Source organism: Oncorhynchus gorbuscha, linkage group LG04 (genome assembly GCF_021184085.1).
Source record: "Oncorhynchus gorbuscha isolate QuinsamMale2020 ecotype Even-year linkage group LG04, OgorEven_v1.0, whole genome shotgun sequence".
NCBI classification, from domain to species: domain Eukaryota; kingdom Metazoa; phylum Chordata; class Actinopteri; order Salmoniformes; family Salmonidae; genus Oncorhynchus; species Oncorhynchus gorbuscha.
In genome coordinates, this window is record NC_060176.1 from 84,601,433 (window position 1) to 84,889,790 (window position 288,358).

The 288,358-nt window shown below is 45.2% G+C and overlaps 3 protein-coding genes across 10 annotated transcripts in view; 2 read left to right on the plus strand and 1 right to left on the minus strand.

Annotated features, from left to right (window-relative positions):
• The window catches only part of LOC124033066 (EMILIN-2-like), a 104,163-nt gene extending 78,588 nt beyond the window's left edge, over positions 1–25,575 (minus strand). Inside the window, exons 1-4 of the mRNA XM_046344990.1 lie at positions 25,213–25,575; positions 24,399–24,524; positions 6,550–6,881; positions 5,060–6,435 (exon numbers count right to left, since the gene is read on the minus strand). Of these exons, the coding sequence (XP_046200946.1) occupies positions 5,060–6,435; positions 6,550–6,881; positions 24,399–24,524; positions 25,213–25,367 (1,989 nt within the window). The 5' untranslated portion in view covers positions 25,368–25,575. The remainder of the gene's footprint in view (positions 1–5,059; positions 6,436–6,549; positions 6,882–24,398; positions 24,525–25,212) is intronic.
• Positions 25,576–45,121: 19,546 nt separating this feature from the next.
• On the plus strand, positions 45,122–185,839 carry cacnb2b (calcium channel, voltage-dependent, beta 2b). Of its 7 annotated transcripts, none has more exons than XM_046348237.1 (16): positions 45,122–45,376; positions 63,712–63,774; positions 69,755–69,877; positions 70,124–70,263; positions 77,075–77,127; positions 78,871–78,893; positions 87,091–87,171; positions 90,518–90,576; positions 90,691–90,800; positions 93,077–93,085; positions 94,893–95,044; positions 135,344–135,439; positions 154,249–154,419; positions 157,990–158,009; positions 160,791–160,810; positions 183,378–183,510. In XM_046348237.1, exons 1-14 carry the CDS (start codon positions 45,359–45,361, stop codon positions 157,993–157,995), a joined length of 1,104 nt encoding a protein of 367 aa, XP_046204193.1. In that variant the 5' UTR covers positions 45,122–45,358; the 3' UTR covers positions 157,996–158,009; positions 160,791–160,810; positions 183,378–183,510. The 7 variants fall into 7 exon arrangements, with proteins under 7 accessions (XP_046204193.1, XP_046204196.1, XP_046204195.1 ...); XM_046348240.1 differs by lacking the exon at positions 183,378–183,510 and adding an exon at positions 175,708–175,749; XM_046348239.1 differs by lacking the exon at positions 183,378–183,510 and adding an exon at positions 169,730–169,778.
• A 21,749-nt stretch (positions 185,840–207,588) lies between these two features.
• samhd1 (SAM domain and HD domain 1) lies at positions 207,589–275,068 on the plus strand. Of its 2 annotated transcripts, none has more exons than XM_046345470.1 (16): positions 207,589–207,859; positions 214,783–214,849; positions 215,041–215,110; positions 215,915–216,075; positions 217,386–217,501; positions 217,676–217,746; positions 217,895–218,074; positions 218,598–218,698; positions 227,423–227,531; positions 227,666–227,757; positions 271,094–271,209; positions 272,832–272,971; positions 273,080–273,175; positions 273,326–273,430; positions 273,527–273,664; positions 273,845–275,068. In XM_046345470.1, exons 1-16 carry the CDS (start codon positions 207,676–207,678, stop codon positions 273,986–273,988), a joined length of 1,890 nt encoding a protein of 629 aa, XP_046201426.1. In that variant the 5' UTR covers positions 207,589–207,675; the 3' UTR covers positions 273,989–275,068. The 2 variants fall into 2 exon arrangements, with proteins under 2 accessions (XP_046201426.1, XP_046201427.1); XM_046345471.1 differs by having other exon boundaries at positions 217,895–218,050.
• Positions 275,069–288,358: the final 13,290 nt, after the last annotated feature.

The window sequence follows — 288,358 nt, forward strand, 5'->3', positions numbered from 1 at the left end:
CAATGCAGCACCCACAAAGGCACAACGGCTAGAGATGGTACCTGGGAACTGCAATGCAGCACCCACAAAGGCACAACGGCTAGAGATGGTACCTGGGAACTGCAATGCAGCACCCACAAAGGCACAACGGCTAGAGATGGTTCCTTGGGAACTGCAATGCAGCACCCACAAAGGTACAACGGCTAGAGATGGTACCTGGGAACTGCAATGCAGCACCCACAAAGGCACAACGGCTAGAGATGGTACCTGGGAACTGCAATGCAGCACCCACAAAGGCACAACGGCTAGAGATGGTACCTGGGAACTGCAATGCAGCACCCACAAAGGCACAACGGCTAGAGATGGTACCTGGGAACTGCAATGCAGCACCCACAAAGGCACAACGGCTAGAGATGGTACCTGGGAACTGCAATGCAGCACCCACAAAGGTACAACGGCTAGAGATGGTACCTGGGAACTGCAATGCAGCACCCACAAAGGCACAACGGCTAGAGATGGTACCTGGGAACTGCAATGCAGCACCCACAACGGCTAGAGATGGTACCTGGGAACTGCAATGCAGCACCCATAAAGGCACAACGGCTGGAGATGGTACCTGGGAACTGCAATGCAGCACCCACAAAGGCACAACGGCTAGAGATGGTACCTGGGAACTGCAATGCAGCACCCACAAAGGCACAACGGCTAGAGATGGTACCTGGGAACTGCAATGCAGCACCCACAAAGGCACAACGGCTAGAGATGGTTCCTTGGGAACTGCAATGCAGCACCCACAAAGGCACAACGGCTAGAGATGGTACCTGGGAACTGCAATGCAGCACCCACAAAGGCACAACGGCTAGAGATGGTACCTGGGAACTGCAATGCAGCACCCACAAAGGCACAACGGCTAGAGATGGTACCTGGGAACTGCAATGCAGCACCCACAAAGGCACAACGGCTAGAGATGGTACCTGGGAACTGCAATGCAGCACCCACAAAGGTACAACGGCTAGAGATGGTACCTGGGAACTGCAATGCAGCACCCACAAAGGCACAACGGCTAGAGATGGTACCTGGGAACTGCAACTGCAGCACCCACAACGGCAAGAGATGGTACCTGGGAACTGCAATGCAGCACCCATAAAGGCACAACGGAGAGATGGTACCTGGGAACTGCAATGCAGCACCCACAAAGGCACAACGGCTAGAGATGGTACCTGGGAACTGCAATGCAGCACCCACAAAGGCACAACGGCTAGAGATGGTACCTGGGAACTGCAATGCAGCACCCACAACGGCTAGAGATGGTACCTGGGAACTGCAATGCAGCACCCACAAAGGCACAACGGCTAGAGATGGTACCTGGGAACTGCAATGCAGCACCCACAACGGCTAGAGATGGTACCTGGGAACTGCAATGCAGCACCCACAAAGGCACAACGGCTGGAGATGGTACCTGGGAACTGCAATGCAGCACCCACAAAGGCACAACGGCTAGAGATGGTACCTGGGAACTGCAATGCAGCACCCACAAAGGCACAACGGCTAGAGATGGTACCTGGGAACTGCAATGCAGCACCCACAAAGGCACAACGGCTAGAGATGGTACCTGGGAACTGCAATGCAGCACCCACAAAGGCACAACGGCTAGAGATGGTACCTGGGAACTGCAATGCAGCACCCACAACGGCTAGAGATGGTACCTGGGAACTGCAATGCAGCACCCACAAAGGCACAACGGCTAGAGATGGTACCTGGGAACTGCAATGCAGCACCCACAACGGCTAGAGATGGTACCTGGGAACTGCAATGCAGCACTCACAAAGGCACAACGGCTGGAGATGGTACCTGGGAACTGCAATGCAGCACCCACAAAGGCACAACGGCTAGAGATGGTACCTGGGAACTGCAATGCAGCACCCACAAAGGCACAACGGCTAGAGATGGTACCTGGGAACTGCAATGCAGCACCCACAAAGGCACAACGGCTAGAGATGGTACCTGGGAACTGCAATGCAGCACCCACAACGGCTAGAGATGGTACCTGGGAACTGCAATGCAGCACCCACAAAGGCACAACGGCTGGAGATGGTACCTGGGAACTGCAATGCAGCACCCACAAAGGCACAACGGCTAGAGATGGTACCTGGGAACTGCAATGCAGCACCCACAAAGGCACAACGGCTAGAGATGGTACCTGGGAACTGCAATGCAGCACCCACAAAGGCACAACGGCTAGAGATGGTACCTGGGAACTGCAATGCAGCACCCACAACGGCTAGAGATGGTACCTGGGAACTGCAATGCAGCACCCACAAAGGCACAACGGCTAGAGATGGTACCTGGGAACTGCAATGCAGCACCCACAACGGCTAGAGATGGTACCTGGGAACTGCAATGCAGCACTCACAAAGGCACAACGGCTGGAGATGGTACCTGGGAACTGCAATGCAGCACCCACAAAGGCACAACGGCTAGAGATGGTACCTGGGAACTGCAATGCAGCACCCACAAAGGCACAACGGCTAGAGATGGTACCTGGGAACTGCAATGCAGCACCCACAAAGGCACAACGGCTGGAGATGGTACCTGGGAACTGCAATGCAGCACCCACAAAGGCACAACGGCTAGAGATGGTACCTGGGAACTGCAATGCAGCACCCACAAAGGCACAACGGCTAGAGATGGTACCTGGGAACTGCAATGCAGCACCCACAAAGGCACAACGGCTAGAGATGGTACCTGGGAACTGCAATGCAGCACCCACAACGGCTAGAGATGGTACCTGGGAACTGCAATGCAGCACCCACAAAGGCACAACGGCTAGAGATGGTTCCTTGGGAACTGCAATGCAGCACCCACAAAGGTACAACGGCTAGAGATGGTACCTGGGAACTGCAATGCAGCACCCACAAAGGCACAACGGCTAGAGATGGTACCTGGGAACTGCAATGCAGCACCCACAAAGGCACAACGGCTAGAGATGGTACCTGGGAACTGCAATGCAGCACCCACAAAGGCACAACGGCTAGAGATGGTACCTGGGAACTGCAATGCAGCACCCACAAAGGCACAACGGCTAGAGATGGTACCTGGGAACTGCAATGCAGCACCCACAAAGGTACAACGGCTAGAGATGGTACCTGGGAACTGCAATGCAGCACCCACAAAGGCACAACGGCTAGAGATGGTACCTGGGAACTGCAATGCAGCACCCACAAAGGCACAACGGCTAGAGATGGTACCTGGGAACTGCAATGCAGCACCCACAAAGGCACAACGGCTAGAGATGGTACCTGGGAACTGCAATGCAGCACCCACAAAGGCACAACGGCTAGAGATGGTACCTGGGAACTGCAATGCAGCACCCATAAAGGCACAACGGCTGGAGATGGTACCTGGGAACTGCAATGCAGCACCCACAAAGGCACAACGGCTAGAGAAGGTACCTGGGAACTGCAATGCAGCACCCACAAAGGCACAACGGCTAGAGATGGTACCTGGGAACTGCAATGCAGCACCCACAAAGGCACAACGGCTAGAGATGGTACCTGGGAACTGCAATGCAGCACCCACAACGGCTAGAGATGGTACCTGGGAACTGCAATGCAGCACCCACAAAGGCACAACGGCTAGAGATGGTACCTGGGAACTGCAATGCAGCACCCACAACGGCTAGAGATGGTACCTGGGAACTGCAATGCAGCACCCACAAAGGCACAACGGCTGGAGATGGTACCTGGGAACTGCAATGCAGCACCCACAAAGGCACAACGGCTAGAGATGGTACCTGGGAACTGCAATGCAGCACCCACAAAGGCACAACGGCTAGAGATGGTACCTGGGAACTGCAATGCAGCACCCACAAAGGCACAACGGCTAGAGATGGTACCTGGGAACTGCAATGCAGCACCCACAAAGGCACAACGGCTAGAGATGGTACCTGGGAACTGCAATGCAGCACCCACAACGGCTAGAGATGGTACCTGGGAACTGCAATGCAGCACCCACAACGGCTAGAGATGGTACCTGGGAACTGCAATGCAGCACCCACAAAGGCACAACGGCTAGAGATGGTACCTGGGAACTGCAATGCAGCACCCACAACGGCTAGAGATGGTACCTGGGAACTGCAATGCAGCACCCACAAAGGCACAACGGCTGGAGATGGTACCTGGGAACTGCAATGCAGCACCCACAAAGGCACAACGGCTAGAGATGGTACCTGGGAACTGCAATGCAGCACCCACAAAGGCACAACGGCTAGAGATGGTACCTGGGAACTGCAATGCAGCACCCACAAAGGCACAACGGCTAGAGATGGTACCTGGGAACTGCAATGCAGCACCCACAAAGGCACAACGGCTAGAGATGGTACCTGGGAACTGCAATGCAGCACCCACAACGGCTAGAGATGGTACCTGGGAACTGCAATGCAGCACCCACAAAGGCACAACGGCTAGAGATGGTACCTGGGAACTGCAATGCAGCACCCACAACGGCTAGAGATGGTACCTGGGAACTGCAATGCAGCACTCACAAAGGCACAACGGCTGGAGATGGTACCTGGGAACTGCAATGCAGCACCCACAAAGGCACAACGGCTAGAGATGGTACCTGGGAACTGCAATGCAGCACCCACAAAGGCACAACGGCTAGAGATGGTACCTGGGAACTGCAATGCAGCACCCACAAAGGCACAACGGCTGGAGATGGTACCTGGGAACTGCAATGCAGCACCCACAAAGGCACAACGGCTAGAGATGGTACCTGGGATCTGAGACCAGCAGCCCTCCAGTTGCCAGATCATCTCCCACTTTCTATCGTGGTCCTTCTGTAGCTCAGTTGGTAGAGCATGGCGCTTGTAACGCCAGGGTAGTGGGTTCGTTTCCCGGGACCACCCATACGTAGAATGTATGCACACATGACTGTAATTCGCTTTGGATAAAAGCGTCTGCTAAATGGCATATATTATTATTATTATTATTATTATTATTATTATCACCAGGTCTGATATTAAAACCAACAACGTTCCCGAAACCTGTCCTCCTCTACCAGAGTTGTCTACCTATAGTACCTGAAGGTCCACGCTCCCTCCTCCTCCAACAGGATAAGACTCGTTGTTCATCTCGACCAGCATGGTAGTAAACTGGTCTTCCAGTACGTTTACTCGTTCCTCCAGCAGCTGTCGTAGCTCCGCCCCTTGCTCGGCTAGTGCCCGGGTCAGCTTCTCCTCCACGTAGAAACAGTGGACCTCCGCGTTCTGCTCTGTCACATTCAGACGCGCCTCTAACTCCTCCAGCCGAGACCCCACCTCTCCCTCTAGTCCTAACCCCTCCCCCTCTAGCTCCCCCCGTGGAGAGGACAGGTACTGCAGCTCATTGTCCATGCGGGCATTCAGGATACGATGGGCCTCCGCCACACGCTCCAGCTCCCTCCACAGGTCAGATAGGTCACCACGCTGGACAGCTGGTAGGATACCTGGTGGCTGGTTATCCTGTCTAGCCAGGTCGGTCTGTCTGGCAGGGGCAGTTTGCCTAAGGCTGGGTTTGGAATCAGTCTGTCTAACATTAGGTTTAGTGTCAGTCTGTCTAACATTAGGTTTAGTGTCAGTCTGTCTAACATTAGGTTTGGGGTCAGTCTGTCTGAGTGACCGGCCGGGCTGGTCGGAGGCAGTGATGTCCAGTCTCAACTCCCTGATCTCCTGCTTTAGCTGCTCCTCCTTGTCCACCATCTCAGTCAGACTGAGCAGTCCTCTCTCCCGCTCCTCCTCACACCTCCTCTCCATCAGCTGGATCCTTCCATCACAGAATTTCTGCAGCTTCTCCACCTCCTTCCCTATCCTCTCCTCTATCGTTCTCTCCATGCTGTCCTCCATGTTCTTCCTCAGGAAGCCCAGCTGCCTGTCCATGTATTTCTCTAGTAGCTCCTCCAGGTCAGCAGGGGCTCCGCCCCCAACAGGGTTAGGGTCAGGGTCTTGCTGTGTCTGAGAGGCATCAAGCAGCAGGCGAATATGACCGCTGTGTGAGGTCACGGTACCTCTCAGCTCCTCCAGAGCCTCCTCTTTACTCTTCAGAGAGGTGTTGACATCATCCAACCTGGCCAGGACCTTTTCTAGCCCCCTGTCCCCCTGGACTGGTCCCCTGGTGGCCTGGTGCCCGTCGATCACTGACCCCTGGTGGTTGTCTGGTGGTACTGCGGCCTGCTCTATGTCGGGGGCGTGGACACTGTCAGGGGTCACAGCGCGGAGGTTGTTGAGCAGGGTGACCAGCATCTTGGAGGTGTCCTCCTGCAGGTCAGATCTCAGAGTGGAGCTCAGCCCAGTTATCGCAGCCTGCAGCGCCCCCACTGTTTGGGAGAGGCGCTGCACCTCCCCCTCCAGGAGACGCACCCTGTCTTTTTCTGCTCCTCCATGCCTCCCCTCATACACCCCAGTCTCCCTCCTCTCTGGCCCTGAGACAGAGGACACAGTTAAGTCAATAACACATTAACACACTTCATACACGAGTCCATCTCTAAGAAGAAGATTGAGAAAGCAGCAACATGTCATGTTGTAAAGTATCTTACTCTGTGGGTGTCTGGTCTGTCCAGGGATGGATCTGGTCTGAGGGTAGTGTGGTGCTTCCTCTGAGTTATGGTTCTGGTGAGGCTGTGACCCTGCTGGCACTGTCTGTCTGTTAGGGTACTGGTTTTGGTGAGGTTGTGACCCTGCTGGTACGATCTGTCTGTTTGGGTACTGGGTTTGGGGTGGCTGTGACCCGGCTGGTACGGTCTGTCTGTTAGGAGCAGCCTTCAGCTCAGAGCAGTCTGGTCCCTGGTAACTAGGGCAACACCTCCACTCCAGGTCTGTCACCGTCTTATAGGCGATCTTATAGGCCGGCCGGAACCGCGTCCGATACCTGGGAGAGAAGGCAGGACAAACCTGTAAGTGCATACACACACACAAACGCAGGCACGTACAAACACACAAAGACAAACGTCTTCAAATTTCTACTTAAGTCTATGACATTATTCCTCTTTTGATAATAGAATCTTTGTTGAGAATATTACAAACTGATGCTAAACTTACAAGGATAGAGGTGTTGCAGATGCAATCATTATGTAGGTGTAGTGGAGGATGAAACAGGGTCTGTGCCACCAGTAAGTACAGATTGTAGCTTGGCTTTCGACTGGTCTAAGACACTGCATCTCAGTGCAAGAGGCATTAGGGTTGGGCTGCATCACATCCGGCCGTGACTGGGATTCCCATAGGGAGGCTCACAATTGGCCCAGCATCGTCCGGGATTGGCCGGGGTAGGCCATCATTGTAAATAAGAATTTGTTCTTAACTGACTTGCCTAGTAACTGGATCCTGGACTTCCTGACGGGTCACCCCCAGGTGATAAGTGTAGGCACCAACACGTCTGCCATGCTGATCCTCAGCACTGGGGCCCCTCAGGGGTGTGTACTTAGTCCCCTCCTGTATTCCCTGCTTACCCACGACTGTGTGGCCAAACATGACTCTAACACCATCATTAAGTTTGCTGACGACACAACGGTGGTAAGCCTGATCACCGACAATGATGAGCTGGCCTATAGGGAGGTCAGAGAACTGGCAGTGTGGTGCCAGGACAACAACCTCTCCCTCAATGTGAGCAAGACAAAGTAGCTGGAAAAGGCAGACCAAACAGGCCCCCATTAACATCGACAGCGCTGTAGTCTAGCGGGTTGAGAGTTTCAAGTTCCTTGGGGTCCACATCACCAAAGTACTATCATGGTCCAAACATACCAAGACAGTCGTGAAGAGGGCACGACAAAACCTTTTCCCCCTCAGGAGACTGAACAGATCTGGCATGGGCCCCCAGATTCTCAAAAGGTTCTACAGCTGCACCATTGAGAGCATCACCGCCTGTTATGGCAACTGCTCGACATCTGACCGTAATGCGCTACAGAGGGTAGTGTGAATGGCCCAGTACATCATTGGGGCTAAACTTCCTGCCATCCAGGACCTATATAATAGGCAGTGTCAGAGGAAAGCCAATAAAATTGACAGAGACTCCAGTCACTCAAGTTATAGAATGTTTTCTCTGATTCCGCATGGAAAGCGGTACCAGAGCGCCAAGTCTAGGACTAAAAGGCTCCTCAATAGCTTCTACCCCAAGCCTTTAGACTGCTGAACAATTCATAAAAATCACACCAGACAATTTGCATTGACACACCCCCCGTTCTACACTATATATACCATTTAGCAGACGCTACATACTGTTTGTATGTTACCTATGCATAGTCACTTCACCTCCACCTACATGTACAGATTACCTCAACTAGTCTGTACCCCTGCATACTGACTCGGTACCGGTACCCCCTGTATATAGCCTCGGTATTGTTATTCTTATTGTGTTACTGTTTATTATTACTTTTTATTTTAGTCTACTTGGTAAATATTTTCTTCTTCTTGAACTGCACTGTTGATTAAGGGCTTAAGTATTTCACTGTAAAGTCTAACACTTGTTATATAAGTATTTCTAACACTTGCTGTATTCGGCGCATGTGGAAAATAAAGTTTGATTTGAAATAAAGTTTAAATAAAAAATGTCAACAGTAGTATAAATCCCCACAGCAGGACAATTTCCTGGAAAGAAACTCAACTGGTGTTGCTCATTCAGCCGACAGAAACTTTGAACTTGTCCCCATTAAGCAACGAGTTGGAGTCAGAGGCCGAGGCTTCTCAGGTCTCTACTCCTCCCGTTACAGGGTCTGAGCCGCTGAAGCCTTCCATCATTAGCTCTGACAAATTGAAAACCCTAGTCATTGGTGACTCCATTACCCACAATATTAGACTTAAAAGAATCATCCAGCGATCATACACTGTTTACCCGGGGGCAGGGCTACTGACGTTAAGGCTAATCTGAAGATGGTGCTGGTGCTGGCTAAGGCTAAAACTGCCGAGTGTGGAGAGTATAGACATATTGTTATCCACGTCGGCACCAACGAGGTTAGGATGAAACAGTCAGAGGTCACCAAGCGCAGCATAGCTTCAGCGTGTAAATTATCCAGAAAGATTGTATCGGCATTGAGTAATTGTCTCTGTCCCCTTCCCAGTTAGGGGGAGTGATGAGCTCTACAGCAGAGTCTCACAACTCAATCGCTGGTTGAAAACGGTTTTCTGCTCCTCCCAAAAGATAGAATTCGTAGCTAATTGGCCCTCTTTCTAGGACTCACCCACAAACAGGACCAAGCCTGGCTGGCTGAGGAGTGACGGACTCCATCCTAGCTGGAGGGGTGTTCTCATCTTATCTACCAACGTAGACAGGGCTCTAACTTCTATAGCTCCACAATGAGATAGGGTGCAGGCCAGGCAGCAGGCTGTTAGCCAGCCTGCCAGATTAGTGGAGTCTGCCACTAGCAGTCAGTGTAGTCAGCTCAGCTATCCCCATTGAGACCGTGTCTGTGCCTCGACCTAGGTTGGGCAAAACTAAACATGGCAGTGTTCACCTTAGCAATCTCACTAGGATAAAGACCTCCTCCATTCCTGTCATTATTGAAATAGATTGTGATATCTCATCTCAAAATAGGGCTAATTTGTGCCTAACTGAGGATCTAAAGCGTAATACCCTAGATGCAGTCCCTAAAAACAAAAAAAATGAATATTTGTTAAAAGAAAAGAAAATACCCAAGCCCAGGCTTCCAGAAAATTGGAACAGAAATGGTGCTTCACCAAACTGGAAGTCTTCCGACTACCTTGGAAATATATATGAATAATAATATCAGTATCGAAGAGCCCTCACTCCTGCTCGATCATCCTATTTTTCCAACCCAGTTGAGGAGAATACCAACAATCCTAAATAAATTTTTTGATACTGTCGCAAAGCTAACTAAAAAGCAACATTCCTCAAGAGAGGATGGCTTCCACTTCAGCAGTGATAAATTCATGAACTTCTTGCCAAAATATCATGATCATTTGAAAGCAAATTACAGACTCCTCTTTGAATCTGCGTATTTCTCCAAAACTCAGTTGTCCTGAGTCTGCACAGAACTGACAGGACCTAGGATCAATGGAGACACTCACATTTTTAAATCCTGTATCTCTTGACACTGTTAGGTTCTAATTATCAGAGTAAATAACTCAATGGACATTATGAAAGCATAACCAAGTTTAATTCTTCCCAGAGGATCAATACAGCTGCATTAGACAAAACAGGTTTCCACCACCACAAGTGTATATACTCCAATTTAAGAACTCCTCTTTCTCTCCAATCCTTACATCTATGATGGTTCGACAGGAAGACGAAGTAATAGGGTGATAAGCCATCATTTCTCCCTTAAGGGGATCTGACCTGACCTCATCCCCTCATTTGCCTAATCCACAGATGTCCATCCGTATCCCCTACAGCAATCCTGTGACTTCTTCCTGTCCACCACATTCCAAAACCATCTGGCCCTACAGATAACCATTAACTTCTGATGTAAAAAAAACTAGCATAGCAATGTTCCAAGTTTAACCCAGAATCCAACAACACATGAATTAAAAATAGTCACAGCCTCTAAACCTTCAAGCTGCATACTGGACCCTATTCCTACTAAACTACTGAAAGAGCTACTTCCTGTGCTTGGCCCTCCTATGTTGAACAATAAATGACTCCCTATCCACCGGATGTGTACCAAACTCACTAAAAGTGGCAGTAATAAAGCCTCTCTTGAAAAAGCCAAATCTTGACCCAGAAAATGTACAAAACTATTGGCCTATATCGAATCTCCCATTCACTTTCACTGCTATGCGGATGACACACAGCTGTACATTTTGATGAAACATGGTGAAGCCCCAAAATGTCCTATTCTGGACACCTTTGTTTCGGACATAAGGAAGTGGATGGCGGCAAATGTTCTACTTTTATACTCGGACAAAACAGAGATGCTTGTTCTAGGTCCCAAGAAACAAAGAGATCTTCTGTTGGATCTGACAATTAATATCGATGGTTGTACAGTCATCTCAAATAAAACTGTGAAGGACCTCTGCGTTACTCTGGACCCTGAACTCTCTTTTGATGAACATATTAAGAATATTTCAAGGAGGGGCCTCCTTAGCGGTGGGAAGCCCGGACCTGATACAGACTTCAAACAGCATCGCTGCCCTGGATCCAGAGGTTCCAGCAACTTCATCCCTTGGGGCTTCCACTTCGTGATCAGATCCAGAGGTACCAGTGCCTTCGTCCCCTGTTCTGTCTCCCTCTCCGGTGGCTTCTACGGTGAATGAGGCTCCGGAGGTACCTGCACATTCGTCCCCTGTTTTGTCTCCTTCTCCGGTGGCTTCTATGGTGAATGAGGCTCTGGAGGTACCTGCACCTTCATCCCCTGTTTTGTCTCCCTCTCCGGTGGCTTCTACGGTGAATGAGGATTCATTGGTTATGGGAGGCTTCAACCGGGTGCCAAGAGTTGCAGCTGTGCGAGATGGTGCCTCTCGCCAGTCCTTGACGGGTCAACCTGAATCATACGAGGTGTAGTAATGGGTGTATTTCCTCTCCCATCTCGCCGGCTGTTGTTTTAGACAGCTCTAAGGTACCAAATGGCTCGATTACTGGAGAAAAATACATGATCTACCCCAGGGCACAAGAACAGGGTATTACTAGGCTCCCCACCGTTATACGTCAATACATAGAGGTTAATGCTGTTGCAGCCCATGTGGGATAGAATTCCATTAGGAATGGTAGCTCGGAATGGCTGAAACAGGATTTTGAAGAACTGATTCTGTCTCTGCTGGACACAAAAATATGTTCTATAATTTCTGGCTCTGTGACCTTGCTGGGTCGATGTAGTGAACATTTTAGCAGTCTATAGCGCTTCACAACTGACTACGTGACTTCTGCAGCTTCATTGGTGTGTCAAAGTTGTCTACAAAAGTTACCTAATGAAGCAGAGAGGATGGAATCCACCCTAATCATCGAGGTGCCTGGATCTTCCCCCATACAGCCTCCAGTTGCCTGTTCTTCCCCCTACAGCCTCCAGCTGACTGTTCTTCCCCATACAGCCTCCAGCTGACTGTTCTTCCCCCATACAGCCTCCAGCTGACTGTTCTTCCCCCATACAGCCTCCAGCTGACTGTTCTTCCCCCATACAGCCTCCAGCTGACTGTTCTTCCCCCATACAGCCTCCAGCTGACTGTTCTTCCCCCATACAGCCTCCAGCTGACTGTTCTTCCCCCATACAGCCTCCAGCTGACTGTTCTTCCCCATACAGCCTCCAGCTGCCTGTTCTCCCCCCATACAGCCTCCAGTTGCCTGTTCTCCCCCCATACAGCCTCCAGTTGCCTGTTCTCCCCCATACAGCCTCCAGTTGCCTGTTCTCCCCCATACAGCCTCCAGTTGCCTGTTCTTCCCCCATACAGCCTCCAGTTGCCTGTTCTCCCCCCCCATACAGCCTCCAGTTGCCTGTTCTCCCCCATACAGCCTCCAGTTGCCTGTTCTTCCCCCATACAGCCTCCAGTTGCCTGTTCTTCCCCCATACAGCCTCCAGTTGCCTGTTCTTCCCCCATACAGCCTCCAGTTGCCTGTTCTTCCCCCATACAGCCTCCAGTTGCCTGTTCTTCCCCCATATAGCCTCCAGTTGCCTGTTCTTCCCCCATACAGCCTCCAGTTGCCTGTTCTTCCCCCATACAGCCTCCAGTTGCCTGTTCTTCCCCCCATACAAAAAATATATATATTCAAAAAATGAATAAGGTATTAGGTGAACAATAGGTAAGTATAGAAATAAAAACAACAGTAAAAAGACAGTGAAAAATATAATTAGCGAGTCTATATACAGTAGCGAGGCTATATACAGGCACCAGTTAGTCGGGCTGATTGAGGTAGTATGTAAATGTAGATATGGTTAATAAAGTGACTTTGCATATATGATAAAGAGAGAGTAGCAGTAGCGTAAAAGATGGGTTGGTGGGTGGTGGGTAGCGTGACACAATGTAAATACCCAGTTAGATGGAAAGCAACAGAAAGAGAGAGCAACAGATAGGTGGATAGCAACAGAAAGAGAGAGCAACAGAAAGAGAGAGCAACAGAAAGAGAGAGCAACAGAAAGAGAGAGCAACAGAAAGAGAGAGCAACAGAAAGAGAGAGCAACAGAAAGAGAGAGCAACAGAAAGAGAGAGCAACAGAAAGGTGGATAGCAACAGAAAGAGAGAGCAACAGATAGGTGGATAGCAACAGAAAGAGAGAGCAACAGATAGGTGGATAGCAACAGAAAGAGAGAGCAACAGATAGGTGGATAGCAACAGAAAGAGAGAGCAACAGATAGGTGGATAGCAACAGATAGGTGGATAGCAACAGATAGGTGGATAGCAACAGATAGGTGGATAGCAACAGATAGGTGGATAGCAACAGATAGGTGGATAGCAACAGATAGGTGGATAGCAACAGAAAGAGAGAGCAACAGATAGGTGGATAGCAACAGATAGGTGGATAGCAACAGAAAGAGAAAGCAACAGAAAGAGAAAGCAACAGAAAGAGAAAGCAACAGAAAGAGAAAGCAACACAAAGGTGGATAGCAACAGATAGGTGGACAGCAACAGATAGGTGGACAGCAACAGATAGGTGGACAGCAACAGATAGGTGGACAGCAACAGATAGGTGGACAGCAACAGATAGGTGGACAGCAACAGATAGGTGGACAGCAACAGATAGGTGGACAGCAACAGACAGGTGGACAGCAACAGACAGGTGGACAGCAACAGACAGGTGGACAGCAACAGACAGGTGGACAGCAACAGACAGGTGGACAGCAACAGACAGGTGGACAGCAACAGACAGGTGGACAGCAACAGATAGGTGGACAGCAACAGACAGGTGGACAGCAACAGACAGGTGGACAGCAACAGACAGGTGGACAGCAACAGATAGGTGGACAGCAACAGATAGGTGGACAGCAACAGAAAGAGAGAGCAACAGAAAGAGAAAGCAACAGAAAGAGAAAGCAACAGAAAGAGAGAGCAACAGATAGGTGGACAGCAACAGATAGGTGGACAGCAACAGATAGGTGGACAGCAACAGATAGGTGGACAGCAACAGATAGGTGGACAGCAACAGATAGGTGGACAGCAACAGATAGGTGGACAGCAACAGATAGGTGGACAGCAACAGATAGGTGGACAGCAACAGATAGGTGGACAGCAACAGAAAGAGAGAGTAACAGATAGGTGGACAGCAACAGATACGTGGACAGCAACAGATACGTGGACAGCAACAGATACGTGGACAGCAACAGATCAAGAGAAAGCAACAGATCAAGAGAAAGCAACAGATCAAGAGAAAGCAACAGATCAAGAGAAAGCAACAGATCAAGAGAAAGCAACAGATCAAGAGAAAGCAACAGATAGGTGGACAGCAACAGATGGGTGGACAGCAACAGAAAGAGAGAGTAACAGAAAGAGAGAGTAACAGATAGGTGGACACCAACAGAAAGAGAGTAACAGAAAGAGAGTAACAGAAAGAGAGAGTAACAGATAGAGAGTAACAGAAAGAGAGAGTAACAGATAGGTGGACACCAACAGAAAGAGAGAGCAACAGAAAGAGAGCAACAGAAAGAGAGCAACAGAAAGAGAGCAACAGAAAGAGAGCAACAGAAAGAGAGCAACAGAAAGAGAGCAAGATCAAGAGAAAGCAACAGATCAAGAGAAAGCAACAGATCAAGAGAAAGCAACAGATAGGTGGACAGCAACAGATGGGTGGACAGCAACAGATGGGTGGACAGCAACAGAAAGAGAGAGTAACAGAAAGAGAGAGTAACAGATAGGTGGACACCAACAGAAAGAGAGAGCAACAGAAAGAGAGCAACAGAAAGAGAGCAACAGAAAGAGACAGCAACAGATAGGTGGACAGCAACAGATAGGTGGACAGCAACAGATGTAACAGAAAGTGGACAGCAACAGAAACAGCAACAGTGTAAGCAGAAAGAGTGTAACAGAAAGAGAGTAACAGAAAGATAGTAACAGAAAGAGAGTAACAGAAAGAGAGTAACAGATAGGTGGACACCAACAGAAAGAGAGAGCAACAGAAAGAGAAAGCAACAGAAAGAGAAAGCAACAGAAAGAGAAAGCAACAGAAAGAGAAAGCAACAGAAAGAGAAAGCAACAGAAAGAGAAAGCAACAGATCAAGAGAAAGCAACAGACGGGTGGACAGCAACAGACGGGTGGACAGCAACAGACGGGTGGACAGCAACAGACGGGTGGACAGCAACAGACGGGTGGACAGTAACAGACGGGTGGACAGCAACAGACGGGTGGACAGCAACAGACGGGTGGACAGCAACAGACGGGTGGACAGCAACAGACGGGTGGACAGCAACAGACAGGTGGACAGCAACAGACAGGTGGACAGCAACAGACAGGTGGACAGCAACAGAAAGAGAAAGCAACAGAAAGAGAAAGCAACAGATAGGTGGACAGCAACAGATAGGTGGACAGCAACAGATAGGTGGACAGCAACAGATAGGTGGACAGCAACAGATAGGTGGACAGCAACAGATAGGTGGACAGCAACAGATAGGTGGACAGCAACAGATAGGTGGACAGCAACAGATAGGTGGACAGCAACAGATAGGTGGACAGCAACAGATAGGTGGACAGCAACAGATAGGTGGACAGCAACAGAAAGAGAGAGTAACAGATAGGTGGACAGCAACAGATACGTGGACAGCAACAGATACATGGACAGCAACAGATACGTGGACAGCAACAGATCAAGAGAAAGCAACAGATCAAGAGAAAGCAACAGATCAAGAGAAAGCAACAGATCAAGAGAAAGCAACAGATCAAGAGAAAGCAACAGATCAAGAGAAAGCAACAGATCAAGAGAAAGCAACAGATAGGTGGACAGCAACAGATGGGTGGACAGCAACAGAAAGAGAGAGTAACAGAAAGAGAGAGTAACAGATAGGTGGACACCAACAGAAAGAGAGTAACAGAAAGAGAGTAACAGAAAGAGAGAGTAACAGATAGAGTAACAGAAAGAGAGAGTAACAGATAGGTGGACACCAACAGAAAGAGAGAGCAACAGAAAGAGAGCAACAGAAAGAGAGCAACAGAAAGAGAGCAACAGAAAGAGAGCAACAGAAAGAGAGCAACAGAAAGAGAGCAAGATCAAGAGAAAGCAACAGATCAAGAGAAAGCAACAGATAGGTGGACAGCAACAGATGGGTGGACAGCAACAGATGGGTGGACAGCAACAGAAAGAGAGAGTAACAGAAAGAGAGAGTAACAGATAGGTGGACACCAACAGAAAGAGAGAGCAACAGAAAGAGAGCAACAGAAAGAGAGCAACAGAAAGAGACAGCAACAGATAGGTGGACAGCAACAGATAGGTGGACAGCAACAGATAGGTGGACAGCAACAGAAAGAGTGTAACAGAAAGAGAGTAACAGAAAGATAGTAACAGAAAGAGAGTAACAGATAGGTGGACACCAACAGAAAGAGAGAGCAACAGAAAGAGAAAGCAACAGAAAGAGAAAGCAACAGAAAGAGAAAGCAACAGATCAAGAGAAAGCAACAGACGGGTGGACAGCAACAGACGGGTGGACAGCAACAGACGAGTGGACAGCAACAGACGGGTGGACAGCAACAGACGGGTGGACAGCAACAGACGGGTGGACAGCAACAGACGGGTGGACAGCAACAGACAGGTGGACAGCAACAGACAGGTGGACAGCAACAGACAGGTGGACAGCAACAGACAGGTGGACAGCAACAGAAAGGTGGATAGCAACAGAAAGAGAAAGCAACAGACAGGTGGACAGCAACAGACAGGTGGACAGCAACAGAAAGGTGGATAGCAACAGAAAGAGAAAGCAACAGAAAGAGAAAGCAACAGAAAGAGAAAGCAACAGATAGGTGGACAGCAACAGATAGGTGGACAGCAACAGATAGGTGGACAGCAACAGATAGGTGGACAGCAACAGATAGGTGGACAGCAACAGATAGGTGGACAGCAACAGATAGGTGGACAGCAACAGATAGGTGGACAGCAACAGATAGGTGGACAGCAACAGATAAAAGAGAGAACAACAGATAGGAGGACAGTAACAGACAAAGAGAGAGCAACAGACAGGTGGATAGTAACAGATAGGTGGATAGCAACAGATAAAAGAGAGACTAAACAATTTAAGTCCAGTAGTGAAACAGAGCTGTCTAACCATAACCCAATGCCAGGCCTCCTCCCTATCTCTCTCACGGAAACTTGGGTTCAGGTTTCTCTGACCTGCCTCCCAGGAGATTCTGGGATTTCCAGATCATTTTCCATCATGCAGAGAAAGGAGTTAGGGTTAGAAAAAGAAAGCAAAGGCATGAACTCTAATAGTTTACCAGCCCCTTTGTGTCTTTCTCTTTCCCTCTCGTTCTCTCTCCCTCCCTCTGCCTGTCTCTCTAATAGTTTACCAGCCCCTTTGTGTCTTTCTCTTTCCCTCTTGTTCTCTCTCCTTCCCTCTGTCTCTCTCTCTAATAGTTTACCAGTCCCTGTGTCTCTTTCCCTCTCGTTTTCTCTTCCCATCTCTGCCTCCCTCTCTAATAGTTTACCAGCCCCTTTGTGTCTTTCTCTTTCCCGCTCGTTCTCTCTCCCTTCCTCGGCCTCTCTAAGAATTTACCAGTCCCTTCCGCTCTCTCTCTCTCTCCTTCCGTCTCTCTCTCTAATAGTTTACCAGTCCCTTTGTGACTCTTTCTCATTCTCTCACACTCCCTCTGTCTCTCTCTACTTCCCTCCTTGTCACCCTCCCTCTCCGTGTCTCCCTCCCTCCCCATGTCTCCCTCCCTCCCCGTGTCTCCCTCCCTCCCCGTGTCTGTCTCCCTCCCAGTGTCTGTCTCCCTCCCAGTGTCTGTCTCCCTCCCAGTGTCTGTCTCCCTCCCAGTGTCTGTCTCCCTCCCAGTGTCTGTCTCCCTCCCAGTGTCTGTCTCCCTCCCCTCCCGCGTCTCCCTCCCGCGTCTCCCTCCCGCGTCTCCCTCCCGCGTCTCCCTCCCGCGTCTCCCTCCCGCTCGCTCTCTCATTTTTATTCCATGAAGTCATGACCGTTTGAGAACAGATTACACAAGACAGAGGTGTTCTCAAGGGGGTAAAACGTCAAATATTTATCTTCACTCCAACTATGTGTCGAACGTGTATTTTGCAAAATAGTGTGGCCACAAGTTCCAACTTACAATAAAACCATGACGTCACTCTAAACATGAATGTCACAGTGTTATGGCAAAACCGAGGTCCTGATTGTTGGAGCCAAAGCACAGGGAGAGAATCTGTCTGAACATTTTAATTAATGGGCAATAAAGATAAAACACCTGGAAAATAAACCTAAGTGTTATTTTAGATTCTGAACTACATTTCGAATCACACATTAGGAATGTGACCACAATAGCTTTTTAATATCTGAGGAACATTTCCAAGGTGTGGCTGTTTCTCTCTCAGGCTGATACAGAGACACTCATCCATGCCTTTATTACAAGCAGGCTTGACTACAGTATTGCTCTCCTGTCTGGTCTACCTAAGAAAGCTATTGGTCATCTGAAAAACATACAGAATGCTGCAGCATGGGTACTGACCAAGATCAGACAGAGAACACACACTACATCGGTTTTAACCTCTCTAGGGTATGTGGGATGCTAGCGTCCCATCTGGCCAACATCCAGTGAGATTGCAGAGCGCCAAATTCAAATACAGAAATACTCATTATAAAAATTCAGAACAAGACACATTTTACATAGGTTTAAAACCTCTTACGGAGGCTGCGAATTTTCAGCACTCTGCTACTCATGCCAGGAATATAGTATATGCATATGATTAGTATGTGTGGATAGAAAACACTCAGACGTTTCTAAAACTGGTTAAATCACAGCTGTGACTATAACAGAACGTGCGTTTCATCGAAAAGTGCAGGAAAATCTGATCACTGAAAATGGAAAAATATATCCATGCGCCACTTCAACCAATTGTTAAAGGTGACCCAGATTAAATGAGGCCGAGGTTGCAATACCTACAGCTTCCACACGATGTCAACAGTCTTGTCATTTGCCTACAATTTGTTTCTTGGTCAAACGAAGAAGAGACAGCCCATTTCTTCAGGTATCCGACCGGATATTTTGGTTGAGATTTACCCGGACATTATTTCCAGACGGACAGCTATAGAATAAACATCGCCTCGTGACCAATTTGATCGCTTATTAACGTTTACTAATACCTAAAGTTGCATTACAAAAGTATTTCAAAGTGTTTTGTGAAAGTTTATCGTCGACTTTTTTAATTTTAAAAAATGACGTTAGAAAACGCTATTTTTTTTCGTTGTTCACACAGTCTTCATAGATCGATATCTAGGCATCTATCTAGATATCTATATGGACAGATTTAATCGAAAAAAAGACCCAATAGTGATTATGGGACATCTAGGAGTGCCAACAAAGAAGATGGTCAAAGGTAATGAATGTTTTATATTTTATTTGTGCGGTTTGTGTAGCGCCGACTATGCTAATTATTTTGTTTACGTCCCCTGCGGGTCTTTTGGGGTGTTACATGCTATCAAATAATAGCTTCTCATGCTTTCGCCGAAAAGCATTTTACAAATCTGACTTGGTGGATAGATTCACAACGAGTGTAGCTTTAATTCACTACCTTGAATGTGTATTTTAATGAAAGTTTAATGACAGTTTGAGTTTTATAAAAAAAACTATAGGTGGCGCTCTGAAACTCCACTGAGTGATGTTCCTGCCAGGGAACTGTATTCTGCTACATCCTGAAGAAGAGATTAAGATTTGGATTAACTTCTTGTGAATCCAACCATGGTGTCAGATTTAAAAAAATGCTTGACGGCAAAATCATACCTTACGATTATTTGAGAACATAGCCCAGTTGACAAATTATTACAAACAGCCAAGCAGAAGAGTTACAAAACTGAGAAATAGAGATAAAATGAATCCCTTACCTTTGATGATCTTCATATGGTGGCACTCAGAAGACATTCATTTACTCAATAAATGTTCGATAAAGTCTATTTATATCCAAAAACCTCGGTTTTGTTCGCACGTTTTCTTCAGTAATCCACAGGCTCAAACGCAGTCAGAACAGGCAGACAAAAAAATCCCAATTGTATCCGTAAAGTTCATAGAAACATGTCAAACAATGTTTATATTTAATCCTCAGGTTGTTTTTAGCCTAAATGTTCTATAATATTTCAACCGGACAACAACATTGTCAATATAAAAGGTAAACAAGAAATGCACTCCCTCAGGATTGCGCATGAAAAAGCTCTGTGACATGTCAATGGATACTGTAATGGCATTGAATAGAAAACTACAAAAAAAAATACTTCCTGATTGGATTTTTCTCAGGTTTTCACCTGCCAAATCATTTCTGTTATACTCACAGACACTATTTTAACCGTTTTGGAAACTTTCGAGTGTTTTCTATCCAAATCTACCAGTTATATGCATATCATATCTTCTGGGCCCGAGGAGCAGGGCATTTAATTTAGGCATGCTTTTCATCCAAAAATCCGAATGCTGCCCCCTACCCTAGACAAGTTTTAACGTCTCTGCACTGGCTGCCTGTGAGTTTTAGAATTAATTTTAAGATTCTTGAATCGGTTTTTAAATCAATTCACGATTGTGCACCTCAATACATGTCAGACATGCTTTAAGTTATGTACACAGTAGGTCCCTCAGGTCCTTTGGGGGGCCGAAACTGTGGATATATCTAAAAGAGATCTTAAAACATATATTTAGCTTTTCTTTTCCTCAGGGTGCTTTTTAGTTGTTCAGTTTGTGTCATTATTTTGTTTGCGTTGCATTTCATGACTGAAATGTGATGTATTATTAAAGTATGATTAGATTTGATGGTAAATCTAATTGAGTGGAACCCCATCAGTGGAACCCAATCAGTGGACCCTGGGCTGCCCAGCTATGGTAAATCTAATGGTGTGAAACCCATCAGTGGAACCTGGGCTTTTTTTAATTTCACCTTTATTTAACCAGGTAGGCCAGTTGAGAACAAGTTCTCATTTACAATGTGAATCTTAAGGGATCTCAGACAATACGAAAGAGTTGTTGAACAGGCTAGTAATAGGGGTTGCAAAAATTGCGATGGATAATTTTAGAAAGAGAGGGTTCAGATTGTCAAGCCCAGCTGATTTGTAGGGGTCCAGATTTTGCAGCTCCTTCAGAACATCAGCTATCTGGAATTGGGTGAAGGAGAAATGGGGGGCTTGGGAAAGTTGCTGTGGGGGGTGCAGAGCTGTTGACCGGGGTAGGGGTAGCCAGGTGGAAAGCATGGCCAGCCGTAGAAAAATACTTATTGAAATTCTCGATTGTCGTAGATTTATCGGTGGTGACAGTGTTTCCAAGCCTCAGTGCAGTGGGCAGCTAGGAGGGGGTGCTCTTATTCTCCATGGAGAATACTGTAGCTCAGTTGGTAGAGCATGGCGCTTGTAACGCCAGGGTAGTGGGTTCGATTCCCGGGACCACCCATACGTAGAATGTATGCACACATGACTGTAAGTCGCTTTGGATAAAAGCGTCTGCTAAATGGCATATATTATTATTAACAGCACGAGCTCTGAAGAAAGACGGGGGGACATCAATTCACATATGGTGTCCAGGGCACAGTTGGGGGCAGAAGGTGGTGTCTATAGCAAGCGGCAACGGTGAGAGACTTGTCTCTGGAAAGGTGGATTTTTAAAAGTAAGAGCTCAAATTGTTTGGACACAGACCTGGATAGTAAGACAGAACTCTGTAGGCCTTCTTTGCAGTAGATTATGGTATGGTTAGGGATGGACATTTCAGGGTTTTTGGTAGTCTTCCTAAGCCAGGATTCAGACACAGCTAGGACATCCGGTTTGGCAGAGTGTGCTAAGGCAGTGAATAAAACAAACTTAGGGAGGAGGCTTCTAATGTTAACATCTAAGATCTATGAGGGTGCCTGCATTTACGGATTTAGGGTTGTATCTGGTAGGTTCCATGATAATTTGTGTGAGATTGAGGGCATTTTTGTTAGATTGTAGGACGGCCGGGGTGTTAAGCATATCCCAGTTTAGGTCACCTAACAGTACAAACTCTGAAGATAAATGGGGGGACATTAAATTCACATATGGTGTCCAGGGCACAACTGGGGGCTGAGGGGGTCTATAACAAGGGGCAACAGTGAGAGACTTGTTTCTGGAAGGTGGATTTTTAAAAGAAGAAGCTCAGACTGTTTGGGTATAGACCTGGATAGCATGACAGAGCTCTGCCGGCTATCTCTGCAGTAGATTGCAACTCAATCCCCTTTGGCAGTTCTATCTTGGCGGATTTTTTTTTCTCCCACCTTTATTGTGACAGACAACACAGAATTACACATGGAATAAACAATAAACAAGCCAATAACACAATAAACTGGTGAATGACACAGTAGAAAAAAAGTGTATATATATATACAGTGTGTGCAAAAGGCATGAGGAGGTAGGCAATAAATAGGCCATAGGAGCGAATAATTACAATTTAGCAGATTAACACTGGAGTGATAAATGAGCAGATGTGCAAGTAGAGACACTGTTGGGCAAAAGAGCAGAAAATTAAACAAAATAAAAACAGTATGGGGATGAGCTAGGTAGATTGGGTGAGCTATTTACAGATGGACTATGTACAGCTGCAGCAATTGGATAGCTGCTCAGCTATCTGATGTTTTAAGTTGGTGAGGGAAATAAAACTCTTTGCTGTAGTTGGTGAGTGAATTGAGTGAAACCCCATCAATGGAACCCCAAATGGGCTGTCCTGCTATGGTAAATCTAATGGTGTGAAACCCCATCAGTGGAACCTGGGCTGTCCAACTATGGTAAATCTAATGGTGTTAAACCCCATCAGTGGAACCTGGGCTGTCCAACTATGGTAAATCTAATGGTGTTAAACCCCATCAGTGGAACCTGGGCTGTCCAACTATGGTAAATCTAATGGTGTGAAACCCCATCAGTGGAACCTGGGCTGTCCAACTATGGTAAATCTAATGGTGTGAAACCCCATCAGTGGAACCTGGGCTGTCCAACTATGGTAAATCTAATGGTGTGAAACCCCATCAGTGGAACCTGGGCTGTCCAACTATGGTAAATCTAATGGTGTTAAACCCCATCAGTGGAACCTGGGCTGTCCAACTATGGTAAATCTAATGGTGTTAAACCCCATCAGTGGAACCCCATCAGTGGAACCTGGGCTGTCCAACTATGGTAAATCTAATGGTGTGAAACCCCATCAGTGGAACCTGGGCTGTCCAACTATGGTAAATCTAATGGTGTGAAACCCCATCAGTGGAACCTGGGTTGTCCTGCTATGGTAAATCTAATGGTGTGAAACCCCATCATTGGAACCCCATCAGTAGAACCTGGGCTGTCCAACTATGGTAAATCTAATGGTGTTAAACCCCATCAGTGGAACCCCATCAGTGGAACCTGGGCTGTCCAACTATGGTAAATCTAATGGTGTGAAACCCCATCATTGGAACCCCATCAGTAGAACCTGGGCTGTCCAACTATGGTAAATCTAATGGTGTTAAACCCCATCAGTGGAACCCCATCAGTGGAACCTGGGCTGTCCTGCTATGGTAAATCTAATGGTGTGAAACCCCATCAGTGGAACCTGGGCTGTCCAACTATGGTAAATCTAATGGTGTTAAACCCCATCAGTGGAACCCCATCAGTGGAACCCCATCAGTGGAACCTGGGCTGTCCTGCTATGGTAAATCTAATGGTGTTAAACCCCATCAATGGAACCCCATCAGTGGAACCTGGGCTGTCCAACTATGGTAAATCTAATGGTGTGAAACCCCATCAGTGGAACCTGGGCTGTCCAACTATGGTAAATCTAATGGTGTTAAACCCCATCAGTGGAACCCCATCAGTGGAACCCCATCAGTGGAACCTGGGCTGTCCAACTATGGTAAATCTAATGGTGTTAAACCCCATCAGTGGAACCCCATCAGTGGAACCCCATCAGTGGAACCCCGGATGCCCAGTTATGAAATGTTTCCAGTGACGCTCTAATAATGAAAACAACAACTTTCATTTGATGTTGTCAGAGTCATTCATTCTGTGGTTGATCAGTCATCCCGTCAGTCTTATTACTGGAATAAATGAGCTAATCAGAGTGGATTAATCATTGCTGTTCACTGGCTAACTCATAAGTACTTTCCAAACTGCTGTTTTCTCCCTTCTGTCCTCCCTTTTCCTAACCCTTCTCACCCCTCCAGTGGACCTGAGGTGACTAAGTAGTAAGGAGCAACTCCACCTAGTTTCCATCACATTGCTGTAACATCCCCAGCCCTCTTAGAGCCCATCCCTCTCTGTCCTCCACCCATCCCTCTCTGTCATCCCTCTCTCGGTCCTCCACCCATCCCCCTCTCCCATACCTCTCTGTCACCCCTCTCTCTGTCCTCCACCCATCCCTCTCTCCAGGGAAACTTACATCACTTGTTGCTCACAGTCTGGGTCATGGTTTGGGCACGGTGCCACCTCAGGCTCCACAAAGCTCTCCACATTCCCCTGGACGGTACAGCTCACGTTCTTATGGACCACATATGCACACCAGTTCCTAGAGGGGGAGGAGAGAAAGAGAGAGATGTGTAAGCAAAATATGTCATTGGTAACCAACCATCAGGCAACAATTCCAACCCTTCCAAGCTTGAGAAATAAGATACAAATAGTATATTGTCTGATAGAAATAGTTAGAGAATAGAGAATAGAGAAATAAAAGAGAAATAAATAGAGAAATAAAAGTCAGCATCTGTGTGGATCATTTAGCTGTAGCTGACTGGTGCAGATAACCAGCCTATCACATTACAGGGTGACTGGTTTCCACCTCCAATTAGTATATCTACTGATTGACATGTGATTTTATCATTATGGATTAGAGCAGATCGGTTGATATGTACAGTGGAGACACAGACAGGCTGCATCAGAACACAGAACACAGATTATAATGCTGCAGCAAACAGACAAGACTAGACACACTCAGTGGTGCATTATTCTCCATAACAAAACTCAGAAACAACTCAATACAACAATTTAGTGATAAATAACTGCAGTAAAATAATTCAAAATGTAAACGTATATTGAAATAATGTAATGTAATCACGTGTAGTCACTTCATTTACTGCACTAATTAAAGAGAAAAAGTCCTGCGAAAATAAAATAAGATCGCAACGACACAGAACACAACTCGTTTGAGGCAAATGGAAATAAATAAAACAGATTAACAATAGATACAAATAATTATTTACCTATTCCTCTGTGACTGTCGGTGTCTCGCTCCCTGGTACGCAGCTCCTTGGAAAAGGTTGTAGTTCGGCGGATTTTGTCCGTTGGTGACAGAAAAATTGAATAACAGAGAGAACAATGTCCATGTTACCCCCAAATCAGCTGCTCCCCACTTCATCGTAGACAACAGATTACATGAACTACTACGGAACACGGACAAGAAATGTTCAGATATATGTATCTTTTAAAAGTTTGTATCCTGTGGCGGCCGCCCGGTAACTGAGCAGAACCTGACAAAATGTTGGAGATCTCTTTGCGGGTCGCTGTTGACTCCACTGGAACGACGTAGCTGTTAGACTCCTTTCCCCTCCCATCCTCCCTGCCTTCCTTCGACCCCAGCCTCTCCCCTCTCCACCCCATGAGAAACAAACACGCCCCGAATTGTCCGCAGCTTGTACTGTGCGCGCACACGCTGTAACAGCGCGTACTGTGCCCTGCAGGCAGACTGTTACAAACATTTATAGCATCTACCTTCTTGCTGTTCCCCTGAATGTTTGTACAATGTTATGTTGCTACCATGTTGTTGTCATGTGGTGTTGCCAACATGCTGTGTTGTCATGTGTTGCTACCATGTTGTTCTCATGTTGTGTTGCTACCATGTTGTGTTGTCATGTGTTGCTGCCATGCTATGTTGTTGTTTTAGGTCTCTCTTTATTTAGTGTTGTGTTGTCTATCTTGTCGTGATGTGTGTTTGCCTTTTGGTAGGCCATCATTGTAAATAAGAATTTGTTCTTAACTGACTTGGCTAGTTAAATAAAGGTTACATACATTAAAACACATCTGCTATCGGTTCGGTCACATTGAAGACCAATTACGTGCCTGATTTTGTTGTGGGAGACTTTTGAGAAAACATTTCATATCTTATATATATTTAACTTAATAATACGATTTAGTAATATCCCCTCTAATTTTAGTCATTGACTATTAGTCAAATTGATAAGAGTGAGTCAAATACATTTCCTGGGATGTCTTTTTCACCATGCATTCCCTATGCCGCTAAATAGTGAATCAAACATCAGATATATGAGTACTGTAGACTCCTGTCATGATGTTGAATTAGTCAATGAATGGTGAGGAATATTTAAGGCCAGGTTCCTATATTTCCTTGTGTTATTAGGTACAGTCATCATCTTTTACTGTGGATGGAGGCAAATTGTTACAGTCTTGTACCAATTAACCTCTACGTGATCGGTATGTCCCCCGCAGGATAGTTGAGCTAACATAGGCTAATGTGATTAGCATGAGGTTGTAAGTAACAAGAACATTTCCCAGGACATTGTTACAGTCTTGTACCAATTAACCTCTACATGATCGGTATGTCCCCCGCAGGATAGTTGAGCTAACATAGGCTAATGTGATTAGCATGAGGTTGTAAGTAACAAGAACATTTCCCAGGACATAAATATATGATATTTGCAGGAAGCTTACATTCTTGTTAATCTAACTGCACTGTCCAATTTACAGTAGCTATTACAATGAAAGAATACCATGCTATTGTTTGAGGAGAGTGCACTTGAAAATGTATTAATAAACCAATTAGGCACATTTGGGCAGTCTTGATACAACATTTTGAACAGATATGCAATGGTTCAATGAATCAGTCTAAAACTTTGCACATACACTGCTGACATATAGTGGGCAAAATCTAAATTGGGCCTGGGCTGGAATAATACATTATGGCCTTTCTCTTGCATTTCAAAGATTATGGTACAAAAAAAAAATGTAAAAACATGTTTTTTTCATTGTTTAGTCTTTTTCCAGATCTAATGTGTAATATTCTTCTACATTAATTTTACATTTCACAAACTTCAAAGTGTTTCCTTTCAAATGCTAGCAAGAATATGCTTATCCTTGCTTATCCATCCTTGCATTGTTGCAGCCCTGGAGGCAGCACACACACGGGTAGGCAGGCAGGCACGCAGGCAGGCACACAGGCAGGCAGGCAGGCAGGCAGGCAGGCAGGCAGGCAGGCAGGCAGGCAGGCAGGCAGGCAGGCAGGCAGGCAGGCAGGCAGGCACGCAGGCAGGCACACAGGCAGGCAGGCAGGCAGGCAGGCAGGCAGGCAGGCAGGCAGGCAGGCAGGCAGGCAGGCAGGCAGGCAGGCAGGCAGGCAGGCAGGCAGGCAGGCAGGCAGGCAGGCAGGCAGGCAGGCAGGCAGGCAGGCAGGCAGGCAGTGCTGGGAAAAGGCAGGCAGGCAGGCAGGCAAATAGGCATAGGCAGTGAGTAAAAGTAAAGATTCCTTAATAGAAAATGACTCTAGTGAAAGGGAAAGCCACCCACTAAAATACTACTTGACTAAAAGTCTAAAAGTATTTTGTTTTAAATATACTTAACTATCAAAAGTACATGCAATTGCTAAAATATACTTAAGTATCAAAAGTGTAAATCAAGTGTAAATCAAGTGTAAATCATTTAAAATTCCTTATATTACGCAAACCAGATGGCACCATTTTTTTTACATTTGTATTTATTTATGGATAGCCAGGGACAGACTCCAACTCTCAGACTTAATTTACAAATGAAGCATTTGTGTTTAGTGAGTCCGCCAGATCAGAGGCAGTAGGGATGACCAGGGATGTTCTCTTCATAACTGTGTGAATTTTACCATTTTCCTGTCCTGCTAACCATTCAAAATGTAAAGACTACTTTTGGATGTCAGAGAAAATGTATGGAGTAAAAAGTACCTTATTTCACTTCCTATCCATCACTTCCTGTTAAACGTGGAATGAGGGAGAGCTCGGTTTGTTGTTTTGGAAAGTTTTGAAAGTATATTGAAATAGTTTGGTTACTAGCCAACTACCTATTGAGTTTGGATCCTGTGACGCGGTCGGCATCAGGTGCTGGGACTCCTACTATCTGTCTAGTGATCCTGCCGACCAAGGCCGGGTCTGAGGAGCTTTTTGGCGTAGCAGCTAGCCTAGCTGTGCTAGTTACCTACATATCAAGCTAGTTGGGTTTTCTTGAGGGCTCGAATGCAGCCTGCAACGCTGTGGGCCATTGTGGTTGGGACCGCAGATTGCCCCAGGCTTGTGGCTGTTTAGATCCCTGCTGTTTGTTGTTGTTTTCAATCTTCCCTGCAGGGCAGATGCCATGTCTGGAACTGAGAGGAGTAACAGCATAACCTACATTGTTACCATGACAAAGACCAAAGCCAGCGGGAGTACAGGTGACCAGCTAACTAAAAGGTGACCAGCTAGCAGGTGACCAGCTAACTAAAAGGTGACCAGCTAACAGGTGACCAGCTATCTAAAAGGTGACCATCTAACTAAAAGGTGAACAGCTAGCAGGTGACCAGCTAACTAAAATGTGACTAGCTAACTAAAAGATGACCAGCTAACTAAAAGGTGAACAGCTATCAGGTGACCAGCTAACTAAAGGTGACTAGCTAACTAAAATATGACCAGCTAACTAAAAGGTGAACAGCTAGCAGGTGACCAGCTATCTAATAGGTGAACAGCTAGCAGGTGACCAGCTAACTAAAAGGTGAACAGCTAGCAGGTGACCGGCTAACTAAAAGGTGACCAGCTAACTAAAAGATTACCAGCTAACTAAAAGGCGGACAGCTAGCAGGTGACCAGCTAACTAAAAGGTGGACAGCTAACTAAAAGGTGAACAGCTAACAGGTGACCAGCTATCTAAAAGGTGACCATCTAACTAAAAGGTGAACAGCTAGCAGGTGACCAGCTAACTAAAATGTGACTAGCTAACTAAAAGATGACCAGCTAACTAAAAGGTGAACAGCTATCAGGTGACCAGCTAACTAAAGGTGACTAGCTAACTAAAATATGACCAGCTAACTAAAAGGTGAACAGCTAGCAGGTGACCAGCTATCTAATAGGTGAACAGCTAGCAGGTGACCAGCTAACTAAAAGGTGAACAGCTAGCAGGTGACCGGCTAACTAAAAGGTGAACAGCTAACTAAAAGGTGACCGGCTAACTAAAAGGTGACCGGCTAACTAAAAGGTGACCAGCTAACTAAAAGGTGAACAGCTAGCAGGTGACCAGCTAACTAAAAGGCGGACAGCTAGCAGGTGACCAGCTAACTAAAAGATGACCAGCTAACTAAAAGGTGAACAGCTAGCAGGTGACCAGCTAACTAAAAGGTGAACAGCTAGCAGGTGACCAGCTAACTAAAAGGTGACCGGCTAACTAAAAGGTGACCGGCTAACTAAAAGGTGACCGGCTAACTAAAAGGTGACCAGCTAACTAAAAGGTGACCATCTAACTAAAAGGTGACCAGCTAACTAAAAGGTGAACAGCTAGCAGGTGACCAGCTAACTAAAAGGCGGACAGCTAGCAGGTGACCAGCTAACTAAAAGATGACTAGCTAACTAAAAGATGACCAGCTAACTAAAAGGTGAACAGCTAGCAGGTGACCAGCTAACTAAAAGGTGAACAGCTAGCAGGTGACCAGCTATCTAATAGGTGAACAGCTAGCAGGTGACCAGCTAACTAAAAGGTGAACAGCTAGCAGGTGACCGGCTAACTAAAAGGTGACCAGCTAACTAAAAGATTACCAGCTAACTAAAAGGCGGACAGCTAGCAGGTGACCAGCTAACTAAAAGGTGGACAGCTAACTAAAAGGTGAACAGCTAGCAGGTGACCAGCTAACTAAAAGGTGAACAGCTAGCAGGTGACCAGCTAACTAAAAGATGACCAGCTAACTAAAAGGTGAACAGCTAGCAGGTGACCAGCTAACTAAAAGGCGGACAGCTAGCAGGTGACTAGCTAACTAAAATATGACCTGCTAGCAGGTGACCAGCTATCTAAAAGGTTAACAGCTAGCAGGTGACCAGCTAACTAAAAGGTGACTAGCTAACTAAAAGATGAACAGCTAGCAGGTGACCGTCTAACTAAAAGGTGAACAGCTAGCAGGTGACTAGCTAACTAAAAGGTGACTAGCTAACTAAAATATGACCTGCTAGCAGGTGACCAGCTATCTAAAAGGTGAACAGCTAGCAGGTGACCAGCTAACTAAAAGGTGACTAGCTAACTAAAAGGTGAACAGCTAGCAGGTGACCAGCTAACTAAAAGGTGAACAGCTAGCAGGTGACCAGCTAAATAAAAGGTGAACAGCTAGCAGGTGAACAGCTAGCAGGTGACCAGCTAACTAAAAGGTGAACAGCTAGCAGGTGACCAGCTAACTAAAAGGTGAAGCGCTAATAGGTGACCAGCTAACAGGTCATCAGCTAACTAAAAAGGTGATCAGCTAATTAAAAGGTGACCAGCTGACAGGTGACCCGCTACCTAAAAGGTGACCAGCTAACAGGTGTCCAGCTTACTAACAGGTGACCAGCTAAAAGGTGGCCATCTAACTAAAAGGTGAACAGCTAACTAAAAGGTAAATAGCTAACAGTGTACCAGCATGGAGTTGATCAGCTAACTAAAAGGTGACCAGCTAACTAAAAGGTGACTAGCAAATTTAACTTCTTAAAAAGCCTCCTAGGGCTCGGATCCCGCTAGCGGGATATAAATCGACAACATCCGATGAAGCTGGATCGCACCAAATTCAAATAACAAAATTGTAATATTAAACATTCATGAACATACAAGTGTCTTATATCTTTTAAAAGCGTAACTTCTCGTTAATCCAACTGTGTTGTCAGATTTCAAAAAGTCTTTACAGCGAAAGAATACCATGCGATTATCTGAGGACAGTGCCCGATATCAAAATACTTTTTCAACCAGCACCGGCTTCACAAAAATCACAAATAGCAATAAAATAAATCACTTACCTTTGAAGATCTTCCTCTGTTTGCAATCCCAAGGGTCCCAGCTACACAATGAATGTTCGATAACGTCCTTTATATCCAAAAACTCAGTTCAGTTGGTGCCATTGATTTCAGTAATCCACTCCTTCTACATGCATACAAATGTATCCAAAAAGCTACCGGTAAACTTCGTCCAAACAAGTCAAACAATGTTTCTAATCAATCCTCAGGTATCCTAATATGTAAATAAACAATCATATTTCAGACGAAAAGAATGGTGTTCAATAGAAAAGAAAAATAACAAGGAGGGCGCCCCTCGTTCACGCGTGCCAAAAGTCTACCTGTCCAGCCTCTTAAGAACACCTTGGATAAACTACAACTACTTGTTTGTTTTTCAAGAAACAAGCCTGAAAACCTGTCTAAAGACTGTTGACATCTATTGGAAGCCATAAGGACTGCAATCTGGGAGCTATTTTTTGTATATCCCATAGCATTGCATTGAAGAGGCCTGTGACCTCAAAAAAAATAATTATGGATGGATTTTCCTTGCCTGCCATATCAGTTCTGTTATACTCACAGACATTGTTTTTTTTACAATGTTTTTTTTTTACAACCCCAAAACCAATTCTGCCTTTGGCAGCCTCTCCTTCCAGTTCTCTGCCCAATGATAATAATAATAATAATAATAATATATGCCATTTAGCAGACGCTTTTATCCAAAGCGACCAGTCATTCATACAGTTGGTCCCGGGGATCGAACTGCGTTAGAAGCGCCATGCTCTACCAACTGAGCTACACAGGACCAATGACTGGGAAGAACTACAAAAATCTCTTAAACTATCTCCCTCACTAGCTTTAAGCACCAGTTGTCAGAGCAGCTCACAGATTACTGCACCTGTACATAGCACATCTATAATTTAGCCAAAACAACTACCTCTCCCCGTAGTGTATTTATTTATTTATTTATTTTGCTCCTTTGCACCCCATTATTTCTAACTCTACTTTGCACATTCTTCCACTGCAAATCTACCATTCCAGTGTTTTACTTGTTATATTGTATTTACCTCACTACCATGGCCTTTTTTTCCTTTACCTCCCTTATCTCACCTCATTTTCCACAATGATCCCCTTTGACTTGATCACGTTGAGGGAGAGGTTGTTGTCATGGCACCATACTGCCAGGTTTCTGACCTCCTCCCTATAGGCCATCTCATCATTGTAGGTGATCAGGCCTACCACCATTGTGTCGTCTGCAAACTTAATGATGGTGTTGGAGTCATGCTTGTCCACGCAGTCATGGGTGAACAGGGAGTACAGGATGGGACTGAGCACGCACCCCTGAGGGGCCCCAGTGTTGAGGATCAGCATGGCAAATGTGTTGTTGCATACCCTTACCACCTGGGGGTGGCCAGTCAGGAAGTCCAGGATCCAGTTTCAGAGGGAGGTGTTTATTTCCTGGGTCCCTAGCTTAGTGATATCCTTTAAGGGCACTATGGTGTTGAAGGCTGAGTTGTAGTCAATTGAACAGCCTTTTCACATACAGTGGGGAGAACAAATATTTGATACACTGCCGATTTTGCAGGTTTTCCTACTTACAAAGCATGTAGAGGTCTGTAATTTGTATCATAGGTAAGAGGGTGAGGCAGAATCTGTGAGAGGCAGAATCTAAAACAAAAATCCAGAAAATCTAATTGTATGATTTTTTAAAGTAATTAATTTGCATTTTATTGCATGACATAAGTATTTGATCACCTACCAACCAGTAAGAATTCCGGCTCTCACAGACCTGTTAGTTTTTCTTTAAGAAGCCCCCTGTTCTCCACTCATTACCTGTATTAACAGACTCCAACCTCTCCACAATGGCCAAGACCAGAGACCTGAGTAAGGGATAAAATTGTAGACCGGCACAAGGCTGGGATGGGCTACAGGACAATAGGCAATCAGCTTGGTGAGAAGGCAACAACTGTTGGCACAATTATTAGAAAATAGAAGAAGTTCAAGATGATGTTCAATCACTCTCGGTCCACAGTCTCAAAGAAAACCATGAGTAACACACTACGCCGTCATGGATTAAAATCCTGCATCGCACGCAAGGTCCCCCTGCTCAAGCCAGTGCATGTCCAGGCCCGTCTGAAGTTTGCCAATGACCATCTGGATGATCAGAGGAGGAATGGGAGAAGGTCATGTGGTCTGATGAGACAAAAATAGAGCTTTTTGGTCTAAACTCCACTCGCCGTGTTTGGAGGAAGAAGAAGGATGAGTAGAACCCCAAGAACCCCATCCCAACCGTGAAGCATGGAGGTGGAAACATCGTTCTTTGGGATGCTTTTCTGCAAAGGGGACAGGACGACTGCACCATATTGAGGGGATGATGGATGGGGCCATATATCATGAGATCTTGGCCAACAATCTCCTTCCCTCAGTAAGAGCATTGAAGATGGGTCGTGGCTGGGTCTTCCAGCATGACAACGACCCGAAACACACAACCAGGGCAACTAAGGAGTGGCTCCGTAAGAAGCATCTCAAGGTCCTGGAGTGGCCTAGCCAGTCTTCAGACTTGAACCCAATAGAAAATCTTTGGAGGGAGCTGAAAGTCCGTCTTGCCCAGCGACAGCCCCGAAACCTGAAGGATCTGGAGAAGGTCTGTATGGAGGAGTGGGCCAAAATCCCTGCTGCAGTGTGTGCAAACCTGGTCAAGAACTACAGGAAACGTATGATCTCTGTAATTGCAAACATTTACATTACATTTACATTTACATTTAAGTCATTTAGCAGACACTCTTATCCAGAGCGACTTACAAATTGGTGCATTCACCTTATGACATCCAGTGGAACAGTCACTTTACAATAGTGCATCTAAATCTTAAAGGGGGGGGGTGAGAGGGATTACTTATCCTATCCTAGGTATTCCTTAAAGAGGTGGGGTTTCAGGTGTCTCCGGAAGGTGGTGATTGACTCCGCTGTCCTGGCGTCGTGAGGGAGTTTGTTCCACCATTGGGGGGCCAGAGCAGCGAACAGTTTTGACTGGGCTGAGCGGGAGCTGTACTTCCTCAGTGGAAGGGAGGCGAACAGGCCAGAGGTGGATGAACGCAGTGCCCTTGTTTGGGTGTAGGGCCTGATCAGAGCCTGGAGGTACTGAGGTGCCGTTCCCCTCACAGCTCCGTAGGCAAGCACCATGGTCTTGTAGTGGATGCGAGCTTCAACTGGAAGCCAGTGGAGAGAGCGGAGGAGAGGTGTGACGTGAGAGAACTTGGGAAGGTTGAACACCAGACGGGCTGCGGCGTTCTGGATGAGTTGTAGGGGTTTAATGGCACAGGCAGGGAGCCCAGCCAACAGCGAGTTGCAGTAATCCAGACGGGAGATGACAAGTGCCTGGATTAGGACCTGCGCCGCTTCCTGTGTGAGGCAGGGTCGTACTCTGCGGATGTTGTAGAGCATGAACCTACAGGAACGGGCCACCGCCTTGATGTTAGTTGAGAACGACAGGGTGTTGTCCAGGATCATGCCAAGGTTCTTAGCGCTCTGGGAGGAGGACACAATGGAGTTGTCAACCGTGATGGCGAGATCATGGAACGGGCAGTCCTTCCCCGGGAGGAAGAGCAGCTCCGTCTTGCCGAGGTTCAGCTTGAGGTGGTGATCCGTCATCCACACTGATATGTCTGTCAGACATGCAGAGATGCGATTCGCCACCTGGTCATCAGAAGGGGGAAAGGAGAAGATTAATTGTGTGTCGTCTGCATAGCAATGATAGGAGAGACCATGTGAGGTTATGACAGAGCCAGGTTAGGACAGAGCCAAGTGACTTGGTGTATAGCGAGAATAGGAGAGGGCCTAGAACAGAGCCCTGGGGGACACCAGTGGTGAGAGCGCATGGTGAGGAGACAGATTCTCGCCACGCCACCTGGTAGGAGCGACCTGTCAGGTAGGACGCAATCCAAGCGTGGGCCGTGCCGGAGATGCCCAACTCGGAGAGGGTGGAGAGGAGGATCTGATGGTTCACAGTATCGAAGGCAGCTTTAGCAGTGTGGAGCGCCTCCGTGATACAGAGGAGAGCAGTCTCAGTTGAATGACTAGTCTTGAAACCTGACTGATTTGGATCAAGAAGGTCATTCAGAGAGAGATAGCGGGAGAGCTGGCCAAGGACGGCACGTTCAAGAGTTTTGGAGAGAAAAGAAAGAAGGGATACTGGTCTGTAGTTGTTGACATCGGAGGGATCGAGTGTAAACAAAGGTTTCTGTACCAAATATTAAGTTCTGCTTTTCTGATGTATATTTATGTCATGCAATAAAATGCTAATTAATTACTAAAAACCATACAATGTGATTTTCTGGATTTTTGTTTTAGATTCCATCTCTCACAGTTGAAGTGTACCTATGATAAAACTTACAGACCTCGACATGCTTTGTGAGTAGGCAACCCTGCAAATTTGGCAGTGTATCAAATACTTGTTCTCCCCAATGTAGGTGTTTTTTTGTCCAGGTTGGAAACGGCAGTGTTGAGTGCAATTGTGTCATCTGTGGATCTGTTGGGGTGGTATGCAAGCTGGAATGGTTCTAGGGTTTCTGCGATAATGGTGTTGATGTGAGCCATGACCAGCCTTTAAAAACATTTCATGGCTGCAGACGTGAGTGCTACAGGTTGTTACCTTGGTATTCTTGGGAACAGGGACTATGGTGGTCTCCTTGAATCGGCCAGGGACAGGTTGAAAATGTCAGTGAAGACATTTGCCAGTTGGTCAGTGCATGCTCGGAGTACACGTCCTGGTAATCCAACTGGCCCTACAGCCTTGTGAATGTTGACCTTTTTAAAGGTCTTACTCACATCAACTACGGCGATCATGTCGACCGGAACTGCTGGTGTTCTCATGCATTGGTGTTGCTTGCCTCGAAGCACGCATAGAAGTAATTTAACTCGTCTGGTAGGTTTGTGTCACTGGGCAGCTGGAGGATGGTCTTCCCTTTGTTGTCCGTAATAGTTTGAAAACCTTTCCACATCTGACACGTGATGGAGCCAGTGTAGTACGATTCAATCTTAGTCCTGTATTTACGTTTTGCCTGTTTGATGGTTCATCTGAGGGCATAGCAGGTCGAAGCCCAGTCCGTTACTCCTGCCCCAAACCTATACCCCAGCTATACCCCAACTCCAGTCCTATATTTTTTATTTAACCTTTATTTAACCAGGAAAAGCCCATTGAGACCCAGAGTCTCTTTTTCAAGGGAGACTTGGCCAAGAAGGCAGCAACAATAAATACGTTACTTAATTAAAACATACAACAATACAACAAAATGATCCAGCCTAAAAAGCATTTACACTCCTCTGTAACAGAGTCTCCCATCAATATTTTAAATTCATTCAGTGGCACTAAAATATCTAGATGAAGCATGGATTGCAGACTATTCCATGAGTCTGGTGCACAAGAAGAGAAGGCAGTCATGCCTAATACTGTGAATGTCCTGGGGACTTTAAGTAGCATCCACCTAGCAGAACGGGTCTGGTAACTGCTGGTGGTGAAGGAGGCCAGACTACAGAGGTAAAGAGGGAGTTTACCCAAAAGGGCTTTGTAGATGAACACATACAAATGTATCTTTCTGCACACATAAAGTGAGGTCCAACCTTCCATTTGGTACAATGTGCAATGGTGGGTGAGTGACTTGGCATTTGTAATAAAGCGCAAGGATGCATGATAAACAGAGTCCAGTCTCTGTAAAATGGAGGAGGTTGCATGCATATGCAGCAATAATATATACATATACAGCAATAATATAATCAATTACAGAATGAAAATGGCCTGAACAAGCTTCTTTCTAGCCATAAGCGGGAAGCAAGCCTTATTACGAAAATAAACATTTCAATTGAAGCTTTGTCACAAGATTACCCACATGAACTTTAAAGAACAACTTGTCATCCAAACGAATATCTAGGTATTTGTAGGATGACACTTTTTCAATGGATAAGCCACCACATGCGACAATGCTAACGTTCTCTGACAGATTTCTAGCTCTGGTAAAGGTCATGCATTTAGTTTTTTGTACATTCAAGACCAGTTTGAGACCATAAAGGGAGGCCTGAAGTGACTGAAAAGGATTATGGAGCTCTTCAACAGCCTGAACCAGAGAAGGAGCACATGAATATATGACTGTATCATTTGCTGGTTGCATTCCATTTCCCAAATCATTAATACAAATTGAAAACAACACAGGAGCTAAAATGGAACTCTGGGGCAAACCTCTATTAATCTCTAGACAGCTAGACTTGTGATTGTCAGTGTAAACACATTGTGTTCTGTCAGAAAGATAGTTCCTAAACCAATTTACTGTCCCTTCACTGAGACCAATGTCACTGAGTCTAGCTAACAACAATTCATGGTCAACTGAGTCAAAGGCCTTTTGATAAATTCACAAACAGAGCAGCACAGTGTTGCTTTTTATCAAGTGCATTAATGATGTCATTTGCCACTGCCATAGCTGCAGTTGTGGTGCTGTGTCCCAATCTAAAGCCAGACTGAACATTGCTCAGTATGTTCATTTCAATGAAGAAGTTTTTAACTGTGAGTTCACTAGGGATTCATAGATTTTGGCCAGGTTAGGGAGTTTAGAGAGAGGACGATAGTTATTAGCTTCTGAGGGATCTCCACCCTTTAGCAGTGGGAGGACATAAGCTGATATCCAATTGCTGGGTATGGAATTGGTCAATAGACTCAATTTGAAAATGTGAGCCACAGGTTCAGTAATAATACCAACTGCTCTCTGGTCCAGGTTGTCTGGACCTGCAGACTTTTTAGTGTCACTTGCGATCACTACACGCAGGTTAAAATATCAAAACAATCTCCGAACCAATTATATTATTCTGGGGACAGGTCTTAAAGCATTAAACATTTATGGGAATTTAGCTAGTTAGCTTGCACTTTCTAGCTAATTTGTCCTTTTTAACTAGCTTGCTGTTGCTAGCTAATTTGTCCTGGGATATAAACATCGAGTTGTTATTTTACCTGAAATGCACAAGGTCCTCTACTCCGCCAATTAATCCACACATAAAACGGTCAACTGAATCGTTTCTAGTCATCTCTCCTCCTTCCAGGCTTTTGCTTCTCTTGACTTTATATTGCGATTGGCAACTTTCATAAATTATGTGCATTACCGCCACTGACCTCGTTCGTCTTTCAGTCACCCATGTGGGTATAACCAATGAGGAGATGGCACGTGGGTACCTGCTTCTATAAACAAATGAGGAGATGGGAGAGGCAGGATTTGCAGCGCGATCTGCATCAGGAATAGAACTGACTTCTATTTTAGCCCTTGGCAACGCAAACGCTCGTTGGCGCGCGAGAGCAGTGTGGGTGCAATAATTGAATAACATAGATTTCTACATTTATTTTGCAACGCTCGCGCAAGCGAAGCAAGCGGTGTTGTCAGCCTGTTAGAAAGGCAGGGTAGGATAGATATAGGTCTGTAACATTTTGGGTCTAGGGTGTTACCCTTTGAAGAGGGGGATAACCGCGGCAGCTTTTCAATCTTTGGGGGATCTCAGACGATACGAAAGAGGGGTTGAACAGGCTAGTAATAGGGGTTGCAAGGTGGATCATTTTAGAAAGAGAGGGTCCAGATTGTCTAGCCCGGCTGATTTGTAGGGGTCCAGATTTTGCAGTTCATTCAGAACATCAACTGTCTGGATTTGGGTGAAGGAGAAATGGGGAGGCTTGGGCAAGTTGCTATGGGGGGTGTAGAGCTGTTGACCGGGGTTGAGGTGGCCAGGTGGGAAGCATGGGAAGCCATAGAAAAATGCTTATTGAAATTCTCAAATATTGTGGATTTATCGGTGGTGACAGTATTTCCTAGCCTCAGTGCAGTGGGCAGCTGGGAGGAGGTGTTCTTATTCTCCATGGGCTTTACAGTGTCCCAGAACTTTTTGGAGTTTGTGCTACAGGATGCAAATTTCTTTTCGAAAAAGCTAGCATAGTCTGCTTGAAAAAGCTAGCCTAGCCTGTTTGAAAAAGCTAGCCTTTGTGTCTCCCGAAGCTGAGGGCGGTCTGTAGCAGCCAACTAGTGATGTGGGAGTGTAACGCTTCTCATTGGTGGAAGGAGAGGAGGACCAAAATGCAGCGTGGTAAGTGTTCGTCATATTTTAACTGAAAAAACTGAACACTACACAAAATAACAACGAAGAGAAAAAGAAACAGTTCTGCCAGGTGAACAGACACTGAACATAAATTAAACACCCACAACCAAAAAGGGGAAAACAGGCTACCTAAGTATGATTCTCAATCAGAGACAATGAACGACACCTGCCTCTGATGGAGATCCATACCAGGCAATACACATAGAAATATAACAAGATAGAAAAAAGAACATAGACTACCCACCCCAACTCACGCCCTGACCAACCTAACACAAAGACATAAAAAAGGAACAAGGTCAGAACATGACAGGGAGTCCTTATATACTTTCACTTTAACCACAAGCAATTAAACATGTTTGGCTTGGTAATGGAGAGAATTAGGTGTTAAACTCGGATTTCACATAAATTGCAACACCTCCTCTTTTACTCATCCGATCCATTCTAAAAACCGTGTACCCATAAATATAAATCAAGTTATTTGATACAGATTTATTTAGCCAAGTTTCTGATAAAACCATTACGTCTGAATTTGTCATTTTAGCCCATATTCTAATCATGTCTATTTTTGGAAATAGACTTCTGACATTAACATGCAAGAGGTCAAAACATGCTCTGTTTATAAAATCATTGTCACGCCTTGACCTTAGAGAGCATTTTATTCTCTAATTTGGTTAGGTCCGGGTGTGACTAGGGTGTGTACTCTAGTTTTTGTATTTCTATGTTGGCCTGGTATGGTTCCCAATCAGAGGCAGCTGTCTATCATTGTCTCTGATTGGGGATCATATCAAATCAAAATGTATTTATATAGCCCTTCGTACATCAGCTGATATTTCAAAGTGTACAGAAACCCAGCCTAAAACCCCAAACAGCAAGCAATGCAAGTGTAGAAGCACAGTGGCTAGGAAAAACTCCCTAGAAAGGCCAAAACCTAGGAAGAAACCTAGAGAGGAACCAGGCTATGAGGGGTGGCCAGTCCTCTTCTGGCTGTGCCAGGTGGAGATTACAACAGAACATGGCCAAGATATTCAAATGTTCATAAATGACCAGCATGGCCAAATAATAATAATCACAGTAGTTGTCGAGGGTGCAGCAAGTCAGCACCTCAGGAGTAAATGTCAGTTGGCTTTTCATAGCCAATCATTAAGAGTATCTCTACCACTCCTGCTGTCTCTAGAGAGTTGAAAACAGCATGTCTGGGACAGGTAGTACGTCCGGTGAACAGGTCAGGAATCCATAGCCGCAGGCAGAACAGCTGAAACTAGAGCAGCAGCACGGCCAGGTGGACTGGGGACTGCAAGGAGTCATCATGGCAGGTAGTCCTGAGGCATGGTCCTAGGGCTCAGGTCCTCCGAGAGAGAGAAAGAGAGAGAGCATACTTAAATTCACACAGGACACCGGATAAGACAGGAGAAGTACTCCAGATATAACAACCTGACCCTAGCCCCCCAACACATAAACTACTTAGGCCTATATCCCAGCTCCAGGCCTATACCCAGCTTCAGTCCTTTAACACAGCTCTCTACCCCAGCCCAATTCCCCAAACCAACACCCCATACCCCAGCCATATAGCCCAGCTTCAGTCCAATACCCCAGCCCCATACCCCAGCCCCATACACCAGCTCCAGTCCTATACCCCAACTCCAGCCATATGCCCCAACCTTATAGCTCAGCCCCAGTCCTATTTCCCAGTCCTATACCCCAGCCCCAGTCCTATACCTTAGCCCCATACCCCAGGCCAATGCACCGGCTCCAGTTCTATACCCCAGCCCCAGTCCTATACCCAGCTTCAGCCCAACACGCTATCTTCAGTCCTGTATCCCAACTCCAGTTCTATACCCCAGCTCCAGCCTTAAGCACCAGCTCCAGCCTTACACCCCAGCTCCAGTCCTATACCTTAGCCCCATACCCCAGCTCCAGTCCTATACCTTTCTACATGCCATCTTCAGTCCTGTATCTCAGCTCCAGTCCTTTACCCCAGCTCTAGTCCTATACCTTAGCCAAATACTCCAACTCCAGTCCTATACCCCAGCTCCAGCCTTAAGCATCAGCTCCAGCCTTACACCCCAGCTCCAGTCCTATACCTTAGCCCAATACCCCAGCTCCAGGCCTATACCCAGCTCCAGTCCTACACTCCAGCCCATGTCCTACAACAAATCCCTGTAACCCAGCTTCAGTCCTATACCCCAGTCCTATACCCAAAAACCATTCCCATACTCCAAATCATTCCTATTCCCACAGCACTAGTTCTATACCCTAGCTCCAGTCCTACATCCCAGCTCAAGTCCTATACTTTATCCCAATCCCAATATCCAGCTCCAGTCCAATATACCAGCCACAGTCCTATACTCCAGCTCCAGCCCTATAACCCAGATCCAGTCCTATTATCCAGCTCTAGCCCTATAACCCAGATCCAGTCCTATTATCCAGCTCTAGCCCTATAACCCAGATCCAGTCCTATTATCCAGCTCTAGCCCTATAACCCAGATCCAGTCCTATTATCCAGCTCTAGCCCTATAACCCAGATCCAGTCCTATTATCCAGCTCTAGTCCTATAACCCAGACCCAGTCCTATTATCCAGCTCTAGCCCTATAACCCAGATCCAGTCCTAATATCCAGCTCTAGCCCTATAACCCAGACCCAGTCCTATTATCCAGCTACAGCCCTATAACCCAGATCCAGTCCTATTAACCAGCTCTAGCCCTATAACCCAGATCCAGTCCTATTATCCAGCTCTAGTCCTATAACCCAGACCCAGTCCTATTATCCAGCTCTAGCCCTATAACCCAGATCCAGTCCTAATATCCAGCTCTAGCCCTATAACCCAGATCCAGTCCTAATATCCAGCTCTAGCCCTATAACCAAGATCCAGTCCTGTTATCCAGCTACAGCCCTATAACCCAGATCCAGTCCTATTATCCAGCTCTAGCCCTAAAACCCAGATCCAGTCCTATTATCCAGCTCTAGCCCTATAACCAAGATCCAGTCCTATTATCCAGCTCTAGCCCTATAACCCAGATCCAGTCCTATTATCCAGCTCTAGCCCTATAACCCAGATCCAGTCCTATTATCCAGCTCTAGCCCTATAACCCAGATCCAGTCCTATTATCCAGCTCTAGTCCTATAACCCAGACCCAGTCCTATTATCCAGCTCTAGCCCTATAACCCAGACCCAGTCCTATTATCCAGCTCTATTTCCCAACGCTATACCCCAGGTCCAGTCCTATTATCCAGCTCCAGTCCTATACCCTAGCTCCGGTCCTATACCCCAACCCTATACCACAGCTCCAGTCCTATACCCCAACCCTATACCCCAGCTCCAGTCCTATACCCCAGCTCCAGTCCTATACCACAACCCTATACCCCAGCTCCAGTCCTATACCCCAACCCTATACCCCAGCTCCAGTCCTATACCTCAGTCCTATACCCCAACCCTATACCCCAGCTCAAGTCCTATACCCCAGTCCTATACCCTAACCCTATAACCCAGCTCCAGTCCTATACCTCAGTCCTATACCCCAAACATATACCCCAGCTCCAGTCCTATACCCCAACCCTATAACCCAGCTCCAGTCCTATACCTCAGTCCTATACCCCAAACATATACCCCAGCTCAAGTCCTATACCCAACTCCAGTCCTATACCCCAGTACTATACCCCAGCTCCAGTCCTATACCCCAGCTCCAGTCCTATACCCCAACCCTATACCCCAGCTTCAGTCAAATACCGCAGCTCCAGTCCTATACCCCAACCCTATACCCCAGCTCCAGTCCTATACCCCAACCCTATACCCCGGCTCCAGTCAAATACCGCAGCTCCAGTCCTATACCCCAACCCTATACCCCAGCTGCAGTCCTATACCCCAACCCTATACCCCAGCTCCAGTCAAATACCGCAGCTCCAGTCCTATACCCCAACCCTATACCCCAGCTCCAGTCCTATACCCCAACCCTATACCCCAACCCTATACCCCAGCTCCAGTCCTATATCCCAGGTCCAGTCCTATACCCCAACCCTATATGCCAGCTCCAGTCCTATATCCTAACCCTATACCCCAGCTCAAGTCCTATACCCCAGCTCCAGCCCTATACCCCAGCCCCAGTCCTATACCCCAGCTCCAGTCCTATATCCTAACCCTATACCCCAGCTCAAATCCTACACCCCATCTCCAGTCCTATATCCTAACCCTATACCCCAGCTCAAGTCCTACACCCCAGCTCCAGTCCTATATCCTAACCCTATACCCCAGTTCCAGTCCTATACCCCAGCCCCAGTCCTATATCCTAACCCTATACCCCAGCTCAAGTTCTATACCCCAGTCCTATACCCCAGCTCCAGTCCTATACCCCAGTCCTATACCCCAGTCCTATACTCCAGTCCTATACCCCAGTCCTATACCCAAATCAAAATCAAATCAAATCAAATTGTATTTGTCACATACACATGGTTAGCAGATGTTAATGCGAGTGTAGCGAAATGCTTGTGCTTCTAGTTCCGACAATGCAGTGATAACCAACAAGTAATCTAACTAACAATTCCAAAACTACTGTCTTATACACAGTGTAAGGGGATAAGGAACATGTACATAAGGATATATGAATGAGTGATGGTACAGAGCAGCATACAGTAGATGGTATCGAGTACAGTATATACATATGAGATGAGTGTGTAGACAAAGTAAACAAAGTGGCATAGTTAAAGTGGCTAGTGATACATGTGTTACATAAGGATGCAGTCGATGATGTAGAGTACAGTATATACATATGCATATGAGATGAATAATGTAGGGTAAGTAACATTATATAAGGTAGCATTGTTTAAAGTGGCTAGTGATATATTTACATCATTTCCCATCAATTCCCATTATTAAAATGGCTGGAGTTGGGTCAGTGTCAATGACAGTGTGTTGGCAGCAGCCACTCAGTGTTAGTGGTGGCTGTTTAACAGTCTGATGGCCTTGAGATAGAAGCTGTTTTTCAGTCTCTCGGTCCCAGCTTTGATGCACCTGTACTGACCTCGCCTTCTGGATGATAGCGGGGTGAACAGGCAGTGGTTCGGGTGGTTGATGTCCTTGATGATCTTTATGGCCTTCCTGTAACAACGGGTGGTGTAGGTGTCCTGGAGGGCAGGTAGTTTGCCCCCGGTGATGCGTTGTGCAGTCCTCACTACACTCTGGAGAGCCTTACGGTTGAGGGCGGAGCAGTTGCCGTACCAGGCGGTGATACAGCCCGCCAGGATGCTCTCGATTGTGCATCTGTAGAAGTTTGTGAGTGCTTTTGGTGACAAGCCAAATTTCTTCAGCCTCCTGAGGTTGAATAGGCGCTGCTGCGCCTTCTTCACGACGCTGTCAGTGTGAGTGGACCAATTCAGTTTGTCTGTGATGTGTATGCCGAGGAACTTAAAACTAGCTACCCTCTCCACTACTGTCCTATACCCCAGTCCTATACCCCAGCTCCAGTCCTATACCCCAGTCCTATACCCCAGTCCTATACCCCAGCTCCAGTCCTATACCCCAGCCCTATACCCCAGTCCTATACCCCAGTCCTATACCCCAGCCCTATACCCCAGTCCTATATCCCAGTCCTATACCCCAGCCCTATACCCCAGTCCTATACCCCAGCCCTATACCCCAGCTCCAGTCCTATACTCCAGTCCTATACCCCAGCCCCATACCCCAGTCCTATACCCCAGTCCTATACCCCAGCTCCAGTCCTATACCCCAGTCCTATACCCCAGTCCTATACTCCAGTCCTATACCCCAGTCCTATACCCCAGTCCTATACCCCAGTCCTATACCCCAGCCCCATACCCCAGTCCTATACCCCAGTCCTATTCCCCAGCTCCAGCCCTATACCCCAGTCCTATACCCCAGTCCTATACCCCAGTCCTATACCCCAGCTCCATAGAACAGTATGCTGTGCAGAGGAAGCAACAGATGTCTCTCTGAGCCTTTAATTCCACCAAGGCTCTGGAGGGGTGACTACACTGTCTGTTAATACATGCTAGCTGATAAAGAGGCTTATTGAAGCCATTCACACCACTCAGCTCTGAATACTCAGCCATGCTGCACTTCACCAGGGGTTTGGATTCTGCCCTTGGTCATACAAAGGGCTCTTCTCTCAGGAATCTGTTATGAATGTTATACTTCTATCAAACAACAGTCTCTTTGGATACATTGCGCAACAGTAGTTTGTAAAGAAGGAGTTTGTTTTGTCATATATGGGTCCTTGTTTGGACTAAAGCGATCAGGGAAACCAACGGATATCTCACCCACAACAGACTAACATGCCTCCAAAGAAAAAGGTAAAGTGTTTAGTGTGTGTGTGTGTGTGTGTGTGTGTGTGTGTGTGTGTGTGTGTGTGTGTGTGTGTGTGTGTGTGTGTGTGTGTGTGTGTGTGTGTGTGTGTGTGTGTGTGTGTGTGTGTGTGTGTGTGTGTGTGTGTGTGTGTGTGTGTGTGTGTGTGTGTGCACAGGGAAGAATAGGATAATGTACCATCTGTTGTGTTGACTGTTAATCCCTTCATCTCTGTGTGAGTCATTTCTGCATGGCTTCTCTGAAACAGACAGAGGGACTGGGTCTATCTGAAACACAGGGTTAGGGTTACTGGGAGGAGGACTGGTCTATCTGAAACACAGGGTTAGGATTACTGGGAGGACTGGGTCTATCTGAAACACAGGGTTAGGGGTTAGGGTTAGTATTGTATTGCAGTCTACAGTCTACTGTGTTACATTGCAATCTACAGGCCGGGAAACTGTGTTATATTACAGTCTACAGGCCAGTCTACTGTGTTGTATTACAGTCTACAGGCCAGTCTACTGTGTTGTATTACAGTCTACAGGCCAGTCTACTGTGTTACATTGCAGTCTACAGTGTTGTATTACAGTCTACAGGCCAGTCTACTGTGTTGTATTACAGTCTACAGGCCAGTCTACTGTGTTGTATTACAGTCTACAGGCCAGTCTACAGTGTTGTATTACAGTCTACAGGCCAGTCTAATGTGTGTATTACAGTCTACAGGCCAGTCTAATGTGTGTAGTGCAGTCGACCGGCCAGTCTAATGTGTGTATTGCAGTCTACCGGCCAGTCTAATGTGTGTATTGCAGTCTACCGGCCAGTCTAATGTGTGTAGTGCAGTCTACCGGCCAGTCTAATGTGTGTATTGCAGTCTACAGGCCAGTCTACTGTGTTCTATTACAGTCTACAGGCCAGTCTACAGTGTTGTATTACAGTCTACAGGCCAGTCTACAGTGTGTAGTGCAGTCTACAGGCCAGTCTACAGTGTTGTATTACAGTCTACAGGCCAGTCTAATGTGTGTATTACAGTCTACAGGCCAGTCTAATGTGTGTAGTGCAGTCGACCGGCCAGTCTAATGTGTGTATTGCAGTCTACCGGCCAGTCTAATGTGTGTAGTGCAGTCTACCGGCCAGTCTAATGTGTGTAGTGCAGTCTACCGGCCAGTCTAATGTGTGTATTGCAGTCTACAGGCCAGTCTACTGTGTTCTATTACAGTCTACAGGCCAGTCTACAGTGTTGTATTACAGTCTACAGGCCAGTCTAAAGTGTGTAGTGCAGTCTACAGGCCAGTCTACAGTGTTGTATTACAGTCTACAGGCCAGTCTAATGTGTGTATTACAGTCTACAGGCCAGTCTAATGTGTGTAGTGCAGTCTACTGGCCAGTCTAATGTGTGTATTGCAGTCTACCGGCCAGTCTAATGTGTGTATTGCAGTCTACAGGCCAGTCTAATGTGTGTATTGCAGTCTACTGGCCAGTCTAATGTGTGTATTGCAGTCTACCGGCCAGTCTAATGTATGTAGTGCAGTCTACTGGCCAGTCTATTGTGTGTATTGCAGTCTACTGGCCAGTCTAATGTGTGTATTGCAGTCTACCGGCCAGTCTAATGTGTGTAGTGCAGTCTACTGGCCAGTCTAATGTGTGTATTGCAGTCTACTGGCCAGTCTAATGTGTGTATTGCAGTCTACTGGCCAGTCTAATGTGTGTATTGCAGTCTACTGGCCAGTCTAATGTGTGTATTGCAGTCTACCGGCCAGTCTAATGTGTGTAGTGCAGTCTACTGGCCAGTCTAATGTGTGTATTGCAGTCTACTGGCCAGTCTAATGTGTGTATTGCAGCCTACTGGCCAGTCTAATGTCTGTATTGCAGTCTACTGGCCAGTCTAATGTGTGAAGTGCAGTCTACTGGCCAGTCTAATGTGTGTAGTGCGGTCTACAGGCCGGTCTATTGTGTTGTATACAGACTACTGTGTTCTATTGCAGGCTACAGGCCGATTCTATTAACCTGAATAGGGCAATCCTCTTAGCGGTTAGGGTTGACTGGGCTTTAGACAGAGATGACTCCTATTTTCTAGCAGAAATGGAGCAAGGTATCTAGAACATTCTAGCAGAAGAAAGGAAAGACAGGGAAGTGAAGAACAGTTATAACAGTAGTGCGAGAGAGGCAACAATAATGTCAACAATTGTAACGGTCGGATTAACATTGAGCTATGATGAAAAAGTGAATTTGAACAACTATGTATTCTAAATGGAAGATAGCAAACCTGCCCACTGCCTCAACACATAGGCTGGGATTCAATCAGGACTGCATTAGATTGCGTTATAGAGCGTTTGACAATTAAAATTAATTCCCAATTAATTCATAACCTGCTGAGTTTACCTTGAATGCGAATGAGCTAAACTTGCCTTTAAAACCTGAGCTGACAACAAGAGGTAGCATTTCCTTTAAACTTGCATTGTCTACAAGATGCGAACGTGCTAACCTTGCCTTTAAAAACTGCGCTGACAACAAGAGGTAGCATTAAACCTGCATTGTCTACAAGATGCGAATGAGCTAACCTTGCCTTTAAAACCTGAATTATCTACAAGAGGCAGCACTGCCTTTAAACCTGCATTGTCTACAAGTGGTAGTATTGCCATTAAACTTGCATTGTCTACAAGTGGTAGCATTGCCTTTAAACCTGCAGTCAACAAGTGATAACATTGCCTTTAAATCCTGCAGTGTCGACAAGAAGTAGCATTGCCTTTAACTTCTTATGGCCGGGGGCAGTATTGAGTAGCTTGGATGAATAAGGTGCCCAGAGTAAACTGCCTGCTCCTCAGTCCCAGTTTCTAATATATGCATATTATTAGTATATTTGGATAGAAAACACTGAATGATGTCTGTGAGTATAACAGAACTCATATGGCAGGCAGAAACCTGAGAAAATATCCTAACAGGAAGTGGGAAATCTGAGGCTTGTAGTTTTTTAAAACTTGCATTGTCTACAAGAGGTAGCATAGCCTTTAAAACCTGCAGTGTCTACAATAGGTAGCATTGCCTTTAAAACCTGCAGTGTCTACAATAGGTAGCATTGCCTTTAAAACCTGCAGTGTCTACAATAGGTAGCATTGCCTTTAAAACTTGCATTGTCTACAAGAGGTAGCATTGCCTTTAAGGGGGTTAGGGGGCAGTATTTTCATTTTTGGAAAAAAAACGTTCCCGTAGTAAACGGGATATTTTGTCAGGACAAGATGCTAGAATATGCATATAATTGACAGCTTAGGATGGAAAACACTCTAAAGTTTCAAAAACTGTACAAATATTGTCTGTGAGTATAACAGAACTGATGTTGCAGGCGAAAGCCTGAGAAAAATCCAATCTGGAAGTACCTCATGTTTTGAAAGCGCTGCGTTCCAATGCGTCCCTATTGAGCAGTGAATGTACCATCAACCAGATTTCTCTTTCTCCGTATTCCCGAAGGTGTCTACAGCATTGTGACGTGGTTTCACGCCTTTATGTTGAAGAAAACCCGTAGGCGGCTACATTGCGTAAGTGGTCACCTGATGCTCCCAGAGAGATTCTCGAGTAAAATACAGAGGTAGCCATTACTCCAATTGGTCCTCCTGAAAAACGAATTGTCCCGTTGGATATATTATCGAATAGATATTTGGAAAACACCTTGAGGATTGATTATAAACAATGTTTGCCATGTTTCTGTCGATATTATGGAGCTAATTTTGAATATATTTCGCCGTTTTCGTGACTGCAATTTCATGGCGATTTCACAGCCAAACGTGAAGAACAAACGGAGCTATTTCGCCTACAAAAATACTATTCTGGGAAGAAAGGAACATTTAATTAACATAAAATTAATTTGATTGCTTTTCTGATTTCCGTGACCAAGTTACCTGCTGCTAGCTGGACAAAATGCTATGCTATGCTATCGATAAACTTACACAAATGCTTGTCACACATGTACACATGGAATTTGCACTGAAGATGTGGTAGTGGTAGAGTATTTGCCTAAGGACACAATGTGTCGTGAAATTTGTGAATGTATTGTTAGGTTATTAGAATTGAAAATCTGAGATGACAGGGTGGTTAACAAAAGGCTAAGCTGTGTCTTAATATATTTCACTTGTGATTTTCATGAATAGGAATATTTTCTAGTAATATTTATGTCCGTTGCGTTATGCTAATTAGTGTCAGATGATGACAACGGTCCCGTTCACGGGATGGGGTGTCATTAGAAGTTAAAGCTTGCAGTGTCTACAATAGGTAGCATTGCCTTTAAAACCTGGAGTTTCTACAAGAGGTAACATTGCCTTTAAAACCTACATTATCTACAAGAGGTAGCACTGTCTAATTCTACATAATTCTCATCATTCAAAACTAAAGCGGCCCAAGTCTATTCTACATTACATCATCATTCCAAACTAAAATGGCCCAAGTCTATTCTACATTACATCATAATTCCAATTGAAAGCAGCCCAAGTCTAATTCTACATCATCATTCCAAACTAATGCGGCCCAAGTCTATTTCTACATTACATCATCATTCCAAACTAAAGTGGCCCAAGTCTAATTCTACATCACATCATCATTCCAAACTAAAGTGGCCCAAGTCTAATTCTGCATTACATCATCATTACAAACTAAAGTGGCCCAAGTCTAATTCTGCATTACATCATCATTACAAACTAAAGTGGCCCAAGTCTAATTCTACATCATCATTCCAAACTAAAGTGGCCCAAGTCTAATTCTACATTACATCATCATTACAAACTAAAGTGGCCCAAGTCTAATTCTACATCACATCATCATTCCAAACTAAAGTGGCCCAAGTCTAATTCTACATTACATCATCATTCCAAACTAAAGTGGCCCAAGTCTAATTCTACATCATCATTCCAAACTAAAGTGGCCCAAGTCTAATTCATCATTCCAAACTAAAGTGGCCCAAGTCTAATTCATCATTCCAAACTAAAGTGGCCCAAGTCTAATTCTACATCATCATTCCAAACTAAAGTGGCCCAAGTCTAATTCTACATCACATCATCATTCCAAACTAAAGTGGCCCAAGTCTAATTCTACATCATCATTCCAAACTAAAGTGGCCAAAGTCTAATTCTACATCATCATTCCAAACTAAAGTGGCCCAAGTCTAATTCTACATTACATCATCATTCCAAACTAAAGTGGCCCAAGTCTAATTCTACATTACATCATCATTCCAAACTAAAGTGGCTCAAGTATAATTCTACATCACATCATCATTCCAAACTAAAGTGGCCCAAGTCTAATTCTACATCATCATTCCAAACTAAAGTGGCCCAAGTCTAATTCTACATCATCATTCCAAACTAAAGTGGCCCAAGTCTAATTCTACATCATCATTCCAAACTAAAGTGGCCCAAGTCTAATTCTACATCATCATTCCAAACTAAAGTGGCCCAAGTCTAATTCTACATCACATCATCAATCCAAACTAAAGTGGCCCAAGTCTAATTCTACATTATATCATCATTCCAAACTAAAGTGGCCCAAGTCTAATTCTACATCATCATTCCAAACTAAAGTGGCCCAAGTCTAATTCTACATCATCATTCCAAACTAAAGTGGCCCAAGTCTAATTCTACATCATCATTCCAAACTAAAGTGGCCCAAGTCTAATTCTACATCATCATTCCAAACTAAAGTGGCCCAAGTCTAATTCTACATCATCATTCCAAACTAAAGTGGCCCAAGTCTAATTCTACATCATCATTCCAAACTAAAGTGGCCCAAGTCTAATTCTACATTACATCATCATTCCAAACTAAAGTGGCCCAAGTCTAATTCATCATTCCAAACTAAAGTGGCCCAAGTCTAATTCTACATCATCATTCCAAACTAAAGTGGCCCAAGTCTAATTCTACATCACATCATCATTCCAAACTAAAGTGGCCCAAGTCTAATTCTACATTACATCATCATTACAAACTAAAGTGGCCCAAGTCTAATTCTACATTACATCATCATTCCAAACTAAAGTGGCTCAAGTATAATTCTACATCACATCATCATTCCAAACTAAAGTGGCCCAAGTCTAATTCTACATCGTCATTCCAAACTAAAGTGGCCCAAGTCTAATTCTACATCATCATTCCAAACTAAAGTGGCCCAAGTCTAATTCATCATTCCAAACTAAAGTGGCCCAAGTCTAATTCATCATTCCAAACTAAAGTGGCCCAAGTCTAATTCTACATCATCATTCCAAACTAAAGTGGCCCAAGTCTAATTCTACATCACATCATCATTCCAAACTAAAGTGGCCCAAGTCTAATTCTACATCATCATTCCAAACTAAAGTGGCCCAAGTCTAATTCTACATCATCATTCCAAACTAAAGTGGCCCAAGTCTAATTCTACATTACATCATCATTCCAAACTAAAGTGGCTCAAGTATAATTCTACATCACATCATCATTCCAAACTAAAGTGGCCCAAGTCTAATTCTACATCATCATTCCAAACTAAAGTGGCCCAAGTCTAATTCTACATCATCATTCCAAACTAAAGTGGCCCAAGTCTAATTCTACATCATCATTCCAAACTAAAGTGGCCCAAGTCTAATTCTACATCATCATTCCAAACTAAAGTGGCCCAAGTCTAATTCTACATCACATCATCATTACAAACTAAAGTGGCCCAAGTCTAATTCTACATCACATCATCAATCCAAACTAAAGTGGCCCAAGTCTAATTCTACATTACATCATCATTCCAAACTAAAGTGGCCCAAATCTAATTCTACATCATCATTCCAAACTAAAGTGGCCCAAGTCTAATTCTACATCATCATTCCAAACTAAAGTGGCCCAAGTCTAATTCTACATCATCATTCCAAACTAAAGTGGCCCAAGTCTAATTCTACATCATCATTCCAAACTAAAGTGGCCCAAGTCTAATTCTACATCATCATTCCAAACTAAAGTGGCCCAAGTCTAATTCTACATCATCATTCCAAACTAAAGTGGCCCAAGTCTAATTCTACATTACATCATCATTCCAAACTAAAGTGGCCCAAGTCTAATTCATCATTCCAAACTAAAGTGGCCCAAGTCTAATTCTACATCATCATTCCAAACTAAAGTGGCCCAAGTCTAATTCTACATCACATCATCATTCCAAACTAAAGTGGCTCAAGTATAATTCTACATCACATCATCATTCCAAACTAAAGTGGCCCAAGTCTAATTCTACATCGTCATTCCAAACTAAAGTGGCCCAAGTCTAATTCTACATCATCATTCCAAACTAAAGTGGCCCAAGTCTAATTCTACATCATCATTCCAAACTAAAGTGGCCCAAGTCTAATTCTAAATCATCATTCCAAACTAAAGTGGCCCAAGTCTAATTCTACATTATATCATCATTCCAAACTAAAGTGGCCCAAGTCTAATTCTACATCACATCATCATTCCAAACTAAAGTGGCCCAAGTCTAATTCTACATTACATCATCATTCCAAACTAAAGTTGCCCAAGTCTAATTCTACATCATCATTCCAAACTAAAGTGGCCCAAGTCTAATTCTACATCATCATTCCAAACTAAAGTGGCCCAAGTCTAATTCTACATCATCATTCCAAACTAAAGTGGCCCAAGTCTAATTCTACATCATCATTCCAAACTAAAGTGGCCCAAGTCTAATTCTACATCACATTATCATTCCAAACTAAAGTGGCCCAAGTCTAATTCTACATCATCATTCCAAACTAAAGTGGCCCAAGTCTAATTCTACATCACATCATCATTCCAAACTAAAGTGGCCCAAGTCTAATTCTACATCACATCATCATTCCAAACTAAAGTGGCCCAAGTCTAATTCTACATTACATCATCATTCCAAACTAAAGTGGCCCAAGTCTAATTCTACATCACATCATCATTCCAAACTAAAGTGGCCCAAGTCTAATTCTACATCACATCATCATTCCAAACTAAAGTGGCCCAAGTCTAATTCTACATTACATCATCATTAGAAACTAAAGTGGCCCAAGTCTAATTCTACATCATCATTCCAAACTAAAGTGGCCCAAGTCTAATTCTACATCACATCATCATTCCAAACTAAAGTGGCCCAAGTCTAATTCTACATCACATCATCATTCCAAACTAAAGTGGTCCAAGTCTAATTCTACATCACATCATCATTCCAAACTAAAGTGGCCCAAGTCTAATTCTACATTACATCATCATTAGAAACTAAAGTGGCCCAAGTCTAATTCTACATCATCATTCCAAACTAAAGTGGCCCAAGTCTAATTCTACATTACATCATCATTCCAAACTAAAGTGGCCCAAGTCTAATTCTACATCATCATTCCAAACTAATGCGGCCCAAATCTATTCTACATTACATCATGGCATAGCAGTTCAGACATCTTTTGTCTTCGTCTTGTCGTGTCCTGTATATATATATATATTTACAACTTTTTTTTCACATACATTTTATTTTTATTTTCCATCAATTCATCTTCAAAACACTCTCCTGCAACCCGCCTCACCAATTTATATTTATAAATAAGTATTATTTACCTCAAATCTGCAATCCTCCAAGAAGCTAGCCAGAAGCTAGCCAGAAACTCCAAGAAGCTAGCCAGAAACTAACCAGAAGCTAGCCAGGAGCTAGCTAGAAGCTAATCAGAAGCTAGTTCAGAAGCTAGTTAGCTTCTTTACTGGCAAATAGTTAGTATTCAGCTAACCACGGTTTGTGGTCATCAGCTATCCTTTAGTTCGAAAATCTATCGCCAGTTTTGTAGGGCGCAGCGAGGCTCGGAACGGAACATACCGGACCAATTTTTCTCTCCATGTCCTTGAATTTCAACTGCTCTCTGGACATTCATACCCAGATCTCACAGCTAGCCAGCTGCTATCCGTGTGTCTATCTGCTCTTGTCGATTCCGGAGCAAACATCAATTACTCCGGAGCTAGCCAGCTCCGTCAATCACTCCTGAGCTCCGTCAATCACTCCTGGGCTGCAGTCACCTATCCGGACCCGTTTTTACTGCCTACGCGGAGCCCCACCGGGCCTTCACAACTGGACTGCCGACGTTATCTACCCGAAGGAGATCCGGCTGGCTCCTCCGTCGCGACGTTACCTGAACGCCCATCTGCGGCCTGCTAACCGTTAGCTGTCTTACCGGCTGCTCTCAGAATAGACAATCGGACAATTTATTTATTTTTATTATTATTATGTTTCTTCTTGGGCCTCTATAACTATATCTATTGTTTTTATTTTTGTTGTTGTGTGATTTGGACTAATCCCCTCTACCACACGGAACCCCACTAATCTACTGACGGAACGCAAGAGGTGGTTAACAACAGACCTCCATCCTATGCTAGCTTGCTATCGATGTCCTGGCTAGCTATCTAAATCGCCGTGACCCCCAAAACAACCACTCCACTCACTGGACTCTTTTGATCACTCGACTAAGGATACCTCTCCTTAATGTCAATATGTCTTGTCCATTGCTGTTCTGGTTAGTGTTTATTGGCTTATTTCACTGTAGAACCTCTAGTCCTGCTCACTATACCTTATCCAATTTATTAGTTCCACCACTCACACATGCAATGACATCTCCTGGTTTCAATGATGTTTCTAGAGACAATATCTCTCTCTTCATCACTCAATACCTAGGTTTACCTCCACTGTATTCACATCCTACCATACCTTTGTCTGTACATTATACCTTGATGCTATTTTATCGACCCCAGAAACCTCCTTTTACTCTCTGTTCCAGACGTTCTAGACGACCAATTCTTATTGTATTTAGCCGTACCCTTATTCTTCTCCTCCTATGTTCCTCTGGCGATGTAGTGGTGAATCCAGGCCCTGCAGTGCCTAGCTCCACTCCTATTCCCCAGGCGCTCTCTTTTGATTACTTCTGTAACCGTAATAGCCTTGGTTTCATGCATGTTAACGTTAGAAGCCTCCTCCCTAAGTTTGTTCTATTCACTGCTTTAGCACACTCTGCCAACCCGGATGTTCTAGCTGTGTCTGAATCCTGGCTTAGGAAGACCACCAAAAACTCTGAAATTTTAATTCCAAATGACAACATTTCCGACAAGATAGAACTGCCAAAGGGGGTGGTGTTGCAATCTACTGCAAAGATAGCCTGCAGAGTTCTGTCCTACTATCCAGGTCTGTACCCAAACAATTTGAACTTCTACTTTTAAAAATCCACCTCTCTAAATACAAGTCTCTCAACGTTGCCGCCTGCTATAGACCACCCTCTGCCCCCAGCTGTGCTCTGGACACCATATGTGAACTGATTGCCCCCCATCTATCTTCAGAGCTCATGCTGCTAGGCGACCTAAACTGGAACATGCTTAACACCCCAGCCATCCTACAATCTAAACTTGATGCCCTCAATCTCACTCAAATTATCAATGAACCTACCAGGTACCCCCCGAAAGCCTTAAACACGGGCACCCTCATAGATATCATCCTAACCAACTTCCCCTCTAAATACACCTCTGCTGTCTTCAACCAAGATCTCAGCGATCACTGCCTCATTGCCTGCATCCGTAATGGGTCAGCGGTCAAACGACCTCCACTCATCACTGTAAAACGCTCCCTGAAACACTTCAGCGAGCAGGCCTTTCTAATCGACCTGGCCGGGGTATCCTGGAAGGATATTGATCTCATCCCGTCAGTAGAGGATGCCTGGATATTTTTTTAAAATGCCTTCCTAACCATCTTAAATAAACATGCCCCATTCAAGAAATTTAGAACCAGGAACAGATATAGCCCTTGGTTCTCCCCAGACCTGACTGCCCTTAACCAACACAAAAACATCCTATGGCGTTCTGCATTAGCATCGAACAGTCCCCGTAATATGCAGCTGTTCAGGGAAGCTAGAAACCGCTATACACAGGCAGTTAGAAAAGCCAAGGCTAGCTTTTTCAAGCAGAAATTTGCTTCCTGCAACACTAACTCAAAAAAGTTCTGGGACACTGTAAAGTCCATGGAGAATAAGAACACCTCCTCCCAGCTGCCCGCTGCACTGAAGATAGGAAACACTGTCACCACTGATAAATCCACCATAATTGAGAATTTCAATAAGCATTTTTCTACGGCTGGCCATGCTTTCCACCTGGCTACTCCTACCACGGTCAACAGCACTGCACCCCCAACAGTAACTCGCCCAAGCCTTCCCCATTTCTCCTTCTCCCAAATCCATTCAGCTGATGTTCTGAAAGAGCTGAAACATCTAGACCCCTACAAATCAGCCGGGCTAGACAATCTGGACCCTTTCTTTCTAAAATTATCTGCCGAAATTGTTGCCACCCCTATTACTAGCCTGTTCAACCTCTCGTTCGTGTCGTCTGAGATTCCCAAAGACTGGAAAGCACCTGCGGTCATCCCCCTCTTCAAAGGGGGGGACACTCTTGACCCAAACTGCTACAGACCTATATCTATCCTACCATGCCTTTCTAAGGTCTTCGAAAGCCAAGTCAACAAACAGATTACCGACCATTTCGAATCTCACCATACCTTCTCTGCTATGCAATCTGGTTTCAGAGCTGGTCATGGGTGCACCTCAGTCACGCTCAAGGTCCTAAATGATATCTTAACCGCCATCGATAAGAAACATTACTGTGCAGCCGTATTCATTGATCTGGCCAAGGCTTTCGACTCTGTCAACCACCACATCCTCATCGGCAGACTCGACAGCCTTGGTTTCTCAAATGATTGCCTCGCCTGGTTCACCAACTACTTCTCTGATAGAGTTCAGAGTGTCAAATCGGAGGGTCTGCTGTCCAGACCTCTGGCAGTCTCTATGGGGGTGCCACAGGGTTCAATTCTTGGACCGACTCTCTTCTCTGTATACATCAATGAGGTCGCTCTTGCTGTTGGTGAGTCCCTGATCCACCTCTACGCAGACGACACCATTCTGTATACTTCCGGCCCTTCTTTGGACACTGTGTTAACAACCCTCCAGGCAAGCTTCAATACCATACAACTCTCCTTCCGTGGCCTCCAATTGCTCTTAAATACAAGTAAAACTAAATGCATGCTCTTCAACCGATCGCTACCTGCACCTACCCGCCTGTCCAACATCACTACTCTGGACGGCTCTGACTTAGAATACGTGGACAACTACAAATACTTAGGTGTCTGGTTAGACTGTAAACTCTCCTTCCAGACCAATATCTAACATCTCCAATCCAAAGTTAAATCTAGAATTGGCTTCCTATTTCGCAACAAAGCATCCTTCACTCATGCTGCCAAACATACCCTTGTAAAACTGACCATCCTACCAATCCTCGACTTTGGCGATGTCATTTACAAAATAGCCTCCAATACCCTGCTCAACAAATTGGATGCAGTCTATCACAGTGCAATCCGTTTTGTCACCAAAGCCCCATATACTACCCACCATTGCGACCTGTACGCTCTCGTTGGCTGGCCCTCGCTTCATACTCGTCGTCAAACCCACTGGCTCCATGTCATCTACAAGACCCTGCTAGGTAAAGTCCCCCCTTATCTCAGCTCGCTGGTCACCATAGCATCTCCCACCTGTAGCACAAGCTCCAGCAGGTATATCTCTCTAGTCACCCCCAAAACCAATTCTTTCTTTGGCCGCCTCTCCTTCCAGTTCTCTGCTGCCAATGACTACAAAAATCTCTGAAACTGGAAACACTTATCTCCCTCACTAGCTTTAAGCACCAACTGTCAGAGCATCTTACAGATTACTGCACCTGTACATAGCCCACCTATAATTTAGCCCAAACAACTACCTCTTTCCCAACTGTATTTAATTTATTTATTTATTTTGCTCCTTTGCACCCCATTATTTTTATTTCTAATTTGCACATTCTTCCATTGCAAAACTACCATTCCAGTGTTTTACTTGCTATATTGTATTTAATTTGCCACCATGGCCTTTTTGCCTTTACCTCCCTTCTCACCTAATTTGCTCACATTGTATATAGACTTGTTTATACTGTATTATTGACTGTCTGTTTGTTTTACTCCATGTGTAACTCTGTGTTGTTGTATGTGTCGAACTGCTTTGCTTTATCTTGGCCAGGTCTCAATTGTAAATGAGAACTTGTTCTCAACTTGCCTACCTGGTTAAATAAAGGTGAAATAAAAATAAATCAAATGAAAAGTCTATTCTACATTACATCATCATTCCAAACTAATGCGGCCCAAGTCTAATTCTACATCACATCATCATTACAAACTAAAGTGGCCCAAGTCTAATTCTACATCATCATTCCAAACTAAAGTGGCCCAAGTCTAATTCTACATCATCATTCCAAACTAAAGTGGCCCAAGTCTAATTCTACATCATCATTCCAAACTAAAGTGGCCCAAGTCTAATTCTACATCACATCATCATTCCAAACTAAAGTGGCCCAAGTCTAATTCTACATCACATCATCATTCCAAACTAAAGTGGCCCAAGTCTAATTCTACATTACATCATCATTCCAAACTAAAGTGGCCCAAGTCTAATTCTACATCACATCATCATTCCAAACTAAAGTGGCCCAAGTCTAATTCTACATTACATCATCATTACAAACTAAAGTGGCCCAAGTCTAATTCTACATCACATCATCATTACGAACTAATCCGTCCCAAGTCTAATTCTAAGCCAAATTATCATTACAAACTAAAGAGGCCCAAGCTTAATTCTACATCACCATTACAATTTAGAGGCCCAAATGGAATTCTATGTAATTCATTACAAACTAAGGTGGCCCAAGTCTAATTCTACACCATCATTACAAACTAAAGAGGCCCAATTCTAATTCTGCATCACATCATATTTACAAACTAAAGGGGCCCAAGTCTAATTCTACATCAACTCATCATTACAAACTAAAGTGGCCCAAGTCTAATTCTACATTACATCATCATTACAAACTAAAGAGGCCCAATTCTAATTCTGCATCACATCATATTTACAAACTAAAGTGGCCCAAGTCTAATTCTACATTACATCATCATTCCAAACTAAAGTGGCCCAAGTCTAATTCTACATTACATCATCATTCCAAACTAAAGTGGCCCAAGTCTAATTCTACATCATCATTCCAAACTAAAGTGGCCCAAGTCTAATTCTACATCACATCATCATTCCAAACTAAAGTGGCCCAAGTCTAATTCTACATCACATCATCATTACAAACTAAAGAGGCCCAAGTCTAATTATACATCAACTCATCATTACGAACTAAAGTGGCCCAAGTCTAATTCTACATTACATCATCATTACAAACTAAAGTGGCCCAAGTCTAATTCTACATTACATCATCATTACAAACTAAAGTGGCCCAAGTCTAATTCTACATTACATCATCATTACAAACTAAAGTGGCCCAAGTCTAATTCTACATTACATCATCATTACAAACTAAAGTGGCCCAAGTCTAATTCTACATTACATCATCATTACAAACTAAAGTGGCCCAAGTCTAATTCTACATTACATCATCATTCCAAACTAAAGTGGCCCAAGTCTAATTCTACATTACATCATCATTACAAACTAAAGTGGCCCAAGTCTAATTCTACATTACATCATCATTACAAACTAAAGTGGCCCAAGTCTAATTCTACATTACATCATCATTCCAAACTAAAGTGGCCCAAGTCTAATTCTACATTACATCATCATTACAAACTAAAGTGGCCCAAGTCTAATTCTACATTACATCATCATTCCAAACTAAAGTGGCCCAAGTCTAATTCTACATTACATCATCATTCCAAACTAAAGTGGCCCAAGTCTAATTCTACATTACATCATCATTCCAAACTAAAGTGGCCCAAGTCTAATTCTACATTACATCATCATTCCAAACTAAAGTGGCCCAAGTCTAATTCTACATCACATCATCATTACAAACTAAAGTAGCCCAAGTCTAATTCTACATTACATCATCATTCCAAACTAAAGTGGCCCAAGTCTAATTCTACATCACATCATCATTACAAACTAAAGTAGCCCAAGTCTAATTCTACATTACATCATCATTACAAACTAAAGTGGCCCAAGTCTAATTCTACATCACATCATCATTACAAACTAAAGTGGCCCAAGTCTAATTCTACATCACATCATCATTACAAACTAAAGTGGCCCAAGTCTAATTCTACATTACATCATCATTACAAACTAAAGTGGCCCAAGTCTAATTCTACATTACATCATCATTACAAACTAAAGTGGCCCAAGTCTAATTCTACATTACATCATCATTACAAACTAAAGTGGCCCAAGTCTAATTCTACATTACATCATCATTCCAAACTAAAGTAGCCCAAGTCTAATTCTACATTACATCATCATTCCAAACTAAAGTGGCCCAAGTCTAATTCTACATTACATCATCATTCCAAACTAAAGTGGCCCAAGTCTAATTCTACATTACATCATCATTCCAAACTAAAGTGGCCCAAGTCTAATTCTACATTTGTATTTGTATTTTTTTTGGATCCCCATTACTCTACCTGGGGTCCAGCAAAATTAAGGCAGTTTATACAACTCTAAAAACATAACAATACATTCACAAATTTCACGACACATTGTGTCCTTAGGCAAATACTCTACCACTACCACATCTACAGTGCAAATTCCATGTGTACATGTGTGTATAGTGCGCATGTTATCATGTGGGCATGCATGCGTCTGTGCCTATGATTGTGTTACTTCACAGTCCCCTCTGTTCCATAAGATGTATTTTTATCTGCTTTTTAAATCTGATTCTACTGCTGCATCAGTTACCTGATGTGGAATTGAGTTCCATGTAGTCATGGTTCTATGTAGTACTGTGCGCCTCCCATAGTCTGTTCTGGACTTGGGGACTGTGAAGAGACCTCTGGTGACATGTCTTGTGGGGTATGCATGGGTGTCCGAGCTGTGTGTTAGTAGTTTAAACAGACCTCTGGTGGCATGTCTTGTGGGGTATGTATGGGTGTCCGAGCTGTGTGTTAGTAGTTTAAACAGACCTCTGGTGGCATGTCTTGTGGGGTATGTATGGGTGTCCGAGCTGTGTGTTAGTAGTTTAAACAGACCTCTGGTGGCATGTCTTGTGGGGTATGTATGGGTGTCTGAGCTGTGTGCTAGCAGTTTAAACAGACCTCTGGTGGCATGTCTTGTGGGGTATGTATGGGTGTCCGAGCTGTGTGTTAGTAGTTTAAACAGACCTCTGGTGGCATGTCTTGTGGGGTATGCATGGATGTCCGAGCTGTGTGTAAGTAGTTTAAACAGACCTCTGGTGGCATGTCTTGTGGGGTATGTATGGGTGTCTGAGCTGTGTGCTAGCAGTTTAAACAGACCTCTGGTGGCATGTCTTGTGGGGTATGTATGGGTGTCCGAGCTGTGTGTTAGTAGTTTAAACAGACCTCTGGTGGCATGTCTTGTGGGGTATGTATGGGTGTCCGAGCTGTGTGCTAGCAGTTTAAACAGACCTCTGGTGGCATGTCTTGTGGGGTATGTATGGGTGTCCGAGCTGTGTGTTAGTAGTTTAAACAGACCTCTGGTGGCATGTCTTGTGGGGTATGTATGGGTGTCTGAGCTGTGTGCTAGTAGTTTAAACAGACCTCTGGTGGCATGTCTTGTGGGGTATGTATGGGTGTCTGAGCTGTGTGTTAGTAGTTTAAACAGACCTCTGGTGGCATGTCTTGTGGGGTATGTATGGGTGTCTGAGCTGTGTGTTAGTAGTTTAAACAGACCTCTGGTGGCATGTCTTGTGGGGTATGTATGGGTGTCCGAGCTGTGTGCTAGTAGTTTAAACAGACCTCTGGTGGCATGTCTTGTGGGGTATGTATGGATGTCCGAGCTGTGTGCCAGCAGTTCAAACAGACAACTTGGTGCATTCAACATGTCAATACCTCTCATAAATACAAGTAGTGATGAAGTCAATCTCTCCTCCACTTTGAGCCAAGAGAGATTGACATGCATATTATTCATATTAGCTCTCTGTATATTCAAGGGCCAGCCGTGCTGCCCTGTTCTGAGCCAATTGCAACTTTCCTAAGTCCTTTTTTTGTGGCACCTGACCACACGACAAACAGTAGTCCAGGTGCTACAAAACTTGGACCTGTAGGATCTGCCTTGTTGATAGTGTTGTTAAGAAGGTAGAAACTAGAACCTGTAGGGTCTGCCTTGTTGATGGTGTTGTTAAGAAGGTAGAAACTAGAACCTGTAGGATCTGCCTTGTTGATAGTGTTGTTAAGAAGGTAGAGCAGCGCTTTATTATTGATTTACTTCTCCCCATCTTAGCTACTGTTGTATCAATATGTTTTGACCATGACAGTTTAGAGTCCAGGGTTACTCCAAGCAGTTTAGTCATTTCAACTTGCTCAATTTCCACATTATTTATTACAACATTTAGTTGAGGTTTAGGGTTTAGTGAGTGTTTTGTTCCAAATATAATGCTTTTAGTTTTTGATATTTAGGACTAACTTATTCCTTGCCATCCACTCTGAAACTAACTGCAGCTCTTTGATAAATGTTGCAGTCATTTCAGTCGCTGTAGTAGCTGACATGTATAGAGTTGATTCATCCGCATACATAGAAACCTTACTCAAAGCCAGAGGCATGTCATTATTAGTTTGAAAAAAGTAATGGGCCTAGACAGCTTCCCTGGGGAATTCCTGATTCTTCCTGGATTATGTTGGAAAGGCTTCCATTAAAGAACACCCTCTAAGTTCTGTTAGGCAGGAAACTCTTTATCCACAATATAAATCACAGAATCATTACAAACTAAAGCAGCCCAAGTCAAAATTACATTATCATTACAAACTAAAAAAGGACCATTCTAATTCTACATCACATCATCAATACAAACTAAGGCGGCCCAAGTCTAATTCTAAATCACCATTACAAACTAACTCGATCCAAGTCTAAATCTACATCACCATTACACATTAAAGAGGCCCAAGTCTAATTCTACATTACATCATCATTACAAACAGAGGCAGATCAAATCTAATTCTACATAAGCATTACAAACTAATGTTGACAAAGTCTAATTCTACATCACCATTACGAACTAATCCGTCCCAAGCCTAATTCTAAGCCAAATTATCATTACAAACTAGAGGCCCAAGCTTAATTCTACATCACCATTACAATTTAGAGGCCCAAATGGAATTCTATGTAATTCATTACAAACTAAGGTGGCCCAAGTCTAATTCTACACCATCATTACAAACTAAAGAGGCCCAATTCTAATTCTGCATCACATCATATTTACAAACTAAAGGGGCCCAAGTCTAATTCTACATCAACTCATCATTACAAACTACAGCATCCCAAGTCTAATTCTGACTCCCTTTCTCTCTCCAGACCCTGAGGGACGTAGATGGTCATGAGGAGCGGAATGCTCAGGTCCAGTTGGAGAAGGCCAAGGTACGCCCCCAATCTAACTACCTCGATTCCTTGTTTCCTATCTCCTTCCTTAATTGGTTTCAGAGCATTTCATGTTATTATGTACATAAATCTGAGACACTAAATCTGGTATTCTATGTATTAATTTGTGGATGTCCATTATCCATTTCGTATGATATGTTGAGAATTGCAAAACCTACAGTATGTTACGTATTTTCAAAATGTTTGCTATGTTTTGAATTACAATTTGTTTAGTCTAACGTTAGCTAGATGGTTAATGTTAGCTAGCTGGCTAATGTTAGCTTGGCTAGGAGGTAAGTTTACGTTTAGGAGTTAGGTTAAAGGGTTAAGGTTAGGGGAAGGGTTAGCTAAAAGGTTTAAGGTCTGTGTTAGGGGAAGGGTTAGCTAACATGCTAAGTACTTGGAAAGTAGCTGAAAATGTATAACTAGTTGAACAGTTATTAGCTAAATGAGCTAAAATGCTCAAGTTTTCCATGATGAAATTCAAATACACAATCTTTGGGTTGCTAGATGTTCACCTTATTCGCCCACCCATCCAACCTGACCAACCACCATTCTTTCCCTTTTTTATTAATAAAGTTACATCTTATGTAACCATATCAAACATAACATATCATACTAATTTGAATATACCTGATTTACATTTGATTATCTTACGTCTACTCAGAGACCAGGCTGCCTCCCCATCTCTTCTCTATGTTACCAGTACAAGTCTGTTGTCTTCCCTCTTACCAGTACAGGTCTGTTGTCTTCTCTGTTACCAGGACGAGTTTGTTGTCTTTTCTGTGTTCCCGGTGCACTTCTGTTGTCTTCCCTGTTTAACCAGTACGCCTATTGTCTTCCCTGTTTAACCAGTACACCTATTGTCTTCTCTGTTTAACCAGTACGACTATTGTCTTCTCTGTTTAACCAGTACGCCTATTGTCTTCTCTGTTTAACCAGTACGCCTATTGTCTTCTCTGTTTAACCAGTACGCCTATTGTCTTCCCTGTTTAAACAGTACGCCTATTGTCTTCTCTGTTTAACCAGTACGCCTATTGTCTTCTCTGTTTAACCAGTACGCCTATTGTCTTCTCTGTTTAACCAGTACGCCTATTGTCTTCCCTGTTTAACCAGTTCAAGCCTGTTGTCTTCTCTGTTTAACCAGTACTGCCTATTGTCTTCTCTGTTTAACCAGTACGCCTATTGTCTTCCCTGTTTAACCAGTACGCCTATTGTCTTCTCTGTTTAACCAGTACGCCTATTGTCTTCTCTGTTTAACCAGAACGCCTATTGTCTTCCCTGTTTAACCAGTACGCCTATTGTCTTCTCTGTTTAACCAGTACGCCTATTGTCTTCTCTGTTTAACCAGTACGCCTATTGTCTTCCCTGTTTAACCAGTACGCCTATTGTCTTCTCTGTTTAACCAGTACGCCTATTGTCTTCCCTGTTACCAGTACATCTGTTGTTGTCTCTGTTTAACCAGTACGCCTATTGTCTTCCCTGTTATCAGTACGCCTATTGTCTTCTCTTTTTAACCAGTACGCCTATTGTCTTCCCTGTTACCAGTACGCCTATTGTCTTCTCTGTTTAACCAGTACGCCTATTGTCTTCCCTGTTACCAGTACGCCTATTGTCTTCTCTGTTTAACCAGTACGCCTATTGTCTTCTCTGTTTAACCAGTACGCCTATTGTCTTCCCTGTTTAACCAGTTCAAGCCTGTTGTCTTCTCTGTTTAACCAGTACGCCTATTGTCTTCTCTGTTTAACCACATTTACATTTACATTTAAGTCATTTAGCAGACGCTCTTATCCAGAGCGACTTACAAATTGGTGCATTCACCTTATGACATCCAGTGGAACAGTCACTTTACAATAGTGCATCTAAATCTTAAAGGGGGGGGGTGAGAGGGATTACTTATCCTATCCTAGGTATTCCTTAAAGAGGTGGGGTTTCAGGTGTCTCCGGAAGGTGGTGATTGACTCCGCTGTCCTGGCGTCGTGAGGGAGTTTGTTCCACCATTGGGGGGCCAGCGCAGCGAACAGTTTTGACTGGGCTGAGCGGGAGCTGTACTTCCTCAGTGGTAGGGAGGCGAGCAGGCCAGAGGTGGATGAACGCAGTGCCCTTGTTTGGGTGTAGGGCCTGATCAGAGCCTGGAGGTACTGAGGTGCCGTTCCCCTCACAGCTCTGTAGGCAAGCACCATGGTCTTGTAGCGGATGCGAGCTTCAACTGGAAGCCAGTGGAGAGAACGGAGGAGCGGGGTGACGTGAGAGAACTTGGGAAGGTTGAACACCAGACGGGCTGCGGCGTTCTGGATGAGTTGAAGGGGTTTAATGGCACAGGCAGGGAGCCCAGCCAACAGCGAGTTGCAGTAATCCAGACGGGAGATGACAAGTGCCTGGATTAGGACCTGCGCTGCTTCCTGTGTGAGGCAGGGTCGTACTCTGCGGATGTTGTAGAGCATGAACCTACAGGAACGGGCCACCGCCTTGATATTGGTTGAGAACGACAGGGTGTTGTCCAGGATCACGCCAAGGTTCTTGGCGCTCTGGGAGGAGGACACAATGGAGTTGTCAACCGTGATGGCGAGATCATGGAACGGGCAGTCCTTCCCCGGGAGGAAGAGCAGCTCCGTCTTGCCGAGGTTCAGCTTGAGGTGGTGATCCGTCATCCACACTGATATGTCTGCCAGACATGCAGAGATGCGATTCGCCACCTGGTCGTCAGAAGGGGGAAAGGAGAAGATTAATTGTGTGTCGTCTGCATAGCCATGATAGGAGAGACCATGTGAGGTTATGACAGAGCCAAGTGACTTGGTGTATAGCGAGAATAGGAGTGGTGAGAGCGCGTGGTGAGGAGACAGATTCTCGCCACGCCACCTGGTAGGAGCGGCCTGTCAGGTAGGACGCAATCCAAGCGTGGGCCGCGCCGGAAATGCCCAACTCGGAAGAGGGTGGAGAGGAGGATCTGATGGTTCACAGTATCGAAGCCAGCCGATAGATCTAGAAGGATGAGAGCAGAGGAGAGAGAGTTAGCTTTAGCAGTGCGGAGCGCCTCCGTGATACAGAGGAGAGCAGTCTCAGTTGAATGACTAGTCTTGAAACCTGACTGATTTGGATCAAGAAGGTCATTCAGAGAGAGATAGCGGGAGAGCTGGCCAAGGACGGCACGTTCAAGAGTTTTGGAGAGAAAAGAAAGAAGGGATACTGGTCTGTAATTGTTGACATCGGAGGGATCGAGTGTAGGTTTTTTCAGAAGGGGTGCAACTCTCGCTCTCTTGAAGACGGAAGGGACGTAGCCAGCGGTCAGGGATGAGTTGATGAGCGAGGTGAGGTAAGGGAGAAGGTCTCCGGAAATGGTCTGGAGAAGAGAGGAGGGGATAGGGTCAAGCGGGCAGGTTGTTGGGCGGCCGGCCGTCACAAGACGCGAGATTTCATCTGGAGAGAGAGGGGAGAAAGAGGTCAGAGCACAGGGTAGGGCAGTGTGAGCAGAATCAGCGGTGTCGTTTGACTTAGCAAACGAGGATCGGATGTCGTCGACCTTCTTTTCAAAATGGTTGACGAAGTCATCTGCAGAGAGGGAGGAGGGGGGAGGGGGAGGAGGATTCAGGAGGGAGGAGAAGGTGGCAAAGAGCTTCCTAGGGTTAGAGGCAGATGCTTGGAATTTAGCGTGATAGAAAGTGGCTTTAGCAGCAGAGACAGAGGAGGAAAATGTAGAGAGGAGGGAGTGAAAGGATGCCAGGTCCGCAGGGAGGCGAGTTTTCCTCCATTTCCGCTCGGCTGCCCGGAGCCCTGTTCTGTGAGCTCGCAATGAGTCATCGAGCCACGGAGCGGGAGGGGAGGACCGAGCCGGCCTGGAGGATAGGGGACATAGAGAGTCAAAGGATGCAGAGAGGGAGGAGAGGAGGGTTGAGGAGGCAGAATCAGGAGATAGGTTGGAGAAGGTTTGAGCGGAGGGAAGAGATGATAGGATGGAAGAGGAGAGAGTAGCGGGGGAGAGAGAGCGAAGGTTGGGACGGCGCGATACCATCCGAGTAGGGGCAGTGTGGGAGGTGTTGGATGAGAGCGAGAGGGAAAAGGATACAAGGTAGTGGTCGGAGACTTGGAGGGGAGTTGCAATGAGGTTAGTGGAAGAACAGCATCTAGTAAAGATGGGGTCGAGCGTATTGCCTGCCTTGTGAGTAGGGGGGGAAGGTGAGAGGGTGAGGTCAAAAGAGGAGAGGAGTGGAAAGAAGGAGGCAGAGAGGAAAGAGTCAAAGGTAGACGTGGGGAGGTTAAAGTCGCCCAGAACTGTGAGACCAGTACGCCTATTGTCTTCTCTGTTTAACCAGTACGCCTATTGTCTTCTCTGTTTAACCAGTACGCCTATTGTCTTCTCTGTTTAACCAGTACGCCTATTGTCTTCCCTGTTACCAGTACGCCTATTATCTTCCCTGTTTAACCAGTACGCCTATTGTCTTCCCTGTTTAACCAGTACGCCTATTGTTTTCCCTGTTTAACCAGTACATCTGTTGTCTTCCCTGTTACCAGTACGTCTGTTATTGTCTCTGTTTAACCAGTACGCCTATTGTCTTCCCTGTTACCAGTACGCCTATTGTCTTCTCTGTTTAACCAGTACGCCTATTGTCTTCCCTGTTACCAGTACGCCTATTGTCTTCTCTGTTTAACCAGTACGCCTATTGTCTTCCCTGTTTAACCAGTACGCCTATTGTCTTCTCTGTTTAACCAGTACGCCTATTGTCTTCCCTGTTTAACCAGTTCAAGCCTGTTGTCTTCTCTGTTTAACCAGTACGCCTATTGTCTTCTCTGTTTAACCAGTACGCCTATTGTCTTCCCTGTTACCAGTACGCCTATTGTCTTCTCTGTTTAACCAGTACGCCTATTGTCTTCCCTGTTTAACCAGTACGCCTATTGTCTTCCCTGTTTAACGAGTACGCCTATTGTCTTCCCTGTTTAACCAGTACGCCTATTGTCTTCTCTGTTTAACCAGTATGCCTATTGTCTTCCCTGTTACCAGTACGCCTATTTTCTTCCCTGTTTAACCAGTTCAAGCCTGTTGTCTTCTCTGTTTAACCAGTACGCCTATTGTCTTCCCTGTTTAACCAGTACATCTGTTGTCTTCACTGTTTAACCAGTACGCCTATTGTCTTCCCTGTTACCAGTATGTCTATTGTCTTCCCTGTTACCAGTACGTCTGTTACTGTCTCTGTTTAACCAGTACCCCTATTGTCTTCCCTGTTTAACCAGTACGCCTATTGTCTTCCCTGTTTAACCAGTACGCCTATTGTCTTCCCTGTTTAACCAGTACATCTGTTGTCTTCTCTGTTTAACCAGTACGCCTATTGTCTTCTCTGTTTAACCAGTACGCCTATTGTTCTCTCTGTTTAACCAGTACGCCTATTGTCTTCCCTGTTTAACCAGTATGCCTATTGTCTTCCCTGTTTAACCAGTACGCCTATTGTCTTCCCTGTTTAACCAGTACATCTGTTGTCTTCTCTGTTTAACCAGTACGCCTATTCTCTTCCCTGTTTAACCAGTACATCTGTTGTCTTCTCTGTTTAAGCAGTACGCCTATTGTCTTCCCTGTTTAACCAGTACATCTGTTGTCTTCTCTGTTTAACCAGTACGCCTATTGTCTTCCCTGCTACCAGTACGCCTATTGTCTTCCCTGTTTAACCAGTACACCTATTGTCTTCTCTGTTTAACCAGTACGCCTATTGTCTTCCCTGCTACCAGTACGTCTGTTGTTGTCTCTGTTTAACCAGTTCAAGCCTGTTGTCTTCTCTGTTTAAACAGTACGTCTGTTGTCTTCTCTGTTTAACCAGTACAAGCCTGTTGTCTTCTCTGTTTAAACAGTACGTCTGTTGTCTTCTCTGTTTAACCAGTACGCCTATTGTCTTCCCTGCTACCAGTACGTCTGTTGTTGTCTCTGTTTAACCAGTTCAAGCCTGTTGTCTTCTCTGTTTAAACAGTACGTCTGTTGTCTTCTCTGTTTAACCAGTACAAGCCTGTGGCATTTGCTGTGCGGTGTAACTTCTATTACATACCAGCAGACGACGACAACATCCCAGTACCAGGCCAGGCTGTCACCTTCGAGGCCAGAGACTTTCTACACGTCAAAGAGGTTAGAGTGTAACCCTTAACCCCTTTCCTTTAACCACTAGCTCTATGATAGTGATGATGATGGTAATAATGTAGTGGTGATGATGATGGTTATGGGAATGCATCACACTCCTTCCATTCTCTGAGTCTACCTCTCTCTTTTTTTCATGTCTTGTTGAGTCTGATGTTTTGTTAAATAAGTGCTAAATTATGTATTATTATTACTATTCATATTAAATCCAGTTCCCTGCCTGCCTTGTCTGAACAGAAGTTTAATAGTGACTGGTGGCTTGGGCGTCCGGTGAAAGAGGATGGAGTGGTGGGGTTCATACCCAGTCCAACCAACCTGGAGACCATCCTGATCAGGAGGGATGTCCAGGCCAGGAAAGCTGCCAAAGCTCTGGCCAGGTACACAGCCATAAGCCTGATCCTGACCCTTGACACCCTAACCCTGCTGGTAGCTACTGGTACTGTGCTTCTACATCTGCATTGCTTGCTGTTTAGGGTTTTAAGCTGGGTTACTGTATAGCACTTTGTGACATCGGCTGATAAATAAAGTGCTTTATAAATAAATGTGATTGATTGTTACTGCTACAACTACTGCTGATACAATTACTACTACTGATGCTTCTACTACTGCTGCTATGACTGTTACTGCTGCTATTACTACTAGTACTACTACTACTACTGCTGCTATTACTAGTAGTAGTACTACTACTGCTGCTGCTAATACTACTACTACTACTACTACTACTACTGCTGCTATTACTACTACTACTACTACTACTGCTTCTATTACTACTACTACTACTACTACTACTACTGCTGCTATTACTACTACTACTACTACTACTACTGCTGCTGCTATTACTACTACTACTACTACTACTACTACTACTACTACTACTACTACTACTACTACTACTACTACTACTGCTACTACCACTGCTGCTACAATTTCTACTAATACTAATGCTGCTAATAATATTTATGCTGCTACTACTGCTGCAACTACTGCTACTACTATTACAACTACTAATAATACTACTGCTGCTATTACTACTAGTACAACGAATAGTACATTTCCTACTGCTGCTACATCTACTACTGCTGCTATTAATACTAGTACTACTAATGCTACAACTACTACAACTACTAATGCTATTAATACTAGCAATACTGCTGCTACATCTACTACTACTGCTACTACATCTACTACTACTGCTACATATACTACTACTGCTGATGCATCTAATACTACTACTGCTGCTGCTATTACTGATTCATCTAGTACTGCAACTACTTATACTACTACTACTACTAGTAGTACTACTACTACAGCTATTACTGCATCTACTACTACTACTACTACTACTACTATTACCACCACTACTAACACTGCTGCTGCTACTACTACTAATGCTTCTACTACTGCTACTAATACTACTGCTACTAATATCATTGCTGCTTCTGCCACTACTACTACTACTGTCACTACTACTTCTGCTATTACTAGTATAACTACTATTATTACTACTAATGTCACCACTACTACACTCCAACTGTTGATACTCAAATCAAATCGTATTAGTCACATGCTCCGAATACAACAGGTGTAGACCTTACAGTGAAATGCTGAATACAACCTACGAGCCCAACAATGCAGTTGAAACATTTTTGGAATAAGAAATAAAAGTAACAAGTAATTAAAGAGCAGCAGCAAAATAACAATAGTGAGGTTATATACAAGTACAGAGTCAATGTGTTGGGGCACGGGTTAGCATTGAGACTATATACAGGGGATACCGGTAAAGAGTCAATGTGTGGGGGCACCGGTTAGTAATGAGACTATATACAGGGGGTACAGAGTCAATGTGTGGGGCCACCAGTTAGTCGAGGTAATTAAGGTAATATATATACTACCGTTCAAAAGTTTGGGGTCACTTAGAAATGACTTTGTTTTGAAAGAAAAGCACAATTTTTGTCCATTAAAATAACATCAAATTGATCAGAAATACAGTGCAGACATTATTAATGTTGTCAATGACTAATGTAGCTGGAAATGGTAGATTTTTATGGAATATCTACATAGGTGTACAGAGGCCCATTAGAAGCAATCATCACTCCTGTTTTCCAATGGCACGTTGTGTTAGCTAATCGAAGTTTAATCTGGAGGCGAAAGAAATACACACCTATTTAGGCGAGGTGCTGGCTAGCAGAGTGGAACTAAAAAAATAAATAAAGGAGAGCTGGACAGCTCAGACGCAAAAATATTTATGGCCAATATTTTGACAGACACAGTGTCTTCATCAAGAAATGTTTGTTTATCTGTGGCGGCAGGTAGCCTAGTGGTTAAAGCATTGGACTAGTAAACTGAAAGGTTGCAAGTTCAAATCCCTGAGCTGACACGGTACAAATCTGTCATTCTGCCCTTGAACAGGCAGTTAACCCACTGTTCTTAGGACATCTTAACTGACTTGCCTAGTTAAATAAAGGGCTGATTTTTTTAAAATCACGGCATAATGACAAACACTGCGGGGTGACTCATTTATATAGTGTTAAAAGATACACACAGGTGTCTGTAATCATGGCCGGGTGTGGCCTGATATCATTGGTTAATTCTCATGCATTAAAATAGCATACAAAAAACATGAATGGATAGCGTACGATCATAGATACAATTTGGCTACATAAGCCTACAAACATTTAGAGTAGCAAAATCACAAGAATGGCTTCAGATCAAAGTCTACGTTGAGACCGAAGGGAGCAAGGGTCTTTAAGTTAAAGATCCAGGCAGCCTCTTGTTTTAACAATACATTATTGAGGTCACCCCCTCTCCTAGGGAGGGTGACATGTTCAATGCCAATATAACGTAGAGACGAAGTACTACTACTTCTGCTACATGTACTACTACTTGTAGTACTGCTACTACTGCATCTCCTACTATTACTGCTAATACATCTACTACGACATCTACTACTATTACTGCTGCATCTACTACTACTACTAGCACTACTGCTACTACTGCTGTTGCTACAGGTACTACTACACCATTACCAATACTGCTGCTACTACTTCCACATCTAAATATGTTGCTGCTACTACTACTATTACTACGGCTACTAATTCTATTGTGGCTGCTACTACTACTACATCATTACCACTACTCCTGCTATTACTGCTACCACTGCTACAACTTCTACATCTGTTTCTGCTACTACTAATACTGCCACTAATACTGCCACTACTACTACTACTACTACCACTACTACTACTACTGTCACTACTACTGCTACTACTACTTCTACTACTGTCACTATTACTACTGCTGTGGCTGCCACAACTACTACTACTACTACCGTCACTACTACTTCTACTATTACTACTATAACTACTATTACCACTACTATTAGAGAAAGGGTTGCCTTTCAGAGAGACTTCAGAGATTGTAACATTCTCTGTTTCATGGAAACATGGCTCTCTCGGGATGTGTTGTCAGAATTGGTTCAGCCTCCAAGCTTCTCCATGCATTGCGCCGACAGAGATAAACACCTCTCTGGGAAGTGGAAGGGCAGGGGTGTATGCTTCATGGTGTAATCATAACAACATACAGAAACTCAAGTCCTTCTGCTCACCCGACCTAGAATTCCTTACTATCAAATGCCGGCCATATTACCTCCCAAGAGAAATCTCATCAGTTATCGTCACAGCTGTGTACATTCCCCCTCAAAGAGACACCAAGATGGCCCTCAAGGAACTTCACTGGACTCTATGTAAACTGGAAACCATATATCCTGAGGCTGCCTGTATTATAGCTGGGGATTTTAACAAAGAACATTTGAGAATAAGGCTGCCTTAATTCAATCAGCATATTGATTGCAGTACACGCGGGGGTAATACACTCGATCACTGCTACTCTAACTTCTGCAATGCATACAAAGGCCTCCCCTGCCCTCCCTCCAGCAAATCTGACCATGATGCCATCTTGCTCGTACCGTCTTATAGGCAGAAACTCAAACAGGATGTACCAGTGACTAGAACCATTCAACACAGGTCTGACCAATCGGAATCCATGCTTCAAGATTGTTTTGATCACGTGGACTGGGATATGTTCCAGTCAGCCTTGAAGAACAACATCGATCTATACACTGACTGTGAGTCAGTTTATAAAGAAGTGCATTGGATATGTTGTACCCACTGTGACTATTAAAACCTACCCTAACCATAAACCGTGGATGGATGGTGGCATTCGCGCAAAACTGAAAGCGCGAATGCCGCATTTAACCATGGAATGAGGTCTGGGAATATGGATGAATATAAACAGTGTACTTATTCCCTCCACAAGGCATTCAAACAAGCGAAATGCCAGTACAGGGACAAAGTGGAGTCAAAATTCAATGCCTCAGACAAGAGACGTATGTGGCAGGGTCTACAGGAAATCACAGACTACAAAAAGAAAACCAGCCACGTAACACTTCCAGACAAACTAAACACCTTCTTTGCCCGATTTGAGGATAATACAGTGCCACCTTTGCGGCCCGCTAATGAGGATGGCGCCCCCCCCCCCTCATTTTGTTATTTAAAAAAAGATGAAAGGTGGCCAGACTGACTACCCGATCTACTACGCCTTGCAAGTGTCCAGTCTCTCATGGACCGCGAAGTTGAGCTGAACATCTGTCCGTTGTATTGGGACAGATCAACACTGCCCTACTCAGACAGTTTAGCTATAGGAGGCATTTAAAACTGAGATTCAGTTTGCCTGGGTTACAGTAATATTGATGTACTTAGAAAGCAGGTTATGCTTTTGTCACAGCCGAGCCAAAAGCTGGAGGATATTTTCCCCTATCTGCTTGATGGTGGTGCATATAGGGCAGACCTTATCTTCAACTTGTGACTGTGTGGAAATCATCTCACACCATAAGCATTTATGCCCAGCTGTGTATAAAAACACAGGTCGGGTAGCACTGCTAGCATTAGCCTGTTCCGTTTTCATTATGGCTAGCAGCTAACTGCTACTTAACATGAATCCGGGACACAAACTTGTGGTCCCAGCCATGAAGGCTGACTGCCTCAAGGAAACCGTAGCAAAACTTTAGCTATGATTAAAAACGATTTCATGAAAACTATTTCATAAAAACAACAAACTGAGTGTATATGGTACACTATTCTGTTTCACAGTTTGATGATGTCTGTTGCGAGATGATGGACACATATTTCCTCTACTGCTGCGGCTGCTACTACTGTTACCATTATTACTACTACTACTACTATCACAACTACAATCACTACTACTATTAGTAATGCTATTACTACTACTATTACTTCTAATATTACGACTATCACTACTATTATTCCTACTATTACGCCTACTACCATCACTACTGATATCTCTACTACTACTGTTACTACTACTACTACTACTACTATTACTACTACAACTGCTACTACTACTACTACTGTTACTACTACTACTGCTACTACTACTACTACTACTGTTATTACTACTACTACTGCTACTACTACTACTGTTATTACTTCTACTACTACTACTACTACTACTACTACTACTACTAATACTACTACTACTACTACTACTACTGTTCTTACTACTATTACTACTGCTACTACTACTATTAGTACTACTACTACTATTACTACTACTACTACTGTTCTTACTACTATTACTACTGCTACTACTACTATTAGTACTACTACTACTATTCCTACTACTACTACTACTATTACTACTACTACTACTATTACTACTATCACTTCCATTACTCCTACTACTACTGTTACTATCATTACTACTACCATCACTACTACTATTTGTACTACTACTGTTATTACTACTCCTATTACTAATACCATTATTACTACTATCACTTCTACCATTGTTACTACTATTACTCTTACTGCTACTACTATAACTACTAGCATTATTACTACTATTACCACTACTATTGTTACAATTACTACTACCAATATTACTATTACCATTATTACTACTATTACTACTACCATTATTACTATTACTATTACCGTTATTACTATTACCATTATTACTATTACTACTGCCATTATTACTATTGCCATTATTATTACTAGCATTACTACTATTACTACTACTATTATTACTATCACCGCTACCATTATTTCAATTATCATTATTACTACTGTTAGTACTACCATTATTACTATTGCTACTACCATTATTGCAATTGCTTCTACCATTATTACTATCACTACTACCATTATTGCTATTACCATTATTACTACTGTTATTACAGCCATTATTACTATCACTACAACCATTATTACTATTACCACTATTATTACTGTTACCACTACCGGTATTGCTATTGCTACTACCATTATTATTAGTTCTACTACCATTATTACTATTACTACTACCATTGTTACTATTACCATTATTAGTACTGTTATTGCTACTGTTATTACTATTACTACTACTGTTATTACTATTGCCATTATTATTATTACAATTATTAATATTGTCATTATTACTACTATTACTGTTACTACTACCATTATTACTACTAGTATTACTACAATTATTGCTATTGCTACTACCATTATTACTATTACCCTTATTACTACTGCCATTACTACTAATATTACCACTACCATTTTTTCTACTATTACTACTATCACTACTGCTAGTATTACTACTATTACTCATACTTCTACTACCATTATTACTAATATTACCACTACCATTTTTTCTACTATTACTACTATCACTACTACTAGTATTACTACTATTACTCATACTTCTACTACCATTATTACTAATATTACTACTACCATTATTACTACTATTACTCATACTACTACTGTTACTACTACCATTATTACTACTATTACTCATACTACTACTGTTACTACTACCATTATTACTACTATTACTGCTACCATTTTTACTACTATTACTACTGTCACTACTACCATTATTACTACTATTACTCATACTACTACTGTTACTGCTACCATTATTACTACTATTACTGCTACCATTTTTACTACTATTACTACTGTCACTACTACCATTATTACTACTATTACTCATACTACTACTTTTACTACTACCATTATTATTAATATTACTTCCACTAGTATTACTAAAATTACTGCTGCTGCTGCTTTAATAAAATGGACTACGATGACTAAGATGAGTTCCTCACTTTTCTTCTTTCAGTAAAGCAGCAGTTTCTCAAGACACAAATAAAAAGTACACCCCGCCTTCAACTGGTGAGGTTTTATTTTGTTTTAGTGTTTTAATTCATTGATGGGTGTATTATTGTATTTCTTCTGCTTTTATTAATTAAAACGTTAATTATTTCTGGCAGTATATTTAATTGAAATGTGTATTGTTGTTTCTAATGGTTAGGTTAGGTGTATTATTGTGTCTGTTAGGGGTTAGGTGTGGTATTGTGTCTGTTTGGGGTTAGGTGTAGTATTGTGGCTGTTAGGGGTTAGGTGTGGTATTGTGTATGTTAGTGGTTAGGTGTAGTATTGTATATATGAGGGGTAGGTGTAGTATTGTGTCTGTTAGGGGTTAGGTGTAGTATTGTGTCTGTTAGGGGTTAGGTGTGGTATTGTGGCTGTTAGGGGTTAGGTGTAGTATTGTGTCTGTTAGGGGTTAGGTGTGTTATTGTGTCTGTTAGGGGTTAGGTGTGGTATTGTGGCTGTTAGGGGTTAGGTGTAGTATTGTGGCTGTTAGGGGTTAGGTGTGGTATTGTGTATGTTAGTGGTTAGGTGTAGTATTGTATATATGAGGGGTAGGTGTACTATTGTGGCTGTTAGGGGTTAGGTGTGGTATTGTGGCTGTTAGGGGTTAGGTGTGGTATTGTGTATGTTAGTGGTTAGGTGTAGTATTGTATATATGAGGGGTAGGTGTAGTATTGTGGCTGTTAGGGGTTAGGTGTGGTATTGTGGCTGTTAGGGGTTAGGTGTGGTATTGTGTATGTTAGTGTTAGTGTAGTTTGTATATATGAGGGGTGTAGTATTGTATATAAGGGTAGAGGGTCTGTTAGGTTAGTGTAGTATTGTGGCTGTTAGGGGTTAGGTGTGGTATTGTGGCTGTTAGGGTTAGGTGAGGGATTAGGTGTGGTATTGTGGCTGTTAGGGATAGGTGTAGTACTGGTTAGGTTAGTAGTATTGTATGTATGTGAGGGGTAGGTGTAGTATTGTATATGTGAGGGGTAGGTGTAGTATTGTATATGTGAGGGGTAGGTGTAGTATTGTATATGTGAGGGGTAGGTGTAGTATTGTATATGTGAGGGGTAGGTGTAGTATTGTATATGTGAGGGGTAGGTGTAGTATTGTATATGTGAGGGGTAGGTGTAGTATTGTATATGTGAGGGGTAGGTGTAGTATTGTATATGTGAGGGGTTAGGTGTAGTATTATATATGTGAGGGGTTAGGTTTAGTATTGTATATGTGAGGGGTTAGGTGTAGTATTATATATGTGAGGGGTTAGATGTAGTATTGTATATGTGAGGGGTTAGGTGTATTATTGTATATGTGAGGGGTAGGTGTAGAATTGTATATGTGAGGGGTTAGGTGTAGTATTGTGTCTGTTAGGGGTAGGTGTAGTATTGTGTCTGTTTGGGGTAGGTGTAGTATTGTATATGTGAGGGGTTGAGGGGTTAGGTGTAGTATTGTATATGTGAGGGGTTAGGTTTAGTATTGTATATGTGAGGGGTTAGGTGTAGTATTGTGTCTGTTAGGGGTAGGTGTAGTATTGTGTCTGTTTGGGGTAGGTGTAGTATTGTATATGTGAGGGGTAGGTGTAGTATTGTATATGTGAGGGGTTAGGTGTAGTATTGTTTATATGAGGGGTTAGGTGTAGTATTGTATATATGAGGGGTTAGGTGTAGTATTGTTTATATGAGGGGTTAGGTGTAGTATTGTATATATGAGGGGTTAGGTGTAGTATTGTATGAGCTGATGGAATGCATGTTTTCACTTCTGTCTTCTTTCTCCCCACAGTTGCTCAAGCTCAAAAGAAGTCGGTAAGTGTGTTTGTATGTCCGTGTGTTATTTTCATGCCATTCAGCGTTATAATGGTAGGCTTTGGTAAAAGCTCAATGTGAAATTTGCAAATCACCTTGATTGGAAGTACATAACACACTCCCTGCTTAAATTGAGCTATTCACCTTCTGAAAACGGCAGACATTTCCTTTTGACTATCCATGATAAATGCTACACATATAATATAACTTATATCAAATGATGAGTCTCAAATTGCCCCTTCCCTTTCAATAGCTGGGCAACGGCACACATTTCAGCAAATAAATGCCTGTTTCTAAATAAATTATTTACAATGTTTAATGTTTGATTTGTTACATTAAATCATTTTTTAACTCAATAAATACTAAGACAAAAGAAATGTGACAGTATGTAAATGATAAAACAGTGCAGTAAACAAAGACATTTTTAAAATTCTGAAATGAATGCTGGAATTAAATAACTAACTATGCAAATGAGCAAAAGCTAAAACTGCCGTAGGCCAAATGCCACTGACGTTTGATTTTGTAAATAAAAAAATGCTACAAAAAAAACTGTTCTGCTCTTTCCCTTTCCTAAATGTCTTTATTTTACACTGCTCATTAGTCATCATTTTGAAATCACAAACAGAAAAGTAAAAATATTTTTTTTCACACCTATTCCTAACTTAATCCTCCTAGACAATGTGCTGTAGGACGTTGGTACCCAGCTAGGCGCTAATGCTTCTCCCCACTGAATAAATGACAAATGGACAATAACTGGGCACCTAACTACACAATTGAATTTAAATTAACGAGGGTGAAGAGGTTGATTTAATTTAGAAAGATATATGTGACTCACTGCCTTGATTCGAAAACAAGACTCCCTAAATTTTATCAGCATATCGATTGCGCAACCAGGGCTGGAAAAACCTTGGATCACTGTTATTCTAACTTCCGCGACGCATATAAGGCCCTGCCCCGCCCTCCTCTCGGAAAAGCTGACCACGACTCCATTTTGTTGATCCCTGCCTATAGACAGAAACTAAAACAAGAAACTCCCGCGCTGAGGTCTGTTCAACGCTGGTCCGACCAATCTGATTCCACACGCCAAGACTGCTTCCATCACGTGGACTGGGATATGTTTCGTATTGCGTCAGACAACAACATTGACGAATACGCTGATTCGGTGAGCGAGTTCATTAGAACGTGCATTGAAGATGTCGTTCCCATAGCAACGATAAAAACATTCCCAAACCAGAAACCGTGGATTGATGGCAGCATTTGCGTGAAACTGAAAGCCCAAACCACTGCTTTTAATCAGGGCAAGGTGACCGGAAACATGACCGAATACAAACAGTGTAACTATTCCCTCCGCAAGGCAATCAAACAAGCTAAGCGTCAGTATAGAGACAAAGTAGAATCTCAATTCAATGGCTCAGACACAAGAGGTATGTGGCAGGGTCTACAGTCAATCACGGATTACAAAAAGAAAACCAGCCCCATCACGGACAAGGATGTCTTGCTCCCAGGCAGACAAAATAACTTTTTTTGCCCGCTTTGAGGACAATACAGTGCCACTGACACGGCCCGCAACTAAAACATGCGAACTCTCCTTCACTGCAGCCGACGTGAGGAAAACATTTAAACGTGTCAACCCTCGCAAGGCTGCAGGCCCAGACGGCATCCCCAGCCGCGCCCTCAGAGCATGCGCATACCAGCTGGCTGGTGTGTTTACGGACATATTCAATCAATCCCTATCCCAGTCTGTTGTTCCCACATGCTTCAAGAGGGCCACCATTGTTCCTGTTTCCAAGAAAGCTAAGGTAACTGACCTAAACGACTACCGCCCCGTAGCACTCACTTCCGTCATCATGAAGTGCTTTGAGAGACTAGTCAAGGACCATATCACCTCCACCCTACCTGACACCCTAGACCCACTCCAATTTGCTTACCGCCCAAATAGGTCCACAGACGATGCAATCTCAACCACACTGCACACTGCCCTAACCCATCTGGACAAGAGGAATACCTATGTGAGAATGCTGTTCATCAACTACAGCTCGGCATTTAACACCATAGTGCCCTCCAAGCTCGTCATCAAGCTCGAGACTCTGGGTCTCGACCCCGCCCTATGCAACTGGGTACTGGACTTCCTGACGGGCCGCCCCCAGGTGGTGAGGGTAGGCAACAACATTTCCACCCCGCTGATCCTCAACACTGGGGCCCCACAAGGGTGCGTTCTGAGCCCTCTCCTGTACTCCCTGTTCACCCACGACTGCGTGGCCACGCACGTCTCCAACTCAATCATCAAGTTTGCGGACGACACAACAGTGGTAGGCTTGATTACCAACAACGACGAGACGGCCTACAGGGAGGAGGTGAGGTTCCTCGGAGTGTGGTGTCAGGAAAATAACCTCACACTCAACGTCAACAAAACTAAGGAGATGATTGTGGACTTCAGGAAACAGCAGAGGGAACACCCCCTTATCCACATTGATGGAGCAGTAGTGGAGAGGGTAGTAAGTTTTAAGTTCCTCGGCGTACACATCACAGACAAACTGAATTGGTCCACCCACACAGACAGCATCGTGAAGAAGGCACAGCAGCGCCTCTTCAACCTCAGGAGGCTGAAGAAATTCAGCTTGTCACCAAAAGCACTCACAAACTTCTACAGATGCACAATCGAGAGCATCCTGTCGGGCTGTATCACCGCCTGGTACGGCAACTGCTCCGCCCACAACCGTAAGGCTCTTCAGAGGGTAGTGAGGTCTGCGCAACGCATCACCGGGGGCAAACTACCTGCCCTCCAGGACACCTACACCACCCGATGTCACAGGAAGGCCATAAAGATCATCAAGGACAACAACCACCCGAGCCACTGCCTGTTCACCCCGCTATCATCCAGAAGGCGAAGTCAGTACAGGTGCATCAAAGCTGGGACCGAGAGACTAAAAAACAGCTTCTATCTCAAGGCCATCAGACTGTTAAACAGCCACCACTAACACTGAGTGGCTGCTGCCAACACACTGACTCAACTCCAGCCACTTTAATAATGGGAATTGATGGGAAATTATGTAAAATATATCACTTGCCACTTTAAACAATGCTACCTAATATAATGTTTACATACCCTACATTATTAATCTCATATGTATATGTATATACTGTACTCTATATCATCTACTGCATCTTTATGTAATACATGTATCACTAGCCACTTTAACTATGCCACTTTGTTTACATACTCATCTCATATGTATATACTGCACTCGATAACATCTACTGTATCTTGCCTATGCCGCTCTGTACCATCACCCATTCATATATCTTTATGTACATATTCTTTGTCCCCTTACACTTGTGTGTATAAGGTAATAGTTTTGGAATTGTTAGGTTAGATTACTTGTTGGTTATTACTGCATTGTCGGAACTAGAAGCACAAGCATTTTGCTACACTCGCATTAACATCTGCTAACCATGTGTATGAGGACCAATAACATCTGCTAACCATGTGTATGAGGACCAATAACATCTGCTAACCATGTGTATGTGACCATTAACATCTGCTAACAATGAGGACCATTAACATCTGCTAACCATGTGTATGAGGACCAATAACATCTGCTAACCAAGTGTATGTGACCAATAACATCTGCTAACCATGTGTATGAGGACCATTAACATCTGCTAACCATGTGACCATTAACATCTGCTAACCATGTATATGAGGACCATTAACATCTGCTAACCATGTGTATGAGGACCAATAACATCTGCTAACCATGTGTATGAGGACCAATAACATCTGCTAACCATGTGACCATTAACATCTGCTAACCATGTGTATGAGGACCAATAACATCTGCTAACCATGTGACCATTAACATCTGCTAACCATGTGTATGAGGACCAATAACATCTGCTAACCATGTGTATGGGGACCAATAACATCTGCTAACCATGTGTATGTGACCATTAACATCTGCTAACCATGTGTATGTGACCAATAACATCTGCTAACCATGTGTATGTGACCAATAACATCTGCTAACCATGTGTATGAGGACCAATAACATCTGCTAACCATGTGTATGTGACCAATAACATCTGCTAACCATGTGTATGAGGACCAATAACATCTGCTAACCATGTGACCAATAACATCTGATAACCATGTGTATGAGGACCATTAACATCTGCTAACCATGTGTCCATTAACATCTGCTAACCATGTGTATGAGGACCAATAACATCTGCTAACCATGTGTATGAGGACCAATAACATCTGCTAACCATGTGTATGAGGACCAATAACATCTGCTAACCATGTGTATGAGGACCATTAACATCTGCTAACCATGTGTATGTGACAAATACCATTTGATTTGATTTGATTTGGTTTCTGTTTCTTCCCCGTCATAGTTATCAGAAGACTCTACAATGTCTGGTTCAATGAAAATGTTGACCTAAATCATGGGTTTACTCATCATCTGTAAATGTAATAAGGAATACATGTATTAAACTAAATAATAATAAATATAACAATGCTGTGGACGTAATATGATCAGCAGTGTATGCAGTGTGTAGATGAGTGGAGACAGTGTTGTCTGGTGAAAACAGATCAACAACCAAAAGGTGGAGGAAGCCAGCCTGCCACAGGGTTCAATTCTCGGGCCGACTATTTTCTCTGTATAGATCAATGATGTCGCTCTTGCTGCAGGTGATTTTCTGATCCACCTCTACGCAGACGACACCAGTCTGTATACTTCTGGACACTGTGTTAACAAACCTCTAAACGAACTTCAATGCCATACAGCATTGAAGTGGCCTCCACCTGCTCTTAAATGCCGGTAAAACTTAATGCATGCTCTTCAACCGATCGCTGCCCATACCCGCCCGCCTGACTAGCATCACTACTCTGGACGGTTCTGACCTAGAATATGTGGACAACTACAAATACCTAGGTGTCTGTTTAGACTGTAAACTCTCCTTCCAAACTCACATTAAGCAACTCCAATCCAAAATTAAATCTAGAATCGGCTTCCTTTTTCGTAATAAAGCCTCCTCCACTCATGCTGCTAAACATACCCTCGTAAAACTGATTATCTTACCGATCCTTGGCTTTGGCAATGTCATTTACAAAATAGCCTTCAAAACTCTACTCAGCAAATTGGATGTAGTCTATCACAGTGGCATTTGTTTTCTCACCAAAGCCCCATATACTACCCACCACTGCGACCTGTATGCTCTCATTGGCTGGCCCTTGCTTCATATTTGTCGCCAAACCCACTGTCTCCAGGTCATCTAGAAGTGTTTGCTATGTAAAGCCCCGCCTTATCTCAGCTCACTGGTCACGATAGCTGCACCCACCCATAGCACACGCTCCAGCAGGTATATCTCACTTGTCATCCCCAAAGCCAACACCTTCTTTGGCCACCTTTCCTTCCAGTTCTCTGCTGCCAATGACTGGAACGAATTGCAAAAATTGCTGAAGCTGGAGACTTATATCTCCCTCACTAACTTTAAGCACCAGCTGTCAGAGCAGCTTACTGATCATTGCACCTGTACATAGCCCATCTGTAAATAGCCCACCCAGCTCCCTCATCACCATATCGTTATTTATTTTGTTCTTTTGCACCCCAGTATCTCTACTTGAACATCATCATCTGCACATCTATCACAACAGTGTTAATGCTAATTTGTTATTATTTTGCCACTATGGCCTATTTATTGCCTTACCTCCCTAATCTTACTACATTTACACACACTGTATATAGATTTTTCTATTGTGTTATTGGCTGTATGTTTGTTTATTCCATGTGTAACTGTGTTTTTGTTTTTTGTCGCACTGCTTTGCTTTGTCTTGGCCAGGTCGCAGTTGTAAATGAAAACTTGTTCTCGATCTGGCCTATCTGGTTAAATAAAGGTGAAATAAAAATAAATAAAACATTCATTATGTTATTGAATTAAACCATGCAACAATTAATCCATTAATACCCTGGGGCACCACAGAAGCATTAATTTACATAGAGCAGTTATCTCCCGACTCAACTCACTTAAAGATCTTTAATATCAATAGCAGTCAATTATTAATTGTCACCTCAATCGGTCTCATTTTCTGCACGAACCCCATCTAATATGTTGAATCAGCAATACACAACTTGGCTTAATTATGTATTTACTAAATACCTAAATAATCACACAGAAGTACATATATATATACACATTATAGATCACACATGGACTACTAATCACGTCATGAATATCCCCTATTGGGCTAACCCTAGATGACGGCTGGCTACACAAAGGAAAGGGGTTGGGTTTGAATGAAAGAAAGTGAAGAGTGAGGGACAAAGCGATTGGGTCTTTCGGACCTTGAGAAGCTATGCTACCATAAATACAGATTCTTATTCATTCTAATAACCGCCGATTCGGAAAAGGAAAATGCAGGATATGTATAATTACTCTGAGCAACCCTTCGATAGATGGGTCAAAGATGGAAAACTGGTTAACCCAGTAGAAATAGTCATTGTCCTTTGAAGAATATTTCTGGTCATAGTGTTGTAGAGCGGATACGTTACAGTATCGTTCTTCTGAGATTGTCTGTCCTTTCCTAGTTTTCGTACATTTACAGCTGCATCTAGGATGTATCTCTTCTTCAGTGAATAATCATTCAAAGTTCATACCACATTGCCATAATCAGCTCGTATTCTGGGTGGTCTAGTCGAAATTCACCAGCGTTGTGATTGTCACCTCCATATTGAAATTCACCCTTTTAAACATATGGAAACCAGTCCCCATGTCATCGGGAACTAAATGTGAATTTCATTAGGTTGCAGTTGAAATTAGCCCTTTTAAACGTATGGACACTAGTCCTCACGTCGTCGGGAACTAAAGTTGACTTTTGTCAATGTTATTTTTTTTACTGTGGGAAGGGAGTGTTTCATTGTTCTCAACCAATGTCTGATCACTTGGGCGTGGCCACTGAGTGAGCATAGTTTACTTATGAAAACAATTATCTCATTTAGAAGCTAAAATTACATTTAATCTTTTTACAAATAGTTTTGTATTTAAAGATTTAAATTGCACAACAATTCCATGTGAATCTGAGAATGTGTAGACTTTCCAAGATACGATTTATGTCATCCTATCATCAGATATAATGTCCCAGACAACTAATCTGACATCATATTCTTTAAGTACCAATGGACACTTTCAACTGGTTGAGAAAGGGAAATATTGTTCCATTCCCCAACCTTTTGATGTTACCATAGTCTCTCTATGTTAACCAAGGGCTTTCCAATAGTCCATTCTGTAGAGTGGAGAGAAAAGGGGCAAAGGTATTTATGGAGGGGTCATAAACGCAACTGGGAGAAGTCATGACAGGGGTACAAGCTGTTAAGAAGACTTTTAGACCAAGACTTGGCGCTCCAGTACAGCTTGCTGTGCGGTAGCTGAGGGAACAGTCTATGACTTGGGTGGCTGGAGTCTTTGACAATTTGTAGGGTCTTCCTCTGACACCGCCTGGTATAGAGGTTCTGAATAGTCCGTAAGCTTGGCCTCAGTGATGTACTGGGCCATATGCTACCTCTCTAGCACCTTGCGGTCGGAGGCCGAGCAGTTGCCATACCAGTCTGGATGCTCTCGATGGTGCAGCTGTAGAACTTTTTGAGGATCTGAGGACCCATGCCCAATCTTTTCAGTCTTCTGAGGGTGAATAGGCATTGTCGTGCCCTCTTCACGTCTTTCTACAAATCCATTATTGTGGGAGCACCTCTATGAGCATGAATTAGGCTGTTTGGGAAGGTTTGATAACCTAAGTAACCGTCTTACACATTGTTTGAAGCCCAATATATTGGCTTACAGTAGCTACTGTAGTAGGTAAAAGATGTGTGCTGGAAACCCTTGGTAGAGCATTGGGTGAAGTAGGCATTGTGGTGCTCCTGAATTTCCTTTATTTTTTGGCTTCAGAACAATGTCTACATAAAACATAGTTAATTTGTTTAATATATACTGTGCTTGACAACATTCTCACTTACAAACATTGCCAGCATATAACATTGGGCAAAAAAATGTTGTATTTCATTAAATTACTATGTTTTAAACTCACAAGTTTTCATCTGTGATGCACCGAATCCTGGGCCAATTCTTCAGCTGCATTGGTTTCCTCTTCCTGTATCCGATTGGTTACTTACTGTTTAATGTGTTGTGATTACTGTAGGGGGAGCAGGTGGCAGCCTATGACGTGGTTCCTACCATGCGGCCTGTGGTGCTGATGGGGCCCTCACTGAAGGGCTTAGAGGTAAGTGGCCCCTACACACACTACCGGGAAATAACCTGACAAAGATCCTTGCAGGATCGAAACGTTTGTTTCAACTGGTGTAGACTTTACATTGAAATGCTTCTGAATCCCTACAATGCAGAGTTAAAAACGAATAATAATAAATCAAATAGAAAATAACACGAGCAGTAAAATACACAAGAATGGAGCTATATACAGGGATCAATGTGCAGAGGTAAGAGGTACTTGAGGTTGATATGTACATGAAGGCAGGGTAAAGAGTCTAGGCATCCGGATAGATATTTATAAGGTATTTGAGGTAGCTATGTACATGAAGACAGGGTAAAGTGACTACACATCAGGATAGATAATAATATGGTATTTTAGGTAGATATGTACATGAAGGCAGGGTAAAGTGACTAGGCATCAGGATAGATATATGTAGAATATATTGTGTATATGTATATTATGTAGAAGATGGCGTCGACGGAGATAGCAGCATCGCGACTTGCTCTTAGGAAACTTTGCAGTATTTCTATTTTTTATATTATCAGCTCAGGAAATGTTTTGTGTTAATACACACTCCCGGGTAGAACTACTGGATATTAGAGTAACGATAACTCACCAGAACTACCAGTATTACGACCAGGAATATGACTTCCCTGGAGTTTCTGTGGACAGGTGTCTTTTATACAGGTAACAATTTCAAACAGGTGCAGTTAATACAGATAATGAGTGGAGAACAGGAGGGCGAATCGCATCTCTGCATGTCTGGCAGACATATCAGTGTGGATGACGGATCACCACCTCAAGCTGAACCTCGGCAAGACGGAGCTGCTCTTCCTCCCGGGGAAGGACTGCCCGTTCCATGATCTCGCCATCACGGTTGACAACTCCATTGTGTCCTCCTCCCAGAGCGCCAAGAACCTTGGCGTGATCCTGGACAACACCCTGTCGTTCTCAACCAACATCAAGGCGGTGGCCCGTTCCTGTAGGTTCATGCTCTACAACATCCGCAGAGTACGACCCTGCCTCACACAGGAAGCGGCGCAGGTCCTAATCCAGGCACTTGTCATCTCCCGTCTGGATTACTGCAACTCGCTGTTGGCTGGGCTCCCTGCCTGTGCCATTAAACCCCTTCAACTCATCCAGAACGCCGCAGCCCGTCTGGTGTTCAACCTTCCCAAGTTCTCTCACGTCACCCCGCTCCTCCGTTCTCTCCACTGGCTTCCAGTTGAAGCTCGCATCCGCTACAAGACCATGGTGCTTGCCTACGGAGCTGTGAGGGGAACGGCACCTCAGTACCTCCAGGCTCTGATCAGGCCCTACACCCAAACAAGGGCACTGCGTTCATCCACCTCTGGCCTGCTCGCCTCCCTACCACTGAGGAAGTACAGCTCCCGCTCAGCCCAGTCAAAACTGTTCGCTGCTCTGGCCCCCCAATGGTGGAACAAACTCCCTCACGACGCCAGGACAGCGGAGTCAATCACCACCTTCCGGAGACACCTGAAACCCCACCTCTTTAAGGAATACCTAGGATAGGATAAGTATTCCCTCTCACCCCCCCCTTTAAGATTTAGATGCACTATTGTAAAGTGACTGTTCCACTGGATGTCATAAGGTGAATGCACCAATTTGTAAATCGCTCTGGATAAGAGCGTCTGCTAAATGACTTAAATGTAAATGTAAATGTTAAAGAAAAAGGTCTGTGAGAGCCAGAAGTCTTACTGGTTGGTAGGTGATCAAATACATATGTCATGCAATAAAATGGTAATTAATTACTTAAAAATCCTACAAGGTGATTTTCTGGATTTTTCTTTTAGATTCCGTCGCTCACAGTTGAAGTGTATATATGATAAAAATTACAGACCTCTACATGCTTTGTATGTAGGAAAACCTGCAAAATGTATCAAATACTTGTTCTGCCCACTGTACTTCCAAAGTTGTGGCAAAATGGCTTAAGGACAACAAAGTCAAGGTATAGGACATTTGTGGGCAGAACTGAAATAAACGTGTGCGAGCAAGGAGGCCTAAAAACCTGACTCCGTTACACCAGCTCTGTCAGGAGGAATGGGCCAAAATGCATCCAACTTATTGTGGGAAGCTTGTGGAAGGCTACCCAAAACGTTTGCACCAAGTTAAACAATTTAAAGGCAATGCTACCAAATACTAATTGAGTGTATGTAAACTTCTGACCCATTGGAAATGTGATGATAGAAATAAAAGCTGAAATAAATCATTCTCTCTACTATTATTCTGACATTTCACATTCTTAAAATAAAGTGGTGATCATATCTGACTTAAAACAGGGAATTTTTACTAGGATTAAATGTCAGGAATTGTTTAAATGTATATGGCTAAGATGTATGTAAAACTTCCGACTTCAACTGTATATATTTTAGAATAAGGCTGTAATGTAACAAAATGTGCAAAGTCAATGGGTTTGAATTATTTCTGAATGCACTGTACATGTGATGGAGGAGCCATCTGATGTTACATACTGTCCATGTGATGGAGGAGCCATCTGATGTTACATACTGTCCATGTGATGGAGGAGCCATCTGATGTTACATACTGTCCATGTGATGGAGGAGCCATCTGATGTTACATACTGTCCATGTGATGGAGGAGCCATCTGATGTTACATACTGTACATGTGATGGAGGAGCCATCTGATGTTACATACTGTCCATGTGATGGAGGAGCCATCTGATGTTACATACTGTCCATGTGATGGAGGAGCCATCTGATGTTACATACTGTCCATGTGATGGAGGAGCCATCTGATGTTACATACTGTCCATGTGATGGAGGAGCCATCTGATGTTACATACTGTACATGTGATGGAGGAGCCATCTGATGTTACATACTGTCCATGTGATGGAGGAGCCATCTGATGTTACATACTGTCCATGTGATGGAGGAGCCATCTGATGTTACATACTGTACATGTGATGGAGGAGCCATCTGATGTTACATACTGTACATACTCTGATGTTACATGTGATGGAGGAGCCATCTGATGTTACATACTGTACATGTGATGGAGGAGCCATCTGATGTTACATACTGTACATGTGATGGAGGAGCCATCTGATGTTACATACTGTACATGTGATGGAGGAGCCATCTGATGTTACATACTGTCCATGTGATGGAGGAGCCATCTGATGTTACATACTGTCCATGTGATGGAGGAGCCATCTGATGTTACATACTGTACATGTGATGGAGGAGCCATCTGATGTTACATACTGTACATGTGATGGAGGAGCCATCTGATGTTACATACTGTACATGTGATGGAGGAGCCATCTGATGTTACATACTGTACATGTGATGGAGGGTGTTTCTGTGTGATCCTAGGTAACAGACATGATGCAGAAAGCACTCTTCGACTTTTTAAAACACAGATTTGAAGGGAGGTGAGTTATACAGGTTGTATCAACTGTGGATTTGACAATAAATAAAATATACATATTGTTTATCCAAAAGTTTTAACTTCAACTAAAATATCACGTTTTCTCTGTGTTTCTCAGAATTACTATAACTCGTGTGACTGCAGACATCGCTCTAGCGAAGCGGTCCATACTCAACAACCCCAACAAGAAAGCCCTGATGGACCGCTCAAACACACGCTCTAACCTAGGTAAGGTATCTAACCCCAGCCCTAATCCTCTAACCCCAACCCCCGTAATCCTAACTGTGTCATGGTAACTAATCTAGATTAAAGTATGGGCTAACACACCTTACCACAGGAACTAACACATTCGCTAAACTCACCAGAAAACTTAACAGTTAATTTCCTTTTTGTTTGTCTAGAACCCTGTGGGTCATAATGTTCGCTAATAATGTACTATTGCTGGCTGGCTATTGATCAGTTACTTGCACAGTAGATTATTGTTGATTTGGGGTTGGGTCTCAAAATAATCAGAACACTTACAGGTACCATACTTTACAATACAATATTATAGCAACCATATTTTAAAATACAATGTTATAGAAATCAAATCAAATGTATTTATATAGCCCTTCGTACATCAGCTGATATATCAACGTGCTGTACAGAAACCCTGCCTAAAAACCCAAACAGCAAGCAATGCAGGTGTAGAAGCACGGTGGCTAGGAAAAACTCCCTAGAAAGGCCAAAACCTAGGAAGAAACCTAGAGAGGAACCGGGCTATGTGGTGTGGCCAGTCCTCTTCTGGCTGTGCCGGGTGGAGATTATAAAAGAACATGGCCAAGATGTTCAAATGTTCATACGTAGAATGTATGCACACATGACTGTAAGTCGCTTTGGATAAAAGCGTCTGCTAAATGGCATATATTATTATTATTATATTATTCATAAATTACCAGCATGGTCCAATAATAATAAGGCAGAACAGTTGAAACTGGAGCAGCAGCACGGCCAGGTGGACTGGAGACAGCAAGGAGTCATCATGTCAGGTAGTCCTGAGGCATGGTCCTAGGGCTCAGGTCCTCCGAGAGAGAGAAAGAAAGAGAGAAAGAGAGAATTAGAGAGAGCACACTTAAATTAACACAGGACACCGAATAGGACAGGAGAAGTACTCCAGATATAACAAACTGACCCTAGCCCCCCGACACCATAAACTACTGCAGCATAAATACTGGAGGCTGAGACAGGAGGGGTCAGGAGACACTGTGGCCCCATCCGAAGACACCCCCGGACAGGGCCAAACAGGAAGGATATAACCCACCCACTTTGCCAAAGCACAGCCCCCACACCACTAGAGGGTTATCTTCAACCACCAACTTACCATCCTGAGACAAGGCTGAGTATAGCCCACAAAGATCTCCGCCACGGCACAACCCAAGGGGGAGGCGCCAACCCAGACAGGATGATCACATCAAGAAACCATACAGTGATCGGTCAGGTTTATAAAATAAATATTACACCCAATCAGAACAGGTTTATATCGGGGTAATGCCCATACCCAGTCAGAGCAGGTTTATATCGGGGTAATGCCAATACCCAATCAGAACAGGTTAATGTCGGGGTAATGCCCATACCCAATCAAACCTGGTTTATGTCGGGGTAATGTCCATACTCAATCAAACCAGGTTTATATCGGGGTAATGTCCATACCCTAACAGACCAGGTTTATATCGGGGTAATGCCCATACCCAATCAGACCAGGTTTATATCGGGGTAATGCCCATACCCAATCAGACCAGGTTTATATCGGGGTAATGCCCATACCCAATCAGACCAGGTTTATATCGGGGTAATGTCCATACCCTAACAGACCAGGTTTATATCGGGGTAATGTCCATACCCTAACAGACCAGGTTTATATCGGGGTAATGTCCATACCCTAACAGACCAGGTTTATATCGGGGTAATGTCCATACCCAATCAAATCGGGTTTATATCGGGGTAATGTCCATACCCTAACAGACCAGGTTTATATCGGGGTAATGTCCATACCCTAACAGACCAGGTTTATATCGGGGTAATGTCCATTCCCAAACAGACCAGGTTTATATTGAGGTAATGTATCATACCACATCAGAACAGGGTTGATAATGAGGTAATGTATCATACCCGGTTCCACCTGTCACTAGAGACCGTCCTAGAGACATTAATGACACTCAGTGTGTTCAATTTACTCATTATGATTTCCCTGTTAAAAGATGCGTTTTCTGTTGCCCTTTGCAGAAGCTTGAATTATTTACTATGTTCGTTCGTTTCCTGAGTGAGTTTTCGAAACCTAGTGTTTGTTGGTTTTTCAAGTGAACTGTGATCTTGCGGTTTCCTTTTCTCAGTGAAGTACTATGTTATGTCACACACCCAATCAGGACAGGGTCTACAGTATATTGACTAACCTAACTGTACAGTAGTGGGAAAGTAATTAACTTGGTTCTTTACCCCCTGTCCCTCTCTTTGCTGTCTGGTTCCAGATACTGCTGGTATGTACAATACTACTAATATTATATAGTACATTAACCATAGTGTAAGCAGGTGTATGACTAAAACAGTGTTAGCTCATTTGAGTCTGACCCTCTTCCTCACTGCTGTTCAAAGAGCAATTGTTGAGAAACCCTCCCACTGGTCTACGTGTAGATTGTTCTGTATAGAAACCCTCCCACTGGTCTACGTGTAGATTGTTCTGTATAGAAACCCTCCCACTGGTCTACGTGTAGACTGTTCTGTATAGAAACCCTCCCACTGGTCTACGTGTAGACTGTTCTATATAGAAACCCTCCTTCACTTTAAGAAGCCAGTGACACTTTAAGAAGCCAGAGCCACTTTAAGAAGCCAGTGCCACTTTAAGAAGCCAGAGCCACTTTAAGAAGCCAGAGCCACTTTAAGAAGCCAGTGCCACTTTAAGAAGCCAGTGCCACTTTAAGAAGTCAGTGCCCTTTTAAGAAGCCAGTGCCCTTTAAAGAAGCCAGTGCCCTTTAAAGAAGCCAGTGCCCTTTTCAGAAGCCAGAGCCACTTTAAGAAGCCAGTGACACTTTAAGAAGCCAGAGACACTTTAAGAAGCCAGCGCCCTTTTAAGAAGCCAGCGCCCTTTTAAGAAGCCAGCGCCCTTTTAAGAAGCCAGTGCCCTTTTCAGAAGCCAGAGCCACTTTAAGAAGCCAGAGCCACTTTAAGAAGCCAGAGCCACTTTAAGAAGCCAGAGCCACTTTAAGAAGCCAGAGACACTTTCAGAAGACAGCGCCCTTTTTAGAAGCCAGCGCCACTTTAACAAGCCAGTGCCCTTTTTAGAAGCCAGCACCCTTTTAAGAAGCTAGTGCCCCTTTTGAAGAAAGCGCCCTTTTAAGAAGCCAGCGCCCTTTTAAGAAGCCAGTGCCCTTTTAAGAAGCCAGTGCCCTTTTAAGAAGCTGGTGCCCTTTTAAGAAGCCGGTGCCCTTTTAAGAAGCCGGTGCCCTTTTTAGAAGCCAGTGCCCTTTTAAGAAGCCGGTGCCCTTTTAAGAAGCCGGTGCCCTTTTAAGAAGCCGGTGCCCTTTTAAGAAGCCAGTGCCCTTTTAAGAAGCCAGTGCCCTTTTAAGAAGCCAGTGCCCTTTTTAGAAGCCCGTGCAACTTTAAGAGCTCTGTTGCATTATTGCCATAACCATGCTAGAAACTCAGTTTGTAGTTGCATTTTTTAAATGATGCAACTCTTGCAATTTTAGGAGTTAAGAAATAAACATGTTAGCTCTGGAAAGCCCCTTTTTAAATGCAGCCATAGAAACTGCTTTGGGCTCCCGAGTGGTGCAGTGGTCTAAGGCACTGCATCTCAGTGCAAGAGGCATCACTACAGTCCCTGGTTTGATTCCAGGCTATATCACATCCGGCCGTGTTTAGGAGTCCCATAGGACAGTGCACAATTGGCCCAGCGTCGTCCGGGTTTGCCCGGGGTAGGTGCGCCATTGTAAATAAGAATTTGTTCTTAAGTTACTTGCCAAGTTAAAGAAACGTTAAATATGCATTTCCCCTGTGATTGTAACTAGAAACAGGCTTTATATTAATTCATTATTGGATAACTGAATACAGTTTGACTTGTCTTTCCTTTCACACATTCCTTGTAACTCTATGGCACACCCCTGGGGAGGCGTGCCTCACACTTTGAAAACCTCTGCTCTAGACTGTGCTGTATAAAAGGACACAGTAGATGTGATCATTTATCCTGTAACATTTCGATACGTCAGGGCTTGTTTAGAAAGCTTAGGGTTTGATTGGAGGGTTAATTCATGGAGGTTTTAGTGACCACCATGCTCCATGTCTCTGCAGCCCAAATCCAGGGGGAGGTGGAGCGGATCTTTGAGCTAGCCCGGAGCCTACAACTGGTGGTTCTGGATGCAGACACAGTGAACCACCCCATCCAGCTGTCTAAAACATCTCTGGCCCCCATCCTGGTCTACATCAAGGTCTCCTCCCCCAAGGTAAGGTTCCTCAAAGCTGGGTTAGTAAAGGTTCCACACAGCTGGGTTAGTAAAGGTTCTATACAGCTGGGTTAGTAAAGGTTCTATTCAGCTGGGTTAGTAAAGGTTCCTCGCAGATGGGTTAGTAAGTGTACTATACAGCTGGGTTAGTAAGTGTACTATACAGCTGGGTTAGTGAGTGTACTATACAGCTGGGTTAGTAAAGGTACTATACAGCTGGGTTAGTACATGTACTATACAGCTGGGTTAGTAAAGGTACTATACAGCTGGGTTACTAAAGGTACTATACAGCTGGGTTAGTAAAGGTACTATACAGCTGGGTTAGTAAAGGTTCTATTCAGCTGGGTTAGTAAAGGTTCCTCGCAGCTGGGTTAGTAAGTGTACTATACAGCTGGGTTAGTAAGTGTACTATACAGCTGGGTTAGTGAGTGTACTATACAGCTGGGTTAGTGAGTGTACTATACAGCTGGGTTAGTACATGTACTATACAGCTGGGTTAGTAAAGGTACTATACAGCTGGGTTAGTAAAGGTACTATACAGCTGGGTTAGTAAAGGTTCTATTCAGCTGGGTTAGTTTTTATTTAAAATTTTTATTTCACCTTTATTTAACCAGGTAGGCTAGTTGAGAACAAGTTCTCATTTACAACTGTAACCTGGCCAAGATAAAGCATAGCAGTGTGAACAGACAACAACACAGAGTTACACATGGAGTAAACAATAAACAAGTCAATAACACAGTATAAAAAAAGAAAAAGAGTCTATATACATTGTGTGCAAAAAGCATGAGGAGGTAGGTGAATAATTACAATTTTGCATATTAACAAAGGAGTGATAAATGATCAGATGGTCATGTGCAGTCAGAGATACTGATGTGCAGAAAAATAAATAAATAAAAACAGTATGGGGATGAGGTAGGTAAATTGGGTGGGCTATTTACCGATGGACTATGAACAGCTGCAGCGATCGGTTAGCTGCTCAGATAGCAGATGGTGAGGGAGATAAAAGTCTCCAACTTCAGCGATTTTTGCAATTCGTTTCAGTCACAGGCAGCAGAGAACTGGAAGGAAAGGCAGCCATATGAGGTGTTGGCTTTAGGGATGATCAGTGGATCACTTGCTGGAGCGCGTGCTACGTGTGGGTGTTGCCATCACGACCAGTGAACTGAGATAAGGCGGAACTTTACCTAGCATGGACCTGTAGATGACCTGGAGCTGGCGGCGAATATGTAGCGAGGGCCAGCCGACTAGAGCATACAGGTCGCAGTGGTGGGTGGTATAAGGTGCTTTAGTAACAAAACGAATGGCACTGTGATAAAATGCATCCAGTTTGCTGAGTAGAGTATTGGAAGCTATTTTGTAGATGACATCGCCCGAAGTCGAGGATCGGTAGGATAGTCAGTTTTACTAGGGTAAGTTTGGTGGTGTTAGTGAAGGAGGCTTTGTTGCGGAATCGAAAGCAGACTCTAGATTTGATTTTAGATTGGAGATGTTTGATATGAGTCTGGAAGGAGAGTTTACTGTCTAGCCAGACACCTAGGTACTTATAGATGTCCACATATTGTAGGTCGGAACCATCCAGGGTGGTGATGCTAGTCGTGCGTGCGGGTGCAGGCAGCGAATGGTTGAAAAGCATGCATTTGGTTTTACTAGCGTTTTAGAGCAGTTGGAGGCCACGGAAGGAGTGTTGTATGGCATTGAAGCTTGTTTGGAGGTTAGATAGCACAGTGTCCAAGGAAGGGCCAGAAGTCGAAAGCCTTGCCCAGGTCGATGAAGACGGCTGCACAGTACTGTCTTTTATCGATGGTGGTTATGATATCGTTTAATAAAGGTTCCTGACAGCTGGGTTAGTAAAGGTTCTATTCAGATGGGTTAGTAAAGGTTTTTGACAGCTGGGTTAGTAAATGTTCTATTCAGCTGGGTTTGTAAAGGTTCCTGACAGCTGGGTTAGTAAAGGTTCCTGACAGCTGGGTTAGTAAAGGTTCCTGACAGCTGGGTTAGTAAAGGATCCTGACAGCTGGGTTAGTAAAGGTTCCTGACAGCTGGGTTAGTAAAGGTTCTATTCAGCTGGGTTAGTAAAGGTTCTATTCAGCTGGGTTAGTAAAGGTTCCTGACAGCTGGGTTAGTAAATGTTCTATTCGCTGGGTTAGTAAAGGTTCCTGACAGCTGGGTTAGTAAAGGTTCCTGACAGCTGGGTTAGTAAAGGTTCCTGACAGCTGGGTTAGTAAAGGTTCCTGACAGCTGGGTTAGTAAAGGTTCCTGACAGCTGGGTTAGTAAAGGTTCCTGACAGCTGGGTTAGTAAAGGTTCCTGACAGCTGGGTTAGTAAAGGTTCCTGACAGCTGGGTTAGTAAAGGTTCCTGACAGCTGGGTTAGTAAAGGTTCCTGACAGCTGGGTTAGAAAAGGTTCCTGACAGCTGGGTTAGTAAAGGTTCCTGACAGCTGGGTTAGTAAAGGTTCCTTACAGCTGGGTTAGTAAAGGTTCCTGACAGCTGGGTTAGTAAAGGTTCCTGACAGCTGGGTTAGTAAAGGTTCCTGACAGCTGGGTTAGTAAAGGTTCCTGACAGCTGGGTTTGTAAAGGTTCCTGACAGCTGGGTTTGTAAAGGTTCTATTCAGCTGGGTTAGTAAAGGTTCTATTCAGCTGGGTTAGTAAAGGTTCTATTCAGCTGGGTTAGTAAAGGTTCCTGACAGCTGGGTTAGTAAAGGTGCTATTCGCTGGGTTAGTAAAGGTTCTATTCAGCTGGGTTAGTAAAGGTTCCTGACAGCTGGGTTAGTAAAGGTTCATGACAGCTGGGTTAGTAAAGGTTCCTGACAGCTGGGTTAGTAAAGGTTCCTGACAGCTGGGTTAGTAAAGGTTCCTGACAGCTGGGTTAGTAAAGGTTCCTGACAGCTGGGTTAGTAAAGGTTCCTGACAGCTGGGTTAGTAAAGGTTCCTGACAGCTGGGTTAGTAAAGGTTCCTGACAGCTGGGTTAGTAAAGGTTCCTGACAGCTGGGTTAGTAAAGGTTCCTGACAGCTGGGTTAGTAAAGGTTCCTGACAGGTGGGTTAGTAAAGGTTCTATTCAACTGGATTAGTAAAGGTTCTATTCAGCTGGGTTAGTAAAGGTTCTATTCAACTGGGTTAGTAAAGGTTCTATTCAGCTGAGTTAGTAAAGGTTCTATTCAGCTGGGTTAGTAAAGGTTCCTGACAGCTGGGTTAGTAAAGGTTCTATTCAGCTGGGTTAGTAAAGGTTCCTGACAGCTGGGTTAGTAAAGGTTCCTGACAGCTGGGTTAGTAAAGGTTCCTGACAGCTGGGTTAGTAAAGGTTCCTGACAGCTGGGTTAGTAAAGGTTCCTGACAGCTGGGTTAGTAAAGGTTCCTGACAGCTGGGTTAGTAAATGTTCCTGACAGCTGGGTTAGTAAAGGTTCCTGACAGCTGGGTTAGTAAAGGTTCCTGACAGCTGGGTTAGTAAAGGTTCCTGACAGCAGGGTTAGTAAAGGTTCCTGACAGCTGGGTTAGAAAAGGTTCCTGACAGCTGGGTTAGTAAAGGTTCCTGACAGCTGGGTTAGTAAAGGTTCCTGACAGCTGGGTTAGTAAAGGTTCCTGACAGCTGGGTTAGTAAAGGTTCTATTCAGCTGGGTTAGTAAAGGTTCTATTCAGCTGGGTTAGTAAAGGTTCTATTCAGCTGGGTTAGTAAAGGTTCCTGACAGCTGGGTTAGTAAAGGTTCTATTCAGCTGGGTTAGTAAAGGTTCTATTCAGCTGGGTTAGTAAAGGTTCTATTCAGCTGGGTTAGTAAAGGTTCTATTCAGCTGGGTTAGTAAAGGTTCTATTCAGCTGGGTTAGTAAAGGTTCCTGACAGCTGGGTTAGTAAAGGTTCCTGACAGCTGGGTTAGTAAAGGTTCTATTCAGCTGGGTTAGTAAAGGTTCTATTCACCTGGGTTAGTAAAGGTTCTATTCAGCTGGGTTAGTAAAGGTTCCTGACAGCTGGGTTAGTAAAGGTTCCTGACAGCTGGGTTAGTAAAGGTTCTATTCAGCTGGGTTAGTAAAGGTTCTATTCAGATGGGTTAGTAAAGGTTCCTGACAGCTGGGTTAGTAAAGGTTCTATTCAGCTGGGTTAGTAAAGGTTCCTGACAGCTGGGTTAGTAAAGGTTCCTTACAGCTGGGTTAGTAAAGGTTCCTGACAGCTGGGTTAGTAAAGGTTCCTGACAGCTGGGTTAGTAAAGGTTCCTGACAGCTGGGTTAGTAAAGGTTCCTGACAGCTGGGTTTGGTTTCCTGACAGCTGGGTTTGTAAAGGTTCTATTCAGCTGGGTTAAAAGGTTCTGACAGCTGGGTTAGTAAAGGTTCTATTCAGCTGGGTTAGTAAAGGTTCTATGGGTTAGTAAAGGTGCATTCAGCTGGGTTAGTAAAGGTTCTATTCAGCTGGGTTAGTAAAGGTTCCTGACAGCTGGGTTAGTAAAGGTTCTATGACAGCTGGGTTAGTAAAGGTTCTGACAGCTGGGTTAGTAAAGGTTCCTGACAGCTGGGTTAGTAAAGGTTCCTGACAGCTGGGTTAGTAAAGGTTCCTGACAGCTGGGTTAGTAAAGGTTCCTGACAGCTGGGTTAGTAAAGGTTCCTGACAGCTGGGTTAGTAAAGGTTCCTGACAGCTGGGTTAGTAAAGGTTCTGACAGCTGGGTTAGTAAAGGTTCCTGACAGCTGGGTTAGTAAAGGTTCTATTCAACTGACTATTCAGCTGGGTTAGTAAAGGTTCTATTCAGCTGGGTTAGTAAAGGTTCTATTCAGCTGGGTTTCTATTCAGCTGGGTTAGTAAAGGTTCCTGACAGCTGGGTTAGTAAAGGTTCTATTCAGCTGGGTTAGTAAAGGTTCCTGACAGCTGGGTTAGTAAAGGTTCCTGACAGCTGGGTTAGTAAAGGTTCCTGAAGTAAAGGTTCTGACAGCTGGGTTAGTAAAGGTTCCTGACAGCTGGGTTTGTAAAGGTTCTATTCAGCTGGGTTAGTAAAGGTTCCTGACAGCTGGGTTAGTAAAGGTTCCTGACAGCTGGGTTAGTAAATGTTCCTGACAGCTGGGTTAGTAAAGGTTCCTGACAGCTGGGTTAGTAAAGGTTCCTGACAGCTGGGTTAGTAAAGGTTCCTGACAGCTGGGTTAGTAAAGGTTCCTGACAGCTGGGTTAAAAGGTTCCTGACAGCTGGGTTAGTAAAGGTTCCTGACAGCTGGGTTAGTAAAGGTTCCTGACAGCTGGGTTAGTAAAGGTTCCTGACAGCTGGGTTAGTAAAGGTTCCTGACAGCTGGGTTAGTAAAGGTTCTATTCAGCTGGGTTAGTAAAGGTTCTATTCAGCTGGGTTAGTAAAGGTTCTATTCAGCTGGGTTAGTAAAGGTTCCTGACAGCTGGGTTAGTAAAGGTTCTATTCAGCTGGGTTAGTAAAGGTTCTATTCAGCTGGGTTAGTAAAGGTTCTATTCAGCTGGGTTAGTAAAGGTTCTATTCAGCTGGGTTAGTAAAGGTTCTATTCAGCTGGGTTAGTAAAGGTTCCTGACAGCTGGGTTAGTAAAGGTTCCTGACAGCTGGGTTAGTAAAGGTTCTATTCAGCTGGGTTAGTAAAGGTTCCTGACAGCTGGGTTAGTAAAGGTTCTATTCGCTGGGTTAGTAAAGGTTCTATTCAGCTGGGTTAGTAAAGGTTCTATTCAGCTGGGTTAGTAAAGGTTCCTGACAGCTGGGTTAGTAAAGGTTCCTGACAGCTGGGTTAGTAAAGGTTCTATTCAGCTGGGTTAGTAAAGGTTCTATTCACCTGGGTTAGTAAAGGTTCTATTCAGCTGGGTTAGTAAAGGTTCCTGACAGCTGGGTTAGTAAAGGTTCCTGACAGCTGGGTTAGTAAAGGTTCTATTCAGCTGGGTTAGTAAAGGTTCTATTCAGCTGGGTTAGTAAAGGTTCCTGACAGCTGGGTTAGTAAAGGTTCTATTCAGCTGGGTTAGTAAAGGTTCCTGACAGCTGGGTTAGTACAGGTTCCTTACAGCTGGGTTAGTAAAGGTTCCTGACAGCTGGGTTAGTAAAGGTTCCTGACAGCTGGGTTAGTAAAGGTTCCTGACAGCTGGGTTAGTAAAGGTTCCTGACAGCTGGGTTTGTAAAGGTTCCTGACAGCTGGGTTTGTAAAGGTTCTATTCAGCTGGGTTAGTAAAGGTTCTATTCAGCTGGGTTAGTAAAGGTTCTATTCAGCTGGGTTAGTAAAGGTTCCTGACAGCTGGGTTAGTAAAGGTGCTATTCGCTGGGTTAGTAAAGGTTCTATTCAGCTGGGTTAGTAAAGGTTCCTGACAGCTGGGTTAGTAAAGGTTCATGACAGCTGGGTTAGTAAAGGTTCCTGACAGCTGGGTTAGTAAAGGTTCCTGACAGCTGGGTTAGTAAAGGTTCCTGACAGCTGGGTTAGTAAAGGTTCCTGACAGCTGGGTTAGTAAAGGTTCCTGACAGCTGGGTTAGTAAAGGTTCCTGACAGCTGGGTTAGTAAAGGTTCCTGACAGCTGGGTTAGTAAAGGTTCCTGACAGGTGGGTTAGTAAAGGTTCTATTCAACTGGATTAGTAAAGGTTCTATTCAGCTGGGTTAGTAAAGGTTCTATTCAACTGGGTTAGTAAAGGTTCTATTCAGCTGAGTTAGTAAAGGTTCTATTCAGCTGGGTTAGTAAAGGTTCCTGACAGCTGGGTTAGTAAAGGTTCTATTCAGCTGGGTTAGTAAAGGTTCCTGACAGCTGGGTTAGTAAAGGTTCCTGACAGCTGGGTTAGTAAAGGTTCCTGACAGCTGGGTTAGTAAAGGTTCCTGACAGCTGGGTTTGTAAAGGTTCTATTCAGCTGGGTTAGTAAAGGTTCCTGACAGCTGGGTTAGTAAAGGTTTCCTGACAGCTGGGTTAGTAAAGGTTCCTGACAGCTGGGTTAGTAAAGGTTCCTGACAGCTGGGTTAGTAAAGGTTCCTGACAGCTGGGTTAGTAAATGTTCCTGACAGCTGGGTTAGTAAAGGTTCCTGACAGCTGGGTTAGTAAAGGTTCCTGACAGCTGGGTTAGTAAAGGTTCCTGACAGCAGGGTTAGTAAAGGTTCCTGACAGCTGGGTTAGAAAAGGTTCCTGACAGCTGGGTTAGTAAAGGTTCCTGACAGCTGGGTTAGTAAAGGTTCCTGACAGCTGGGTTAGTAAAGGTTCCTGACAGCTGGGTTAGTAAAGGTTCTATTCAGCTGGGTTAGTAAAGGTTCTATTCAGCTGGGTTAGTAAAGGTTCTATTCAGCTGGGTTAGTAAAGGTTCCTGACAGCTGGGTTAGTAAATGTTCTATTCAGCTGGGTTAGTAAAGGTTCTATTCAGCTGGGTTAGTAAAGGTTCTATTCAGCTGGGTTAGTAAAGGTTCTATTCAGCTGGGTTAGTAAAGGTTCTATTCAGCTGGGTTAGTAAAGGTTCCTGACAGCTGGGTTAGTAAAGGTTCCTGACAGCTGGGTTAGTAAAGGTTCTATTCAGCTGGGTTAGTAAAGGTTCTATTCACCTGGGTTAGTAAAGGTTCTATTCAGCTGGGTTAGTAAAGGTTCCTGACAGCTGGGTTAGTAAAGGTTCCTGACAGCTGGGTTAGTAAAGGTTCTATTCAGCTGGGTTAGTAAAGGTTCTATTCAGCTGGGTTAGTAAAGGTTCCTGACAGCTGGGTTAGTAAAGGTTCTATTCAGCTGGGTTAGTAAAGGTTCCTGACAGCTGGGTTAGTACAGGTTCCTTACAGCTGGGTTAGTAAAGGTTCCTGACAGCTGGGTTAGTAAAGGTTCCTGACAGCTGGGTTAGTAAAGGTTCCTGACAGCTGGGTTAGTAAAGGTTCCTGACAGCTGGGTTTGTAAAGGTTCCTGACAGCTGGGTTTGTAAAGGTTCTATTCAGCTGGGTTAGTAAAGGTTCTATTCAGCTGGGTTAGTAAAGGTTCTATTCAGCTGGGTTAGTAAAGGTTCCTGACAGCTGGGTTAGTAAAGGTGCTATTCGCTGGGTTAGTAAAGGTTCTATTCAGCTGGGTTAGTAAAGGTTCCTGACAGCTGGGTTAGTAAAGGTTCATGACAGCTGGGTTAGTAAAGGTTCCTGACAGCTGGGTTAGTAAAGGTTCCTGACAGCTGGGTTAGTAAAGGTTCCTGACAGCTGGGTTAGTAAAGGTTCCTGACAGCTGGGTTAGTAAAGGTTCCTGACAGCTGGGTTAGTAAAGGTTCCTGACAGCTGGGTTAGTAAAGGTTCCTGACAGCTGGGTTAGTAAAGGTTCCTGACAGCTGGGTTAGTAAAGGTTCCAGCTGGGTTAGTAAATGTTCCTGACAGCTGGGTTAGTAAAGGTTCCTGACAGCTGGGTTAGTAAAGGTTCAGCTGGGTTAGTAAATGTTCCTGACAGCTGGGTTAGTAAAGGTTCCTGACAGCTGGGTTAGTAAAGGTTCCTGACAGCTGGGTTAGTAAAGGTTCCTGACAGCTGGGTTAGTAAAGGTTCCTGACAGCTGGGTTAGTAAAGGTTCCTGACAGCTGGGTTAGTAAAGGTTCCTGACAGCTGGGTTAGTAAAGGTTCCTGACAGCTGGGTTAGTAAATGTTCCTGACAGCTGGGTTAGTAAAGGTTCCTGACAGCTGGGTTAGTAAAGGTTCCTGACAGCTGGGTTAGTAAAGGTTCCTGACAGCTGGGTTAGTAAAGGTTTCCTGACAGCTGGGTTAGTAAAGGTTCCTGACAGCTGGGTTCCTGAGCTGGGTTAAAAAGGTTCCTGACAGCTGGGTTAGTAAAGGTTCCTGACAGCTGGGTTAGTAAAGGTTCCTGACAGCTGGGTTAGTAAGCTGGGTTAGGTTCTATTCAGCTGGGTTAGTAAAGGTTCTATTCAGCTGGGTTAGTAAAGGTTCTATTCAGCTGGGTTAGTAAAGGTTCCTGACAGCTGGGTTAGTAAAGGTTCTATTCAGCTGGGTTAGTAAAGGTTCTATTCAGCTGGGTTAGTAAAGGTTCTATTCAGCTGGGTTAGTAAAGGTTCTATTCAGCTGGGTTAGTAAAGGTTCTATTCAGCTGGGTTAGTAAAGGTTCCTGACAGCTGGGTTAGTAAAGGTTCCTGACAGCTGGGTTAGTAAAGGTTCTATTCAGCTGGGTTAGTAAAGGTTCTATTCAGCTGGGTTAGTAAAGGTTCTATTCAGCTGGGTTAGTAAAGGTTCCTGACAGCTGGGTTAGTAAAGGTTCCTGACAGCTGGGTTAGTAAAGGTTCTATTCAGCTGGGTTAGTAAAGGTTCTATTCAGCTGGGTTAGTAAAGGTTCCTGACAGCTGGGTTAGTAAAGGTTCTATTCAGCTGGGTTAGTAAAGGTTCCTGACAGCTGGGTTAGTAAAGGTTCCTGACAGCTGGGTTAGTAAAGGTTCCTGACAGCTGGGTTAGTAAAGGTTCCTGACAGCTGGGTTAGTAAAGGTTCCTGACAGCTGGGTTAGTAAAGGGTCCTGACAGCTGGGTTAGTAAAGGTTCCTGACAGCTGGGTTAGTAAAGGTTCCTGACAGCTGGGTTAGTAAAGGTTCCTGACAGCTGGGTTAGTAAAGGTTCCTGACAGCTGGGTTAGTAAAGGTTCCTGACAGCTGGGTTAGTAAAGGTTCCTGACAGCTGGGTTTGTAAAGGTTCCTGACAGCTGGGTTAGTAAAGGTTCCTGACAGCTGGGTTAGTAAAGGTTCTATTCAGCTGGGTTAGTAAAGGTTCTATTCAGCTGGGTTTGTAAAGGTTCTATTCAGCTGGGTTAGTAAAGGTTCTATTCAGCTGGGTTAGTAAAGGTTATATTCAGCTGGGTTAGTAAAGGTTCTATTCAGCTGGGTTAGTAAAGGTTCTATTCAGCTGGGTTAGTAAAGGTTCCTGACAGCTGGGTTAGTAAAGGTTCCTGACAGCTGGGTTAGTAAAGGTTCCTGACAGCTGGGTTAGTAAAGGTTCCTGACAGCTGGGTTAGTAAAGGTTCCTGACAGCTGGGTTAGTAAAGGTTCCTGACAGCTGGGTTAGTAAAGGTTCTATTCAGCTGGGATAGTAAAGGTTCCTGACAGCTGGGTTAGTAAAGGTTCCTGACAGCTGGGTTAGTAAAGGTTCTATTCACCTGGGTTAGTAAAGGTTCTATTCAGCTGGGTTAGTAAAGGTTCTATTCAGCTGGGTTAGTAAAGGTTCCTGGCAGCTGGGTTAGTAAAGGTTCTATTCAGCTGGGTTAGTAAAGGTTCTATTCAGATGGGTTAGTAAAGGTTCCTGACAGCTGGGTTAGTAAAGGTTCTATTCAGCTGGGTTAGTAAAGGTTCTATTCAGCTGGGTTAGTAAAGGTTCCTGACAGCTGGGTTAGTAAAGGTTCTCATCAGCTGGGTTAGTAAAGGTTCCTGACAGCTGGGTTAGTAAAGGTTCTATTCGCTGGGTTAGTAAAGGTTCTATTCAGTTGGGTTAGTAAAGGTTCTATTCAGCTGGGTTAGTAAAGGTTCTATTCAGCTGGGTTAGTAAAGGTTCCTGACAGCTGGGTTAGTAAAGGTTCCTGGCAGCTGGGTTAGTAAAGGTTCTATTCAGCTGGGTTAGTAAAGGTTCTATTCAGATGGGTTAGTAAAGGTTCCTGACAGCTGGGTTAGTAAAGGTTCTATTCAGCTGGGTTAGTAAAGGTTCTATTCAGCTGGGTTAGTTCCTGACAGCTGGGTTTGTAAAGGTTCCTGACAGCTGGGTTAGTAAAGGTTCCTGACAGCTGGGTTTGTAAAGGTTCCTGACAGCTGGGTTAGTAAAGGTTCCTGACAGCTGGGTTAGTAAAGGTTCCTGACAGCTGGGTTAGTAAAGGTTCCTGACAGCTGGGTTAGTAAAGGTTCCTGACAGCTGGGTTAGTAAAGGTTCCTGACAGCTGGGTTAGTAAAGGTTCCTGACAGCTGGGTTAGTAAAAAGGTTCCTGACAGCTGGGTTAGTAAAGGTTCTATTCTGACAGCTGGGTTAGTAAAGGTTCTATTCAGATGGGTTAGTAAAGGTTCTGATTCTGACAGCTGGGTTAGTAAAGGTTCTATTCAGCTGGGTTAGTAAAGGTTCTATTCAGCTGGGTTAGTAAAGGTTCCTGACAGCTGCTGGTTAGTAAAGGTTCCTGACATTCAGCTGGGTTAGTAAAGGTTCCTGACAGCTGGGTTAGTAAAGGTTCTGACAGCTGGGTTAGTAAAGGTTCCTGACAGCTGGGTTAGTAAAGGTTCCTGACAGCTGGGTTAGTAAAGGTTCTGACAGCTGGGTTAGTAAAGGTTCTGACAGCTGGGTTAGTAAAGGTTCCTGACAGCTGGGTTAGTAAACAGCTGTTCCTGACAGCTGGGTTAGTAAAGGTTCTATTCAGCTGGGTTACATTCAGCTGGGTTAGTAAAGGTTCTCCTGACAGCTGGGTTAGTAAAGGTTCCTGACAGCTGGGTTAGTAAAGGTTCCTGACAGCTGGGTTAGTAAAAGGTTCCAGCTGACAGCTGGGTTAGTAAAGGTTCCTGACAGCTGGGTTAGTAAAGGTTCCTGACAGCTGGGTTAGTAAAGGTTCCTGACAGCTGGGTTAGTAAAGGTTCTATTCAGCTGACAGCTGGGTTAGTAAAGGTTCCTGACAGCTGGGTTTGTAAAGGTTCTATTCTGAGTAAAGGTTCTACAGCTGGGTTAGTAGCTGGGTTTGGGTTAGTAAAGGTTCCTGACAGCTGGGTTAGTAAAGGTTCCTGACAGCTGGGTTAGTAAAGGTTCCTGACAGCTGGGTTAGTAAAGGTTCCTGACAGCTGGGTTAGTAAAGGTTCTATTCAGCTGGGTTAGTAAAGGTTCTATTCAGCTGGGTTAGTAAAGGTTCCTGACAGCTGGGTTATTAAAGGTTCTATTCGCTGGGTTAGTAAAGGTTCTGACAGGTTCCTGACAGCTGGGTTAGTAAAGGTTCCTGACAGCTGGGTTAGTAAAGGTTCCTGACAGCTGGGTTAGTAAAGGTTCCTGACAGCTGGGTTAGTAAAGGTTCCTGACAGCTGGGTTAGTAAAGGTTCCTGACAGCTGGGTTAGTAAAGGTTCCTGACAGCTGGGTTAGTAAAGGTTCCTGACAGCTGGGTTAGTAAAGGTTCCTGACAGCTGGGTTAGTTCTGAAGCTGTTCTATTCAGCTGGGTTAGTAAAGGTTCCTGACAGCTGGGTTAGTAAAGGTTCTGATTTAGCTGGGTTAGCTGGGTTAGTAAAGGTTCTATTCAGCTGGGTTAGTAAAGGTTCTATTCAGCTGGGTTAGTAAAGGTTCCTGACAGCTGGGTTAGTAGCTGGGTTAGTAAAGGTTCTATTCAGCTGGGTTAGTAAAGGTTCTATTCAGCTGGGTTAGTAAAGGTTCCTGACAGCTGGGTTAGTAAAGGTTCTATTCAGCTGGGTTAGTAAAGGTTCTATTCAGCTGGGTTAGTAAAGGTTCTGGGTTAGTAAAGGTTCCTGACAGCTGGGTTCTAGTAAAGGTTCCAGCTGGGTTAGTGGGTTCCTGACAGCTGGGTTAGTAAAGGTTCCTGACAGCTGGGTTAGTAAAGGTTCTATTCAGCTGGGTTAGTAAAGGTTCTATTCAGCTGGGTTAGTAAAGGTTCTATTCAGCTGGGTTAGTAAAGGTTCCTGACAGCTGGGTTAGTAAAGGTTCTATTCAGTTGGGTTAGTAAAGGTTCTATTCAGCTGGGTTAGTAAAGGTTCTATTCAGCTGGGTTAGTAAAGGTTCCTGACAGCTGGGTTAGTAAAGGTTCCTGACAGCTGGGTTTGTAAAGGTTCTATTCAGCTGGGTTAGTAAAGGTTCCTGACAGCTGGGTTAGTAAAGGTTCTATTCGCTGGGTTAGTAAAGGTTCTATTCACCTGGGTTAGTAAAGGTTCTATTCAGCTGGGTTAGTAAAGGTTCTATTCAGCTGGGTTAGTAAAGGTTCTATTCAGCTGGGTTAGTAAAGGTTCTATTCAGCTGGGTTAGTAAAGGTTCTATTCAGCTGGGTAAGTAAAGGTTCCTGACAGCTGGGTTAGTAAAGGTTCTATTCAGTAAAGGTTCCTGGCTGTTAGTAAAGGTTCTATTCAGCTGGGTTAGTAAAGGTTCTATTCAGCTGGGTTAGTAAAGGTTCCTGACAGCTGGGTTAGTAAAGGTTCCTGGGTTAGTAAAGGTTCTATTCAGCTGGGTTAGCTGGGTTAGTAAAGGTTCTATTCAGCTGGGTTAGTAAAGGTTCTATTCAGATGGGTTAGTAAAGGTTCCTGACAGCTGGGTTAGTAAAGGTTCTATTCAGCTGGGTTAGTAAAGGTTCTATTCAGCTGGGTTAGTAAAGGTTCCTGACAGCTGGGTTAGTAAAGGTTCCTGACAGCTGGGTTAGTAAAGGTTCTATTCAGCTGGGTTAGTAAAGGTTCCTGACAGCTGGGTTAGTAAAGGTTCTATTCAGCTGGGTTAGTAAAGGTTCTGATTCAGCTGACAGCTGGGTTAGTAAAGGTTCTATTCAGCTGGGTTAGTAAAGGTTCTATTCAGTAAAGGTGGGTTAGTAAAGGTTCTATTCAGCTGGGTTAGTAAAGGTTCTATTCAGCTGGGTTAGTAAAGGTTCCTGACAGCTGCTGGGTTAGTAAAGGTTCTATTCAGGGGTTAGTAAAGGTTCAGCTGGGTTAGTAAAGGTTCTATTCAGCTGGGTTAGTAAAGGTTCTATTCAGATGGGTTAGTAAAGGTTCCTGACAGCTGGGTTAGTAAAGGTTCTATTCAGCTGGGTTAGTAAAGGTTCTATTCAGCTGGGTTAGTAAAGGTTCCTGACAGCTGGGTTAGTAAAGGTTCCTGACAGCTGGGTTAGTAAAGGTTCCTGACAGCTGGGTTAGTAAAGGTTCCTGACAGCTGGGTTAGTAAAGGTTCCTGACAGCTGGGTTAGTAAAGGTTCCTGACAGCTGGGTTAGTAAAGGTTCCTGACAGCTGGGTTAGTAAAGGTTCCTGACAGCTGACAGCTGGGTTAGTAAAGGTTCCTGACAGCTGGGTTAGTAAAGGTTCCTGACAGCTGGGTTAGTAAAGGTTCCTGACAGCTGGGTTAGTAAAGGTTCCTGACAGCTGGGTTAGTAAAGGTTCCTGACAGCTGGGTTAGTAAAGGTTCCTGACAGCTGGGTTAGTAAAGGTTCCTGACAGCTGGGTTAGTAAAGGTTCCTGACAGCTGGGTTAGTAAAGGTTCCTGATTGGGTTACAGCTGGGTTAGTAAAGGTTCCTGACAGCTGGCTTAGTAAAGGTTCCTGACAGCTGGGTTAGTAAAGGTTCCCGACAGCTGGGTTAGTAAAGGTTCCTGACAGCTGGGTTTGTAAAGGTTCCTGAGAGCTGGGTTTGTAAAGGTTCCTGACAGCTGGGTTAGTAAAGGTTCCTGACAGCTGGGTTAGTAAAGGTTCCTGACAGCTGGGTTAGTAAAGGTTCCTGACAGCTGGGTTAGTAAAGGTTCTATTCAGCTGGGTTAGTAAAGGTTCTATTCAGCTGGGTTAGTAAAGGTTCTGACAGCTGGGTTAGTAAAGGTTCTATTCAGCTGGGTTAGTAAAGGTTCCTGACAGCTGGGTTAGTAAAGGTTCCTGACAGCTGGGTTAGTAAAGGTTCCTGACAGCTGGGTTAGTAAAGGTTCCTGACAGCTGGGTTAGTAAAGGTTCCTGACAGCTGGGTTAGTAAAGGTTCCTGACAGCTGGGTTAGTAAAGGTTCCTGACAGCTGGCTGGGTTAGTAAAGGTTCCTGACAGCTGGGTTAAAGGTTCCTGACAGCTGGGTTAGTTCTATTCAAAAAGGTTCCTGACAGCTGGGTTAGTAAAGGTTCTATTCAGCTGGGTTAGTAAAGGTTCCTGACAGCTGGGTTAGTAAAGGTTCTATTCAGCTGGGTTAGTAAAGGTTCTATTCAGCTGGGTTAGTAAAGGTTCTATTCAGCTGGGTTAGTAAAGGTTCCTGACAGCTGGGTTAGTAAAGGTTCCTGACAGCTGGGTTAGTAAAGGTTCTATTCAGCTGGGTTAGTAAAGGTTCTATTCAGCTGGGTTAGTAAAGGTTCCTGACAGCTGGGTTAGTAAAGGTTCTATTCAGCTGGGTTAGTAAAGGTTCTATTCAGCTGGGTTAGTAAAGGTTCCTGACAGCTGGGTTAGTAAAGGTTCCTGACAGCTGGGTTAGTAAAGGTTCTATTCAGCTGGGTTAGTAAAGGTTCCTGACAGCTGGGTTAGTAAAGGTTCCTGACAGCTGGGTTAGTAAAGGTTCCTGACAGCTGGGTTAGTAAAGGTTCCTGACAGCTGGGTTAGTAAAGGTTCCTGACAGCTGGGTTAGTAAAGGTTCCTGACAGCTGGGTTAGTAAAGGTTCCTGACAGCTGGGTTAGTAAAGGTTCCTGACAGCTGGGTTAGTAAAGGTTCCTGACAGCTGGGTTAGTAAAGGTTCTATTCAGCTGGGTTAGTAAAGGTTCTATTCAGCTGGGTTAGTAAAGGTTCTATTCAGCTGGGTTAGTAAAGGTTCCTGACAGCTGGGTTAGTAAAGGTTCCTGGCAGCTGGGTTAGTAAAGGTTCTATTCAGCTGGGTTAGTAAAGGTTCTATTCAGATGGGTTAGTAAAGGTTCCTGACAGCTGGGTTAGTAAAGGTTCTATTCAGCTGGGTTAGTAAAGGTTCTATTCAGCTGGGTTAGTAAAGGTTCCTGACAGCTGGGTTATTAAAGGTTCTATTCGCTGGGTTAGTAAAGGTTCCTGACAGCTGGGTTAGTAAAGGTTCCTGACAGCTGGGTTAGTAAAGGTTCCTGACAGCTGGGTTAGTAAAGGTTCCTGACAGCTGGGTTAGTAAAGGTTCCTGACAGCTGGGTTAGTAAAGGTTCCTGACAGCTGGGTTAGTAAAGGTTCCTGACAGCTGGGTTAGTAAAGGTTCCTGACAGCTGGGTTAGTAAAGGTTCTGACAGCTGGGTTAGTAAAGGTTCTGACAGCTGGGTTAGTAAAGGTTCAGCTGGGTTAGTAAAGGTTCCTGACAGCTGGGTTAGTAAAGGTTCTATTCAGCTGGGTTAGTAAAGGTTCTATTCAGCTGGGTTAGTAAAGGTTCTATTCAGCTGGGTTAGTAAAGGTTCCTGACAGCTGGGTTAGTAAAGGTTCCTGGCAGCTGGGTTAGTAAAGGTTCTGCTGGGTTAGTAAAGGTTCCTGAGGGTTAGTAAAGGTTCTATTCAGCTGGGTTAGTAAAGGTTCTATTCAGATGGGTTAGTAAAGGTTCCTGACAGCTGGGTTAGTAAAGGTTCTATTCAGCTGGGTTAGTAAAGGTTCTATTCAGCTGGGTTAGTAAAGGTTCCTGACAGCTGGGTTAGTAAAGGTTCCTGACAGCTGGGTTAGTAAAGGTTCCTGACAGCTGGGTTAGTAAAGGTTCTGACAGCTGGGTTAGTAAAGGTTCCTGACAGCTGGGTTAGTAAAGGTTCCTGACAGCTGGGTTAGTAAAGGTTCCTGACAGCTGGGTTAGTAAAGGTTCCTGACAGCTGGGTTAGTAAAGGTTCCAGCTGGGTTAGTAAAGGTTCAGCTGGGTTAGTAAAGGTTCCTGACAGCTGGGTTAGTAAAGGTTCCTGAGCTGGGTTAGTAAAGGTTCTGATTCAGCTGGGTTAGTAAAGGTTCCTGACAGCTGGGTTAGTAAAGGTTCCTGACAGCTGGGTTAGTAAAGGTTCTGACAGCTGGGTTAGTAAAGGTTCTGACAGCTGGGTTAGTAAAGGTTCTGACAGCTGGGTTAGTAAAGGTTCCTGACAGCTGGGTTAGTAAAGGTTCCTGACAGCTGGGTTAGTAAAGGTTCCTGACAGCTGGGTTAGTAAAGGTTCCTGACAGCTGGGTTAGTAAAGGTTCCTGACAGCTGGGTTAGTAAAGGTTCCAGCTGGGTTACAGCTGGGGGTTAGTAAAGGTTCTGACAGCTGGGTTAGTAAAGGTTCTGACAGCTGGGTTAGTAAAGGTTCCTGACAGCTGGGTTAGTAAAGGTTCCTGACAGCTGGGTTAGTAAAGGTTCTGACAGCTGGGTTAGTAAAGGTTCAGCTGGGTTAGTAAAGGTTCTGACAGCTGGGTTAGTAAAGGTTCTGATTCAGCTGGGTTAGTAAAGGTTCAGCTGGGTTAGTAAAGGTTCTGATTCAGCTGGGTTAGTAAAGGTTCTATTCAGCTGGGTTAGTAAAGGTTCTATTCAGCTGGGTTAGTAAAGGTTCCTGACAGCTGGGTTAGTAAAGGTTCCTGACAGCTGGGTTAGTAAAGGTTCTATTCAGCTGGGTTAGTAAAGGTTCTATTCAGCTGGGTTAGTAAAGGTTCAGCTGGGTTAGTAAAGGTTCCTGACAGCTGGGTTAGTAAAGGTTCCTGACAGCTGGGTTAGTAAAGGTTCCTGACAGCTGGGTTAGTAAAGGTTCTGACAGCTGGGTTAGTAAAGGTTCCTGACAGCTGGGTTAGTAAAGGTTCCAGCTGGGTTAGTAAAGGTTCAGCTGGGTTAGTAAAGGTTCCTGACAGCTGGGTTAGTAAAGGTTCCTGACAGCTGGGTTAGTAAAGGTTCCTGACAGCTGGGTTAGTAAAGGTTCTATTCCTGACAGCTGGGTTAGTAAAGGTTCCTGACAGCTGGGTTAGTAAAGGTTCTGACAGCTGGGTTAGTAAAGGTTCTATTCAGCTGGGTTAGTAAAGGTTCTATTCAGCTGGGTTAGTAAAGGTTCTGACAGCTGGGTTAGTAAAGGTTCTGATGGGTTAGTAAAGGTTCTATTCAGCTGGGTTAGTAAAGGTTCTGATTCAGCTGGGTTAGTTCCTGAAAAGGTTCCTGACAGCTGGGTTAGTAAAGGTTCTGACAGCTGGGTTAGTAAAGGTTCCTGACAGCTGGGTTAGTTCCTGACAGCTGGGTTCCTAAAGGTTCTGACAGCTGGGTTAGTAAAGGTTCTGACAGCTGGGTTAGTAGGTTCTGCTGGTTAGTAAAGGTTCCTGACAGCTGGGTTAGTAAAGGTTCCTGACAGCTGGGTTAGTAAAGGTTCCTGACAGCTGGGTTAGTAAAGGTTCTGACAGCTGGGTTAGTAAAGGTTCTGACAGCTGGGTTAGTAAAGGTTCCTGACAGCTGGGTTAGTAAAGGTTCCTGACAGCTGGGTTAGTAAAGGTTCCTGACAGCTGGGTTAGTAAAGGTTCCTGACAGCTGGGTTAGTAAAGGTTCCTGACAGCTGGGTTAGTAAAGGTTCCTGACAGCTGGGTTAGTAAAGGTTCCTGACAGCTGGGTTAGTAAAGGTTCCTGACAGCTGGGTTAGTAAAGGTTCCTGACAGCTGGGTTAGTAAAGGTTCTGACAGCTGGGTTAGTAAAGGTTCTGATTCAGCTGGGTTAGTAAAGGTTCTGACAGCTGGGTTAGTAAAGGTTCTGATTCAGCTGGGTTAGTAAAGGTTCTATTCAGCTTCTGACAGCTGGGTTAGTAAAGGTTCCTGACAGCTGGGTTAGTAAAGGTTCCTGACAGCTGGGTTAGTAAAGGTTCTGACAGCTGGGTTAGTAAAGGTTCCTGACAGCTGGGTTAGTAAAGGTTCTGACAGCTGGGTTAGTAAAGGTTCTGACAGCTGGGTTAGTAAAGGTTCTGACAGCTGGGTTAGTAAAGGTTCCTGACAGCTGGGTTAGTAAAGGTTCCTGACAGCTGGGTTAGTAAAGGTTCCTGACAGCTGGGTTAGTAAAGGTTCCTGACAGCTGGGTTAGTAAAGGTTCCTGACAGCTGGGTTAGTAAAGGTTCAGCTGGGTTAGTAAAGGTTCCTGACAGCTGGGTTAGTGACAGCTGGGTTAGTAAAGGTTCCTGACAGCTGGGTTAGTAAAGGTTCTGATTCAGCTGGGTTAGTAAAGGTTCTGACTGGGTTAGTAAAGGTTCTATTCAGCTGGGTTAGTAAAGGTTCCTGACAGCTGGGTTAGTAAAGGTTCTATGACAGCTGGGTTAGTAAAGGTTCCTGACAGCTTAGGGTTCCTGAGTTAAAGGTTCCTGACAGCTGGGTTAGTAAAGGTTCTATTCAGGTTCCTGACAGCTGGGTTAGTAAAGGTTCCTGACAGCTGGGTTCTGAGTGGGTTAAGGTTCCTGACAGCTGGGTTAGTAAAGGTTCCTGACAGCTGGGTTAGTAAAGGTTCCTGACAGCTGGGTTAGTAAAGGTTCCTGACAGCTGGGTTAGTAAAGGTTCCTGACAGCTGGGTTAGTAAAGGTTCTATTCAGCTGGGTTAGTAAAGGTTCCTGACAGCTGGGTTAGTAAAGGTTCTATTCAGCTGGGTTAGTAAAGGTTCTATTCTGGGTTAGTAAAGGTTAGTAAAGGTTCTATTCAGCTGGGTTAGTAAAGGTTCCTGACAGCTGGGTTAGTAAAGGTTCCTGGTAGCTGGGTTAGTAAAGGTTCTATTCAGCTGGGTTAGTAAAGGTTCTATTCAGCTGGGTTAGTAAAGGTTCCTGACAGCTGGGTTAGTAAAGGTTCCTGACAGCTGGGTTAGTAAAGGTTCTATTCAGCTGGGTTAGTAAAGGTTCTATTCAGCTGGGTTAGTAAAGGTTCCTGTCAGCTGGGTTAGTAAAGGTTCCTGACAGCTGGGTTAGTAAAGGTTCTATTCAGCTGGGTTAGTAAAGGTTCCTGACAGCTGGGTTAGTAAAGGTTCCTGACAGCTGGGTTAGTAAAGGTTCCTGACAGCTGGGTTAGTAAAGGTTCCTGACAGCTGGGTTAGTAAAGGTTCCTGACAGCTGGGTTAGTAAAGGTTCCTGACAGCTGGGTTAGTAAAGGTTCCTGACAGCTGGGTTAGTAAAGGTTCCTGACAGCTGGGTTAGTAAAGGTTCCTGACAGCTGGGTTAGTAAAGGTTCTATCCGCTGGGTTAGTAAAGGTTCTATTCAGCTGGGTTAGTAAAGGTTCTATTCAGCTGGGTTAGTAAAGGTTCCTGACAGCTGGGTTAGTAAAGGTTCTGACAGCTGGGTTAGTAAAGGTTCAGCTGGGTTAGTAAAGGTTCTATTCAGCTGGGTTAGTAAAGGTTCTATTCAGCTGGGTTAGTAAAGGTTCCTGACAGCTGGGTTAGTAAAGGTTCTATTCAGCTGGGTTAGTAAAGGTTCTATTCAGCTGGGTTAGTAAAGGTTCCTGACAGCTGGGTTAGTAAAGGTTCTATTCAGCTGGGTTAGTAAAGGTTCTGACAGCTGGGTGGGTTAGCTGGGTTAAAAGGTTCCTGACAGCTGGGTTAGTAAAGGTTCCTGACAGCTGGGTTAGTAAAGGTTCCTGACAGCTGGGTTAGTAAAGGTTCCTGACAGCTGACAGCTGGGTTAGTAAAGGTTCCTGACAGCTGGGTTAGTAAAGGTTCCTGACAGCTGGGTTAGTAAAGGTTCCTGACAGCTGGGTTAGTAAAGGTTCTGACAGCTGGGTTAGTAAAGGTTCCTGACAGCTGGGTTAGTAAAGGTTCTGACAGCTGGGTTTCTAGCTAAAAGGTTCTATTCAGCTGGGTTAGTAAAGGTTCTATTAGTAAAGGTTCAGCTGGGTTAGTAAAGGTTCTAGCTGGGTTAGTAAAGGTTCCTGACAGCTGGGTTAGTAAAGGTTCCTGGCAGCTGGGTTAGTAAAGGTTCTATTCAGCTGGGTTAGTAAAGGTTCTATTCAGATGGGTTAGTAAAGGTTCCTGACAGCTGGGTTAGTAAAGGTTCTATTCAGCTGGGTTAGTAAAGGTTCTATTCAGCTGGGTTAGTAAAGCTGTTCCTGACAGCTGGGTTAGTAAAGGTTCTATGACAGCTGGGTTAGTAAAGGTTCTATTCAGCTGGGTTAGTAAAGGTTCTATTCAGCTGGGTTAGTAAAGGTTCCTGACAGCTGGGTTAGTAAAGGTTCCTGACAGCTGGGTTAGTAAAGGTTCCTGACAGCTGGGTTAGTAAAGGTTCCTGACAGCTGGGTTAGTAAAGGTTCCTGACAGCTGGGTTAGTAAAGGTTCAGCTGGGTTAGTAAAGGTTCCTGACAGCTGGGTTAGTAAAGGTTCCTGCTGGGTTAGTAGGTTCTGGGTTAGTAAAGGTTCTATTCAGCTGGGTTAGTAAAGGTTCTATTCAGCTGGGTTAGTAAAGGTTCCTGACAGCTGGGTTAGTAAAGGTTCTATTCAGCTGGGTTAGTAAAGGTTCTATTCAGCTGGGTTAGTAAAGGTTCCTGACAGCTGGGTTAGTAAAGGTTCCAGCTGGGTTACAGCTGGGTTAGTAAAGGTTCTATTCAGCTGGGTTAGTAAAGGTTTAGTAAAGGTTCACAGCTGGGTTAGTAAAGGTTCCTGACAGCTGGGTTAGCTGGGTTAGTAAAGGTTCTATGACAGCTGGGTTAGTAAAGGTTCTATTCAGCTGGGTTAGTAAAGGTTCTATTCAGCTGGGTTAGTAAAGGTTCTATTCAGCTGGGTTAGTAAAGGTTCTATTCAGCTGGGTTAGTAAAGGTTCTATTCAGCTGGGTTAGTAAAGGTTCTGACAGCTGGGTTAGTAAAGGTTCTATTCAGCTGGGTTAGTAAAGGTTCTGATTCAGCTGGGTTAGTAAAGGTTCCTGACAGCTGGGTTAGTAAAGGTTCTATTCAGCTGACAGCTGGGTTAGTAAAGGTTCTGACAGCTGGGTTAGTAAAGGTTCCTGACAGCTGGGTTAGTAAAGGTTCCTGACAGCTGGGTTAGTAAAGGTTCCTGACAGCTGGGTTAGTAAAGGTTCCTGACAGCTGGGTTAGTAAAGGTTCTATTCAGCTGGGTTAGTAAAGGTTCTATTCAGCTGGGTTAGTAAAGGTTCTATTCAGCTGGGTTAGTAAAGGTTCCTGACAGCTGGGTTAGTAAAGGTTCCTGACAGCTGGGTTAGTAAAGGTTCTGATTCAGCTGGGTTAGTAAAGGTTCTATTCAGCTGGGTTAGTAAAGGTTCTGACAGCTGGGTTAGCTGGGTTAGTAAAGGTTCTGACAGCTGGGTTAGTAAAGGTTCCTGACAGCTGGGTTAGTAAAGGTTCCTGACAGCTGGGTTAGTAAAGGTTCTGACAGCTGGGTTAGTAAAGGTTCCTGACAGCTGGGTTAGTAAAGGTTCCTGACAGCTGGGTTAGTAAAGGTTCCTGACAGCTGGGTTAGTAAAGGTTCCTGACAGCTGGGTTAGTAAAGGTTCCTGACAGCTGGGTTAGTAAAGGTTCCTGACAGCTGGGTTAGTAAAGGTTCTGACAGCTGGGTTAGTAAAGGTTCTGACAGCTGGGTTAGTAAAGGTTCCTGACAGCTGGGTTAGTAAAGGTTCCTGACAGCTGGGTTAGTAAAGGTTCCTGACAGCTGGGTTAGTAAAGGTTCCTGACAGCTGGGTTAGTAAAGGTTCTGGGTTCAGCTGGGTTAGTAAAGGTTCTGACAGCTGGGTTAGTAAAGGTTCTGACAGCTGGGTTAGTAAAGGTTCCTGACAGCTGGGTTAGTAAAGGTTCTGACAGCTGGGTTAGTAAAGGTTCCTGACAGCTGGGTTAGTAAAGGTTCCTGACAGCTGGGTTAGTAAAGGTTCTATTCAGCTGGGTTAGTAAAGGTTCTATTCAGCTGGGTTAGTAAAGGTTCTATTCAGCTGGGTTAGTAAAGGTTCTATTCAGCTGGGTTAGTAAAGGTTCCTGACAGCTGGGTTAGTAAAGGTTCCTAACAGCTGGGTTAGTAAAGGTTCCTGACAGCTGGGTTAGTAAAGGTTCCTGACAGCTGGGTTAGTAAAGGTTCTATTCAGCTGGGTTAGTAAAGGTTCTGACAGCTGGGTTAGTAAAGGTTCCAGCTGGGTTAGTAAAGGTTCAGCTGGGTTAGTAAAGGTTCTATTCAGCTGGGTTAGTAAAGGTTCCAGCTGAGTAGCTGGCTGGGTTAGTAAAGGTTCTATTCAGCTGGGTTAGTAAAGGTTCTATTCAGCTGGGTTAGTAAAGGTTCTATTCAGCTGGGTTAGTAAAGGTTCTGATTCAGCTGGGTTAGTAAAGGTTCTATTCAGCTGGGTTAGTAAAGGTTCTATTCAGCTGGGTTAGTAAAGGTTCAGCTGGGTTATAAAGGTTCTGACAGCTGGGTTAGTAAAGGTTCCTGACAGCTGGGTTAGTAAAGGTTCTATTCAGCTGGGTTAGTAAAGGTTCTATTCAGCTGGGTTAGTAAAGGTTCCTGACAGCTGGGTTAGTAAAGGTTCTGACAGCTGGGTTAGCTGGGTTAGTAAAGGTTCTATTCAGCTGGGTTAGTAAAGGTTCCTGAAGCTGTTCTATTCAGCTGGGTTAGTAAAGGTTCTGATTCAGCTGGGTTAGTAAAGGTTCCTGACAGCTGGGTTAGTAAAGGTTCTGACAGCTGGGTTAGTAAGGTTCTGGGTTATTCAGCTGGGTTAGTAAAGGTTCTATTCAGCTGGGTTAGTAAAGGTTCCTGACAGCTGGGTTAGTAAAGGTTCTGACAGCTGGGTTAGTAAAGGTTCTGACAGCTGGGTTAGTAAAGGTTCAGCTGGGTTAGTAAAGGTTCTGACAGCTGGGTTAGTAAAGGTTCCTGACAGCTGGGTTAGTAAAGGTTCTGACAGCTGGGTTAGTAAAGGTTCCTGACAGCTGGGTTAGTAAAGGTTCAGCTGGGTTAGTAAAGGTTCAGCTGGGTTAGTAAAGGTTCTGACAGCTGGGTTAGTAAAGGTTCCTGACAGCTGGGTTAGTAAAGGTTCTATTCAGCTGGGTTAGTAAAGGTTCTATTCAGCTGGGTTAGTAAAGGTTCTGGGTTATAAAGGTTCAGCTGGGTTAGTAAAGGTTCCTGACAGCTGGGTTAGTAAAGGTTCCTGACAGCTGGGTTAGTAAAGGTTCTGATTCAGCTGGGTTAGTAAAGGTTCTGACAGCTGGGTTAGCTGGCTGGGTTAGTAAAGGTTCTGACAGCTGGGTTAGTAAAGGTTCCTGACAGCTGGGTTAGTAAAGGTTCCTGACAGCTGGGTTAGTAAAGGTTCCTGACAGCTGGGTTAGTAAAGGTTCTGACAGCTGGGTTAGTAAAGGTTCTATTCAGCTGGGTTAGTAAAGGTTCTGATTCAGCTGGGTTAGTAAAGGTTCTGACAGCTGGGTTAGTAAAGGTTCCTGACAGCTGGGTTAGTAAAGGTTCTATTCAGCTGGGTTAGTAAAGGTTCTGGGTTATTCAGCTGGGTTAGTAAAGGTTCTGATTCAGCTGGGTTAGTAAAGGTTCCTGACAGCTGGGTTAGTAAAGGTTCTATTCAGCTGGGTTAGTAAAGGTTCTGACAGCTGGGTTAGTAAAGGTTCCTGACAGCTGGGTTAGTAAAGGTTCTGATTCAGCTGGGTTAGTAAAGGTTCTGATTCAGCTGGGTTAGTAAAGCTGGGTTAGTAAAGGTTCTATTCAGCTGGGTTAGCTGGGTTAAAGGTTCTATTCAGCTGGGTTAGTAAAGGTTCTATTCAGCTGGGTTAGTAAAGGTTCTATTCAGCTGGGTTAGTAAAGGTTCTATCAGCTGGGTTAGTAAAGGTTCAGCTGGGTTAGTAAAGGTTCTATTCAGCTGCTGGTTAGTAAAGGTTCTATTCAGCTGGGTTAGTAAAGGTTCTGATTCAGCTGGGTTAGTAAAGGTTCTATTCAGCTGGGTTAGTAAAGGTTCTATTCAGCTGGGTTAGTAAAGGTTCCTGACAGCTGGGTTAGTAAAGGTTCTGACAGCTGGGTTAGTAAAGGTTCTATTCAGCTGGGTTAGTAAAGGTTCTGACAGCTGGGTTAGTAAAGGTTCTGACAGCTGGGTTAGTAAAGGTTCTATTCAGCTTAGGTTCCTGGGTTAGTAAAGGTTCTACAGCTGGGTTAGTAAAGGTTCTGACAGCTGGGTTAGTAAAGGTTCTGATTCAGCTGGGTTAGTAAAGGTTCTATCAGCTGGGTTAGTAAAGGTTCAGCTGGGTTAGTAAAGGTTCTGATTCAGCTGGGTTAGTGGGTTAAAAGGTTCTGACAGCTGGGTTAGTAAAGGTTCTATTCAGCTGGGTTAGTAAAGGTTCCTGACAGCTGGGTTAGTAAAGGTTCTATTCAGTAAAGGTTCCTGACTAGCTGGGTTAGTAAAGGTTCTATTCAGCTGGGTTAGTAAAGGTTCTATTCAGCTGGGTTAGTAAAGGTTCTATTCAGCTGGGTTAGTAAAGGTTCTATGACAGCTGGTTAGTAAAGGTTCCTGACAGCTGGGTTAGTAAAGGTTCTATGACAGCTGGGTTAGTAAAGGTTCTATTCAGCTGGGTTAGTAAAGGTTCTGACAGCTGGGTTAGTAAAGGTTCTATTCAGCTGGGTTAGTAAAGGTTCTGACAGCTGGGTTAGTAAAGGTTCCTGACAGCTGGGTTAGTAAAGGTTCCTGACAGCTGGGTTAGTAAAGGTTCCTGACAGCTGGGTTAGTAAAGGTTCTATTCAGCTGGGTTAGCTGGGTTAGTAAAGGTTCTGACAGCTGGGTTAGTAAAGGTTCCTGACAGCTGGGTTAGTAAAGGTTCTATTCAGCTGGGTTAGTAAAGGTTCTGACAGCTGGGTTAGTAAAGGTTCTGATTCAGCTGGGTTAGTAAAGGTTCTATTCAGCTGGGTTAGTAAAGGTTCTATTCAGCTGGGTTAGTAAAGGTTCTATTCAGCTGGGTTAGTAAAGGTTCTATTCAGATTCAGCTGGGTTAGTAAAGGTTCCAGCTGGGTTAGTAAAGGTTCAGCTGGGTTAGTAAAGGTTCTATGACAGCTGGGTTAGTAAAGGTTCTGACAGCTGGGTTAGTAAAGGTTCTATTTCAGCTGGGTTAGTAAAGGTTCTATTCAGCAGCTGGGTTAGTAAAGGTTCTATTCAGCTGGGTTAGTAAAGGTTCTATTCAGCTGGGTTAGTAAAGGTTCTATTCAGCTGGGTTAGTAAAGGTTCTGACAGCTGGGTTAGTAAAGGTTCTGACAGCTGGGTTAGTAAAGGTTCTATTCAGCTGGGTTAGTAAAGGTTCTGACAGCTGGGTTAGTAAAGGTTCTATTCTGACAGCTGGGTTAGTAAAGGTTCTATTCAGCTGGGTTAGTAAAGGTTCTATTCAGCTGGGTTAGTAAAGGTTCTGACAGCTGGGTTAGTAAAGGTTCTGACAGCTGGGTTAGTAAAGGTTCTGGCTGGGTTAGTAAAGGTTCTACAGCTGGGTTAGTAAAGGTTCTATTCAGCTGGGTTAGTAAAGGTTCTATTCAGCTGGGTTAGTAAAGGTTCTATTCAGCTGGGTTAGTAAAGGTTCTATTCAGCTGGGTTAGTAAAGGTTCTGACAGCTGGGTTAGTAAAGGTTCTATTCTGGGTTAGTAAAGGTTCTATTCAGCTGGGTTAGTAAAGGTTCTATTCAGCTGGGTTAGTAAAGGTTCTGACAGCTGGGTTAGTAAAGGTTCCTGACAGCTGGGTTAGTAAAGGTTCTATTCAGCTGGGTTAGTAAAGGTTCTGACAGCTGGGTTAGTAAAGGTTCTATTCAGCTGGGTTAGTAAAGGTTCTATTCAGCTGGGTTAGTAAAGGTTCTATTCAGCTGGGTTAGTAAAGGTTCTATTCAGCTGGGTTAGTAAAGGTTCTATTCAGCTGGGTTAGTAAAGGTTCTATTCAGCTGGGTTAGTAAAGGTTCTAAAGGTTCAGCTGGGTTAGTAAAGGTTCTATTCAGCTGGGTTAGTAAAGGTTCTGATTCAGCTGGGTTAGTAAAGGTTCTGACAGCTGGGTTAGTAGCTGGGTTAGTAAAGGTTCTATTCAGCTGGGTTAGTAAAGGTTCTATTCAGCTGGGTTAGTAAAGGTTCTGATTCAGCTGGGTTAGTAAAGGTTCTATTCAGCTGGGTTAGTAAAGGTTCTATTCAGCTGGGTTAGTAAAGGTTCCTGACAGCTGGGTTAGTAAAGGTTCCTGACAGCTGGGTTAGTAAAGGTTCTATTCAGCTGGGTTAGTAAAGGTTCCTGACAGCTGGGTTAGTAAAGGTTCTATTCAGCTGGGTTAGTAAAGGTTCTATTCAGCTGGGTTAGTAAAGGTTCTATTCAGCTGGGTTAGTTTCTATTCAGCTGGGTTAAAGGTTCTGACAGCTGGGTTAGTAAAGGTTCCTGACAGCTGGGTTAGTAAAGGTTCCTGATTCAGCTGGGTTAGTAAAGGTTCTATTCAGCTGGGTTAGTAAAGGTTCTATTCAGCTGGGTTAGTAAAGGTTCCTGACAGCTGGGTTAGTAAAGGTTCCTGACAGCTGGGTTAGTAAAGGTTCTGACAGCTGGGTTAGTAAAGGTTCCTGACAGCTGGGTTAGTAAAGGTTCCTGACAGCTGGGTTAGTAAAGGTTCTATTCAGCTGGGTTAGTAAAGGTTCTGACAGCTGGGTTAGTAAAGGTTCTATTCAGCTGGGTTAGTAAAGGTTCTATTCAGCTGGGTTAGTAAAGGTTCTATTCAGCTGGGTTAGTAAAGGTTCTGACAGCTGGGTTAGTAAAGGTTCTCTAGCTGGGTTAGTAAAGGTTCTGACAGCTGGGTTAGTAAAGGTTCAGCTGGGTTAGTAAAGGTTCTATTCAGCTGGGTTAGTAAAGGTTCTAAAGGTTCAGCTGGGTTAGTAAAGGTTCTATGACAGCTGGGTTAGTAAAGGTTCTGATTCAGCTGGGTTAGTAAAGGTTCTATTCAGCTGGGTTAGTAAAGGTTCTATTCAGCTGGGTTAGTAAAGGTTCTATTCAGCTGGGTTAGTAAAGGTTCTATTCAGCTGGGTTAGTAAAGGTTCTATTCAGCTGGGTTAGTAAAGGTTCAGCTGGGTTAGTAAAGGTTCCTGACAGCTGGGTTAGTAAAGGTTCCTGAGCTGGGTTAGTAAAGGTTCTATTCAGCTGGGTTAGTAAAGGTTCCTGACAGCTGGGTTAGTAAAGGTTCTATTTAGTAAAGGTTCAGCTGGGTTAGTAAAGGTTCTATTCAGCTGGGTTAGTAAAGGTTCTATTCAGCTGGGTTAGTAAAGGTTCTATTCAGCTGGGTTAGTAAAGGTTCTATTCAGCTGGGTTAGTAAAGGTTCTATTCAGCTGGGTTAGTAAAGGTTCTATTCAGCTGGGTTAGTAAAGGTTCCTGACAGCTGGGTTAGTAAAGGTTCTATTCAGCTGGGTTAGGTTCTATTCAGCTGGGTTAGTAAAGGTTCTATTCAGCTGGGTTAGTAAAGGTTCTATGACAGCTGGGTTAGTAAAGGTTCTATTCAGCTGGGTTAGTAAAGGTTCTATTCAGCTGGGTTAGTAAAGGTTCTGACAGCTGGGTTAGTAAAGGTTCTGACAGCTGGGTTAGTAAAGGTTCTGACAGCTGGGTTAGTAAAGGTTCTATTCAGCTGGGTTAGTAAAGGTTCTATTCAGCTGGGTTAGTAAAGGTTCTATTCAGCTGGGTTAGTAAAGGTTCTATTCAGCTGGGTTAGTAAAGGTTCCTGACAGCTGGGTTAGTAAAGGTTCTGACAGCTGGGTTAGTAAAGGTTCTATTCAGCTGGGTTAGTAAAGGTTCTATTCAGCTGGGTTAGTAAAGGTTCTGACAGCTGGGTTAGTAAAGGTTCTGATTCAGCTGGGTTAGTAAAGGTTCCTGACAGCTGGGTTAGTAAAGGTTCCTGACTATTCAGCTGGGTTAGTAAAGGTTCTATTCAGCTGGGTTAGTAAAGGTTCTATTCAGCTGGGTTAGTAAAGGTTCTATTCAGCTGGGTTAGTAAAGGTTCTATTCAGCTGGGTTAGTAAAGGTTCTATTCAGCTGGGTTAGTAAAGTTTCCTGACAGCTGGGTTAGTAAAGGTTCTATTCAGCTGGGTTAGTAAAGGTTCTATTCAGCTGGGTTAAAGTAAAGGTTCCTGACAGCTGGGTTAGTAAAGGTTCTATTCAGCTGGGTTAGTAAAGGTTCTATTCAGCTGGGTTAGTAAAGGTTCTGACAGCTGGGTTAGTAAAGGTTCTATTCAGCTGGGTTAGTAAAGGTTCTGATTCAGCTGGGTTAGTAAAGGTTCTATTCAGCTGGGTTAGTAAAGGTTCTATTCAGCTGGGTTAGTAAAGGTTCTATTCAGCTGGGTTAGTAAAGGTTCTGATTCAGCTGGGTTAGTAAAGGTTCTATTCAGCTGGGTTAGTAAAGGTTCTGATTCAGCTGGGTTAGTAAAGGTTCTATTCAGCTGGGTTAGTAAAGGTTCTATTCAGCTGGGTTAGTAAGGTTCTGACAGCTGGGTTAGTAAAGGTTCTGATTCAGCTGGGTTAGTAAAGGTTCTGATTCAGCTGGGTTAGTAAAGGTTCTGACAGCTGGGTTAGTAAAGGTTCTATTCAGCTGGGTTAGTTCTAAGTAAAGGTTCTATTCAGCTGGGTTAGTAAAGGTTCTATTCAGCTGGGTAAGTAAAGGTTCCTGACAGCTGGGTTAGTAAAGGTTCTATTCAGTTGGGTTAGTAAAGGTTCTATTCAGCTGGGTTAGTAAAGGTTCTATTCAGCTGGGTTAGTAAAGGTTCCTGACAGCTGGGTTAGTAAAGGTTCTGACAGCTGGGTTAGTAAAGGTTCTATTCAGCTGGGTTAGTAAAGGTTCTATTCAGCTGGGTTAGTAAAGGTTCTGACAGCTGGGTTAGTAAAGGTTCTATTCAGCTGGGTTAGTAAAGGTTCTATTCAGCTGGGTTAGTAAAGGTTCTGACAGCTGGGTTAGTAAAGGTTCTGACAGCTGGGTTAGTAAAGGTTCTATTCAGCTGGGTTAGTAAAGGTTCCTGACAGCTGGGTTAGTAAAGGTTCTATTCAGCTGGGTTAGTAAAGGTTCTATTCAGCTGGGTTAGTAAAGGTTCTATTCAGCTGGGTTAGTAAAGGTTCTGACAGCTGGGTTAGTAAAGGTTCCTGACAGCTGGGTTAGTAAAGGTTCCTGACAGCTGGGTTAGTAAAGGTTCTATTCAGCTGGGTTAGTAAAGGTTCTATTCAGCTGGGTTAGTAAAGGTTCTGACAGCTGGGTTAGTAAAGGTTCTGACAGCTGGGTTAGTAAAGGTTCTATTCAGCTGGGTTAGTAAAGGTTCTGACAGCTGGGTTAGTAAAGGTTCTGACAGCTGGGTTTGTAAAGGTTCTATTCAGCTGGGTTAGTAAAGGTTCCTGACAGCTGGGTTAGTAAAGGTTCTATTCGCTGGGTTAGTAAAGGTTCTATTCACCTGGGTTAGTAAAGGTTCTATTCAGCTGGGTTAGTAAAGGTTCTGATTCAGCTGGGTTAGTAAAGGTTCCTGACAGCTGGGTTCCTGACAGCTGGGTTAGTAAAGGTTCTGACAGCTGGGTTAGTAAAGGTTCTATTCAGCTGGGTTAGTAAAGGTTCCTGACAGCTGGGTTAGTAAAGGTTCTGACAGCTGGGTTAGTAAAGGTTCTATTCAGCTGGGTTAGTAAAGGTTCTATTCAGCTGGGTTAGTAAAGGTTCTATTCAGCTGGGTTAGTAAAGGTTCTATTCAGCTGGGTTAGTAAAGGTTCTATTCAGCTGGGTTAGTAAAGGTTCCTGACAGCTGGGTTAGTAAAGGTTCTATTCAGCTGGGTTAGTAAAGGTTCTATTCAGCTGGGTTAGTAAAGGTTCCTGACAGCTGGGTTAGTAAAGGTTCCTGACAGCTGGGTTAGTAAAGGTTCCTGACAGCTGGGTTAGTAAAGGTTCTATTCAGCTGGGTTAGTAAAGGTTCTATTCAGCTGGGTTAGTAAAGGTTCTATTCAGCTGGGTTAGTAAAGGTTCTATTCAGCTGGGTTAGTAAAGGTTCTATTCAGCTGGGTTAGTAAAGGTTCTGACAGCTGGGTTAGGTAAAGGTTCTATTCAGTTGGGTTAGTAAAGGTTCTATTCAGCTGGGTTAGTAAAGGTTCTATTCAGCTGGGTTAGTAAAGGTTCCTGACAGCTGGGTTAGTAAAGGTTCCTGACAGCTGGGTTAGTAAAGGTTCTATTCAGCTGGGTTAGTAAAGGTTCTATTCAGCTGGGTTAGTAAAGGTTCTGACAGTAGTAAAGGTTCTATTCAGCTGGGTTAGTAAAGGTTCAGCTGGGTTAGTAAAGGTTCTATTCAGCTGGGTTAGTAAAGGTTCTGATTCAGCTGGGTTAGTAAAGGTTCTGACAGCTGGGTTAGTAAAGGTTCTAGCTGGGTTAGTAAAGGTTCTATTCAGCTGGGTTAGTAAAGGTTCTATTCAGCTGGGTTAGTAAAGGTTCTGACAGCTGGGTTAGTAAAGGTTCTGACAGCTGGGTTAGGTTCTATTCAGCTGGGTTAGTAAAGGTTCTGATTCAGCTGGGTTAGTAAAGGTTCTATTCAGCTGGGTTAGTAAAGGTTCCTGACAGCTGGGTTAGTAAAGGTTCTATTCAGCTGGGTTAGTAAAGGTTCTATTCAGCTGGGTTAGTAAAGGTTCTATTCAGCTGGGTTAGTAAAGGTTCTATTCAGCTGGGTTAGTAAAGGTTCTGACAGCTGGGTTAGTAAAGGTTCTATTCAGCTGGGTTAGTAAAGGTTCCTGACAGCTGGGTTAGTAAAGGTTCCTGACAGCTGGGTTAGTAAAGGTTCAGCTGGGTTAGTAAAGGTTCAGCTGGGTTAGTAAAGGTTCTGACAGCTGGGTTAGTAAAGGTTCTATTCAGCTGGGTTAGTAAAGGTTCTATTCAGCTGGGTTAGTAAAGGTTCTGATGGGTTAGTAAAGGTTCAGCTGGGTTAGTAAAGGTTCTACAGCTGGGTTAGTAAAGGTTCTATTCAGCTGGGTTAGTAAAGGTTCTATTCAGCTGGGTTAGTAAAGGTTCTATTCAGCTGGGTTAGTAAAGGTTCCTGACAGCTGGGTTAGTAAAGGTTCTATTCAGCTGGGTTAGTAAAGGTTCCTGACAGCTGGGTTAGTAAAGGTTCCTGACAGCTGGGTTAGTAAAGGTTCTATTCAGCTGGGTTAGTAAAGGTTCCTGACAGCTGGGTTAGTAAAGGTTCCTGACAGCTGGGTTAGTAAAGGTTCCTGACAGCTGGGTTAGTGAAGGTTCTATTCAGCTGGGTTAGTAAAGGTTCTATTCAGCTGGGTTAGTAAAGGTTCTATTCAGCTGGGTTAGTAAAGGTTCTATTCAGCTGGGTTAGTAAAGGTTCCTGACAGCTGGGTTAGTAAAGGTTCTATTCAGCTGGGTTAGTAAAGGTTCTATTCAGCTGGGTTAGTAAAGGTTCCTGACAGCTGGGTTAGTAAAGGTTCCTGACAGCTGGGTTTGTAAAGGTTCTATTCAGCTGGGTTAGTAAAGGTTCTGACAGCTGGGTTAGTAAAGGTTCTGATTCAGCTGGGTTAGTAAAGGTTCTATTCGCTGGGTTAGTAAAGGTTCTATTCACCTGGGTTAGTAAAGGTTCTATTCAGCTGGGTTAGTAAAGGTTCTATTCAGCTGGGTTAGTAAAGGTTCTATTCAGCTGGGTTAGTAAAGGTTCTATTCAGCTGGGTTAGTAAAGGTTCCTGACAGCTGGGTTAGTAAAGGTTCTATTCAGTTGGGTTAGTAAAGGTTCTATTCAGCTGGGTTAGTAAAGGTTCTATTCAGCTGGGTTAGTAAAGGTTCCTGACAGCTGGGTTAGTAAAGGTTCCTGGCAGCTGGGTTAGTAAAGGTTCTATTCAGCTGGGTTAGTAAAGGTTCTATTCAGATGGGTTAGTAAAGGTTCCTGACAGCTGGGTTAGTAAAGGTTCTATTCAGCTGGGTTAGTAAAGGTTCTATTCAGCTGGGTTAGTAAAGGTTCCTGACAGCTGGGTTAGTAAAGGTTCCTGACAGCTGGGTTAGTAAAGGTTCTATTCAGCTGGGTTAGTAAAGGTTCCTGACAGCTGGGTTAGTAAAGGTTCTATTCGCTGGGTTAGTAAAGGTTCTATTCAGTTGGGTTAGTAAAGGTTCTATTCAGCTGGGTTAGTAAAGGTTCTATTCAGCTGGGTTAGTAAAGGTTCCTGACAGCTGGGTTAGTAAAGGTTCCTGGCAGCTGGGTTAGTAAAGGTTCTATTCAGCTGGGTTAGTAAAGGTTCTATTCAGATGGGTTAGTAAAGGTTCCTGACAGCTGGGTTAGTAAAGGTTCCTGACAGCTGGGTTAGTAAAGGTTCCTAACAGCTGGGTTAGTAAAGGTTCCTGACAGCTGGGTTAGTAAAGGTTCCTGACAGCTGGGTTAGTAAAGGTTCTATTCAGCTGGGTTAGTAAAGGTTCCTGACAGCTGGGTTAGTAAAGGTTCTATTCGCTGGGTTAGTAAAGGTTCTATTCACCTGGGTTAGTAAAGGTTCTATTCAGCTGGGTTAGTAAAGGTTCTATTCAGCTGGGTTAGTAAAGGTTCTATGACAGCTGGGTTAGTAAAGGTTCTATTCAGCTGGGTTAGTAAAGGTTCCTGACAGCTGGGTTAGTAAAGGTTCCTGACAGCTGGGTTAGTAAAGGTTCCTGACTATTCAGCTGGGTTAGTAAAGGTTCCTGACAGCTGGGTTAGTAAAGGTTCCTGACAGCTGGGTTAGTAAAGGTTCCTGACAGCTGGGTTAGTAAAGGTTCTATTCAGCTGGGTTAGTAAAGGTTCTATTCAGCTGGGTTAGTAAAGGTTCTATTCAGCTGGGTTAGTAAAGGTTCCTGACAGCTGGGTTAGTAAAGGTTCTATTCAGTTGGGTTAGTAAAGGTTCTATTCAGCTGGGTTAGTAAAGGTTCTATTCAGCTGGGTTAGTAAAGGTTCCTGACAGCTGGGTTAGTAAAGGTTCTATTCAGCTGGGTTAGTAAAGGTTCTATTCAGCTGGGTTAGTAAAGGTTCTATTCAGCTGGGTTAGTAAAGGTTCTATTCAGCTGGGTTAGTAAAGGTTCCTGACAGCTGGGTTAGTAAAGGTTCTATTCAGCTGGGTTAGTAAAGGTTCTATTCAGCTGGGTTAGTAAAGGTTCTATTCAGCTGGGTTAGTAAAGGTTCTGACAGCTGGGTTAGTAAAGGTTCTATTCAGCTGGGTTAGTAAAGGTTCTATTCAGCTGGGTTAGTAAAGGTTCTGACAGCTGGGTTAGTAAAGGTTCTGACAGCTGGGTTAGTAAAGGTTCTATTCGCTGGGTTAGTAAAGGTTCTATTCAGCTGGGTTAGTAAAGGTTCTATTCAGCTGGGTTAGTAAAGGTTCTATTCAGCTGGGTTAGTAAAGGTTCTATTCAGCTGGGTTAGTAAAGGTTCTATTCAGCTGGGTTAGTAAAGGTTCCTGACAGCTGGGTTAGTAAAGGTTCTGGCAGCTGGGTTAGTAAAGGTTCTATTCAGCTGGGTTAGTAAAGGTTCTATTCAGCTGGGTTAGTAAAGGTTCTGACAGCTGGGTTAGTAAAGGTTCTATTCAGCTGGGTTAGTAAAGGTTCTACAGCTGGGTTAGTAAAGGTTCTATGACAGCTGGGTTAGTAAAGGTTCTATTCAGCTGGGTTAGTAAAGGTTCTATTCAGCTGGGTTAGTAAAGGTTCTGATTCAGCTGGGTTAGTAAAGGTTCTGATTCAGCTGGGTTAGTAAAGGTTCTATTCAGCTGGGTTAGTAAAGGTTCTATTCAGCTGGGTTAGTAAAGGTTCTGATTCAGCTGGGTTAGTAAAGGTTCCTGACAGCTGGGTTAGTAAAGGTTCTGACAGCTGGGTTAGTAAAGGTTCCTGACAGCTGGGTTAGTAAAGGTTCTGACAGCTGGGTTAGTAAAGGTTCCTGACAGCTGGGTTAGTAAAGGTTCTGACAGCTGGGTTAGTAAAGGTTCTATTCAGCTGGGTTAGTAAAGGTTCCTGACAGCTGGGTTAGTAAAGGTTCCTGACAGCTGGGTTAGTAAAGGTTCCTGACAGCTGGGTTAGTAAAGGTTCTGACAGCTGGGTTAGTAAAGGTTCTGACAGCTGGGTTAGTAAAGGTTCTATTCAGCTGGGTTAGTAAAGGTTCTGACAGCTGGGTTAGTAAAGGTTCCTGACAGCTGGGTTAGTAAAGGTTCTGACAGCTGGGTTAGTAAAGGTTCCTGACAGCTGGGTTAGTAAAGGTTCCTGACAGCTGGGTTAGTAAAGGTTCCTGACAGCTGGGTTAGTAAAGGTTCCTGACAGCTGGGTTAGTAAAGGTTCCTGACAGCTGGGTTAGTAAAGGTTCCTGACAGCTGGGTTAGTAAAGGTTCTGACAGCTGGGTTAGTAAAGGTTCTATTCAGCTGGGTTAGTAAAGGTTCTGACAGCTGGGTTAGTAAAGGTTCTATTCAGCTGGGTTAGTAAAGGTTCTATTCAGCTGGGTTAGTAAAGGTTCTATTCAGCTGGGTTTGTAAAGGTTCTGATTCAGCTGGGTTAGTAAAGGTTCTATTCAGCTGGGTTAGTAAAGGTTCTATTCAGCTGGGTTAGTAAAGGTTACTGACAGCTGGGTTAGTAAAGGTTCTATTCAGCTGGGTTAGTAAATGTTCTATTCAGCTGGGTTAGTAAAGGTTCTATTCAGCTGGGTTAGTAAAGGTTCCTGACAGGACTGGGTTCCGGAGTAAAACAGTCACTTAATCAACTGAGCCAGCTGGGTTAGTAAACATGAAGACAGCAGTACTTGAGACAGTGTATTTAATGAAGTAAAAAGGTTCTTCAGGAAAACATTCAGATGGGTTAGTAAAGGTTCCTGACAGCTGGGTTAGTAAAGGTTCAAAAAACAAACAGCTGGGTTAGTAAAGGTTCTCAGAGTACAGCTGGGTTAACATACAAACAAGAGCAGGTTCCTAAATACAATCAGCTGGGTTAGTAAAGGTTCAAATAATAATGGGTTAGTAAAACAAAAGTTCTATTCACAATGGGTTAGTAAAAAACCGGAACTGGCCAAATTCAGCTGGGTTAGTAAAGGTTCTATTCAGCTGGGTTAGTAAAGGTTCCTGACAGCTGGGTTAGTAAAGGTTCCTGGCAGCTGGGTTAGTAAAGGTTCTATTCAGCTGGGTTAGTAAAGGTTCTATTCAGATGGGTTAGTAAAGGTTCCTGACAGCTGGGTTAGTAAAGGTTCCTGACAGCTGGGTTAGTAAAGGTTCCTAACAGCTGGGTTAGTAAAGGTTCCTGACAGCTGGGTTAGTAAAGGTTCCTGACAGCTGGGTTAGTAAAGGTTCTATTCAGCTGGGTTAGTAAAGGTTCCTGACAGCTGGGTTAGTAAAGGTTCTATTCGCTGGGTTAGTAAAGGTTCTATTCAGCTGGGTTAGTAAAGTTTCTATTCAGCTGGGTTAGTAAAGGTTCTATTCAGCTGGGTTAGTAAAGGTTCCTGACAGCTGGGTTAGTAAAGGTTCCTGGCAGCTGGGTTAGTAAAGGTTCCTGACAGCTGGGTTAGTAAAGGTTCTATTCAGATGGGTTAGTAAAGGTTCCTGACAGCTGGGTTAGTAAAGGTTCTATTCAGCTGGGTTAGTAAAGGTTCTATTCAGCTGGGTTAGTAAAGGTTCCTGACAGCTGGGTTAGTAAAGGTTCCTGACAGCTGGGTTTGTAAAGGTTCCTGACAGCTGGGTTAGTAAAGGTTCCTGACAGCTGGGTTTGTAAAGGTTCCTGACAGCTGGGTTAGTAAAGGTTCCTGACAGCTGGGTTAGTAAAGGTTCCTGACAGCTGGGTTAGTAAAGGTTCCTGACAGCTGGGTTAGTAAAGGTTCTATTCAGCTGGCTAAGTAAAGGTTCTATTCAGCTGGGTTAGTAAAGGTTCCTGACAGCTGGGTTTGTAAAGGTTCCTGACAGCTGGGTTAGTAAAGGTTCCTGACAGCTGGGTTAATAAAGGTTCCTGACAGCTGGTTAGTAAAGGTTCCTGACAGCTGGGTTAGTAAAGGTTCCTGACAGCTGGGTTTTTTAAACGTTCCTGACAGCTGGGTTAGTAAAGGTTCCTGACAGCTGGGTTAGTAAAGGTTCCTTACAGCTGGGTTAGTAAAGGTTCTATTCAGCTGGGTTAGTAAAGGTTCCTGACAGCTGGGTTTGTAAAGGTTCCTGACAGCTGGTTAGTAAAGGTTCTATTCAGCTGGGTTAGTAAAGGTTCTATTCAGCTGGGTTAGTAAAGATTACTGACAGCTGGGTTAGTAAAGGTTCCTGACAGCTGTGTTAGTAAATGTTCTATTCAGCTGGGTTAGTAAAGGTTCTATTCAGCTGGGTTAGTAAAGGTTCCTGACAGCTGGTGTCAGGACCCAGTTTCAAACCCGGGTCTCCGGAGTGAGAAACAGTTACTTAATCAACTGAGCCACGAATAGTCGGCAGAACCCAGAACATGAGGCAGACACAGCAGTACTTGAGACGGTGTATTTAATGAAGTAAAAAGTGAAGTTCTTCAGGAAAACATGCAACTCCACAACCTCAAAAGGAATCCTACAAGAACAAAGGTAATCCTGCAAGACAAAAAAGGTAAATCCACAAGGTGGAAGGTAAAGCACAAAAAGCCTCAAAAGATACTCAAAAAACAAACAAACAAGAACAAAAAACAGAATTCCACAAGAGAGTCCACCGGGATCAACAAGAGTTCTCAGAGTACTAGGGCTGGGTGCTAACATACAAACACAGAGCAAAGAACAGAGGAAAACAAAGGGTTTAAATACAATCAGGGGAAACGAGGCACAGGTGCAAATAATAATGGGGATCAAGGGAAAACAAAAGGTCAAAAGGCACAATGGGGGCATCTAGTGACCAAAAACCGGAACAACCCTGGCCAAATCCCGACAGCTGGGTTAGTAAAGATTCTATTCAGCTGGGTTAGTAAAGGTTCCTGAAAGCTGGGTTAGTAAATGTTCTTGACAGCTGGGTTAGTAAAGGTTCCTGACAGCTGGGTTAGTAAAGGTTCTGTACGGCTGGGTTAGTAAACGTTCTATACCGCTGGGTTAGTAAAGGTTGTATACGGCTGGGTAAGTAAAGGTTCTGTAGGGCTGGGTTAGTAAAGGTTCTGTAGGGCTGGGTTAGTAATGGTTCTGTAGGGCTGGGTTAGTAAAGGTTCTGTACGGCTGGGTTAGTAAAGGTTCTGTACGGCTGGGTTTGTAAAGGTTCTGTACGGCTGGGTTAGTAAAGGTTCTGTACGGCTGGGTTAGTAAAGGTTCTGTACGGCTGAGTTAGTAAAGGTTCTATACCGCTGGGTTAGTAAAGGTTCTATACGGCTGAGTTAGTAAAGGTTCTGTACGGCTGGGTTAGTAAAGGTTCTACTACCGCTGGGTTAGTAAAGGTTCTATACGGCTGGGTTAGTAAAGGTTCTGTACGGCTGGGTTAGTAAAGGTTCTACTACTGCTGGGTTAGTAAAGGTTCTGTACGGCTGGGTTAGTAAAGGTTCTGTATGGCTGAGTTAGTAAAGGTTCTATACCGCTGGGTTAGTAAAGGTTCTATACGGCTGGGTTAGTAAAGGTTCTATACGGCTGGGTTAGTAAAGGTTCTGTACGGCTGGGTTAGTAAAGGTTCTGTACAGCTGGGTTAGTAAAGGTTCCACTACCGCTGGGTTAGTAAAGGTTCTATACCACTGGGTTAGTAAAGGTTCTATACGGCTGGGTTAGTAAAGGTTCTGTACGGCTGGGTTAGTAAACGTTCTATACCGCTGGGTTAGTAAAGGTTCTATACGGCTGGGTTAGTAAAGGTTCTATACCGCTGGGTTAGTAAAGGTTCTGTACCGCTGGGTTAGTAAAGGTTCTGTACGGCTGGGTTAGTAAAGGTTCTATATCGCTGGGTTAGTAAACGTTCTATACCGCTGGGTTAGTAAAGGTTCTATACGGCTGGGTTAGTAAAGGTTCTATACGGCTGGGTTAGTAAAGGTTCTGTACGGCTGGGTTAGTAAAGGTTCTGTATGGCTGGGTTAGTAAAGGTTCTGTACGGCTGAGTTAGTAAAGGTTCTATACCGCTGGGTTAGTAAAGGTTCTATACGGCTGAGTTAGTAAAGGTTCTGTACGGCTGGGTTAGTAAAGGTTCTACTACCGCTGGGTTAGTAAAGGTTCTATACGGCTGGGTTAGTAAAGGTTCTGTACGGCTGGGCTTAGTAAAGGTTCTACTACTGCTGGGTTAGTAAAGGTTCTGTACGGCTGGGTTAGTAAAGGTTCTGTATGACTGAGTTAGTAAAGGTTCTATACCGCTGGGTTAGTAAAGGTTCTATACGGCTGGGTTAGTAAAGGTTCTGTACGGCTGGGTTAGTAAAGGTTCTGTACGGCTGGGTTAGTAAAGGTTCCACTACTGCTGGGTTAGTAAAGGTTCTATACCGCTGGGTTAGTAAAGGTTCTATACGGCTGGGTTAGTAAAGGTTCTGTACGGCTGGGTTAGTAAACGTTCTATACCGCTGGGTTAGTAAAGGTTCTATACGGCTGGGTTAGTAAAGGTTCTATACCGCTGGGTTAGTAAAGGTTCTGTACCGCTGGGTTAGTAAAGGTTCTGTACGGCTGGGTTAGAAAAGGTTCTATACTGCTGGGTTAGTAAACGTTCTATACCGCTGGGTTAGTAAAGGTTCTATACGGCTGGGTTAGTAAAGGTTCTGTACGGCTGGGTTAGTAAAGGTTCTGTACCGCTGGGTTAGTAAAGGTTCTGTACGGCTGGGTTAGTAAAGGTTCTATACCGCTGGGTTAGTAAACGTTCTATACCGCTGGGTTAGTAAAGGTTCTATACGGCTGGGTTAGTAAAGGTTCTGTATGGCTGGGTTAGTAAAGGTTCTATACCGCTGGGTTAGTAAAGGTTCTAAACCGCTGGGTTAGTAAAGGTTCTATACCGCTGGGTTAGTAAAGGTTCTATACCGCTGGGTTAGTAAAGGTTCTGTACCGCTGGGTTAGTAAAGGTTCTGTACGGCTGGGTTAGTAAAGGTTCTATACCGCTGGGTTAGTAAACGTTCTATACCGCTGGGTTAGTAAAGGTTCTGTACCGCTGGGTTAGTAAAGGTTCTGTACGGCTGGGTTAGAAAAGGTTCTATACCGCTGGGTTAGTAAACGTTCTATACCGCTGGGTTAGTAAAGGTTCTATACGGCTGGGTTAGTAAAGGTTCTGTACGGCTGGGTTAGTAAAGGTTCTATACCGCTGGGTTAGTAAAGGTTCTATACCGCTGGGTTAGTAAAGGTTCTATACCGCTGGGTTAGTAAAGGTTCTGTACCGCTGGGTTAGTAAAGGTTCTGTACGGCTGGGTTAGTAAAGGTTCTATACCGCTGGGTTAGAAAAGGTTCTATACCGCTGGGTTAGTAAACGTTCTATACCGCTGGGTTAGTAAAGGTTCTATACGGCTGGGTTAGTAAAGGTTCTGTACGGCTGGGTTAGTAAAGGTTCTATACCGCTGGGTTAGTAAAGGTTCTATACTGCTGGGTTAGTAAAGGTTCTATACCGCTGGGTTAGTAAAGTTCTGTACCGCTGGGTTAGTAAAGGTTCTGTACGGCTGGGTTAGTAAAGGTTCTATACCGCTGGGTTAGTAAACGGTCTATACCGCTGGGTTAGTAAAGGTTCTATACGGCTGGGTTAGTAAAGGTTCTGTACGGCTGGGTTAGTAAAGGTTCTGTACGGCTGGGTTAGTAAAGGTTCTATACGGCTGGGTTAGTAAAGGTTCTGTACGGCTGGGTTAGTAAAGGTTCTATACCGCTGGGTTAGTAAAGGTTCTATACGGCTGGGTTAGTAAAGGTTCTGTACGGCTGGGTTAGTAAAGGTTCTATACCGCTGGGTTAATTGAGTTTATAAACATTAAAGTTAGGTTGTATATGTTCTTTTCACGTCTCTTCTGCTCTTCCTCTGTACCTCTTGTCTTCTGTCGTCCAGGTGTTATCAAGGCTGATCAAGACCAGGGGTAAGTCTCAGACCAAGCATCTCAATGTCCAGATGGTGGCTGCAGACAAGCTGGCCCAGTGCCCAACGGTGAGAGTAACCATAACCCTACCATAATAACCCTAACCCAAACCTTACCCTCCCCTAACTGGCCCAGTACCCAATGGTGAGAGTAACCTAATCATAATCCTACCATAATAACACTAACTGGCCCAGTGCCCAACGGTGAGAGTAACCATAACCCTACCATAATAACCCTAACCCAAACCTTACCCTCCCCTAACTGGCCCAGTGCCCAACGGTGAGAGTAACCTAATCATATCAACCATAACCCTACCATAATAACCCTAACCCAAACCTTACCCTCCCCTAACTGGCCCAGTGCCCAACGGTGAGAGTAACCTAATCATATCAACCATAATCTTACCATAATAACACTAACTGGCCCAGTGCCCAACGGTGAGAGTAACCTAATCATATCAACCATAATCCTACCATAATAACACTAACTGGCCCAGTGCCCAACGGTGAGAGTAACCTAATCATATCAACCATAACCCTACCATAATAACCCTAACCCAAACCTTACCCTCCCCTAACTGGTCCAGTGCCAAACGGTGAGAGTAACCTAATCATAACAACCATAACCCTACCATAATAACACTAACTGGCCCAGTGCCCAACGGTGAGAGTAACCTAATCATAACAACCATAATCCTACCATAATAACCCTAACCCAAACCTTACCCTCCCCTAACTGGCCCAGTGCCAAACATTTACTTTTAACATTACATTTACATTTAAGTCATTTAGCAGACGCTCTTATCCAGAGCAACTTACAAATTGGTGCATTCACCTTATGACATCCAGTGGAACAGTCACTTTACAATAGTGCATCTAAATCTTAAAGGGGGGGTGAGAAGGATTACTTATCCTATCCTAGGTATACCTTAAAGAGGTGGGGTTTCAGGTGTCTCCGGAAGGTGGCGATTGACTCCGCTGTCCTGGCGTCGTGAGGGAGTTTGTTCCACCATTGGGGGGACAGAGCAGCGAACAGTTTTGACTGGGCTGAGTGGGAACTGTACTTCCTCAGTGGTAGGGAGGCTAGCAGGCCAGAGGTGGATGAACGCAGTGCCCTTGTTTGGGTGTAGGGCCTGATCAGAGCCTGGAGGTACTGAGGTGCCGTTCCCCTCACAGCTCCGTAGGCAAGCACCATGGTCTTGTAGCGGACGCGAGCTTCAACTGGAAGCCAGTGGAGAGAGCGGAGGAGCGGGGTGACGTGAGAGAACTTGGGGAGGTTGAACACCAGACGGGCTGCGGCGTTCTGGATGAGTTGTAGGGGTTTAATGGCACATGCAGGGAGCCCAGCCAACAGCGAGTTGCAGTAATCCAGACGGGAGATGACAAGTGCCTGGATTAGGACCTGCGCCGCTTCCTGTGTGAGGTACTCTGCGGATGTTGTAGAGCATGAACCTACAGGAACGGGCCACCGCCTTGATGTTGGTCCTTCTGTAGCTCAGTTGGTAGAGCATGGCGCTTGTAACGCCAGGGTAGTGGGTTCGATCCCCGGGACCACCCATACGTAGAATGTATGCACACATGACTGTAAGTCGCTTTGGATAAAAGCGTCTGCTAAATGGCATATATTATTATTATATATTATGTTAGTTGAGAACGACAGGGTGTTGTCCAGGATCACGCCAGGATCACGCCAAGGTTCTTAGCGCTCTGGGAGGAGGACACAATGGAGTTGTCAACCGTGATGGCGAGATCATGGAACGGGCAGTCCTTCCCCGGGAGGAAGAGCAGCTCCGTCTTGCCGAGGTTCAGCTTGAGTTGGTGATCCGTCATCCACACTGATATGTCTGCCAGACATGCAGAGATGCGATTCTCCACCTGGTCATCAGAAGGGGGAAAGAAGATTAATTGTGTGTCGTCTGCATAGCAATGATAGGAGAGACCATGTGAGGTTATGACAGAGCCAAGTGACTTGGTGTATAGCGAGAATAGGAGAGGGCCTAGAACAGAGCCCTGGGGGACACCAGTGGTGAGAGCGCGTGGTGAGGAGACAGATTCTCGCCACGCCACCTGGTAGGAGCGACCTGTCAGGTAGGACGAAATCCAAGCGTGGGCCGCGCCGGAGATGCCCAACTCGGAGAGGGTGGAGAGGAGGATCTGATGGTTCACAGTATCGAAGGCAGCCGATAGGTCTAGAAGGATGAGAGCAGAGGAGAGAGAGTTAGCTTTAGCGGTGCGGAGCGCCTCCGTGATACAGAGAAGAGCAGTCTCAGTTGAATGACTAGTCTTGAAACCTGACTGATTTGGATCAAGAAGGTCATTCTGAGAGAGATAGCGGGAGAGCTGGCCAAGGACGGCACGTTCAAGAGTTTTGGAGAGAAAAGAAAGAAGGGATACTGGTCTGTAGTTGTTGACATCGGAGGGATCGAGTGTAGGTTTTTTCAGAAGGGGTGCAACTCTCGCTCTCTTGAAGACGGAAAGGACGTAGCCAGCAGTCAGGGATGAGTTGATGAGCGAGGTGAGGTAAGGGAGAAGGTCTCCGGAAATGGTCTGGAGAAGAGAGGAGGGGATAGGGTCAAGCGGGCAGGTTGTTGGGCGGCCGGCCGTCACAAGACGCGAGATTTCATCTGGAGAGAGAGGGGAGAAAGAGGTCAGAGCACAGGGTAGGGCAGTGTGAGCAGAACCAGCGGTGTCGTTTGACTTAGCAAACGAGGATCGGATGTCGTCGACCTTCTTTTCAAAATGGTTGACGAAGTCATCTGCAGAGAGGGAGGAGGGGGGGAGGAGGATTCAGGAGGGAGGAGAAGGTGGCAAAGAGCTTCCTAGGGTTAGAGGCAGAAGCTTGGAATTTAGAGTGGTAGAAAGTGGCTTTAGCAGCAGAGACAGAAGAGGAAAATGTAGAGAGGAGGGAGCGAAATGATGCCAGGTCCGCAGGGAGGCGAGTTTTCCTCCATTTCCGCTCGGCTGCCCGGAGCCCTGTTCTGTGATCTCGCAATGAGTCGTCGAGCCACGGAGCGGGAGGGGAGGACGGAGCGGGAGGGGAGGACCGAGCCGGCCTGGAGGATAGGAGGCATAGAGAGTCAAAGGATGCAGAAAGGGAGGAGAGGAGGGTTGAGAAGGCAGAATCAGGAGATAGGTTGGAGAAGGTTTGAGCAGAGGGAAGAGATGATAGGATGGAAGAGGAGAGAGTAGCGGGGAAGAGAGAGCGAAGGTTGGGACGGCGCGATACCATCCGAGTAGGGGCAGTGTGGGAAGTGTTGGATGAGAGCGAGAGGGAAAAGGATACAAGGTAGTGGTCGGAGACTTGGAGGGGAGTTGCAATGAGGTTAGTGGAAGAAGAGCATCTAGTAAAGATGAGGTTGAGCGTATTGCCTGCCTTGTGAGTAGGGGGGGAAGGTGAGAGGGTGAGGTCAAAAGAGGAGAGGAGTGGAAAGAAGGAGGCAGAGAGGAATGAGTCAAAGGTAGACGTGGGGAGGTTAAAGTTGCCCAGAACTGTGAGAGGTGAGCCGTCCTCAGGCAAGGAGCTTATCAAGGCATCAAGCTCATTGATGAACTCTCCGAGGGAACCTGGAGGGCGATAAATGATGAGGATGTTAAGCTTGAAAGGTCTGGTAACTGTGACAGCATGGAATTCAAAGGAGTCGATACACAGATGGGTAAGGGGAGAAAGAGAGAATGACCACTTGGGAGAGATGAGGATCCCGGTACCACCACCCCGCTGACCAGAAGCTCTCGGGGTGTGCGAGAACACGTGGGCGGACGAAGAGAGAGCAGTAGGAGTGGCAGTGTTATCTGTGGTGATCCAGGTTTCCGTCAGTGCCAAGAAGTCGAGGGACTGGAGGGAGGCATAGGCTGAGATGAACTCTGCCTTGTTGGCCGCAGATCGGCAGTTCCAGAGGCTACCGGAGACCTGGAACTCCACGTGGGTTGTGCGCGCTGGGACCACCAGATTAGGGTGGCCGCGGCCACGCGGTGTGGAGCGTTTGTATGGTCTATGCAGAGAGGAGAGAACAGGGATAGACAGACACATAGTTGACAGGCTACAGAAGAGGCTACGCTAATGCAAAGGAGATTGGAATGACAAGTGGACTACACGTCTCGAATGTTCAGAAAGTTAAGCTTACGTAGCAAGAATCTTATTGACTAAAATGATTAAAATGATACAGTACTGCTGAAGTAGGCTAGCTGGCAGTGTCTGCGTTGTTGACTTTCTAGGCTAGCTGGCAGTGGCTGCGTTGTTGACACTACACTAATCAAGTAATTCCGTTGAGTGTAATAGTTTCTACAGTGCTGCTAACGGTGAGAGTAACCTAATCATAACAACAATCATAACAACCATAATCCTACCATAATAATAATCCATAATCCTACCATAATAACACTAACTGGCCCAGTGCCCAACGGTGAGAGTAACCTAATCATAACAACCATAATCCTACCATAATAACACTAACTGGCCCAGTGCCCAACGGTGAGAGTAACCTAATCATAACAACCATAACCCTACCATAATAACCCTAACCCAAAGCTTACCCTCCCCTAACTGTCCTAGTGTCCCATGTTGAGAGTAACCTTAACCCTAACCATAATAACCATAACCCTAACCTAACCGTAATAACAACAACCCTATCCCATACCTAACCCAACCCGACTGGCCCAATGCCCCACAGTGAGAGTCACCTTAACCCTAACCCAAACCTTACCCTCACCCTAACCAGCCCAGTGTCCTTTTTGTGAATTTTCTATATGACCATGACAGACTGATAACCAGCCTGAGTGTATGTTGATTTTACTTGGATAACAGATGATATCTGCTATTTTGCTTTTTGATCCTGTATGTATCATGCAAACTCAGCTAAGAACTTTTTAAACTTCTCATTCCATTTTTTATGTGCACCAGTCATCAAAATGTAATCAAATCAAATGTATTTATAAATCCCTTTTTACATCAGCAGATGTCACAAAGTGCTTATACAGAAACCCAGCCTAAAACCCCAAACAGCAAGCAATGCAGTCTGGAAATTATAACACACTCTTGACCATTACTTTGTCATTCAAAGGTTGATTGAAATAGACCTGGATCAGGCTTCTTGCAAGTGGTTTGAGAATGATCTGTCAGATAGGATACATTGTGTTATTTCGAAGGGTGTCAAGTGTAATGTCCTGGATATTACACAATGTGGTCAGTATTAGGACCAATTATCTTTATATATACTGAACAAAAATATAAATGCAACATGCAACAATTTCTAACATTTTACTGAGTTACAGTTCATATAATGAAATCTGTAAATTGCAATAAATTCATTAGGCCCTAATCTATGGATTTCACATGACTGGGAATGCAAATAGGCATTTGTTGGTCACAGATACTGTACCTCAAAAAAAAGGTAGGTGCGTGGATCAGAAAACCAGTCAGTTTCTGGTGTGACCACTATTTGCCTCATGCAGCACAACACATCTTTTTTTCATAGAGTTTATCAGGCTGTATTCAGGCCATGGAAGAACTGGGACATTTTCAGCTTCCAGGAATTGTGTCCAGATCCTTGCGACATGGCACCGTGCATTATCATGCTGAAGAGGTGATGGCGGCTGATGATGAATGGCATGACAATGGGCCTCAGGATCTCATCACGGCATCTTTGTACATTCAAATTGGCATCGATAAAAATGCAATTGTGTTCATTGTCCATAGCTTATACCTGCCTATACCATAACCCCACCGCCACCATGGGACACTCTGTTTACAAAGTTGACATCAGCAAACCGCTCGCCCACACAATGCCATACACATCGTTGCTTTATTCCGGGACAATGTGGACCGCCCAGACAGGGGCAAAGTGGCTACTCTTAGCAAAAAGGTAGCAAACCTACGCAACCTACTGGGGAATCCAACACAAGCTACTGGGGAATCCTACACAAGCTACTGGGGAATCCTACACAAGCTACTGGGGAATCCTACACAAGCTACTGGGGAATCCAACACAAGCTACTGGGGAATCCTACACAACCTACTGGGGAATCCTACACAACCTACTGGGGAATCCTACACAACCTACTGGGGAATCCTACACAAGCTACTGGGGAATCCTACGAAACCTACTGGGGAATCCTACACAACCTACTGGGGAATCCTACACAACCTACTGGAGAATCCTACGAAACCTACACAACCTACTGGGGAATCCTACACAAGCTACTGGGGAATCCTACACAAGCTACTGGGGAATCCTACACAAGCTACTGGGGAACACGGGGGCCCCACAAGGGTGCGTTCTGAGCCCTCTCCTGTACTCCCTGTTCACCCACGACTGCGTGGCATCGCACGCCTCCAACTCAATCATCAAGTTTGCGGACGAACAACAGTGGTAGGCTTGATTACCAACAACGACGAGACGGCCTACAGGGAGGAGGTGAGGGCCCTCGGAGTGTGGTGTCAGGAAAATAACCTCACATTCAACGTCAACAAAACTAAGGAGATGATTGTGGACTTCAGGAAACAGCAGAGGGAACACCCCCCTATCCACATCGATGGAACAGTAGTGGAGAGGGTAGCTAGTTTTAAGTTCCTCGGCATACACATCACAGACAAACTGAATTGGTCCACTCACACTGACAGCGTCGTGAAGAAGGCGCAGCAGCGCCTCTTCAACCTCAGGAGGCTGAAGAAATTTGGCTTGTCACCAAAAGCACTCACAAACTTCTACAGATGCACAATCGAGAGCATCCTGGCGGGCTGTATCACCGCCTGGTACGGCAACTGCTCCGCCCTCAACCGTAAGGCTCTCCAGAGGGTAGTGAGCACTGCACAATGCATCACCGGGGGCAAACTACCTGCCCTCCAGGACACCTACACCACCCGATGTTACAGGAAGGCCATAAAGATCATCAAGGACATCAACCACCCGAACCACTGCCTGTTCACCTCGCTATCATCCAGAAAGCGAGGTCAGTACAGGTGCATCAAAGCTGGGACCGAGAGACTGAAAAACAGCTTCTATCTCAAGGCCATCAGACTGTTAAACAGCCACCACTAACATTGAGTGGCTGCTGCCAACACACTGTCATTGACACTGACCCAACTCCAGCCACTTTAATAATGGGAATTGATGGGAAATGATGTAAATATATCACTAGCCACTTTAAACAATGCTACCTTATATAATGTTACTTACCCTACATTATTCATCTCATATGCATATGTATATACTGTACTCTACATCATTGACTGCATCCTTATGTAATACATGTATCTCTAGCCACTTTAACTATGCCACTTTGTTTACTTTGTCTACACACTCATCTCATATGTATATACTGTACTCGATACCATCTACTGTATGCTGCTCTGTACCTTCACACATTCATATATCCTTATGTACATATTCCTTATCCCCTTACACTGTGTATAAGACAGTAGTTTTGGAATTGTTAGTTAGATTACTTGTTGGTCATCACTGCATTGTCGGAACTAGAAGCACAAGCATTTCGCTACACTCGCATTAACATCTGCTAACCATGTGTATGTGACAAATAAAATTTGATTGGATTTGATTTGAATCCTACACAAGCTACTGGGGAATCCTACACAAGCTACTGGGGATTCCTACACAAGCTACTGGGGAATCCTACACAAGCTACTGTGGAATCCTACACAAACTATTGTGGAATCCTACACAAGCTATTGGGGAATCCTACACAACCTACTCTGGAATCCTACACAAGCTACTGGGGAATCCTACACAAGCTACTGTGGAATCCTACACAAGCTACTGGGGAATCCTACACAAGCTACTGGGGAATCCTACACAAGCTACTGGGGAATCCTACACAACTGGGGAATCCATGCCCACCTACTTTTTCTTTCTCTTCTAAACCAATAGCCGTGCGCCGCTCTGGCCTGGTAGAAGTGTCACCGCCATGTTGGCTTTCCACAGCCGACTGGCCGGTACTCTGCAGGGATCCCTGCCAGAAGGGGTCTTCCCCTTCCCTGGAGAAGGGAGTTGGTGGGATGCTGGTGCAATCCTGGTCCTGTGTGGCTCATTTGCTAGAGCATGGTGCTTGCATTATCAGAGTTGTGGGTTTGATTCCCACAGGGGACCAGTATGATAAAAAAAAGTATGAAAATGTATGAACTTTTCTTGTAAGTTTCTCTGGATAAGAGTGTCTGCTAAGTAAAACAAATACAAATAAAATGTAAATGCTCCTGGATGACTTGGTGGAAGTTCCTGTTCTTGATCCTATAAACCAGCCATGGAGCTATGTCATTTGCCATGGAAATCAAAAACAGTGTCCTCTGGCAAAAGCGGCCTTCGTGGCGATGTTAAGCCTGGACTGGACAGAGACTGGAAACAACTTTGCTGCACTGTATCCAGAGGCTCTGGAGGCTTTTGATTCAAGATTGTATCCGGAAGTTCCTCTGTTCTGTCTTCCTCTCTGGTGGGTTCTGATCTACAGGGCTCATACTCTCATCAGACCATGAGGCTGTCAGAGACTCCGGCCTGTTCATCATCCACAATGGATACTGCGGCTGGTTCTGGTCCATCGGGCACCACCACCCTTTTTTTCCTTGAGGGGATTGCGAAAGAACAGCCAAACCTCCTCAGCAGTTTCTGTTGCACCGGCGGTCGTCATCGGCAGTTTTATGATAAGAAACATCCTGATTCTCAGTGGCAAAAACTCAGTGCTATCCTGGAGCTTGAGTACAGGACATTACAAGGCTGCTTCCAACCATTCTGTGATGCTGTTGTAGTCCACGTGGGTTCAAAAGACATTAGGAAGGCTAGCTCGTAACTTCTGAAATGGGATATTAAAGAACTGATTCTACACCTGAAAGGTTCCTAAAAGTGGGCAATTATTTCAGGTCCGGCACCATCATTGGGCCATGGGTTTGAAAGATGCAGCCGGCTGCTGGCATTACACACCTGGCTATAAATTACTGTAACTTTGTTGGGATTACTTTTATAGATAACGTTGACACCTTTTGGAAACAGAAGATGATCAACAGGAGTTGATGTAATCCATCCGAATAATATTAGCTCCTGGACTCTGTCCATGCATTTCAAGGCTGTGTTGAGACAATGATTTATCAATGATCCAAGCCCAGTTTAGTTAATCCCTACCAATGTGTCGCTGAGTTAATAATATAATAATAAGTTGTGAGTTGTCATAATGACATCTGAATTACTTGATCTAAAGTGCAGAAGAATGAAGAATAATATTTTTAGAATGAGAATAAATGAAAACTATCAGTCAACAAAGGAAAAAGGTGTTCATGAAACTTAACCTCAAGATGATGGATGAACAGTTTTTCAAAGGGCTCACCGTTTCTGTGGCAGAGTGGAGGGAAGGCCCTGTCCGATCGGAGCAGTGCTAACTCACTACAAAATGAAGATTGCATTGTTACAACAGGGTAGGGAACTGAAGAACACACCGTTCTCTATAAATGAACAATTTCCCCTTGAAATAGTGAGAGACGACGAGCCCTGTACACCACTTTCTCCTAGCAGAGAAGCAGAATGTTTGTCTAGTGGGCGATAAATTGTATGTAAATAACCAAATATTCAGAGACTCTAAGATTACAATGTGGCTGAGAGTGATAGCTACCTCCTGCTGAAGTAGTCCCCAATATACAGTTGAAGTCAGAAGTTTACATACAGTACACTTACAGTGCCTTGCGAAAGTATTCGGCCCCCTTGAACTTTGCGACCTTTTGCCACATTTCAGGCTTCAAACATAAAGATATAAAACTGTATTTTTTTGTGAAGAATCAACAACAAGTGGGACACAATCATGAAGTGGAACGACATTTATTGGATATTTCAAACTTTTTAACAAATCAAAAACTGAAAAATTGGGGGTGCAAAATTATTAAAACTCATTTTTCAACCACTCCACACATTTCTTGTTAATTAACAAACTATAGTTTTGGCAAGTCGGTTAGGACATCTACTTTGTGCATGACACAAATAATTTTACCAACAATTTTTTACAGACAGATTATTTCAGTTATAATTCAATGTATCACAATTCCAGTGGGTCAGAGGGTTAGTTGACTGTGCCTTTAAACAGCTTGGAAAATCCTAAAAATTATGCCATTGGCTTTAGAAGCTTCTGATAGGTCAAGGGTATTGCATCAAGGGTATTGCGCAACATTAAATTGAGTTCCTCAGTTAGGTGGTTAACTGATTTTTGTCCTCTGACGTCCTTGGGTAGGCAGAGGGAGTCTGGAAGGGCATCAAGGAATCTTTGTGTTGTCTGTGAATTTATAGCACGACTTTAGATGTTCCTTGGTTGGGGTCTGAGCAGATTATTTGTTGCAATTGCAAATGTAATAAAATGGTGGTCCGATAGTCCAGGATTATGAGGTAAAACATTAAGATGCACAACATTTATTCCATTGGACAAAGCTGGGTCCAGAGTATGACTGTGACAGTGATTAGAATATTATCTGCTATGACAACAAGGTCCGATAGGAATTCAGGGAACTCAATGAGGAACGCTATATACGGCCCAGGAGGCCTGTAAACAGTAGCTATAAAAAGTGATTGAGTAGGCTGCATAGATTTCATGACTAGAAGCTCAGTAAGGGATCTAACATTAAGTAGCCCTATTTTGAGATGTGAGGTATCACGATCTCTTTCAATAATGGCAGGAATGGAGGAGGTCTTTATCCTAGTGAGATTGATGATCCACACTTCTTCAAAAATATATGTAATAATCTATTCAGCTCACAAGCAACAAAATAATCTATTATTATGGTGGGAGACAAGCTAAATGTTGTTGAAGGATGAGGACCAAGGGGCAGCGTGGTGAGCGTACATTTTACTTTATTTAAGAAATGACGCCGACAAAACAATAAACAATACCAAACAATACCAAACAAACCGTGAAGCTCAAGGCTATGTGCCATCAAACAGTTCACTTCCCACAAACACAGGTGGGAAAAAGGGTACCTAAGTATGGTTCCCAATCAGAGACAACGATAGACAGATGTCCCTGATTGAGGACCATACCTGGCCAAAACATAGAAATAGAAAATCCATAGAAACACAAAACAGCGAATGCCCACCCCAACTCACACCCTGACCAAACCAAAATAGAGACATAAAAGGATCTCTAAGGTCAGGGCGTAACACTAAAATTGTGCTGGAGGAGAAGGCAGACGTTTTATATGTCCCCAACCTATTGTTTTTTAGTTTGTATTGTTTGTAACTTTTTTTTAAAACTTATTTTGTACATAATGTTGCCACTACTGTCTCTTATTACCGAAAATAACTTCTGGACATCAGGACTGCGATTACTCACTAAGGAGTGGCAGGATCCTTTTTTTCCTTTAACCTTTCTAGCGCAACATTTCACTGAAAAGGCAGCGCCTGAAATTCATTTTGTTTTACATGTAACTTTCACACATTAACAAGTCCAATACAGCAAATAAAGATAAACATCTTGTTAATCGACCTATTGTGTCTAATTTCAGAAATGCTTTACAGCTAAAGCACAACATATGATTATGTCACCGCCAAGTCGACAAAACAAAGCCATTTTTCCAGCCAAAGATAGGAGTCAAAAAAAGCAGAAATATAGATAAAATGAATCACAAACTATTGATGACTATTGATGATCTTCATCAGATGACACTCATAGGACATCATGTTACACAATACATGTATGTTTTGTTCGATAATGTGCATATTTACATTGGCGCCTTACGTGCAGTAATGTTTTGATTCCAAAACATCTGCTGATTTTGCAGAAATACTCATATTAAACATTGATAAAAGATACTAGTGTTATTCACAGAATTAAAGATAGACTTTTCCTTAATGCAAGCGCTGTGTCAGATTTCATTTTTTTTTACGGAAAAAGCATAATCTGAGAACGGCGCTCAGAGCCCAAAACAGCCAGAGGAATATCCGCCATTTTGGAATCAACAAAGTTAGAAACAACACCATAAATATTCACTTACCTTTGATGATCTTCATCAGAAGGCCCTCCCAGGAATCCCAGTTCGACAATTAATGACTGATTTGTTCCATAAAGTTCCATCATTTATGTCTAAATAGCCACTTGTTGTTAGTGTGTTCAGCCCAGTAATCTTCATGAGGCGAAGGCACTTCATCCAGACAAAAACTCGAAAAGTTCCGTTACAGTCCTTTAGAAACATGTCAAATGATGTATTGAATCAATCGTTAGGATTTTTTAAACATAAAACATCAATAATGTTCCAGCCGGAGAATTCCTTTTGTCTTCAGAAAAAGCACTGGAACGCGGGGTAACTCTGTCGGGAGCGCCATGAGACCAAGGCTCTCTGCCAGACCACTGACTCAAAGAGGTCTCATGAGCCCCTCCTTTATAGTAGAAGCCTCATTCAAGTTTCAAAAGACGGTTGACATCTAGTGGAAGCCCTAGGAAGTGCAACCTCATCCATATCTCAATGTGTATTCTGTAGGCCAAGCTTTGAAAAACTACAAACCTCAGATGTCTCACTTCCTGGTTGGATTTTTCTCAGGTTTTCACCTGCCATATGAGTTATGTTATACTCACAGACATAATTCAAACAATTTTAGAAACTTCAGAGTGTTTTCTATCTAATACTAATAATAATATGCATATATTAGCATCTGGGACAGAGTAGGAGGCAGTTCACTCTGGGCACGCTATTCATCCAAATGTGAAAATGCTGCCCCCTATCCCAAAAAGGTTATTAACGAGTCTGACGAGCCCGACGTGAATGATACCGACGTTAACGATATACTGCTTTCTCCGGAACAGGCCCAGATCCCCATGATTTACGTGAAGAGAAGGTGGAGGAAAAGTGGCCAGAGGGCGGTCTGCCTTTGAGAATTCGTAGACGATCGAACAAATCCCACTTCCCTCAATTCTGCTAGCAAACGTGCAATCTTTGGGGAATAAAATCGAAGACCTATATGTGACATTAAACTACCATCGGGACATTCAAAACTGTAATATCTTATGCTTCACAGAGTCGTGGCTGAACGACGACACTATCAACATACAGCTGGCTGGTTATATGCCATACAGGCAGAATAGAACAGCGGTGTCTGGTAAGACAAGGGGCAGCAGACTGTATTTTTGTAAATAACAGATGGTGCACGATATCTAAGGAAGTCTCCGAGCTATTGCTCGCCTGAGGTAGAGCATCTCATGATAAGTTGTTGACCACACTACCTACCTAGAGAGTTTTCATCATGTATTGTTTGTAGCTGTTTACATACCACCACATTTACATTTACATTTAAGTCATTTAGCAGACGCTCTTATCCAGAGGCTGGCACTGACAGCATTGAACGAGCTGAATTCCTCCATAAGCAAACAAGAAAACGCTCACCCAGAGGCAGCGCTCCAAGTAGCTGGGGACTAACTTATATCCGTTTTACCTCATTCATATCAACATGTTAAATGTGCAACCAGAGGGGAAAAAACTCTGGACCACGTTTACTCCACACACAGAGATGCATACAAAGCTCTCCCTCGCCCTCCATTTTGCAAATCTGACCATAATTCTAACCTCCTGATTCCTGCTTACAAGCAAAAATTAAAGCAGGAAGCACCAGTGACTAGATCAATAAAAAAAAGTGGTCAGATGAAGCAGATGCTAACCTACAGGACTGTTTTGCTAGCACAGACTGGAACATGTTCCTGTAATCCTCTGATGGCATTGAGGAGTACACCACATCAGTCATTGGCTTCATCAATAAGTGCATTGATGACGTTGTCCCCACAGTGACCGTACATACATACCTCAACCGGAAGCCATGGATTACAGGCAACATCCGCACTGAGCTAAAGGCTAGAGCTGCCGCTTTCAAGGAGAGGGTTTCTAAACCGGAAGCTTATAAGAAATCCTGTTATGCCCGCCGACGAACCATTTAACAGGCAAAGCATCAATATAGGACTCAGATCGAATCGTACTACACCGGCTCTGACGCTCGTCGGATGTGGCAGGGCTTGCAAACCATTACAGACTACAAAGGGAAGGACAGACGAGAGCTGCCCAGTGACACGAGCCTATCAGACGAGCTAAACGACATCTATGATTGCTTCGAGGCTTAGAAGGCAAATGATCAAGGAACCTACCAGGTACAACCCCAAATCCATATATATGGCACCCTCATAATTATCATTGTGACCAACTTGCCCTCTAAACACCTCTGCTGTTTTCAACCAGGATCTCAGCATTCACTACCTCATTGCCTGCGTCCGTTATGGGTCCACGTTCAAATGACCACCCCATGACTACCGACCCGTAGAACTCACATCTGTAGCCATGAAGTGCTTTGAAAGGCTGGTCATGCCTCACATCAACACCATTATCCCAGAAACCCTAGACCCACCTTAATTTGCATACCACCCCTACAGATCCACAGATGATGTCATCTCTATTGCACTCCACACTGCCCTTTCCCACCTGGACAAAAGGAACACCTATGTGAGAATACTGTTCATTGACTACAGCAATACTGTACTTTTGACTAGAATAGTGCCCTCAAAGCTCATCACTAAGTTAAGGACCCTGGGACTAAACACCTCCCTCTGCTACTGGATCCTGGACTTCCTAGGTGGGGAGGGCCGCCCCCAGGTGGGGAGGGTAGGTCACAACACATCCGCCACACTGATCCTCCTCACAGGAGCCCCTCAATGGTGCGTGCTCAGTCCACTCCTGTACTCCTTGTTCACTTATGACTGCATGGTCAGGCACAACTCCAACACCATCATTAAGTTTGCTGATGACAAGGCCTGATCACCGACAACGACGAGACAGATTATAGGGAGGAGGTCATAGACCTGGTCATGTGGTGCCAGGACAACCTTCTCAGGACAACTCTACATACATGTACATACAGTGGGGAGAACAAGTATTTGATACACTGTTGATTTTGCAGGTTTTCCTACTTACAAAACATGTAGAGGTCTGTAATTTTATCATAGATACATTTCAACTGTGAGAGACGGAATCTAAAACAAAAATCCAGAAAATCACATCGTATGATTTTTAAGTAATTACTTTGCATTTTATTGCATGACATGAGTATTTGATCACCTACCAACCAGTAAGAAATCCGGCTCTCACAGACCTGTTAGTTTTTCTTTAAGAAGCCCCCCTGTTCTCCACTCATTACCTACATTACATATATTAACTGCACCTGTTTGAACTCGTTACCTGTGTAAAAGACACCTGTCCACACACTCAATCAAACAGACTCCAACCTCTCCACAATTGCCAAGACCAGAGAGCTGTGTAAGGACATCAGGGGTAGAATTGTAGACCTGCACAAGGCTGGGATGGGCAACAGGACAATAGGCAAGCAGCTTGGTGAGAAGGCAACAACTGTTGGCGTAATTATTAGAAAATGGAAGAAGTTCAAGATGACGGTCAATCATCCTCAGTCTGGGGCTCCATGCAAGATCTCACCTCGTGGGTCATCAATGATCATGAGGAACGTGAGGGATCAGCCCAGAACTACACGGCAGGACCTGGTCAATGACCTGAAGAGAGCTGGGACCACAGTCTCAAAGAAAACCATTAGTAACACACTACGCCGTCATGGATTAAAATCCTGCAGCGCACTCAAGGTCCCCCTGCTCAAGTCAGCACATGTCCAGGCCCATCTGAAGTTTGCCAATGACCATCTGGATGATACAGAGGAGGAATGGGAGAAATTCATGTGGTCTGATGAGACAAAAATAGAGCTTTTTGGTCTAAACTCCACTCGCCGTGTTTGGTGGAAGAAGAAGGATGAGTAGAACCCCAAGTACACCATCCCAACCATGAAGCATGGAGGTGGAAACATCATTCTTTGGGGATGCTTTTCTGCAAAGGGGACAGGACGACTGCACCATATTGGGGGAGGCTGGATGGGGCCATGTATCGTGAGATCTTGGCCAGCAACCTCCTTCCCTCAGTAAGAGCATTGAAGATGGGTCGTGGCTGGGTCTTCCAGCATGACAACAACCCGAAACACACAGCCAGGGCAACTAAGGAGTGGCTCCGTAAGAAGCATCTCAAGGTCCTGGAGTGGCCTAGCAGGTCTCCAGACCTGAACCCAATAGAAAATCTTTGGAGGGAGCTGAAAGTCCGTATTGCCCAGCGACAGCCCCGAAACCTGAAGGACCTGGAGATCTGTATGGAGGAATGGGCCAAAATCCCTGCTGCAGTGTGTAAAAACCTTGTCAAGAACTACAGGAAACGTATGATCTCTGTAATTGCAAACAAAGGTTTCTGTACCAAATATTAAGTTCTGCTTTTCTGATGTATCAAATACTTATGTCATGCAATAAAATGCAAATTAATTACTTAAAGATCATACAATGTGATTTTCTGGATTTTTGTTTTAGATTCCGTCTCTCATAGTTGAAGTGTACCTATGATAAAAACTGCAGACCTCTTCATGCTTTGTAAGTAGGAAAATCGGCAGTGTATCAAATACATTACATTACATTTAAGTCATTTAGCAGACGCTCTTATCCAGAGCGACTTACAAATTGGTGCGTACACCTTATGACATCCAGTGGAGCAGCCACTTTACAATAGTGCATCTAAATCTTTTAAAGGGGGGGGGGTGAGATGGATTACTTTATCCTATCCTAGGTATTCCTTAAAGAGGTGGGGTTTCAGGTGTCTCCGGAAGGTGGTGATTGACTCCGCTGTCCTGGCGTCGTGAGGGAGTTTGTTCCACCATTGGGGGGACAGAGCAGCAAACAGTTTTGACTGGGCTGAGCGGGAACTGTACTTCCTCAGTGGTAGGGAGGCGAGCAGGCCAGAGGTGGATGAACGCAGTGCCCTTGTTTGGGTGTAGGGCCTGATCAGAGCCTGGAGGTACTGAGGTGCCGTTCCCCTCACAGCTCCATAGGCAAGCACCATGGTCTTGTAGCGGATGCGAGCTTCAACTGGAAGCCAGTGGAGAGAGCGGAGGAGCGGGGTGACGTGAGAGAACTTGGGGAGGTTGAACACCAGACGGGCTGCGGCATTCTGGATGAGTTGTAGGGGTTTAATGGCACAGGCAGGGAGCCCAGCCAACAGCGAGTTGCAGTAATCCAGACGGGAGATGACAAGTGCCTGGATTAGGACCTGCGCCGCTTCCTGTGTGAGGCAGGGTCGTACTCTGCGGATGTTGTAGAGCATGAACCTACAGGAACGGGCCACCGCCTTGATATTAGTTGAGAACGACAGGGTGTTGTCCAGGATCACGCCAAGGTTCTTAGCGCTCTGGGAGGAGGACACAATGGAGTTGTTATACCACTGTTATTTTCCTGATACCACACTTCCAGAGCCCTCACCTCCTCCCTGTAGGCTATCACATCGTTGTTGGTATTTAAGCTTACTACTGTTGTCATCTGCGAACTTGATGATTGAGTTGGATGCGTGTTTGGCCATGCAGTCATGGGTGAGCAGGGAGTGCAGGAAGGGGTTGAGCATGCACCCTTGGCACATGCTCTGAGGATGCGGCTAGGGATGTTGCCTGGGCCGGCATCCTTGCATGGGTTAACATAATAATAATAATAATAATATATGCCATTTAGCAGACGCTTTTATCCAAAGCGACTTACAGTCATGTGTGCATACATTCTACGTATGGGTGGTCCCGGGGATCGAACCCACTACCCTGGCGTTACAAGCGCCATGCTCTACCAACTGAGCTACAGCTACAGAAACACACTTGAAAGTCTTGCTCATGTCGGCCACGGAGAGGTATTATCTAGGTGAGTTTCTGAGGTCGACAGAATATGAATATGGTGTTTGCCAACACCCCTTTGATAATGTACATTATCTGCAGCATTATGACAACTCGGCGACACAATTGTAGGGATTAACTGAGTCCAGGAGCCAAGATGATTTGGATGGACTCCATCATTCCTGTCGAGCATCTTCTGTTTCCAGAAGGTGTCAAAGTTATCTATAAAAGTGATTGCAACAGAGTTACAGTTACAGGTGTGTAATGCCAGTAGCCCTTGAAACCCGCGGCCCAACATTGGTAACCTGAAAGAGTTGGCCGCTTTTTGGAATCTTTCAGTTCTATAATCAGTTATACTGTATCACTCTGTATCCCCCAACATCAATCTGTCCCAGTTCACATCAGCCTGTAGCACCCTGTATCAATCTGTATCAGTGTGTATCATCCTGTATAAATCTGTATCACCCTCTATCAGTCTGTATCACCCTGTATCGGTCTATCAGTCTGCATAAGTCTAGAGCGTCTGCTAAATGACTTAAATGTAATGTAAATGTATGTCAGTCGATCAGTCTCTATCAGTCTGTATAAGTATGTATCAGTCTGCATCACCCTGTATCAGTTTGTATCACCCTGTATCCATCTGTATCAGTCTTTATCACCTTGTACCAGTCTGTATCCGTCTGTATCAGTATCAGTCTGTATCACCCTGTACCAGTCTGTATCACCCTGTATCAGTCTGTATTACCCTGTATCATACTAGCAGTCAGTATCAGTCTGTATCACCTTGTACCAGTCTGTATCCGTCTGTATCAGTATCAGTCTGTATCACCCTGTACCAGTCTGTATCACCCTGTATCATACTAGCAGTCTGTATTGTCTGTATCATACTAGCAGTCAGTATCAGTCAGATTCACCCTGTATAATTCTCAATCCTCCGATCTGTCTGTATCCCCCTGTATCGGTCTGTATAACCCTGGTCGATGCCTCTCCATGCTGAATCTGTCCTTGTTATCTGAGATTATGTTCTTTCTTTCCATCCTGTCTAAATCAGGCTCCTAATCAGAGATGTGCTTGATTTGATTATCAGATAGTGTTATTTGAAGTAACTGGTATCCAAGGGGACTGGTAAAGCAGCAGTGACATGGATTCAGTCTGAATGACACTAACAACCTGTCTGGCCTGCAGGAGATGTATGACGTAATCTTGGATGAGAACCAGCTGAGTGATGCCTGTGAGCACATAGCAGACTACCTAGAGGCCTACTGGAGGGCCACCCACCCCCCAGAAACAGAACCTGTTAACCCCTTAGTGGAGAAGCTGGCAGAGAACACTCTGGCTATCAGCCCTGCTCCAAAGGTAACACGAAATCTAACCATAACTCCAACCTCAACCCAAAATCTAACCACAATCCAACTTCACAGATAGAACACCACCATAGTTATAATGTCACCATAGTTATAATGTCAACATAGTTATAATGTCACCATAGTTATTATGTCACCATAGTTATTATGTCACCATAGTTATTATGTCAACATAGTTATAATGTCACCATAGTTATAATGTCACCATAGTTATTATGTCAACATAGTTATAATGTCACCATAGTTATAATGTCACCATAGTTATAATGTCAACATAGTTATAATGTCAACATAGTTATGTCACCATAGTTATAATGTCAACATAGTTATAATGTCACCATAGTTATCATGTCATCATAGTTATTATGTCAACATAGTTATTATGTCACCATAGTTATAATGTCACCATAGTTATAATGTCACCATAGTTATAATGTCACCATAGTTATAATGTCACCATAGTTATAATGTCAACATAGTTATAATGTCACCATAGTTATAATGTCACCATAGTTATAATGTCAACATAGTTATAATGTCACCATAGTTATGTCACCATAGTTATAATGTCAACATAGTTATAATGTCACCATAGTTATAATGTCACCATAGTTATAATGTCACCATAGTTATAATGTCAACATAGTTATAATGTCAACATAGTTATAATGTCACCATAGTTATAATGTCACCATAGTTATGATGTCACCATAGTTATAATGTCACCATAGTTATGATGTCACCATAGTTATAATGTCACCATAGTTATGATGTCACCATAGTTATTATGTCACCATAGTTATAATGTCACCATAGTCATAATGTCACCATAGTTATTATGTCACCATAGTTATGATGTCACCATAGTTATAATGTCAACATAGCTATAATGTCACCATAGTTATAATGTCACCATAGTTATAATGTCACCATAGTTATTATGTCACCATAATTATAATGTCACCATAGTTATAATGTCACCATAGTTATTATGTCACCATAGTTATGATGTCACCATAGTTATAATGTCACCATAGTTATTATGTCAACATAGTTATGATGTGACCAAAGTTATAATGTCACCATAGTCATGTCAACATAGTTATTATGTCAACATAGTTATGATTTCACCATAGTTATCATGTCAACATAGTTATGACTGTAAGTCGCTTTGGATAAAAGCGTCTGCTAAATGGCATATATTATTATTATTATATTATTATTATGTCAACATAGTTTTAATGTCACCATAGTTATAATGTCACCATAGTTATGATGTCACCATAGTTAGAATGTCACCATAGTTATGATGTCACCATAGTTATGATGTCACCATAGTTATGATGTCACCATAGTTATGATGTCACCATAGTTATAATGTCACCATAGTTATAATGTCACCATAGTTATAATGTCACCATAGTTATGATTTCACCATAGTTATCATGTCAACATAGTTATGTCACCATAGTTATAATGTCAACGTAGTTATAATGTCAACATAGTTATGTCAAAATAGTTATAATGTCACCATAGTTATGTCACCATAGTTATGTCAACATAGTTATAATGTCACCATAGTTATGTCACCATAGTTATGTCAACATAGTTATAATGTCACCATAGTTATGATTTCACCATAGTTATGATGTCACCAAAGTTATGTCACCATAGTTATAATGTCAACGTAGTTATAATGTCACCATAGTTATAATGTGACCATAGTTATAATGTGACCATAGTTATTATGTCATCATAGTTATTATGTCACCATAGTTATAATTTCACCATAATTATTATGTCACCATAGTTATAATGTCACCATAGTTATAATGTCACCATAGTTATAATGTCACCATAGTAAAAATGTCACCATAGTTATGTCAACATAGTTATTATGTCGCCATAGTTATAATGTCGCCATACTTATGATGTCAACATAGTTATAATGTCACCATAGTTATAATGTCATCATAGTTATAATGTCACCATAGTTATAATGTCAACATAGTTATAATGTCAACATAGTTATAATGTCACTATAGTTATTATGTCACCATAGTTATAATGTCACCGTAGTTATAATGTCACTATGGTTATAATGTCGCCATAGTTATAATGTCACCATAGTTATAATGTCAACGTAGTTATAATGTCAACATAGTTATGTCAAAATAGTTATAATGTCACCATAGTTATGTCACCATAGTTATGTCAACATAGTTATAATGTCACCATAGTTATGTCACCATAGTTATGTCAACATAGTTATAATGTCACCATAGTTATGATTTCACCATAGTTATGATGTCACCAAAGTTATGTCACCATAGTTATAATGTCAACGTAGTTATAATGTCACCATAGTTATAATGTGACCATAGTTATAATGTGACCATAGTTATTATGTCATCATAGTTATTATGTCACCATAGTTATAATTTCACCATAATTATTATGTCACCATAGTTATAATGTCACCATAGTTATAATGTCACCATAGTTATAATGTCACCATAGTAAAAATGTCACCATAGTTATGTCAACATAGTTATTATGTCGCCATAGTTATAATGTCGCCATACTTATGATGTCAACATAGTTATAATGTCACCATAGTTATAATGTCATCATAGTTATAATGTCACCATAGTTATAATGTCAACATAGTTATAATGTCAACATAGTTATAATGTCACTATAGTTATTATGTCACCATAGTTATAATGTCACCGTAGTTATAATGTCACTATGGTTATAATGTCGCCATAGTTATAATGTCACCATAGTTATAATGTCACTATAGTTATAATGTCGCCATAGTTATTATGTCACCATAGTTATGTCAACATACTTATAATGTCACCATAGTAAAAATGTCACCATAGTAAAAATGTCAACATATTTATAATGTCACCATAGTTATAATGTCACCATAGTTATGATGTCACCATAGTTATAATGTCAACATAGTTATAATGTCAACATAGTTATAATGTCACCATAGTTATAATATCACCACAGTTATTATGTCACCATAGTTATAATATCACCATAGTTATAATGTCACCATAGTTATGTCACCATAGTTATGTCACCATAGTAATAATGTCACCATAGTTATAATGTCAACATAGTTATAATGTCACCATAGTTATGTCACCATAGTTATAATGTCAACACAGTTATAATGTCACCATAGTTATAATGTGACCATAGTTAAAATGTCAACATAGTTATAATGTCACCATAGTTAGTACGTCACTGTAGTTAGAACCTCACTGTAGTTAGAACCTCACTGTAGTTAGAACCTCACTGTAGTTAGAACCTCACTGTAGTTAGAAGGTCAACAGAGTTGGAACAGAATAGGAATGTCACCATAGTTAGAACGTCACATTGTTGGATCATAATTAGAACGTTACCGTAGTTATATCACCATAGTTAGAATGTTATAGTAGTTAGAATGTCACCTTAGCGGTACTCAAACTCCTGTTTTCATTTTCATCATGTGCCATTTGTCATTTCTTCTCCCTCTTTACTAATATCCTGTGGAAAATACCAGAAGTGACATATCTTTTTCTGGTGAGTCACCACGTAGACACCATCTACCGTCTACACCATAGACACATATAAACACCCCATATATACACCATATGAACACCAAATACAGTATACATCATTGACACACCATATATAAACCATATACATACCATATGTACACCAAATACAGTATACACCATTGACACACCATATATATACCATATGTACACCATATAAACACCATATATAAACCATATACATACCATATGTACACCAAAGTATATAATGTCACCATAGTTATAATGTCATCATAGTTATAATGTCACCATAGTTATAATGTCATCATAGTTATAATGTCACCATAGTTATAATGTCACCGTAGTTATAATGTCACCATAGTTATTAATGTCACCAAAGTTATGTCACCATAGTTATAATGTCACCATAGTTATAATGTCACCATAGTTATAATGTCATCATAGTTATTATGTCACCATAGTTATAATGTCACCATAGTTATTATGTCAACATAGTTATTATGTCACCATAGTTATAATGTCACCATAGTTATAATGTCACCATAGTTATAATGTCATCATAGTTATAATGTCACCATAGTTATAATGTCATCATAGTTATAATGTCACCAAAGTTATGTCACCATAGTTATAATGTCACCATAGTTATTATGTCAACATAGTTATTATGTCAACATAGTTATTATGTCAACATAGTTATAATGTCACCATAGTTATAATGTCATCATAGTTATAATGTCACCATAGTTATAATGTCATCATAGTTATAATGTCACCATAGTTATAATGTCACCGTAGTTATAATGTCACCATAGTTATTAATGTCACCAAAGTTATGTCACCATAGTTATAATGTCACCATAGTTATAATGTCACCATAGTTATAATGTCAACATAGTTATAATGTCACCATAGTTATAATGTCACCATAGTTATAATGTCACCATAGTTATGATTTCACCATAGTTATAACGTCAAAATAGTTATAATGTCAACATAGTTATAATGTCACCATAGTTATAATGTCACCATAGTTATAACATCACCATAGTTATTATGTCAACATAGTTATTATGTCACCATAGTTATAACGTCACCATAGTTATTATGTCAACATAGTTATAATGTCACCATAGTTTTTACGTCACCATAATTATGATGTCAAAATAGTTATAATGTCACTATAGTAAAAATGTCAACATAGTTATAATTGTCACGCCTTGGTCTTAGTATTTTGTGTTTTCGTTAATTATTTGGTCAGTCCAGGGTGTGACATGGGTTTATTTTGTTGTATTTCGTATTTGGGTTTTGTAGTTTATTGGGATTGTGGCTGAGTAGGGGTGTTGCATAGGTTTGGCTGCCTGAGGCGGTTGTCAATCAGAGTCAGGTGATTCTCGTTGTCTCTGATTGGGAACCGTATTTAGGTAGCCGGGGTTTCACTGTGTATTTCGTGGGTGTTTGTTCCTGTCTCTGTGTAGTGTTCACCAGATAGGCTGTAATGTCACCATAGTTATGATGTCAACATAGTTATGATGTCACCATAGTTATAATGTCACCATAGTTATAATGTCACCATAGTTATAATGTCACCATAGTTATAATGTCACCATAGTTATAATGTCAACATAGTTATTGTGTCACCATAGTTATAATGTCACCATAGTTATAATGTCACCATAGTTATAATGTCACCATAGTTATTATGTCACCATAGTTATAATGTCACCATAGTTATAATGTCAACATAGTTATTATGTCACCATAGTTATAATGTCACCATAGTTATAATGTCACCATAGTTATAATGTCAACATAGTTATAATGTCAACATAGGTATAATGTCAACATAGTTATTATGTCACCATAGTTATTATGTCACCATAGTTATTATGTCACCATAGTTATTATGTCACCATAGTTATAATGTCACCATAGTTATAATGTCAACATAGTTATTATGTCACCATAGTTATAATGTCACCAGTTATAATGTCAACATAGTTATCATGTTAACATAGTTATGTCACCATAGTTATAATGTCACCATAGTTATAAAGTCACCATAGTTATAATGTCACCATAGTTATAATGTCAACATAGTTATAATGTCACCACAGTTATAATGTCACCACAGTTATAATGTCAACATAGTTATCATGTTAACATAGTTATGTCACCATAGTTATAATGTCACCATAGTTATAATGTCACCATAGTTATAATGTCAACATAGTTATAATGTCACCACAGTTATAATGTCACCACAGTTATAATGTCAACATAGTTATCATGTTAACATAGTTATGTCACCATAGTTATAATGTCACCATAGTTATAATGTCAACATAGTTATAATGTCACCACAGTTATGATGTCACCTTAGTTATAATGTCACCATAGTTATGATGTCACCATAGTTATGTCACTATAGTTATGATGTCACCATAGTTATAATGTCACCATAGTTATAATGTCACCATAGTTATGATGTCAACATAGTTATAATGTCAACATAGTTATAATGTCAACATAGTTATAATGTCAACATAGTTATAATGTCACCATAGTTATAATGTCACCATAGTTATAATGTCACCATAGTTATAATGTCAACATAGTTATTATGTCACCATAGTTATAATGTCACCATAGTTATAATGTCACCATAGTTATAATGTCACCATAGTAATAATGTCACCATAGTTATAATGTCACCAAAGTTTTTGTCATTTTGTCATTTGTCATTTCTTCTCCCTCTTTACTAATATCCTGTGGAAAATACCAGAAGTGACATATCTTTTTCTGGTGAGTCACCACGTAGACACCATCTACCGTCTACACCATAGACACATATAAACACCCCATATATACACCATATGAACACCAAATACAGTATACACCATTGACACACCATATATAAACCATATACATACCATATGTACACCAAATACAGTATACACCATTGACACACCATATAAACACCATATATAAACCATATACATACCATATGTACACCAAATACAGTAAAAATCAAATCCAATTTTATTTGTCACATACACATTGTTAGCAGATGTGTAGCGAAATGCTTGTGCTTCTAGTTCCGACAATGCAGTAATAACCAACAAGTAATCTAGCTAACAATTCCAAAACTACTACCTTATAGACACAAGTGTAAGGGGATAAAGAATAGGTACATAAAGATATATGAATGAGTGATGGTACAGATAATCATGGGCAAGATACAGTAGATGGTATTGAGTGCAGTATATACATATGAGATGAGTATGTAAACAAAGTGGCATAGTTAAAGTGGCTAGTGATACATGTATTACATAAAGATACAGTAGATGATATAGAGTACAGTATATACATATACATATGAGATGAATAATGTAGGGTATGTAAACATTATATTAGGTAGAATTGTTTAAAGTGGCTAGTGATATATTTTACATCATTTCCCATCAATTCCCATTATTAAAGTGGCTGGAGTTGAGTCAGTGTGTTGGCAGCAGCCACTCAATGTTAGTGGTGGCTGTTTAACAGTCTGATGGCCTTGAGATAGAAGCTGTTTTTCAGTCTCTCGGTCCCAGCTTTGATGCACCTGTACTGACCTCGCCTTCTGGATGATAGCGGGGTGAACAGGCAGTGGCTCGGGTGGTTGTTGTCCTTGATGATCTTTATGGCCTTCCTGTGACATCGGGTGGTGTAGGTGTCCTGGAGGGCAGGTAGTTTGCCCCCGGTGATGCGTTGCGCAGACCTCACTACCCTCTGGAGAGCCTTACGGTTGTGGGCGGAGCAGTTGCCGTACCAGGCGGTGATACAGCCCGACAGGATGCTCTCGATTGTGCATCTGTAGAAGTTTGTGAGTGCTTTTGGTGACAAGCCGAATTTCTTCAGCCTCCTGAGGTTGAAAAGGCGCTGCTGCGCCTTCTTCACGACGCTGTCTGTGTGGGTGGACCAATTCAGTTTGTCCGTGATGTGTACGCAGAGGAACTTAAAACTTACTACCCTCTCCACTACTGTTCCATCGATGTGGATAGGGGGGTGTTCCCTCTGCTGTTTCCTGAAGTCCACAATCATCTCCTTAGTTTTGTTGACGTTGAATGTGAGGTTATTTTCCTGACACCACCCTCCGAGGGCCCTCACCTCCTCCCTGTAGGCCGTCTCGTCGTTGTTGGTAATCAAGCCTACCACTGTTGTGTCGTCCGCAAACTTGATGATTGAGATGGAGGCGTGCATGGCCACTCAGTCGTGGGTGAAAAGGGAGTACAGGAGAGGGCTCAGAACGCACCCTTGTGGGGCCCCAGTGTTGAGGATCAACGGGGTGGAGATGTTGTTGCCTACCCTCACCACCTGGGGGCGGCCCATCAGGAAGTCCAGTACCCAGTTGCACAGGGCGGGGTCGAGACCCAGGGTCTCAAGCTTGATGACGAGCTTGGAGGGCACTATGGTGTTAAATGCCGAGCTGTAGTCGATGAACAGCATTCTCACATAGGTATTCCTCTTGTCCAGATGGGTTAGGGCAGTGTGCAGTGTGGTTGAGATTGCATCGTCTGTGGACCTATTTGGGCGGTAATCAAATTGGAGTGGGTCTAGGGTGTCAGGTAGGGTGGAGGTGATATGGTCCTTGACTAGTCTCTCAAAGCACTTCATGATGACGGAAGTGAGTGCTACGGGGCGGTAGTCGTTTAGCTCAGTTACCTTAGCTTTATTGGGAACAGGAACAATGGTGGCCCTCTTGAAGCATGTGGGAACAATAGACTGGGATAGGGATTGATTGAATATGTCCGTAAACACACCAGCCAGCTGGTCTGCGCATGCTCTGAGGGCGCGGCTGGGGATGCCGTCTGGGCCTGCAGCCTTGCGAGGGTTGACACGTTTAAATGTTTTGCTCACGTCGGCTGTAGTGAAGGAGAGTCCGCATGTTTTTGTTGCGGGCCGTGTCAGTGGCACTGTGTTGTCCTCAAAGCGGGCAAAAAAGTTATTTAGTCTGCCTGGGAGCAAGACATCCTGGTCCGTGACGGGGCTGGTTTTCTTTTTGTAATCCGTGATTGACTGTAGACCCTGCCACATACCTCTTATGTCTGAGCCGTTGAATTGAGATATACACCATAGACACACCATATGTACACCATATAAAGTATACATTATATACACACATTTACACATCATACACTGTATATACACCATATATACAGTGCATTTAGAAGGTATTCAGACCCCTTAACTTTTTCCACATTTTGTTACGTTACAGCCCTATTCTGAAATGTATTAAATAGTTTTTTCTCTCATCAATCTACACACAATACCCCATAATGATAAAGCAAAAACAAATGTATTCAAAATAAAGTTACATTTACATAAGTATTCAGACCCTTTACTCAGCATCGTTGGCAGCGATTACAGCCTTGAGTCTTCTTGGGTATGATGCTACAAGCGTGGCACACCTGTATTTGAGGAGTTTCTCCCATTCTTCTCTGCAGATCCTCTCAAGCTCTGTCAGGTTGGATGAGGAGCATTGCTGCACAACTTTTTTTTGGTGTCTCCAGAGATTTTAGATCAGGTTCGAGTCCGGGCTCTGGCTGGGCCAGAGCTCCTGCGTTGGGTCGTTGTCCTGTTGGAAGGTGATCCTTCACCCTAGTCTGAGGTCTTGAGCACTTTGGAGCAGGCTTTCATCATAGATCTCACTGTACATCTCCCTTCATCTTTCCTTCCATCCTGACTAGTCTCCCAGTCGATGCCGCTGAAAAACATCCACACAGCGTGATGCTGGCACTACCCTGGTAGACCGTAGGGGTGGTGCTTGGTTTCAATAGGCCAGAGAATCTGGTTTCTTAGGGTCCGAGAGTCCTTTAGGTGCCTTTTGTCAAACTCCAAGTGTGTGGTCATGTGCCTTTTACTGAGGAGGGGCTTCCATCTGGCCACTCTACCATAAAGGCCTGATTGGTGGAGTGCTGCACTGATGGTTGTCCTTCTGGAAGGTTCTCCCATCTCCACAAAGGAACTCTGGAGCCATGTCAAAGTAACCACCGGGTTCTTGGTCACCTCCCTGACCAAGTCCCTTCTCCCCAGATTGCTCAGTTTGGCCGGGCAGTCAGCTCTTCGGAGAGTCTTGGTGGTTCCAAACGTCTTCCATTTCGGAATGGATGCCACTGAGTTCTTGGAGATCTTCAATGCTGTAGAACATTTTTGGTACCCTTCCCCAGGGCTGTACCTTGTCACAATCCTGCCTCAGAGCTCTATGGATGATTGCTTCGCCCTCATGGCTTGGTTTTTGCTCTGACATTCACTATCAGCTGTGGGACCTAATATAGACAGGTGTGTCTTCAAAATCATTTTCCAATCAATTGAATGTACCACAGATGGACTCCAATCAAGTTGTAGAAACATCAAGTATGATCAAAGGAAACAGGATGCACCCGAGCTCAATTTCGAGTCTCATAGCAAAGGGTCTGAATACTTATGTAAATAAGGTGTGTTTTTTTTATTGGTGATAATTTTGTTAAAATGTTAAAAAACCTATTTTCACTTTGTCATGATGTGTGGAGATTGAGAGGGGTGGGGTGTAATCCATTTTAGAATAAGGCTGTAAGGGAACACAATGTGGAAAAGGGAAGGGGTCCGAATACACACACCGTCTATACACTTTTTACAGGTAGTCAATGTTGAGACCAAAGTATATTTTCCAGATGAGCCCTGTGTAGCACCACAACACAAACACATTGATATACACAATAAAATACACAAAAAGCAAAAAGCAATCATGAAAATACATTCAATAATAAAGTCCCCTAGCAACCATATGAAATGCCCTAGAGACACCAATACCTCAAATTTTAAAGTTAATTGTAAATGATTCCACACGCTGGCAAATGCTGATCTACCTAAATCTACACATCAAAGGAGTTTCCAGAGTTAACTAATCCTGTGAATGGGTTTGATAACTTGTCAGTTTAAATCTTACCAGTGATGTTAGGTAAGGAAGAAGTTTGTGGAGCAGGATTTTGTAGACATAAAGAGCGTGATGATGTGATCTCCTTCAAAGAGGTCCAGCCAGCCTTTTGGTAATGAATAGAGTGATTAGTAATAAAACTGTCTGCTGTGATAAAACGAAGGGAGCTATGAAACAGCATTCAAGAGTTTAACAGTAGAAGCAGCTGCACTGAAAAATAGTAATAATCAATAATCCATAATCAACAACAGGTTGACAGCACAATCTGCTTCCTGCTGACTAGAGAGAGACCAGTTTCTTAATAATAATAATAATATATGCCATTTAGCAGACGCTTTTATCCAAAGCGACTTACAGTCATGTGTGCATACATTCTACGTATGGGTGGTCCCGGGGATTGAACCCACTACCCTGGAGTTACAAGCGCCATGCTCTACCAACTGAGCTACAACTGAGCTACAGAAGGACCTCTTAACAAGCTAAGTTGTATGTTTTTTGAACTATAAATCATTGTCAATCCAAATACCAAGGTATTTGTATGCAGAGACTCGTTAGATTCTAGAGCCATCCTGTAATGATGGGATGGTGAGTCGGAAGAAGGTTTCAGGTGAAACGTTTTAATACAACAAAACCAAGAACATAACACAAACATAAGGCAGAACGCCGATACACAAGAACAATACAAACTGGTGTGTGAACCTGGAAGAGTGACATAAAGGGGAGGAAATTAAGGTAATGGAGTCCACGTGTGAATCATAATGATTCACAGGTATGCGTGCTGATGAATCCCAGGACCGGTGGTTAGTACTCTGGCGACGTTGTACGCCGGAGGGGAAGAGCAGATGTGACAGTACCCCCCCCTCTGACGTGCGAATCCAGCCACAGGACGATGCCGACCAGGGGGACGACCTCAAGGACAAGGAGCGGGTCGGTCCAGGCGGCGAAGGTGGAAATCACCAATGATGTTGGAATCCAGAATGTCTTCCACTGGAACCCAACACCCCTCTGGGCCATACCCCTCCCAGTCCACCAGATACTGGAGGCGGCCCCACGACGTCGGGAGTCCAGTAGGGATCTGACAGCGTACGCCGGTCTCCCCTCGATGTCCAGGGGGTCGGAGGTGTGTTGTGGGGGACAGCATCAGTTAGGGGACCAGGAACCACCAGCCTGAGAAGGGGAACATGAAAAGACGGTGAGATATGGTAGTGACAGGGTAATTGTAAACTGTATGTCACCTCATTGACCCTCCGGAAAATCTTGAATGGCCCCACAAACCGGGGGCTCAGTTTCTTGCAGGGCAGGTGGAGTGGGAGGTTCCTGGTAGAGACCCTGCTCCTTCTGATGACGGACCGCATGCTGGAGTTAAAGGCGCATTGTTCCACACCTCCTCGGCACACCAGAACCACTCATCTACTGCAGGAACCACGGTCTGGCCCGAGGTTCACAGGGTCAGTGCCGACTGGAAACCCAACACACTGGAAGGTGGTCAACCCATTAGAGGAGCGATGTAGAGAGTTCTGGGCGTACTCTGCCCAAGGAAAGAAACGTGCCCACTCACCCTGCCGGTCCTGACAGTGACTCCTCAGGAAACTCCCCAGCTCTCTCCACCTGCATGTTAGACTGAGGCCAATACCTGGATGTGAGGCTAACCATGACCCCAAGCTTCTCCAAGAAGGCCCTCAATACTCGGGATATGAATTGTGGTTCACAGTCTGAGACAATGTCTTTCGGAAGACCATAATACCGGAAGACCTCATTGACCTGGAGAGCAGTGGGAAGACCAGGATTAAATTACATGACTTGGAGAATCTATCCACAACCAGCAGAATGGTGGTGAAACCATCAGAAGGGGGAAGATCAGTAACCAAGTCAATGGGTAGATGGGACCAAGGTCCCTGAGGCACGGGAAGCGGCAGGAGTTTCTCTGCTGGAGCATTCCGGGGGGGGGGACTTGGTTTGAGCACACATGGAACAGGAGTTGACATACCACATAACATCTCGCACTACGGTGGGCCACCAGTATTTCTCAGTGATGGAATGGATGGTGCGAGAAATACCTGGATGTCTAGCGAGGCCAGCTGTGTCCTCAGGTCAGCAGCCGATCCCTTTTCCCTGTGGGAACGTAGATGTGTGTGCCCAGGTCAGCAGCCGATCCCTTTTCCCTGATGGAACGTAGATGTGTGTTCCCAGGTCAGCAGCCAATCCCTTTTCCCCGTGGGAACATAGATGTGTGTGCTCAGGTCAGCAGCCGATCCCTTTTCCCTGTGGGAACGTAGATGTGTGTGCTCAGGTCAGCAGCCAATCCCTTATCCCTGTGGGAACGTAGATGTGTGTGCCCAGGTCAGCAGCCGATCCCTATTCCTTGTGGGAACGGGAGTAGAATTACGGGGTGTGGGCTCCCTCTGTAGACCCTGGCGGATGTCCACCTCTACGTCCCAAACCACTGGACCCACGACTCGGGAGGATGGGATTATAAGTGCCCTCTGGACAGGAGTCTCTCCCAAATCATAGATACGGGACAGGGCCTTGATGTTCTTAGAACCTCGGGAATAGGTCAGTGTGAAGTCGAACCTGGTGAAGAAGAGGGCCCATCTGGCTTGACGCGGCTTCAGTCTCCTCGCTGTCCGTATGTACTCAAGGTTCAGATGGTCGGTGAGAATGAAGAATGGTTCCTTGGCACCCTCCAGCCAGTGTCTCCACTCCTCTAATGCCAACTTCCCCGCCAAGTGCTCCCGATTGCCAACGTCGTTATTCCTATTTGCAGGGGACAGTTTCTTGAAGAAAGCACAAGGACACAATTTTAGTGGGTCCCCCTGTCTTTTTGACAAAACTGCACCAACACCCACCTTCAATGCATCTACCTCAACCACAAAAGGTAGCGTAGAATCTGGGTGTTTTAGCAAGGGGGAAGAGGTGAAATGCCCCTCGAGGAGTTGAAAGGCCTCGTCGGCTGCTGGAGACAAAACCAACCTACCAGGCCCACCCTTGAGGGAGGTGAGAGGGGTGGCGACGGCACTGAAGTTCCTGATGAAGAGGCGGTAAAAGTTGGAAAACCCCAAAAACCATTGTAACCCATTTGATGATGTTTGGGACTGGCCATGACCTTACCGTATCTATCTTCTTGTCCTCCATCCTCCCTCCCTGTGGGCTGATTTGGTAGCCCAAGAAGGAGACAGCCCTCTGGTGGAATAGGCACTTCGCCGCCTTGACGAACAGGTGGTTAGGAAAGAGGCGTTCAAGGACTGCTCAAATGTGAGTGATGTGATCCTCCAGGTTGGTAGAGAAGATCAGGTTGTCTTCGATGTACACAATCACCTGACATCCGAGCATGTCCCTGAACACCTCGTTGACAAATACCTGGAACACTGACGGAGCATTGGCTAAGCCAAAGGGAATAACCAAGTACTCGTAGTGACCAGACATCGTGCCGAACGCCGTCTTCCACTCATCCCCCTCCCATATGCAAATTAAATTGTAGGCACGCAGGTCCAGTTTGGACCGGGCTCCGGGGAGCTGCTTGATGGTACCGATACTTCGTGATGATGTCATTGAGTCCATAGTAATCAATACAAGGGCGTAATCCTCCCTCCTTCTTGGCCACAAAGAAGAAACCAGCCAAGGGAGGGGACGTGGACCTGCAGATGAAACCCTGTTGGAGAGCCACTTGAATGTAGTCCTCTGACATTGAGGTGTAGCACCAGAAGACAGGTCAATGGCACAGTCCCAGGGGTGATGAGGAGGGAGACAGGTAGTGCAGGTCTTGGAGAATACCTCCCTTAGATCCTGATATTCCTCCGGGATGTTGGGCAACCACAGGACTCTAAACTGACGTGGAACCACAATGGACAGGAAAGCAGGTCTTCCGGCATTCAAGTGACCAGTCAATGATTCTCATCCTCGACCATGAGATGATAGGGTTATGGAGCTGAAGTCAAGGTAGGCCCAGGATGATCTTGTGAACTGGTGCACTAATGATGAAAGGGATGTTTTCCTGGTGATTGGGCTCCACGGTGAGTGGTTGGGTGAGGTGTGTGATGGTTCCGGATCTTAGAGGCCGACAGTCGAGACCTTGAACCGGAAAAGGAGAGGGGAGTGGGTAGGTAGTACTATTGAAAGAGGAGACAATGGTCTGAATCATAAAGTTCCCCGCCGCACTAGAATCCACTAAAGCTGTAGACAGGGCATGAGGGACAGTCAACCAGAGTGATGGGTACTAAAAAGAGTCTAACAGGAAGAGCAGTAGATAGAATACTCACTCCTGGTACAGGAGATGTAACGTCACGTGACCGTTCCTCTGCTCTAGTGGATCCCGGATTCTGTAGTAATGGACACAGCTGGTGCTTGTGCCCTCCTTGGCCACAGTACAGACAGAGCCCCAGCTGCATCCGTTGTAGCGGATTTATTAGAGAGAGGTAAAGAAAGATTTTGTTCGGGCGCCAGGCAGGTATTAACCCTGCCGAAAGGAAAAGAGTAGAATTGTCATGTTTTGTCATAGATTGTCATGTCTTGTCCCTGTGCTTTCTCTTCTATTCGTTTCCCCCTGCTGGTCTTATTAGGTTCTTTCCCTCTCTCTCTCTCTATCGTTCCGTTCCTGCTTCCAGCTGTTCCTCATTCTCCTAACTACCTCGTTTACTCTTTCACACCTGTCCCCTATTTTGCCCTCTGATTAAGTCCCTATTTCTCTCTCTGTTTTCGCTTCTGTCCTTGTCGGAACCTTGTTTGCTGTGCTGTGTTCTTGTTCCGTCCTGTCGTGTTTTTGCCTTCATCAGATGCTGCGAGTGAGCAGGTGTGTCGGTCAGCTACGTCCTGCGCCTACCCGAAGCGACCTGCAGTCTGTGGCCGCTTCTCCTGTTATTCCCCTCTACAGACTAGAGGATTTCAGTTATTCCCCGTTTGGACATTTCCTGTTAAGGATTCAGGATTTGTCGTTTTCTGTTTGGACTTGAATAAACTCTGTTTCTGTTAAGTCGCTTTTGGGTCTTCACTCACCTACATAACAAGAATAGAGAGAGTACCACTACCAGACCCACACACATCAGCAGAAGAGACTGCCTAGAGTGTAGCCTGTTTACCAGATAGCCAGTGGAGAGAAAAGAGAATACACACCATATAAAACCCACATCACAGCACAGGGGTAACCCCAACAAGAATACCTCATACAATAATACTAATAAATGGCAGAGCAATTCAATTCAACAGCAACTTCATACAAGAACGAACCCAGTCATCAACAGAGGATTTGCAATAATCTGTATTATTTTCTAGTGGGTGAGTGCAGAGGGTATGAATGTGGGGGGTGTTCATCGACACAACAAAGGCCTTAAAAATGTCCACAGTCTTCTCGGCCACATGTCATTAGTACACCTCACCTCAATACAGTTCACATAACAATACACAACTTGCAAGCAACCTCCCTTTTAACTAAAATGTCCATCAAAATACTTCTGGCAGGGCAATAATAGTCCAGCTTTAATGAACTTCAATGGGAAGTGCATTTGAAAAATAGAGAGTCTGTTGCAGGGTAAAGCACTGGAACGAGAGGGAAGAGAGAGAGAAAAAGAGAAATCTTAGCTGTGGTCTTCAGGCCTGCCGGTGTACTGTCTGACTGTCCGATGGTTTGTTGGTTTGTATGTTAAAGCTTCGCAACAATGTTACTACTAATCCATGCGATCCATAACGGGCGATTACACCGATGATTGACTTAAATACTTTATAAACTACAAATGCTGAAAACAAACAAAACTTCTGCAGCACAGCACACACAATCAAACTGTCGCGCCACCCAAGAGCCCCTCCCCAAAGAGCTGAATGAGCTCTCTTTATTTCCTCCTTCCTTACTGCTCATGCGCTCTTAAAGTGGCACTGCACGGTGAAGGCTCCGTGCAGATTTCGCCACACCGTCTGCAACATTCCTCCATTGGAAGGCATGTGACCCCTACCTCCATTGCTTCAGGCTCTGATCCCGAACACTCGCAGAAGGAGGGAGAGAAGTGATGTCGAGGCCTACGCTCCCGGAGGAGGTTATCCAGATGGATGGCCATCGCAATGAGTGCATCCAGGGTGAGTTTGTCATCTCGGCAAGCCAGATTTGTCTGGTCCTCCACGCGCAGACCTCTTATAAATAACGTGCTGATTGCCTGCTCATTCCATCCACTGGAAGCTGCTACTGTCTGAAAGGTCTGATTCCCCTGCAGGGGCTGAGGACACTCACCTCCCTCTCTGCCATCCGCGGGATGATCGAAAATACATTTAAACAGAGCCATGAACCCCTCATAAGACTCAAGCTCCTCCTCTCCTCTCTCCCAGGTGGCTGTATCCCATTCCAATGCCAACACATTTAGCAGAGAAATCCCCGTGGCAACCTTAGACCTCTAGGTGGTGGTAGCTCCCATCTGGTGTGAAATAGAGGGAGCACTGAAGGAGGAAGCCATGGCATTTGAATGTTGTCCAGTCATATTTCTCCGGGAGGGATAGATGGGCATCGCTGACCTGAGGGGGTTGCTGAATGGGCTGGTGTGCTGACTCGTTGGGTAGACGGGCTCTAGACTATCCTCTGCTGTTGAGATGTTGTAGACTGCAGAGAACCTCTTCCATGGTCGTCCCCAGTTGAGCCTGCTGATCATGGTGTTGACGAAGAAGGTTACCTTGTTCATTGATCGTCTGGGAGACGTCCGGTTGTCCCGCTGCTTCCCTATTTTTAGTTGGTATTCTGAAATTATGGGGCGGTGAGTCGGAAGCAGGTGCAACGTTTTAATAAAACAATAAAACCAAGAACACGACACTAACATAAGGCAGGGTTCCAATACACAAGAACAATACCAACTGGTGTATTAACAACTGAGTGAACATGGGAGAGGGACAAAAAAGGGGAGGAAATGATGAAGGTAATGGAGTACAGGTATGAGTCATAATGATTCACAGGTGTGCGTACTGATGAATCCCAGGACCAGTGATTAGTACTCTGGTGACGTCGGACGCCAGAAGGGAGGAGCAGGAGCAGAAGTGACACATCCGATGAGTGAAGATGTCATTTGTAATTGTATTTGTATTTATTATGGTTCCCCATTAGTTCCTGCCAAGACAGCAGCTACTCTTCCTGGGGTCCAGCAAAATTAAGGCAGTTTATATAATTTTAAAAACATTGCAATACATTCACAGATTTCACAACACAATGTCTGCCCACAGGCCCCTACTCCACCACTACCACATACCTACAGGACTAAATCCATGTGTATGTGTGTGTATAGTGATTGACCACAAGTTCTCAATGAGATTAAGATCTGGGGAGTTTCCTGGCCATGGACCCAAAATATCGATATTTTGTTCCCCGAGCCACTTGGTTATCACTTTTGCATTATGGCAAGGTGCTCCATCATACTGGAAAAGGCATTGTTCATCCCCAAACTGTTCCTGGATGTTTGGGAGAAGTTGCTCTCGGAGGATGTGTTGGTACCATTCTTTATTCATGGCTGTGTTCTTAGGAAAAATTGTGAGTGAGCCCACTCCCTTGGCTGAGAAGCAACCCCAGAAATGAATGGTCTCAGGATGCTTTACAGTTGGCATGACACAGGACTGATGGTAGCGCTCACCTTGTCTTCTCCGGACAAGCTTTTTTTCCGGATGCCCCAAACAATCGGAAAGGGGATTCATCAGAGAAAATGACTTTACCCCAGTCCTAAGCAGTCCAATACCCTGTGAAGGTGGAAGATCGGTTAGGAAATCCACCGACGGGTTCGACCACGGCCGTTGTGGAACGGGTAAGGGTTGTAACTTACCTCTGGGCAGGTGTCTAGGAGCCTTGCACTAGACGCACACTGAGCAGAAGGAAACATAAACCCTCACATCCTTAGCTAAAGTGGGCCACCAGTACCTCTCATCAAGACAGCGCAGCGTCCAGCCGATCCCAGGATGACCAGAGGAGGGTGACATACAGACAGAATGTACAGACGCCCAGGTGGACACTGAAGGGGAGCGGGCTCTGCACGTGATGCCCGCTCAATGTCCGCATTCAGCTCCCACACTACCAGCGCCACCAAACTAGAGGCAGGGAGTATGGGAGTGGGATTCATGGACCGCTCCTATGTGTCATACAGCCGGGACAGTGCGTCTACCTTAACTTCTTGTTGACATGGTGCAGTATTTTCACGTCCAGATGAATTGCATGCCCAAATTCAACTGCATCCCCAGAAGATAAGATATGCATATCATTAGTAGATTTGGATAGAAAACACTCTGAAGTTTCTAAAACTGTTTGAATCATGTCTGTGAGTATAACAGAACTTATTTAGCAGGCGAAACCCCGAGGACAAACCATTCTGATTTTTTTTAGGTCACTCTCTTTTCAATGAATTTTCATTGGGAATCCAGATTTCTAAGGGACCTTCTTGCTATTTCTACCGCTTCCACTGGATGTCACCAGTCTTTAGAAATTGGTTGAGGTTTTTCCTTTGTGTAATGAAGAAGTACATCTTGAACGAGGGTAATTGAAGTGTACTGTTAGATAGAGGCACAAGACCAGAAGCATGCTAGTTTGTTTTCCTCCTATATTGAACACAGATCATCCCGTCTTCAATTGTATCGATTATTTACTTTACAAAATACCCAAAGTTGTTTTACAAAAGTAGTTTGAAATGTTTTGGCAAAGTTTACAGGTAACTTTTGAGATATTTTGTAGTTATGTTACGCAAGTTGGAACCAGTGTTTTTCTGCATCAAACGAGCCCAAAAATTGACATTTTGGATATATATATCGACGGAATTAATCGAACAAAAGGACCATTTGTGATGTTTATGGGACATATTGGAGTGCCTACCAAAGAAGCTCTTCAAAGGTAAGGCATGAATTATATATTTTTTCTGCGTTTTTTTGTCATGCCTGCAGGGTTGAAATCCGTACAGAGCCCGCTCCTCTTTAAATCTGCGTATTCCTTCAAAGCTCAGTTTTCCTGAGTCTGCACAACTCTGCCAGGACCTAGGATCAAGAGAGACGCTCAAGAGTTTTAGTACTATATCTCTTGACACAATGATGAAAATAATCATGGCCTCTAAACCTTCAAGCTGCATACTGGACCCTATTCCAACGAATCTTCCTGTGCTTGGCCCTCCTATGTTGAACATAATAAACAGCTCTCTATCCACCGGATGTGTACCAAACTCACTAAAAGTGGCAGTAATAAAGCCTCTCTTGAAAAAGCCAAACCTTGACCCAGAAAATATAAAAAACTATCGGCCTATATCGAATCTTCCATTCCTCTCAAAAATGTTAGAAAAGGCTGTTGCGCAGCAACTCACTGCCTTCCTGAAGACAAACAATGTATACGAAATGCTTCAGTCTGGTTTTAGACCCCATCATAGCACTGGGACTGCACTTGTGAAGTTGGTAAATTACCTTTTAATGGCATCAGACCGGGGCTCTGCATCTGTCCTCGTGCTCCTAGACCTTAGTGCTGCTTTTGATACCATCAATCACCACATTCTTTTGGAGAGACTGGAAACCCAAATTGGTCTACACGGACAAGTTCTGGCCTGGTTTAGATCGTATCTGTCGGAAAAAGATATCAGTTTGTCTCTGTGAATGGTTTGTCCTCTGAAAAATCAACTGTAAATATCGGTGTTCCTCAAGGTTCCGTTTTAGGACCACTATTGTTTTCACTATATATTTTACCTCTTGGGGATGTTATTCGAAAACATAATGTTAACTTTCACTGCTATGCGGATGACACACAGCTGTACATTTCAATGAAACATATGGTGAAGCCCCAAAATTGCCCTCGCTAGAAGCATGTGTTTCAGACATAAGGAAGTGGATGGCTGCAATCTTTCTACTTTTAAACTCAGAAAAAACAGTGATGCTTGTTCTAGGTCCCAAGAAACAAAGAGATCTTCTGTTGAATCTGATAATTAATCTTAATGATTGTACAGTCGTCTCAAATAAAATTGTGAAGGACCTCGGCGTTACTCTGGACCCTGATCTCTCTTTTGAATAACATATCAAGACCATTTCAAGGACAGCTTTTTTCCATCTACGTAACATTGCAAAAATCAGAAACTGTCTGTCCAAAAATGATGCAGAAAAATTAATCCATGCTTTTGTCACTTCTAGGTTAGACTACTGCAATGCTCTACTTTCCGGCTACCTGGATAAAGCACTAAATAAACTTCAGTTAGTGCTAAATATGGCTGCTAGAATCCTGACTAGAACCAAAAAATTTGATCATATTACTCCAGTGCTAGCCTCCCTACACTGGCTTCCTGTCAAAGCAAGGGCTGATTTCAAGGTTTTACTGCTAACCTACGAAGCATTACATGGGCTTGCTCCTATCTATCTCTCTGATTTGGTCCTGCCGTACATACCTACAAGTAACGCTACGGTCACAAGACGCAGGCCTCCTAATTGTCCCTAGAATTTCTAAGCAAACAGCTGGAGGCAAACAGCAAACAGCTATTTCTAAGCAAACAGCTGGTGGTGGTTGAAGATATCCCTCTAGTGGTGTGGGGGCTGTGCTTTGGCAAAGTGGGTGGGGTTATATCCTTCCTGTTTGGCCCTGTCTGGGGGTGTCCTCGGATGGGGCCACAGTGTCTCCTGACCCCTCCTGTCTCAGCCTCCAGTATTTATGCTGCCGTAGTTTATGTGTCGGGGTGCTAGGGTCAGTTTGTTATATCTGGAGTACTTCTCCTGTCCTATTCGGTGTCATGTGTGAATTTAAGTGTGCTCTCTCTCTTTCTCTCTTTCTTTCTCTCTCTCGGAGGACCTGAGCCCTCGGACCATGCCCCAGGACTACCTGACATGATGACTCCTTGCTGCTCCAGTTTCAACTGTTCTGCCTTAATGTTATTGGACCATGCTGGTCATTTATGAACATTTGAACATCTTGGCCATGTTCTGTTATAATCTCCACCCGGCACAGCCAGAAGAGGACTGGCCACCCCACATAGCCTTGTTCCTCTGTAGGTTTATTCCTAGGTTATGGCAATGTTACGTAGATGGAAAAAAGCAATCCTTGAAACAGTCTTGATATGTTCTTCAAAAGAGAGATTTCCCAATCATAATTTAGGTCACCCAGGATAATGACTTCTGATTTAGTAAAAGAAGACAACAAACTAGTTAAATTCTCGAGTGGATAGCTGATGGAGGATGGTAGACCCTTATAAAAGTTATGGATACATTTTTCCCCAGACAAAGGCTTAAATATAATAGCTCAACATTTTTGGGAAGGAAAATAGATTTCAGCAAAGAGACAGATAAATAATTTCTAATAAGAAAGGCCACTTGACCACCTCTACCATGTCTATCAGCTCTAAACACATTATATCCCTCTATATTAATATCAGAGTGCAGAATGTCCCCAGAGACAAAAGTTTCAGTCAACACCAGAATGTCCCCAGAGACAAAGGTGTCAGTCAACACCAGAATGTCCCCAGAGACAAAGGTGTCAGTCAACACCAGAATGCCCCCAGAGACAAAAGTTTCAGTCAACACCAGAATGTCCCCAGAGACTAAAGTTTCAGTCAACACCAGAATGTCCCCAGACACAAAAGTTTCAGTCAACACCAGAATGTCCCCAGAGACAAAAGTGTCAGTCAACGCCAGAATGTCCCCAGAGACAAAGGTGTCAGTCAACACCAGAATGCCCCCAGAGACAAAGGTTTCAGTCAACACCAGCATGTCTGAATGTTTCTGCCTAGCCCAGATCTTGATGTAATCCAATTGAGGAAGTGAGCTCCTAATGTTCAGATGCATCAACCCAACTCTTTTATGATTTTAAAAGTCACATTGAGTTTCAAACTCAAACAAGTTATGTTCAATAGGTGGTTGCAGGACCTGTTTGATGGTTGATATTGATATAGTTGGTATTGTCATGGAAATGTTCGCTCAATCATATTTCACAGACACCGGAACTTGTGAATTCAAATAGACTTTATTACAACGTAACAAGCCAAGCTGGTTCATGGACCAACTGACTTACCAGCCTTGGCACACACCTTTTATACAGTTTTCATCCTTACGTCCCACACATAGTAACTCCTCTTTAGGTTAATGATTCAACCCCTTTGGCATTTAGCCACCATTATCATTTTGCCCTGCACTTATTTTAGCTTGGTTTCCATTTTCTTATTTGTCCCAGACATTAGGGCATAGATTCTATTGGTGGCGTAACCATAGCAATGACACAAAAATAAACACATGTACACTCCTAATGCAGGTGCATGTCTAATGGTGCTTAAGTAATACAAACCTATGCTCCTAATGCACGTCTAATGAACCTCACGGGGCTAGGTAATTGCTTCCCTTAGCCTAATGACCTAGACACACATATAGAGTGCACTGATTCTGCTTACTGTATAATGTGCACATATGCACTGGAAAATTCCCAATAGTATGGCTATAAGATTGCATAGAACTGTCCCAATTAGTCTATCCCTATTAGTAATAGGGGAAAGAGTAGAAATTTGAATTACCATAGGCCTTGAGGCTGAAGACAATTTCAATATGAGGAACTCAGAGTAACCAATAATGGAATATTAGAAACGAACTTACATGGGCTTTGGTTGCTTTCGAGGGGGTATCTTTTTAGCTAACAATAGCAGATCTAAGAGTGGAATTCAAAGAATGGGTACAAGATTACAACTGACAACACCCCTGGCAGTATCGACAACAATACATTGATAACTCTTAGAATGGATGGGACGTATTACCTGAGCGATTCTTGGTCTATCTTTGAGTCAATAACTTAATGCGTCCTTGAAATGTGAAGAGAGGGTCCAGGGTCCTAGATGGTTTGGGTGCAGTCCATCATCTCTGTAGAGCATCTTTTCTTTCCAAAAAGTGTGGAAATTGTCAAAAGGCATGCCAACAGAGTGTCAGTAGTCTTTAAGCCATAAATGAAGTGCTAAGAGCCTGCTGAACATTTTGCAGTTGTGACCCACTGGGACAGAGATAGTCTGTTTTTTACTAGCCTATGATAGAACCCCCCTGAGCAGGACCCTCGGGAGAAAGGGTAGAGGATTTTTTTTTTTTTTTTTAGAGGATAAAGGAGCAAGAATCTCTGGAAGCAGGTGGGTGAAACAGTTGGTCAGCAGGACATATTAATGATGTCGGAGGAGATGGCTGCCGTTTTATGGGCTCCTAACCAATTGTGCTCTATTGTGCTTTTTTTCAAGTTGTTTGTAACTTATATTTGAAAAACACCTTGAGGTTTGATTATAAAAAACGTTTGCCATGTTTCTGTCGATATTATGAATCTAATTTGGAATATTTTTCGGCGTTGTCATGACCGCAATTTCTGAAGTATTTCAAAACGTGAAGAACAAACGGACATATTTCGGCTATAAAAAATAACCTTTATGGAACAAAATGAACATTTGCTGTCTAACTGGGAGTCTCGTGAGTGAAAACTTCCAAAGCTCATCAAAGGTAAACGATTTAATTTGATTGCTTTTCTGATTTTCGTGACCACAAATGCTTGTATTGCTTTGGCTGTAAAGCATATTTTCAAAATCTGAGATGACAGGGTGATTAACAAAAGGCTAAGCTGTGTTTCACTATATTTCACTTGTGATTTCATGAATATGAATATTTTCTAGTAAGATTGTTTGTCCGTTGTGTTATGCTAATTAGTGTAGTTGATGACAATTCCCCCGGATTCGGGAGGGCTAGTTCTAAGAATTAACAACTGTAATACCTTATGTTACACAAAGTCGTGGCTGAATGACAATATGGATAATCTTTTTTAGTGCACCAGCAAGACTGAACAGCTGCCCCGGTAAGACAAGTGGTGGTGGTCTTTGTCTATTTGTCAAAAACAGCTGGTGCGCAAAATCTAATATTAAGGGTAGAGTATCTCATGATAAGCTGTAGACCACACTATTTACCAAGAGAGTTTCATCTACATTTTTCACAGCTGTCTATTTACCACCACAAACCGATGCTATATAAGGCCATAAGCAAACAAGAAAATGCTCATTCAGAGGTGGTGCTCCTAGTGGCCGGGGACTTTAATGCAGGGAAACTTAAATCTGATTTACCTAATTTCATTTCATATGTGCAACCAGAGGGAAAAAAAATCTAGACCACCTATACTCCGCACTCAGATGATCATTATGGCCAAGCAGTTCTATTTTTGTTTCATCAGACCAGAGGATATTTCTCCAAAAAGTACGATCTTTGTCCCCATGTGCAGTTTCAAACTGTAGTCTGGCTTTTTTATGGTGGTTTCTTTTTAGGATCCATCCTCAAAGTGTTTTTAACATATGTATTCAATAATATATCCGTGGAGGCAGTTGGTTTCTCATAAGAAACTATTGGAAAAATGGCTACCTCAGTAGCCGGGAGACATCATGCGTCCACTCGCCCTATATTGTCTCTTACAGCCATTCTCCAATGGAAATGCCTAAAAAGACGTCACAATGCTGCAGACACCTTGGGGAAAACGTGGAAAACGTAAGCTGATTCCTAGCTAGCTCCTTCACAGCCATGTAAGGAGTCATTGGCATGAGGCTTTTTCAAAAAATGCGGCACTTTCTGATTGGATTTTTATCTGGGTTTCGCCTGTAACATCAGTTCTGTGGCACTCACAGACAATATCTTTGCAGTTTTGGAAACATCAGAGTGTTTTCTTTCCAAAGCTGTCAATTATATGCATAGTCGAGTATCTTTTCATGACAAAATATATTGTTTAAAACAGGAACGTTTTTCATCCCAAAATTTAAATAGCGCCCCCTATATCCAAGAAGATAATCTCTAGGAGACAGAAGGTGTCTCCTTCCTGAGCAGTATGACGGCTGCATGGCCCCATGGTGTTCATACTCGCGTACTATTGTTTGTACAGATGAATGTGGTACCGTCAGGTGTTTGGAAATGGCTCCCAAGGATGGACCAGACTTGCGGAGGTCTGCAATTTTTTTCTGAGATCTTGGATGATGTATTTTCATTTACCCATGATGTCAAGCAAAGAGGCACTGAGTTTGAAGGTAGGCCTTGAAATACATCCAGAGGTACACCTCCAATTGACTCAAATTATGTCAATTACTGGAGTTATAGTGTCCTATTACTGTAACTATAGTTATAGTGTTCTATTACTGTAACTATAGCGTTCTATTACTGTAACTCAACTATAGTGTTCTATTACTGTAACTATAGTGTTCTAGTACTGTAACTCAACTATAGTGTTCTATTACTGAAACTCAAACCTAGTGTTATATTACTGTAACTATAGTGTTCTATTACTGTCACTATAGTGTTCCATTACTGTAACTATAGTGTTCTTTTACTGTAACTATAGTGTTGTATTACTGTAACTATAGTGTTATATTACTGTAGCTAGAGTGTTCTATTACTGTAACTATAGTGTTCTATTACTGTAACTAAAGTGTTGTATTACTGTAACTATAGTGTTCTATTACTGTAACTATAGTGTTATATGGTCCTTCTGTAGCTCAGTTGGTAGAGCATGGCGCTTGTAACGCCAGGGTAGTGGGTTCGATTCCCGGGACCACCCATACGTAGAATGTATGCACACATGACTGTAAGTCGCTTTGGATAAAAGCGTCTGCTAAATGGCATATATTATATTATTATTATTATATTACTTTAACTATAGTGCTCTATTACTGTACCTATAGTGCTCTATTACTGTAAGTATAGTGTTCTATTACTGTAACTATAGTGTTATATTACTGTAACTCAACTATAGTGTTCTACTACTGTAACTATAGTGCTCTATTACTGTACCTATAGTGCTCTATTACATTTACATTTAAGTCATTTAGCAGACGCTCTTATCCAGAGCGACTTACAAATTGGACTATTCCCGGGACCACCCATACGTAGAATGTATGCACACATGACTGTAAGTCGCTTTGGATAAAAGCGTCTGCTAAATGGCATATATTATATTATTATTATTATATTACTTTAACTATAGTGTTCTATTACTGTAACTCAACTATAGTGTTCTATTACTGTAACTATAGTGTTCTATTACTGTAACAATAGTGTTCTATTACTGTAACTCAACTATAGTGTTCCATTACTGTAACTATAGTGTCCTATTAATTTAACTATAATGTTCTATTACTGTAACTCATCTATAGTGTTCTCTTACTGTAACTATAGTGTTCTATTACTGTAACTATAGTGTTCTATTACTGTAACTATAGTGTTCTAATACTGTAACTATAGTGTTCTATTACTGTAACTATAGTGTTTGATTACTGTAACTATAGTGTTATATTATTGTATCTATAGTGTTCTATTACTGTAACTATAGTGTTATTACTGTAACTCAACTATAGTTTTCTATTACTGTAAGTATACTGTTCTATTACTGTAACTATAGTGTTATATTACTGTAACTCAACTATAGTGTTCTATCACTGTAACTATAGTGCTCTATTACTGTAACTATAGTGCTCTAGTACTGTAACTATAGTGCTCTATTACTGTAACTATAGTGTTCTATTACTGTAACTATAGTGTTATATTACTGTAACTATAGTGTTCTATTACTGTAACTCAACTATAGTGTTGTATTACTGTAACTATAGTGTTATATTACTGTAACTATAGTGTTCTATTACTGTAACTCAACTATAGTGTTGTATTACTGTAACTATAGTGTTATATTACTGTAACTATAGTGTTCTATTACTGTAACTCAACTATAGTGTTATATTACTAACTATAGTGTTATATTACTGTAACTCAACTATAGTGTTATATTACGGTAACTATAGTGCTCTATCACTGTAAATATAGTGCTCTATTACTGTAACTATAGTGCTCTATTACTGTAACTATGGTGTTCCATTACTGTAACTATAGTGTTCTATTACTGTAACTATAGCGTTCTATTACTGTAACTATAGTTTTCTATTGCTGTAACTATAGTGTCCTATTACTGTAACTCAACTATAGTGTTCTATAACTGTAACTATAGTGTCCTATTACTGTAACTATAGTGTCCTATTAATTTAACTATAATGTTCTATTACTGTAACTCATCTATAGTGTTCTATTACTGTAACTATAGTGTTCTATTACTGGAGTTATAGTGTTCCATTACTGTAACTATAGTGTCCTATTAATTTAACTATAATGTTCTATTACTGTAACTCATCTATAGTGTTCTATTACTGTAACTATAGTGTTCTATTACTGTAACTATAGTGTTCTATTACTGTAACTATAGTGTTCTATTACTGTAACTATAGTGTTCTATTACTGTAACTATAGTGTTATATTAGTGTATCTATAGTGTTATATTATTGTATCTATAGTGTTCTATTACTGTAACTATAGTGTTCTATTGCGGTAACTATAGTGTTCTATTACTGTAACTATAGTCTTCTATTACTTTATCTATAGTGTTCTATTACTGTAACTCAACTATAGTGTTCTATTACTGTATCTATAGTGTTCTATTACTGTAACTCAACTATAGTGTTATATTACTAACTATAGTGTTATATTACTGTAACTCAACTATAGTGTTATATTACGGTAACTATAGTGCTCTATCACTGTAAATATAGTGCTCTATTACTGTAACTATAGTGCTCTATTACTGTAACTATGGTGTTCCATTACTGTAACTATAGTGTTCTATTACTGTAACTATAGTGTTCTATTACTGTAACTATAGTTTTCTATTGCTGTAACTATAGTGTCCTATTACTGTAACTCAACTATAGTGTTCTATAACTGTAACTATAGTGTCCTATTACTGTAACTATAGTGTCCTATTAATTTAACTATAATGTTCTATTACTGTAACTCATCTATAGTGTTCTATTACTGTAACTATAGTGTTCTATTACTGGAGTTATAGTGTTCCATTAGTGTAACTATAGTGTCCTATTAATTTAACTATAATGTTCTATTACTGTAACTCATCTATAGTGTTCTAATACTGTAACTATAGTGTTCTATTACTGTAACTATAGTGTTCTATTACTGTAACTATAGTGTTCTATTACTGTAACTATAGTGTTATATTACTGTATCTATAGTGTTATATTATTGTATCTATAGTGTTCTATTACTGTAACTATAGTGTTCTATTGCGGTAACTATAGTGTTCTATTACTGTAACTATAGTCTTCTATTACTTTATCTATAGTGTTCTATTACTGTAACTCAACTATAATGTTCTATTACTGTATCTATAGTGTTCTATTACTGTAACTCAACTATAGTGTTCTATTACTGTAACTCAACCATGCATATTGCTAATTATCTTAATGGATTTAGGTAAACATTTTTATAGGCTAAGGGTTTAGTCTTCTTACAAGTTGCATGTGATGCATTTATAATATACACATATCAAAAACTACTGCCCATTAACATGATTTTCATTTGACCGTGTATGATGATGATGACGATTATGATTGTTATTATTATTATGTTTTTTTATTCCAGGATGGAGAGGGAATTAATAACCCATCTGCGATGAAGAGGAAGGGTTCCCATGACCACCAGGCTGACGAGCACACCCAGACAGCAGAGAGGAGAAAGAAACACCTCTCAGACCATCACACACCCATGACCACCCTACAAACCAACCTCCTAACCACCCTAACCACCACAACTGCAGGACAGAGCACCACACCCAGCCTCAGTAGAAAGAGAATATCTCCAGCCTGGACAAAGATCACTGCCAGTTGAAGAGGAGCGGGATTAGGAGCACTACAGCCCCAAGACAGTCTCACAGAGACCATAACCACCATCACCATCACCATCACCACACCCCCCCACCACCCAAACCTCCTCAGAGCCAACCACCATCACCACACCAACCCCCCCACCACCACCACCCAAACCACCTCAGAACTAACCACCATCACCACACAACGCCCCCACCACCACCCAAACCACCTCAGAACCAACCACCATCACCACACCAACCCCAGACCCCCCCCCCTATAAATATGGAAGGCACAGGGATTACTATGTCCACCAGTCGTGTTTGTGTTTCATGTGTCTGGGTACAGTAGCTTATGTTGCTCCTGCTCCTGCTCCTGCTCCTGTTGCTATGCACTAACAGCAAGACAGAAACCTCTCAGTACACAATATCACCCTGGTATTACCAAAAACCTAATCATCTCCCTGATGCTAAACCAGGGGTGGGCAAACATTTTGGCTCGAGGGCCACATCACGATTTAGAAATTCAATGGAGGGCAGCACAGATTTATTTTTTTACCGATTTGTTCATCAAAATGAATTTGTGGGCCAGAAAAAATGCAGTTATTTGAAAATATATAGGTCCATTATAATTTCTACATAGTTTCAATCTAGTTTTTGACATTCAAGTGTAGTCTGGATTGTTTTTCTATATGTTTATTTTTAGCTCCCTTTTTCATGATTACGATCTTGTCTCATCGCTGCAACCCCCCAATGTGCTCAGGAGAGGCGAAGGTCGAGTCATGCGTCCTCCAAAACACGCTTCTTAACACCCGCTTGCTTAACCCGGAAGCCAGCTGCACCAATGTGACGGAGGAAACACTGTTCAACTGATGACAGAAGTAAGCCTGCAGGTGACCAGCCCACCACAGAGAGTCACTTGAGCGCAATGAGCCCCAGGCTGAAGTGACACAGCAACACTGTGATGCATTGCCTTAGATCTCTGCACCACTCTGGAGGTCCTGGACTGGTTTTCTATTCCAAAATAATAATTTCACACAAACCCTAGCTGGCTGCATTTAATCTGCCGGCAGGCCAGACGTGGAGCGAGGGCCATAGTTTGCCCGCCCCAGCCCTAAACCGTAACCCTAACCTTAACCCTACTGAAATTGTTCATATAGAACTGATCTTGTTCATGATTTAATTGATATGATTATCTCTTTAATTATAAAGGAACAATGCTATTTCATACCCCCTCCATTCTGAAAAGGCACTGAACATAACTTTACCATTAAAATATTTAAAATATAGTCTTCTTCATACCTTTATAATGAAGAGTTGTAGCATTCTGACTTGGTAATTAGCTTTGACTACTGGATCAGTTCTAGAGCTTTGACTACTGGATCAGTTCTAGAGCTTTGACTACTGAATCAGTTCCAGAGCTTTGACTACTGGATCAATTCTAGAGCTTTGTCATACAATATAGTTTGAATACACTTTCTATGCATTTGCAAACATTTAATTAATGCCCTTGCAGATGTGATGAGAAGAGAGTAGGCCTGTTCCAACATTAAATATGTGTTTATTTTATTATCAATTTCCTAGCCAGCAGCATACCACCCTGCATCTCACTGCTGGTGAGCCTCTGAGTCTAAGCAGAGTTGATCCTGGTCAGTCCCTGGAGGGAAGACCAGATGTTGCCTGAAGTGGTGTTGGAGAGCCAGTAGGAGGTACTCTTTCCTCTGTTTAAAAAATAATAAAAAAAATCAAATTCCCCAGGGCAGTGATGTTGTCCTGTGTAGGGTGCTGTTTTTCAGATGGGATGTTAAACATGTTTCCTTACTCTCTGTGGTACCCAAAGATCCCATAGCACTTATAGTAAGAGTAGGGGTGTTAACCCTGGTGTCTGCTCTCATACCATCATGGCCACCTAAACATCTCCAGCTTACAATTGGCTCATTTGTCCCTCTCTTCTCCCCTGTAACTATTCCCCAGGTTGGTGCTGTAAATGATCATGTGTTCTTAGTCAACTTACCTAATAAAAATAAAATGCTTATTTACCAACCTGAATGTGTGATTATTGCTTTAACATTGAAATCGCACTACAGCATGGATCATCAGCGCTACAGATCTAGCCCGAAGTCTAACCCGAACTCTGACCCTGACTCTGACCCTGATGAACTCAAATCAGTTCTATATCTTCTTGCCTAGTGTAATGCAATCAATTGAAATACATTGTTGCTCAGATCGACTACCTACCATGATGTCTGCACTGTGAATATTTCTCCCCCCAAAAAATATATCACATTTTGAAATGTGTGCTGTTCCTAGATGAAGTATGACCACAAGACCTTAGTATTACTTTCTGATACTGCATTTTTGCCTCAGGTCAGGAATAGAGAGTATTAAATGTGTCTCTTTGCTGTGGAAGGGTATGTCTGCTCTCTGGTGGATCTCAGCAGTACTCCTACTAAAACTGAGTACAGTTGTACATCCTCAGTGAGTAAAAATATGTAAAAAATATATATATGTTAACATTTCAGTGTTACGGATTCCCCTGCGTTGGGGAATGCAGAGAAATGAAGAGGAACAATGTTACACCAGGCGCCATCGGTGGTACCAGCCCCCAGATTCACTCAACTAATTTCAGCAGAGGCACCTCCAAGCCGTCGAGAGGGATGCAGCCAATCCTGATGCTCACAGGAAGGAGGATGAAAAGACCCTCTTTGCCAAGAGCCTGAAGAGGTTGCCTCAGCAAAGAAGCAGTCAAGGTTAAAATTCATCAGATGCTTTTCAATGCCGAGTTCAATGGTATGTTTTTTTCTCCACAACATAGGTAGTGTCAAGTATTGCGACAGTGAAGTAGGTCATTTTTACAGTATACTCATGTAGGCTAATTGATATTTCAGATCAAAGGATTAATATGAGGCAAATGTATAGCTGTTGTTTCTGAGTTAGAAAATATCCTAAAACAGTTTGCTTGTCTAAATATTTGCCTATATTCATAGAGTCATATTCATCTTTTGATCTGAAATAAAAATTCCATGAGTAAACAGGAAGAATTACCAACTTTACCACACTGTTCCAATATTTATACCACTAACTACACCCTACAAGCAGTATTTAGCTAACATAAACCTCTCCTTCTATGGTGTTATATTATGTAATGCTTGTATGTCTTCCCTTCCAGAGATGGAGTGAATTTAGCCGACCAGCTCACAGGAAGGACAGGAAGAGGAGAGTTGTTATTTTGACCTTCTCCAATGGGTTTTGATCGGGAGGTGAGGGGGGAGGATGCGAGAAAACAAGGAAATGCAACTGAGATTTTACAACTGTCCTTGTTAGCAGATTCTCAATACTTAGGATAGCATTCATTATTAGCTGTACATAGATTGCATGAAAATTGACTGAATTAAAACAGACACACTGGAAAATTCTGATGCGCTTGTTGTTCTTTTACAAGACTTAAGGTGAAATGTGTGTTTACCTGTATTGTGGCTAGACATGTATGTTCCAGACACACACACCTCTCTTCCACTCCTCTCTGTACCTCACATCTCCAGTGCCCTGCCGTCTCTCTCTTTATGGCCATGTCTGAAGTTCCCCCACTATGTCTAGGCTTTATGAGTAGTCCCTGTATCTGTCTGCAGTTGTGACAAAAATACATGCTCTTGTTGTTCTCCTACAGATTACAGGTTACACATAAATGTTTGTATTTTCACACACACACACACACACACACACACACACACACACACACACACACACACACACACACACACACACACACACACACACACACACACACACACACACACACACACACACACACACACACACACACACACACACACACACACACACACACACACAATTGTCTTTCAATTGTTTTTACATTTTTACAACACACATAGTTGCCATGTTCTTTCCTGTATTTGAATACCTATTAAATTATGTTTTCATAGTCAGTTGTTGACTATTACTAGCCTGTTCAACCTCTCTTTCGTGTTGTCTGAGATTCCCAAAGATTGGAAAGCAGCTGCGGTCATCCCCCTCTTCAAAGGGGGGGACACTCTTGACCCAAACTGCTACAGACCTATATCTATCCTACCATGCCTTTCTAAGGTCTTCGAAAGCCAAGTCAACAAACAGATTTACCGACCATTTTGAATCTAACCATACCTTCTCTGCTATGCAATCTGGTTTCAGAGCTGGTCATGGGTGCACCTCAGCCACGCTCAAGGTCCTAAACGATATCTTAACCGCCATCGATAAGAAACATTACTGTGCAGCCGTATTCATTGATCTGGCCAAGGCTTTCGATTCTGTCAACCACCACATCCTCATCGGCAGACTCGACAGCCTTGGTTTCTCAAATGATTGCCTCGCCTGGTTCACCAACTACTTCTCTGATAGAGTTCAGTGTGTCAAATCGGAGGGTCTGCTGTCCGAACCTCTGGCAGTCTCTATGGGGGTGCCACAGGGTTCAATTCTTGGACCGACTCTCTTCTCTGTATACATCAATGAGGTCGCTCTTGCTGCTGGTGAGTCCCTGATCCACCTCTACGCAGACGACACCATTCTGTATACTTCCGGCCCTTCTTTGGACACTGTGTTAACAACCCTCCAGGCAAGCTTCAATGCCATACAACTCTCCTTCCGTGGCCTCCAATTGCTCTTAAATACAAGTAAAACTAAATCCATGCTCTTCAACCGATCGCTACCTGCACCTACCCGCCTGTCCAACATCACTACTCTGGACGGCTCTGACTTAGAATACGACAACTACAAATACTTAGGTGTCTGGTTAGACTGTAAACTCTCCTTCCAGAACCATATCAAACATCTCCAATCCAAAGTTAAATCTAGAATTGGCTTCCTATTTCGCAACAAAGCATCCTTCACTCATCAGTTGGTAGAGCATGCCAAACAATACCACCCATTAGAATGTAAACATGACTGACCATCCTGCTAAATGGCATATATTATTATTATAAACAATCTGACCATCCTACCAATCCTCGACTTTGGCGATGTCATTTACAAAATAGCCTCCAATACCCTACTCAACAAATTGGATGCAGTCTATCACAGTGCAATCCGTTTTGTCACCAAAGCCCCATATACTACCCACCATTGCGACCTGTACGCTCTCGTTGGCTGGCCCTCGCTTCATACTCGTCGCCAAACCCACTGGCTCCATGTCATCTACAAGACCCTGCTAGGTAAAGTCCCCCCTTATCTCAGCTCGCTGGTCACCATAGCATCTCCCACCTGTAGCACACGCTCCAGCAGGTATATCTCTCTGGTCACCCCCAAAACCAATTCTTTCTTTGGCCGCCTCTCCTTCCAGTTCTCTGCTGCCAGTGACTGGAACGAACTGCAAAAATCTCTGAAACTGGAAACACTTATCTCCCTCACTAGCTTTAAGCACCAACTGTCAGAGCATCTTACAGATTACTGCACCTGTACATAGCCCACCTATAATTTAGCCCAAACAACTACCTCTTTCCCAACTGTATTTAATTTATTTATTTATTTTGCTCCTTTGCACCCCATTATTTTTATGTCTACTTTGCACATTCTTCCATTGCAAAACTACCATTCCAGTGTTTTACTTGCTATATTGTATTTACTTTGCCACCATGGCCTTTTTTGCCTTTACCTCCCTTCTCACCTCATTTGCTCACATTGTATATAGACTTGTTTATACTGTATTATTGACTGTATGTTTGTTTTACTCCATGTGTAACTCTGTGTCGTTGTATCTGTCGAACTGCTTTGCTTTATCTTGGCCAGGTCGCAATTGTAAATGAGAACTTGTTCTCAACTTGCCTACCTGGTTAAATAAAGGTGAAATAAAAAATAAAATAAAGGGGTGAGGGGTTATGTATGCACATGTTCACAAGAAAGGACAAGCAAAAGTTATATCGTCACTGATTTAGTGTTGCATTACAGTTTCTAGGAATATATTAATGTTAATGGGGATAATGTTCGAGTGCAACAACTAGCTCAACTACCGTTAGTTTTGTTGGGGGAAGAGTGCCTCTTTCAGGTGCAGACATCGTGAGTTTAAAAATGGTTTATTTTCTCACAGGTTTTCTGCACTGTCCTTTGTCTGGCAAAAATACTTGTATGGAGTCCAGACGGCAGCATTGACTTTTGCCTTGTATTTGTATCCATTCCATGCAGTCATTAAAAGAGAGACAACCGGTAGAATTGTGTCCAGAACCTTGTCTTCCACCTTACACCTTTCCAGAACACAATGCAGAAAGGTACCGGTACAGAACCTGTTACACATACATTTGATTCATCAAACGTATGCACCACACAGAACGCACTGTAACTCAACCCTGAAACCAGCGTTCCATTGGAAATTAATGTACTTCTGGTGTACCAAAAACGCAAATAACACGTGTGTTCGAAGCGTGGCGTAAAATAGAGGTTGCTTATATTTGTGACGCAGATCGCGCTGCAAGTCCTGCCTCTCCCATCTCCTCATTGGTTTAGAGAAGCAGGTACCCACGTGACATCTCGTTGGTTATACCCACGTGGGTGATGAACTGTGTTGTCGGTCGTCGTGGTAATACCATGAACATTTAGATGCCAATCACCATATAATCACCATATATTCAAAGAAGACAGTACCCTGTTGACTCATCTGTAGGAAAGATTTACATTTACATTTAAGTCATTTAGCAGACGCTCTTATCCAGAGCGACTTACAAATTGGTGCATTCACCTTATGACATCCAGTGGAACAGTCACTTTACAATAGTGCATCTAAATCTTAAAGGGGGGGGGTGAGAAGGATTACTTTATCCTATCCTAGGTATTCCTTAAAGAGGTGGGGTTTCAGTGTTATGCAGGTGAATGAGGACCCAAAAGCGATTTGGCGAAAACAGAGTCTTTAATCCAGTAAAGGAAATATGCAATACTCCTAGACAAATCGGAGCGGTAAATAAAGCATAACAAACAATTCCACTCGTAATGACGAGAACAGACTGGAGACTCGATCATAAACTGTAGGTTGCCTCGGGAAGGCACTTGACCGTAGCAGACTCAGACACCTGCTCACCACGCAGCATCAGAGGGAAACACGACACGACAGGGCGATACAAAGACACAACACGGTGAACAATATACAAGGATCCGACAGGGCAGAAACGGAAAACAAGGGGAGAAATAGGGACTCTAATCAGGGGAAAAGATAGGGAACAGGTGTGGGAAGACTAAATGATTGATTAGGGGAATAGGAACAGCTGGGAGCAGGAACGGAACGATAGAGAGAAGAGAGAGAGGGAGGGAGAGAGAAAAAGGGGAACGAACCTAAAAAGACCAGCAGGGGGAAAACGAACAGAAGGAAAAGCAAAATGACAAGACAATATAAGACAAAACATGACAGTACCCCCCCACTCACCGAGCGCCTCCTGGCGCTCACGAGGAGGAACACTGGCGGCAACGGAGGAAATCATAGATCACAAACGGTCCAGCACGTCCCGAGAAAGAACCCAACTCCTCTCCTCAGGACCGTAACGGAAAACGAAAAAAAGGGAAACTAGGGTACTACTCTAAAAAAAAATGATACACGGGTAGAGAACTGAAAGCTTTAGAGCAAACAGGACCAAACAGGCCAGGAGAGTAACAACTAGGGACAGACTGAGACACAGCAAGGGCAGGAACAAGAACAGGAGAGATGCGGTGGCAGGGAACAGACTGAGACCCAGCAAGACCAGGAGCAGAAGCAGAAAAGAAATTACCAGACTTATTCTGCGCGCAGTCCGAACACGCAGCCACGAAACGGCGCGTGTCACGCTCCTGAGTAGGCCACCAAAAGCGCTGGCGAATAGAGGCAAGAGTACCTCGAACGCCGGGATGGCCAGCTAACTTGGCAGAGTGAGCCCACTGAAGAACAGCCAGACGAGTAGAAACAGGAACGAAAAGAAGGTTACTAGGACAAGCGCGCGGCGACGCAGTGTGCGTGAGTGCTTGCTTAACCTGTCTCTCAATTCCCCAGACAGTCAACCCGACAACACGCCCAACAGGAAGGATCCCCTCGGGAACAGTAGAAGCCACAGAAGAACTAAAGAGACGGGATAAAGCATGAGGCTTGGTGTTCTTAGTACCCGGGCAATAAGAAATAACGAACTCGAAATGAGCGAAAAACAACGCCCAACGAGCATGACGCGCATTCAGTCGTTTGGCAGAACGGATGTACTCAAGGTTCCTTTGGTCAGTCCAAACGACAAAAGGAACGGTCGTCCCCTCCAACCACTGTCGCCATTTGCCTAGGGCTAAACGGATGGCGAGCAGTTCACGGTTAGCCACATCATAGTTACGTTCCGACGGTGACAGGCGATGAGAAAAATACGCGCAAGGGTGGACCCCATCGTCAGTATCGGAGCGCTGGGACAGAATGGCTCCCACGCCCACCCCCGACGCGTCAACCTCGACAATAAACTGTTTAGTGACGTCAGGTGCAACAAGGATAGGAGCGGATGCAAAACGCTTCTTGAGGAGATCAGAACAACAATCATACGACCGGTGAGGAGGAAGGGAGTTGGTTCTGGACCGACTGAAGACCGTGCGCAGACCATGTTATTCCTCCGGCAATCCTGTCAAATCACCAGGTTCCTCCTGTGAAGAGGGAGCAGAACAAACAGGAGAAATTGCAGACATTAAACACTTCACATGACAAGAAACGTTCCAGGAAAGGATGGAATTACTAGACCAATCAAAAGAAGGATTATGACACACAAGCCAGGGATGACCCAAAACAACAGGTGTAAAAGGTGAACAAAAAATCAAAAAAGAAATGGTCTCACTATGGTTACCAGATACAGTGAGGGTTAAAGGTAGAGTTTCACATAATATACTGGGGAGAGGACTACCATCCAAGGCAAACATGACCATGGGCTCCCCTAACTGTCTGAGAGGAATGTCATGTTCCCGAGCCCAGGCTTCGTCCATAAAACAGCCCTCCGCCCCAGAGTCTATTAATGCACTGCAGGAAGCTGCCGATCCGGTCCAGCGTAGATGGACCGGTAAGGTAGTACAGGTACTTGACGGAGAGGACCGTCTAGTAGCGCTTATCAGTCGCCCTCCGCTTACTGATGAGCTCTGGCCTTTAACTGGATATGAAATGACAAAATGACCAGCGGAACCGCAATAGAGACAGAGGCGGTTGGTGATTCTCCGTTCCCTCTCCTTAGTCGAAATGCGAATACCCCCCAGCTGCATGGGCTCAACACCTGAGTCAGTGGGGAAAGATGGTAGTGTCGGAGAGAGGGGAGACACAGTTAACGCGAGCTCTCTTCTATGAGCTCGGTGACGAAGATCTACCCGTCGTTCAATGCGAATAGCGAGTTCAATCAAAGAATCCACGCTGGATGGAACCTCCCGAGAGAGAATCTCATCCTTAACCTTAGCGTGGAGTCCCTCCAGAAAACGAGCGAGCAACGCCTGCTCGTTCCAGTTACTGGAGGCAGCAAGAGTGCGAAACTCTATAGAGTAATCCGTTATGGATCGATTACCTTGACATAGGGAAGACAGGGACCAGGAAGCTTCTTTCCCAAAAACTGAACGATCAAAAACCCTTATCATCTCCTCTTTAAAGTTCAGATAATTGTTAGTACACTCAGCGCTTGCCTCCCAGATAGCTGTGCCCCACTGCCGAGCCCGACCAGTAAGGAGTGATATGACGTAGGCAATCCGAGCTCTCTCTCTTGAGTATGTGTTGGGTTGGAGAGAGAACACTATATCACACTGGGTGAGAAAGGAGCGGCACTCAGTGGGCTGCCCAGAATAACATGGTGGGTTATTAACCCTAGGTTCCGGAGGCTCGGAAGACCCGGAAGTAGCTGGTGGCACGAGACGAAGACTCTGATACTGTCCTGAGAGGTCGGAGACCTGAGCGGCCAGGGTCTCAACGGCATGCCGAGCAGCAGACAATTCCTGCTCGTGTCTGCCGAGCATCGCTCCCTGGAACTCGAGAGTAGAGTAGAGAGAATCCATAGTCGCTGGGTCCATTCTTGGTCGGATCCTTCTGTTATGCAGGTGAATGAGGACCCAAAAGCGACTTGGCGAAAACAGAGTCTTTAATCCAGAAAAGGAAATATGCAATACTCCTAGACAAATCGGAGCGGTAAATAAAGCATAACAAACAATTCCACTCGTAATGACGAGAACAGACTGGAGACTCGATCATAAACTGTAGGTTGCCTCGGGAAGGCACTTGACCGTAGCAGACTCAGACACCTGCTCACCACGCAGCATCTGAGGGAAACACGACACGACAGGGCGATACAAAGACACAGCACGGTGAACAATATACAAGGATCCGACAGGGCAGAAACGGAAAACAAGGGGAGAAATAGGGACTCTAATCAAGGGAAAAGATAGGGAACAGGTGTGGGAAGACTAAATGATTGATTAGGGGAATAGGAACAGCTGGGAGCAGGAACGGAACGATAGAGAGAAGAGAGAGAGGGAGGGAGAGAGAAAAAGGGGAACGAACCTAAAAAGACCAGCAGGGGGAAAACGAACAGAAGGAAAAGCAAAATGACAAGACAATATAAGACAAAACATGACATTCAGGTGTCTCCGGAAGGTGGTGATTGACTCCGCTGTCCTGGCATCGTGAGGGAGTTTGTTCCACCATTGGGGGGCCAGAGCAGCGAACAGTTTTGACTGGGCTGAGCGGGAACTGTACTTCCTCAGTGGTAGGGAGGCGAGCAGGCCAGAGGTGGATGAACGCAGTGCCCTTGTTTGGGTGTAGGGCCTGATCAGAGCCTGGAGGTACTGAGGTGCCAAGCACCATGGTCTTGTAGCGGATGCGAGCTTCAACTGGAAGCCAGTGGAGAGAGCGGAGGAGCGGGCTGACGTGAGAGAACTTGGGAAGGTTGAACACCAGACGGGCTGCGGCGTTCTGGATGAGTTGTAGGGGTTTAATGGCACAGGCAGGGAGCCCAGCCAACAGCGAGTTGCAGTAATCCAGACGGGAGATGACAAGTGCCTGGATTAGGACCTGTGTTTCTCTTTTGGTCCATTCAACAGCAGAGCGATACGAACATTGTTTCAGCAGGATGTTGTATCTATACCTTATGTCATGCCTTATTGGAATGGATTTATTGATAATATCTGTTGGAAAAAAGTTTGGATGTTGCCACACACATACCTACTTGTTAACAAAATTAAGGAAGTTTCCTTTAAAATGATTCATAAATATTATCCTGCCAACCACTATATGAAGAAGTTTAAGGAAAACATCAACTCAAATTGCTCATTTTGTATTGACCACCCAGAAACAGTGCTGCATTTTTTGGGGCATTGTATGCATGTAAGAAAACTGTGGCAAGACATCAGTAGATTTATAATTGAACACATTTATGAAGATTTTACACTATTGTGGAGAGATTTACTGCTTGTATTCTTTACATACGATAGAAATAAGCTGAAACATTTTTATGTAATTAATTTAATTATTCTTTTGACCAAATTTCATACATACAAATGTAAATTTACTAACAAAAAAAACACATTTTCTTACCCTACAAAAGGAAATTGAACTGTATTTTAAAGACAGTTAAATACTCTACTAACAAAAAAGCTGTTAGAACTGTAAGTATATGTATGTCCCTTATGGTCCTTGTGTAATTGTAATGTGATATTGTACCCCCCAGCTCGGTTGTCCATTGTATGTACTCTATATGTACCTGTGTTCCCTCATGTACTTTCTGTGTTGATTTGTTGTTAATAAAAAATAAAATAAAAAGAAGAAAAGGCCTGGAAGGAGGAGAGATGACTGGAAACGATTCGTTTGACTGTTTTATGTGTAGACGAATTGTCGGAGTGTAGGACTTTGTGCATTTCAGGTCAAATAACAACTCAATGTTTTATATCCCAGGACAAATTAGCTAGCATGTGCAAGCTATCTAGCTAAATTGCCATAAGTGTTTAATGTTTTTCGACCAGTCCCCAACTTAATGTAATTGGTTCAGAGTTTGTTTTGATATTTTAACCTGCGTGTTGTGTTTGGTGTGGGGGGACAAAATAAATGTACGCACGAACGCAGCCGGTTTGGGTTCCATGTAACAGGTTTCCATGTATGTCAATGTGGTTTGTAAACCAACCCGGATGTAATATAATTCTGGCCACATGTTGACTCAGTGTCGGACAAACATTAAGAATAAACTACGTGGTGAGTTGATGTTCGCAAGGTCAATTGATCGTGCTACATTGTTTGCATTATTTGTTGGCAACAAAGTTTTTGGAACATATCTGTTTGAATGTTAAATGACGAGACAGAGGCATTGATGCGAGTAGCCAGTCTTGTTCAATGCATGACCACACATCCGGGTATCTCAAGCACCCCGGTAAAACACAAGAGTTGCAGTAATGAACATTTACCAACAGATGGCATCACTGTGCCATCTTACACCCATAACAATATCCCTGTTGGAACGTTCCACAAATGATACCCACCCGTACAGTATTACTGAATGTCTACAATAAGCCTTGTGCTAGTAGGCAAGTTGGTTGACATGGGGTGCAGTAGGCTACAGTACAACATTACTAAATGATAACAACGTAGCCTTGAAACCAGCCAGTAGTATGTTGATGGGGTAGGCTACCGTATACAGCAACTATAGCCTTCCAACTGTTTTCTTATTCGTTGGGTCCCTTGACAAATGTATGTTATTTTTGACTTGGTAAAATAAGCAAATGATTGTGTGCACTCTCACTAGATAGAATGCTCACTAATTATTGTTAATATTCCAGTTTTCTAGGCCCTCCATTCCCAACTCTGAAGCCCCCTGTCCCCAGCAGGAAAGACCAGGAAAAAGTGTTGGCTTCAGGTAAAACTTCCTATTGAGGAAATGTAAGACAACTCAATGTCATATTTGGATTTAGAGTTACTGACATGAATAGAAGCATATACAAGCAATCTATCAAATGTATTTTATAAAGCCCCCTTTACATCAGTAGCTGTCACAAAGTGCTTATACAGCCAGCCTAAAACCCCAAAGAGCAAGCAATGCAGATGTAGAAGCACGGTGGCTAGGAAAAACTCCATAGAAAGGCTCATGCCTCTAGGAAAAACTTTATAGAGGAGCCAGGCTCTGAGGGTGGCCAGTCCTCTTTTGGCAGTGCTGGTGGAGATTATAAAAGAGTACAGCCCTTTAAGCCAGATTGTTCTTCAAGATGTTTAAATGTTCATAGATGACCAGCAGTGTCAAATAATAATAATGACAGTGGTTATAGAGGGTGCAATAGTTCCATGTAGTCATGGCTGTTCCAGGACTGGAGTGGCACGCTGGAACTTCCAGAGGCTTGTAGACCTGAAGCAGTGTGATGTGGTCCAGGTAATTATCACATACACGTATACACACTCAATCACTCACTCTGTTTTGTTGTATAATTATTTTAACTTAAGAAACACCCTATTAGCTCAACCACAGTCCTCACAGCTGCAGTCGTCTGCCCCTGTACCTGCTACACCGACCACGACAGGTGATACAGGTAATTATCACATGCATGCATACACACATGCACGCTCTCCCTCACTTGGGGCTCTATTCAATCACGTCTGCTTTAGTTGACCTCCACATAGCAGTTGTTTTGGCGGTATCTGAGGTGAAACTGTGTTAGAGCATGTTAGAGTATGCTGTCCTTGTAAATAACACATTGTTCTTAACTGGTTCCATATGTGTTATTTCATAGTGTTGATGTCTTCACTATTATTCTACAATGTAGAAAATAGTAAAAATAAAGAACCCTTGGAATAAGTAGGTGTGTCCAAACTTTTGACTGGTACTTATTTATTTTGATCCAAAGCCATGAATGAGTGAGTCACTCAGCTTTATGTAGGTGCCGGCTAAATGGCTGTGCCATCAACTTGATAATATATAACGGTATTTTGGAGGTTATTTAGTTTTTTTAAAAACAACGAAAGTGAGCAATTGTAATCTGAATAAAGGCCAAAATAATATTTGTAAAGGCCAAAACATTTATTTCTGTTTTTAGAGGGAGAGAAATGCTGGGCCAATTGTGCGCCGCCCTATGGGACTACTAATCACGGTCGGATATGATGCATTACAATTACACTTAACTTAAAACCTAACTTAGAAATACATTTGACGATAGAATTATCCCCCTACCCTCCATCTAGGCAAGTCTATTGTCCAGCTACCTGCTAGAACAGCGGGAACATTTCCCTAGTCATAGCCACCTGCAATATCAGTTCTGTTATACTCACAGACAATATATTTACAGTTTTGGAAACGTTAGAGTGTTTTCTATCCTAAGCTGTCAATTATATGGATATTCTACCATCTGGTCCTGAGAAATAGCCCGTTTACTTTGGGAACGTTATTTTTCCCAAAATAAAAAAATGACCCCTAGATTCAACAAGTTTTTAACAAACTATAGTTTTGGCAAGTCGGTTAGGACATTACTTTGTGCATGACCCCCATTCATTTTTCCAACAATTGTTTACAGACAGATTATTTCACTTAATCACAATTCCAGTGGTTCAGAAGTTTACATACACTAAGTTGACCATGCCTTTAAACAGCTTGTAAAATTCCAGAAAATGATGTAATGGCTTTAGAAGCTGATAGGCTAATTGACATAATTTGAGTCAATTGGAGGTGTAACCTGTGGGTGTATTTTAAGGCCTACCTTCAAACTCAATGCCTCTGCTTGACATCATGGTATCATGGTATCTGAGCTACATCTGTAGCTCAGTTGGTAGAGCATGGCGCTTGTAACGCCAGGGTAGTGGGTTCGATCCCCGGGACCACCCATACGTAGAATGTATGCACACATGACTGTAAGTCGCTTTGGATAAAAGCGTCTGCTAAATGGCATATATTATTATTATTATTATATATTATTATTAAAAGAAATCAGCCAAGACCTCGGAATAAAAATTGTAGACCTCCACAAGTCTGGCTTATCCTTGGGAGCAATTTCCAAACGCCTGGAGGTACCACGTTCATCTGTACAAGCAATAGACCGCAAGTATAAACACCATGGGACCATGCAGCCATCATACCGCTCAGGAAGGAGACGCGCGTGAAAGTACTTTGGTGTTAAAAATGCAAGTCAATCCCAGAACAACAGCAAAGGACCTTGTGAAGATGCTGGAGGAAACAGGTACAAAAGTATCTATATCCACAGTAAAACGAGTCCAATATCAACATGACCTGAAAGGCCGCTCAGCAAGGAAGAAGCCACTGCTCCAAAACTGCCATAAAAAAAGCCAGACTACAGTTTGCAACTGCACATGGGGACAAAGATCTTACTTTTTTGAGAAATGTATAAAAAAATGTATATATATATATATATATATATATATATATATATATATATATATATATATATATATATATATATATATATAACTTTGGCCATAATGACCATCGTTATGTTTGGAGGAAAAAGGGTACACCATCCCAACCGCTTGGTCGCAAATGGGTCTTCCAAAAGGACAATGACCCCAGGCATACTTACAAAGTTGTGGCAAAATGGCTTAAGGGCAACAAAGTCAAGGTATTGGAGTGGCCATCACAAAGCCCTGACCTCAATCCCATAGAAAATGTGTGGGCGGAACTGAAAAAGCGTGTGCGAGCAAGGAGGCCTACAACCCTGACTCAGTTACACCAGCTCTGTCAGGAGGAATGGGCCAAAATTCACCCAACTTATTGTGGGAAGCTTGTGGAAGGCTACCCAAAATGTTTGACCCGAGTTAAACAATTTAAAGGCAATGCTACCAAATACTAATTGAGTGCATGTAATCTTCTGACCCACGGGGAATGTGATGAAATAAATAATTCTCTCTACTATTATTCTGACATTTCACATTCTTAAAATAAAGTGGTGATTCTAACTGTCCTAAGACAGGGAATTGTTACTAGGATTAAATGTCAGGAATTGTGAAAAACGGAGTTTAAATGTATTTGGCTAAGGTGTATGTAAACTTCCGACTTCAACTGTATATCTGGAGCATCAGCATTTGTGGGTTCGATTACAGGATCAAAATGGCTAGACACAAATACATTTATTCTGAAACTCAGCAGTCTGTTCTTGTTCTGAGAAATGGGAGGCCCCGGTGCACAACTGAGTAAGAGGACGATTACACTACAGTGTCTAGTTTGAGAAACAGACGCCTTGCAAATCCTCAACTGGCAGCTTCATTTAATATTACCCGCTAAACACCAGTCAACATCAACAGTGAAGAGGCGACTCCGGGATGCTGGCCTTCTAGGCAGAGTTCCTCTGTCCAGTGTTTGTTCTTTTGCCCATTTTATTATTTCATTTGTATTGGCCAGTCTGAGATATGGCTTTTTCTTTGCAACTCTGCCCACCCTGACTGGGTCCATCACCCCACAGTATGACTTGTTATATTGTTATATAAAGACCTGACTGGGTCCAACACCCCACAGTATGACTTGTTATATTGTTATATAAAGACCTGACTGGGTCCAACACCCCACAGTATGACTTGTTATATTGTTATATAAAGACCTGACTGGGTCCAACACCCCACAGTATGACTTGTTATATAAAGACCTGACTGGGTCCAGCACCCCACAGTATGACTTGTTATATAGAGACCTGACTGGGTCCAACACCCCACAGTATGACTTGTTATATAAAGACCTTACTGGGTCCAACACCCCACAGTATGACTTGTTATATTGTTATATAAAGACCTGACTGGGTCCAACACCCCACAGTATGACTTGTTATATTGTTATATAGAGACCTGACTGGGTCCAGCACCCCACAGTATGACTTGTTATATAAAGACCTGACTGGGTCCAACACCCCACAGTATGACTTGTTATATAAAGACCTGACTGGGTCCAACACCCCACAGTATGACTTGTTATATTGTTATATAAAGACCTGACTGGGTCCAGCACCCCACAGTATGACTTGTTATATAAAGACCTGACTGGGTCCAACACCCCACAGTATGACTTGTTATATAAAGACCTGACTGGGTCCAACACCCCACAGTATGACTTGTTATATAAAGACCTGACTGGGTCCAGGACCCCACAGTATGACTTGTTATATAAAGACCTGACTGGGTCCAGGACCCCACAGTATGACTTGTTATATAAAGACCTGACTGGGTCCAACACCCCACAGTATGACTTGTTATATAAAGACCTGACTGGGTCCAGGACCCCACAGTATGACTTGTTATATAAAGACCTGACTGGGTCCAACACCCCACAGTATGACTTGTTATATAAAGACCTGACTGGGTCCAACACCCCACAGTATGACTTGTTATATAAAGACCTGACTGGGTCCAACACCCCACAGTATGACTTGTTATATAAAGACCTGACTGGGTCCAACACCCCACAGTATGACTTGTTATATTGTTATATAAAGACCTGACTGGGTCCAACACCCCACAGTATGACTTGTTATATAAAGACCTGACTGGGTCCAGCACCCCACGGTATACTTGTTGGGCTGCATGATGAGTAACCTTGCTTGAGACCTTGTGGTATACTGGGTTAGAGAGACCTGGGTTACAATCCAGTCTCTGCCCAGATGGGGCTAAAAGTATAACAGAGGCTGGTTTGGTCATTTGGTGAACCGCGCTTGTATGTTGTGTAATTTTGTGTGGGACCTGAAGATTGCATTGCTCCCTGAGATAAAGACAAAGATTACATCTTGGAATTGTTTTGCAGTTGTGCGTTGCTCAAGGGCACAACAGCAGGAGATGGAATCTAGAATTAGATACCAGCAACCCTCCATTTGCCAGTTCACATCCACCAGATTTGTCCAATTAGACCCAGGATTCAAACCAGCAACCCTCGGGTATTTGGGCCACCCGTCTAACTTCTAGGCTACATAGTTCAGCAGGGTAAAAAGTGTCTCTGGTCCATTACTCCCTGTATATACTGTAGCTTCATTCTTGTGTATTTTTTCTTTTTGTGTTACTATTTATTTGTATTAATTGTTTACTCTGCTTCATTAGGAAGTTGCTCGTCAGCAAGCATTTAGAGGTAAAGTCGAGACGCGCTGTATTCGGCGCATGTGAGAAATAAAATGCGATGTGATTTGAACTAAGTTGATTACACCAGCTAGTCTAGCTCACACCCACCAGATTTTTCCTGTCAGTCCTTGGATTCAAAATGGCAACCCTCCATTTACTGGCCTGCCACTTTAACCTCTTTAGGTAAAAAAGGTTTATAAACACATAAGCATGGTTTACAGAACCACCCATTTCACTTCCTCACACATACCTATCCAGGTCACGGCACCAACGGGACAGACTAGTTTCTAACCTAGGTCTCCTGCAGGCCACAAAATGCTGTTACCCTACTAAGTTTAAGCATATACATTAGATCAGGGATTACTTTCATACACCAACAATTTTATATAATTCCTGATCGAAAAAAAAAGAAGGAAAATAATCACATTGTGTGCAGGATTCAACCCTCAGAATCCAATTCCATGTATTCAAAATAAATACTGGTCTGCTCATAGTTTTGTAGACTTTTCATCGACAAGCATAAACACAATCCCTAATATAAATAAGGAATTGTGAATACAGAGGAGGAACACAACAGATATGAATGTTTCGGCCTCAACCACACCAAAGCAAAGCTCTGTAATGGAAGGCCACAATGTTGGATGATGATGACTTACAGATGCTCTATCTCTTCCTGCATGAATTTGAAATTCAAACTTATAGTGTATTCATGGTTTAAAAATACTTCTAAAATGTTTAATTTCCACATTAAAATGTCCAACTTGATTTGCCCTAACAAAAAATATATCAACCCCTAAAGAATGTCCATTAATGATAATCGAATAGAACAAGAAGGCCCTCACACTGTTAAATGGATCTTCGTTTCGGATCAAAACGTTGTCAATAAAGCGGTGCATTGGGAGTTTCAAGGGAAGTGATACCGAGATGGGGCTTATTTCGGACATTAGATTCCTTTCAAGGAACCATTTCACATCTAAAGTGCTACAAGCAGTATGTAAGGCTTTGGGAACGCCATGGCAGCGGAAGCAGAGCTAAAGAGAGAGAGGGAGAATAGAGTCCACTGTAGACAAGCAGTTGGGTCTGGGAGTTATTTTAACCGGCACAGTTTTAGTGTCGGTTGCTTTGATGGTTACTGAACCATGTAACGACGATAGATTGACTATTAGCATAGAATGGGTTGCTAAATATGAAGACACGAGAATGCATTGGGGTAAAGTCAATGCTAATGCCTCGGATAATAGACAGGTCACTAATGACAAAGGTATGGTGATATGGGTTGAGCCAATTGAACAGAACTAGCACATTGGATGTAGGTTGTTCTGAAAAGGGTGTGGTTTTATTACAGACAGGAGTGTGGAAAGAACGTAATAATACTGAGAGTTTAGAGAACAAAAGTAGATTTACTCTGTTGCCACAGATGGACGCCATGTGCCAGGATTATAGATCAGCTGATGCACAGTCGATAACTTTCAGACTAATGCTACCAGAAATGCCCTTTAGTACAGCAACTAGGGGAGTGAAGTGGTCAGGGAGAGTTTTAGACACCAGTAGAACACGAACCTGGGGAAAGATAGCTTGTTGGGGTAATTATATTCAGGACAACATCCTAAGGGGGGAATATGAGAACCAAAGGTCTAGGTCATTTACACTGTAACAAGGGTGTTCACAAACGGGTGGGGGGTAGATCTGCCTTGGGATGAGAGAGTTGTACCTAACTTGATCACAGGAAGTATTATCCACAGGTTCCAACTGTGGCAGAACACAGGAGGCCATTGGAGGTGGCTAAGGACCAGGGAATGAACTGGGAGACAGGTAGGGAGTATCTGACAGGTTCAGTCCTAGACCAGAAAACCACGGAGATAACAGGAGAGCAGGAGACGGGTAGGGAGTATCTGACAGGTTCAGTCCTAGACCAGAAAACCACGGAGATAATAGGAGAGCAGGAGACCGGTAGGGAGTATCTGACAGGTTCAGTCCTAGACCAGAAAACCACGGAGATAATAGGAGAGCAGGAGACCGGTAGGGAGTATCTGACAGGTTCAGTCCTAGACCAGTAAACCAAGGAGATAATAGAGCAGGAGACAGGGAGGGAGTATCTGACAGGTTCAGTCCTAGACCAGTAAACCACTGAGATAATAGGAGAGCAGGAGACCGGTAGGGAGTATCTGACAGGTTCAGTCCTAGACCAGAAAACCACGGAGATAATAGGAGAGCAGGAGACCGGTAGGGAGTATCTGACAGGTTCAGTCCTAGACCAGAAAACCACTGAGATAATAGGAGAGCAGGAGACCGGTAGGGAGTATCTGACAGGTTCAGTCCTAGACCAGTAAACCAAGGAGATAATAGAGCAGGAGACAGGGAGGGAGTATCTGACAGGTTCAGTCCTAGACCAGTAAACCACTGAGATAATAGGAGAGTAGGAGACAGGGAGGGAGTATCTGACAGGTTCAGTCCTAGACCAGTAAACCACAGATATAATAGGAGAGTAGGAGACAGGTAGGGAGGATCTGACAGGTTCAGTCCTAGACCAGAAAACCATGAAGATAATGGAGATAGGAGACAGGTAGGGAGTATCTGTCAGGTTCAGTCCTAGACCAGAAAACCATGGAGATAATAGAGCAGGAGACAGGTAGGGAGTATCTGTCAGGTTCAGTCCTAGACCAAAAAACCACGGAGATAATAGAGCAGGAGACAGATTCTGGGCAAAAGCTATTCTCACGGCAGTCGCTGTAGGGACAGTAACAGAAAGAGCAGTGCTAGTCGCAAAGGATGCTCTATTAACTGCATGGAACTGGACTACATTGCAAATGAGGGGTATTGTGAAATATGGGTCAGGAGCTGTGTTAGTAATAGCGGGGGTTACTTTGGTGATATTGTTGGGATATCATGTGCATTGATGTTAAAACGAATACACAGTGTTGAGTTACCTCAAGATGAGGTAAAACTGATTAAGGCTACCGCACTAATATATCGGGTGGCTAATATAATATGGAGGAGGATGATGGGGAGCAAAGGGAGAATGACATGGCTTGGGAACACCTCTTGGATCCTGTAGTCTGACGGGGAAGACTGGGCGAAAGCATGAGGAGGCGTTAAGGGCATTCATTTTTGCCAACTTCGGGAGAAAAGTATCCTGAAGGCAAAGTCAGGCTAAGAGAGCGTGGGAATTGTCATGTTATCAAACTTTGCGTTGTCATGCATATATAATTGTGCATATATTTTAATATATATATATATTTGTTTAAGTTCTCCTTTTTTCTCCCCAATTTTATGGTATCCGATTGTTAGTAATTACTGTCTTGTCTCATCGCTACAACTCCCGCACGGATTCGGGAGAGGCGAAGGTCAAGAGCCATGCATCCTCCAAAACACAACCCAACCAAGCCGCACTGCTTCTTAACACAGCGCGCATCCCACCTGGAAGCCAGCCGCACCAATGTGTCGGAGGAAACACCGTACACCTGGCGACCTGGTCAGCGTGCACTGCGCCCGGCCCATCACAGGAGTCGCTAGTGCGCGATGAGACAAGGATATCCCTGCCGGCCAAACCCTCCCTAACCCGGACGCCGCTAGGCCAATTGTGCGGCGCCCATGGGCCTCCCGGTCGCGGCCGGCTGCGACAGAGCCTGGGCTCGAACCCAGAGATAATTGTGCATATCTTAACTCGGTATTAATGCTGTTATGTTTGTGTGTCTTTTTTGTTGCTTTCCAAATCTTGTGCTATTACTCTCTTAGGAACCAGGAGGAGAAATTGGAAAAACTAAAAGCCTCTCCAGCTGACATGGAGCAAGCCAGCAGATTCAGCTGGAATGGCATTTTGTTGTATGATGAAAGATGGAAATAAATGTGTGTATGGTGTGATAATATAACAGATCCCATAAGTCTCTGAGTTTGTAAACCTTGTTATCATTGTTACTTCATTTATTCTTATTTTTTTTGTTCATGTCTTGTTATCATTGTTTGTTCATTTATAAAAGTCATTTCCAAGTTTATGTAAGTTGAACATTAGGAAGCTATTGTTCCAGGCTGGGGCCTGTTAGATTCTGGTTTAAACTTGAACATTGTTATACTCAGAAGGGTAGTATATAAAGGAGTAAAAGAGAGTGGTTTTTACATCAGAAGTTAATGGTACTGTAGGAGACAGATGCCTGTGAAACTGAGAGATGGGTGGAGATCTTTGGTCAGGTCAGTTTCCCTTAACTAGCTAACGTTAGCTGGCTTGCTCGTTATGTGACGTGTGTGATGTTACACGTTGTTTACCTAGCTAGGTTTATTGTTTACCTAGTTAGCTACATGTCTTACACTAAAGTGTACAACACCCATTGAATATGGCCGGTGTCAGTAAACATCTGCAAAAAAGCGTAATGAAATTGTTGCCAGCAGAGCTGGTTAGGCTGTGTTCATGTTATCCAGAGGTAAACAAATCATCAGTCAGAGCGTCAAATGTGCGCTCCGAGAGCGAAACGAAATGGGTGGGGCTAAAGCTTAAGATGTTGTGAACGATGCTGAATGGGTGGGGCTAAAGCTTAAGAGGTTGTGAACAATGCTGAATGGGTGGGGCTAAAGCTTAAGAGGTTGTGAACAATGCTGAATGGGTGGGGCTAAAGCTTAAGAGGTTGTGAACAATGCTGAATGGGTGGGGCTAAAGCTTAAGAGGTTGTGAACAATGCTAAATGGGTGGGGCTAAAGCTTAAGAGGTTGTGAACAATGCTGAATGGGTGGGGCTAAAGCTTAAGAGGTTGTGAACAATGCTGAATGGGTGGGGCTAAAGCTTAAGAGGTTGTGAACAATGCTGAATGGGTGGGGCTAAAGCTTAAGAGGTTGTGAACAATGCTGAATGGGTGGGGCTAAAGCTTAAGAGGTTGTGAACAATGCTGAATGGGTGGGGCTAAAGCTTAAGAGGTTGTGAACAATGCTGAATGGGTGGGGCTAAAGCTTAAGAGGTTGTGAACAATGCTAAATGGGTGGGGCTAAAGCTTAAGAGGTTGTGAACAATGCTGAATGGGTGGGGCTAAAGCTTAAGAGGTTGTGAACAATGCTGAATGGGTGGGGCTAAAGCTTAAGAGGTTGTGAACAATGCTGAATGGGTGGGGCTAAAGCTTAAGAGGTTGTGAACAATGCTGAATGGGTGGGGCTAAAGCTTAAGAGGTTGTGAACAATGCTGAATGGTTGTAGACAAAGAGGTGCTCTTCACTAGATACCAAAACATTCAAAGGTCATTTTATCAAACGTGAGTTTACAAGTTACTTTCAAAGCAGAATTATCCAATATAAAAACACAATAAAAAAATTTGCTACATAAGACCGAATCCAGGTTGTGAGTCACAAATTACTCAAATTGAGTAACAATAAATCATTTTGGAGAAATAATATGAATTGGCATATTAGGCATAACACAATTTTACCTTTTAAGATACCAAAATCTAGTTTTCGTTATCCTAATTTTGTTTTGTTTTCTGCTTGTTTCAGTGCAAGCATTCAACAAGGGCATGAGACGAAGGAATGTGGTGTATCAGTGGAGAAAGTTTTGTGTATATGCTTTGGGGGTGCTCATGGGGCTGGAGATCGGAGGTGTCCGGTGAGAGAAAAGCAGGTTGATGTGGCCAGGGTCAGAGTAGTACAGAAAGTGTCATTTGCTGAAGCAGTGAAGAGAGTGGTAGAGGAAGATGGGTACGGGGTGAGGGATCATGATAGGATAAGGAGGCAGAGACCAATAGAGTGGGAGAGGAATAAATATGTGCTTCAGTAAAGTGGGTTTCTTAGCATTCATAGTCATGGTTAACTGTATTGCAAGGTTTTTCTGCATAATATTTATTTTAAATGGTAAAATGGGGAGAGTTTAGTGAGGGCTAATAGTTGGCAGGGTCATTTTCCTTTTTCCCAATTTTGTATTAGCGGAAATTCATGTCGGTAGGCTGTGACTGGCCCCACACTCCAATACAGTAGGCGGCAGTGTATGCGCCTTAAAGTTGGCTACGATCCGCCAACCCAATCCCAAAGAAGAAGGTGTGGTTTACCACGAGAGCGCTGTTTTATTTTGTTACCGGCATTCTTCTATTACCGATCAATATGGATAGGCGAAAGCGCTCCAGAGAAGATTTACCGACTGCGGACAGTGACCATTTCAATACCCCGGAGGAGAGAGTTTATGCCGGGCTGTCGCGGGACGGGGACTTAAGGCAGTGGACTGTCGAGGACACATGCAGATACATGCGTCTGGAAGGGCTCGGGATATGGGAGGAGAAATTCAGAGGTTCGATTGTTGTGGTCACTGTTTTGCATGTCTTCACTAACGAGCTACATACACATGATATTTGAATGACCAAGCCAATGTTGCTTGTAACTGTAAACTAAACTGCAGAGAAAGTGACTGGGTCAGCAGCAGAGGAATTGCTAGCCCACTAGATCAGCTGTTGTTTGCTAAAATCAAATTGTATTAGTCACATGCACCGAAGACAACATGTGTAGTAGACCTTACAGTGAAATGCTGAATACAACAGGTGTAGTAGACCTTACAGTGAAATGCTGAATACAACAGGTGTAGTAGACATTACAGTGAAATGCTGGATACAACAGGTGTAGGTAGACCTTACAGTGAAATGCTGAATACAACAGGTGTAGGTAGACCTTACAGTGAAATGCTGAATACAACAGGTGTAGTAGACATTACAGTGAAATGCTGAATACAACAGGTGTAGTAGACCTTACAGTGAAATGCTGAATACAACAGGTGTAGTAGACCTTACAGTTTAATGCTGAATACAAAAGGTGTAGTAGGCCTTACAGTGAAATGCTGAATACAACAGGTGTAGTAGACCTTACAGTGAAATGCTGAATACAACAGGTGTAGTAGACCTTACAGTGAAATGCTGAATACAACAGGTGTAGTAGACCTTACAGTGAAATGCTGAATACAACAGGTGTAGTAGACCTTACAGTGAAATGCTGAATACAACAGGTGTAGTAGACCTTACAGTGAAATGCTGAATACAACAGGTGTAGTAGACATTACAGTGAAATGCTGGATACAACAGGTGTAGTAGACCTTACAGTGAAATGTTTACTTACAAGCCCCTAACCGACAGTGCAGTTAAAAAATATGCAGAAGAATAAGATATTTAAGTTACAAGTAATTAAAGAGGAGCCTTAAAAAAATATCAATAAATACATGGGGGTGCTGGTACAGAGTCAATGTGTGGGGGCACCGGTTAGTTGAGGTAGCATGTACATGTGGGTAGAGTTAATTAAAGTGACTATTCATAGATGACAACCGAGTGGCAGTGGTGGGGGGGGGGGGGGGGGCAATGTGAATAGTCTGGGTAGCCATTTGACTAGATGTTCAGGAGTCTTATGGCTTGGGGGTAGAAGCTGTTTAGAAACCTCTTGGACCTACACTTGGTGCTCCGGTACCTCTTGCCGTGTGGTAGCAGAGAGAACAGTTTATAACTAGGGTGGCTGGAGTCTTTGACCATTTTTAGGGCCTTCCTTTGACATCGCCTGGTATAGAGGTCCTGGATGGAAGGAAGCTTGGCCCCAGTGACGTACTGGGCTGTTCGCACTACCCTCTATAGGGTCTTCCTCTGACACATCCTGGTATAGAGGTCCTGGATGGAAGGAAGCTTGGCCCCAGTGATGTACTGGGCTGTTCGCTACCCTAAAGACTCATTTACATTGTCCTTTGAACTACAGTACCCTAGCTAGGCTAACTACAGTTGAAGTCGGACATTTACATACACTTAGGTTGTAGTTTTGGCAAGTCGGTTAAGACATCTACTTTTCTGCATGGCACAAGTAATTTTCCAACAATTGTTCAGACAGATTATTTCACTTAATTCACTGTATCACAATCCAGTGGATCAGAAGTTTACTTACACTAAGTTGACTGTGCCTTTAACCAGCTTGGAAAATTCCAGAAAATGATGTCATGGCTTTAGAAGTCTCTGATAGGCTAATTGACATCATTTGAGTCAATTGGAGGTGTACCTGTGGATGTATTTCAAGGCCGACCTTCAAACTCAGTGCCTCTTTGCTGGACATCATCGGAAAATCAAAAGAAATCAGCCAGGAACTCAGAAAAGAAATTGTAAACCTCCACAAGTCTGGTTCATTCTTGGGAGCAATTTCGAAAACACCTGAAGGTACCACGTTCATCTGTCCAAACAATAGTATGGAAGTATAAACACCATGGGACCACGCAGCCGTCATACCGCTCAGGAAATAGACGCGTTCTGTGTCCTAGAGATGAACCTACTTTGGTGTGAAAAGTGCAAATCAATCCCAGAACAACAGCAAAGGACCTTGTGAAGATTTACATTTACATTTAAGTCATTTAGCAGACGCTCTTATCCAGAGCGACTTACAAATTGGTGCATTCACCTTATGACATCCAGTGGAACAGTCACTTTACAATAGTGCATCTAAATCTTAAAGGGGGGGGGAATACTTATCCTATCCTAGGTATTCCTTAAAGAGGTGGGGTTTCAGGTGTCTCTGGAAGGTGGTGATTAACTCCGCTGTCCTGGCGTCGTGAGGGAGTTTGTTCCACCATTGGGGGGCCAGAGCAGCGAACAGTTTTGACTGGGCTGAGCGGGAGCTGTACTTCCTCAGTGGTAGGGAGGTGAGCAGGCCAGAGGTGGATGAACGCAGTGCCCTTGTTTGGGTGTAGGGCCTGATCAGAGCCTGGAGGTACTGAGGTGCCGTTCCCCTCACAGCTCCGTAGGCAAGCACCATGGTCTTGTAGCGGATGCGAGCTTCAACTGGAAGCCAGTGGAGAGAACGGAGGAGCGGGGTGACGTGAGAGAACTTGGGAAGGTTGAACACCAGACGGGCTGCGGCGTTCTGGATGAGTTGAAGGGGTTTAATGGCACAGGCAGGGAGCCCAGCCAACAGCGAGTTGCAGTAATCCAGACGGGAGATGACAAGTGCCTGGATTAGGACCTGCGCCGCTTCCTGTGTGAGGCAGGGTCGTACTCTGCGGATGTTGTAGAGCATGAACCTACAGGAACGGGCCACCGCCTTGATGTTGGTTGAGAACGACAGGGTGTTGTCCAGGATCACACCAAGGTTCTTAGCGCTCTGGGAGGAGGACACAATGGAGTTGTCAACCGTGATGGCGAGATCATGGAACGGGCAGTCCTTCCCCGGGAGGAAGAGCAGCTCCGTCTTGCCGAGGTTCAGCTTGAGGTGGTGATCCGTCATCCACACTGATATGTCTGCCAGACATGCAGAGATGCGATTCGCCACCTGGTCATCAGAAGGGGGAAAGGAGAAGATTAGTTGTGTGTCGTCTGCATAGCAATGATAGGAGAGACCATGTGAGGTTATGACAGAGCCAAGTGACTTGGTGTATAGCGAGAATAGGAGAGGGCCTAGAACAGAGCCCTGGGGGACACCAGTGGTGAGAGCGCGTGGTGAGGAGACAGATTCTCGCCACGCCACCTGGTAGGAGCGACCTGTCAGGTGGGACGCTGGAGGAAACGACATAACCTGAAAGGCCGCTCAGCAAGGAAGAAGCCACTGCTCCTAAACCGCCATTAAAAAAAGCCAGATTACAGTTTGCAACTGCACATGGGGACAAAGATTGTACTGTTTGGAGAAATGTCCTCTGGTCTGGTAAACAAAAATAGAACTGTTTGGTCAGAATGACCATCGTTATGTTTGGAGGAAAAGGGGGAAGGCTTGTAAGCCGAAGAACACCATCCCAACCGTGAAGCATGGGGGTGGCAGCATCATGTTGTGGGGGTGCTTTGCTGAAGGAGGGACTGGTGCACTTCACAAAATAGATGGCATCATGAGGTCAGAAAATTATGTGGATATATTGAAACAACATCTCAAGACATGGGTCAGGAAGTTAAAGTTTGGTCACAAATGGGTCTTCCAAATGGACAATGATCCCAAGCATACTTCCAAAGTTGTGGCAAAATGGCTTCAGGACAAAAAGTCAAGGTATTGGAGTGGCCATCACAAAGTCCTGACCTCAATCCTATAGAAAATTTGTGGGCAGAACTGAAAAAGCGTGTGCGAGCAAGGAGGCCTACAAACCTGACTCAGTTACTCCAGCTCTGTCAGGAATGGGCTTCAACCTTCTAGCCCGAAGTTCAGTGCGCTATAAACTGTGCCCCAAAAGCATGCTTGTGTGGCAGTGTCGATATCCCCGCTTATAAACACAGGGTCGTTACACTCAGTGAACTAATCCATTGGGCTCCCGAGTGGTGCACGGGTCTAAGGCATTGCATCTCATTGCTAGAGGCGTCACTACAGACCCTGGTTCGATCCCAGGCTGTATCACAACCGGCCAAGATCGGGAGTTCCATAGGGTGGCGCACAATTGGCCCAGCATTGTCAGGGTTCGAGGAGGGTTAGGGGAAGGGTTGATACCTAGTCAGTTGTATAACTGAATGCATTCAACTGAAATGTGTCTTCAGCATTTAAGTGCCATAATCAACATCCACGTCATTGCCGCCCGGGGAACAGTGGGATAACTGCCTTGCTCAGGGTTAGGCCTTGTAAAATAAGAATTTGTTCTTAACTGAACTTCCCTAGTTAAATCAAGGTACATAAAAAAGTTGACTAAAAGCCAATTCATGCTTGATCCAAAAATGTGGTCGGAGGCTCCGTATGGATGGTGTGACAAAATTTCGGCTCCTCCAGAGGCCAAATCGAGCTCCATGCCGCATTGCCATGGCGTTCCCAAATTGTATAACAACACGGAGGGCTTTGTATTGCTCTGCATTTACATGGTTGGTTGATGGTAATTCGGGGCAGTACATCCTGTATCAACACAAACCCACTTCCTTGACAACAGCTCCGCGAAATTGCTGCCAATGCAGACGTCAGAACTTAATAGTTACCGTCGTCCTTCCGTGCACCGTTCTTCACTCTGTCCGTCTGCACACACTTGAAACATGGTCCAATCCTTTACAGTTCTTACACCTGCAGTGGTTTGGGGATGAAAGCTCGTACAGCGTATCTTACATAACCAAACTTCACATGTGAAGGTAGATGCTCTTTATAAAACAACAGGACCGCTTGACTTTCCTCGTTCTCCATTCACCCAGTCAGACTCCAGGCACCAACCACACCAGAAATTCTCTTCAGGTATTAAATCTGAACATCCTTCGGCACCCCTGAGATGACTCCTTTGACGGGCTCTCTACTCCGAAGTTCAAAGTACAAAACTCTTCTTGTCCGAATTATTTTATTAAGGCCCACTGCAATGAATCAAAATAAGACCACTCCTTGTCACTCTGACAGTCTTGTGTTTTCCCAGCATACACTTCACCATTTTCAACACCTCAAGTGGGTTTTCCAAATACATCCTTACTCAACAAACGCAACAAGAAGCCATTCATAGATGTATCCTTCACTCCAATGTTTGACAATTCATTTTTTATTTCAGTTTTCGACTGTTGTCCATTCAGAACATTAATCTTCATCAGCTTCACTCGACGTGCTGCTTGATTCGAACTCGGCATTCACTTCCACCATTTTCCCCATCAACCATCAGACTACAACAGAATAGTCTACCTGTGCTAATTAATCGGAAGACAGACACCACAAATGTGTTGTCACTAAAAGATACTGCCTGCTGCAACTGTGTTAAAACAGTTTACAGTAAGTGTGTATTATTTTGATGTGATCTGAAAGTATAAGGATTTCTGTTTCTAGAACCGTACCGCAATTGAGAATCGATTTACGTTTAGATGGAGTATTTGGCTGTTTTGGTTTCCAGAGCCAATTCAACCTTTTAAACAGAACATATAAGCTCCTTGGACTATAAGCAGGGTGGGAAATTAACACTAGCCACCAGCTAAATGTTAGTACATTTTGGCATTGACAGGTAGAATGTAATATTTCCATCCACATTGGCAGGTTTGCGGACGACACAACAGTGGTAGGCTTGATTACCAACAACGACGAGGCGGCCTACAGGGAGGAGGTGAGGGCCCTCGGAGTGTGGTGTCAGGAAAATAACCTCACACTCAACGTCAACAAAACTAAGGAGATGATTGTGGACTTCAGGAAACAGCAGAGGGAACACCCCCCTATCCATATCGATGGAACAGTAGTGGAGAGGGTAGCTAGTTTTAAGTTCCTCGGCATACACATCACAGACAAACTGAATTGGTCCACTCACACTGACAGCGTCGTGAAGAAGGCGCAGCAGCGCCTCTTCAACCTCAGGAGGCTGAAGAAATTTGGCTTGTCACCAAAAGCACTCACAAACTTCTACAGATGCACAATCGAGAGCATCCTGGCGGGCTGTATCACCGCCTGGTACGGCAACTGCTCCACCCTCAACCGTAAGGCTCTCCAGAGGGTAGTGAGGACTGCACAACGCATCACCGGGGGCAAAATACCTGCCCTCCAGGACACCTACACCACCCGATGTTACAGGAAGGCCATAAAGATCATGCTGCTCTGTACCATCACTCATTCATATATCCTTATGTACATATTCCTTATCCCCTTACATTGTGTATAAGACAGTAGTTTTGGAATTGTTAGTTAGATTACTTGTTGGTTATCACTGCATTGTCGGAACTAGAAGCACAAGCATTTCGCTACACTCGCATTAACATCTGCTAACCATGTGTATGTGACAAATAAAATTTGATTTGATTCAGGTGGTCACACAGCGAATTTGTGAGAATATTTTTTTATGCGTTTGTCAGCTCTGTAAGATAAGAGTTTCAACATTACAGTGGTGAACATGGGGTGTGGTACAGCATAGGTTCAAACAATAGAGAGAAATATGGAGACCTTGCCCGCTGGAACATACTCTAATATCCACTACTATCTGTCGTGCTCTTTTCTTTGACATCACTTTTAATCCATTTCAAAACCATTCAATAAGTGTTTTATCATTACAAAACATGTGCATGCATTTTCTGTGATTTCTTTATGAATTTTCCACCCTGGTGGACCAAAAAGTACATTTCCCACCCGACCATAAGGAGTACCATTTGGCTCCTTTAATCCATTATTGGGCTAAGTAACCACCCATCCATCTCCCATTACAATCTACCCTCCTTACTTTCTCTCTGGTATCTGTTAGTGCCCAGCATCAAGGTTGTTCCAGCCAAATAACTGATTCTATCTAATGAAGAGGAAGGTTGGTAGACTTGCACACAGGAAAGATGATCTGTCCTTTTTGTTTGGTTTTTCCCCACACAGAGCAACAGATCACAGGAGTGGGGTTACGATACCTTACAGAGACACATCTGGAGAATATGGGCATAGGGTATGTGTGGTGTGGTTTCGGTATGGGGTGTGGTCATTTCGGTGTACCAATCTTCAGTGGTATGTCAATCTAATGTGCACTTTCTAATTTTGGTGTATTTGTTGTGACAGATTTCTCTTAGTCAATTTCTTGAGGATTGTGATGTTCTGATTTTGGTGTCATGATTATGAACGGACTCTCTCTCTCCTCAGGCCTCTTGGCACACGGCTGCAGATTCTGCACTGCCTGAGGAAGCTGTGGCAGATTGCAGCAGAGACCAAGGTAACGCAATAGAGGTTTTAGAGGCCCTCTTGGCTGCAGAGACCAAGTGTTGCTCTTTTAAACTGAATTTTCTGAAATTCTACACATTTTACTATGGGGCAGAAATACAATTTTAAAGTTTAAAGCTAGTTTCCAGCTATTCTATGTATTTGTCATTGGGCTGAGAGAAAAGTTGCAGTTTCAAAGTTAATATCCTGCAATTCTACACATTTTGCCATGGAGCTGAGTTAACATTATGCCTTGTTCTTATGCTATTTGAGTGACTCAAACATTATAACAAAATCAATGGAGGCCCCATGACATCTTAGATTCTCCCTGATTTGTCTAGTTTTTATGTTGGTGATTGTTCGTTCTTAAATGTGATCTTATTAAAAAACAATATGGCTCCACTGTCTTTTCTACTTACTTTATATCTGGTTTTAGTCCTTTAGGGTTACACTGAAAACGTTTGACCTGGAAATGATTTGGCAAAAGGGGAAACATTGACTTTGAGCTCACATTGAGAGGCTGATGGACAGGGAGAGGTATAGATAGAGAACAATGCATGGGAGAGAAAATCACCTCAACCACATTGCACTTCATTTTAATTTGATTTATTTATTATTGTGAAAGAAGTAAAACACCCTGAGTAATAGCTGGTTTTTGTCATGTTCTCTATTCCCTGTTTTATAATGTTTTTCAATTTTATTGCAAGAGTACTCTAACCACGGCCATATACCTAGAGCTGCACCCTTTTCTATTCCAGAGAGGGAAAAATAGAGGAAGAGTAGTATCAACAATAAGATATATGATTGTCTCCTGTAGGTGTTTAATGACCCCATCCATGGCCATGTAGAGATGCATCCTCTGCTGGTCCGTATCATCGACACCCCTCAGTTCCAGAGGCTCCGCCACATTAAGCAGCTGGGAGGAACATACTTTGTCTTCCCTGGAGCCTCCCACAACCGCTTCGAGCACTCCATAGGGTATGTAGGAGTGTGTGTAAGTATGCACTAGCATAGAGTACAAGTGTGGGTGCCTGAGCACTTCATAGGGTATGTAGGAGTGTGTGTAAGTATGCACTAGCATAGAGTACAAGTGTGGGTGCCTGAGCACTTCATAGTTTAAAGGTGTGTGGGCTTGACCTATATAGGGTGTGTACACCTTTTTAAATCCAAGATTTGGAGTGTACATGCGCAAATTGGCATTTAGTCTATGTGGTTTTAGAGGCCCTACCCTGCATTCAAAGTGTGTGTGGTGTCAGGAAAATAACCTCACACTCAACGTCAGCAAAACAAAGGAGATGATCACTGACTTCAGGAAACAGCAGAGGGAGCACCCCCCTATCCACATCGACGGGACAGTAGTGGCGAAGGTGGAAAGTTTTTTAAAAGTTCCTCGGCGTACACATCACGGACAAACTGAATTGGTCCACCCACACAGACAGCATCGTGAAGAAGGTGCAACAGTGCCTCTTCAACCTCAGGAGGCTGAAGAAATTTGGCACTCACAAACATTTACAGATGCACAATCGAGAGCATCGTGTCGGGCTGTATCACCGCAACTGCTTCGCCCACAACCGTAAGGCTCTCCAGAGGGTAGTGAGGTCTGCACAACGCATCACCAGGGGCAAACTACCTGCCCTCCAGGACACCTACACCACCCGATGTCACAGGAAGGCCATAAAGATCATCAAGGACATCAACCACCCGAGCCACTGCCTGTTCACCCCGCTATCATCCAGAAGGTGAGGTCAGTACAGGTGCATCAAAGCTGGGACCGAGAGACTGAAAAACAGCTTCTATCTCAAGGCCATCAGACTGTTAACCAGCCACCACTAACATTGAGTGGCTGCTGCCACTTTAAACAATGCCACTTTAATAATGTTTACATATCTTACATTACTCATATCATATGTATATACTGTATTTTATACCATCTACTGCATCTTGCCTATGCCGCACGGCCATCGCTCATCCATATATTTCTATGTACATATTCTTATTAATTCCTTTACACTTGTGTTTAAAAGGTAGTAGTTGTGAAATTGTTAGATTACTTGTTAGATATTACTGAATGGTCGGAACTCGAAGCACAAGCATTTTGCTACACTCGCATTAACATCTGTTAACCATGTGTATGTGACAAATAAGATTTGATTTGATTTCAAAAGGCACAATAGAAACTGTCCTGGTTCTTTTTCAGCCCCTAGCCCCTTCGTTAAGCTCCCAGTTCCCAGTGGTTACCTAGCAGGTTTCCTGAGTTGTAAAATGGTTGTTGTGGTCGTGTGTTTCAGGGTGGGCTACCTGGCAGGTTCGCTGGTCCAGGAGTTGAATGAGAGACAACCAGAGCTCTTCATCTCTCATAGAGACATATTGTGTGTCCAGATCGCCGGTCTCTGTCACGACCTGGGTGAGTCTCACACACACACCACATACATATATACACACTTTTTTTTCAATCTTACTTTCTCATAAATGTGATCTCTCTCAATCTCCAGGTCATGGTCCTTTCTCATAAATGTGATCTCTCTCAATCTCCAGGTCATGGTCCTTTCTCATAAATGTGATCTCTCTCACTCTCCAGGTCATGGTCCTTTCTCCCATATGTTTGATGGGATGTTCATTCCCAAAGTGCGTCCAGAATCTAAGTGGAATGTAAGACCTTTCTTTCCTCATCCTCTCTCGTTTCCTCCTTTTTTGCTCTGTCTACATGTCTGTGCTGTTGTTTGTGTCAATATCTTCCTGTGTGTGCTCAAACAGGTCATCTGTATTTGTGTGTACGCTCACGTTGTGTGTGTTACAGCACGAGGAGGCGTCCCTGGCCATGTTTGACCACCTGGTGTGTGAGAACGCCTTGGAGCCGGCGATGAAGGAGCATGGCCTGGTCCTTCCTGATGACCTGGTCTTCATCAAGGAGCAGATTGCTGGACCACAGAACACTGTCCCCCTCAGCCAGGGAGTAAGTCAGCCAGCCAGTGAGCCGGTTAGTCAGTCAATCAACCAATTTAAGAATCATGGAGGTGTGGGTTCGTTTCCCACTTCTGACACCAATGGTAACGGAGACCGCCCTAGTGGTGGAAGTTTCGGTGAAGAAGCCCAAACATGACGATAACAAAATATAAAATATAAATTGGGGGTAAACTGAATAAATCAACACCTGAAAGCCACTCTGACCCTTGTTGCCTCCTCACTGAAACCTTCACCGCTAGGGCGGTAAACGTTACAATCATCAATCAACATTAATCAGTCAACAAACATCAATCAATATTACTTCATGAATATGGGGGTGAACAGGCAGTGGCTCGGGTGGTTGATGTCCTTGATGATCTTTATGGCCTTCCTGTGACATCGGGTGGTGTAGGTGTCCTGGAGGGCAGGTAGTTTGCCCCTGGTGATGCGTTGTGCAGACCTCACTACGGGTTGAATTTAAACTAATTTGAACTCATTTGGAGTTTCATACTCGGATGTCTGTCTGTAGTCTGAGTCTGTTCTTTTTCCCTCCACAGTGGCCATATAAGGGCCGACCAGAGGAGAAGTCCTTCCTCTATGAGATTGTGGCCAACAAAAGGAACGGCATCGATGTAGACAAGTGGGACTACTTCGCCAGGTGAGTCCCCCAGTTGGAGTTTATCCCTTTTAGAAACGATGATCAATTACTGGAGTAAGCTATATTAGAGATCTAACAATACATAGGAACATTGGAGTATATTAGGAAGATAGTATGGGTAACTTTTCTTAAATAATCTTCAGGGCCTAAAATGAACACCTGCCAAATGTGTGTAGATTTAGGCATTGGCAGGTAAGATGTTTATTACACCAGCCACGTTGGTGGGTGGTCAGGGCTCCACAGTGAGAACTATGAATCCTATATAGCCTATTCCACCTTCAACACTGTCTGGCTATAATGTGCGCATCTGAATAGCTGAGTGAAATATATATTTTCAGAAGCGCTGCTCACAGGCATAAAACTATAAAAGTTGGTCTAATTTACTTGAAACTGAAGTCTACTGAAGTCAGACTTGGTCCTTGTGTTTCTTGTCTATTTACATTGTTTTGTTCACAAGCTACATTGTTTCTCTATGTTTGACTTTCAACTGCTAGGGAAGAGAAGACAAATCTTCTACTAGTCAGACTCAATCTCATAGGCACTAACATGACTCGAGTCATGCTACCACGGTAACCTCCCGCCCTTAAAGGGGCAGGTGAATTTTTTTTGTCTCATCTGTGATATTTTGGTTAAAAGATTCAGGTCACAAAAAAAATGAAATTAACTTGTTGACGCACCCCATCCCGGTAGCGGGATAATTGTCATCAGCAACGCTGAATAGCATACCACAGTCAAATAATATTTCAAAAAAATATTCATATTCATGAAATCACAAGTGCAATATTGCAGAACACAGCTTAGCCTTTTGTTAATCCACCTGTCGTCTCAGATTTTGAAATTATGCTTTACAGCGAAAGCAATCCAAGCGTTTGTGTAAGTTTATCGATCGCATGACAAAACATTAAGTACACTTAGTATCAGGTAGCTTGGTCACGAAAATCAGAAAAGCAAATTAATCGTTTACCTTTGATGATCTTCGGAAGTTTTCACTCACGAGACCCCCAGTTACATAACAAATGTTCATTTTGTTCCATAAAGATTATTTTTATATACCTCCGTTTGTTTGTCGCGTTATGTTCAGAAATCCACAACGCAGACGAAAATTCAAAATAATATCCATAATGTCCACAGAAACATGTCAAACGTTTTTTATAATCAATCCTCAGGTTGTTTTTAAAATATATATTTGATAATATATCAACCGGGAGTGTAGGTTTTTCAAAAGGACCGGGAGAAACAATTACCTCTTTACTCTGTTACTCAAAACTCATTCTGAGAGCCCCCATCTATCCACTTACGCAATGTGATCTCTCACGCTAATGTTTCAAAATAAAAGCCTGAAACTATGTCTAAAGACTGTGGACACCTTAGGGAAGCCATAGAAAAAGGAATCTGGTTGATATCCCTTTAAATGGAGGATAGGCATGTATAGGAACAGAGAGGTTTCAAAATAAGAGGCACTTCCTGATTGGATTTTCCTCAGGTTTTCGCCTGCAATATCAGTTCTGTTATACTCACACACAATATTTTGACAGTTTTGGAAACTTTAGAGTGTTTTCTATCCTAATCTGACAATTATATGCATATTCTAGTTTCTGGGGCTGAGAAATAGGCCGTTTCAAATGGGTATGTTTTTGCCAAAAATGAAAATACTGCCCCCTACACGCAAACGGTTAAACAATATACCACATAGCTTCTTTCTAGTATTACATTTCTTTTTTTTCCAGAAACATTACAAAGCATGCTCATCTGTTTTGTTGGTGTAATTGGTGTAATTTTAGTTGGTGTAATTTTAGCGGGAAAAAATATTTTTGCTGGTAAAAACGTTTTTTTGTCAAATGCGCCAAATAGACTTTATAGTGAAATGCTTACTTACAAGCCCTTAACCAACAATGCTTTAAGAAGTTAAGAAAAAAATTACATGAAGTCTTAGGTAAAAAAATAGATAAGTAGAAAATGAAAGTAACAAATTAACAGCAGCAGTAAAATAACAAGCGAGGCTTTTTACAGGGGGTGCCGATACAGAGTCAATGTGTGGGGGCACCGGCTAGTCGAAGTAATTGAGGTATTATGTACATGTAGGTAGAGTTAAAGTGACTATGCATAGATTATAAATGGAGAGTAGCAGTGTAAAAGAGGGGTCTGAGTAGCCCTTTGATTAGCTGTTCAGGAGTCTTATGGCTTGGGGTGTAGAAGCTGTTAAGAAGCCTTTTGGACCTAGATTTGGCGCTCCGGTACCGCTTGCCGTGCAGTAGCAGAGAGAACAGTCTATGACTATGGTGGCTGGAGTCTTTGACCATTTTTAGGGCCTTCCTTTGGCACCACCTGATATAGAGGTCCTGCATGGCAGGAAGCTTGGCCCCAGTGATGTACTGAACTGTACGCACTACCCTCTGTAGCACCTTGAGGCCGAGCAGTTGCCATACCAGGCAGTGATGCAACCAGTCAGGATGCTCTCGATGGTGCAGCTGTAGAACCTTTTGAGAATCTGGGAACCCATGCCAAATCTTCTCAGTCTCCTGCCTGCTTCACAACTGTCTTAGTGTGTTTAGACCATGATAGTTTGTTGGTGATGTTGACACCAAGGAACTTGAAGCTCTCAACCTGTTCCACTACAGCCCCGTCGATGAGAATGGGGCGTACCTGGTCCTCCTTTTCCTGTAGTCCACACTCATCCCCTTTGTCTTGATCACGTTGAGGAAAAGGTTGTTGTCCTGGCACCACACGGCCAGGTCTCTGACCTCCTCCCTATAGGCGGTCTCATCGTTGTTGGTGATCAGGCCTATCACTGGTGTCATCGGCAAACTTAATGATGGTGTTGGAGTCATGCTTGGCCACGCAGTCATGAGTGAACAGGGAGTACAGGAGGGGACTGAGCACGCACTCCTGAGGGGCCCCCGTGTTGAGGATCAGCATGGCGAATGTGTTGTTCCGTACCCTTACCACCTGACGGGGCGACCCGTCAGGAAGTCCAGGATCGAGTTGCAGAGGGAAGTGTTTAGTCCCAGGGTCCTTAGCTTAGTGATGAACTTCGAGGGCACTATGGTGTTGAACGCTGAGCTGTAGTCAATGAATAGCATTCTCACATACACTACCCTTCAAAAGTTTGGGGTCACTTAAAACCAATTTTTTGTCCTTCAAAATAACATCAAATTGATTTACGTTTACATTTAAGTCATTTAGCAGACGCTCTTATCCAGAGCGACTTACAAATTGGTGCATTCACCTTATGACATCCAGTGGAACAACCACTTTACAATAGTGCATCTAAATATTTTAAGGGGGGAGGGGGGTGAGAAGGATTACTTTATCCTATCCTAGGTATTCCTTAAAGAGGTGGGGTTTCAGGTGTCTCCGGAAGGTGGTGATTGACTCCGCTGTCCTGGCGTCGTGAGGGAGTTTGTTCCACCATTGGGGAGCCAGAGCAGCGAACAGTTTTGACTGGGCTGAGCGGGAACTGTACTTCCTCAGTGGTAGGGAGGCGAGCAGGCCAGAGGTGGATGAACGCAGTGCCCTTATTTGGGTGTAGGGCCTGATCAGAGCCTGGAGGTACTGAGGTGCCGTTCCCCTCACAGCTCCGTAGGCAAGCACCATGGTCTTGTAGTGGATGCGAGCTTCAACTGGAAGCCAGTGGAGAGAGCAGAGGAGCGGTGTGACGTGAGAGAACTTGGGAAGGTTGAACACTAGACGGGCTGCGGCGTTCTGGATGAGTTGTAGGGGTTTAATGGCACAGGCAGGGAGCCCAGCCAACAGCGAGTTGCAGTAATCCAGACGGGAGATGACAAGTGCCTGGATTAGGACCTGCGCCGCTTCCTGTGTGAGGCAGGGTCGTACTCTGCGGATGTTGTAGAGCATGAACCTACAGGAACGGGCCACCGCCTTGATGTTAGTTGAGAACGACAGGGTGTTGTCCAGGATCACGCCAAGGTTCTTAGCGCTCTGGGAGGAGGACACAATTGAGTTGTCAACCGTGATGGCGAGATCATGGAACGGGCAGTCCTTCCCCGGGAGGAAGAGCAGCTCCGTCTTGCTGAAGTTCAGCTTGAGGTGGTGATCCGTCATCCACACTGATATGTCTGCCAGACATGCAGAGATGCGATTCGCCACCTGGTCATCAGAAGGGGGAAAGGAGAAGATTAATTGTGTGTCGTCTGCATAGCAATGATAGGAGAGACCATGTGAGGTTATGACAGAGCCAAGTGACTTGGTGTATAGCGAGAATAGGAGAGGGCCTAGAACAGAGCCCTGGGGGACACCAGTGGTGAGAGCGCGTGGTGAGGAGACAGATTCTCGCCACGCTACCTGGTAGGAGCGACCTGTCAGGTAGGACGCAATCCAAGCGTGGGCCGCGCCGGAGATGCCCAACTCGGAGAGGGTGGAGAGGAGGATCTGATGGTTCACAGTATCGAAGGCAGCCGATAGGTCTAGAAGGATGAGAGCAGAGGAGAGAGAGTTAGCTTTAGCGGTGCGGAGCGCCTCCGTGATACAGAGAAGAGCAGTCTCAGTTGAATGACTAGTCTTGAAACCTGACTGATTTGGATCAAGAAGGTCATTCTGAGAGAGATAGCGGGAGAGCTGACCAAGGACGGCACGTTCAAGAGTTTTGGAGAGAAAAGAAAGAAGGGATACTGGTCTGTAGTTGTTGACATCGGAGGGATCGAGTGTAGGTTTTTTCAGAAGGGGTGGAACTCTCGCTCTCTTGAAGACGGAAGGGACGTAGCCAGCGGTCAGGGATAAGTTGATGAGCGAGGTGAGGTAAGGGAGAAGGTCTCCGGAAATGGTCTGGAGAAGAGAGGAGGGGATAGGGTCAAGCGGGCAGGTTGTTGGGCGGCCGGCCGTCACAAGACGCGAGATTTCATCTGGAGAGAGAGGGGAGAAAGAGGTCAGAGCACAGGGTTGGGCAGTGTGAGCAGAACCAGCGGTGTCGTTAGACTTAGCAAACGAGGATCGGATGTCGTCGACCTTCTTTTCAAAATGGTTGACGAAGTCGTCTGCAGAGAGGGAGGAGGTGGGGGGAGGGGGAGGAGGATTCAGGAGGGAGGAGGTGGTGGCAAAGAGCTTCCTAGGGTTAGAGGCAGATGCTTGGAATTTAGAGTGGTAGAAAGTGGCTTTAGCAGCAGAGACAGAGGAGGAAAATGTAGAGAGGAGGGAGTGAAAGGATGCCAGGTCCGCAGGGAGGCGAGTTTTCCTCCATTTCCGCTCGGCTGCCCGGAGCCCTGTTCTGTGAGCTCGCAATGAGTCGTCAAGCCACGGAGCGGGAGGGGAGGACCGAGCCGACCTGGAAGATAGGGGACATAGAGAGTCAAAGGATGCAGAAAGGGAGGAGAGGAGGGTTGAGGAGGCAGAATCAGGAGATAGGTTGGAGAAGGTTTGAGCAGAGGGAAGAGATGATAGGATGGAAGAGGAGAGAGTAGCGGGGAGAGAGAGCGAAGGTTGGGACGGCGCGATACCATCCGAGTAGGGGCAGTGTGGGAAGTGTTGGATGAGAGCGAGAGGGAAAAGGATACAAGGTAGTGGTCGGAGACTTGGAGGGGAGTTGCAATGAGGTTAGTGGAAGAACAGCATCTTGTAAAGATGAGGTCGAGCGTATTGCCTGCCTTGTGAGTAGGGGGGGAAGGTGAGAGGGTGAGGTCAAAAGAGGAGAGGAGTGGAAAGAAGGAGGCAGAGAGGAATGAGTCAAAGGTAGACGTGGGGAGGTTAAAGTCGCCCAGAACTGTGAGAGGTGAGCCGTCCTCAGGAAAGGAGCTTATCAAGGCATCAAGCTCATTGATGAACTCTCCGAGGGGACCTGTAGGGCGATAAATGATAAGGATGTTAAGCTTGAAAGGGCTGGTAACTGTGACAGCATGAAATTCAAAGGAGGCGATAGACAGATGGGTAAGGGGAGAAAGAGAGAATGACCACTTGGGAGAGATAAGGATCCCGATGCCACCACCCCGCTGACCAGAAGCTCTCGGGGTGTGCGAGAACACGTGGGCGGATGAAGAGAGAGCAGTAGGAGTAGCAGTGTTATCTGTGGTGATCCATGTTTCTGTCAGTGCCAAGAAGTCGAGGGACTGGAGGGAGGCATAGGCTGAGATGAACTCTGCCTTGTTGGCTGCAGATCGGCAGTTCCAGAGGCTACCGGAGACCTGGAACTCCACATGGGTCGTGCGCGCTGGGACCACCAGATTAGGGTGGCAGCGGCCACGCGGTGTGGAGCGTTTGTATGGTCTGTGCAGAGAGGAGAGAACAGGGATAGACAAACACATAGTTGACAGGCTACAGAAGAGGCTACGCTAATGCAAGGAGATTGATCAGTGTAGACATTGTTAATGTTGTAAATGACTATTGTAGCTTGAAACAGCGATTTTTCATGGAATATCTACACCGGTGTACAGAGGCCCATTATCAGAAACACAGTGTTACAATAGCACGCTGTGTTAGCTAATTCAAGTTTATCATTTGAAAAGGCTAATTGATCATTAGAAAACCCTTTTGCAATTATATTAGCACAGCTGAAAACTGTTGTTCTGATTTAAAGAAGCAATAAAACTGGTCTTCTTTAGACTAGTTGAGTATCTGGAGCATCAGCATTTGTGGGTTTAATTACAGGTTCAAAATGGCCAGAAACAAAGACCTTTCTTCTGAAACTCATCAGTCTATTCTTGTTCTGAGAAATGAAGGCTATTCCATGCAAGAAATTGCCAAGAAACTGAAGATCTCATACAACGCTGTGTACTACACCCTTCACAGAACAGCGCAAACTGGCTCTATCCAGAATAGATAGAGGAGTGGGAGGCCCCGGTGCACAACTGAGCAAGAGAACAAGTACATTAGAGTCTCTTGTTTGAGAAACCGATGACTCACAAGTGCTCAACTGGCAGCTTCATTAAATATTACCTGCAAAACACCAGTCTCAACATCAACAGTGAAGAGGCGACTCCGGGACGCTGGCCTTCTAGGCAGAGTTGCAAAAAAAAGCCATATGCACTTTGCAATGAAAAAGCCAATACACATTGCCTGTGAGCATCAGAGGTGAACCAGTTGCTTGAGCAAGACATTCATCAGCATTTCTCTGACTACTTCCCTCCATTGAGTCAAATAAACGTCTGATTCCAGGAGGACCATGAGCTGTTGCTATTGATAAGGTGTCTGATTCATCATCTTCACCTCGAATTGTCAGAGGTTGCTTGTTGTGAGTGCTGAGGGAACTCTATGCACTTGGCCAGATGATTCTGCATCTTTGTTGCATTCTTCACATATTATTTGGCACAGTATTTGTAAATGTACACAGCTTGTCCTTCTACATGACCTGCAGTGAAATGTCTCCACACGTCAGATAGAAAGGCCTGTGGCATTTTCCTGTAAAGACGAGAACAAAATGAGTAAAGGAAACAACAAATACAATCCCATATACAGATAAATAGTTAAGTAGTTAGATTAAACAACTCATTTGTCAGGTAAATGTTTTAAAATGAAACCTGTATGGAAACAGGTGAGTTAACAGGCTCAAGCTAAAACCCACATGGTAGCAAAAACTAACTAGCAGAAAGTGTTAACAAGTTAGAATTTTTTTTTGTCATAAAATATATTCACCCCACCCAGTATTGCCATCAAAACTTACCAGAAAGCATGTAGTCCTGGGCTCAGACAGTGTAGTAGCGTGGGCTCAATAGCATCTCATGAGTGTGTAAGATCTTGAGAATCAGCTGTGTATGTGATGGCAGAATGCACTGTGCATGCAGAGGGTTGCAATTCCATTGAATTGGGGATAGTTTAACAAAAATATGCCACAAGACCTAGAATTGCCTAATGTGTATCCCATACAAAAGGTTCACTGTTATAAGAACATTTGTTTTTTTAATGAAAAAAAATGACCAAATTCGGGTCTTAACTTCCAATGGAAAATTTCCGGGAAAGTTTCCGACCCTTGCAACCCTAGTCTCTACACCATTTCACATTTTGCTACATAAGACCGAATCCTGGTGCTGAGTCACATATATATGTTCTTCTTCACTTCATCTAACCTGACCTCTACCCAAATTGCTCACTCTTCTCTAACTCACGGCTGTCATGATCACTTGTACCAGACTGTGTCTCTTCTCCTCCCATAGGATCTCTGATGGCTAACAATAACATATCCTGACAGAATGTAAACCTTATACGTTCCCCTCTCTCCCTCAGTGACATGAATAATACGTACATTTCATATCTAAAAGTCAGATTTCATCGAAATCTGCCATAAATCCCCCTTGTGACAGGAAATGGACGCTTGTTGTATGCAACAGGGAGTAGCATTTGAATGGAAGCTTCACACAAAAAATGGGTTAAAAATTAATTGGGTTAAAATCTTGCTGGAAGTGACAGGGTTGGTGTAGGGACGTGTCAAAATGCAGAATTTTAGCACTTAAGCAAGCCTTTATTCATATAAAATCTGATGAATTGAATTCTCCATGTGGTCAATATTAAAGGGCACTTCATTTAATATAACAGGCTTTAAAATTCCAATATTGATGCACAATTTCTGCTTAAAATAATACAAGACACTCATTTTGTGGAACTACCATTTCATTGTAGAGCAAAGGAAATGCATAAACATTTACATTTTGTTTAGTGAGATCCTTTAAAAAAAAACTTAAATGACAACAGGAACATTGAAAATGTATTTTTATTTTATTAATGACAGGTAAAGGAAAACCCAGACAAAACCAACAGAGACTTCCTCACTTTCTCACCCCACAGGGACTGCTTCCACCTGGGTATCCAAAATAACTTTGACTACCGTCGCTTTCTCAAGTTTGCCCGTGTGTGTGAGGTGGACGGGAAGAAGCACATCTGCACCCGAGACAAGGTAAATGCTTCTGCTTGGCCCAGTTACACCTCCTATTCATTCCCTGGAGTTTATGTTTTCATTCAACTTTTGGTAAAGTAATTAGGGAGTAGCCTAGTTTAGTGGTGATATCCATGTGTGTTGTCCACATACAGGAAGTGGGTAATCTGTATGACATGTTCCACACACGCAACTGCCTGCATAGAAGGGCCTACCAGCACAAGGTGGGCAACATCATAGAGACAATGTAAGTACTCTCACCTCAACAGGTGTTTAATACTGGTAACTGCCAAGATAGAGGAAACACCAACATAGTATCTTAATAGCGTGTTGGGCCACTACGAGCCAGAACAGCTTCAATGCACCTTGGCATAGTTTCTAAGTGTCTGGAAGTCAATGGGATGCGACACCATTCTTCCACAATAAATTCTATCATTAGTTGTTTTGTTGATTGTGGTAGAATCTCCCATAAGTGTTCAATTGGGTTGAGATCTGGTGACTGAGACTGCCATGGCATATGGTTTACAGCATGTTCATGCTCATCAAACCATTCAGCGACCACTCATGCCCTGTGTGTGGGGGCATTTCTATTTATTATGGATCCAAGGTGGCGGCTACTCTTCCTGGGGTCCGGCAAAATTAAGGCAGTTATACAATTTAAAAAAGATTATAATACATTCGTTACAGAATTTACACAAAGTGTGCCCTTAGGACTTTAACCCACTACCACATATCTACAACGAAAACATCCATGTGTATGTGTGTGTACGTTATCATGCCTTTTTATGCATGTGTATGTGCCTATGTTTGTGTTACTTCAGTCATCGCTGTTCCATAAGGTGTGTTTATCTGCTTTTTAAATCTAATTTTACTGCATGCATCAGTCACCTGATGTGGAATAGAGTTCCTTGTAGTCACGGCTCTATGTAGTACTCTGTGCCTCCCATAGTCTGTTCTGAACTTGGGGACTATGAAGGGACCTCTGGTGGCATGTCTTGTGGGGTATGCATGGGTGTCTGAGTCGTGTGCTAGTATTTTAAACAGACAGCTTGGTACCTTCAGCTTGTCCACACCTCTTACAAAAACAAGTAAAGAGGAAGTCAATCTCTCTTCCATGAGTCCCTCTTTGTGGCACCTGACCACACGACTGAACAGTAGTCCAGGTGTGACAAAACCAGGGGATACCTAGTCAGTTTTACAACTGAATGCATTCAACTGAAATGTGTCTTCCACATTTAACTCAACCCCCTGTGAATTGGTGAGGTGCGGGGGGCTGTTTTTTCCATCTTTATTAACAGCTGGCTTTACTCCAAGCCTAATCCTAACCCTTTAACGACATGCCACTGGCTTTGAGTAAACCCAGTGTGTTTGTTAGTGGTGTAGAGAGGAGTAGGCATGTCATTAGTAAAGATTGAAAAAACAGCTAAGATATATTTTGAGTACAGCAGCGTTTGGGTTTCGTCCAGCTTTGTTCTATGGCGCTTAAATAAATGAGGTAGTTCTTAACCTGTGACTGCCTCCTGCCTACTCCTCTCATGTCGTTAGTAAAGATTCAAAAAAGTAAGAGGCCTAGACAGCTTCCTTGTGGAATTCCTGATTCTACCTGGATTATATTTGAGAGGCTTCCATTAAAGAACACCCTCTGTTTTCTGATTGACAGGTAACTCTTTATCCACAATATAGCAGGGGGTGTAAAGCCATAACATACGTTTTTGCAGCAGCAGACTATGATCAACAATGTCAAAAGCTGAACTATATAATTGTATCATCAATTTCTATCAGCCAATCATCAGTCATTTGTGTAAGTGCTGTGCTTGTTGAGTGTCCTTCTCTATAAGCATGCCGAAAGTCTGTTGTCAATTTGTTTACTGTGAAATAGCATTGTATGTTGTCAAATACTATTTTTCCAGAAGTTTACTAAGGTGTGGTAACCGGCTGGTGGGCTATTTGAGCCAGTAAAGGGAGCTTTACTATTCTTGGCTAGTGGAATGACTTTAGCTTCCCTATAGGCCTGACGGCACACACTTTCTACTAGGCTTAAATTGAAGATGTGGCAACATCATCCGCTATTATCCACAGTAATCTTCCATCCAAGTTGTCAGACCTCAGTGGCTTGTCATTGTTGATAGACAACAATACTTTTTTCACTTCTTCCACACTGACTTTATGGAATTCAAAATTACAATGCTTGTCTTTCATAAATTGTCAGATATACTTGGATGTGTAGTGTCAGTGTGTGTGGCTGGTTTGTCATCCCTAAGTTTGCTAATCTTGCCAATGAGAAAGAAATTAAAGTAGTTGGCAATATCAGTGGCTTTTGTGATAAATGAGCGATCTTATTCAATGAATGATGAAGCTGAGTTGGCATTGTTATCCTATGGGGACATAGTTGTGGTAGCCAAAATAATGGCCTGCCCAGCATGTTTGTTGCTTAATTAACTCAGAAACCACAACTGTGTGGAAGCACCTGCTTTAAATACACTTTGTATCCCTCATTTACTTGAGTTTCCATAACTTTTGTCCGTTTTTAAAAGTTAAGAACAAATTCTTATTTACAATGACTGCCTACCCCGGCCAAACCCGGACGACGCTGGGCCAATTGTGCGCCGCCCTATAGGACTCCCAATCACATCCAGTTGTGATTCAGCCTGGAATCGAACCAGGGTCTGTAGTGACGCCTCTAGCTCTGAGATGCAGTGCCTTAGACTTCTGCGCCACTCGGGAGCCCTACAGTACCAGTCAAAAGTTTGGACACACCAACTCATTTAAGGGTTTTGTACTATTTGTACATTGTAGAATAATAGTGAAGACATCAAAACTATGAAATAACCCATATGGAATCATGTAGTAACCAAACAACGGTAAAACAAATCCAAATATATTTTAGATTCTTCAAAGTAGCCACCATTTGCCTTGATGACAGCTTTGCACACGGTTGGCATTCTCTCAACCAGCTTCACCTGGAATGCTTTTCCAAATATCTTGAAGGAGTTCCCACATATGCTGAGCACATGTTGGCTGCTTTTCCATCACTCTGCGGTCCAACTCATCCCAAACAATTTCAATTGGGTTGATGCCGGGTGATTGTGGAGGCCAAGTCATCTGATGCAGCACTACATCATTCTCCTTCTTGGTCAAATAGCCCTTATGCAGCCTGGAGGTGTGTTGGGTCATTGTCCTCTTGAAAAACAAATGATAGTTCAACTAAGCGCAAACCAGATGGGATGGTGTATCACTGCAGAATGCTGTGGTAGCCATGGTGATTAAGTGTGCCTTTAATTCTAAATAAATCACTGACAGTGTCACCAGCAAAGCACCGCCACACCAACACACCACATCCTCCATGCTTCATGGTGGGAACTACACATGAGGAGATCTGTTCACCTACTCTGCGTCTCACAAAGACCAAAAATCTCAAATTTGGACTCATCAGACCAAAGGACAGATTTCCACCGGTCTAATGTCCATTGCTTGGGTTTCTTGGCCCAAGCAAGTCTCTTCTTATCATTACTACTGTCCTTTAGTAGTGGGTTCTTTGCAGCAAATAGACCATGAAGGCCTGATTCATGCAGACTCCTCTGAACTGTTGATGTTGAGATGTGTCTGTTACTTGTGAACTCTGTGAAGCATTTATTTGGGCTGCAATTTTTGAGGCTGGTAACTCTAATGAACTGATCCTCTGGGTCTTCCTTTCCTGTGGCGGTCCTCATGAGAGACAGGTAACTCTAATGAACAGGTAACTCTAATGAACTGATCCTCTGGGTCTTCCTTTCCTGTGGCGGTCCTCATGAGAGACGGGTAACTCTAATGAACTGATCCTCTGGGTCTTCCTTTCCTGTGGCGGTCCTCATGAGAGACGGGTAACTCTAATGAACTGATCCTCTGGGTCCCTTTCTGGAGTCTTCCTTTCCTGTGGCAGTCCTCATGAGAGAATGAACAGGTAACTCTAATGAACTGATCCTCTGGGTCTTCCTTTCCTGTGGCGGTCCTCATGAGAGACGGGTAACTCTAATGAACTGATCCTCTGGGTCTTCCTTTCCTGTGGCGGTCCTCATGAGAGACGGGTAACTCTAATGAACTGATCCTCTGGGTCTTCCTTTCCTGTGGCGGTCCTCATGAGAGACAGGTAACTCTAATGAACTGATCCTCTGGGTCTTCCTTTCCTGTGGCAGTCCTCATGAGAGACAGTTTCATCAAACCACTTGATAGTTTTTGCGACTGCTGGAGTGCTGCATCAGATGACCTGTCAAAGTTGTTGACATTTTCCATATTGACTTACCTTCATTTCTTAAAGTAATGATGGACTGTCGTGTCTCTCTGCTTATATGAGCTGTTCTTGTAATAATATGGACTTGGTCTTTTACCAAAAAGGGCTATGTTCTGTATACCACCCCTACCTTGTCACAACACATCTGATCGGCTCAAACACATTAAGAAGGAAAGAAATCCCACAAATGAACTTTTAACAAGGCACAACTTTTATTTTAAATGCATTCCAGGTGACTACTGTGAGGTTCTAATTTTTCAGAGTAAGTAACTCACGGACACTAGAGAAGCTTAACCAAGGTTAATTCTCCCCAAAGGGTCTTTACAGCTGTAATTCAGACACAGACATGTCTTCCCCCGTGGTGGATTCATACCCCACTTTGGGTGGAGTTTCCTCCTTATCTCTAAACATTGCCTCATTCTTGCTAAGCAGGGAACTAAGTGATATGAGCCTTAAACGGTTTCTCCCCTTATTATGGTTTCCTCCCTCATGTCTCATTATGCCCCCCCCCCCTCATGTCTCATTATAGCCTCCTCCCTCATGTCTCATTATGGCCCCCTCCCTCATGTCTCATTATGGCCCCCTCCCTCATGTCTCATTATGGCCCCCTCCCTCCCTCATGTCTCATTATGGCCCCCTCCCTCCCTCATGTCTCATTATGGCCCCCTCCCTCATGTCTCATTATGCCCCCTCCCTCATGTCTCATTATGCCCCCTCCCTCATGTCTCATTATGCCCCCCCCCATGTCTCATTATGGCCCCCTCCCTCATGTCTCATTATGCCCCCTCCCTCATGTCTCATTATGCCCCCTCCCTCATGTCTCATTATGCCCCCTCCCTCATGTCTCATTATGCCCCCCTCCCTCATGTCTCATTATGCCCCCTCCCTCATGTCTCATTATGCCCCCTCCCTCATGTCTCATTATGCCCCCTCCCTCATGTCTCATTATGCCCCCTCCTCATGTCTCATTATGGCCCCCTCCCTCATGTCTCATTATGCCCCCCTCCCTCATGTCTCATTATGCCCCCCTCCCTCATGTCTCATTATGCCCCCTCCCTCATGTCTCATTATGGCCCCCTCCCTCATGTCTCATTATGGCCCCCTCCCTCATGTCTCATTATGGCCCCCTCCCTCATGTCTCATTATGCCCCCCTCCCTCATGTCTCATTATGCCCCCTCCCTCATGTCTCATTATGCCCCCTCCCTCATGTCTCATTATGGCCCCTCCCTCATGTCTCATTATGGCCCCCCTCCCTCATGTCTCATTATGGCCCCCTCCTCATGTCTCATTATGGCCTCCTCCCTCATGTCTCATTATGCCCCCTCCCTCATGTCTCATTATGCCCCCTCCCTCATGTCTCATTATGCCCCCTCCTCCATCATGTCTCATTATGGCCCCCTCCTCCCTCATGTCTCATTATGCCCCCCCTCCCTCATGTCTCATTATGCCCCCTCCCTCATGTCTCATTATGGCCCCCTCCCTCATGTCTCATTATGCCCCCTCCTCCCTCATGTCTCATTATGGCCCCCTCCCTTCCTCATGTTTCATTATGGTCCCCTCCCTCCCTCATGTCTCATTATGGCCTCCTCCCTCATGTCTCACTATGGCCTCCTCCCTCATGTCTCACTATGGCCTCCTCCCTCATGTCTCATTATGGCCTCCTCCCTCATGTCTCATTATGGCCTCCTCCCTCATGTCTCACTATGGCCTCCTCCCTCATGTCTCACTATGGCCTCCTCCCTCATGTCTCATTATGGCCTCCTCCCTCATGTCTCATTATAGCCTCCTCCCTCATGTCTCATTATGGCCTCCTCCCTCATGTCTCATTATACCCCCCCCTCCCTCCCTCATGTCTCATTATGGCCTCCTCCCTCATGTCTCACTATGGCCTCCTCCCTCATGTCTCATTATGGCCTCCTCCCTCATGTCTCATTATACCCCCCTTCCCTCCCTCATGTCTCATTATGGCCCCCTCCCTCCCTCATGTCTCATTATGGCCTCCTCCCTCCCTCATGCCTCATTATGGCCTCCTCCCTCCTCCCTCCCTCATGCCTAATTATGGCCTCCTCCCTCCCTCCCTCCCTCATGCCTAATTATGGCCTCCTCCCTCCCTCCCTCCCTCCCTCATGTCTCATTATGGCCTCCTCCCTCCCTCCCTCCCTCATGTCTCATTATGGCCTCCCTCCCTCATGTCTTATTATGGCCTCCTCCCTCCCTCATGTCTCATTATGGCCTCCTCCCTCCCTCCCTCCTCCCTCCCTCATGTCTCATTATGGCCTCCTCCCTCCCTCCCTCCCTCATGTCTCATTATGGCCTCCTCCCTCCCTCATGTCTCATTATGGCCCCCTCCCTCATGTCTCATTATGGCCACCTCCCTCATGTCTCATTATGGCCTCCTCCCTCCCTCCCTCCCTCATGTCTCATTATGGCCTCCCTCCCTCATGTCTCATTATGGCCCCCTCCCTCCCTCATGTCTCATTATACCCCCTTCCCTCCCTCATGTCTCATTATGGCCCCCTCCCTCCCTCATGTCTCATTATGGCCTCCTCCCTCCCTCATGCCTCATTACACCTGCATTGTTTGCTCCCTTTGGGGTTTTAGGCCTCCACTCCCTCATGCCTAATTTGATTTGATTTGGATTATGGCTCCTCCCTCCCTCCCTCCCTCATGCCTAATTATGGCCTCCTCCCTCCCTCCCTCCCTCATGTCTCATTATGGCCTCCTCCCTCCCTCCCTCCCTCATGTCTCATTATGGCCTCCCTCCCTCATGTCTCATTATGGCCTCATTATGGCCTCCCTCCCTCATGTCTCATTATGGCCTCCTCCCTCCCTCCCTCCCTCCCTCCCTCATGTCTCATTATGGCCTCCTCCCTCCCTCCCTCATGTCTCATTATGGCCTCCTCCCTCCCTCCCTCATGTCTCATTATGGCCCCTCCCTCCCTCATGTCTCATTATGGCCATGTCCTCCCTCATGTCTCATTATGGCCTCCTCCCTCCCTCCCTCCCTCATGTCTCATTATGGCCTCCCTCCCTCATGTCTCATTATGGCCCCCTCCCTCCCTCATGTCTCATTATGGCCCCCTCCCTCCCTCATGTCTCATTATGGCCCCCTCCCTCCCTCATGTCTCATTATGGCCCCCTCCCTCCCTCATGTCTCATTATGGCCCCCTCCCTCCCTCATGTCTCATTATGGCCCCCTCCCCCCCATGTCTCATTATGGCCTCCCCCTCCCTCATGTCTCATTATGGCCCCCCCCTCCCTCATGTCTCATTATGGCCCCCTCCCTCCCTCATGTCTCATTATGGCCTCCTCCCTCCCTCATGTCTCATTATGGCCCCTCCCTCCCTCATGTCTCATTATGGCCCCCTCCCTCCCTCATGTCTCATTATGGCCTCCTCCCTCCCTCATGTCTCATTATGGCCCCCTCCCTCCCTCATGTCTCATTATGGCCCCCTCCCTCCCTCATGTCTCATTATGGCCCCCTCCCTCCCTCATGTCTCATTATGGCCTCCTCCCTCCCTCATGTCTCATTATGGCCTCCTCCCTCCCTCATGTCTCATTATGGCCCCCTCCCTCCCTCATGTCTCATTATGGCCCCCTCCCTCATGTCTCATTATGGCCCCCTCCCTCATGTCTCATTATGGCCCCTCCCTCATGTCTCATTATGGCCCCCTCCTCCCTCATGTCTCATTAGGCCCCCCTCCTCCCTCATGTCTCATTAGGCCCCCCCTCCTCCCTCATGTCTCATTATGGCCCCCTCCCTCATGTCTCATTATGGCCTCCTCCCTTCCTCATGTCTCATTATGGCCCCCTCCCTTCCTCATGTCTCATTATGGCCCTCCCTCATGTCTCATTATGGCCACCTCCCTCATGTCTCATTATGGCCCCCTCCCTCATGTCTCATTATGGCCCCCCCCTCATGTCTCATTATGGCCACCTCCCTCATGTCTCATTATGGCCCCTCCCTCATGTCTCATGCCCCCTATGGCCCTCATTATGCCCCCTCCCTCATGTCTCACTATGTCTCCCCTCCCTCATGTCTCATTATGGCCCCCTCCCTCATGTCTCATTATGGCCTCCTCCCTCATGTCTCATTATGGCCCCCTCCCTCATGTCTCATTATGCCCCTCCCTCATGTCTCATTATGCCCCCTCCCTCATGTCTCATTATAGCCCCCTCCCTCATGTCTCATTATGGACCCCTCCCTCATGTCTCATTATGGACCCCTCCCTCATGTCTCATTATGCCCCCCTCCCTCATGTCTCATTATGCCCCCTCCCTCATGTCTCATTATGCCCCCCTCCCCCTCATGTCTCATTATGCCCCCTCCTCCATCATGTCTCATTATGGCCCCCTCCCTCATGTCTCATTATGCCCCCCCCTCCCTCATGTCTCATTATGCCCCCTCCCTGATGTCTCATTATGGCCCCCTCCTCCCTCATGTCTCATTATGGCCCCCCCTCCTCATGTCTCATTATGCCCCCCTCCTCCCTCATGTCTCATTATGGCCCCCTCCTCCTCATGTTTCATTATGGCCTCCTCCCTCATGTCTCACTATGGCCTCCTCCTCATGTCTCATTATGGCCTCCTCCCTCATGTCTCATTATGGCCTCCTCCCTCATGTCTCACTATGGCCTCCTCCCTCATGTCTCACTATGGCCTCCTCCCTCATGTCTCACTATGGCCTCCTCCCTCATGTCTCATTATGGCCTCCTCCCTCATGTCTCATTATAGCCTCCTCCCTCATGTCTCATTATGGCCTCCTCCCTCATGTCTCATTATACCCCCCCCTCCCTCCCTCATGTCTCATTATGGCCTCCTCCCTCATGTCTCACTATGGCCTCCTCCCTCATGTCTCATTATGGCCTCCTCCCTCATGTCTCATTATGGCCCCTCCCTCCCTCATGTCTCATTATGGCCTCCTCCCTCCCTCCCTCCCTCCCTCATGCCTAATTATGGCCTCCTCCCTCCCTCCCTCCCTCCCTCATGCCTAATTATGGCCTCCTCCCTCCCTCCCTCCCTCATGTCTCATTATGGCCTCCTCCCTCCCTCCCTCCCTCATGTCTCATTATGGCCTCCTCCCTCCTCATTATGGCCTCCCTCCTCATGTCTCATTATGGCCTCCTCCCTCCCTCATGTCTCATTATGGCCTCCTCCCTCCCTCATGTCTCATTATGGCTCCTCCCTCCCTCATGTCTCATTATGGCCCCCTCCCTCATGTCTCATTATGGCCCTCCCCCTCATGTCTCATTATGGCCCCCTCCCTCATGTCTCATTATGGCCCCCTCCCTCCCTCATGTCTCATTATGGCCCCCTCCCTCCCTCATGTCTCATTATGGCCCCCTCCCTCCCTCATGTCTCATTATGGCCCCCTCCCTCCCTCATGTCTCATTATGGCCCCCTCCCTCCCTCATGTCTCATTATGGCCCCCCTCATCCCTCCCTCCCTCATGTCTCATTATGGCCCCCTCCCTCCCTCATGTCTCATTATGGCCCCCTCCCTCCCTCATGTCTCATTATGGCCCCCTCCCTCCCTCATGTCTCATTATGGCCCCCTCCCTCCCTCATGTCTCATTATGGCCCCCTCCCTCCCTCATGTCTCATTATGGCCCCCTCCCTCCCTCATGTCTCATTATGGCCCCTCCCTCCCTCATGTCTCATTATGGCCTCCTCCCTCCCTCATGTCTCATTATGGCCTCCTCCTCCCCTCATGTCTCATTATGGCCCCTCCCTCCCCATGTCTCATTATGGCCCCCTCCCTCATGTCTCATTATGGCCCCCTCCCTCATGTCTCATTATGGCCCCCTCCTCCCTCATGTCTCATTATGGCCCCCTCCTCCCTCATGTCTCATTATGGCCCCCTCCTCCCTCATGTCTCATTATGGCCCCCCTCCCTCATGTCTCATTATGGCCCCTCCCTTCCTCATGTCTCATTATGGCCCCCTCCCTTCCTCATGTCTCATTATGGCCCCCTCCCTTCCTCATGTCTCATTATGGCCCCCTCCCTTCCTCATGTCTCATTATGGCCCCTCCCTCATGTCTCATTATGGCCCCTCCCTCATGTCTCATTATGGCCCCCTCCCTCATGTCTCATTATGGCCCCCTCCCTCCCTCTCTCATTATGCCCCCTCCCTCATGTCTCACTATGTCCCCCTCCCTCATGTCTCATTATGGCCCCCTCCCTCATGTCTCATTATGGCCCCCTCCCTCATGTCTCATTATGGCCTCCTCCCTTATGTCTCATTATGCCTCCCCTCCCTCATGTCTCATTATGGCCTCCTCCCTCCCTCATGTCTCATTATGGCCCCCTGTCTCATTATGTCCCCCCTCCCTCATTATGTGCCTCCCTCCCTCATGTCTCATTGTGCCTCCCCTCCCTCATGTCTCATTATGGCCTCCTCCCTCCCTCATGTCTCATTATGGCCCCCTGTCTCATTATGGCCCCTCCCTCCTTCATGTCTCATTATGGCCTCCCTCATGTCTCATTATGGCCTCCCTCATGTCTCATTATGGCCTCCCTCATGTCTCATTATGGCCTCCCTCATGTCTCATTATGGCCTCCCTCATGTCTCATTATGGCCTCCCTCATGTCTCATTATGGCCTCCCTCATGTCTCATTATGGCCTCCCTCATGTCTCATTATGGCCCCCTCCCTCATGTCTCATTATGGCCCCCTCCCTCATGTCTCATTATGGCCCCCTCCCTCATGTCTCATTATGGCCTCCTCCCTCATGTCTCATTATGGCCTCCTCCCTCATGTCTCATTATGGCCCCCTGTCTCATTATGGCCCCTCCCTCCTTCATGTCTCATTATGGCCTCCCTCATGTCTCATTATGGCCTCCCTCATGTCTCATTATGGCCTCCCTCATGTCTCATTATGGCCTCCCTCATGTCTCATTATGGCCTCCCTCATGTCTCATTATGGCCTCCCTCATGTCTCATTATGGCCTCCCTCATGTCTCATTATGGCCCCCTCCCTCATGTCTCATTATGGCCTCCCTCATGTCTCATTATGGCCCTCCTCCCTCATGTCTCATTATGGCCCCCTCCCTCATGTCTCATTATGGCCCCCTCCCTCATGTCTCATTATGGCCCCCTCCCTCATGTCTCATTATGGCCTCCTCCCTCATGTCTCATTATGGCCCCCTCCCTCATGTCTCATTATGGCCCCCTCCCTCATGTCTCATTATGGCCCCCTCCCTCATGTCTCATTATGGCCTCCTCCCTCATGTCTCATTATGGCCCCCTCCCTCATGTCTCATTATGGCCCCCTCCCTCATGTCTCATTATGGCCCCCCCCTCATGTCTCATTATGGCCCCTCCTCATGTCTCATTAGGCCCCCTCCTCCCTCATGTCTCATTATGGCCCCCTCCTCCCTCATGTCTCATTAGGCCCCCTCCTCCCTCATGTCTCATTATGGCCCCCCTCCTCCCTCATGTCTCATTATGGCCCCCTCCCTTCCTCATGTCTCATTATGGCCCCCTCCCTTCCTCATGTCTCATTATGGCCCCCTCCCTTCCTCATGTCTCATTATGGCCCCCTCCCTCCTCATGTCTCATTATGGCCCCCTCCCTCATGTCTCATTATGCCCCCTCCCTCCCTCGTCTCATTATGCCCCCCTCCCTCCCTCCTCATTATGCCCCCCTCCCTCATGTCTCATTATGTCTCCCCCTCCCTCATGTCTCATTATGGCCCCCTCCCTCATGTCTCATTATGGCCCCCTCCCTCATGTCTCATTATGGCCCCTCCCTCATGTCTCATTATGGCCCCCTCCTCATGTCTCATTATGGCCTCCTCCCTTATGTCTCATTATGGCCTCCTCCCTCCCTCATGTCTCATTATGGCCCCCTGTCTCATTATGTCCCCCCTCCCTCATTATGTGCCTCCCCTCCCTCATGTCTCATTGTGCCTCCCCTCCCTCATGTCTCATTATGGCCTCCTCCCTCCCTCATGTCTCATTATGGCCCCCTGTCTCATTATGGCCCCTCCCTCCTTCATGTCTCATTATGGCCTCCCTCATGTCTCATTATGGCCTCCCTCATGTCTCATTATGGCCTCCCTCATGTCTCATTATGGCCTCCCTCATGTCTCATTATGGCCCCCTCCCTCATGTCTCATTATGGCCCCCTCCCTCATGTCTCATTATGGCCCCCCCCTCATGTCTCATTATGGCCCCTCCCTCATGTCTCATTATGGCCTCCTCCCTCATGTCTCATTATGGCCTCCTCCCTCATGTCTCATTATGGCCCCCTCCCTCATGTCTCATTATGGCCCCCTCCCTCATGTCTCATTATGGCCCCCTCCCTCCCTCATGTCTCATTATGGCCCCCTCCCTCATGTCTCATTATGGCCCCCTCCCTCCCTCATGTCTCATTATGGCCCCCTCCCTCCCTCATGTCTCATTATGGCCCCCTCCCTCCCTCATGTCTCATTATGGCCCCTCCCTCCCTCATGTCTCATTATGGCCTCCCCCTCCCTCATGTCTCATTATGGCCCCTCCTCCTCATGTCTCATTATGGCCCTCCTCCTCATGTCTCATTATGGCCTCCTCCTCATGTCTCATTATGGCCTCCTCCCTCATGTCTCATTATGGCCCCCTCCCTCATGTCTCATTATGGCCCCTCCCTCATGTCTCATTATGGCCCCCTCCCTCATGTCTCATTATGGCCCCCTCCCTCCCTCATGTCTCATTATGGCCCCCTCCCTCCCTCATGTCTCATTATGGCCCCCTCCCTCCCTCATGTCTCATTATGGCCCCCCCCTCCCTCATGTCTCATTATGGCCCCCTCCTCCCTCATGTCTCATTATGGCCCCCTCCCTCCCTCATGTCTCATTATGGCCCCCTCCCTCCCTCATGTCTCATTATGGCCCTCCTCCCTCCCTCATGTCTCATTATGGCCCCCTCCTCCCTCCCTCATGTCTCATTATGGCCTCCCTCATGTCTCATTATGGCCCCCTCCCTCATGTCTCATTATGGCCTCCTCATGTCTCATTATGGCCTCCCCCTCATGTCTCATTATGGCCTCCCTCATCCTCATTATGGCCCCTCCCTCATGTCTCATTATGGCCCCCCCTCATGTCTCATTATGGCCCCCTCCCTCATGTCTCATTATGGCCCCCTCCCTCATGTCTCATTATGGCCTCCTCCCTCATGTCTCATTATGGCCTCCTCCCTCATGTCTCATTATGGCCTCCTGTCCATTATGGCTCCCCCCTCCCTCATGTCTCATTATGGCCCCCTCCCTCATGTCTCATTATGGCCCCCTCCCTCATGTCTCATTATGGCCTCCTCCCTCATGTCTCATTATGGCCCCCTCCCTCATGTCTCATTATGGCCCCCTCCCTCATGTCTCATTATGGCCTCCTCCTCATGTCTCATTATGGCCCCCTCCCTCATGTCTCATTATGGCCCCCTCCCTCATGTCTCATTATGGCCCCCTCCCTCATGTCTCATTATGGCCCCCTCCTCCCTCATGTCTCATTATGGCCCCCTCCTCCCTCATGTCTCATTATGGCTCATGTCTCATTATGGCCCCTCCCTCATGTCTCATTATGGCCCCCTCCCTCATGTCTCATTATGGCCCCCTCCCTCCCTCATGTCTCATTATGGCCCCCTCCCTTCCTCATGTCTCATTATGGCCCCCTCCCTCCCTCATGTCTCATTATGGTCACCCCCTCATGTCTCATTATGGCTCCCTCCCTCATGTCTCATTATGGCCCCTCCCTCCCTCCTCATTATGCCCCCTCCCTCCCTCGTCTCATTATGGCCCCTCCCTCATGTCTCATTATGGCCCCCTCCCTCATGTCTCATTATGGCCCCCTCCCTCATGTCTCATTATGGCCCCCTCCCTCATGTCTCATTATGGCCTCCTCCCTCATGTCTCATTATGGCCTCCTCCCTCCCTCATGTCTCATTATGGCCCCCTGTCTCATTATGTCCCCCCCTCCCTCATTATGTGCCTCCCTCCCTCATGTCTCATTGTGCCTCCCCTCCCTCATGTCTCATTATGGCCTCCTCCCTCCCTCATGTCTCATTATGGCCCCCTGTCTCATTATGGCCCCTCCCTCCTTCATGTCTCATTATGGCCTCCCTCATGTCTCATTATGGCCTCCCTCATGTCTCATTATGGCCTCCCTCATGTCTCATTATGGCCTCCCTCATGTCTCATTATGGCCTCCCTCATGTCTCATTATGGCCTCCCTCATGTCTCATTATGGCCCCCTCCCTCATGTCTCATTATGGCCTCCTCCCTCATGTCTCATTATGGCCCCCTCCCTCATGTCTCATTATGGCCCCCTCCCTCATGTCTCATTATGGCCCCCTCCCTCATGTCTCATTATGGCCCCCTCCCTCATGTCTCATTATGGCCCCCTCCCTCATGTCTCATTATGGCCCCCTCCCTCCCTCATGTCTCATTATGGCCCCTCCCTCCCTCATGTCTCATTATGGCCCCCTCCCTCCCTCATGTCTCATTATGGCCCCCTCCCTCCCTCATGTCTCATTATGGCCCCCTCCCTCCCTCATGTCTCATTATGGCCTCCTCCCTCCCTCATGTCTCATTATGGCCCCCTCCCTCCCTCATGTCTCATTATGGCCCCCTCCTCCCTCATGTCTCATTATGGCCCTCCTCCTCATGTCTCATTATGGCCCCCTCCCTCATGTCTCATTATGGCCCCCTCCCTCATGTCTCATTATGGCCCCCTCCTCCCTCATGTCTCATTATGGCCCCTCCCTCCCTCATGTCTCATTATGGCCCCCTCCCTCATGTCTCATTATGGCCCCCTCCCTCCCTCATGTCTCATTATGGCCCCCTCCCTCCCTCATGTCTCATTATGGCCCCCTCCCTCCCTCATGTCTCATTATGGCCCCCTCCCTCCCTCATGTCTCATTATGGCCCCCTCCCTCCCTCATGTCTCATTATGGCCCCCCCTCCCTCATGTCTCATTATGGACTCCCTCCCTCATGTCTCATTATGGCCCCCTCCCTCCCTCATGTCTCATTATGGCCCCCTCCCTCCCTCATGTCTCATTATGGCCCCCCTCCTCATGTCTCATTATGGCCCCCTCCCTCATGTCTCATTATGGCCCCCTCCCTCATGTCTCATTATGGCCTCCCTCCCTCATGTCTCATTATGGCCCCCTCCCTCCCTCATGTCTCATTATGGCCCCCTCCCCCCCTCATGTCTCATTATGGCCCCCTCCCTCCCTCATGTCTCATTATGGCCCCCCCTCCCTCATGTCTCATTATGGCCCCCTCCCTCCCTCATGTCTCATTATGGCCCCTCCCTCCCTCATGTCTCATTATGGCCCCCTCCCTCCCTCATGTCTCATTATGGCCCCCTCCCTCCCTCATGTCTCATTATGGCCCCCCACTGCCTCATGTCTCATTATGGCCTCCCTCCCTCATGTCTCATTATGGCCCCCTCCCTCATGTCTCATTATGGCCCCCCCCTCCCTCATGTCTCATTATGGCCCCCCTCCCCTCCCTCATGTCTCATTATGGCCCCCTCCCTCATGTCTCATTATCCCCCCCCACCCTCCTCATGTCTCATTATGCCGCCTCCCCTCATGTCTCATATGGCCTCCTCCCTCATGTCTCATTATGGCCTCCTCCCTCATGTCTCATTATGGCCTCCTCCCTCATGTCTCTTTATGGCCTCCTCCCTCATGTCTCATTATGGCCTCCTCCCTCATGTCTCATTATGTCCCCCTCCCTCATGTCTCATTATGGCCTCCTCCCTCATGTCTCACTATGGCCTCCTCCCTCATGTCTCACTATGGCCTCCTCCCCCGTGTCTCATTATGCCTCCCCCGTGTCTCATTATGCCTCCCTCATGTCTCATTATTCCTCCCCCCATGTCTCATTATGCCTCCCCCTCATGTCTCATTATGCCTCCCCCTCATGTCTCATTATGCCTCCCCCTCCTCATTATGCCTCCCCATGTCTCATTATGCCTCCCCCTCATGTCTCATTATGCCTCCCTCATGTCTCATTATGCCCCCATGTCTCATTATGCCTCCCCATGTCTCATTATGCCTCCCCCTCCCTCATGTCTCATTATGGCCCCTCCTCCCTCATGTCTCATTATGGCCTCCTCCCTCCCTCATGTCTCATTATGGCCCCCTCCCTCATGTCTCATTATGGCCTCCTCATGTCTCATTATGGCCCCTCCTCATGTCTCATTATGGCCTCCCTCATGTCTCATTATGGCCTCCCTCATGTCTCATTATGGCCTCCCTCATGTCTCATTATGGCCTCCTCTCATGTCTCATTATGGCCCCCTCCCTCATGTCTCATTATGGCCCCCTCCCTCATGTCTCATTATGGCCTCCTCCTCATGTCTCATTATGGCCTCCTCCCTCATGTCTCATTATGGCCCCCTCCCTCATGTCTCATTATGGCCACCTCCCTCATGTCTCATTATGGCCTCCTCCCTCCCTCCCTCATGTCTCATTATGGCCCCCCCTCCCTCATGTCTCATTATGGCCCCTCCCTCCCTCATGTCTCATTATGGCCCCCTCCCTCCCTCATGTCTCATTATGGCCTCCCTCCCTCATGTCTCATTATGGCCCCCTCCCTCCTCATGTCTCATTATGGCCTCCTCCCTCCCTTCATGTCTCATTATGGCCTCCTCCCTCCCCCATGTCTCATTATGGCCCCCTCCCTCATGTCTCATTATGGCCCCCTCCCTCATGTCTCATTATGGCCCCCTCCCTCATGTCTCATTATGGCCCCCTCCTCCTCATGTCTCATTATGCCCCCCTCCTCCCTCATGTCTCATTATGGCCCCCCTCCCTCATGTCTCATTATGGCCCCCTCCTTCCTCATGTCTCATTATGGCCCCCTCCCTTCCTCATGTCTCATTATGGCCCCTCCCTTCCTCATGTCTCATTATGGCCCCCTCCCTTCCTCATGTCTCATTATGGCCCCCTCCCTCATGTCTCATTATGGCCCCCTCCCTCATGTCTCATTATGGCCACCTCCCTCATGTCTCATTATGGCCCCCTCCCTCATGTCTCATTATGCCCCCCCCCTCATGTCTCATTATGCCCCCTCCCTCATGTCTCATTATGTCTCCCCTCCCTCATGTCTCATTATGGCCCCCTCCCTCATGTCTCATTATGGCCCCTCCCTCATGTCTCATTATGGCCTCCTCCCTTATGTCTCATTATGGCCTCCTCCCTCCCTCATGTCTCATTATGGCCCCCTGTCTCATTATGTCCCCCCTCCCTCATTATGTGCCTCCCCTCCCTCATGTCTCATTGTGCCTCCCCTCCCTCATGTCTCATTATGGCCTCCTCCCTCCCTCATGTCTCATTATGGCCCCCTGTCTCATTATGGCCCCTCCCTCCTTCATGTCTCATTATGGCCTCCCTCATGTCTCATTATGGCCTCCCTCATGTCTCATTATGGCCTCCCTCATGTCTCATTATGGCCTCCTCCCTCATGTCTCATTATGGCCTCCTCCCTCATGTCTCATTATGGCCCCCTCCCTCATGTCTCATTATGGCCCCCTCCCTCATGTCTCATTATGGCCTCCTCCCTCATGTCTCATTATGGCCTCCTCCCTCATGTCTCATTATGGCCTCCTCCCTCATGTCTCATTATGGCCCCTCCCTCATGTCTCATTATGGCCCCCTCCCTCATGTCTCATTATGGCCCCCTCCCTCCCTCATGTCTCATTATGGCCCCCTCCCTCCCTCATGTCTCATTATGGCCCCCTCCTCCCTCATGTCTCATTATGGCCCCCTCCCTCCTCATGTCTCATTATGGCCCTCCTTCCTCATGTCTCATTATGGCCCCCTCCCTCCTCATGTCTCATTATGGCCACCTCCCTCATGTCTCATTATGGCCCCCTCCCTCATGTCTCATTATGCCCCCCTCCCTCATGTCTCATTATGGCCCCCCTCCCTCATGTCTCACTATGTCTCCCCCTCCCTCATGTCTCATTATGGCCCCCTCCCTCATGTCTCATTATGGCCCCCTCCCTCATGTCTCATTATGGCCTCCTCCCTTATGTCTCATTATGGCCTCCTCCCTCCCTCATGTCTCATTATGGCCCCCCTCTCATTATGTCCCCTCCTCCCTCATTATGGCCTCCCCTCCCTCATGTCTCATTATGCCTCCCCTCCCTCATGTCTCATTATGGCCTCCTCCCTCCCTCATGTCTCATTATGGCCCCCTGTCTCATTATGGCCCCTCCCTCCTTCATGTCTCATTATGGCCTCCCTCATGTCTCATTATGGCCTCCCCTCATGTCTCATTATGGCCCCCTCCCTCATGTCTCATTATGGCCCCTCCCTCATGTCTCATTATGGCCCCTCCCTCATGTCTCATTATGGCCCCCTCCCTCATGTCTCATTATGGCCCCCCTCCCTCATGTCTCATTATGGCCCCCTCCCTCATGTCTCATTATGGCCTCCTCCTCATGTCTCATTATGGCTCCCCTCCCTCATGTCTCATTATGGTCCCCTCCCTCATGTCTCATTATGGCCCCTCCCTCATGTCTCATTATGGCCCCTCCCTCATGTCTCATTATGGCCCCCTCCCTCATGTCTCATTATGGCCCCTCCCTCATGTCTCATTATGGCCCTCTCATGTCTCATTATGGCCCCCTCCCTCATGTCTCATTATGGCCCCCTCCCTCCCTCATGTCTCATTATGGCCCCCTCCCTCCCTCATGTCTCATTATGGCCCCCCCTCCCTCATGTCTCATTATGGCCCATTATGGCCTCCCTCATGTCTCATTATGGCCCCCTCCCTCATGTCTCATTATGGCCCCCTCCCTCATGTCTCATTATGGCCTCCTCTCATGTCTCATTATGGCCCCCTCCCTCCCTCATGTCTCATTATGGCCCCCTCCCTCCCTCATGTCTCATTATGGCCCCCCCCCCTCATGTCTCATTATGGCCTCCTCCTCATGTCTCATTATGGCCCCCTCCTCCCTCATGTCTCATTATGGCCCCCCCATCCCTCCCTCATGTCTCATTATGGCCCTCCTCCTCATGTCTCATTATGGCCCCTCCTCCCTCATGTCTCATTATGGCCCCCTCCCTTCCTCATGTCTCATTATGGCCCCTCCCTTCCTCATGTCTCATTATGGCCCCCTCCCTCCCTCATGTCTCATTATGGCCCCCCCCCCTCATGTCTCATTATGGCCCCCCCTCCTCCCTCATGTCTCATTATGCCCCCTCCTCCCTCATGTCTCATTATGGCCTCCCTCCCCTCATGTCTCATTATGGCCCCCCCTCCCTCATGTCTCATTATGGCCTCCCCCTCCCTCATGTCTCATTATGGCCTCCTCCTCCCTGTCTCATTATGCCCCCTCCCTCATGTCTCATTATGCCCCCCTCCCTCATGTCTCATTATGCCCCCCTCCCTCATGTCTCATTATGTCTCCCCTCCCTCATGTCTCATTATGTCTCCCTCCCTCATGTCTCATTATGGCCTCCTCCCTCATGTCTCATTATGGCCTCCCCTCCCTCATGTCTCATTATGGCCTCCTCCCTCCCTCATGTCTCATTATGGCCCCCTGTCTCATTATGTCCCCCCCTCCCTCATTATGTGCCTCCCCTCCCTCATGTCTCATTGTGCCTCCCCTCCCTCATGTCTCATTATGGCCTCCTCCCTCCCTCATGTCTCATTATGGCCCCCTGTCTCATTATGGCCCCTCCCTCCTTCATGTCTCATTATGGCCTCCCTCATGTCTCATTATGGCCTCCCTCATGTCTCATTATGGCCTCCCTCATGTCTCATTATGGCCTCCCTCATGTCTCATTATGGCCTCCCTCATGTCTCATTATGGCCCCCTCCCTCATGTCTCATTATGGCCCCCTCCCTCATGTCTCATTATGGCCTCCTCCCTCATGTCTCATTATGGCCTCCTCCCTCATGTCTCATTATGGCCCCCTCCCCCATGTCTCACTATGGCCTCCTCCCTCATGTCTCACTATGGCCTCCTCCCTCATGTCTCATTATGGCCTCCTCCCTCATGTCTCACTATGGCCTCCTCCCTCATGTCTCACTATGGCCTCCTCCCCATGTCTCACTATGGCCCCCGTCCTCCCTCCCCCATGTCTCATTATGCATCCCCCCCTGTCTCATTATGCCTCCCCATGTCTCATTATGCCTCCCCCTCCCCTCATGTCTCATTATGCCTCCCCCTCCTCATGTCTCATTAGGCCCCCCCCTCCCTCATGTCTCATTATGCCCCCCCCTCCCTCATGTCTCATTATGGCCCCCCTCCCTCATGTCTCATTATGGCCTCCCCCTCCCTCATGTCTCATTATGCCTCCCCCTCCTCCATGTCTCATTATGCCTCCCCCTCCCCATGTCTCATTATGGCCTCCTCCCTCCCTCATGTCTCATTATGCCCTCCCCCCTCCCTCATGTCTCATTATGGCCTCCCCCTCCCTCATGTCTCATTATGGCCTCCTCCCTCCCCCATGTCTCATTATGCCCTCCTCCCCTCCCTCATGTCTCATTATGGCCTCCTCCCTCCCCATGTCTCATTATGGCCTCCCCCCTCCCTCATGTCTCATTATGCCCTCCTCCCTCCCTCATGTCTCATTATGGCCTCCTCCCTCCCTCATGTCTCATTATGGCCTCCTCCCTCCCTCATGTCTCATTATGGCCTCCTCCCCTCCCTCATGTCTCATTATGGCCTCCCCCTCCCTCATGTCTCATTATGCCCTCCTCCCCTCCCTCATGTCTCATTATGGCCTCCTCCCTCCCTCATGTCTCATTATGGCCTCCTCCCTCCCTCATGTCTCATTATGGCCTCCTCCCTCCCTCATGTCTCATTATGGCCTCCTCCCCTCCCTCATGTCTCATTATGGCCTCCCCCCTCCCTCATGTCTCATTATGGCCCCCTCATGTCTCATTATCATCAAATCAAATGTATTTATATAGCCCTTCGTACATCAGCTGATATCTCAAAGTGCTGTACAGAAACCCAGCCTAAAACCCCAAACAGCAAGCAATGAGGATGTAGAAGCACGGTGGCTCGTAAAAACTCCCTAGAAAGGCCAAAACCTAGGAAGAAACCTAGAGAGGAACAAGGCTATGTGGTGTGGCCAGTCCTCTTCTGGCTGTGCCGGGTGGAGATTATAACAGAACATGGCCAAGATGTTCAAATGTTCATAAATGACCAGCATGGTCAAATAATAATCATCACAGGCAGAACAGTTGAAACTGGAGCAGCAGCACGGCCAGGTGGACTGGGGACAGCAAGGAGTCCACATGTCAGGTAGTCCTGAGGCATGGTCCTAGGGCTCAGGTCCTCCGAGAAAGAAAGAGAGAGAGAATTAGAGAGAGCATACTTAAATTCACACAGGACACCGGATAGGACAGGAGAAGTACTCCAGATATAACAAACTGACCATAGACCCCCGACACAAACTACTGCAGCATAAATACTGGAGGCTGAGACAGGAGGAGTCAGGAGACACTGTGGCCCCATCCGAGGACACCCCCGGACAAGGCCAAACAGGAAGGTTATAACCCCACCCACTTTGCCAAAGCACAGCCCCCACACCACTAGAGGGATATCTTCAACCACCAACTTACCATCCTGAGACAAGGCTGAGTATAGCCCACAAAGATCTCCGCCACGGCACAACCCAAGGGGGGGCGCCAACCCAGACATTATACCACCCCCCTCCCTCATGTCTCATTATGCCCCCCCCCATGTCTCATTATGCCGCCCCCCCCATGTCTCACTATGGCCTCCTCCCTCATGTCTCACTATGGCCTCCTCCCTCATGTCTCACTATGGCCTCCTCCCTCATGTCTCACTATGCGCCCCCCCTCATGTCTCATTATGCCCCCCCCCATGTCTCATGTGCCCCCCTCATGTCTCATTATGCCTCCCCTCCCTCATGTCACATTATGGCCTCCCCCCCTCCTTCATGTCTCATTATGGCCTCCCCCTCCCTCATGTCTCATTATGGCCCCCTCCCTCATGTCTCATTATGGCCTCCTCCCTTCCTCATGTCTCATTATGGCCCCCCCCTTCCTCATGTCTCATTATGGCCTCCCCTCCCTTCCTCATGTCTCATTATGGCCCCCCCTCCCTCATGTCTCATTATGGCCCCCTCCCTCATGTCTCATTATGGCCCCTCCCTCATGTCTCATTATGGCCCCCTCCCTCATGTCTCATTATGCCCCCCCTCCCTCCCTGTCTCATTATGCCCCCTCCCTCATGTCTCACTATGTCTCCCCCTCCCTCATGTCTCATTATGGCCCCCTCCTCATGTCTCATTATGGCCCCCTCCCTCATGTCTCATTATGGCCTCCTCCCTCATGTCTCATTATGGCCCCCCTCCCTCATGTCTCATTATGCCCCCCTCCTCATGTCTCATTATGGCCCCCCCTCCTCATGTCTCATTATGGCCCCCCCTCATGTCTCATTATGGCCCCCCTCCCTCATGTCTCATTATGGCCTCCCATGTCTCCCTCCCTCATGTCTCATTATGCCCCCCCTCATCCCTCATGTCTCATTATGCCCCTCCCTCCCCCTCATGTCTCATTATGTCTCTCCATCATGTCTCATTATGGCCCCCTCCTCCCTCATGTCTCATTATGCCCCCTCCCTCATGTCTCATTATGGCCCCCTCCCTCATGTCTCATTATGGCCCCCTCCCTCATGTCTCATTATGCCCCCTCCCCTCATGTCTCATTATGGCCCCTCCCTGTCCTCATGTTTCATTATGGTCCCCTCCCTCCCTCATGTCTCATTATGGCCCCTCCTCCTCATGTCTCATTATGGCCTCCTCCCTCATGTCTCATTATGGCCTCCTCCCTCATGTCTCATTATGGCCTCCTCCCTCATGTCTCATATGGCCCCCTCCCTCATGTCTCATTATGGCCTCCTCCCTCATGTCTCATTATGGCCCCCTCCCTCATGTCTCATTATGGCCTCCTCCCTCATGTCTCATTATGGCCTCCTCCCTCATGTCTCATTATGGCCCCCCTCCCTCCCTCATGTCTCATTATGGCCTCCTCCCTCATGTCTCACTATGGCCTCCTCCCTCATGTCTCATTATGGCCTCCTCCCTCATGTCTCATTATGGCCCCCTCCCTCCCTCATGTCTCATTATGGCCCCCTCCCTCCCTCATGTCTCATTATGGCCTCCTCCTCCCTCATGCCTCATTATGGCCTCCTCCCTCCCTCCCTCATGCCTCATTATGGCCTCCTCCCTCGCTCCCTCCCTCATGTCTCATTATGGCCTCCTCCCTCCTCCCTCCCTCATGTCTCATTATGGCCTCCTCCCTCCCTCCCTCATGTCTCATTATGGCCTCCTCCCTCATGTCTCATTATGGCCTCCTCCCCCTCATGTCTCATTATGGCCCCCTCCTCCCTCCCTCATGTCTCATTATGGCCTCCTCCCTCCCTCCTCCCTCATGTCTCATTATGGCCTCCTCCTCCCTCATGTCTCATTATGGCCCCCTCCCTCATGTCTCATTATGGCCCCCTCCCTCCCTCATGTCTCATTATGGCCCCCTCCCCTCCCTCATGTCTCATTATGGCCCACTCCCTCCCTCATGTCTCATTATGGCCCCCTCCCTCCCTCATGTCTCATTATGGCCCCCTCCCTCCCTCATGTCTCATTATGGCCCCCTCCCTCCCTCATGTCTCATTATGGCCCCTCCCTCCCTCATGTCTCATTTTGGCCCCCTCCCTCCCTCATGTCTCATTATGGCCCCCTCCCTCCCTCATGTCTCATTATGGCCCCCTCCCTCCCTCATGTCTCATTATGGCCCCTCCCTCCCTCATGTCTCATTATGGCCTCCTCCCTCCCTCATGTCTCATTATGGCCTCCTCCCTCCCCCATGTCTCATTATGGCCCCCTCCCTCATGTCTCATTATGGCCCCCTCCCTCATGTCTCATTATGGCCCCCCTCCTCCCTCATGTCTCATTATGGCCCCCCTCCTCCCTCATGTCTCATTATGCCCCCCTCCTCCTCATGTCTCATTATGGCCCCCTCCCTCATGTCTCATTATGGCCCCCTCCCTTCCTCATGTCTCATTATGGCCCCCTCCCTTCCTCATGTCTCATTATGGCCCCTCCCTCCTCATGTCTCATTATGGCCCCCTCCCTCCCTCATGTCTCATTATGCCCCCTCCCTCATGTCTCATTATGGCCCCTCCCTTCCTCATGTCTCATTATGGCCCCCTCCCTCATGTCTCATTATGGCCACCTCCCTCATGTCTCATTATGGCCCCCTCCCTCATGTCTCATTATGGCCCCCTCCCTCCCTCTCTCATTATGCCCCCCTCCCTCATGTCTCACTATGTCTCCCTCCCTCATGTCTCATTATGGCCCCCTCCCTCATGTCTCATTATGGCCCCCTCCCTCATGTCTCATTATGGCCTCCTCCCTCATGTCTCATTATGGCCTCCTCCTCCCTCATGTCTCATTATGGCCTCCCCTCCCTCATGTCTCATTATGGCCCCCTGTCTCATTATGTGTGCCTCCCCTCCCTCATGTCTCATTGTGCCTCCCCTCCCTCATGTCTCATTATGGCCTCCTCCCTCCCTCATGTCTCATTATGGCCCCCTGTCTCATTATGGCCCCCTCCTTCATGTCTCATTATGGCCTCCCTCATGTCTCATTATGGCCTCCCTCATGTCTCATTATGGCCTCCCTCATGTCTCATTATGGCCCCCTCCCTCATGTCTCATTATGGCCCCCTCCCTCATGTCTCATTATGGCCTCCCTCATGTCTCATTATGGCCTCCCTCATGTCTCATTATGGCCCCCTCCCTCATGTCTCATTATGGCCCCCTCCCCATGTCTCATTATGGCCTCCTCCTCATGTCTCATTATGGCCTCCTCCCTCATGTCTCATTATGGCCTCCTCCCTCATGTCTCATTATGGCCTCCTCCCTCATGTCTCATTATGGCCTCCTCCCTCATGTCTCATTATCCCCCCGGCTCATTATGCCTCCCCATGTCTCATTATGGCCCCCCTCCCTCATGTCTCATTATGGCCCCCTCCCTCATGTCTCATTATGGCCCCCCTCCTCCCTCATGTCTCATTATGGCCCCTCCTCCCTCATGTCTCATTATGGCCCCCCCTCATGTCTCATTATGGCCCCCCCTCCCTCATGTCTCATTATGCCTCCCCTCCTCCATGTCTCATTATGCCTCCCCCTCCCCCCATGTCTCATTATGGCCCCCTCCCTCCCTCATGTCTCATTATGGCCTCCCCTCCTCATGTCTCATTATGGCCTCCTCCCCCCATGTCTCATTATGGCCTCCCCCTCCCTCATGTCTCATTATGGCCTCCTCCCTCCCTCATGTCTCATTATGGCCTCCTCCCTCCCCCATGTCTCATTATGGCCCCCCCCCCCTCATGTCTCATTATGGCCTCCTCCCCTCCCTCATGTCTCATTATGGCCTCCTCCCTCCCTCATGTCTCATTATGGCCTCCTCCCTCATGTCTCATTATGGCCTCCTCCCTCATGTCTCATTATGGCCCCCCCTCCCTCATGTCTCATTATGCCCCCTCCCCTCCTCATGTCTCATTATGGCCTCCTCCCTCCCTCATGTCTCATTATGGCCTCCTCCCTCCCTCATGTCTCATTATGGCCTCCTCCCTCCCTCATGTCTCATTATGGCCTCCCCCCTCCCTCATGTCTCATTATGGCCTCCCCCTCCCTCATGTCTCATTATGGCCCCCTCATGTCTCATTATCATCAAATCAAATGTATTTATATAGCCCCCATCCCTGATGTCTCAAAGTGCTGTACAGAAACCCATGTCTCAAAACCCCAAACAGCAAGCAATCTCATGTATGCCCCCCTCCCTCCCCCTCAGAATGCCAAAACCTCCCTCAGAGAGGAACAAGGCTATGTGGTGTGGCCCCCTCTTCTGGCTGTCTCATTATGGCAGAACATGGCCAAGATGTTCAAATGTTCATAAATGACCAGCATGTCAAATTATAATCATCACAGGCAGAACAGTTGAAACTGGAGCAGCAGCACGGCCAGGTGGACTGGGGACAGCAAGGATGTCCACATGTCAGGTAGTCCTGAGGCATGGTCCTAGGGCTCAGGTCCTCCGATGTCTCATTATTAGAGAGAGCATACTTAAATTCACACAGGACACCGGATAGGACAGGAGAAGTACTCAGATATAACAAACACCATATGACCCCCCGACATGTCAAACTACTGCAGCATAAATACTGGAGGCTGAGACAGGAGGAGTCAGGAGATGGCCTGTGGCCCCATCCGAGGACACCCCGTCATTATGGAAGGTTATAACCCCCTCCACTTTGCCAAGCACAGCCCCCACACCACTAGATGGATATCTTCAACCACCAACTTCCATCCTGAGACAAGGTCTCATTATAGCCCACAAAGATCTCCTCATGTCTCATTATGGCCCCTCCCTCATGTCTCATTATGCCCCCCCTCATGTCTCATTATGGCCCCCTCCCTCATGTCTCACTATGGCCCCTCCCTCATGTCTCATTATGGCCTCCTCCCTCATGTCTCATTATGGCCTCCTCCCTCATGTCTCATTATGGCCCCCTCCCCCCCCTCATGTCTCATTATGGCCCCCCCTCCCTCATGTCTCATTATGGCCTCCCCCTCCCTCATGTCTCATTATGGCCCCCTCCCCCTCCCTCATGTCTCATTATGGCCCCCTCCCTCATGTCTCATTATGGCCTCCTCCCCTCATGTCTCATTATGGCCTCCTCCCCTCATGTCTCATTATGGCCTCCTCCCTCATGTCTCATTATGGCCCCTCCCTCATGTCTCATTATGGCCCCTCCCTCATGTCTCATTATGGCCTCCTCCTCATGTCTCATTATGGCCCCCTCCCTCATGTCTCATTATGGCCCCCTCCCTCCCTCATGTCTCATTATGGCCCCCCCCCCTCATGTCTCATTATGGCCCCCTCCCTCATGTCTCATTATGGCCCCCTCCCTCCCTCATGTCTCATTATGGCCCCCTCCCTCATGTCTCATTATGGCCCCCCCTCCCTCATGTCTCATTATGGCCCCCTCCCTCCCTCATGTCTCATTATGGCCCCTCCCTCCCTCATGTCTCATTATGGCCCCCACTCCCTCATGTCTCATTATGGCCCCCTCCCTCATGTCTCATTATGGCCCCCCTCCCTCATGTCTCATTATGGCCCCCTCCCTCATGTCTCATTATGGCCCTCCTCCTCATGTCTCATTATGGCCCCTCCTCCCTCATGTCTCATTATGGCCCCCTCCTCCCTCATGTCTCATTATGGCCCCCTCCCTCCCTCATGTCTCATTATGGCCCCCATCATCCATCATGTCTCATTCTCATTATGGCCCCCTCCTCCCTCATGTCTCATTATGGCCCCCTCCCTCATGTCTCATTATGGCCCCCTCCCTCATGTCTCATTATGGCCCCCTCCCTCATGTCTCATTATGGCCCCCTCCTCCCTCATGTCTCATTATGGCCCCCTCCCTCCCTCATGTTCATTATGGCCCCCTCCCTCATGTCTCATTATGGCCCCTCCCTCATGTCTCATTATGGCCTCCTCCCTCATGTCTCATTATGGCCTCCTCCCTCATGTCTCATTATGGCCTCCTCCCTCATGTCTCATTATGGCCTCCTCCCTCATGTCTCATTATGGCCTCCTCCCTCATGTCTCATTATGGCCTCCTCCCTCATGTCTCATTATGGCCTCCTCCCTCATGTCTCATTATGGCCCCTCCCTCATGTCTCATTATGGCCCCCTCCCTCCCTCATGTCTCATTATGGCCCCCTCCCTCCCTCATGTCTCATTATGGCCCCCTCCCTCCCTCATGTCTCATTATGGCCCCTCCCTCCCTCATCCCTCTCATTATGGCCACCTCCCTCCCATCCCTCCCTCATGTCTCATTATGGCCCCCCTCCCTCCCTCATGTCTCATTATGGCCCTCCCTCCTCCCTCATGTCTCATTATGGCCTCCCTCCCTCATGTCTCATTATGGCCTCCTCCTCCCTCATGTCTCATTATGGCCCCCTCCCTCATGTCTCATTATGGCCCCCTCCCTCATGTCTCATTATGGCCTCCTCCTCATGTCTCATTATGGCCCCCCCTCCCTCATGTCTCATTATGGCCCCCTCCTCCCTCATGTCTCATTATGGCCTCCCTCCCTCATGTCTCACATTATGGCCTCCTCCCTCCCTCATGTCTCATTATGGCCCCTCCCTCCCTCATGTCTCATTATGGCCTCCTCCCTCATGTCTCATTATGGCCCCCTCCCTCATGTCTCATTATGGCCCCCTCCCTCCCTCATGTCTCATTATGGCCCCCTCCCTCATGTCTCATTATGGCCCCTCCCTCCCTCATGTCTCATTATGGCCCCCTCCCTCATGTCTCATTATGGCCCCCCTCCCTCATGTCTCATTATGGCCCCCTCCCTCCCTCATGTCTCATTATGGCCCCCCTCCCTCATGTCTCATGTCTCATTCTCATGGCCCCCTCCCTCATGTCTCATTATGGCCCCCTCCTCCCTCATGTCTCATTATGGCCCCCTCCCTCCCTCATGTCTCATTATGGCCCCCTCCCTCCCTCATGTCTCATTATGGCCCCCTCCCTCCCTCATGTCTCATTATGGCCCCTCCCTCCCTCATGTCTCATTATGGCCCCCTCCCTCCCTCATGTCTCATTATGGCCCCTCCCTCCCTCATGTCTCATTATGGCCCCTCCCTCCCTCATGTCTCATTATGGCCCCCTCCCTCCCTCATGTCTCATTATGGCCCCCTCCCTCCCTCATGTCTCATTATGGCCTCCTCCCTCATGTCTCATTATGGCCCCCTCCCTCCCTCATGTCTCATTATGGCCCCCTCTCATGTCTCATTATGGCCCCCTCCTCCCTCATGTCTCATTATGGCCCCCTCCCTCATGTCTCATTATGGCCTCCTCCCTTCCTCATGTCTCATTATGGCCCCCTCCCTCCTCATGTCTCATTATGGCCTCCTCCCTCCCTCATGTCTCATTATGGCCCCCCCCTCCCTCATGTCTCATTATGGCCCCCTCCCTCCCTCATGTCTCATTATGGCCCCCTCCCATCCCTCATGTCTCATTATGGCCTCCTCCCTCCCTCATGTCTCATTATGGCCCCCTCCTCCTCGTCTCATTATGCCCCCTCCCTCATGTCTCATTATGGCCCCCCTCCCTCATGTCTCATTATGGCCCCCTCCCTCATGTCTCATTATGGCCCCCTCCTCCCTCATGTCTCATTATGGCCTCCTCCCTCATGTCTCATTATGGCCTCCCTCCCTCATGTCTCATTATGGCCTCCTCCTCCCTCATGTCTCATTATGGCCCCCTCCCTCATGTCTCATTATGTGCCTCCCTCCCTCATGTCTCATTGTGCCTCCCTCCCTCATGTCTCATTATGGCCTCCTCCCTCCCTCATGTCTCATTATGGCCCCCTCCCTCCCTCATGTCTCATTATGGCCCCCATCCCTCATGTCTCATTATGGCCCTCCTCATCCTCATGTCTCATTATGGCCCCCTCCCTCATGTCTCATTATGGCCCCCTCCCTCATGTCTCATTATGGCCTCCCTCATGTCTCATTATGGCCCCTCCCTCATGTCTCATTATGGCCTCCCTCCCTCATGTCTCATTATGGCCCCCTCCCCCATGTCTCATTATGGCCCCCTCCCTCCCTCATGTCTCATTATGGCCCCCTCCCTCATGTCTCATTATGGCCCCTCCTCATGTCTCATTATGGCCTCCTCCCTCATGTCTCATTATGGCCCCTCCCTCATGCCCCCTCCCTCCCTCATGTCTCATTATGGCCCCCTCCCTCCCTCATGTCTCATTATGGCCCCCTCCCTCCCTCATGTCTCATTATGGCCTCATGTCTCATTATGGCCCCCTCCCTCCCTCATGTCTCATTATGGCCCCCTCCCTCCCTCATGTCTCATTATGGCCCCCTCCCTCCCTCATGTCTCATTATGGCCCCCCTCCTCCCTCCTCATGTCTCATTATGGCCCCCCCTCCCTCATGTCTCATTATGGCCCCCTCCCTCATGTCTCATTATGGCCCCCTCCCTCATGTCTCATTATGGCCCCCCCCTCATGTCTCATTATGGCCCCTCCCTCCCTCATGTCTCATTATGGCCTCCTCCCTCATGTCTCATTATGGCCCCCTCCTCCCTCATGTCTCATTATGGCCCCCTCCCTCCCTCATGTCTCATTATGGCCCCTCCCTCATGTCTCATTATGGCCCCCTCCCTCATGTCTCATTATGGCCCCCCCTCCCTCATGTCTCATTATGGCCCCCTCCCTCATGTCTCATTATGGCCCCTCCCTCATGTCTCATTATGGCCTCCTCCCTCCTCTCATGTCTCATTATGGCCTCCCTCCCTCATGTCTCATTATGGCCCCCCCATGTCTCATTATGTCCCCCTCATGTCCCATGTCTCATTATCCCCATGTCTCATTATGGCCTCCCTCCCTCATGTCTCATTATGGCCCCCCCTCCCCCCTCATTATGGCCTCCCTCATGTCTCATTATGGCCTCCTCCCTCCCTCATGTCTCATTATGGCCCCTCATTATGGCCCCTCCCTCCTCATGTCTCATTATGGCCCCCCTCATGTCTCATTATGCCTCCCCATGTCTCATTATGGCCTCCCTCATGTCTCATTATGGCCCTCCCTCATGTCTCATTATGGCCCCCTCCTCATGTCTCATTATGGCCCCCTCATGTCTCATTATGGCCCCCTCATGTCTCATTATGGCCTCCCTCCTCATGTCTCATTATGGCCCCTCCTCATGTCTCATTATGGTCCCATGTCTCATTATGGCCCCCCCTCATGTCTCATTATGGCCCCCTCCCTCATGTCTCATTATGGCCCCCTCCCTCCTCATGTCTCATTATGGCCCCCCCTCCCTCATGTCTCATTATGGCCCCCTCCCTCATGTCTCATTATGGCCCCCTCCCTCATGTCTCATTATGCCCCCTCCCATTCCCTCATGTCTCATTATGGCCCCTCCCCCCCCCCTCCCTCATGTCTCATTATGGCCCCCTCCCTCCTTTATCATGTCCTCATGTCTCATTATGGCCTCCCCTCCCTCATGTCTCATTATGGCCTCCTCCCTCATGTCTCATTATGTCTCATTATGGCCCCTCCCCTCATGTCTCATTATGGCCTCCCTCATGTCTCATTATGGCCTCCTCCTCATGTCTCATTATGGCCTCCCTCCCTCATTATGTCCCTCATGTCTCATTATGGCCCCCTCCCTCATGTCTCATTATGGCCCCTCCCTCATGTCTCATTATGGCCCCCTCCCTCATGTCTCATTATGGCCCCTCCCTCATGTCTCATTATGGCCCCCTCCCTCATGTCTCATTATGGCCTCCTCCCTCATGTCTCATTATGGCCCCCCTCCCTCATGTCTCATTATGGCCCCTCCCTCATGTCTCATTATGGCCCCCTCCCATGTCCATTATGGCCCCCTCCCTCCCTCATGTCTCATTATGGCCCCCTCCCTCCCTCATGTCTCATTATGGCCCCTCCCTCCCTCATGTCTCATTATGGCCCCCTCCCTCCCTCATGTCTCATTATGGCCCCCCCTCCCTCATGTCTCATTATGGCCTCCCTCCCTCATGTCTCATTATGGCCCCTCCTCCCTCATGTCTCATTATGGCCTCCCTCATGTCTCATTATGGCCCTCCCTCATGTCTCATTATGGCCCCCTCCTCCCTCATGTCTCATTATGGCCCCCTCCCTCCCTCATGTCTCATTATGGCCCCCTCCTCCCTCATGTCTCATTATGGCCCCCTCCCTCCCTCATGTCTCATTATGGCCCCCTCCTCCCTCATGTCTCATTATGGCCCCCTCCCTCCCTCATGTCTCATTATGGCCCCCTCCTCCCTCATGTCTCATTATGGCCCCCTCCCTCCCTCATGTCTCATTATGGCCCCCTCCCTCCCTCATGTCTCATTATGGCCCCCTCCCTCCCTCATGTCTCATTATGGCCCCCTCCCTCCCTTATGGCCTCCCTCATGTCTCATTATGGCCCCCTCCCTCCCTCATGTCTCATTATGGCCCCCTCCCTCCCTCATGTCTCATTATGGCCCCCTCCCTCCCTCATGTCTCATTATGGCCCCCCCCTCCCTCATGTCTCATTATGGCCCCCTCCCTCCCTCATGTCTCATTATGGCCCCCCTCCCTCCCTCATGTCTCATTATGGCCCCCCCCTCCTCATGTCTCATTATGGCCCCCTCCCTCATGTCTCATTATGGCCCTCCCTCATGTCTCATTATGGCCCCCTCCCTCATGTCTCATTATGGCCCCCCTCCCTCATGTCTCATTATGCCTCCCCCTCCTTCATGTCTCATTATGGCCCCCCCTCCCTCATGTCTCATTATGGCCCCCCCTCCTCCATGTCTCATTATGTCCCCCCCCTCATGTCTCATCCTCCTCCCTCATGTCTCATTATGGCCTCCTCCCTCATGTCTCATTATGGCCTCCTCCCTCATGTCTCATTATGGCCCCCTCCCTCATGTCTCATTATGGCCTCCTCCCTCATGTCTCATTATGGCCTCCTCCCTCATGTCTCATTATGGCCCCTCCCTCATGTCTCATTATGGCCTCCTCCCTCATGTCTCATATGGCCTCCTCCCTCATGTCTCATTATGGCCTCCTCCCCCTGTCTCATTATGCCTCCCCGTGTCTCATTATGGCCTCCCTCATGTCTCATTATGCCTCCCCATGTCTCATTATGCCTCCCCCATGTCTCATTATGGCCCCCTGTCTCATTATGCCTCCCCATGTCTCATTATGCCTCCCCATGTCTCATTATGCCTCCCCCATGTCTCATTATGCCTCCCCATGTCTCATTATGCCTCCCCATGTCTCATTATGCCTCCCCCTCATTATGCCTCCCCCCTCATGTCTCATTATGGCCTCCCCCTCATGTCTCATTATGGCCCCCTCCCTCATGTCTCATTATGGCCTCCTCCCTCATGTCTCATTATGGCCTCCTCCCTCATGTCTCATTATGGTCCCCTCCCTCATGTCTCATTATGGTCCCCTCCCTCATGTCTCATTATGGTCCCCTCCCTCATGTCTCATTATGGCCCCCTCCCTCATGTCTCATTATGGCCCCCTCCCTCATGTCTCATTATGGCCCCCTCCCTCATGTCTCATTATGGCCCCCTCCCTCATGTCTCATTATGGCCCCCTCCCTCATGTCTCATTATGGCCCCCTCCCTCCCTCATGTCTCATTATGGCCTCCCCCCTCCCTCATGTCTCATTATGGCCTCCTCCCTCCCTTCATGTCTCATTATGGCCCCTCCCTCCCTCATGTCTCATTATGGCCTCCCTCATGTCTCATTATGGCCTCCCTCATGTCTCATTATGGCCTCCCTCATGTCTCATTATGGCCTCCCTCATGTCTCATTATGGCCTCCCTCATGTCTCATTATGGCCTCCCTCATGTCTCATTATGGCCCCCTCCCTCATGTCTCATTATGGCCCCCTCCCTCATGTCTCATTATGGCCTCCTCCCTCATGTCTCATTATGGCCTCCTCCCTCATGTCTCATTATGGCCCCCTCCCCCATGTCTCATTATGGCCACCTCCCTCATGTCTCATTATGGCCTCCTCCCTCCCTCCCTCCCCCTGTCTCATTATGGCCCCCTCCCTCCCTCATGTCTCATTATGGCCCCTCCCTCCCTCATGTCTCATTATGGCCCCCTCCCTCATGTCTCATTATGGCCCCTCCCTCCTTCATGTCTCATTATGGCCTCCTCCCTCCCCATGTCTCATTATGGCCTCCTCCTCCCTCATGTCTCATTATGGCCCCCTCCCTCCCTCATGTCTCATTATGGCCCCCTCCTCCCTCATGTCTCATTATGCCCCCTCCCTCATGTCTCATTATGGCCCCCTCCCTCATGTCTCATTATGGCCTCCTCCCTTCCTCATGTCTCATTATGGCCCCCTCCCTTCCTCATGTCTCATTATGGCCCCCTCCCTTCCTCATGTCTCATTATGGCCCCCTCCCTTCCTCATGTCTCATTATGGCCCCCTCCCTTCCTCATGTCTCATTATGGCCCCCTCCCTCATGTCTCATTATGGCCCCCTCCCCTCATGTCTCATTATGGCCCCCTCCCTCATGTCTCATTATGGCCCCCTCCCTCATGTCTCATTATGCCCCCTCCCTCATGTCTCATTATGGCCCCCTCCCTCATGTCTCATTATGTCCCCCTCCCTCATGTCTCATTATGGCCCCCTCCCCTCATGTCTCATTATGGCCCCCTCCCTCATGTCTCATTATGGCCTCCTCCCTCATGTCTCATTATGGCCCCCTCCCTCATGTCTCATTATGGCCTCCTCCTCATCCCTCATGTCTCATTATGGCCCCCTGTCTCATTATGTCCCCCTCCCTCATTATGTGCCTCCCTCCCCCTCATGTCTCATTGTGCCTCCCCTCCCTCATGTCTCATTGTGCCTCCCCTCCCTCATGTCTCATTATGGCCTCCTCCCTCCCTCATGTCTCATTATGGCCCCCTGTCTCATTATGGCCCCCTCCTTCATGTCTCATTATGGCCTCCCCTCATGTCTCATTATGGCCTCCCTCATGTCTCATTATGGCCTCCCTCATGTCTCATTATGGCCTCCCTCATGTCTCATTATGGCCTCCCTCATGTCTCATTATGGCCTCCTCCCTCATGTCTCATTATGGCCCCCTCCCTCATGTCTCATTATGGCCCCCTCCCTCATGTCTCATTATGGCCCCCTCCTCATGTCTCATTATGGCCCCTCCCTCATGTCTCATTATGGCCTCCTCCCTCATGTCTCATTATGGCCTCCTCCCTCATGTCTCATTATGGCCTCCTCCCTCATGTCTCATTATGGCCCCCTCCCTCATGTCTCATTATGGCCCCCTCCCTCATGTCTCATTATGGCCCCCTCCCTCATGTCTCATTAGGCCCCCCTCCTCCCTCATGTCTCATTATGCCCCCCTCCTCCCTCATGTCTCATTATGGCCCCCTCCCTCATGTCTCATTATGGCCCCCTCCCTTCCTCATGTCTCATTATGGCCCCTCCCTCCTCATGTCTCATTATGGCCACCTCCCTCATGTCTCATTATGGCCCCCCCCTCATGTCTCATTATGCCCCCTCCCTCATGTCTCACTATGTCTCCCCTCCCTCATGTCTCATTATGGCCCCCTCCCTCATGTCTCATTATGGCCCCCTCCTCATGTCTCATTATGGCCTCCTCCCTTATGTCTCATTATGGCCTCCTCCCTCCCTCATGTCTCATTATGGCCCCCTGTCTCATTATGTCCCCCCCCCCTCATTATGTGCCTCCCTCCCTCATGTCTCATTGTGCCTCCCCTCCCTCATGTCTCATTATGGCCTCCTCCCTCCCTCATGTCTCATTATGGCCCCCCTCCTCATGTCTCATTATGGCCCCTCCCTCCTTCATGTCTCATTATGGCCTCCCATGTCTCATTATCATGTCTCATTATGGCCTCCCCATGTCTCATTATGGCCTCCCTCATGTCTCATTATGGCCTCCCTCATGTCTCATTATGGCCCTCCCTCATGTCTCATTATGGCCCCCATCCCTCATGTCTCATTATGGCCCCTCCCTCATGTCTCATTATGGCCCCCTCCCTCATGTCTCATTATGGCCCCTCCCTCATGTCTCATTATGGCCCCCTCCCTCATGTCTCATTATGGCCCCTCCCTCATGTCTCATTATGGCCTCCTCCCTCATGTCTCATTATGGCCTCCTCCCTCATGTCTCATTATGGCCTCCTCCCTCATGTCTCATTATGGTCCCCTCCCCTCATGTCTCATTATGGTCCCCTCCTCATGTCTCATTATGGCCCCCTCCCCCTCATGTCTCATTATGGCCCCCTCCCTCATGTCTCATTATGGCCCCCTCCCTCATGTCTCATTATGGCCCCCTCCCTCATGTCTCATTATGGCCCCCCTCCCTCATGTCTCATTATGGCCCCCTCCCTCCCTCATGTCTCATTATGGCCCCCTCCCTCCCTCATGTCTCATTATGGCCCCCTCCCTCCTCATGTCTCATTATGGCCCTCCCTCATGTCTCATTATGGCCCCCTCCCTCATGTCTCATTATGGCCCCTCCCTCATGTCTCATTATGGCCCCCCTCCTCATGTCTCATTATGGCCCCCTCCCTCCCTCATGTCTCATTATGGCCCCCTCCCTCCTCATGTCTCATTATGGCCCCCTCCCTCCTCATGTCTCATTATGGCCCCCTCCCTCCCTCATGTCTCATTATGGCCCCCTCCCTCCCTCATGTCTCATTATGGCCCCCTCCCTCCCTCATGTCTCATTATGGCCCCCTCCCTCCCTCATGTCTCATTATGGCCCCCCCTCCCTCATGTCTCATTATGGCCTCCCTCCCTCATGTCTCATTATGGCCCCCACTCCTCATGTCTCATTATGGCCCCCCACTCCCTCATGTCTCATTATGGACCCCTCCCTTCCTCATGTCTCATTATGGCCACCTCCCTCATGTCTCATTATGGCCACCTCCCTCATGTCTCATTATGGCCCCCTCCCTCATGTCTCATTATGGCCCCCTCCCCCCTCATGTCTCATTATGGCCCCCTCCCTCATGTCTCATTATGGCCCCCCCTCATGTCTCATTATGCCCTCCTCCCTCATGTCTCATTATGGCCCCCTCCCTCCCTCATGTCTCATTATGTCTCCCCCCCTCATGTCTCATTATGTCTCCCCCTCCCTCATGTCTCATTATGGCCTCCTCCCTCATGTCTCATTATGGCCTCCTCCCTCATGTCTCACTATGGCCTCCTCCCCCTCATGTCTCACTATGGCCTCCTCCCCCGTGTCTCATTATGCATCCCCGTGTCTCATTATGCCTCCCCCATGTCTCATTATGCCTCCCCTCCCTCATGTCTCATTATGCCTCCCCCCCTCCCTCATGTCTCATTAGGCCCCCCTCCTCCCTCATGTCTCATTATGCCCCCCTCCTCCCTCATGTCTCATTATGGCCCCCTCCCTCATGTCTCATTATGGCCTCCCCCTCCCTCATGTCTCATTATGCCTCCCCCTCCTCCATGTCTCATTATGCCTCCCCCCCCCCCCATGTCTCATTATGGCCTCCTCCCTCCCTCATGTCTCATTATGCCTCCCCCCCTCCTCCATGTCTCATTATGCCTCCCCCTCCCCATGTCTCATTATGGCCTCCCCCTCCCTCATGTCTCATTATGCCCTCCTCCCCTCCCTCATGTCTCATTATGGCCTCCTCCCTCCCCATGTCTCATTATGGCCTCCCCCCTCCCTCATGTCTCATTATGCCCTCCTCCCTCCCTCATGTCTCATTATGGCCTCCTCCCTCCCTCATGTCTCATTATGGCCTCCTCCCTCCCTCATGTCTCATTATGGCCTCCTCCCTCCCTCATGTCTCATTATGGCCTCCCCCTCCCTCATGTCTCATTATGCCCTCCTCCCCTCCCTCATGTCTCATTATGGCCTCCTCCCTCCCTCATGTCTCATTATGGCCTCCTCCCTCCCTCATGTCTCATTATGGCCTCCTCCCTCCCTCATGTCTCATTATGGCCTCCCCCCTCCCTCATGTCTCATTATGGCTCATCCCCCTCCCTCATGTCTCATTATGGCCCCCTCATGTCTCATTATCATCAAATCAAATGTATTTATATAGCCCTTCGTACATCAGCTGATATCTCAAAGTGCTGTACAGAAACCCAGCCTAAAACCCCAAACAGCAAGCAATGAGGATGTAGAAGCACGGTGGCTCGTAAAACTCCCTAGAAAGGCCAAAACCTAGGAAGAAACCTAGAGAGGAACAAGGCTATGTGGTGTGGCCAGTCCTCTTCTGGCTGTGCCGGTGGAGATTATAACAGAACATGGCCAAGATGTTCAAATGTTCATAAATGACCAGCATGGTCAAATAATAATCATCACAGGCAGAACAGTTGAAACTGGAGCAGCAGCACGGCCAGGTGGACTGGGGACAGCAAGGAGTCCACATGTCAGGTAGTCCTGAGGCATGGTCCTAGGGCTCAGGTCCTCCGAGAAAGAAAGAGAGAGAGAATTAGAGAGAGCATACTTAAATTCACACAGGACACCGGATCCCTCCCTCAGGACAGGAGAAGTACTCCAGATATAACAAACTGACCATAGACCCCGACACAAACTACTGCAGCATAAATACTGGAGGCTGAGACAGGAGGAGTCAGGAGACACTGTGGCCCCATCCGAGGACACCCCCGGACAAGGCCAAACAGGAAGGTTATAACCCCACCCACTTTGCCAAAGCACAGCCCCCACACCACTAGAGGGATATCTTCAACCACCAACTTACCATCCTGAGACAAGGCTGAGTATAGCCCACAAAGATCTCCGCCACGGCACAACCCAAGGGGGGGCGCCAACCCAGACATTATACCACCCCCCTCCCTCATGTCTCATTATGCCCCCCCCCATGTCTCATTATGCCGCCCCCCCATGTCTCACTATGGCCTCCTCCCTCATGTCTCACTATGGCCTCCTCCCCTCATGTCTCACTATGGCCTCCTCCTCATGTCTCACTTATGCGCCCCCCATGTCTCATTATGCCCCCCTCATGTCTCATTATGCCTCCCCCTCCCTCATGTCACATTATGGCCTCCCCCTCCTTCATGTCTCATTATGGCCTCCCCCTCCCTCATGTCTCATTATGGCCTCCCCCCTCCTTCATGTCTCATTATGGCCTCCCCCTCCTTCATGTCTCATTATGGCCTCCCCCTCCCTCATGTCTCATTATGGCCTCCCCCTCCCTCATGTCTCATTATGGCCTCCCCCTCCCTCATGTCTCATTATGGCCTCCCCCTCCCTCATGTCTCATTATGGCCTCCCCCCCTCCCTCATGTCTCATTATGGCCTCCCCCTCCCTCATGTCTCATTATGGCCTCCCCCCTCCCTCATGTCTCATTATGGCCTCCCCATGTCTCCCCCCCCTCCTCATGTCTCATTATTATGGCCTCCCCTCCCTCATGTCTCATTATGGCCTCCCCCCTCCCTCATGTCTCATTATGGCCTCCCCCTCCCTCATGTCTCATTATGGCCTCCCCCTCCTTCATGTCTCATTATGGCCTCCCCTCCCTCATGTCTCATTATGGCCTCCCCCTCCCTCATGTCTCATTATGCCTCCCCCTCCCTCATGTCACATTATGGCCTCCCCCCTCCCTCATGTCTCATTATGGCCTCCCCCTCCTTCATGTCTCATTATGGCCTCCCCTCCCTCATGTCTCATTATGGCCTCCCCTCCCTGTCTCATTATGCCTCCCCCCTCCCTCATGTCTCATTATGGCCTCCCCCTCCCTCATGTCTCATTATGGCCTCCCCCTCCCTCATGTCTCATTATGCCTCCATCATGTCTCATTATGGTCCCCCCCTCCATCATGTCTCATTATGTCTCCCCCTCCCTCATGTCTCATTATGGCCTCCCCCTCCCTCATGTCTCATTATGGCCTCCCCCTCCTTCATGTCTCATTATGGCCTCCCCTCCCTCATGTCTCATTATGGCCTCCCCCTCCCTCATGTCTCATTATGCCTCCCCCTCCCTCATGTCTCATTATGGCCTCCCCCTCCCTCATGTCTCATTATGGCCTCCCCCTCCCTCATGTCTCATTATGCCTCCATCATGTCTCATTATGGCCTCCCCCTCCCTCATGTCTCATTATGGCCTCCCCTCCCTCATGTCTCATTATGTCTCATTATGGCCTCCCCCTCCCTCATGTCTCATTATGTCTCATTATGGCCTCCCCCTCCCTCATGTCTCATTATGGCCTCCCCCTCCCTCATGTCTCATTATGTCTCATTATGGCCTCCCCCTCCCTCATGTCTCATGATGGCCTCCCCCTCCCCATGTCTCATTATGCCTCCCCCTCCATGTCTCATTATGTCTCATTATGCCTCCCCCTCCATGTCTCATTATGGCCTCCCCCTCCCTCATGTCTCATTATGGCCTCCCCTCCATGTCTCATTATGTCTCATTATGCCTCCCCCTCCATGTCTCATTATGGCCTCCCCCTCCCTCATGTCACATTATGGCCTCCCCCTCCCTCATGTCTCATTATGGCCTCCCCCTCCCTCATGTCACATTATGCCTCCCCCTCCCTCATGTCTCATTATGGCCTCCCCCCTCCCTCATCCCTCATGTCTCATTATGCCTCCCCCTCCCTCATGTCTCATTATGGCCTCCCCCTCCATCATGTCTCATTATGCCTCCCCCCTCCCTCATGTCACATTATGGCCTCCCCCTCCCTCATGTCTCATTATGCCTCCCCCTCCCTCATGTCTCATTATGGCCTCCCCCTCCCTCATGTCTCATTATGTCTCATTATGGCCTCCCCTCCCTCATGTCTCATTATGTCTCATTATGGCCTCCCCCCTCCCTCATGTCTCATTATGTCTCATTATGGCCTCCCCCTCCCTCATGTCTCATTATGCCTCCCCCTCCCTCATGTCTCATTATGTCTCATTATGGCCTCCCCCTCCCTCATGTCTCATTATGTCTCATTATGGCCTCCCCCTCCCTCATGTCTCATTATGTCTCATTATGGCCTCCCCCTCCCTCATGTCTCATTATGTCTCATTATGGCCCCCCCTCCCTCATGTCTCATTATGTCTCATTATGGCCTCCCCTCCATGTCTCATGGCCTCTCCCCTCCCTCATGTCTCATTATGTCTCATTATGGCCTCCCCCCTCCCTCATGTCTCATTATGTCTCATTATGGCCTCCCCCTCCCTCATGTCTCATGTCTCATTATGGCCTCCCCTCCCTCATGTCTCATTATGTCTCATTATGGCCTCCCTCATGTCTCATTATGTCTCATTATGGCCTCCCCCCCCTCCCTCATGTCTCATTATGTCTCATTATGGCCTCCCCTCCCTCATGTCTCATTATGCCTCCCCCTCCCTCATGTCTCATTATGTCTCATTATGGCCTCCCCCTCCCTCATGTCTCATTATGTCTCATTATGGCCTCCCCCCCCCATGTCTCATTATGCCTCCCCCTCCATGTCTCATTATGTCTCATTATGCCTCCCCTCCATGTCTCATTATGGCCTCCCCCCTCCCTCATGTCTCATTATGGCCTCCCCTCCATCATGTCTCATTATGCCTCCCCCTCCCTCATGTCTCATTATGTCTCATTATGGCCTCCCCCTCCCCATGTCTCATTATGCCTCCCCCTCCATGTCTCATTCTGTCTCATTATGCCTCCCCTCCATGTCTCATTATGGCCTCCCCCTCCCTCATGTCTCATTATGGCCTCCCCCTCCCTCATGTCTCATTATGGCCTCCCCCCTCCCTCATGTCTCATTATGGCCTCCCCCTCCCTCATGTCTCATTATGGCCTCCCCCTCCCTCATGTCTCATTATGCCTCCCCTCCCTCATGTCTCATTATGGCCTCCCCCTCCCTCATGTCACATTATGCCCCCCTCCTCCCTCATGTCTCATTATGGCCTCCCCCTCCCTCATGTCTCATTATGGCCTCCCCCTCCATGTCTCATTATGGCCTCCCCCTCCCTCATGTCTCATTATGCCTCCCCCTCCCTCATGTCTCATTATGGCCCCCTCCCTCCCTCATGTCTCATTATGGCCTCCCCCTCCCTCATGTCTCATTATGGCCTCCCCTCCCCTCATGTCACATTATGGCCTCCCCTCCTTCATGTCTCATTATGGCCTCCCCCTCCCTCATGTCACATTATGGCCTCCCCTCCATCATGTCTCATTATGGCCTCCCCTCCCTCATGTCTCATTATGGCCTCCCCCTCCCTCATGTCTCATTATGGCCTCCCCCTCCATCATGTCTCATTATGGCCTCCCCCTCCCTCATGTCTCATTATGGCCTCCCCTCCCTCATGTCTCATTATGGCCTCCCCCTCCTCATGTCTCATTATGGCCTCCCCCTCCCTCATGTCTCATTATGGCCTCCCCCTCCATGTCTCATTATGTCTCCCTCCATGTCTCATTATGTCTCATTATGGCCTCCCCCCTCCCTCATGTCTCATTATGGCCTCCCCCTCCCTCATGTCTCATTATGGCCTCCCCCCTCCCTCATGTCTCATTATGGCCTCCCCCCCTCCCTCATGTCTCATTATGGCCTCCCCCCTCCCTCATGTCACATTATGGCCTCCCCTCCCTCATGTCTCATTATGGCCTCCCCTCCCTCATGTCTCATTATGCCTCCCCTCCCTCATGTCTCATTATGGCCTCCCCCCTCCATCATGTCTCATTATGGCCTCCCCCTCCCTCATGTCTCATTATGCCTCCCCCCTCCCTCATGTCTCATTATGGCCCCCTCCCTCCCTCATGTCTCATTATGGCCTCCCCCTCCCTCATGTCTCATTATGGCCTCCCCCTCCCTCATGTCACATTATGGCCTCCTCCCTCCCTCATGTCTCATTATGGCCTCCCCTCCATCATGTCTCATTATGGCCTCCCCCTCCCTCATGTCTCATTATGGCCTCCCCCTCCCTCATGTCTCATTATGGCCTCCCCCTCCCTCATGTCTCATTATGGCCTCCCCCTCCCTCATGTCTCATTATGGCCTCCCCCCTCCATGTCTCATTATGTCTCCCCCTCCCTCATGTCTCATTATGTCTCATTATGGCCTCCCCTCCCTCATGTCTCATTATGGCCTCCCCCTCCCTCATGTCTCATTATGGCCTCCCCCTCCCTCATGTCTCATTATGGCCTCCCCCTCCCTCATGTCTCATTATGGCCTCCCCCTCCCTCATGTCTCATTATGGCCTCCCCCCTCCATGTCTCATTATGTCTCCCCCTCCCTCATGTCTCATTATGTCTCATTATGGCCTCCCCTCCCTCATGTCTCATTATGGCCTCCCCCTCCCTCATGTCTCATTATGGCCTCCCCCTCCATGTCTCATTATGTCTCCCCCTCCATGTCTCATTATGTCTCATTATGGCCTCCCCCTCCCTCATGTCTCATTATGGCCTCCCCCTCCCTCATGTCTCATTATGGCCTCCCCCTCCATGTCTCATTATGCCTCCCCCTCCCTCATGTCTCATCAAGGCTAGTTTGAAGTATCTCAAATATAAAATATATTTTGATTTGTTTCACATGTCTTAATGTTGATGTCTTCATTATCATTCTACAAAGTAGAATACAAAGGAAAAACCCTGGAATGAGTAGGTGTCCAAACTTTCCCCTGGTACTGTATATTTGTGTTATTTCCTATATTTTATACATTCATACAGGTTCTCAGAAATATATTTTTTCTGCTGTATTTTATATGTTCAAAATGAGATGTTATATTGTCTTGTCTTTTTTTCAGGATCACAGAGGCCTTTTTAAAGGCAGACCCCCACATCCAGATACAAGGTTCAGGGGGCAAGATGTTCACCATCTCCACAGCAATAGACAACATGGAGGCCTACACTAAACTCACAGGTACGTTCAACCCCATAGAAATATAAAGTGTAGAATGGCTCTGGTCTGTTCTACTTACTCTCAAACCTCTGGTTGTCTGGGTTTTATGCCAGGCGTCAAGGCTGTCCAAACAGCTGGGTTTTATGCCAGGTGTCAAGGCTGTCCAAACAGCTGGGTTTTATGCCAGGTGTCAAGGCTGTCCAAACAGCTGGGTTTTATGCCAGGTGTCAAGGCTGTCCAAACAGCTGGGTTTTATGCCAGGCGTCAAGGCTGTCCAAACAGCTGGGTTTTATGCCAGGCGTCAAGGCTGTCCAAACAGCTGGGTTTTATGCCAGGTGTCAAGGCTGTCCAAACAGCTGGGTTTTATGCCAGGTGTCAAGGCTGTCCAAACAGCTGGGTTTTATGCCAGGTGTCAAGGCTGTCCAAACAGCTGGGTTTTATGCCAGGTGTCAAGGCTGTCCAAACAGCTGGGTTTTATGCCAGGTGTCAAGGCTGTCCAAACAGCTGGGTTTTATGCCAGGTGTCAAGGCTGTCCAAACAGCTGGGTTTTATGCCAGGTGTCAAGGCTGTCCAAACAGCTGGGTTTTATGCCAGGTGTCAAGGCTGTCCAAACAGCTGGGTTTTATGCCAGGTGTCAAGGCTGTCCAAACAGCTGGGTTTTATGCCAGGTGTCAAGGCTGTCCAAACAGCTGGGTTTTATGCCAGGTGTCAAGGCTGTCCAAACAGCTGGGTTTTATGCCAGGCGTCAAGGCTGTCCAAACAGCTGGGTTTTATGCCAGGCGTCAAGGCTGTCCAAACAGCTGGGTTTTATGCCAGGTGTCAAGGCTGTCCAAACAGCTGGGTTTTATGCCAGGTGTCAAGGCTGTCCAAACAGCTGGGTTTTATGCCAGGTGTCAAGGCTGTCCAAACAGCTGGGTTTTATGCCAGGTGTCAAGGCTGTCCAAACAGCTGGGTTTTATGCCAGGTGTCAAGGCTGTCCAAACAGCTGGGTTTTATGCCAGGTGTCAAGGCTGTCCAAACAGCTGGGTTTTATGCCAGGTGTCAAGGCTGTCCAAACAGCTGGGTTTTATGCCAGGTGTCAAGGCTGTCCAAACAGCTGGGTTTTATGCCAGGTGTCAAGGCTGTCCAAACAGCTGGGTTTTATGCCAGGTTTCAAGGCTGTCCAAACAGCTGGGTTTTATGCCAGGTGTCAAGGCTGTCCAAACAGCTGGGTTTTATGCCAGGTGTCAAGGCTGTCCAAACAGCTGGGTTTTATGCCAGGTGTCAAGGCTGTCCAAACAGCTGGGTTTTATGCCAGGTGTCAAGGCTGTCCAAACAGCTGGGTTTTATGCCAGGTGTCAAGGCTGTCCAAACAGCTGGGTTTTATGCCAGGTTTCAAGGCTGTCCAAACAGCTGGGTTTTATGCCAGGTGTCAAGGCTGTCCAAACAGCTGGGTTTTATGCCAGGTGTCAAGGCTGTCCAAACAGCTGGGTTTTATGCCAGGCGTCAAGGCTGTCCAAACAGCTGGGTTTTCCATGCCTGTTTTTTTGTGTGGCACATTGCTGTCCATATAATTACTGCTCGGTTTGGTTTGCATGATTACCTCTCATCTTCCCACACTCCTTATCACCTTGTCTCTCCCTCCCTCCTCCTTTCCCCTGTAGACCATGTGTTTGAGCAGATTATGTACTCGTCATCCTCTGAGCTGGCTGAGGCCAGAGAGATCCTCCAAAACATCACCTGCAGACGCCTCTACAAGTGTGTGGGACAGACTCAGGCTGAGAAGCGAATGGAGGTTTCACAGGTGTGTGTGCGTGTGTTTGGAGAGAGGATATCCTTCCATGGCATACTAGCGGAGCTTTCTACGAGATTCATATTATGTACCTCTCACCCTCGTCTTCTCTTCCCCCAGGAAAAGCTCCTGGACTGGGCAGGCTGTGTGGCGAGGTCCAGGCCTCAGAATGACCTTCAAAATGTTACTCTGCAGCCAGGGGACTTTGTTGTCAATGTGAGTGTCCAGTCTTTTCACCTCAATCAGGGAACTGATTGAAAACATTTTACCATAGCCCCCCCTTTTCTATAGGTAACCCTTTGTTACCAGTTGTTCTGTTGAACATATGTATCTCTTTGTAAGTCCATCTCTCTTTCACTTTATCAGATCATCAACATGGACTGGGGTATGAAGGAGAAGAACCCCATCGACAAAGTGCACTTCTACTGTAAGAACGACCCAACCAAAGCTTACCGGATCCGCAAGGACCAGGTCACTACTTCAATTACATATTTTTATTTTATTTTTTATTATCTAATCATTTTTGGAGCTTGGAAACATGATATAAGGCAATTGTTGTTCCTGTAGGTGTCCAAGCTGCTGCCAGAACGGTTTGCTGAGCAGCTTATCAGGGTCTACTGTAAGAAGACCGATGAGAGGACCATGGAGGCAGCTAAGAAGAACTTTGTCCAGTGGTGCATGGATATGAACTTCTCCAAACCTCAGGTCAGGAGGCCTCTCTTTCATTTATATATCATTTTATCTCAAGTTGTTAGCGTTTTTACGTTGACAGTGCAAGGCTAAGCCAGCTAGCTATCGCTATTTTACCTGCACAACACACCGTATTTTCCCTATGTTTAAAATTTACACTGGTATCCCTGTGTGTTTGTGATCACATTTATTTAGGATGGAGATGTGATTGCACCAGAGCTCACCCCTCTTAAGGCAAGCTGGGCACACAACAATGACAATGATGAAGAGGATAGCCAGGGAGGAAGAGGCTGGGCTGCAGTCAATGGTGGAGAGAAGGCAAAGACCAGACTCTTTTAAGAGGAAGATGAGAAACGAGAGGGTATCCTTCTGCTTACGGCAGTGGTTACCAATCATGGTCTTTGAAGGCCACAGGGTATGGAAGGTTTTGTTCCAACCCAGCACTAACACACCTGGTTCAGCTAATCTATGTCATTAAGATGAACTGACTAGCTGAATCAGGTGTGTTCATGATCGGTTGTAACAAAAGCCTGCACACCCTGTTGCTCCCTAGGACCATGGGTTGGTGACCACCACCTCAAGAAAATGTAAGTCAGACTTTCAGAAGAAGGCGCTTTAATCAGGGTTCTGTTCACTCTGATTCAGTTTTTCCAGGGATTAGATCATGTAGTTTATTTTTAAATTTACTTTTTCTGTTTTATTTCAAGCATACATTTTAGGTTTGGATATCTTAACGTTATGCTATTTCATGGTAAGAGAAGTGTGGGAGTATGTGAGTATACATACCTGTTCTCCCAGGCTATGCATGATGATGTATGCCACTATCAGACATGGATCTGTCCTATAGCCAAGCAACAACTATTACATATTTATCCATCCTGGTGAAAGTTACTCTTTGGACAAGCTGCTTTACCTTGTAATACTCCCAAACCTGAATGTGTACTTATCCTTGGTGTTATATTTGATCCACATGCAAACAAACAGGTAGCCATTGTTTGTGTTTCAGGGCATTGTCTTTCTTTTATGCATGGTTTCTACGCTGTTTTAGTTTTTACACCTACCATAGTTAGCCTGGTCATGCATACCTACAGTATGTAGGCAAAAGTAGGAGTTGACTAAAGCATATACAGATCAGGGTACAATATAACTTAATTATCTTCTGAAAAGCCACCACTTTAACTGACAAACAATGTTAAGTTATCATATTATCTTTGTTTTCATCCATGTACCCTACTGAGGCAAGTAGGTTAGCAGCTATCTGTCTAGTGTTTGGTATCATTTGGGAGTCTCGTTATGTTATCTTCATTTAAACAATGTTTACCCTAAAGTCTGCCTCGAGATGAGCCCACAGCTGTTGATCAGACATGTTTGTTGATTTAACTGATGCACTTTGTTTTAAATAAAGAATATCATTTTGAATGAAAGACTAATTTGGGGGGAGAGTCTCACCATTTGAAGGGTTTTGTAATACAGAATGTAGCTGGGGGGGGGGTCTATGGTAAACGGCTTGAGTCGTTCACGTTAGGATGGAATGCATAGTATACCCTGTTGTGAGAGGGTCAGTGCTATCCGGGTTCCTTGGGACATTCCTACCCTAAACCTTAACCCCTAACCTTAACCCTTACCTTAACCCCTAAACCTTAACCCCTAAACCTTAACCCCTAAACCTTAACCCCTCACCTTAACTCTGATCTTAACAATGTTGCTCGCTCTATATGCCTATTTGGAAGTTGATAACTTGGTAGCCTATAGACATAATAGTCTTCTCTTTTCAGCAGGATCCATTTGCTTTCCAACCTGCGATTGTATTTTAAATATAGTGAAGCCCTGTTGTAGCTGCATCACTGACAGATTTTCCGCATGTTCCCAACTTGTAGGCATGCCTTGTGATTGGGCTACACACAATCCACAGCTATTTTTTTTTAAAATAAGCTATTGATCCTCTGTGGCTATATTATAGGCCTACTCCTGGTGTAGTAATCTGAATGATTTCATTTCTTTCTGAACAGACAGAAGTAATTCACTTTGGCAAATGTATTTTAATGTATCGGGTGCTGCTCCAACTCAAGCACCCTTCCTGTGGGGCTATGATTCTATTCGGAAATAAATGATTACGTCCAACTGCTGGAGAGAAGAGTTAGGGTTAGGGTTAGGGTCTCTATCAGAGCAGAGAGAGTTAGGGTTAGGGTCTCTATCAGAGCAGAGAGAGTTAGGGTTAGGGTCTCTATCAGAGCAGAGAGAGTTAGGGTTAGGGTCTCTATCAGAGCAGAGAGAGTTAGGGTTAGGGTCTCTATCAGAGCAGAGAGAGTGAGGGAGATGATAGAAACTGAATCTCCTAGTTCTCTCACCACAGCAATGGCCACTCCTTGATCTATATAGGCTATAAACCTGGGCTGACCCAACACTAATCAATTCTCAGAATATCAGGCATGTTTTTCACATTATGTTTTTTAGGGGGCATGATAATTACAGAATTACAGACTCAACTTGGAATTAACTCTAATAGGCCTTATTAGAATAAACATTTTTTTTTTTTTAAACATGCCAGGAGAGGCAAATCCTGGCAAATGGTTTCCGGAACGAATCAGTCCAAAACTGGGAGGTGCTGGATCCGGTTCTGGCAGGATCCAGCAAAAATGAAGCGCTGCCTAGGCTAGTTTGCGCCTGGTTCGTGCCTAGTTCGTGTGAAGGTGAAACGTACACTCCTGTAGATCTGACATAATTGGGTGGTGAAACTTGCCAGTCAATCAGAAATGCAAGTTGAAGCATTTCAGGCATTTTTGAAAGTGAGGACAATCCTTGTCCTGCAATGGAAAAAAAATGTATAGTTGAAAAAAATGATTTAGAAAGTAATAGGCATTTTGAATTGAATGTGTAGAGTGGAGCTTATAGTTACGTGATGACATCTTACCTTCAACAATATTCAGCAGTCATGTTTTCCATCATTGTTCGACAAAATAAAAATCGACCCCCGACGAATGGATAAAATGTTGTCGATCTTTCAAAAACCTAGATCTGCTGTTACCATTACACGTTGCAACAAAAACAACCAAAGCGACAGCTTTTGAAGAATAAATCTGGGTCAATGGAAATCTGCATACAGACTACAAAAACAAAGATCTGCTGTAGACAAAGGGATTTCTTTCCCAATATTGCAGGGCAAGAAAGAGAAAGTTCTCTCTAAATTTATGAGCGAGTGTTAAGGTGTCAAGACCGGCACAGTCCCCCTTCCCCTCTTCTGTGGGAGAGAGGAGGTCTGGCTATCTTCAAACATTTGCCTAGCTGATGGGTCTTTTGATCTACTGTCAGGAGAGTCATGACAGTCCCCTCTGGTGGGTTCAACCTTGGAAGGATTCTGCAAGTTGCAACCCACCATAAAAAGGACCACGGAATGTCCGGGTTGTGGATCACCATCGCGGTCCCCCTCTGGTGGTTTACCCTGGTAGGTATTCAGAAGGAGCAGGCCACCACAAGAATGGGCAGGAGATGTCCGGGTTGTGGATCACCATCGCGGTCCCCCTCTGATGGTTTACCGTTCCGTACCTGTCGTCCAGACTAGTAGATCTGGACAGTATTTTAGGAATAGAGCCATAAACAAGTTCCCCATACAACCATCAGTTAGTGCCACAACGCCACACATTTGGGGAAGAAATGTAAGTACTTATTTTGTGAGTGTGTGTGCGTTAACATCTGCCTAAGTGTCAAAAGAAAACTAAACAAAAATGAAAAAAATCATAAACAAAAGATATACAAAATATAGTTGCCACACATTAATCCTCTAATGGGACTGTATTCTATATATGTCCACGGTCTTGGCTAAATGCCTCTATCATGGCATTGTGTCTAATGTCATGTCTAGGGCGTTCCTACATAGCGGTGTGTTGCTTAGAGCACCGTCCTAAGTTGATAAGTATACAGCTGTAAGGCACCAGCTTCAGGCAGTCTACAGGGATGACCCATGGACCTCTGGGGAGAAACTGGTGAGTACGGTAGCTGTAGAGTCAAAGGCCTCAGGATACATTTTCAACTTTACCAAGACTGGTATTTTGCTCGGATCCTTAACTGATTTTTGTCCTCTGGCGTCCTTGGGTAGACAGAGGGAGTCTGGAAGGATATCAAGGAAACTTTGTGTTGTCTGTGAATTTATAGCACAACTTTTGATGTTCCTTGGTTGGGGTCTGAGCAGATTTTTTGTTGCAATTGCAAACGTAATAAAATGGTGGTCCGATAGTCCAGGATTATGAGGAAAAACATTAAGATCCACAACATTTATTCAATGGGACTAAACTAGGTCCAGAGTATGACTGTGACAGTGAGTAGGTCCAGAGACATGTTGGACAAAACCCACTGAGTCGATGATGGCTCCGAAAGCCTTTTGGAGTGGGTCTGTGGACTTTTCCATGTGAATATTAAAGTCACCAAAAATTAGAATATTATCTGCTATGACTACAAGGTCCGATAGGAATTCAGGGAACTCAATGAGGAACGCTGTATATGGCCCAGGAGGCCTGTAAACAGTAGCTATAAAAAGTTATTGAGTAGGCTGCATAAATGTCATGGCTCGAAGCTCAAAAGATGTAAATGTTAGCAACACCCCCGCCTTTGCGGGATGCACGGGGGGATATGGTCACTAGTGTAGCCAGGAGGTGAGGCCTCATTTAACACAGTAAATTCATCAGGCTTAAGCCATGTTTCAGTCAGGCCAATCACATCAAGATTATGATCAGTGATTAGTTAATTGACTATAATTGCCTTTGAAGTAAGGGATCTAACATTAAGTAGCCCTATTTTGAGATGTGGGGTATCATGATCTCTTTCAGTAATGACAGGAATGGAGGAGGTCTTTATCCAAGTGAGATTGCTAAGGCAAACACCGCCATGTTACGTTTTGCCCAACTGATAGAGGAATTCTAAATTCCCTTAATGTTTTAATTGCCAAAACCAATTAGCACTCATTTCTAATTCATTAATGAGTTGTAAGTTCATTAATTATGCATGAAGTAGATCGAGACCAGTCTTAAAAGCCAGGTTAAAGAGCGTTTAATTCCAGAGAGTACTAACTACATACACAGATTTCCACAGGTTATAAACTCAAAATGACATCATCAGTTTCCCACGATAGCCCCGTTGTTTTTTTGTTTAGGTCCGGAGATGCTTTCTACTCCCCCTCATAAACCAGACATTACAACTTGTCTAAAAGATACAGATTTCTCTCACCAATGGAACAAAACCCAAACATTCTTATCTTGTCTGAAAAGCTTTTTCTCCCCCTTGACCTTCCCAAGAGGCACAGACAATCAAATTAGTTTTGCTTACATTTTCAGTAACAGCTTAACCAATAACTTTTACTTTTCATATCATAACATAATAGTATTAGAATATCAATAATGTTATACATAATTATTCATCTTTACTACGATTTCCTCTAACAATCCTCCCTTTGATCAAATATTATACATTCAAATCTACATCTAGTTTTATTTAATCATAAAAAATATAAGTATAAATGAATTTAACTAACCTTTTTATAGAGGTTTATCAGATTATCATATGAATAGACACACACATAATCAACAACTTAACATTATTATAAATGTTTATCCAACTCTCCAAATATCATTAATCAAATCTAACCTTAACTCCAACTGTTTTTAAACCTACATCAGAATCATAACTCTTCCTTCCGGATTTTCGTCACGACCTTCATTAAAAAACAGTTTAATCATGGAAACAAATTACAATCTAATTCCCCTTCATCTCAACACTAGCCTCATCAAACATAAATTCCCCACAAATGACAGATCCAGATTCGTCCACTTCCTCTGTAGATATGCCTTCAGTCCTCCACGGGTCGGAACCTGGAATTGGCCCATAACGGCCCCATCTGTAGTGTCATTGATCTCTCTATAGTCCTGGAAACAATAACTTTCATACATACACGCAATCAACCACGTACGTACAAGACTAACACAGTCACACAGGTTAAGGTGGCCCATAACACCACGTTTTTCCATAAATACTGTCAACCCAATTTAATTCAGAGAAATATCCACCCCAGAGTTTCTGCCAACCCGTGAGCCAGGGTGGTCAAAACAGCTGAGGCTTCGGGCACTGATTCGTCCGGAGCTGTGCCATTCGGGATGAAAGTACAACACATGTTCCCGAAGATCACACATACCCCTCCCTTTTCAGCCAATAACATATCCAATGCAATTCTATTCTGCCAAGCCATCAGGCTGGTTGCTTCAGTCTGTTCTGCCAAACCTTTAATCGCATCTCTGGAATAATTGATAATGTTGATTATAATAAATATAATTAATCCAGTCTACATTGCTTGACTCTAAAAAATGCTTGACTCTAATCCTGCTAGTATCTGATTTCTTGCCTTGAACTCATCCGGCACACCTCGTGGCACCCCAATGTTATCAATATATACTCTGTCGTCAAAAGACCCAGATGGAGCATCTCTTCTCTCTCGTTTGGCTAACTTCATGTCTTGGTGTTGTATGAGTGTAAAAGGCATTCCTAAATGTACTAAAGCACATAGTCCATTCCAATCAGTCAGCAATACCACATAAACTCATTCCCCCACACAACCACCAGATGTCGACACTGGCCCATTTTATTTTATTTGGCATTCCTGCTTTCATGAACAGCTTTACCATACATGCCATTCCCTTAGGGGAATTAATTCCGTTCAGTGGAAAAGGGATAGTTGTTAACTGGGGTTTAGCGTTATTGAATCCATTCCAACCATAAGTTGGACTCCCCAAACCCAGTCTCCACTTCTATAACTTCTTTGAGGTCTTTGGTCTGAACTATTCGTACCTTTATACAATACTTCCTCTGTTCAGGAACATAGTCCAAAACGCCAACCCTTACTATACTCCACCTGGTCCCAAATTGAGTGTATGGGTTTACGTAGCCATCCCTTTCAGTGTGAGCTATGACCTGTCCACGATCAATATGGTGATTTACACAAATACTTCCCATAGAGTCCCATGGTTCTAGACTGCCAAGGGGTGAATGACTCCAATTGATCTACACAAAATTCTACTGAGAGATCCTTGCCCAATTCCACCCTCACTTCCTTACTATTTTTTTTCAATGACCTTCTAAGAATCTTAGGTATCATCCCATTTCCCTCATCTAGCACATGAGTCAAATTATCCTCTTTGGCACTTTCCGGGGGATCATGGTGAATCAGGAATATGGCCCCCACAATAAAACAGCTCAGGACGGTCAGTGCACACGTGAAGCCCCACCCTCTCTCCGAAAACATATCAACAGCCAGAGCCAGACACATCTTCACTTCTATGAACAAAAACAGGGGTGACAGGACAGGGAGGGTTACTTCATTCGAGAGATTGCCCCCGGAATTCTGTTAATTCCAGTTCTTCTCCCGAACTCTGTTTATTGTTCGATAGTGAAAAATGTCTTACCCCCCCGCCGTGCGATATGAATCTGGGAAGCTCTTTCAGCTAGCTGTCACCAGGAGGCCTTGGTATGGGACTGGATTGAGTGACTTCACCTGTAGTTCTCCTGTAGTGCATAAAATCTTGGACATACAGATTTGGTTAATAAAACAGTTTCTTATTCGTTCTGTTTATTAGCTAAACATTTTTTAAAATATTTTTTTTTTTTTTTTTTTTAAATCCTATTCTAGAACACCATTTACCTCCCCCCTTTTGTTACCTGGCTCTGCCCAGGTAACAACCTTGCCTTATTTTAAACAATGACTTAGGTAAGATTTAGTATACCATCCTTATGTCTGACATCATCCTTCAGTATCTGTTTATCTACACACTATGTTATCTTTGCTCGTCCTGTCTCCCCTATCTGTCTGTACTGTTATCTTTCTCATGTTTTCCAAATTTGAACTACCTATTCTCACTGTTTGGCTCTATCCAAACCCATGGACCCTCTTTTAGAAAAAAAACATATCTATGAACGGCTTTTCTCCAAATTCTACCTATTTCCTCAACATTTACATTTACATTTAAGTCATTTAGCAGACGCTCTTATCCAGAGCGACTTACAAATTGATGCATTCACCTTATGACATCCAGTGGAACAGTCACTTTACAATAGTGCATCTAAATCTTAAAGGGGGGTGAGAGGGAATACTTATCCTATCCTAGGTATTCCTTAAAGAGGTGGGGTTTCAGGTGTCTCCGGAAGGTGGTGATTGACTCCGCTGTCCTGGCGTCGTGAGGGAGTTTGTTCCACCATTGGGGGGCCAGAGCAGCGAACAGTTTTGACTGGGCTGAGCGGGAGCTGTACTTCCTCAGTGGTAGGGAGGCGAGCAGGCCAGAGGTGGATGAACGCAGTGCCCTTGTTTGGGTGTAGGGCCTGATCAGAGCCTGGAGGTACTGAGGTGCCGTTCCCCTCACAGCTCCGTAGGCAAGCACCATGGTCTTGTAGCGGATGCGAGCTTCAACTGGAAGCCAGTGGAGAGAACGGAGGAGCGGGGTGACGTGAGAGAACTTGGGAAGGTTGAACACCAGACGGGCTGCGGCGTTCTGGAGGAGTTGAAGGGGTTTAATGGCACAGGCAGGGAGCCCAGCCAACAGCGAGTTGCAGTAATCCAGATGGGATATGACAAGTGCCTGGATTAGGACCTGCGCCGCTTCCTGTGTGAGGCAGGGTCGTACTCTGCGGATGTTGTAGAGCATGAACCTACAGGAACGGGCCACCGCCTTGATGTTGGTTGAGAACGACAGGGTGTTGTCCAGGATCACACCAAGGTTCTTAGCGCTCTGGGAGGAGGACACAATGGAGTTGTCAACCGTGATGGCGAGATCATGGAACGGGCAGTCCTTCCCCCGGGAGGAAGAGCAGCTCCGTCTTGCCGAGGTTCAGCTTGAGGTGGTGATCCATCATCCACACTGATATGTTAGAGAGTTAGCTTTAGCAGTGCGGAGCGCGTCCTTGATACAGAGGAGAGCAGTCTCAGTTGAATGACTAGTCTTGAAACCTGACTGATTTGGAACAAGAAGGTCATTCAGAGAGAGATAGCGGGAGAGCTGGCCAAGGACGGCACGTTCAAGAGTTTTGGAGAGAAAAGAAAGAAGGGATACTGGTCTGTAATTGTTGACATCGGAGGGATCGAGTGTAGGTTTTTTCAGAAGGGGTGCAACTCTCGCTCTCTTGAAGACGGAAGGGACGTAGCCAGCGGTCAGGGATGAGTTGATGAGCGAGGTGAGGTAAGGGAGAAGGTCTCCGGAAATGGTCTGGAGAAGAGGGGAGGGGATAGGGTCAAGCGGGCAGGTTGTTGGGCGGCCGGCCGTCACAAGATGGAGAGAGAGGGGAGAAAGAGGTCAGAGCACAGGGTAGGGCAGTGTGAGCAGAACCAGCGGTGTCGTTTGACTTAGCAAACGAGGATCGGATGTCGTCGACCTTCTTTTCAAAATGGTTGACGAAGTCGTCTGCAGAGAGGGAGGAGGGGGAGGGGGAGGAGGATTCAGGAGGGAGGAGAAGGTGGCAAAGAGCTTCCTAGGGTTAGAGGCAGATGCTTGGAATTTAGCGTGGTAGAAAGTGGCTTTAGCAGCAGAGACAGAGGAGGAAAATGTAGAGAGGAGGGAGTGAAAGGATGCCAGGTCCGCAGGGAGGCGAGTTTTCCTCCATTTCCGCTCGGCTGCCCGGAGCCCTGTTCTGTGAGCTCGCAATGAGTCATCGAGCCACGGAGCGGGAGGGGAGGACCGAGCCGGCCTGGAGGATAGGGGACATAGAGAGTCAAAGGATGCAGAGAGGGTGGAGAGGAGGGTTGAGGAGGCAGAATCAGGAGATAGGTTGGAGAAGGTTTGAGCGGAGGGAAGAGATGATAGGATGGAAGAGGAGAGAGTAGCGGGGGAGAGAGAGCGAAGGTTGGGACGGCGCGATACCATCCGAGTAGGGGCAGTGTGGGAGGTGTTGGATGAGAGCGAGAGGGAAAAGGATACAAGGTAGTGGTCGGAGACTTGGAGGGGAGTTGCAATGAGGTTAGTGGAAGAACAGCATCTAGTAAAGATGAGGTCGAGCGTATTGCCTGCCTTGTGAGTAGGGGGAAGGTGAGAGGGTGAGGTCAAAAGAGGAGAGGAGTGGAAAGAAGGAGGCAGAGAGGAATGAGTCAAAGGTAGACGTGGGGAGGTTAAAGTCGCCCAGAACTGTGAGAGGTGAGCCGTCCTCAGGAAAGGAGCTTATCAAGGCATCAAGCTCATTGATGAACTCTCCGAGGGAACCTGGAGGGCGATAAATGATAAGGATGTTAAGCTTGAAAGGGCTGGTAACTGTGACAGCATGGAATTCAAAGGAGGCGATAGACAGATGGGTAAGGGGAGAAAGAGAGAATGACCACTTGGGAGAGATGAGGATCCCGGTGCCACCACCCCGCTGACCAGAAGCTCTCGGGGTGTGCGAGAACACGTGGGCGGACGAAGAGAGAGCAGTAGGAGTAGCAGTGTTGTCTGTGGTGATCCATGTTTCCGTTAGTGCCAAGAAGTCGAGGGACTGGAGGGAGGCATAGGCTGAGATGAACTCTGCCTTGTTGACCGCAGATCGGCAGTTCCAGAGGCTACCGGAGACCTGGAACTCCACGTGGGTCGTGCGCGCTGGGACCACCAGATTAGGGTGGCCGCGGCCACGCGGTGTGGAGCGTTTGTATGGTCTGTGCAGAGAGGAGAGAACAGGGATAAACAGACACATAGTTGACAGTCTACAGAAGAGGCTACGCTAATGCAAAGGAGATTGGAATGACAAGTGGACTACACGTCTCGAATGTTCAGAAAGTTAAGCTACGTAGCAAGAATCTTATTGACTAAAATGATTAAAATGATACAGTACTGCTGAAGTAGGCTAGCTGGCAGTGGGTGCGTTGTTGACACTACACTAATCAAGTCGTTCCGTTGAGTGTAATAGTTTCTGCAGTGCTGCTATTCGGGGCTAGCTGGCTAGCTAGTAGTGTTGTTTACGTTACGTTGCGTTAAAAGAACGACAATAGCTGGCTAGCTAACCTAGAAAATCGCTCTAGACTACACAATTATCTTTGATACAAAGACGGCTATGTAGCTAGCTATGTAGCTAGCTACGATCAAACAAATCAAACCGTTGTACTGTAATGAAATTAAATGAAAATGTGATACTACCTGTGAATGCGACCGGGTTGTTGAGTTCTATTCAGTAGACGTTGGCTAGCGTTGGCTAGCTGTTGGCTAGCTAGCAGAGTCTCCTACGTTAAGGACGACAAATAGCTGGCTAGCTAACCTCGGTAAATTAAGATAATCACTCTAAGACTACACACTCTAAACCTAAACAACACAATTATCTTGGAACGAAGATACGAAGACAGCAAAGACAGCTATGTAGCTAGCTAACACTACACTAATCAAGTCGTTCAGTTGAGTGTAATAGTTTTTCCAGTGCAGCTAATCAGTGGACGTTAGCTAGCTGGCTAGTGAAGACTATGTTAGGACGGCGAAATACGATAATTACGCAATTATCTTTGATACAAAGACGGCTATGTAGCTAGCTGAGAAGAAATTGCTAAGATTAGACAAATCAAACCGTTGTGCTATAATGAAATATAATGAAATGTAATGAAAAAGTTATACTACCTGCGGGAGCGAAGTGCGATGCGACCACTCGCTCCAAATTAATAGTAATACAATCCATCTATATTAATCCTAACAATAATCCTAAATCATCACAGATGTCCTACATTCCTGCTAAATGCAACACCATTCAAAAACTCATAATAATCAATCAAGGTCTAATAAATGCCAACCATATAAAAAATCCTTCCTACACTAACAAGCCCTCTCCTTGGGGACCCTCAGTCCTCTATCTGACAATAACATGGATTTAATGTGTTGCAAAGTGTGGAATAAAACTTTGGTCATGGATAACAGAGTAAAGCAGAACAAAGCATTCTTATAACCCATCTGGTCCTCTCAGCTATTCTTATCCGAGGGTGTAAGTGCCTGCATCAGAGAGCTTAATAGTTTTGATGGTTAGTAGGATTTCATCACATTTACAAAGTTCAACAGTGCTCCCAGGTTTCCCCCATATCATGGAAAGCCTATCCACCGTTGTGGGATCCCCTATGCTATAAAGATATCCTCTTCTCCAGTCTAAACTGTCCCAAGTTGGTTATCATACGGACACCCTCCCCCATTACACAGGTAATGTCTCCCGTCTTTTGACACTCCTGTAACCGAGTGTTAAAACCAAACAAAAATATCTCAATTTCTTCCCTGCCCTGTTGGCTCAAAATATGTTATCTTCCCCTATTTATTCTCAATGATAAATATGACTTTCTCTCTGTTACAATACCAAATCCCTAATAGCCCATTCAAAAAACTTCACAGCTAATGTTATAAGACAGAATCCTGAACCATTTTCTAATTTGCGGTTCAAACAGTAATTCTAACCCTCAACCAAAACTGCTTCATTTCTAATGAATTTACCTTAAAACTAGTAACTCAATATGACCCCATTCATTATACAAATGACTCTCCCCCGAGGCTGATCAGACCTTGGGAGCCAGTCATGATAAGGTCAAAAGGTCATACCATATTAGGCATAAAGAACCCTTTATCTTTTGAATAGAAATAGTCACCTGTATAATTCAAACCCATAAAAAAACATCTCATAAGGTTCCATATGTGAGCCTGCCTCTTTAAAATACCCTTGCACTAAACAAACAGTTCTAACAGTTGTTCCATGTGTATAATTTGCAGACCTTTTTCAATTTGGTCGTTTAAAGCTTCTCTCTCCCCAAAGTTATAATCCCAGGAGGACTCTAAAGTGAGCCACCACACCCCTAACTATCATTCCCTAATGCTATTTCGAATCAGAAACTCAATAAGTGAACTATAACTAAACCTAATGATAATTCCCCTTTGACTCAAATCATTAATCATAAGTTTTAAACATCGTCTACGGATATGTTTACTTAAATGACCATGCTACCTTTAGATACAATTAACCCGATAACATTATTATCCAATGCATTACTTTTTCTCTCTGCCGCAAATGTCATACATTTCACAGTGTAAGGAATCCGTAATTTAATCCCCGATATTTAATAAATATGCATTCGCATTCTCTCATGGCTCCTTTAATTTACTTATCTTGGGTAACTCTCATCCGTTCCGGAACAAAGAGTTCTATCTAAAACCGCCAGAACACACTGTTCCAGTTTTATCAACCCCTAAAATTGGCCATAACCATTAAACAAATAACCAAAACATTTTTATATCACTTCTGGAAACCTAGATACGATTTGCTCCGTTATCCCCAGTCCCTGGTGACAAAAGTGTCTCGCTAGTGACGTCATCAACAAGCGTTCAACCTTGACTCATATCGCAACGATTTTCAACTCATTGTAAATAATGGTTGGCTGTCTGTAACAACAGTATTTCGGGTTCGATAAACCAAACCTAATTTATCACCTCTATTGAACCCGGAATTAGTCTACAACATCAATCAACATCTCTCAATTCGCTAATTTTATAAAAACATTTCGATGGGCATAATGGGCATGAATTATAGTTGTCTCCTTGTTATCATTTAGAATCCATTTTGCTCTAAGTACCTGTCTCGTCTTTGACTTAGTATTTTTAATTACAACTCTATTCCCAATACATTATTCACTTGTCTAATTACAAACTCAGACCAGCATTAGTGAGTGTACGCCTTTAAAATGCCTTGTCTCTGGGAACAGGGAAATCCCCTTAACCCAAACGTTTACTACAAAAACAAAACCTAATAATTATGATAATCCCCTCACATCATTTGTTTTAAATCCCTTGAGGTATCATGTAACTTATTTTTCTATTTTCGAATTGTCGTCCCACAATATTTTCCACTGTCATACACTCAAACCACTGTGATTACCGTGCACTGTCCCTTTAAGATAAGACTTTTCATTTGTTCCCCACAATGAGGTCGGAAATCAGATCATTTTTAGAATACGTTACTTTTCGTTCAATTTCACTGGCGTTACCTTAACCAAAAATCAATAATTAGAAAAACAATCACAACTTCTTACGATTAAACTATTCTCACCTAATTTATAGTCCAAAGCGTTGCACTATATAGCCCCATTTGAGTGTCTAGCAATTCCGTTGCTTGGCTATAGACACAAATCTGCCTGCCTTTGTAAAATATATATTCCCTATTCAGATTGAGTTCAGTTTTGAATTCTAATCATCAGAGTAAACCCAACCGAACTTCTCAATTTAATTTACCCTAACATTTAACGTACCATGCTATAACGTCCAGATAGCCCGAAATTGTATCGTATCTCTCCGTTATTCCCTACATTTAAATTACAACCTGTTGACGATTTTTTCGTGGAGTGTTACACTCCCGGGCGAAATGTCCAATTTTGTTACAATTAAAACATCTTGTATTTTTCTTTTGACCCACCTTATTCATTTTTCTCGACTTTATTTCCTTCTCTAACTTCATTATACCTCTCTTAGTTTCCGCGGGATCCACATACTTGGGTGGTAATTTCACCGGTTGCTCCAGCACCCGTATTCTTATAATCACAAATTCGTCAACTGGATTATCTCTGCATTGTTGGTATAATCTAGGAAGATATAGTTTGTTATCCTCGCCCCCACCCAATTGGTTAACTTCTCTATCTGCGGGAGCAGTGGGTAGTGTCTCTCGAACCTTGTTAGATTTAATCTCTTTTTCGGCGCGTCCCATTCTCTTTTTTGC

Coding starts and splice junctions, on each gene's coding strand:
- cacnb2b (XM_046348234.1), top strand. Junction 90,577..90,690: donor AAACACAGATTTGAAGGGAG/GTGAGTTATACA, acceptor TGTGTTTCTCAG/AATTACTATAACTCGTGTGA. Junction 135,440..154,248: donor AGCTGGCCCAGTGCCCAACG/GTGAGAGTAACC, acceptor TCTGGCCTGCAG/GAGATGTATGACGTAATCTT.
- samhd1 (XM_046345470.1), top strand. CDS start 207,676: ATGGATAGGCGAAAGCGCTCCAGAGAAGATTTACCGACTGCGGACAGT. Junction 227,532..227,665: donor ACATCTGCACCCGAGACAAG/GTAAATGCTTCT, acceptor GTCCACATACAG/GAAGTGGGTAATCTGTATGA. Junction 273,431..273,526: donor ACCGGATCCGCAAGGACCAG/GTCACTACTTCA, acceptor TTGTTCCTGTAG/GTGTCCAAGCTGCTGCCAGA.